We start from the raw sequence: 288,358 nt of genomic DNA, 5'->3' as shown, positions 1-288,358 counted from the left end.
GGCTGGTGGGTGTTTGAAGGGGATTATACCTGAGCACGCCGCTGTTTCATCACTGCAGCCTCTACTGGCAGTGACTTAATGAAAGCAGCTGGTTGTGTTCATCATGAGTTTGGCCAAGTGTTTGTGTTTCTTTTAAAGAGACAAATCTAATCTGATGTTTAGCTTTGAATATTTCATGCTGCAGTTTATTTCTCTAAAGCCAGCTGGACTGTTTCAGTTTGTGTGAATGTAAAACGTATGTAAAACTGCCCTAAAAGGCTTGTGTACAGGTGTGTGCTCGTAAACAGGCTCTCTGGAAGCGTGACTGGGACTTGATGATGTGATATGTAGGCGGCAGAGAGTGCTTATAATCACATGACCATTGCTAAAGGAACACACAAAGACCTTTTTAAAGTCACAACTGCAGTTTGTTGCACTTTTGAAGATTCTAATGCGCACTGCCACATTGTTCTTAATCCTTTATGTTCATTGATTAATAAAAAGGCATAATTTCCTGTGCAGCGCTAGAACTACAGGCCATAGGTTACAATGGACCAGAATAAGCTATTATATACACTATTGGATCTAAAGGGCAAGCAACTAAAAAAGAAAAGAAAAGTGAACTTCAGTTCACAGAAATCTTTTGAGGTGTTTTATGTAAACTGCACACAGTATACAACCTGACTGGGCTGTAGTGTTTTATACCAAACAGTTGCAACATGCTAAAGACCTCTAGTGAGTCCAGCTCAATCACTGCTGTAAAGATTATGTTCGGTCTTTCGCTCATTTGTCCTTTTTAATGATTCCAGCATTTCATTTTGACAGACGGGGGCAAATCTACTGGGCTTCAAGTAGTTGTAATGGATTGTTTGGTTTTGATGTCAGACCTCTAAAGCGCACTACAACAAAGAATACCAGTATGGAGAACGGAAAGACTGAGAGAATGCAGAGTGGTAGCAGTAACGCTACTTCTCCTACTCGTAAGCTAGACGTTTACATTGTTGATCAGTGTAAATTTGCCACTAACATTCATTCATATCCTCTATTCCGTCACTCCCCACTGCCTCCATAGCCTATACTGTCAGAACTGCTAGATTTGGATGTCGGGCGGTGTCGTGCTGGATTGTGGAATACCTTCGCAAACCCCCTCCCCCGCACCTTTCCAATGTGGAAGAAAAAAAGATGCTTCAGGTTGCGTGAGTGAAACGGCAGGTCTGAAAACGGCTGAAACGTGCCAGAAAGCAGGGGACCTACCGGAGAAACGATTTGATATCCAGAGCTGTGTGAGCATTTGTGAGGCAGGGGTTAAGACAAACACAGGAATATCTCGTGAAATACCCCAAAACCATCTTAACTTTGGCAAGAAACTGTGTGTTCATATAGGAGCCCGTCATTCAAAGTAAGAAAGTCATTGAAGATGAGGGTTTCAGGGCCTTTAAGATGTGGCCACCTACAGCTGTAAAGAAGCATAAAACACAGGGCTAGTTGAGCAAAAAAGTTGGCACAGCAGCAACTCTTTTGTTCAATTACTTTTCTTCTTATTTGTTAGTCTCTTGTTCATTGTTCAAGCTGAGGTTGTAAATCTTAAAGACACCGCACATCAAAGGCCTGTTTCCACTGGCTCAGTAGAGCAAGATTTATTCCCAGAGTCTGAGCTCATTTCTTCTGTGATGGGATATCACGGTGTCCATCCTCAGCCAAAGAGTTACATCACAAATTTGCCTCATTATTTGTACAAAATGTGACACCTCTTTACCCTTTGACCCTCTATTCGGATAAAGAAAAGCTTCTCAAAGCATCGGTACAAAAATACAGCGTGAAGGAGCAGTGACGACATCAGGTTCACTGTACAGAATGACCCAACAAGTGTGGTCGTGCAGAAAAATTTTAAGAGAAAATTTGAGTTTTAAGTCTGTGTTCAGCTTTCAGTGGCTGCTGCGTAACCCAGCTTCTGTGGTTTGTTGCACTCCTACGTTCTTATTCTTTCTTTCATCTAACAGCCAGCAGCCTCCCAGTTTCCTGATCTGCTCTCCAGCACCTTTATCTGGGCTGCAATCTTAATTCGAGTGATCATCTCCTGTAAGGCAGCACATTTTAAGGATCTAATTATACACACTTGTGGTAACAATTCAACCTGTCATTTCAGGTAGAGTCCCCTTGTTATCTCAATGACACACCCACTCTCATCTGTGTATCGTACCAAGCCATGTTTCTGCATAGGTGCTCACTATAAACACATCAGCACAATAGTGGGCACGCCAGTGCCTGGTAAATGTGAATAATTCAGAAGCATGGTATTTTATGTCTTGTTTAAACCTTTCAGTGGAACTAAAAGCAGAACTGGAAGTCTGACAATAATAGAAAAAGGAATGCATTATAGGTAATTATCGGTATCGTGGAAAATTTGAAGGGGTGTGCCGGTGAGCATGAATCCAAATGGTATAGATTATGATCTAATATGTGGGTGTTGTCATGACATGGATCCCATTTTTTAATGGGAGAAGAATGGATGGATGGATGGAAATGTTAGTGGAAATATAATAATGATGAAAACGAGACAGTGGAAAGGAAGAAGGAAAAAAAGAGGGAGAGATACAAAAGGGTAGCAGGGAAACTCCCGGGATGATCTGAATTTGTGAAAACAAACAGCTAATTGAGGCTAGAGCCAAGGGTTCGCAAGCAGCAGGTGTGTGTTATCTGTCTCAGAGAGAATGGGTGAAAGACTCAGAGAGGGCGACAGACAGTGAAGTGAGTGCACAAGTCACTTTTGGGGAGCACAGAGTCCATCTCATGTATATGCTAAAGCCTTCTGCTCTATTTGCATGACAAGATCTTGAAACCTCTAAAAGCTCTGCCCTGCTAATTTCTATATGTATTACATCCTAGCCAAGCTGCATTCTGACCATCATCTTCTCATGCAGCAGTCCCCTTTTTGTCAAAGCTGATGTGATTCTGCCTCTTCCCATCGATGAGAATAATCCTGTTTCCCTGAGACAAAAGGCAAAAGGCTCATCTTTCATATCAATGCCAGTGGTAAATTAGTCTGAGGCCCAGGCATGGAAAATGGACATGATAGCCCATATTTATGGGTGAATTGGGTTATGTGGCTTGCAAACACAAATGGAATTAAACCACCGGTATCCTCTCTGGAACGTTCCCAGCAAATCAGAAGGCAGCAGCCAAGTAGTGTGTACATTAAACAGTGGAGTGGCTGAGAGAGTAGGGGTCAGGAACCCCCGGGACACTGTGCATAATTGAAAAAGTCATTAGAAAAACAGCTGCATATTGTAATGTGTCAGAACAGCAAATCTGTGCTTCCTCACTTTAACTGACAGTCTTCATTTTTTTTCCCTTCAGCATAAAACTCACAGTGCCTCATGTTTTGTATTTAAAAAAAATGGAACCAAAAACTTTCTCTTATTCCTTCCCACAGCATGGCCTCTCCCAAATAGCGCTTACTCACGAATTGAGTTTCATACTCCCCTGAGAGCGTGCATTTGTAAATATTTGAGCTGCGAAACATGAAACATAATTGCTCAACAGAAATCAGGTGGGAGACAAATATTGCTTTGTTGGATCAAGGGAAAAGTGGCAGCTACAGCTGGACTTTGCGACCATGTCGGCATTGTTCCTTCCTCCCAAATGAAGTGATAACATAGCCTTGTGTTATCAATTCTATCACATTATACTGTTTAAATAATACGTTGTTATTTGTGAAAGAGGATGTAAGGCAGTGTTACTAAAACCTAATACTCTAAGTAGTACCGTCTCAAAAGGAGAGGGCCTACTATTACACAACAATCTTCCCATTGAAAGAAGTATATCTGAGAGATTTTCCTCTATGAAGCTTCTGCTCGCTGATCTTAGCTCAGGTTCGGTTCAGCAGAAACAATGAATTCATAGCATCTCTTCCCAACAAAGGTCAGCCTTAAAATGGCTCTCTGGGCGAGTCTGCAGGGAGCAAGATTATTTGCTCTCAGTTTCACAGGGCACCGTTAATCAACACAGCACAGCGTCTTTGTGTGAGTGTGTGTGCGTGTGTGTTTGTGTGTGTGTGTGTTAACTTGCGTGTAGGAGTTAAGACTCAGACTACCACACATTTTGATCTCAGTAAGAGAGAGAAGATTCTGCTTCCCAGTTCTGCTCTGAAGGCTCCAAATTGTATTTCCCCTTTAACCTCTCCTCCATCTGCGTCTTCCCTTCACATCCCATGTGGATATATTTTAAGCAAACTCCAAAATACCCGATACATAAGAGCACAGATCTCATGTCAGACCTCTGCTTTAATTTATTTCATGCTTTCATTCTGTAACTTATCGAGCCTTTCAGCGGGGCATTGGAAGTGGGCTGAAAAAGAGATGCGGAGTGTGAAAAATGTGATGGAGAGAAATGGCTATGCATGGGTAGCACAGGGGTAGACGGCGGTGGGGAAAGTGCCTGGCTGCGCATACTGATGGGATAATCATTTGTGTTTCAATTGTGCATGAAAAAGCTAGTCAGCGTTGGTCACGGGATGAGGAAAAAAAAGAAAAAAGTGGGAGCTGAGCTTAGGGCAGGATGACATCTGGCGTGGTCTCGTTCTTTCCTCTTCACGTTTTTCGGGTTCTTGTTTGTTTCAGGGGGAATTACTCAGGCCGTGGGGGAGTTATCTGAGGGAAATACAGACATCAATCTAGCATAACATGCAGGAGAAATGGAAACATCACAGTAACGCTCTCAGCGCTTTGTTGGGCATAAGTCAAGAATTATGTGTTACGATGCTCAAAATGCATGACCTTGACTTACAAATGCCTGGGAAACGGTTCACAAACTTTATTCCCAATTTATCAAACATGTCACTAGTCGATCAAGCTCAGCGAGCGGATGTTTACATTCTGGCTATCAGTCATCGTTGTTCATCATCCTGATGGCTAGAAAAATCCCTCTCCTTATGACTTAAAGCCTTGATAAAAACTGTCACTAAGCCTTTTTCTATGAAAATCAGAACGGACTTCAACTGAGCAGGTGGAAAGCCGCTGTGTAATAGTACTCAACACTTTGCGCCCTGCTAAGTTCTGATCATAGCTGGCTCCTCCAGACTCTGTGTGTGTGTGTGTGTGTGTGTGTGTGTGTGTGTGTGTGTGTGTGTGTGTGTGTGTGTGTGTGTGTGTGTGTGTGTGCGTGTGTGTGTGTGCGTGTGTGTGTGCGTGTGCGTGTGTGTGCGTGTGTGTGTGTGCGCGTGTGTGTGTGTGTGATGCCTCTCCACATGGAGCTTGTTCGGGGTTCAACAGTAGTCAGTTCTCACAGGATTTCAACTCTCCTGAGGGGATTAAGCAATAAACAGCCAAGCTTATTCTGGGACTGCCCACCCCCACTCCTCTCCTCTCCTCTTGTTTCCTTTCATCCTCTCCTCTCCTCTCCTCTCCTCTCCTCTCCTCTGCTCTCCTCATGTGTCCTTTCATCCTCCCCTCTCCTCTCTTTCCCTCTTCCTTTTCTCCTCTCCTCTCCTTCTCCTTTTCTATCCTTATCTCTGCTTTCCTACTTACTTCTATTCCCTCCTTTTCATTTACTCCTCTCCTGCCCATTGTTTCGTCCTTTTCTCTTCATCTTCTCTCTGTTTCTTTCCTAATTTTTCTCCTCTCCTCTCCTGTCATTACTCATTCTCTTCATCCTCTCTCCTCCTCGTGCATCTGGTGACCTGTCCTCCCCAGTGACCATTTGACTAAGTGGGAACTTCTAGCAGAAATATGAAAACAACAAGCCAGACACAAGGCAGGGGAATGTGACTGCTGCCTGGAGATACAAGACAAACTGCCTATGATGTTTGGAGTCCCTCCTCTTTCTAACACACACAAACACACAACCTTCGACCCCTGTCTCCCGTACATACGGTAGCAGGCAGGTAATCGCTGCTACATTTCAGTGGACAGGAATTATAGTATTACCAGAGAGGGATTCAATTGCAGGGACCTAGTGCGTAATTTCAGGTACCTCCCAAAGGTGCTGTATCCCTACTCCCATTACAGTGTTATTTTGCAGGGGGGATAATGAACTTATCATTCTGATGTGACACTGGGGGGATGCAATACAAACAGGAACATTCACAAACAGTACAATTAATATTGCAGCGCTTCACTGCACTAAAGCTGCTGCTGTGGAAAAATAAGACCGGCTATGTGGACCCAAGCATTAGAAGGTTACAGACGACAGCCCAACAGAGAGGGAACATGCAGGAAAATCACCTTTTTCTTGCTTTTTTGGAGCAGACATGACTAGAAAAACTGGGGTATTCGTTGTAAACAAAAAGCAAATAACCATGGGTGGACAAGGCGGTTTTAGGGAGTGTGAAGGTATGTTCTTCAGACCCGGCCCGCCTCTCGATTGGGGAGAGATTACAGTGTTTACTCAGAGGAAGGTCTGTCCATCAGAAAACAAAGGTAACTGGGTGAGTGAGGGACAGGAGCTGAGCCCTATCACTGACAGCGTGTGTGTGTGTGTCTGTGATTGAATAAACATATTGTTGTGATCATGAGCATCGATGTTTGCATTGATGTACAAGAGTGTTTTCCTGTCAGTGTGACTGAATAAGTGTCTCGTTATTGCTCTCTCTCTCTCTCCTCTCTCTCTCCTCTCTCTCTCTCTCTCTTTGCGTGCGTGCGTCTAAATTACCTGGTGCTGAAAAATTAAAGAAAATCCCTCTTAAAAAAACAAATTTATAGAATCCCTGTCAGTATTACCCTGGCTTATCTGGCTTTTTTGAAATGGTTTTTGGTTTTTAATTGTATTCTGTAGTGTGCTTTTTGCCTAATTTTATTAGCGCTGTTATACTTCCATGACTCTGTGAAGTAGGCTGTTAGTTTAAGAAAATCACTGAAGTACTGAATTAAGTATTCAGGCAATGTGCACTTTAACTCTTTAACTGCAAGCTGAAATTCCATTAAAGGAATAACAATAAACAGGAGATTTTGATCAGAGGTATAGATAAACTGCAGCAGCTATTTTGACATCCTGGGCTAATAAAAACTTTTATAAACATAACACTTTAAGTGAGGAGATATGATTAATTTCTGTACTACTTTAGACAGAAAGCATTTTTACTCAAGTACTTTTTGTACATTTTTTACAACTTTATGCTTCACTGAGTTTCAGAGGGAATTTTTGTAATTTATGCGACTTATCAGACTGCTGTGGTTACTTCAATTAATAGTGAACATACTACAGTATGAATGGCTAGTTTGACTTTAGCATCAGCTACAAAATAATGCATACATATTATTAAATTAAGAGAACACTTAACAAGGGCCATTCTGTGGTGTTCCTGAGAGCTCAAGCACTGCAAGTTTAGAAAACTCATGCAAATAGACAAAACACCAATTTGACAACACGTGCAGCATTTAGGAAAAATGCCGCAAACTGAGAGAACACAGCAAGATACAGAAAACACAAATATCCTACTGAAACTTGCTGCAAATATGGAAATTTGTTGTGTTTTACTTATTTGGTTGTGTTTTCTCCCTTTTTCAAAATGCCACAAATTGGTGAAGATGTTTTCTTCGTTTGCATGTGTTTTCTGAATTATTATTATTATTTTTTTATTTTTTTTTTACCACATGGGGCAGCGGAAACAGGTTGGGAACAGGACAATGGCACATCATTACACTTTACGTTGATATGATGAATATGTTAGCAAACAGTATTCACACCTCTAGCTGTTACAGAGCAACATTATCAATCATTTAGAGATGTATTTGTGTCCATCTTGTGAATGTGAAAATCCAATTTTCAGTCTCCTTTTAGCTCTGTTTTGGTCTCTACCAATTGTTGAGGCAAATATCGGGCTCTTTAGCTTTAGCTGTTGCTCCACTCTGTTCACTAGCTGGTGTCTAAATTTTAGTATCAGCTGGTTGGTGGTGAACAGGTAGTGAGCAGTAGATTTATCAAAGCTTTTTCACAGCTACCTGCTGCAATGGTGAGAGTGAGCTGTAAAAACAGTAAACAGTAAAATGGTTGCCCGGAAGAGCAAAATAATGAGCTAAAAGATCTAATAAAGCTCCACAGAGCTGAAGGGAGCAGCAGCTAAGGGAAATAATTGCTAGTTTTTAGCCAAGTAGAGGATCTGAATACTTCTTTCACCAATCTTGATTTTGGTTTCAGATACAGCTTGTTAGCTAGTTAACTATCATTATTTTGTGAAAACACATCTTATTTGCATGTGATTTGTTATCAAGTAGTAGAAAATGTTACAGCAAATGTTGCAGCAACTTTGTTTTAACTGAACCTTTTTCCACTTTCAGAGTGACACTCCAACCAGAGGACATGAAAAGGTCTTAAACCCTTCTTTTCACTTTACTTAAATTATTACGTATGCTTCCACAATTTTTTCATTGTATCTTTCTGTATTATGCACAGTTTTTATAGACAGTAGTTACACTGACCAGCCACAACATTAAAACCACCTACTTGTTTTAATGTTGTGGCTAATCAGTGTATGTGCTGTTTGTGTACAGCTGGGTTTCCACTGGACCATGAATCCACAGACTGTGGTTGCTAAGAGTTTTGAGATGCAAGTGTAAGGAAGGGTAAGTCTCTACTAACAGGAGACTGCAACACGAGCCTTGAACTGACTGTGTCAAACTAAAATAGATGACAAAATAGCTGCCAGGAGCAAAGGAATAATAGAGCTGCACCCACCTGACATGAAAACCTCAGGGTTAACTGCTCCAAAAATGGCCACTGCAAAGTTTAACACATTACCGTATTTATGTATTTTCTTATTATTTAGTGGAGTGTAGTATCCTATTGAACTGTATGTTATTAGAATTCTAGGTCTGTCACAAAACTATTGTCTACTCCATAATATGTGTCTATAATCTGATAAAACACAGTGAATACAACAGTCAGGGCAGCGCTGTGTGTTCTCAACTGGCATGAACATCTTGTGCCATCATTTAGTACTCGAAACACTAAGAAAATGGACTCTTTATTTTTATTGATGGCAGTAATTTCTTCGTTATGGTTATAGTGTTTTTAGGCCAAAAACACACGGTTGTTTAGTGTGGCCCAAACCCCAGGGTCTGTTCTGAATTTAGACATTATCGTTAAACACCGTCTGCTCGGTGCTGTGATTCCACATTACATCAGCCCCAACCTATCTTCTCTCTTCTGTTTTTCTCCCAAAGATGAGTAAATATCTAATTTGCAGAAATGGTTTCATCTTATAACACTTTGGCCTTTGCAATATCCGCTTGCCACTTGATGCATTGTGTTTCATTTATTCCCCCCCAATGGGAGATTTTTCCTGGTTAGTGTTTGCACCTAGCATTAGCAGCCCCCCCAGTCTCCCCAAAGTGCACAGAGAAGATAATAATAAAACACCTTGTTATGTAAAAGGCAACTGCCACATGAATCACTCAGATGCTTTCCTCCTAAATGGAAAAGTTATGACACACAGAGATTGAGAGAGAACTAGAGGGAACCGATCCTCCTACTGCTTTACACAGACCATTGTGTTCTTTTAATGGGATAGGTGGCCGTTTAATCAATTTGTGGTGTTTCATTTTGATGGAGAAATGAAAATGACGAGGAGAGAACCAAAGAAACAGTATGACTCCTCACAAGTTGTGGTCCTTGAGGAATCCTGGGCTGCCTGAACACGGATCGCAGCATTTTTTTTATCTGTAAAAGTTTTGCTGAATTGTCAAGTCAAAACAAATGAAATTTTATTTATATAGCTCAACATCACAAATCACAAATTTACCTCAAGGGGTTTAACAATCTGTGCAGCATTTTGACACCCTCTGTCCTTAGGCGGGTCGGTGAGGTTTGATATATATCAGTGAGCCCATTACTGGAACACACACGGAGCACACTCTCATGTGCACCCCAAATGTCAGGCACACAGAGAGGGCTGGTAAAGAGAGAGACAGGATCAGTAAAAACTTTATGGATTTTTTTGACTGCACATCGGCCCACTGATGCAGCGGCCCACCTGGATTTGTCACGGGATGCCCAAGGCCAGTACACCACTGGACCTGAGCCACACAACCTCCTCTCCACCATGAAGACCTGGAAACAGGATAGGCTTCACAAACATACAAGAAGCAAAACCTAGCACATCATTCACATGAGCAAGAAAACAAACACACAGAGGGAAAGAGGGACAAGGAGGTGGTTGGGACTCCTGGAGGGTGAAGATCTGGATCCAAAACAACTGGGATGAGGTACTGGAAGCCAGGAGAGGGAAAGAAGTCTCACGACGGCTGATGGACCAGCACAGAGGGCTTGAGTGAAAAGAGATGCCAGGGAGGAGAAAATAGGGGGATAGAGTATAGAGAGAGAAAGAGCGAGACAGCAGGTGGCAGTCCAGAAAACAAAACGTTACAATAATCCACTCTGGATTACACAAAAGGATGAAGCATGCCTTCAGCATCTGCCATACACAGAAAAGACTGAAATTTAGCTATGTTACCTGATGATGTCATTAATGTGGTGATCAAAAGAGAGGATTGAATGTAACAAAAAGGTTCTTGGCTGTCATACTTTGAGAAATCACACAGTTGCTGAGGGTTAGTGTTATTTGTTCCAAGTGGTGTCTATGTTGGGCTGGGCCAATGACCAGCATCTCAGTTTTACCTGAATGTAGGAGCAGGAAATGTTTTGATATCCAGCTTTTCACAGCAGACAAGCAGGCCTCTAATTTGATCATTTCAGAAGGGTCGTCAGCTTTTATAGGAAGATACAGCTGAGTATCATCAACGTAACAGTGGAAATGAATTCCATGAATGCAAATAATTTGGCCAAGAGGTGAAATATAAAGAGAAAACAGCATTGAGTAAGACAAGCACCGATGTGGAATCTGAATCCATAGTGCGGAAGATCATTTAGCAAGTGCACTTTAGCAAGTGCAGTTTCAGTGGAGTGAGAGGCCCTGAATACAGACTGAAAAGGTTCAAAAAGATTGGTGTTAGATACAGTGTTTGGGCTAAAAAGAATTGAAGGTTGGAGATTGATTAATAATTATTAAGAGTAAGAGTTCTAAAGTAAGAGCAGCTTTAAGAGGGGTTGATGCCAGATGTAAGTGATAAATTAACAATATAATGTACAGGATTGTAGGTCCCAAAACTGGCCAGAGATCTTTGGAAAGTTTAGCTGGTAGAGGGTTGACGGGGCAGGTAGTTGGTTTTGAAGTCAAAACCAATTTAGACAATGATTCCATAGATATAGACCCAAAATTTGTTGAAACAGAGACTATCTGGGATTCAATGTAGTGCTCAACTGGTTCTGCAGACAAAAAAACTGGAGATGATGAACTAATTTTGTACCTAATCTCATCTATTTTACTGCAGAAAAAGTCTAAAAAATCATAAAGGGTGAACAGCCAAGAGATGGTTGCTTTTGAATAACTTTGGCTACAGTGTCAAGAAGAAATCTAGGATTATGTTTATTGTTACTGATTAAGTGAGAGAAATATGCTGCTCTAACAGTGGACAGAGAACGCTTTTTCACCATTTTTGCTCCAATCTCCTGCAGGCCTGCTTAAGGGCACGTGTTTCTTCAGTAAACCAGGGTGTTGATCTCTTTGTTGTTTAGTTTTGGTGATAAGAAGTGTAAATGAATCGAGGAGTCTAGTCAGAGCTGTGTTCAAGTCGCTGCTACAATTTTCAACAGGGCCTGTCGCTGCAGTGACAGAAGCCAGGACCAGCAGTAATAGCTCCCCAAGAGCAGTTAAAGTTGATGGTCCAATGTGTCAAGTGGTAAATACAGCAGACCAGCACCAAAGTTACAAGGACAGGCTGGTATTGCTTTAAATTTGAGAAGGTAGTGATCTGACATAATGGATGTGATAGGACAGAAACCACTACCCTGTGTTACCACTGCAGCTAGTAGGTTCATCCACAAATGTATCAATAAGTGCCAGAAAGGCTTTACTTAGAGGATCAGTTGCCTTAATCAGGTGAATATTGAACTCAACTATAATTACAATGTCGTCACAATGAATAGAAAGGTCTGGGATACATTCTCCAAGTTCTTCTAAGTATTGTGAATAAGGGACAGGAGGTCTGTAGGGTGCCACAAGGTGGAATGATTGGAGTCTGTTACCCTGGACAAAGCAATTTATAGCTGATGGAGATGGATTTAATACAGGAGCCTCAAAAGAGTTCAAAGTAATATCCAGTTTGAAGGTTAATTTAAATGACTTTAAAAGACTTGTGTGTGAAGGCATTTCCCCCTTTTTTAGGTCTTCGTCTTTAGGTAGTATAAGGCACTGTGTCCACACGTCACTCACAGGTCACTTACCAAAAGCATAGTGCCTTGTCTGTCTCAGAACTGTCTGATAGAATTCAGCCGTCTCATTCCCCAATGGCAGTTGCCTTAGCAACCAAGGTCGTGGGACAGACTCTACGCGCGTAGTAGATGATATGATAAGGTGGATATCCATAACAAACAGCCTGTGTCTTAGTGTCTCATTGTCAGTTAGTTACAGAAGTATTGGGATATACAGCCTGAGTTAGGTATAAACATGATTCAATTTTTAGGACGAAGTACTCAATAGAATCCTCAGACATGTATGGATGTGGGGTAGTCACATGAAGAATAACCTTATTTGGACATTTGGTAAGTATGACACAGTAATGGGGCCACCAGGAAGGATTCCTTCAGAATTGGGTGGCATTACACTGTATCAACTTGTAGAGTTGTCTCTGTTCTCCTCGACTGTGCATTACTAAATGCTTCTGCTTAAGACATCTGAGGTCTTTCGAAAATGTCTTCCATCAGCTCACAAGATTTCCATCACATTGTAGATTAAGTCAATGCTTCCACCTTGTTTAGTGGCCAGAGCAACATGTGAATTGGTGGGGAAGCTTCATTTACTGGTAAGTAAACATTTGGTTTAAAAAATGTTTCACATAAACCAGTCATATCCAGATTATGCTGAATAATCAAATCATTTATCAGTAAGGCTTTAGTAGATAATGATTTAATATTTATAAAACCAAATTTTAGGGTCTTGTTGAGGCTGGAGTTTTCAGCAATTGGCCAATCTGTAGAGCTACCAGTAGATGATGTATTTATTGGAATAAGACATCTTGTTTTAAGTAGAAACTTTGTGGCCTACGAATGCGGCAGTGTCGAGATACAGTTGTGGGTGTTTTGTGGTACACTTCACCACCAGCAGTGGTAGGGATGATAATTACATTTTTGTGATCCTCATATGTAAGGAGCTTGTAAGTAATATTACTGGGGACTGACAGTCGCAATGTTACAGAACCAGGCTATCACTCTTAAAGTCTGCAGTCTGAGGATTTCCCTGGCTGGACATATTAACTAAGCTTGTGGACTCCAAAACCACACACCACACTACTTATAAAATAAAATAAAAAATATATAAGGAAGGAACTGGAGACAATTAAACATGCCGACACATCTTTCTGGCAAACTTAAACGTCCTGCCTAGGGTTTCTTTTTTGATCTCAGACTGCTTCATCCTTGCGTTATTGGTGCCAACATGGATAACAATATTGCGAAAACTAGTGGTGGAGTGTGCACAGTGTGCATGGGTTTCCTGTATCTCCGTATGTGATGGCAGCACCCTAAAATCAGGCTCAATGTCAGAGGATTTGGCACCAGGTAGACAGTAAACAGCGGCTAGCTAATCTACCATTGCGGGCGATGGAGTCTGTTTCTAGTGTGTGCTGTGTAACCCTGTCAGAGGCACACAGGCTAACAGGAACACCGACAGGGCTAGTAAGGGTCAAAAACTGGTGTTCAGTTGGGAGGGGTGAATACTGACAAGGCCATAAAATTTGTTTCAATATCTTGCGAGCCTATACACGCCAGCATACAGGAATAAACTCCCCACCACCTGCTATGCTGGTGCTAATGCCAACAGGCTGACTATCAAGCCTGTGGCTAACACTAACTGGAGTGCCTGTCACATCTAAGGTAACATTAAGAGAGAGAGGAGCTGTTCTAACTGATGGACACATCTCTAGCACAGACACCCTGTCTACAAAAGAGGAACAGCTGACACTCATCATCGTAAAACAGATACCCAGGTAGCGTTAGCTATGTTTAACTAGAGGTTAAAGGGGTAGCCAGGGCTAGGAGCTAAACTAACAGGGCAGCAGCAGGCTACTCGCTGACACTTAGGCTGTTTCAAAGTAGAAACATGACATCAGTTAGCACACAGTGAGTAGCAAAAGAAAAGGAACATTTTAAGAGTAGAGATTGAGAAGAATGAAGAGACTGAACAGAAACGACTAGATGGAGTAGACGACAGTTGTCAGTCTCATGGAAAATCATGATGTGTAATGTTCATGTGTTCACACAGTCCAGAAAAAAAAATGACTTGCTATTGGCTAAAGCACTGAAGGATGCACAAGTTTTGATATGCTTTATATTTAACATAACATTTTCTTTGTTATAAGGGAACAGAAATTCCCATAGTTCTCTACTGTACATATTCTCTATAGCTCAAAGCAGACAGTTAAACAGTACTCTGGTATTCTGTATTTGTCGTCGAGGCATTTTCCTGCAGTGACTCGGCAATGCATTTTCTGACAGTGTTGTTTTCGGACAATTAGATGAGGTCTGGAAGAGGAGATTAACACAATTAATTACCATGATGATTGTGTATGCATTGCACCGTAGCACTTTACAGCCTTTGTTTAAGAAGACTCACTAGCAAAGAACACCTCATTATGTAGAGCAGCAGCCCGGGGGAGACACATTCATACCTGGGCGCTGCCCACAATAACGAGTATCATCAGTGATTCACCTTCTCCAAAACTGAAAGGTATAAACTGAAAGAAAAATACTTGATAAAACATTTCAACATCATTAACATGCAACATCTATTTGTGTCATGAATTTCAAATGCTCAGTTGCTGATTTGTGTATATTTTGGTACCTGCAGATGATTAGTAGTGTTGTTTGAGTTTAGTAGTGTTTCAGGTTTCTAAAATATGAACAGAAAAGGTCATGGTTTGGCATCAGCCCCTTCAAATGAAAGATCAAGGGCTTATTTCAGGATTCACCGTTTCCAACAAATATACAGGGGAAGCAGTTACTGGTTTGATCTCCTAGACTTACAAGAAACCACTAAACATAACATTAAAAGTCAACCCTTCCTCAATACCCACTGTCGCAAGGAATTGAACCCCTAACTGGAGAGAAGCTGCTCAGTGGCAGGTGGTGTAAAATTATGTTTATATACAACTCATTTGGAACAGCTAAATTCATATATCTGGCAAGAGGCAAAAATGTTGAGACTGATCATATCAATAAAATGTTTCTGCCAAAATATCCGATCTCGCAGTAGAAAATTTTGCTGGTAGTGACTTCATCATTATCAAATTTTTTTTATAGTTATGTTTAGGCAGGTTTGGGAATTATCGTGGTCTGGTTTAATACAGAAAAAGTTCACTTGTGATTTCAGACACAATGTGTTTGTTTGCATTTAACCAAAACCACGATCTTTCCTTGACCTTAACCAAAGTGCTTTTTCCTCCCAAACCTAAACACAGACTCTGGATGAGAACTCTGGAATCTGGTGCCACAGTCCTGCACATTGTAAACCCACCATCCACCCCTGACCAACATCCTACAAGTCTGATATGGTAACTCAATGTAGAACTTCTTTAAAAAAAACAAAAAAACAACTCTGAACGTAATCCAGCCAGCAATTATGTTTTTCATCACAATTTAGTGCTATAATACAAGTACTTTGTAGGAGACAGGGTTGTTACCCCTAAAGTGTAACACCAGAGCCAGGATTATAGGAGTACTACGGTCATGAGTTGAAGCCCCCTTCTAGCCCATCTAATATTTTATTGTTAAGTGCAGTTACAATTTCTGTAAGTTTAATTCAAACGGAGCAGAGGAAATGCCCCTGAAATTTCACTAAACTCTAACTAAAACAGTTTCTCAGAACAGACTTCATAACTATTTTCTCTATAATTACGACCAGATTGTGTAGTTTTTAGGAAAGTGTGGAGCCATAAAATAAGAATTAATGTTTCACTTCCCAACATAAAGGTCCAAAAGCTGTTTCAAAGCCCTTTCTATGCTGAAATACTATTGATGGAGACGTAGTCAAAACTGGTTGGAAAAAAAAATCCTGGGTCTAAAAAACACTGGAATAGGCCTTTTAAAGAAATGTTCTTTAAATATAGAAGAACTCCTCCAAGGTTGCTAAAACTCATTAAATCGTCAGAATATAATTTTAAAAAAATCATGAAAATGCAGAGGACATGACCACAGTGCCTTTACACACACATTTTGCATTGTAGAAAAAGCTTCAATCATGCTCTAATGTTCATTTTTTATTTTTATTTATTACACTCTATTTCCATACACCCACCTTTGAATAAAAGCAACAGGTTCATACAAATCATGTGTCAGTACTTGAACACATGAAGTCATCCTGGGACATGCAGAAAATCAGACTGAGGTAAAAGTCAATAATGCTGGTTGATTTAAAGTTAACAGTCCATTATAAAAAAGCTTCTGAAAAACATTAAACATCACAAACTGTTCATATGAGTGTGAGTGTGCGGTTGATTTAAAAACCCCTCTATTCCCCTTTTGTTCTTTTTTTTTAATATGAGTCATTCTCTCCTCTGTCATCTGGTGTTTCAACATTAAACAGTCACAGGACAACAACGGAAATTAACAGCGGACAGTGTTTGTTTGCTGATGCGTATGGCATGATGAAAGGTTTGGTTTAGACACTCTAGATTTGCTTTTATGGCTTGTTCCTGTACATGCATTAGACTTTGGTCAGAAGTACAGAGCATTAAAGCAGAACCCCATAGGTGGAGGTGAGTAAATAAAGCATCAAGACAGTGTGACAGTTCTGAGCAGTAGGAGTGTGCTGACTGTGAACAAGCTGAACGGATGATTGTACAGTCATTTACATGGACTTACATTGTGCACAGGGCCGGGTCACAGCATACGCATAAGGATAAGCTCAGCATACATGCGATAAGTTCAGTAGTAGTGAACGGAAAAGTCTTTACAGTTGAACTCTGGCGCTCTGATCTGCCTAGGCAGAATGTCATGGGGGCGCTGCAAGAATGCCACTAACACAATAATAAACATACTGTGCCCCCTGAACTCTCAGTCACAAGTTGACAACAGGATGGAGCATGACGAAACACTGCTGCGTCTCAAAATTTTTCATTGCCTTGCACTGCACTTGTATTGTGCACTCTGAGGAATGAAAATGGGGGATGATGGGAACCGCTTGATGCGCAATTGTGCATTACTCAGCCCAAGTCTGCGACATAACACTGACTGACTAATGGCAAATGCTAAATTGGATCAGCCGGAGGGATGCTTCAATTATTATTAGCTCACAATATTTCAAAATTAAAAGGTCCAAGCCTTCAGGTGTGCAAGGAAAAAAATGGAGACAGGAGGAGGAGGAAAAGAAAGTCCAATATAGAGGTATGTCATCTTATGTTAACATAGCAATAAATCTTATGCTAGATAATGTTGCTATGATAGCTGCTGGACTTAGATACACATTGTAGGATATAAATCTGAATCTGGAAGCCAGCAGTTGTGGAAGAAGTATTCAGATCCTATTCTTAAGTAGAAGTACCAATACAGAAATGTAAAAATACAACATTACAAGTAAAGGTCCTGCATGAAAAATCCTACTTTAAGTATTAACAACAAAATGCACTTACGGTATTAATGTAAAAATACTGATTTGGTCACTCTTACTGATATGACATCATTAGATGATAAATAGTGACGCATCAGTGTGTAGCAGTGTGTTTCTGTTGTAGCTGCTGGAAGTGGATCTAGTTTGAAAACTTTATATACAGTTTTATATACATAGAATCAGATAAATCTGAGGGGTCGTCAGATGATAAATGGGAAAAGAACGAAGAAAAAATGAAGTTCTGATTCACAAATCTCTTTTCAGTTTCTGGACTTTTTCTGTAATCTTTGATTTTTGGTGAGATATTGGATCAATTGAACATTTACTGAAATGAAACCATTGGGAGAAGTTTAGAGGGAAAAGTCAATATTTGGTGGAGCTATTATCAACTCATAGACATCTGAAATGTGACACCAACTACACACTGCTTTTTGTAAGATGTCAGAAGCCAAAAAGGCTGGAATCTTTAACAATGTGTTGTATTTTAAAAGCTTGCAATATTATCCATTGTGTCAAATCTTAATTTTCTAAGTATCTAGCTGCTAAAGCTGTCAAATAAATGTATTGAGTAGTGAGTATAAATGAACACTTTTTATTGATCAAAACTGAGCAAAGTAGAGTTTCTGTTGCTGATTAAGAAGGCAATAAAAATGTAGACTAATTTACTGTGTATTATAATATTATCATATGTGTGTGTGTGTATTATTTCCAAAATAGGAATATGCCATAAAAACAAAATCACTTCATAGTATGAGATTATAAGATTTACTGTAAGTACACTAAAACTACACTAACACTTAATTTATAATTTATGAGGACATGTACAGATGTGTCTTTTTCAGAACAAAAAATGTCAGAAAGAGGAAAAACATGCATTAACTTACACTGCAAAGTGTCAATGTAAATCAATATTAACATAATAACATAATAACTCTACAACGTTACAACAATAGCTTCTTTATTGCTCTCTCCAACATGGTGTGTCATGGCTGGTGCTGGTTTGGACGTTGTCACTTCCAGACGTAACTTCACATCAGTTGGCTATTGTCATTCATGTTGGGATGAATGACATCCCGAGGGAGCAATCGGAACTATGAAAGGCTGACTTTGTTAACCTTATACTGTTTCTGGTCCTATTCCCGTTGATGGCTGTGGTTCTGGGCGCTTCAGCAGGCTGCTTAGCCTTCATACCTGGCTATCATCATTTGTTAAGAATAAAGTGCTGTCTATAGTGACAATTTTAACATGTTTTGGGAATTTAACAATTTTATGCCAAAAATGGTTTTCACCCAAGTATGCTCGGATCTACCGTCTCCACCACATTCCATCGTCCAACAACATATGAAGCCCCCTAAAACCTACACTAGCTGCAGTCCACTCCACTCATACATCTGTCTTTATGTGCCACAACTCTACCCCAGCTGCTTCCACTGTGCATACATTTATGAATTCAGATGTGCATTCATTACTTACAATGATACCAGTCATTATCTCTGATAGATGGATGAGGAATGACATTGTTTGAGGAGTAAAAGGGAGTGGGAGAGCAGCTAGAGGGGATGGGCCGCGGCGAGCTGGTTAGCATGCTAACTTCAGTAAATATCTGCAACACAACAAATAGACGTCTTTCACATTGTTTCTTCACTGTAACATTTTAATTAAGATGCTTGAGAGCTGGGTAAGTCTATCTGACACTGTACTTCAGTGGTTCAGATCCTATCTTCAACAACGTAATTTCACAGTTGCCCTTGGTGATTTCAGTCCAAGTTAATTTGATATTCTGTGCGGAGTCACACAATGTTCCATTTTTGGACCTCTCATGTTTAATCTTCACATGCTTCCATTTGGCTATCTGCTATCATAGCTACGCAGATGACACACAACTCTACATTTTACTATCTCCTAATAAATTAAGCACTTTAAATTCACTGATCAGCTGCCTGCAAGATATCAATCTCTGGATGTCACAAAACGTCCCCCAGTCATATCTCCTTAGAGTCAGCTAAAAACTCCATAAAGATGACGAATAAACTGTTGGTCTGTCTGTTGATTCACTGCTTAGAGCCAGATGTAAACATTTGGTAACATGTTAATATATGGATATCTCAACAACTATCAGATGGATTGCCAGTTAATTTTACACAGACATTTGTGATGAATCCTAATGATTTTGGTGATCCTCTGACATTTCATCTAGCGCCAGCATGAGGTTCACATTTATGGTTTTGAGTAAATTTCTCAACAGATGGATGGACTGTAATCAAATTTAGTTCAGACAGTCACGTTCCCCTCAGGATAATTTGTGTCTCACACATGAGTCTCAGCTGTACTTTGCATTTGGTGCTAATTAGAAAATGTTAGCATGCTAACAGACTAAACTAAGATGGTGAACATGGTAGACATCATACCTGATAAACACCAGCATATTGCATGCTGATGTTAGCATTTAGCTAAAGATAAATATAAAGATATTTTGACATTGTTTAAATTTGTTTCTTCCCTTCATAATAGATTTATATCAAAGTGGAAAGTACTGTACGTAGAGTTCATTGGTGAGGTTATGAGGCAGAGATAGCTCTCTGCTTTCAGTGAGGAATGCGTACAATGTCACTTTATGTAAACAAAAGGGCAATGAAAAGCCTTTTTCCCCATCATGTGATAAATGTCTGCTGAAGAAAATAACCCCCAAAATTTCAAAATGTCAAGAAAAAACCCCCCACAAACAATGTCTTGCTCTGATTGTACAACTGCTACGGCAGCCTTTTAGCTCTTTCCTTTATTTTCCGGCCGGAGGGCCTGTGACATACAGTAACTGACAAATGCAATCTTTTCCATCATCTTTTTAACACTGTAAAAAAAGCTATAGCTGACAGATTCTCGTGTCAGACACAGCACATCGATATTACGGCCTCTGTGTAGGAGATTCTAAATGTAACAGGAAAATTTCAGCCGTACATCAATATGAGCATATAGCTGTTTTCTTTGGCTGTGGCAGATGAAGGTTTTTCACCTGATAGGCAGCAGCAGCCCAGCACCGCCTTGAGAATGACTAAAGTTAATGCTCCAGAACATTATCTGTGCAGTGTGTGCCTCACAGCTTAAAGTTAAGTTTTCTCCAAGCCACAAGAAGACATTCAAAGAGGGCTTAACCTAATAAAGCCTTAGCTGTGAAGAATGCCATTTCTCAGCTGCAGAGCATTTCATTACCACAGGATGATTATCTGCCCTTGCATGTGAACCAAAGCTGCCAGTGGGCACATAATTGGAGCAATTGGGATTAATTTTCAAAGGATGACAGCGGGAAAGCCTTTTTATTGACACATCAATTCATTTCTGAAAATGAATGGAAAAGGATAGAAATGAAAGAATATAGAAATGTATCAATACTGCTTTGACATTCAACGTTGCAGGGTTTATTGTGTCTGAATACTGGCCTCTGAAACTGTAGATGATTTAAAATGAATAAAATTGCAGTTTTGATTGGACTTGTTGGATACAAGCTTGTCTCATCAGAGTTAAACTTAGAGAGTTTACAAAGGTCATGTTCTCGCCTCCTGCTTTAATCTTCCATCAACAGATTTGGCCTGTTTTGCATAAATGTTTTTGTCTTACTTTTCAAAGCTTGCTGGGAGATGATGACACCTCAAGGTTCACCTGTATCCATCTCTATTCTGTTCAAATGGGTCTTGCTGTGATGCTCTCTCATCCTCTGCCTCCTCCTCCTCTTCTCCTATCACTCGCAGACTCAGCCCTGGGATTTTCTGGGAGGCAGCTTTTGGGCTAATTGCCCTTATCAAAATCATGACCTGCTAAATGATGACTGTCTTTAATCGCCTGCTCCCTCGCCAGCAGCTACTGACATTTGGTACAATTAATTAATGCAAAAACAACAGGGAGTTGATATCTGTTCCGCTTGGCAAGATGGCAGCTTGCGTTATGTAACACAGCTAGAGGAGGCCTCAGAGTAGGGGTGAGTTGGCAGTTGATATCTCTGTATCAGAGGCTGGGCTGAAGCAATGGTGATGCTCAATAAAATACTTGTTGGTTTGATAGGAAGGTAATATTAGAAGAGTTGCCAGGGAAAACTGTGTTGGGTCCTTGATCTCATTATCTTGCAACATTTTACCCAAGCTTTTATACACTTTGAGTTACAAATGCAACAGTAATAGTGGTCTCCAAATGAGCATCCACTTAAATGAATGTCCTATCATAGCCTAGAAACCGGTAGCCATACCAACCTTAGGACAGGAAATGGGATGCATATGGTTGGAGAAATACTCGATAAAGATTTTGGATGGTGGTTTCTTGTCTTTAGCATTTCCAAAAACCAAAAACACAAGGGCAAAATTGTGAAAAAGATTCAGCAGTGTGTTAATCTGCTCTGATGTAAGAAACATTAGCACGTCCAACTAACTACCTTAAAAGGGGCTCATCATTATATTACATAATTTTGTGTGGTTACAGGTTATGTTAGTAAAATCTCTGCTCAGGACTGAAGCATCGACTGTGTGGAAGCCACTAATGCTTCTCCATGAGAGTTTAGTGTGTGTGTGTGTGTGTGTGTGTGTGTGTGTGTGTGTGTGTGTGTGTACAGAAAATCGCTGTTTGTATAGAAAAGCGCTGTATGAATGTCTGTGCAAATGGGTGATTGTGGCAGTAGTGTAAAGCACTATGAGTGCTCAATAAGACTAGAAAAGCGCTTTATATGTACAATCCATTTACCATTAGCATCTCTGCCCTGCTGCTTATTGGGTTTGGGGAAGTTAACACTCCAGCAAATCCAGCCATACTTGATACCTGAAATAACATTATGTTTATTAAACTCATAGGTTATTCCTCATTGTCAAAGCCCTTTCTCTTGTAAAAGTACATACACAAACTGAATCCAAAGAGTTATGAACAATCATTTGACTTACATTTCTATTTATGACACTCTAATATAACGCTAAGGCTAACTAGTCCTACCCAGCAGTACAATAACAATGGTCTTTTATTTCAGCATCTTCTACATGAATCATGCCTGGGACAGGAAGCTTAGTTTGGCCACAGTTTTAGCATAAATTCATGTCTGTAGCCATCTTAATGTGCATATTTTAGACCTTTTTACAGCCTTCTCATTTTAAAATGAGTCAGCTGGGGACAGCATCCTCAGCAAATTCAGCGTTAATTATTTAGCATGTTATGGCTGATAAAGTCTGCCAGTGACTCTGAGCAAACAACAATGATGGTTGTTGGCTAAATGAGAAGCCTGCTTTCGTTTACTTTTATGTGAAATCGAAGTCTGCCTGTGTCAAAAATCATTAAGAATTTTGCGCAACTGCCACCTTTATCATTGTAAACTGCATATATAAAGAGTGCAATGGTCAGAGATGCAGTGCTTTGAAAATACTCCTTTGATCTGAAACTGATCAGAGAAAGGAGGTGTGCGAGGGAAATAAATGAGAAACAGCTGAGGAATGGAAGCAGGAAAAATCATTTTTATCAACATTAGACCAATTCATATGGGCTACAGGAGAGAGCAGATATGAGAAAATAGCTATGATTCACTTGGGAAATGAATACTGCCACCTTAACATTACAACCGCAGCCCTGACAATAATGCACTGTACAAATCTTTTCAGAAAACTAACAAAAAAAACTTTCACATCATCAAAACAGCAGCTGAAAACCTTGCAACATCCAATTAAATTATTGCAGACCGTTTCAAATGTTGAACAGGTGTAATTAGTGTTTGATGCTTCACTGCTTTTGTGTTTGTTTCACCGTGTTCTGGCTGTGTTTGCTCCTGCTGCTCTCCATCTGTCATAAACAAACACGTTTTCCCCTCAGGTGTAAGTGGCCTCTCAGGTTATTTGTATTTGTGGTAGCCATCTTCTGCTACTCCTTGTATTCTGTTTTTCCTGCTTTCCTTCTCGTATTTGTGCTGCTGATCTACTTTTACTGTTTTGCCAGTTGCAAGCCTCATTGCTTCATCTGCTGCTCGTAACGCACTGTCTGCTGCCCGGTCCCCTTCTCCCTCTGCTGTGTGTTTTATTGGTCTTTAATTTGAATCCCAACATGTTTCCCCACTATGAAGGGACCCTTTACCTCCCTGGGCCATCTTTATCAAGTAACAATTTGGTTTTTAATGTACTTGCCTGTGTGCATGAAAGTTTTTGAATGTATTTCAATGAACACTAATGTGGAATTCACAGACCTGTCTTCAGAAAGGTTCTACATACAAATGCACTGTCAGAGCTTCTACTGTGCAGTTTGCAGGTACAAATTCTGCCCAGATACTGTCAAAGTTTGATTGCCAACTGAAAGATGTAGTATACACCATGTTAAATCTTACATTTATGAGCTCTTGTAGTCTTGCACAGCTAACCAAGAAAGAAGCACATATTCAACAGGAAGACAATCCTGGTTTGAATGCTTCAGTAACAGAAAATTCATATTTCTAAATCACTGGTTGTCAAGTGATTTCTTGTTATGGCTGTGTGGTGGCCATGAAGTGCAAATCACAATGGCAAATGGGAAAAAACAGCAACTCACAAAATGCAGCGACAAATAACAAAACAGCGAAACAGAAACCACAACCACTAAGCAGTAAATACAACATCAACCTCTACCAGAAATGGTAGGTACTTGCAATCGACAAGGATGCCCTGCATCAAAATGAACTGATATTTGCATACGTTGAATCATCTGTAGTGCTCACGTTCACATGTGAAAGCAGACTTTCCTTTCTGTAATAAAGATGGACAGTGCGTCCGTCCAATGAGTGACGATCCTTGTCAATAGCAGGTACCTACCTTTTCCGGTAGAAGTTAATGTCGTGTTTTCTGCTTTGTGGTTGCGCTTTGTGATTTGTTGTGATTTGTTATTTTCCACTGTGATTTCCTATATATCGTTGTGTTTTTGATTTTTTGTTGTGTTTTTCCATTTGTCGGTGAGATTTGTACTTCACGGACACCGTAAGAAAGTGAAACGAGGGTACAATCCCTGTGCCGCGCAATAGTAATACAGCAACATGAGGTGAAGAGTTAAACTTCAGTGATGGATACAATCTGTATGGATATAGATATATATAGGGCACAATTCTTTAAAATTGTTACAGCAAACAAAAACAAACCACAAAATGACATACTACGTGTAGGTATAAAAGTTGAACTGAAACCCCAGGAAGACAGACAGCATTAAAAAAAATAAAAAAATAACTACAACTGCAAAACCCTGTAAGCTGCCTCTAGTTACATCAATAGTGGAGCAAAGGATTAAAAATGTGTCTTAATGGTGGCTATCAGGTTATTTGAATCAAAATGGTTTATCAGACTGGGAAAAACTTGCTCAAAACATTTCTTAGCAATCTGCCATTTAGATAATACTATGATTTGTCGCAAATTTAAAGCTACACAATTCAGTATTTTTATATTAACAATGGATCAAATTACCACATGTAAAAGAAACCTGTCACAGGGACAAACATTCAGTGAATTTTCACCCGACTCTGCATTTGTCAGGGGATTGCTGGTATCAGCACAGCCAGGTTGGACCCAAATGCAGACTCCCAGACAGGTGGATTTAGTGAAGATACGTTAATAATGCGAAACACAGGCTTACAGGCAGATGAGGTGAAGAAGATGGCAGGCAGGAAAACAGGATCAGGCAGCAGGTTACAAAGCAGGTAGCAGGAACGCTGAGAAAATACATGGGAACTGAAATAGAAAAACATGAGCAGATGATCAGACGAGAAACAAAAGGAGTGAACTGGCATATATAGTCCTAGGTTGAATAGTCAATGAGGTGCCGATGGGGGGTACTCAGATGACTGCAGAGCTGAAGACAGTGGGAGCAGGAGTGTGGATGGGTGGGGCAGTCAGGCGACTGGGAACAGGGAGGAAAATCTGAGGACTGGTGGGTGACTGGAAGAAGGTGGGTTTGGGAGATGATGATAGAAACATGTCCTGAGAGCCGTGAAAAGATGTAGGAGACATGGATTTAGGGGAACAGAGGGGCAGATTACGACAGTATTTCCCTTAAGTTCTGTTGACCCTTTTAGCCTCTTTTAGCTGATTTTTCTGTTTTTATGGCTGACATCTTTACTGTTCTGGTTCACTCCACACAACTCTGTTCAGTGCTGTTACAGAAGCAGGCAAACCCACTCCACACAACCTGCCCAGAACCACACGACCGGCAGTAGTTAGCTAGTAGCAGCTGAATATAGCAGAGCATTTAGAAACTGCCAACAAAATGCCAAAAACATAAGTTTATGCAGCTTTAATATTTTAGCCATAGGGTGGTGTAGGATCAAGGAGGGCTCATGATATGACCAGCATGGAAAGTTTTTAACGTCATGGGAGCATACATGTGCTCAGTAAATTTCATTATTAATATGTTTTACACATGTGGAAAATGAGGGCTGGTAGTGTTGTAAGAGGAAAAGCCAGTGGTCACCGAAAGCATTTGGATTCATTCTCTGGAAACCATGAACATCCACAACAAATTTCATAGAAGTACGGCCATAAAGTTTTGAGGTAGCGGTCATGGTACCAAGTGTTTTTTGGGGGAAAAATCTTGACCTGATGATGACACTACATAAAACATCACATCCCAGCCACATCCTAAACTATTCTATAGAGCACCATACATGATTATAACAGTAACATGTAAAGCATCACAACACACAGAATCTGCTCTGTATCTGATAACATGAGGGAATTGGATGAAAATGTTAAGATGGAATCCAAGGCCATCCATCTTAACTTTATATTTGATATTTTGCTGCAGCATTGTTGTTATTGATGTTGCTACTACACACTTCACAACTTTCCTGACTTAAGAGCTCTCCAAACCTGATGAGAAAAAAACAACTAAATCAACGCTGGAAATCTCTCCATCTCTCTTCACTGCTTCACCAAAAATGGACTAATGTTTCCCACAGCCAAGACCTCGAGGAGACCTGTGGCAGTGATCTAACAAATATTTAAGGAGGAAACCTTGGATTTGAATGGGAGATTTAAAGCAATTGCAGTCCGACAGTTATTTTTGTTTTGTTTTGTTTTTTCAGGGGGGGTTCTTTTGCCACTCCGGAGGCTCTTTAATACCAAGTTGTTGGTTTCTTTGATTTCACTGGCTTGTGGCCGATGAAATAAGTCAAGTATTAAGTTTTGGGAGTTAGAAGAGTCCAAACAACGGCTAACGGCTACATGAGTATTGAACTTACATTCGTCAGGTGGCCAGAAAGACATTTCTACTGAGATGGCAATATTCCTTTGTTTTTGCTGGAGGACCATGTAGGAAATTGTTTGCCATCGCATTAGTTGTAACAACATGATGTGCTAAAGACTAATAGCCGTGGGTTTTTATTGGGGATTCTTTTGCTCCCTAGTTTTGAGAGATTTACTGATGCAGCGTTAACAACTGAAAACTATTTGTTTCTACGTGATTAATCTCACAATGTGAACGCATGCCCTTGGAGACCTGCCGATCACAGCCACCCAACTGTGTTACTACTTTGAAACTATGTTAGTTTTCACTTTTCAACATGCAGAACTTTATGTCGTTCAGCAGCAGTAATTATTAAATAACCCAGGGATACATTTTCCACACCAGTACTTAGAAGTTATCTTTAATTCTCAATTAGTTCTTTCAGTATACCCTTCATTTACTCCTCCAGAGGACTGTGTGCACGTGAATTACTGAACAACATTTTTGGATTTTAAGGCACAGTTAATGCTACATGTGCACTTGATCTTTCTGTATCAAATGTGTGTCTATGAGAAATTCCACAATGTTTAGGCTGTATTGAATCAGATGGATGGCGGCGGTGGAGCTCGATATGTCCAATATGGCCTTGCTGAGGATTGCTAGAAGCACCAGAGGAGACATCCAACAGCCTTTTAATTATGTCAATACATCTGGCTTTGTACTTTTGGCAGTCACTTACTCTCTTTCATAACTTTGGATGGCTACTCTGTGCCTCATTTTCTGACATTCTTTTCAAAGTTTCAAATGCCTGTAAAACATGAACATTTCTTATTAGACGTCTACACTTTCAGTCTGTTGGCTGTGCACAAATTCCACCGATTCCACTAGAAAGATGACCTATATGACAACACAGAACCTTGCTGAAACTATACCAAACGCGGCATGTCGATGGACACAAAAGCATGAAATTGTGAAGAAAGGTTTATTTTTAAAAAATCAATACATGTCTACGCAGAAGGAAAAGGAAGGACATGTAAACCTCTCTGCTGGCAGAACAATGATGAATTCAGGTCAGTGAATAAGTGTGTTTATTTGGCTTAAGGTGAAGAAAAAGTTAAAAAAAAACAAAAAAAACTGTCATGCTTATTTTACAAACAGCAAACCAACAGCCAATCTGTCTGCACATCGAGGACACTTCAGAAAAAAATTCCATCAGCATTGTCAAAGCAACACTTAGAATAATACAACTCTGTGTCTCTGTCAGATTTCAAAATGAGCCCCCAGAATAGAGATTCAATTTATAAAGATATATAATAAAGGTTATAATTTTTACTTTTCAATCACAAATAATTACGTGTTTTATTTCTAAAAAAGTAAAAAAATAAAATAAAAAAAAAGCCATGTAGTATTTTAGTTTTTTTTTTGTATTGCTGATTTCAAAAAAGGCCTCTGGGTTCCAAATCAGGCTGGTGGAGAACCCTACTGTGACCAGTGAGTAGGTCAGCGCCACGGGTCTGCAGAGAAAAGCTTTTTTCCCAGAATGCCTGGAATCGATCTCGGAGAGGAGGGACGGGCAGAGCTGTGGAGTGGAGGGATCACAGAGACTGGGAAAGCAGGTGGGGTGGGAAAAAAAAGGTTCATTTTGGTTTCATAAACCCAGAGAGCAAAGTGAGCATGAATGTACCACACATTATTGCCAGGTGTCTCTGTTCTCACTCTGTTGGCTCTGCAGAACACCAAATGGGCCGATGGCTCCATTAGGAGCTTGTTGTGGTCTGAAAATCCTTGTGTCTCACAGAGGTGAAGATCAGAGCAGGGCTTCTTAAACAATACAGGGTTATCGTGAGCTTTGGGGTGCTCAGGTACAGCATACAAAGAACGTGTCTGGACTAACGATTGTGCAGCAGGACAAAAGTGTTTGGAAAGCTTTGATGGAAGAAAACCGTTGAGAAGTGGACTACATTTTGCATTAAAGGAATAGTTTGACATTTTGAGAAATATGCTTATTTGCTTTATTGGCGAGAGTTAGATGAGAAGATCAATACCACTTTCTCGTCTGTGCATTAAATATAAGGCTATAGTCTGTTGCGCGTTATCATAGCTTAGCATAAAGACTGGAATCAGGGGCAAATACTGGTAACTTCTTAGGGTCTCTGCTGGTTAAAGGGCAACTGGTCCAATCCAATAAATAGTCTGGCACATAACCTCCCATAAAACAGCAAATTGTCACCTCAAGACTTCAGCTTTTGTATGGATTAAACTAATAAGATATTGCATATTAATTAGTGAACTTTACAGGTGCTGGGGGGTGGATTTTGTTAACTTTGGAATGAGACAGGCTAGCTGTTTCCCTCTGTTTCAAAGAGGAAATATTTACTCAATCCCGGGAATTTAGCATGTGTACCTCATTAACTGTACCACAAGCTATACTTTGTCCTTGAAATGACATTATGGTTATACAACTGGATCAACATTTCACTGGCAACACTTCCAGTTTCTCCACATTTCATGATAAAATGGTAGCTCACAGTCCCGCTGTGCTGTTAAATATTTTTTAGTTAAGTTACCAAAGTGGATGTGCAAATGGAAATTCTGCAGACTGTTAAACAAGCAGCTGAATCAGACCTGCAGGATGGAGGCTCCATCTACAATTCAGAGAAAAAAAGGCTTTCAAAAAGAGGACACAGAGTGCAAATAATCCCTTTAATAGTACGACTGAACGTCCAACAATAGTTATCCAAACCACTGAAACAACACAACAAAATGCCGGTATGTGACATATTTTTTTACTCTGTGAGTCCACAAAGTAATAACCTCAATTCAGCACTAAGCTGGTCATACACTCTTCCGCAAACACATCGGACATATTAGAACTGGTAAAGTTGGAAGGATATCCCGATAAACAGAGGATGAGATGATTCTGTATGGTTAGCACTGTTTTCTTTTATGTCTTTTATTGTAATGTATATGAAAGAAACTATGAGATACAGAAACTAGGAAAAATTTTTTAATTTTTAAAGATTAATTAACTGCATTTTATGTTTATAGTTAAATTTAATTTATGGTAAGGCATCCTTGGGAAGTAATAATCTTTACAGGAAACCCTCTTACAGGAAAACCTGCAACCCTAATAGTAATTATTTACGTATTTGCAGCACCTCAAATGTTATGCACTGCAATTTCTTTGAATTACCACATAGAGCGGGATAACACCACACACACGTCCCTCCAGCAGAGAGCTATGTGCATAGGCTAGCTGTGCATTCATTGAGAAGGCATCGTGTAATTTAGTATTTTGTTTGTGATGGTACGCCTTTCACTGGCTGACATACGATAAAATGGAGGATTCGGTTCTTGAAACACTCTCTATCCTCCAGTGGTTGAGAAGTGAGCTGATTGGCTCTCTGCCAGAAAACCTGTAAAGACTACTCATCTGATGTCACGTATACATGAATTTAAAAAACACGCACTCTGCATGTGGGATGAATATAGATGTATAGACTGTATCTATAGATGTGAAGGAAGATCATTTGGAAGAAAATGTCGTTCACTCACTCTTTCATGTCACATGGCTTCTACACAGAATGCAGTGGTTTCTCCTCTCTACCTTTTTGCATAATGATATACGCTCGATAATGATGCATAATTTTTTAAATACTCCTCTCATGCTGCAATTTATTAATCTCAAGCCAGTTTTCTGGAACTTTGGATGGTATAAAAGTGAAGTATGAATCATTTTATTGCTTTGTTGAAAATTTGTTGAATGCTTTTGTTTTTCTCTGTCTGTGTCATCTCTCTCACTTATCAGCGCTGTTGAGTACACTTGAACATGCTCATGAATTTTTAATTCACCTGTGGTGAACCTGAGAGAGAGCACTGACTGAATTATGTGTAAAAAAACCGGTGAAACATCAAAACATTCGGTCTAACGTGCATTGGATTAACCTTGCATAACGAGCACATGCTCTCACTAAAACTGAGCAGTAATGATTGACTGCAGTATCGCCATCAGTCAGTGAATATTCAAATTTACTTAAGGCTGTTAAAATTCACTTGAAATGTTTTACTGTTTCAAGGTGTTCTCAAAACATTATCTGCAAATCAAAGCAAAAATAATAATTTGACAAATCCCTCCTCGCTGATATCCAATGGTACACATGTGTTGCTGGTGTTCAGTAATTGGGTCAATACAGCAGTACTAACCAGCAATACATAGCAAATAGCAAAGCAGGATGAACATGATGACTGATGATCACGACTAATGACTGATGACAGATTACCTTATCTAATCCTAACAGCTGCAAAATTCACATTTGTCTCTAGATCTTGATGTCCTCGGCACTGACTTTTCAAATTTTAGGACCTTTCTTACCTCACCTGAATGATTTATTGTCTCTAGCTGGATTTAATGTGTTCAGCGAGGAGCATTTAATATAATTTCTTCATTGCATATATAGTCTTATGTGGCGTTACAGCTGCACAAATCTAAATTTAATTCTTAATAATGGATCAAATTATTATGCACAATGCTAAAGCGGTTGGTCGTAGTGATTAACCCACAGAGATTTACCACCTGACTGGAGTTCCCTTCAACTCTGGAAAGTGTCTTTCAGCTCATTGTTTTGGGTTTTTCGGGCTAAAACTTCACTATTTACTTGTATTGCTGCCCCACAAAATCTAAATGAAAAAATACATTAGTGCTATTTTAAACGTATTTGCCATGCTCATTTTAGAGCAGGCTCTGATGTTGCTATGACAGTCTGTATTATCTGTCTTTGATTGCACTGTAATATCGTGGCATACTGTGGATGTGCTCAGTCAAACCACCCAAGTTGCTTGCTATGATTAAAAACTGCAGATACTGTAGGTGGCTTGAAGAATTCTGATTAAGGAAGGTTAAAATAAGACATAGTTTGTGATGTCTTCTGTATCTGAATGCCAGAAATAAATGTTTACGGCCGATGGTTGATAGGGGTTAAAGGATGTCATAAAAGTATCAGCTTCAGTCCCCAACATGTGCCAGGTAATTTGGTCTATGAACAAGATACTTAGAACCTAAATGCTAATTTTCTGCACATTAACTGTGATCCAAATCTGAGCAAATCCTGGTTGGTATTTGTGGCATCGACTGCGTCTATGTAGAAGTTTGCACCAGATCAGAATTAACTAATGTTGTTAGCTACACAGCATTTATTTGGCCACATTGATAGAAGATGTAAAATAAAGAACAGAACCCAACAATAAAGAAGCTTTCAGAATTAAAATGACCTCAAAGCTTGTCCTCGACCTCCAGGATGAATACAAGACTTTCCACATGCATCAATTTTAAGATACTTTCAGACAGAACAGGGAAAATTTGAATGGTTTTTGGCACATCAGTAGGGAATCACATCTCCAAATTTAACGGGCCTCGGATGGTGATGTAAACAGCTTGACAGTTAGATTGAAAACAGCTGTAACAGATATGAACGGACTTCTCGTGAGATCTTCATCATGTCGCTCACAGCATGATTTCACAGCAAGTATCCTGCACTTTGATAAATAGACAAACACTAGGGCTACAAAATGCAAAAAAAATGAAAAACAACTCAACTCTGGGTATTACCAGAAAAGAAGTAGCTTGTATGACGTGTTGTCTGACCACGTCGGAAATCAAAAGTGTTTATACCTTATCTGAACAGCCCCACTTAAAAAAACCTGCCATCACAGAGAGAGGGAAGATGTGATATCATTTAAATATGGGGATTCATTTTCACACCGTCTCTCCTGGTGGGCATTCATAGTGTTGCATTGGTGTTCACATTAAAAGCGATTTTGGAAAGTTACAGAAGCAGCAATGCAGTGAGATCCTACATGGGAATGGTGAGGGTTGAGGGAGTTCTCAAAGGTACTCAACCATCTGACAAGCAGTTCTGACGAAGCATACTGGCCCCTTAACAGTCTACAGCCATGCTAGCAGCTTTGTGACGCCGTCCTTTGGCACAGCAGTGCTTTGACAGACATGTTAACGTCAGCATGCAAATGGACTAATTAGCCTCAAGTACAGCTGTGGCTGATGGGAATTTCATTAGTTTTGCAGGTATCTGCCCATAAACCAAATCGTTAGACAAAAATAAAATTTAGTGGAAAAAGTAATCACTGAAGTAATTACCATTCACACTTAGGGGAACATGAATGTATGAATCAAATTTTATAGCAATCCAGCCAATACCTATTGACCCAAATGTCGACCTCATGATGGCGCTAGAGGAAAAGTCAGGGTACCACCAAAGTCATTCAGACACATCCTCTGGGAACCATGAATGTCTGTACAAAATTTTGTTGCCAATCTACTGACTAGATGTTGAGATATTTCAGTCTGAACTAATGTGGTGGAGCAACAGACTGACACTGCTATCCCTAGAGCCATGCCACTAGCTCGGCTACAAAACATGAATCCACTTTTTGGATTCTTTTTTTTTTTTTAATTTTTTTATTCCGTCCACAACTTGGAGGAGGAGGGCTTGACCCCTTTGGTATTTTTAGCTGTCATTCACATTGAAAAGGTGCTCCTCTGTGACTAACAGTGACAAACCTACAGCATGTATGGAGTGCAGATATCCTCTTCAGGCTTAATGTTCTTGCTCACATGTACTCTAACATGTAATATAGAGGAGACATGATGGATGTGCATTCATAGTAGTTCCTTTAAAGAGGTCAAGGGTTAATTGGCTGTAAATATGGCATATTAGTGAGATTTCATGACTCTGATACCTACACGTGCCAAATCCAATAATGTATATATGAGTTAATACCAAACTCATCTGTAACGTTGTTAACCCTTGAAAGTCGAAGCTGAGATGAGCTGTAAGATGAAGACTCACAGCTCTGAGCTGATCTGTCTCGCACACTTCTAATGACACTCTGTCAGGCACTGCAGAAAAAACCCATTCCCCAAATTGTCTCCTCTATTTGTTGTGCTGCTTCCTGTTTGAATGCGGCTCAGGCAAGAGAACAGTCTATCGCTGTCCGTGACTCTCACAGCAGGAAAATTGAATTTACTGGAATAAAGAATGGCGTTAACACTCCGATGAATCAAAGTTAGTCTCAAAGTGTATGCACAAAGAGGTAACCGGAGACTTTTACTGTGAGACTCTGCCTGGAGTATTTCTATACCTCTCTCACTACAGTTAGCCTATGCGAGGTGGTTTCCATGACAATGATGCACTTCTGAGGACGGATAAATGAGAAGGAGCTTGAAAATGAACTGTCATATATCCCCCCTCCTCCTCCTTCTCCCACCTCCAGGCAACAAACTCCTCTTGATTGCTTTTGTCACTGTGTGAGGAGGGAGAGAAATGTTTGATTTGCAATCATGATGACATACTGTAGATTCAGAGGCATCTATGCATACAGACACGTATTCAAAATTGGTTTTCATTTGAGTTTCCCTTTTATTTAATCACGTAATTTTTTTTTTTACTTTGTAATAGAGTATCGTAAACAACTCCCTTTGGCTCTGTATATTCATCTTAATCCTGAAATAGACTCAACTTAAAGTGATTGTCTACAGCTGGTACCTCACTATGCTGAACAAGTGGAAATAAAACAATTTAAAGTGAAGCATTTAGCAGCTCAAGAGCCAGATGTTTTTCTCAGAAGTTGGTGGAAAGAAAAACAGCTAGAAGAGCTAAAAGCGAACATTGGACTTTGCCAGCTGGCCAGAAACAATACTCTAAATAAATACTGATGGTACTCTGTATCTCCTGGATGTATAAATATTCCAAAAATAGTTAATGCTGCTTTAACAAATTAGCGTTACCTGTTCCACAACATTGTCTTCAACTGGTTCCGTTCCTAAGCTGACGTACACTTTGCTATCCATAGTTGGCTAACGTGACCTCCTGGGAGAGAAGGGTCTGTCTGAGGACATGGAGACAATGGGTTACAGCTTTTCAGGAAAGCCATCTACCAAGAGTGGGATGTGGAGAGCAAGAGAATGAAAAAGAATTGCTAAGAGAAAGAACATGAAAAGACAAGTAAGAGAGAAGAAGGAGAGAGTGAGCAAAGCGTCTTCTCTGTGCCATCAGGTATAATTTCTATACTCTTTGCAAAAGTGTCAAAAGATTGAGAGGACAGCCGGCAAGATGAATGGTTTGAACCTGTGTGTGTGAGAGTGGATGATGGGGGACGAAGACGAGAAAAAAATTCTCTCTCTCTGTGTGGAACACAGGAAGAGAGAGAGATACTGGCAGAGTGGCCTGCTTGAAAAAAAAAAGCTGCAAGTGGGAGGAAAAAAAAAGCCAAACACAAGGGAAAACACACACACAGAATCCGAACGTGTGGGAAGGAAAAAAATGGAGGCAAAACCTGCCGGCAAATAGTCACCACATTAGCCAGCCATCATCCACCTCGGCTGACCACACTCTGAGTCTCTCCACAGGAGCTGTCATTAAACCCTCCCAACAGGTGTCTCGGTGAGGGATTTTAACCAGCGTAAACAGGGCAAGATTAATGGTGCGAAATAGCACACAAGGGCCACAGAGCTGGTGGCGCGACGGTGACCGTGTCAATGAAAAGGTTGTTAATGTTTGGGAAGGTGCAGACAATGTCTCTGTTGCTCTGCTGCCCAGTGTTTTTTCCTGCTGAATGTGTTGTACTGTGCGTCTGTGATCGATATAAAATGATATATTAGGAGTATATTCAAGAAAACTAGAGCTGAAGAAATATTGTTGATGATTCACAAAAAATGAAATGCAGAAGTCTAATTTCAAACACATGACTTTTGTCTCATTTTATTAAAGCGGGAGAACCAAAGAAGGAGAGAAAAATCAGTTTTTATAGCAAAATTAATCAAAACTGTTCATCATTGTTCCCTTCCACAAACCTCCAGATTTGACAGCAATGCTCCAGCTCAGCCTGATGTGTCCAAATCAATAGAAAATTTAGGATATTGGTGTTCAGCCTTCAGCTCATTACATGAGCCAGCGTTATTTACTAGCTTTGGGCTTCATCCTCCGCCATCCCTCCCTTGCTTCCTCTCTCCTCCTCCTCTTCCCCTCCTCCTCCTCCTCCTCCTCCTCTTCCTGCTCATGTTCCAGGGTAGTATTTCATACAAATACTCCACCACACAGTACAACCTGCTCCCACTCAGTGTCACCAGGAGACAGTCCCTCCAGAATCCGGAGCCAATCAGTCAGCGCTGCCGAATTAGTCATGTTATTGCCAAGATGTCTGACTCGCACAAACTTTCAGGGCCTCATCTGTTTCCACAAACTAAGATCTCAGTGTTTCCAGAAGAATAAAAATATTTGTATTGTTTTATTTTTCATATAACCTGCTAGTGCAGATGAGAAATGAAATAAATTGGATGCAGAAAAAGAGACATGGCACACTGCACAGCAGATCAACCAATATATAATTTAAAGTAAGTCCCAGGAAAGATAGGAGCAGCAGGAAAGAGAGCAGTCAGCATGCGATCTAGTAAGTCCCCAGACAACGGTTGTTTAAATTCAGCAGGATCAGGAACCTGATCCAGGCTGACACAGCCTGACTGAACAACCACGACTGTCTTTACTGAGTAGAAACCTGTGCGAACATCTAAATCTACATAATGGCATCGCACTTAACCATATCTACCTGTTTTGAAAAAGGCACAGCACTTTGACACTCCTCTATGCATCTAACTAATTGTTGGAATGTAATTAAGTGCACTTACTCATGTATTGCACTTGGTAATTGCAGTTTTGAGTTACTTGTACTTTATTTTTATCCATTATGTTCCATTTCTGCCGCTTTATACTTCTAATCCACTACATTTCAAAGGGAAATTGTACTTTTTACTTCACTTCCTTCATTTGACAATTTTAAAATCACAGCAAAATTCAATGCCCAAGCTAAAACTGGCTCCATATTGGACAGCTACAACAATAAACTGCTGCTTTCACATTCATGCATCAATAATAATAATCCAATAGCATTATATATAGTAACACAGAACTGACAGAGGCCAATCTGCTGCTCATGTATTTTAAATCAATTTTTCTGATGACACTTCTGCCCTTTTACTTAAGTGACAAATGCCATGCATTACATTTAACTTGTAATTGTAAGTTTTTCTGAATGTTAGTACTCAGTTTTGGAGCATCAGCTGAATGTCAAGAACGATAAAGGGAAAGTAGTTTATGCTTTTCGTGATAGATTATCATTTGCCATCCCTTTCTTCAAAACATTTGAATTTGCAACCCAATAATTAAATTGCAAACGATTGATATCCACTTTGAAAAAACAGGTCCCCGAATGACCAGTGAATTCCAGAAAAAGAGGACAGATAATTATACTGTCAAATGTCAATGTTTTGTAAGTTGGGGACTTCATGGCTCAAAAATCATCTATTAGAGAGCAGAGTGAATTGCTACTTTGTGGCCAGATTTAATTTTGATATTCTTTTTAATGAAATGACACAAGGAGAAATAAAATCAATCTTCAGAGGTGTTTGTCTTAGCTCAGCAGCTCCCTTACCTGAGCAGCTCAGTCTGCTGTGTACTAAACATCCAAATGTTGTTGGAGGAAGAGGCTGTGATTCCGCCTACTCTGTGTTTACCTACAGCTGTTTAACCAGGAAACGTCGGCCCACAGAACGGGCTGCCGGAGGCATGGTAAAGAAGGGCTGGATTATTCTGCCTCTGCCAAATGAGGCAGAACGGTGCTAATTCTATTTGAGCTTCACCACTTGAGTCAACTTTACGGCCCAATTAGCTCCCTGAAATGAGAGAAGAGTAAAGGAGAGAAAAAGGGGGTTGAGAGAAGGTGATGGCAGGAAGGCAGGAAACGCCAATGTCCCCCCTTGATGGCACTAAACCAGTGTGATATCGAATAAAATCATCCTGTTGCTGCACCGCCCGGGTTTAGATTGGCATGGTGCAAATCAGTTATAGATCATATTTGTTTATGGGCTTCTCTGACTTTAATGATGGAATAAGCATACTGATGTATGGCATATATTTTCATATATTATATATATAGATTTGGTGTATTTCTAAAAACAGTCTAAAGAAAACTAAAAGAAAACCGTTGCATGTCCCGCCTGGTTTGTCATAGATGGAAAGTAAAGAGGGGCTGCTGTCACACAGTAAAGTCTCATAATTCCTACAGTAGCTACTGGACATCCTGATATAATCATTACTGTTAAGCGCTTTCAATGGACCTTGGAGAGACTATTGGACAACATGTACTCTATCATGTTCTGCATACAGTCAGGAAACAGTATTTTTCCACAGTTTGGCAGAGAAGGAGCCGTACTGTCTCTTCAAAGCTTTTTTACATTTTTAATGGATTCAGTGATTAAAATGGTACCAATTTCTGATAAAAGACCTTTTATAAAGGATTTATAAGTTGTCATTAATGCCTCTATTAATGGTTAATAAAGATTTTTCTTATGCCTTATAGATCAGTTATAAGCCATTAATAATAAAAAATTTTGGATTGTCAGGTTGTGGAAAAAACACCTCTAGCATAAAACCTTGCTTTTCTTTCTAGCTCTTGAATTTATTAAGAAGACCCATCCAATTGACTTTTTGACCACTTGCCTTCTGGAAAAGGGCTGCAAGACATCTGGATGAAAAATTCATAATAAACAACTCATTATCATTTGCAGTAGCAGGCTTGATGGAGGCCGTTTCATTAATGATTTATAAACATTTATGATTGCAGGTGACCAATTTTGCAGCACTTTTCCAGGGGGTATGTGGTTGAACAGTCCATTTGAGGGGTCCTACCTAAAAAGGCAAGTAAAGTTTCATGCTGCAGGAGGATTTTCCACAAAACCTTCACCCCAAAAGTTGTTTCTTTCAATGGCTGATAACTGATCTATAAAACATTAGTAAATCATTTATTAACCACAATTAACGCGATTATTTATTGCTTTATTAATAAGGCTTATAAACCCTTGAGAAATGGCTCCTTATCAGAAAGGGATAGCATTATATTTAAACATTAAAAAAGTCTATAATTCTTTTGGCACTCTGGAACTCACTAGACAGCATAACACTGTAGTTGTGAGCAGAGACCACTTTCAAAACCTCAGTGGTGCATTTCAAGGACTCTATGACACTTAATTCTTGTCTGCAAAACAGTATTGTACTGAAAAAAATTATAGTGCCATAAAATTAACATCGTGGACATCGTGTATTTGGTCATTATGTGCTTTTGCTATTCAGCAGCTCACACTCACATCTCAGATGTCATACTGTCCTCGAACACTTCAACAGGACAAGTTTTCTAAAAAAACAGCCCATCCTTGCAGCTGCAGTAGCTCATGATGATGTTGCAACTATGGCACAAAAACAAATGCCCTGAGCCGAACACCGTGATGGTCTACCTATTCTCAAGCAAGAGTGAAGCCTCTGTAAGTTGACTCTCATGCAGCACACAGTTTTGAAAGGGGTCTCTACTTGCAACAGCACTAGGCTTACCACATTATAAAGAAATCCTTGACAAAAATAAAAGTAATGAATAAATTAAATTGATCTTTGAAAGTTTCAAGTCATTGCAGAATAAACACGGCTGCCTGGAAGGAAATCAATCTATAATCTTACAATCTGCTGTGGAAAATGATCAGCAATAATGGAAAGTGTGAAATTTGTAATTAAATCAACTGAAAAAGACAAAACCACTGCAATGAATAAAAGAATTTTCACAGAGCAAGTATAGATATTATGAAAACAGAGTAATCAGAGGGAGTATTATTCTGATTATTAGTGGAATAAGAGGGTCAGTGTATTTGCTGCTACTAACACAAAAGGCAATTAGAAAACGTCAAAGCCACAGTGGCCAAATAATGGATCAATAGATGTGACAAACATTTTGTGTAACACATATTGAGGTATAATGTGGATGTACCAGTTTCTGTTCATTGTTAAAACCAGACCCATCTCCCAGTTTGATATATACAAGAAAAAAAATCTTTGAGTATTAGAAACAGAAAAATTGCAGAAAATTGTATTTACCATTGTTCTCCAACAATACTGACAATCCCAGACTCTGTTGTTCGACCTCAGCATTTATGTTTGGAAACTGGGCAGGGTGGGGCAGCAGGGAAAATAGTTTTTCTTTTAAAGCAAGTGGTTTACCACATGAATGGTAATCATGTTGCAGTTGGTTGCCTGGCTACTGTCACTTGAAATCAGAGGTTGTGGAGGGATGGGAGAGGGATTTTTGATCCGCTGGAGGTTTGTGTGTTCCAATGCCTAGTTTATTGCTTTGGATAATGACAGCCACAGCTGGACAAAGATTTTTGTTTTGTTTTTTAATTCAAAGCAAATAACCCCTTTTTTGATACTTGTGTGGCTGATATTTGTGCATTTTAAAAAAAAAATCTCTAATTTCCTGGTAAGGAAAGCTGAGGAACCCACACATCAATGACAGATTTTGCGCTCCCTCGAAAAATCCAACACGCCCAAGCGAAGTTTCAACCAAGCGGGAGAGGTTCAAATGGATTTTATGCAGGTTGATGTGGCAGCCTGAGGCCTCAGTGAGCTCCTAATGAATGTCATCATTTAACTATTCAGCAATATCTACATTCCTCACCCTTCGAACAACCAATATGTTGGCTTTACTGGATGACTGCAGGCACAGTTCAATAACAGCCACCATGTTATAAAAAAAAACTGCCACACACTGAGGAGAACTATTCCTGTTGGATCCAACTAGCATCCGTCACGCTCTGGATACATGGGCTTAATGAAGGAGATGATGATGATGGAGCATTCATTAGAGAGTTTTAACAATGCAACAAAATTCCATATCTTCTCAGTACGGCATTTGCATTCTCTCAAAAATGGTCAACCAAGGACTAAAGGCTTCCGGTCTTTATCTTCCGACCTTGAAGACATTACTAACAATTAAGCGCCGCAGACTCCTGATGTCTGGGCTGCAAAGGGAGCCTGTCACTTGTACAAACATTTTAAGAGGTTCAGTCTGAACATGTATTGACCAGAAAGTGTCCTGTTACTACATGACACTCAGTTATCAATCATCATCACATGGTGGGGATTCAGGGCCAGAGATGGGTGTCCAGACTGAAAAAAGTCATACTACGTTAAAACACAGGAAGCTGCTTTGGTACTACAGGTACAGGACAGGCACTGGAATATGATCAAGGAAGTCCAGTCCATCATGACGAAGGGAGAGATGTGATTATTAATAACAATTCAGAAAAATTACACAGATTCTTAGATGTGCCCCCCCTCCCAAATTCCAACAGTGAAAAAGTGTGGGAAAAGGGAGGCTTCAGACATTGTTTGACGATCCAACAAGTACTTTGTTTGTACACCCCCTTCAGGGTTTTGGGGGCCTGAGATTCCTCTTTGTCTCAACATCTTAGGTCTTTTCACTTAGCTCTTATATACTGTATATGAAATTTGCTTTTGAAATGAAAGAAATTTGGACTGAAAACACACAAAGCACATAAAAAAAATGAACTTTACACTGCATTCTCTTAACGTTTAGGATCTTTGACTGGTAGAGATGTGGACATTTACAGTACTTTACTTCCCTTTAGGCCTCCAGTCTTGAAAGGCTTGTTGAAAAAAAAACCAATGCTGTTTCTGTGCTTTGTGTTGTTTTCATTAACACGGGAAAATATTTCAGATTCAAGAGAATGAATGCTTTTCACCATCACCATGATGATCATGTTACCATCATCATCATGTGATGCTGCTGCTGATGATGATGATGGTAACATCAGCAGCAGCACTTCTGCTAGACTGATCCTTAAGCAAAGTCATCTGTTTAGAAAAAAAAAACAGATGTTGCCTTTGGGAGTTAAGCAATTTGCTTCTCTTTCCTTTCCTCTATTTCTTTTTTTCTGCCCCAATGGAATAAATACAATTAATTTTTGTTGTGGAGCCAGTTATGAGAAGATCTTCTGCCACATTGGTCTTCATTGAATCATCACAGGCAGATGCGACGTGAGCCAGAATCATCCATTATTACCTGCCAGTTACATGGATCAAATGAGCACACTTAGGGGGCTTTTGTGGTATAACTTAAATTGAGAATATCCATTATTCATCTAATTTACATTTTAGGGCACTCTGGAGGGCACTGACCAGCAGAGGCCTGAACCATTTGCCTAATAGGAAAATTCACCTCTGGTTGGAAAGCCAGAGAATCTTGGTACCTCTGTTCAAGAAAATAATCAGCAACAGTAATTTGATTGTTTCTTCACCTCTGTGAATCACTGTGTTTTCAACCACGAGAAATAACGACAGTCCATCACACCGATAAAATGCTGAAAAATGCAGGGAGAAGACAATCAGTTTTACTGTGTTTGTTACTTTGGCAGGTAGCCAGTCTATGGTAAATAAACCTACTTTGAGGCTTCTTTGGCTGAGCTTGTATTAGTCACTGTGACTGATTGTTAAATAGTTAATAATGTTCTGTGCCTACTTCCCCTATGACAGAGAAAGTTGGCAATCATATGTGTGTATATTTGCTTTTTTTTTTTTTCCTTCCTCTTATGGTCTTTCCTACTCATAACCAAAGTTGATTTATGTAGCTAGGCTTAATCAAAGCTTTAATTGAATGTTTTTAGTGGCATTTGATGATAGGCTGGAGATATCTTTCTTATTCTCAACAAATACCAGAAAAGACCAAAACCAACAATTAATTAATTGATCCAAGTAACAAGTTTAACCTGTGCAGCCAACGCCTGGTATATCTTACTTCTCTGTGTCACAGAGCTCCATTTTTGTAAAACAGACTCTTAAAAACACATCAATTAGCCACACTGCTGCACTGGCTAACATGTTCCTTCATTACAATTAACAGTCAATCCCATTTACAGCGTCCTCTTGCTGTAAATACTCAGTAGTCATCCATATCCATTGCCATTTGATGTAAATCATAAGGTGCATAATTGTCCAGTATGGGCGTAATTCCTATGGATGCTGGGCCGCACAATTGCACAAATTGTATATTGATCTGTGGCTGAAAATAGCCCCCAACAAATGAACTATTTTCTCCTGTTTTAGTGACATTTGCTAAAACCTACAGTGCCCTGCTTTTTTGGGAAAATACCGAGGCTTTTTTCTTTATTGAAACTATCGCAGTATTTGGGATTTACATCTTCAGTGGGAAAACATGAGCAGACAGGGGTGAGACGTTGGAAAGTATAGAGAAACAGACTAATGCATTTTTGGTTTTGAAGGAAAGTATAGAAAAACGCAAGACTTTAACTTTAACAGAAACAGAGCACCTCTACACCTGCATCTGAACTGACTGAGGAAAAAGAAAAAGAAAAACATCTCCACAAGCACAGAGCGGGTCCCACTACATTGTCACTGGGAGTCTGTCAGTGCACTTGCAACCTATGCACTAGCCAGCCTTTGTTAGGTAATGTTTTTCTAGCTGGAAAGCATTTTTGCAGGGATGAGATAAAACTGGCTGGTGAACATCAGAATTCATTACTCCCTGCAACTGAGTGGTGAAATGTTTTTTGGGTTTTTTTGCAGGAAAAAACTAATTCCAAAGCAACTGTTATCCTTCCTTCTTCTTCTGATTAGAGTTTTCAATTGCAACCTGCAGTGTAAGCAATCGTCTATTTAGAGGTTTGCTGAAATGGAGCTAATTTGTTCTTTCCTTAAGTGGTCTCTCACTTTAAGGCCAGCCTTCTGCTATCACCTGAAACACCTTGGGAGCTAACAATACAAAAGGCTCTGGTGGCCCTGAGACGAAAGCACTCTTCCACGTTCATTGTAATTATCCATCACCTCCGATCGTCTTCCGTATGTCTGTCAACAGACACATGGCCGCTGACAGAATCAGTGGTCACATCCTTTTCTGCTTTCTGCGAGCACCATCTGTGGCTGGATTTGCGAGTGCAGGTGGATGATTTGCCTGTAAATCTCAGTCAGTTGGCTGCAGACCTTCAGAGCTCTGCCAGGGCTCAGTGTAGAGGATTTGGCTGAGTTATAACCTGCATATGTATGTTGCTCAGCTGCAAGACTGGACACCATCTGCAGTGTCGGCTGTCCTTCTGTGTAAGTGTGTGTGTGCGATAAGATTTTCAGTATGATTAATGGTAGAAGAGTTAGGATTTTGATTGGGCTTGTGAATGGCATTTGTATTCCCTAGGAGGAGGTCTGCTTAGAATGTTTTTGTAATAACTAAATAGGTGAAAATTTTATTCAGAAATTTTCAGGTTGTACCAACCTTTCTCTCTTCTCATGGAGTCATTATGATCCCACCTGGTGAGAGTACAAACAATCTTGTTGCTATGTGCTTTTCAGTTTAATTTGAAGAAGCAGGAGAATTAAAAGCTTTTTTACTGTGTCTTCAGACAGAATTTTGGAGGCGGTGCGATTGCATCTGTAGTAAATGAAAAGACGCAATAAGAAGTGAATTTGCATGTGGTGGTGCAAACTGACGCAAAAACGTGTCTCGCTTCCCAAAGACCATATTAAGTACAGTACTAAAGTACTGTACTTAATATATTTAATGATTCAGTACAGCACTAAAGTACAGCACAGGCTGGGGCAGCACAACATTTAGTACTTCAGTACAGTACTACTTTAAGGTTATTGTACACGTGTATATTTTATTAATGTTTTGAAAACTACACTCTTATCCGTAAAGGAGTCCAAATTCCATTAAAATGTATAATCATTCAAATATTTTTAAAAATCCAATAATATTATCTACTGTATTTAATAACACAATGATCTGAAAGGGCATATTCTTCATATTGAGTGATTTTACTTTTGATACTTTACTTGATACTGCATTTTTCTGACTGCTTTTTTACTTTAATTCAAATAAAAATGTGAATTCAGGACTTTATATGATTTGTAATGGAATGTTTTTAAATTGCTGCATTACTACTTTTACTTAAGGATCTGAGTACTTTTCCCACCTCTGCCATAGACTTTGGTATTATTGTACCTTTCTAAATTTATTACATTTTGAAAAAATGATTGTTATAGGAATAGGATATGGAAATACCATCATTATGTCATTATAATACTATCACCATCTGCCCTTCTGGCCAGATTACAACTAAACTTCATACAGATAACATGGCCTATGTAAGGACTTTGCAGCGCTCCACCTGGAGATTACCTTGATGACTCGTGCAAGAATCATGCAAACTAATGCATATATAAAATGAATGAGCTCATTGTGGATCTCACAAACACTTGCAAAGGACATTGAGGTAGGTAACCAGCAAACCCGCTGATAGGCTTTGGTTCAACCCTCACCTCCTTTCCACACAGCACATAATGGCTGTATATAGAAATATATATATATAAGTATATAAAATACTTCAGATCAGTGGAGAACATCTGAGCAAAACCAGATGAGAGCAGAAGCAATGCAGGTAATGGAGGCCACCCATTCTTAACCTCGGCTCCCCATTACACATCCACTCAGTGGGCTATTTTAACAGCTGCATCCATGGGGACAAACACGTACGCAAAAACACAGAACTTAAAACAGATATGTAAGGACTAAAGAGTGGATAATGGCAGGTTGTTGATAAGCTGGGTCCATTATGTTTTCCATCATCTCTGGTAGGGTGTTTGTATAACTGTCTCGGAAATGGCGAGTGCTTTTAATTTGGACCAGGGGCCTTTACTGCGGGTCGAGGTACTGTCTGGCCATCTGAGATAAAATCCTGTTTGTTTTTTTTTTGTTTTTTTTGGGGGGCGGAGTGCCCCATTGCATTCTTATAAACAGAAATCATGTGGATTCTGAAAATAGCAATAAAAAATTAAGAAATTCTGAAAAATTCAGGTGATTATTTTTTATGGTGTTTTGGAACATCATTTGACATGTTTTAAACGGCCATACAGTGCATGTTTTAGCCCATGACCGATGCTTCACAACACAGTACAGCTCTTACTTAAGCTTTTCCAGTGCATCCCATAGTATTGGATCTATGAATGCGTTTTTACACCTTCCAACCAAAATTGGTTTCCACTTATTTCTGTATTTATGACAATGAATTTGTAGCAACTTGAAATTTTCTCATCACAATTAACATTATTTATTTATTGTTTCGATTGCTGTTGCGTGACAGTAGAGATTTTACAAGTCTGCACTTAATACCACATTTTGCTTGGGTTGCAACTTATGATGATTTACATTATCAGTTATTCTGTCCATTATTTTTCTCAATCAATCCACTAATCTTCGGTCTAGGAAATGTCTTGTTTTGCTTGTTTTGTTTGACCAACAGTCCAAAACCCAAACATATTTCATTTCTTATCATATGTAACAAAGAAGCTGGAAACTGCAAATGTTTGGCATTAGTTTTAATAAAAAGACCAAAATTATTAATCGATTATCAAAATAATTGCCAAATAATTTTCTTTCAGCCAACTAATCGATACATTTAGCTAATTGTTGCAGCTCTAATTATTATTGACAAAACAAAACAAAACAAAACAATAAAATCCAACATGATATTCACTGTGATGGATTACCTGTCTCAGGCAAGGTTCTCAGAAATTACCATTTGAAAATGACTGCAAAAGGCTGCCTGGAAGTTAAATACTTTTGAGGAGATCACTTCATCCACATCACAATGCTAAAGTTGCAAAAAGGCCAAATGCTCAAATGTATAAGAGAAGTCTGTGCTTACTTTGGTCCAATGCAAGTAGTAAGAAACTTTTGTTTCAAATTCTTTCATATTTCTCTATAAGATGAAATATTCATGACTAAATAAGCAACGAAAATCTTTTGGCATTATTTATTAAGAGTTTGAAACTCAGAAACTCAGCCAATATGCTTCATCTGGACTGTGTGGTTTGATCAGGTTTGATTGACAGTGAACAAACTACAGCTGTCATCAGATTCTGAGTCAAATGTTGCTGAATCCTGATTGGTCCACAGACCTACATGACATCCCCCTTTTCCACCTGAGCCCTGCTTACTTCAAAGCAGCGAGAAAAGCACCAAAAAAAAAGAAAAAAAAAGAGAAACAGAAATCTTTAACCTGAAATAACCGAAACTGTTCTAATTTTGGCATAAAATTGTGTCTTCATGTGGGACCTTGTCACTCATAGTAAGAAGCTGATTGAGAAAATACTTTTTTCGGGAACTTTAATGATAATGCCACGAATTGGTTCAAAAGGCCCTGATGACGGTGTAATGACTGACACTTTAGTTTTATCATTAAATACATGAATTAGACCTAATTTTGCTAGAGATCTTTCTTTTCTCCATGCATACGAGGTAGAAAAACGCATCCAAATATCACGCTACGGCTTCAGGGAAATGGTTAACAATAATGTTAAATATACATGATTTGTAATAAATAGGCTAATACATGCCAAAAAATTAAAAAGTATTAATCCATGAACCTTGTCTTTCTTCGTTTGCCTTTCATAGGTATAGAACAACCAATATAACTGCTCTCATCATCTGGCAGTAGGTTGTGACAATTACAAGGTGTCAGTCAGCAGTAAAATTGTAGCAGAATGTATATTTATTCATACACAGCCATATCTTTGTTTCGGATTTTTCCTGACATTTAAACAAGCTTCTGAGCCATAGCCAGGATGACCGCAGTGACGGTTTTACATTATTGAAATGTCAAAAATAAAAGTTAACAAGATATTTCATAGCAAACCTTTCACTGGCTGACTGGAGAGTGTAAACAGCGTGAAAAATTGAGACACAGCTACTGTAACACGAGTATCTCGCTAATCTCTGGTAATATCAAAACAGAATCCTCCCACATGAACAAACCAGAACAATCACGCTCAAATACACTCACTCGCATCGCAAATATGAACAGAAATCCAGTTCACACCCATACACACACACACATACGCACACGCAAGCTGGAGTCACACTGAAGGTTGTAATTCGCTAGGTGCATGGACATATTGAGTGATGGGACCCGGATGACACATGTCGTGCCGGATCTCTCGCCACCACTGTGTGATACAGCTTTCCACTGAGTAAAGGTGCATAAATCAACAGAAACTGTACACCGTGTGAACGAGTGACCACATAGGTTAATGGTGAGCTGCAGAGCATAGCGTCTAGGATCACAAACGTCTGAACAGTGTGTTCATTTATCTAACAGTGGCGACTGAGGGACAGTCAACATTGAGTACCACATTAAACAATGAGCTTAGTCTCCCCTGTCCTTGTTATTGCAGACAATGCCTCTGAAGACACTTGATTGGAAGCAATGAGACAGGAAGAAAAACAACTTTTTTAAGTAACCTGCACTTTACAAATTACAATCTCTCATTACTATTTTAAATGTTATTACCTTCCTGATGGCTCAACCTGCCCCAAATGTTTCTATAACCTTTCCAATGGCTTATCAAGAGCGAGTTTAGTTCAAATGACTCTGGGTATGTTGTTGTGGCTGAGTGACCTTTTAAAATGGGAGCTAGAAGAAAAAACAGACTGTGCAATAATGTGCTTGATGTTTAAATACCAGTGTGGGCTTTCAACAAATGAAAAATCTGTTAAATTCTGAATGTTTGGAGTGTTGGAGATGAAAAGGCTCTAAAGCGTTACACTGCATGTGGGGCTATGTATTAGTGTGAGCAGTGTAGTGGGTCTTTTTCATTTCCGTTGTTATTATCTCTTTACACTTGCACATACAGTACACACAGTGACACAAAAGTAATTAGAGAATTAGAGTGGACCTCCTGACCCACAGTGTGCCTCAGTAATTACAGATTTGCTTCCCCTTTTGTACTTAGAGCTGATGATGACACAGTCTGCTCAGACTCTGCCTCAAAAAAATCAATTAAACTATTCATTTTGGGGCCCTGTTTTGTACCTGCTGATTGTGCTGGCATGCCTATCTGTTATAGAGGACAGGCCAGGGCCAAGGGCCCATAAAGTGGTGTAAGCAAAACTCGGACTGTAAATGAGGGTTAGCCTCAAAGATTCAACATGACCTGTCCCCTGACTGTGAATCTCAAATGCGGGTGTGAAATTCTTTATGTGGGAAAAGTGTCATCGAAGGGTTTTATTATTAACTCGGTGGGGGTCAGTGCTGAAATAAAGCCTCTTATGGGTAACTTGGGAAGTTTAGGCTCATCTAAAGGCCTTTACTAAAACGTTGGTAAATGAGAAGAGAATCATTGGGCAATACCACTGAACAAACATTTTTAGCCAGGCTAGCAGCATGACTCTAAAATGTCAGTCAATCCAACACTTTGTCCAGAGTGAAATATCTCAGCTATTAAGTTGCCTGTACAGACAGTCATTGTCCCCACATTCCCATCAGTGGACTTTGTGTTTTATTGCTAATTAGCAAATGTCAGCATGCTAACATGCAAAACCATGATGGTGAACTTGGTACACACTATGCCTGCTTAAAATCATGATGTTAGCATGCTGACGTTAGCATTTAGCTCAAAACGCTGCTGTGCTTAAGTACAGTCTCATAGAGCTGCGAGTGTGTCTGTAGACTCAGCCTTGTTCAAACTAGTGTTCATGCAGAGCTGGCGTAGCTTCTACAGGCCAAAGTCTCACTCTCAGTTTACTAGTCCACACTGGGGGACAGACCTCAGAACAGGCATGTAATTAGATTAACAGCCCCCTGTCAACATGTTTTGCCTGGGGCTGAATTTAATCGCACACTTTGGGAAAAGCTGTTATTAATCCTGCTGCACTTTTTGTTAAAAGTCACCCTCTGTGAGAAGGTAACAGGCTCAGATGGGGTACCCATGTGGAGAGATTTTCTTAGATAATTGTTGAAGGAAGCAATATGTTTTCTCTAGGGGGCTGTCTGGACATTCTGTAGCCTTGTCAGCCAGTTACACCAACACTAATTAACTGCGGCATATATACCCCCCCCCCTAAAAAAACAACAACAAAAAAAACAAAAAACAAAAACATTTATGACCAAATACTGAATAATGACTGATGGTAGACACTGTGTATGTCAGGTAGGTGTGTATGCCTGGGATTCTGCATGTGTATGTACATAAACATATTCATGGCCATATGCTGCGGCAGTATGTTTGAGGCTGATTAAACAAGCATGTGTCACAGAACAAGCCAGTCAGCAAAGTCACAAAGTGTGTTATTGCCCATTTATTTCTGCTTTTTCTCTGACCTTGAATAACGTTGTAAATTTTACAGCGTTTAGTGGGGCGGGATTTTAGAGCAGTTGTTTACAGTATCATAATACTCCATGAAAAACATGAAGTGGCTGTCCCTCTTCATCCCTCCACCTGTTTGTTTGAAAACCAGATTCACTTTAGACAACAAGTGGAAGAAATATACATAAATATATCCAGTTCATAAACGCAAAAAACAACCACTGACACATTAACACCTAGGCATAAAAAAACAAAAAACAGAACTAATTGGCCATATAGCCACTTGTGGTCCCCAAATGTTCAAATTATAAATGTGATGTCTTTCTTCTTGGGGTAAATTATTTTCTGTTTTTTTGTCACACTGTTTTTCCATTTAAAAAAAAGTCAATTGTTCTGAACAGATATTGAGTTTTACCAAGTGAATGTTTTTTTTTTCTTATTGCAGTTACTCTTTCTGCACATTTCTTCATTACAAAGTTGAGAACTTATTTCGTCTTAACATTACAGGACTGCTTCCCCACCTGGGGGTTCTAACATAAATCCAGGGTGTCGCAACATGATTAACTGCATAGGAAAAGACAAAAATTATCAATTAATTATTTCTCTAAAAGTTATTAAAATAAGACAAGTAAAACTAATCACTCTTTGGTTGAACTGGTCCAAACCAGTAGACACATGCAACCAGTGACAAGGTGTCACAAGTAGACACTGCTTGGTTTTTAGAGGTCACAAGCCAAAGAGATTGAGAATCACTGTCTTATTATCACGTAAAGCAAAAGTACAAAATTTTACACAACATGCTTACTCACTCTCTGGCAGAGTTAGATAAGAAGACTGATATACCACCCCCATGTCAACTAGTTACATAAATGGATAGAGTTAGCAGCCAGTTAGCTTAGCTTAGCACAAAGCGAGCAACCTGCTAGCCTGGCTCTGTCCAAAGATAAGAAAATCCACCTATCAACACCTCTAAAGCTCACTAATTAATTGTAGCAACTATTCAGAGCCAAGAAATAGTCCAGCACCCAACTCCTTGTAAAACAGGGTGCTTCGAATATTGTACAGAAATACACAAAAAAGATATCATCTGTTATTTAGTGAGCTTTAGTGAACATTTCCATAACTTTTCAAAATCCCAGATCTGACATTCAAACCAACATCATGCCATGGGTTTGAACTTCTCCCTAGCCATTTGGAAAACTATTAAAATCTGATTTCCAACTTAGACAAGACATCATGTAAACTAGTTCTGATTTATCAGTTAATCTTCTCATTTTACTCTCCACCAGAAATAAAATAAGCGTATTTCCCAAAATGATGAACTATTTTGAGACAAACTGTATGCCAATAATTTAAGCTCTTCAGGGTTGTGGCGTTCGTGTAACATCAAAAAAGGCTAAAAAAGCAAATAGTCGTGCTGGTTATGATGAAAGTACTCAAAATATGTTTATGTGGGTAAAAAAAAAAAGTAAATCTGCTCCAAAAATAAAGACAGTTTATTATGCTCCTTTTCTTCCTAACAGACAAATATACTGTGAGAAACAGAAGGAACATGAATGACAAAGAAATAGACAGAAAGAGGGGAAGAGATTGAGATCCGTGGAGGGGAGGAAAAGCCTCTCTCATCAGTGTAAAGACGATAATTGGTGGCTGCCTCTCCAACGTCCATCATCCTCTACTGAATAGTGGAGTGACAGTGACTAACACTGTTCTTTTACATCGGGAGCAGCTGCTTCACATGCACACACAAGCTCCAATGTACACTGAAGTTCACACTCCAAACTCGAACACGCACCCACTCGCAGAGAGACAAATTCTCATACACACACATCAAAACCTGTAACATGCACACAGAGTCTTATTTGTTTGTGCAGTACCCACTAACTGGAGTCATCACCTACTAATGCATGTAATCAGAGCTCTTTGATCAGGTACTCAATAAGTACAGAGTACTAATAAAAGAGGTTTTCAAGCCGTTTGTTTTGTGTGTGTGGTGGGTGAATAAGTGGGTTCATGCGCGCATTTGCTGATGTATTTTTTTCTTTCCTGCTGCATGCTGTTCAGAGCAGAAAATTAACTGTCAGAACACATAAAATACGTTTTTCTTGAATCAACGTTAATATAAAGTGAACGGTAAATGTGACAGAGTTTCATACTAGAGAGACCATCTTGCAATGGGATCACACCAGCCGCGACGCCCGTCAACATGTTGATGTTCCGACCCATGAGTACTGAGTTTCCATGTAATAATGTAGTAATGACCGCTGATTAATCATGGATCGGATCACACCGATCTTCGAACTTGGCCTTCAAACACAGTTGATCTCAACTAAACACCTGTAAAGTTTCTTGACTGTATTTTGCACAGTTGTGACAAGATATGTCCAAAGACAAACAGACAGAAATAAAAAATACCTGCCAAAGTACTCAAAACCGCCTCTGTGATAGTTCCTGCTACAGTAGGTGTCTCTAGGATCACATTTTACAATGATGACACACACACACACACACACACACACACAGACACACACACACACACACACACACACACACACACACACACACACACACACACACACACACACACACACACACACACACACACACACACACACACACACACACAAACAAAAGGTGAAAACACTAGAGCCTGGCAGGTAAAAATTGAGGGATTATCCAAAGACATGAAAATCTCACCAATTATTACCTTGTGTTTGTGGTTGAAACAGTAAAATATAAAGCGTTGCAATCACCTGCTTAAAAGGAACATCAACATGAGACAGATTTAAGTTAAAAAAAAAAAAGACACCAAAGACAGCTATCGCAATGCAGAATGCATTTCTGGACCTTTTCCTCCTGGATGACTAGCCAAACAAGGAGATGATATTACATTAGGGGGAAAATTTCTGTATGTACACTTTGGGTGTTGGCATCAAACCGCAAAAGCTTCTCCATGCACTCACCTTTTAGCACCAGCCCTTGAGAATCATCCATCATGCAATGTATCCAAAAGATGACAGGTTTCTGAAATGGCATGACCAAATATTCTCAAATGGAAAAACTTGTTATCACCAGCATTGCACCTACATAAACCTAGGCGGATAGGCTACCCCTAACCGCCTCAGCTCACTCCTCTCAGTGTTGACTTTTTCCCTTTCACACATACAGCATGGCCAGCTCCAATCGAGAAAAAAGTACTGGCTGCTCAATAAGTGACTAAAATTTTCCAGATGACAGCTTGCATTCATTTGCATATGGGCATTTTCTAAAAGAAGCATAGGTTGTGGATGTGAGACCCTGTAATCACTGGAACTGCTTGGATTTACAGTCACTCTTTACTAAGTGCAGTGGCATAAGTCATCTTGATTTGCATCAAATGCTTTGGGAGTCAGCTCATTAACTCCCTAAGATTTAGAGCCAAAACTATAAAAATGCAGCATCTGGTATGTCCTGAATATGAACACACTTTTGAAAGTATCAACACTCTCTACTGTAGATTATATACTGTATATAAAATCAAGCACTGTTCATTATCACAATAAAGGGTGGTCAGGTGACAATGATTACCCTCTTTTGCATCGGTGCCCTGTGCAAACAGGACAATAAAAGTAGAGTAATAAAAGTATTACATATTTAGCCCAGCTAGCAGCATGGTAATGTTGGTCGGTCGGCCCCCCAGTCCTAATAAATCTGGCGATCCCCTGACTTCTCGTTCAGCATCGTTATCAGGTCGAAATTTCAGTTTGTCCAATACTTTTATGACCGAATACCGATAAAACGAATAAGATTCCTACAAGCCTCAGCTGTACTTTGTGTTTAGTGCTACTTAGCTGATGTTAGCATGCTAGCACACTCAGCTACGATAGTGGCGAAGGTAAACGTGTCATGCGAACATCAGCATGTTAGCATTGTCATTGTGAGCATATTAGCACACTGATGTTAGCATTTAGCTCAAAGCAACACTGTGCCTAAGTACTTGCATGATGTGTTCCAAAAAATGCGTTAAGCTGTACGTCTATGTTAACTCATCGGTATAAAATGTAACATTTTGCCCGTGAGATATTTCCTACTATTATAGACATCTTAAGTGGTTACAAGTATAATGTAATGTATTATGACAGTTGATGAAAGGTTTATGTAGAAACTGCTCCTTTTAAGTAGTACTTATCACTTCGAGCTTCTGCTTTTGAAAAAGAATCTATAGCAATTACTCTTTATGGTTGTGATGCTTTTATCAATGTCCTATCCAACCAGGCCTTATGACTGAATAATTGTTTTGCACTTGAGCTTTTTTTTTTTTTAATTTATTGACTTTAATGATTTCATTTCATCCTTTTTTTCATCTTATCCTTGGACTGAGTCCAGGGTACCAACCAGAGCAGGAATAATGCAGCATTCAAGATCGAATATTCCAGCACACCCCAGGAGTGCATACTGTTGGACTTTCTATGAGATGGTCTTTTTAATTAATTAATTTACAGTTGCATGTGTGTGTGTGTGTGTGTGTGTGTGTGTGTGTGTGAGTGTATATATATATATATATATATATATATATATATATATAAAATGTATCGAACAGATTTGCAGAGGGATTCTTGAATATTGAGTGGTTGTGCTTAGCCCTGATGTGATACTAAGCATTTATAAAGTTTATGAAAGCCAGTTTTTCACAAAACACGACACTGCAGTTTAATAATTACTAAAAGTTTAAGAGTGCACGTTGCAATGATGTCAAAGTTGCGACCTGACATCAGTTCAGTTTTCATTTTGGCTATATAATTCAACCCCTCAACGATGTCTAAGTTTAGATGTCAACATCAAAATGTTTGCTGGGATAGTGAGGATTTCGCTGTTTTTTGAAGCCTGTCAAGTAGAACTAAAAATGTAAGTATGCCATGATGCTGGGTGGTCGCTAGGCTAGTACTAAATGTTTGATGCTAGAGGAAAAGTCATGGAGGAAATGTATGCTCATTATTGGAACTAGAGGGAAGGTGTGGATGAACACGAAAAACATTAGGATTAATCCTTCTGAACCATGAATATTCACAGCAAAATTCAAGACAATATGGTCAGAACCTGTCAAGATATGTAGCTGAATTGTCGGACACAGAGTCACAGTATTCTCTCTGTGGTTGTCAATATGTCACGGCAACACACAGCGTAGTACTGAAACTGAATAACTGTCAACAAAATCCCATCTGTACAATAAAGATTTATGATCAAGATACAAAATTTACCTTGGTGTTTACGTTCTTTGCTGTTTCAGATCTTATTTGCAGTTGTTAAATGAACTTTATCTTAGGCCTGTTCATGTGACACTGCTGAGAATTGTAAGGCGACAGGATTTAAAATTGTCTCGATTCTCTGCTGACTTTGTCATTGACTGGCAGTCAGGCACAAAATTAACAAATGTGCATGCAGAGGCTCCCACTTTAACATTTAGGCTTAGTTACATCTGGTGAAACTGGAAGGTAGAACTGACTTTAACGATGTAATTTGCTTATCACAACAGGGACTTTACACTCGGCCCCGTCTCATCCTGCGCAGGCCTACGCCATAGTCCCAGCATGCTTAGATAATCATTAGACTTATAATTGGACTGACTAGTGAGGCTGTTATTGCTGATAATGCTTGCAGAGCAGGCTCTCATCTCTTTAATCACAAAGGACAGGGAAGTAATTTCTGACAGTGGGGCTAGGTAGTCACCTCCAAGCACCTTGACGTTCATTATTAGAAGATGACTCACATATCCCCCAAAGGAGAAACAAGTCTGAGGAACCTCTAATGATAAAAAGAGACGCTCTTATTATTGATATTCAGTGGCTTAGTCAACCGTTCCAGTAAGAAGACACAGAAGAGTGGTTCAGTAACCCAAGATGTTTTCAAATAGATTCAAAGATGGAACAACAAAGAAAAACTTTAAAATGGTTATTCCTTTTTACATGTGTAAAATGTCTAATTTGGCTGCAGGGAACTGTAACGGTAGGTAAACTGATGTTTCAACTGGTAGAAGACCTCAGGCTCAGCAGCATCTGCTATCATGCTGGTGTCAGTTCAGTTATTTTATCTTGAGTACAAAATAAGTCACATATTGCCTTATGGACAACACTGTATACATTTCAAAGTATTTATTAATATATTTGCCACCAAATATAACTCCTCCTAAGAAAAATTGACAGTGTATAAACAGCTGAATGATTGATAACATAGTATAACGTAGCTGTAATTATATATGATATATGATGACACACCTGAACAAAATCCTTAGCATCATAAAACCCTCATGAGCTCATGAAAACATGTTGAGCATGAAGATTGATTCTTGATGCCTGAAATAGTAGTTTGACAAAAAAAAAAAAAAAAAAACTTATTTAAGAGTTCTCCCTGAGCTTTCGGTTGCCTCTCATGGCCTTCATCAGCAGATGAAGTCTGCTCAGTTGTCACGAAGAATGAGGAAGTATTATGAATAAATTCTTCATTAATAAATGCTGCTTAAAACTACATTATAGTGAGTTATGGTGTTATTAAAGTATAAACAATTATTAATGGTTTATATACTGCTAATAAATGCAAAAATGAGGGTAGGGGCTGATTTATTTAGGTGTCCCTGTGTAGCGTACTCAAGTAACTGATGTACTGAATTAATTGTTTTCAGAAAACCTTTCGATTTAGGAACAAGTAAGGCCAATGAACCAATCTATGTGGACAGGAGAGGTGCTGCCTCCATCTGCTGTAGGACACTAAGTAATGCAGTTTGCTGCAGGAGGATTTAAACAGACACAAACGGCCATTTAAATTACACAGCAGCAACTCTAAAAAACACTTTGATTTTAAAATAACATCCGGTTTTTGAAAACATCCATGTAACGTGTATTCATCTAGGTTATGGCACACATGGTGCTTGTAAGGTTCAATTATTGAGTGATGAACATCACTGATTGATTAGCCATCAGTATGCTTCATTTTCAAAACAGGGATGCAGCTACATGAGTTGTTAGTGAGGTCTCCTTCACTTTGTTCCCACTTCATTTTCATAGTCAAAATTCATTCTTACTTATTCTTTTAACCAGTATGACTAATTATAATGTGGGTGATTTTTTTTATACTGCTTGGCGAGTTAAAACAACTTTGGAAATCATTTTAATCTTAATGACATAATATTCCACGATTGGCTTTGTTAAAATTGAAATAGATCTGCTGCGCTGAGGGGAGCAGCATTGGTTATTATCCTGGTGGGTAAGCCAGATGTCTACTCCACTGGATTGGTGTTAAGTGCCAGAGACCCGGAGGCGTTTGTCACCTCCAGTTGAATTCTTTCACACAGTGTAGCAGCACTGAAGTTCATGGGATTTAGTTTTTCATCTAATTATCAACAAGAAAGCAATTAAGCGTTATTTCCCAAAATGTCAAACTATTGCTTTAAGTGTTTCACAATCATGTTGAGTTGACAAGTAATTGGAGAACTCTTTGTCCTGCTTACTGGTATGGTATTATTATGGGGTTCAAAGCTAAAGCTCTTTATTACCTTTAAGTTTGTCTGAACATTGCTATGAATGGTTAAACTGATTATTTAAAAGTTTGGTCAGTCCAGGTTCTTACAGGGGAGTGGTCCATCCATATGCTGGGCTTTAGCCTTTGTAGAGCACAGGGATGCAGCCACCCTGAGGGAAAGCAGCCTCCTATTTGCCTGAAGGGAACAAGTCAACGTTCAGTCAAAAATAAAACCAGATTTCTTTGTTTAGGGTATATTGTTTCCTCTTACCAGTCTTTGGCAGGTTTCCATACCATAAGTTGGGTAGGACACCCACTCGTGAGGAGGAGGAGGACGAGGGGCCCAGGACTCCTTGAGCAAACAGCGTAGCATCACCATGCACTTGCATTGGAATGAAGATGACATCCAGCGCCTTCTTCTTACAGGGCAATTTGCTCCAGTCAGTTTCATAATAGACTTTCTGAAAGGGTGAAGAAGAAAGTGAGTGCTGATATTTCCCCACATCAGTGCAGCCTATGAATGTTACATTTTAAGTTTGAAGGTATAGAAACTTCTTTCCATGTATACAGTTTTGCCATTACAGATATGTGGTGGGGGGAATTATGAACACAGCTAACAGTGGAATATGGACCATTGTTCTACAACAAAAAGTAGTTTAATGGGAGAGTTTGGAGATGATGATGCTGAAGAAAAGGTACTGAAGGGAAATGTTGTAAACATATCCCTGGTTCATTGAAACTATTCACTTCAACATAAACATGTCCCTTTGGGGCCAAGTCCACTTATCTGCCAGCTGAAATATGTATGTATATTGAAAGTAATCTTTTTCAAAAACAGATCAGACCTGGGTTTGTTACCTTTTTGACGAGCATCACTTGCTCTACAAGAAAGGTGTTATTGCCGTTCTTCCCAGAGTTTCGAGAGTGCATCTTCTGACCAAGAGCATCATAGTTTATTGTTCCTTTGGACAAGAGGAACCTGTCTTCAGCCTCCTTAAAGAGACAGAGGCACAGTAGCAAGTGGAGGGAGAGGAAGGAATCAGTCAGCATGGTCTTGGATATGTACGCAGTGGGGACACACACACACACACACACACACACACACACACACGGGAGGACAAGATGGGTAACAATGAGAAGTAAAGAATTGGAGGGTCAGGAGAAGAGAGCACATGAGGAAGGTACATAGGAAGAACAGGATCAACTTAGCAGGGGTGGAACAAATGTGGAGGAGGAGTCCAAATTTATTTACAAATTTATTGTGTTAGTAGTTATTATGGTCTCAAAACAGTTTTATCATTAAATACAGTTAATTAAATAAATATCCAAGCTCAAATGTAAACCATGCCATACTGGGTACTTTGTGCCATATATTTTAGGCATTATTCGTTGTGAATTCGAAGAACTTAAAAGTATCCTTAAATGTTTTGTATGCCAATTTCCCTTTCTTTTGATGCTCTTGCAATCCACTTTTTTCTTTATCCACATTGGATAGTTTGCTTTTGTGTATTTAGATTTCAGATTACCACTCTCTTATGTGTACGGCAAATATGCAGCTATAGCCAGCTGCTGGTTTACTTTAGCTCAGCACAAAGACTGGAAACAATCCAAAGGTAACGCATCTCTCACTAATTAACATGTTAGAAAATATGACAGATTAAAAAACAAAAGAAAAGCCCTCCTTTGTAGAAAGCGTATCAGTCCTAAGTTTTATTAGTTTTTCCTACGTTTTTTCTTCCATAGAAAATAAAAAAAGTCTACTTGGGCTAACGCATGTACAGAAGTTGGTGTCATTTGTAGTTTAATTACTGGGTGATGAACGTCACTGATTAATCTGCCACAGACATGTTTCATGTCTCAGTACGAAGAACATGTAAGGATTAAACATTTACTTCTAAATGTTAACATTTATTTTCTTTGAAACTTTGTACTGTTCCACATTGTATTTGTTTTTCCTGATTCTTCTGCTGCTTTCTACAGTCATCCTCCCAAGTATCCAACTCCAAGTAAGTAAAGTATTATTCCATGCTTTTAATTTATTTTATTGACAAGGACGAAAGAGACAATACAAAGCAGGGATCAAGCCACATTAGGTGTTACTGAAAGGTCTCCCTCCCTTAGTTCTCAATGTGTACCTCTAATTATCCTCTGATAGCCTAGATCTGATCTTACTGTCTCACCAGCTTACAATTTCCCTTTAGCCTGCAATACCAAACACTGAGGTGCCAGATTTGCCCCATTACAACAATACAAATACTGCTGTTTGACATATCGAGAGTATAATTGACATCCCTGTGGCTTGGCAAGTGAAAACAAGCTTGGAAATAATGTTAATCTAAATGGCTTTACATTCCATGATGATTACTGGATCATTTGGGTTCAATTTAGCTCTGCTGCCCTTACGGGAGCAGTATTGGTGATTATTTTGGTGAGATGCTCAAGATGTTCACTCCTCTTCGTTGGTCTTCCTGGCCAGAGACGCCAAGGCAGTGAAGATGGTATCTGGTGTCTCGGTCTCCTCCAGTTTCGACTCAGCGCAAAAGAAAGGTGGGGTGTAGTCCATGGGGTTTGAGTTGCCCACGACCCAGTTGAACGTGCTGAAATATAAACAAAAAGTTACTTTTTGATACTCATTACTGAGTGTTATAAAAACATGGGGTCTTGGGTTTGAATATTTCATTTAGTGGACCATGAACCTTCAGTTAAGAGCTGTAACATGTTTCAGGTATTTTTTTTGTATTTTAATCTGCCACTGTAATGCTTTGCCAGTCCGGGCACTCACCTGATGGTGGTCCATCCAGAATCTGGAGTGTAGCCGACGTAGGTCATTGGGATGCAGCCAGTCTCGGTAAAGACAGTCGTGTACATGCCTGAACACATAGAGCAGAGGCTCTAACAATAAACAGACTGACGGAGCTGAACAGAACTGTCAGAATCCAGCCAAACGTTATTTTGAATGGAACTAGTATTTTTTTTGCTTCTTTCTTCTTCTTCTCTTAGCTCGCACACAATGCTTTACATGAAAAAAATATTGTTCAAACATATGAAATTTGATCTCATAGCATCACTAAAAGGTGTTTTTTTTTTTTTTTAAACCCATTTTTACCCCTTTCTTACCTCTACTGGTATACTAGAGTTTCTGAGTTTAACATCTAGATGAGAATGAAATGCAATTTCATTTTTGTTGCTCATAGCCAATGTAGGGCAACATAGATGGAAAAAGAAGTTACACCTCAACAAGTATGTACTAATTATTCAGCAGAAGTGGAAATTAGTTACATTATTAATTACGTTACTTTCAATTACTCAGCCCAGTGCCTTCATAAGTGCCTTCCAACATTTCCAAAGCCTCTGCAACCGCGTCTCATACTTAGCACACTGAAACAGGAAATGTCAAATTGTAATTTAATGAGTACCCAGCCTACACATTAAGACCTTTTCACTAAATGTCAGCGGCCTTCCATGTGACCACATGAAGCCCTCTCAACAAATGTTGTCTAATTTATGTTGTATCTTTTCAGCTGGTTAACTAGCCACCTAGTCTGAGTCGTGTTCAGAGTTGGAAGGTGAGTGAAGCCGGTTCAGGTTGGGAAACGCTGATCAAGTTACAGAACACAGTGCAGCATGGGTTTCTCTGCTGAACACACAGATAGGAAACCGATATCGTCGAAGTTGACGCCTGGTAAGGCAGCAAACAAGCCCACCCCTCTGCATGTTGCAGGTTTACTGGGAACAGCAGTAAAATGACTGAAGATGAAATCTTATTCTCTTTCACAGCGCATTACTGATAAATACACCAATTAAACCAAAACTATCTGCATGTCTAGATAGCACCAAAGCGGAAAAAAAAAGCCTTCTGTCATTAAGGTATATCGAAATTATGAAAAAATTACTTTTAATGAACACATTCAGGCCAGATGGTACCAAATACTAGAGCACAGTGGTAACTATGCTTGTGTTGTGCTTCCACGTTTTGTCTCAATCTGAATTCATAGCTTTGAGTAGTGCCCCTCATCAGGCCAGTAATTTTCTATGTTCAGCTGGATTTGTTGTTGTTGTCAGCCACAGTCGCGGCCTTTCATATTTCAAGTTTTGGCCTTTCCTCAAAGCTCCAGCGTCAGGCTGTACAGTATTGTCCACTGCAGCGAACAGCACCATCCCTTCAGGTTTGGTCAAAATAAAGCCAGTTTTCTTTGTCTAGTGTACGATGTTCCCTCTCACCATTGTGTGGCAGGTCTCCATACCAGTTGTTGACTAGCACTCCCATTCCCCAGGAGGAGGAGGAGCCCAGGAATACCTGACCCATCAGTTTAGCATCAGAGGGCACCTGCATGGGAACGAAGGTGGTATCGAGCGCCCTCTTCTTGCAAGAAAATTTGATCCAGTCGATCTCATAATAGACTTTCTGAAAGGATAACAAGTGAAAATGAATGCTCTCCTTTCACTGTTCAAATCATTGTCTGTGTTCTAGATTTGTAGCTTGCTGTGTCTTTGAATATGTCGAAAGTGTGAATGAGTAGTGACGCTCTTAATTTCCAGGTATACTGTTTTGTCATTACAAATACGTGGTCTTCATCGTGTTTCTCATATCGAAAGGTCATTTACTGAACACTGAATTCAACTTTCTGAAAGTACCCGTTAGTGGTTGAGGGAGTGTTCATTAAATGTTATCATTTATTTTCAATTTTAAAGGTCCTATATTTAATTGTTAATGTCATTGTCAATCAGTAGTGACAGGAAAAATCACCAGCAGGTGGCGGTATCACTATGTGGACAGCAGGCGTGGAAGGAAACACATGTGCCAATGCAAAATGATTATTATCAGTCTTATTTTCATACTTTGGAGGTAAACAGGGCATATTTTGAATTTTATCAGTCTCGAAATTGTCATGTTGGCCAGCCAGCGCAGGGCTCACATTATGAGGCTAGAAAATTACTGATCTAGTGAAGAAATATGGTGATAAATTCACCAGACGTATGTGATCGGACATAAGAGCACTGAGAGGATGTTATCCTCATCTGAGCATGGAAGAAGGTGTAATGTTTAATTAATGATATTTTAACTGGTTTATTAATCAAGGAAGAAAATTAACTGACTATATTGATAAGTGAATAATTGCTCAAGTAGTTTATTTTAATCTAAGAATTTGCTGCCTCGCTCTCATGTCAATGTAAATTGAATATTGTTCGGTTTTAGATTTTTGTAAGTGACACAAAACAAGCAAGTTAAATAATAAAATTATGTGGGGCATATTCAACTTTTTTTGTGGAATTTTAGGATAAACAAGTAATTCATCAGAAAAATATTCAGCATATTCATTCACTAAACACTAGTGTTAGTTGCAGCACTACCTTGGTGTTGTTTTCTTTAATTTATCCAGGTGTATCCACGTGTTGGAGAACAATGCAGAAAATAGCTATAGTCAGTATACTCAAATATCATTTTCTTGTAGAGTTTTTATGAAAAGTTGCTGTATAAGGTGGAAGGAAATAATGAGTAAAATCTGATTGAAGCTTGGATTCGAGTAGACCACCAAGGGACTGTATCGCAAAGGAAAAGGACATGCTGGGAACTGTAGGGAACAGATTCACGGTTTGCTAATTTATGGGCAACAGACAAGTGATCATTTACATGTCAGTCTCATACCAAAGGTGGAAAAACATCTGCGACAAAGCCCACTCAGCACATACGTAGATTAAAACAAATAATGTCAAGTGTTTTCAGGAACATTTACTTCAGGGTTGAATACCTTGTTGAAAAGCATCAGCTGGTCCACAGCAGAGGTCCGATTTCCAATAAACTCGTAGTTTTTAACCCGCATCCTCTGTCCAAAAGCATCATAGCTTATTGTTCCTGTCGACATGAAGAGTCCGTTGCCAGCCATCTATAAAACAGAGACAAAGAGTAGGAAGTGAAGGCAAAGATGTCGATCACTTGACACCATCCAGTAGAGATTATAAGAGAGGAAAGTTTATCTGTCTCACCACAGTGAGGCCTCCATTCATCAGCGCTGGAGAAACTGTGGAAGACAAAATCAAAACTATTAGGAAATCGTTTCTGTTAGTGATTTAAAATAAAGTACAACAAGAAATTTTTCTGCCTGATTTGTATTTGCTGGTAAATACAAATACATTTGCCGAAAATCTGCCACACATTTTGAATTAGTTTAACTGGAATTCCAGCTGCAGACACGTATAAAGTAATTCTATTACCACAGTTACAGGTATCAGTATTACAGCTTCTCGTCAAACTAAATAAACTGATATAAATGATCAACTGCTGTTTATGTATGTCAGTATTGTACAAGACAATTGAAGACCGTGAAAGTGAAACTATCAATGTACCGTATGAATTTTTCATGCTAATTTTTTTTGTTTTGACGCTTTTATAGCCACTTTCTTTTTATTTCCCCATCATATAACTTCTGGAGGTCACAGGCAGGGGTTTCCATACTCACCGCAGGGTTTTGGCCTCTGGGTGACTGCAGCTGCCAGCAGCAGGCTGAGGCAGGACAGCAGGCTGATGAATTTCATGTTGAGAAGCTTTAGGAGCAGCACGGAGAGAACCTGTGAGCGCTCTGGTTTCAGGGAGCGACACACACCTCCATATATACCTGCTAACAGTTGGCTGCGCTCACTCCGCATAGTTCAGCCTCCTCTGCATTTTTTCTGACTGGTCCCAGGGCAAACATGACCAAATAATTAACAGCCCTCCTTTGTAAAAGGTGGTGAGGCACATGACCATTGCTAAGAATGTTGAATGCATCACGTTTGTCTTCATGTTTAAGTTCATCAGATATTATGAAGATATTATGTTTGCCATTTAGTGCATTTTTAGATGCTGTGCTTTATAAATATGTATTTCCACTTTAAAGAAGAATTAGTCTTAATGTTCTGACATTAATACTTTTGGTCTCATGGTATATAACATGCCACATATTTATAGATTTTCTTTTTACTAAAACATACGTGAAAACATGAAAATGTGAAGATGTTTGAGGCCTTCAGGCACTTTTGTACAAAATGCCATACTGACCTTTGGATTTATGTACTTTTTAATGTCCCTATTAGAGGCATTAAGATATTTTAACATCTTTACATTTAATTGATGTGCTTTGCATGCAGTGATGTCCTATGTAACTTTCCTACAGTTAGTTTCATTCACACCTGGAGATTCAATGCCTTGCTCAAAAGCACAATTAGCTGTAGATCTAGGAATTCTTCTTCCTCTTATTATTATTATTATTATCGATTGCTGCTGCTATCAATGCTGCTGTTATTGTTAATAACATTATTACACCTATAAGTATCACTGTTATTATTACCATCATAACAGCCAGCCTAACATTGCTTGAATACAACAGTTTAAACAGCTGTGCCCCCCCCCCTCGATTTAAGAGTTCATGGGTTTAAACCCTCTAGACCAGCTTCAGAGAGCTCCAGTTTTGACTGCAGGTGTAAATTATCCCTTGTTGTACCGAATAAAGTAGCCTGCTTTTTTTCTCAGGCTGCAGGGCTATACTTAAGCACAAATGGGTGACTTGCGAAGTGTGTTTTCACATTACACTTTTCCATAAATGTGCTTCTGTCTCAAGATATGTTATCTTTATATACAGGACAGACCTTCAGATGATTTGGACTCTATAAGTTTGGGCTTTATTTAAAAATCGCTTGGTTTGCAAAGATCTCAAGTGTGTATTGCTGCCTATCAGGATATTTTTAGCCAAAAACTGCTTCTTTCAAACAGCATTTCTTAAAATACTTTTTAGAAAGTGGTTTTAATATGTAGTATTAGTCAAAACACTTCAAACTGAACATATGCTTCAGTATTGCCTGGATGAAAAAGTGTCTTAGCTTTGGATAAAAGGACTTTTAAATTAAAAGAAATGAATGAACTGTGCATTGCCATAAGCAGAGTGACCATCAACAACATAACATCATGAAAAAAAGCAGTTTCAGGTTGACAATCATCAGTGAATTGAAACAGCCACATGTGTAAAAAGCATATTGGTCAAAAATGAATCTAGATTAATTAGCCCACATTTTAGTTTTGGATATAACTGAAATTTCTAACACCATACATTTTAATTGTGTGCAGTTGTGGTTTAATCTTATTAATGTATAATGTTTAAAACTAAACATTATACATAGTAGATCTACAGTATAGTTCACCTTTAAACATACTGGCTGATATCAAAATTTAAATTTCGTTTAAATAATTTTTATCCCGAGAACTTTAATACTTTCCATTTATCTTGATTTACAATATAATGGTGGGAAAAAGAAGGAAAAAGTTATGTGTGAAAGATGAACCTGCATCACATGACAGGTCAGATCTTTCCTAATGGAAGTAACAACCACTGTGTCAGTCTGTCAGTCCACCACTTTGTACCAGACTCAAATATCCCGACAGCTACGGGATGGATTGCCATGAAATCTGGTTCAGACATTCACGTCCTCCCCAGGCTTATTTGTAAAAAAAAAAAAAAAAACAAAAATACAACATTTCATCTAGCACCACTGTCAAGTTCAAAACTGAAATGTGTTCACTAATTTGGTATAAGATTAAATACCTGCAAAATAATGAAATTCCCTTCAGTCCACGTACTTTTTTTGCTGTAAATTTTGCTAATTAACTGCTGATTGCTAATTAATGTTACCAAGCTGAAGCCATAAACTGAGATGCTTAAGAGGTGTGGCAGCACAGGTAGCGGTGGTGAAACAATTTGTTTTAGGTTGAGGGGATTTAATGTGGCTGTACCAGCTAATGAAAGGGCCATACACACACTAATTGCCTTTGTTGTCAACTCAAAATGGATGTAGGCCTTACCTGAAACCCAGGTGAGCTCGGCTAGCTTCCCACCATGGCTCCCTCAACTGCGTGGTCTGGGCAGCCTGCCCTGGACCTTCTCGTGGTGCCCACCGTCCACTGAGCTGGATTGGTTTCACATCATTCAGGTTTAATAGACGCAGACGGAAAACTAAACCAAAATGCCGCAGATATCATTCACTCCATCAGGTCTCAACAAAGAGCTCCCTTTCTTCTTCTTCCACTCTCACATCCCTGGCAAGCTCCTATCAGTGACTGTAGTGGCCCAGATTAGGTATGGCCCTACTCAAAAATGACCACGACACCTTCAGACTAGGGACTAATTTTGTTTAAAAAAAACAACAACAACTTTGACCTCCTTGTCAAAAGATTAAATTTTGTTTTGAGGAACCTGCTGTAGGTATATGTTACCAAAATGTGGTTGTTTCAGAGAGGGAAGCAATGTTTCCGTAAAAAATTTGAATAATATGTTAGATAAGCATCTCCTAACTTCAACTAGAAAAACGCAGTCAGTAGAGTGCAGAACTCTGCCACGGCCTATGTCAAACAACATACATCAGACGTCAACGAAAGAAATTCAGAATTCAAAGTAAATGATCCAGATCCGCACCAAAATAATTTAATGTGTTCTTCCCTGCCCATGCCTCATCCCTCCGCCAAGTTCGGTGCAAATCGGTTCAATACTTTTTGTGTAATCCTGCTGACAAACAAACAGACGGGTGAAAACATAACGTCCCTAGCGGATGTAACTATGAACTATGCGGAACTTGGTCAATTTAGGAAACAGCTCTTTGATGCTGACATCTGATACTGTTTAATATTTCTAAAAACACTGATGGCATGTGAATTTGAACCTGTGGTTTCACAGTAAGAAGGATTTCAAACCAGCCTTCAGGTTTCCAAATGAAATGAGGCAAACACGGAGTTTCGGGGCCTTGAACCTTCACATGCCTTCATGGAAAAGCAAACATCAGCTGAGCAAATACTTATTTTGCTGCTGAGAACCGACCACTGGTGCAAACTGCATCCCAACAAAAGTCTAAGAATATCTGATCAGTGAAGCTAATAGCATGCAATAAAGGCTTTAAGAGAGAAAAAAAGAAATCAAATGCTACATAACATGATGCATATTATATTTATTTTCCAATATGCATATTAAATTAGCAACTCTTCTTATTTAGATTCCCTTGGCATATCAAGGTGGATGGCAATTATTAAACCAAACATCTTCTGAGCAAGGAATACTTCAAATATTTCAGTGCAAAACAGCTAAAGCCAAGTTAATTAAAGTAAGATAGCCCCCAGCCCAAAATTTAAAAAAGAAACAAAAATTTTAAAAGCCAGTAGTTAACATGTATAAATAATAAACAAAAAGCAAATCTGGTGACCGTCAATAAAAACAGAATGGATTTTAAGAGATCAAACCCTTTTTTGTTTAGCTGTTGGTTCCCTTGTTTTGCAGCAAAGCATCAACTTACAAATTTCCACCTCATATACATATAGGAATATCAACATTGTGTATATTATAATATAACCTTGTTACACTTTCTACATTAGGTCCATATTAATGAAGTTTTAATCGTTACATGAAGTGAATTTCTGTGCGTTTGGATATTTAGGATTACTCTGGGTTTCTGCGCATTATCCATGTCAAAATGACAGTAATTGGTTGCCATGGTTCTGGAGATTTCCATAACTGTGCAGTCTGAGATTCACTATCATATACACCGTATTGAAACCGTTTTTTTTGTTTTGTTTTGTCTTTTTTTTTTAACCTTTTTTTGTCATAAATGTCACAGTTATACGCAGGAACCCCAAGTACTGTATGTGTGGCCTTGCGCAAGCGAAGGCCGGCCACACTGGTTCGTTGGATAGTTTCAGTAGAATGATCACCCTCCTCTCCAAAGTCACCGTTCACTGTGAGTGGATCAAACACTGGTTGAAAAAGGCATCATCTTTATCGAGTACCCTCTCAAACAAAACAGCTGAAACACAAAATTTCAACAACGCAGACACCATATCATCTGCTCTCTGAGATCATCTCATTCATCCCTCTTTTCCATTACACATTCTCTCCATCCCCTTTTCAGTTTAGTCTACCTACAGCGCATCAAGCTCACTCTACTGTTCTGTGCGTGAATTTTAAATAAATTAAATTAAAATGAAAACACTTGGCTCACAGGTCCATCTCTTTTCTTGTCTACACACCTTTATCTCTCTATCTTCTTAATCCCGAATTTCAAAACTTTCTACAGCATTCATTAACACATCTTTCTCTTTAAATATTAATCCACCCTTGTCCTGCTTCCTTACACTGGTCCAGCCTCCTTTCATTCAACATAAACTCTACTTTGGTGTCTACATTAACATCTGCTCTTCCTGTAGCTTCCCCTACTTGACTCCCTACTTTACATCTACGCTAAATTTACCTAACTCTTACTAAAAACAGTTCTACTTTATGTATTTCTTACTTTTCTTTTCAGTGTCCTGCTACTATTTCAACAAATCACAGCTTTGCAGGTGCGTACCAACCAGTCACCCTAACTCACAGGCAATACATACGCACACACTCATCCAAACAAGCGCTCAAAAGAAGTGAATGGACTATGTAATGCATCAAAATGTCAACGATGGAGTGCAACGAAGCCTTACATACTGAGACGTACATAAAGATTGGGAGTTGCTGATGGGCCATGCAGGCGATTTGAATTGGTGAATCGGAAGTTTAAAGTGTACATGTTTTGTAGTGTTGGTTGCTGGGGGAGGCCCCAGTTTTGGATGTTGCGTGTTTTTGAGTTGGCAGGCAGGGGTTCATTTGTGATGGTGGGATCCGAAGATGCAGACAGTGTGAGAGCGAGGAGGAAGCCACTTGATGCAAAGGAGGTTCAGCAGTTTAGGGGATTAACTGTGATCCTTTCAAACAAAAAACAGAATTTCAGAGTTTCAGAAGTTGCAGGAGTTGAGTGTGACGTCTACGTCTCTAGCCTTTACAATTTATGGACCCGTAATTTGTCCCTTGTTCTTGTTTAAACTCCCTCCACTTCTCAGAAGCCCTTTGTCAGCAGTCGGAGACTTCAGAGGTGTTGGAGTCATTGGTGACTTTTCTGCGTTGCCTCACAGATTTCTCCTCATCCTGCAGAGCAAAACTGAGTGTCAAGAAAATAATGTTTTAATTTTTAAAAAACTAAGTAGCTGCCGTAGTTACAGCGTTATTCAAACAGGAGTAAAAAATATGTTTTTTGGAGGACTATTTTCAGTAGCTGATTAACATACTCATTCGTCAATACACACATTCATATTCATACAGGAATAGGTTGGTGTACGTGGGATTGAGTCAAAATAAACTTCAGTGTGTGTTCGTGGTAATGACGGAACATGTCAGAAAGGGCAAAAGTGTGGTGTATTGACGTTGTTTTAATAGTTTTTACACAGCAATGGAGATCCACAACACAAAAGAATAAGATATATTAGGCTTTAGCTACACTGACAATACTTGTTAGTAGGACTGATTAATTGTTGGCCTTTTCATGGGATTTGTGGATAATAAGAAAACCATGGGATCAGCAGACATATCCTTTGAGGTCTGGCATGTATGTGTTTTTGATTTGAATGAATTTAAAGAGGACGTTTTCTTCGGCAGGTCCCGATTATTGATGGGTTTGTTTTTTTTGTGTTTTTTTTTTGTGAGTGCTTACAGTCTGGAAGACCCCATTCTGCCCCCATTCTCCAGGGGAGTGGTCCTCAGGGTCCTCTGCCTCTTCCTCCTCTTCCTCTCCCTCCTCCTCTCTCACTGTGTCCATCCCGTCTTCCTCGTACTCCGTCAGACAGTCTGACTCCTCTGCTGAAAGGAAAGATTTAGAGGACATATTATAGGGAAGATTTATTGTGTGACTGATCCACACAGTTTAGATAGCACCCATAAAATATCAGGGACATGTCCTAGTGTAGTTCAATAAAACACACCAGGCGAAAGCTATGACCCCTTATTTATAACACTGATTAAATCCAACATGATCTTGAAGGGGAACTGTACATCTAGTGGAGGAGACGGCTGCAACAAGGACTTTTAACATGATGTGTGCAAGGTGTATACTTATGGACTACATGTGTTAAACACTGTTAAAAGTAATCTAGTATGGTATGCAATAATGAGAAAAAACAATTTAACCACTGTAAAAGGAACTGATCCCTCACCTTCTGCAGCTACATAGCTTTGGACCGGCTCTATCCTGGATACAATCTCTGCGAGGTCAGTGAAGTCAGCCCCTGGACTCGTGTAGGACTGCGAGGCAAAACATTTGTATCATATATAAAGTAATAACTTTGATGGTGAACACTACATCAACCACATCATTTATGGTGTAAGTGTGGGTATGTGCTCTTCTCACATCAGTTCTCTTGCTGTCATTGTAGTCAGCTGAACGGTGGTCCTTCAGCATGTTCTCGATGATGTCACCCCGGGCCCAGCCAGTGAACAACAACTTGCCGTGCTGGAAGCCCACATCCTTAGGTACAAGGTAGTTCAAACAGAAACATAAGGTAATTTAAATAAAGTGTGTAGACATGTTTTGGAGTTAATATATACTTACTATATAGTGCACTGCATTTACCCTCGAACCTTTTAACTGAGTGTCCGAATTGTGTCAGTGTGTAATTTTACGCGCTATGTAGTGCTCTCAATAGATAATGTTGATTAAGAATTGTCCTAAATCTCAATTAACTGTAAACTATAGAGTAAACTACTGACTGGCTATTCTACATTATAGGGAGCAGTGAATGAGCAAATGAGGGAGTGATTTTAGACACAGCCTAAATGCAAAACATTCCTGAATAATTAATAACAGGCCATATTCAGGAGGCAACTCACATAGATCTCGTCAAACTTGCCGAAGTCCATAGTCTTGAAGCGGTCGATGGGTGGTCTTATGTACTCGCAGTAGGCACTCTTCTTCACCACCTCTAACTGCCGCACACAAGACACGTATGCCAGCCGAGACTGGATCTCTGCCATGTCTGGTACCTGCGGAAACATTTTGGCCACAGGCAACCACAGTTCACCACGGACAATACGAGAAATATTGCTCAATCTGCTGATTCCGCAGCCGAATTATCTCTGCTACATATTGATCAGAGACGTTAAAGACTCAATTGTAGCTCTCTATATTTTAATTTGCCGAGTCATCGGTTGTTTCCAGTGCATTCGTGCGGCCAGCCAATACTGTACCTTTACTTTCTCTGCCCAGGGATTGATCCGTTTCCACAGCAACCACCAGCCAGACAAGCAGTCGCCATAGTTACAGAGGTCCGTCTCATCTTGGCTTCCCACGTCGATGGCAATGACTGTTCTGGCACCCATGTTCCTTGCTATGTCCGCTGTGGGACGTGTAACGTATACACCAACATTCACGCACACATGCATAAGTATGCACAGACGTACAAACACAGCACGACAAAGTCCAGCAGCAGAGATGGTAAGACAGTGAATCCTTGTTTCAGGATAATCTCAGTTTCTTTAAACCTTCATTTAGGGAGCCACAATGTTCAAACACACTTACACCACAAAAACCTCAGTTTTTTAACTTGTCGGACACGCTCCCGAACATTTATGGCCAATTAGTGACAGAGAGCACTGCAATTTTAAAAAAGAAAAATGTATACTTTGCTGGCCAACAAGCACAGGGCCTGAAGTCATATCCCCCTTCTCACTGACTTGTTAGTGTTAAAAAGAGCCTTGTGGCAGTGAGCATTTTTGTGGTGTTGAGCCTATTCAAAGAAAGAAACAGGAAGACATCCCACAAGCCTAAAAGCACTGATCCAGTGTGCCAAGAACAACTATAAATGCAGCTGATCGAGCACAAACTCCTTGAGGAGAAGGCAGAGTAATAAATGTCAGAAACGAAGGATGCCGATTTTACACGGCTCCCTTTCGCTGGATCAGTCTTCGGGCCCAGAGAGTACCATATTTCACAAACTTCTGTATCATTCGGGAGATAATGAGACATGATTCCCAGACCAAACAGAGAATTACAATAGCTCAGTCCAGAGCTTTGTGAAATATGGCTGTGTTTCATCAGTACAGAGTGCATTCTTTATTATAACTACACACAGGCGGACTCAGGGGAGTTTCTGTCTGCACACCATAATGAAAGCCAAAACCAGTTTATGCCTCACGTAAGTCTTACTTCGCATAACCATTACAGGAATGTGTAAATTTGGTCTGGTGCAATTTCAGACACTTTCAGGTAATGAAGATGTATTTAACAGTCCACAGACAAAAAACAGGTCCCCTCGCCTCTTTCTAAACAGACTCCACTCATTTTTCCTCTGGTTGAAAGGGAGGCAGATACTGAATTCAAAAGTAAGCTTGAGCATAATCAACAGAAATGTAGGGCTGAGCGATAAGGCTGAAATCAATATCATAATATTAATTAAGATATTATCCGATATTGACAAATATATATCAAAATATGGAAAATGTATGCAAAATCATAGAAATAAAGCTAAACCATGTTCAGTTGTTTGGTCACATAAGACCAGACTCATCATATGTGTAAACCAAAACTTCAATAACTAATTTCGTTAAGACTTAAATTACAACTTGCTTTTGAGCAAACAATTTGGACAACTTAAATTTGAAGACATTATATGAACATATTATAACAATATAATTCTGCTGAAAGTCACTGAATGATCGTATGGAACTGTCGCCCGGCCCTACAGAAAAGTGCTCATTTCAACATGAGGGGAACCAGGCTTTAATCTCAAAGCAGACTGGTGTCCTGTGCCTCAAAAATCATTTAGGAATGACTCTTTGGCTTAAATTCTTGGGAACTTAAAAATCGAATTTTAACTTGATTAGAAGATCACATCATGTGACAGTCATATAAGGGCAAAGCTCAAATAACCCTCATGCCCAATTTTTGTTCTACACCTATCTGACACCAGGCTGTTTGACAGACAAATACCACATTCCCCCTACTCAGTGTTGTATTTCTTTTTTTAATATTTAATATTTTCATACACCTGCAACAGTGAAATACTGCCTTTATTCAGAATGCTGATTTTTCCCCATCTAGTAAAACTGAATATTTGAGGGTTTCACTGAGCTCACTCAGTTTTTACCTGTATTTTTTCAGTTTGGTTAATTGATTTCATTCGTCTCACATGATGGATACATTAATAGTCTGAACCAGCTCAATATTCAGGCAGGGAAAACTCAGCACAAACACCAGACTTCCCTCCACCAGCATTAGGACGAGCTCACAGCTATATACTTACCCAGACTCTAAACACTGCTATCTTGATTAAAACCCCTCCTAAAAATCATCCACATCCCTCACTTGACCCCCCCCCCCCCCGGGGGGGAAAGGAGTTGGGTGGACATTTAGGAATGTACAGTATATTGGTGGTGGGTGGGCGTGGGGGTAGGGTGGGGTGGGTTTTGGGGGGGGGGGTTAACCACCTGTACTTGCCTGGCAGGTTGTTGATGTAGCCACCATCCATTAGCAAGTTGCCATCTTTGGGGTCGCAGAGAGGCGGCAGGTACCCTGAGAGGGTCATGCTCGCCCGCACATAGCGCCACAGAGAGCCTGGCACACCAGGGAGGGAAGGGGGGGGGGGGATAAAAGCTCAATATTGTTTGCTAAACGTTTCAAGTTAGTGCTGACAGTCCACAATCCCAACACCAGCGGGAGGCTGGCTAAAGGAAGGTCCCTGCAAAGGCTAGGACTGTGGGTCTGCTCACCTTTAGACTCTGATGTACACCACTGCAAACTCATTACCTTGCACAGAGAACCTGTGTGACTTGTGCAGAAGGTAAAAAAGTAAATGGCAACCATCACAGAGCACCAAGGCTGTTTGAATCTCCAAACTATGTCCCAAAACCAGCGCTTTGAAGATGTAACAATTTGAATTCTCTTAAGTTTCTGCAAAATCCACAGATACTGTACGTTGAAGCTGAGACTAATCATTAGAAACAGAGCTTCAGTGGTAGAAAATAATGTCAACTTGTCAAGAGAAGGAGCAGCAGCAGGTGTTGTGACAGCGTTTGGAGATATGTCACCGTGAACATGGCCGGGAAGCACCAAGCCTGCTCAGTTGCTGCAGTACAGCTTAGTGCCAGCAGGGGGCAGGAGCAGGCCGGGCACTGCATGGGTTGGAAGGATAAGAAGCACCGCAGAGAAAAGCAAGGGGTGCAACTGTGCATGGAATATACCTAAGTGCTGAGGCAGAATTATCTTACTGAAATATGACCTTAAAGGAACTACTACCAGCTACAGCTTTCCATTTCTTTACTCTACATTTATGTAATTTATGGGCTTTATTCAATTTGTACAGGGGAGTAAAAATGGGCAACAGCAGGATCCAGAACACATATCCCCAAGTAACGTTAAAAAAAATAGAGAAATAAAAAGTTAATACATGCCATCAATATATATTTATGAGAAATATATAGATGGGCTCACTGTATCTAACACTGGCATGCACATAAAAGCAAGCAAAGCCAGGGAAGAAGACAGGGGCTGTGTGGCAGAGACTGAACATGTTTCTGTAGGTAGAGATGATTGAAATGAAACAGAAGCAGTTTCACAAGGACAGCCTCATGAGAAACAAGCTGCAGTTCAGTCCAAAGGAGAGAGACATTTAGGCCGACCCAAACGCGCAATGATCCCTGACGACAACAACAACAACAGACAGATGTGATGTTGACATGGTGCAGCCCTTAATTATCTCCAGTACGGCAGAAGTATCACCCAAAACACACAGGAATGTTTATACCTGACCTTACACTGAAAGTTCAGCTAAATCCAAACCAGTCAAGTCTGATCTACCTGCAAGTAACTGCCTTTTTATAAAGATATATCACAATAAGCAAGTACAGCGGTGCATGAAGACATCCATGTTTACAAGCCATATCCAGAACTATATAGATATTAAGGAGAAAGGATGTTTTTGGCAAACACAGAGGGCCTTAAAAAGCTAGACCATCATGCATTTCTCTATGACCCATAGATGTCCAGACATGCATGGGCAAAACCTCACATCCAGTAAGAAAATGAAGATCAGCTGTCATATTCACTCTCTCTTCCACCTGGAGAAAGTGTGTTGTGTATGCGAATAACAAAGCCAGGGGAGAGAGAATAAGATTTGCTATTGGTCATTATTTAGTAAAATATGAGGTACTGATTGGATCAGCCCTAAGATATATATTGGAATTAGCCTTTCCTTCCAAACCATGGGCTCCCAATGTCCACCTGGTCAGGGTGGGGTTAGTTATGAGTGAGAACTTGGGGAGGGAGAGGACAAGAAAGAGGAGGAGGGCAGCCAAGAGGTTGACTGTCGACTTAGGGATGGGGGAGGAGGTTTTGGTGAGCGGGTTTTTAAAATCTGACCTGGGACATTGTTAACATAGCAACCATCCACAAGCAAGTGGCCATCCTTGGGGTCGCACAGGGGAGGTAAATAGGGGGTGTAGGAGGCGCTGGCTCTAACATAGCGCCAGACGCAACCTGTCGGGAAATGGAGATGGAGAAGGAGGAACACATCAAACATGGGCCGGACTCAACGTCACAGATGGAAAAAGAGAATGAGAATGACAGAGAAAGAAACGGAGAAGAAGACTGCAGAAAAAGAGAGGAAAAAGGAGGAACAGAGAAAGAAATGCCCGCAACAAAGAGAAGAAGAGTGCAAGAAACTGCCAAGAGCAAGACAGAAAAGGAAGAGGAATACAGTGTCAACAAATTACTTATTTATCCCTATGGTTTCTAACCAGTAAATTCTAGTATGAAGTCAATTTCATATAACAGGATACTCTAGGACTATTCCACAGCCAATTAAATTAGTCAGAATAATGACAACATACCAAAATATCAACACAATATAATATTGTGACTGTTAAAATAATACAGTTTAAGCTAAATAAAAAAAATCCATGGAATACAACAAGTATGTTGAATGAAGGACAACAGATGTGTGTAAATTAGCTTTATAACCTAAAAACAGTGATGCAAGGTTCGTTTGACATGTTGATTAAGAATATTAAAAATAGTAGTAGCGCTGTTAGATGACTGGCTCAACAAACAAGGTGGGAGGAAGACAAGCAGAGAGAGTGAGAGATAAAGAAGGAGAAAGAGAGAGATGGAGAGATAGAGGCCTTCTCTTTAAGAAGTACTGTGGGGCCTTAAAGTCATTTCTCCAAACTTGTAGGATGAGGAGAAAACTGCAAGGGAAATGGGAGAAGGTTTTACAGGAAAGATTTTAAATATCTGTTTAGTTTCAGACCAGTTAACTCAGATCTCAGTCTTGGTAGTCTTTCTAAGTGGATAAAACCAAAGGATGTAATGCAAACCCGTGACACTGTGTACCTTTACATCCATCAAAATGGCATACAATTTCACTTCTCTTTCAATGGCCGGAGCCAAAGTGACATTCAGAGTAGCACCACGCTAGCGATGTTTGACAAAAGCACATCAGAAAAACTACAGAAAGCACAGAGTGGAGGTGAAGGAGTGAGGGAAGCAACATGGGATGTCATTAAAGAGCAAGGAGGGAAAAGGCAGGGAGGAGTGTTCTGGATCCTACATGTTGACGTTGACATGGGAGGGGAGTCAGCATTTTGGTGTCAGTGACTACACAGGTTATTTTGTCTATGTAGTAACCTATAGATGGGCAGCTCTGTGATGTCTCTATGTGCAGGAAGACCTGATGTCACAGATATATCTAGGACATAATATGGGGAGTTATAGACACACATGTGATGGAGAAATAAACACAGAAAAAGCTACAGCTTTATCAATTTAGCGTAGGAAAAGGAAGAAGTCAGGAAGAAGAAAAAGAGGAGTTTAATGGAGAGAGAAAATAAAATGACGATATAGACAGTCAGAAAGATCTTTTACAAGTAAACTTTTCTCCAAGACTGGAAAAAAAGAAAGATTGGAAAAAAGGAAGAAAGAAAGAAAGAAAGAAAGAAAGAAAGAAAGAAAGAAAGAAAGAAAGAAAGAAAGAAAGAAAAAGCAAGCAAGAAAGAAAGACTGAAAAGGGAAAAAAATAGTGTTGTAAAAGAGGCACATAATGGGAACAATGAGACTGGGAGAAAACAAGGCTTTGCTATAGCAGTTAGTTCATACACATGCCAAGATGCAAACATAAGCATTCAGTGTTTCCCTTCAGGACCCAGGCCTGCAAACCATTAAACCCCTCAAATCCAGTAATCAGCCTGAATTATAATGATTCAAAACTTTACAATCAAACTAGCAATGTCTTAATTTGATGCACAACACTGTAAATTACAAGGTAGCATTACACTGAGTATGGTATAAAAAGTTAAATTGCATTTAAAATTGCACACTGGATTTGTGGGATTCGTGGGGGGTCATTTCAGACTATGCTTTACTTTAGCTAATGTTAGTGATGGTGCATTTTTTTAATGCATGTCAAAGGGAGCACATTTATAAAGCAAATACAGACACAAGCACAAAAACATCTACAGTCTTTTCTTATGTACTTATCTAGTGAAATTGCCTTCTAAGCCCTAGGCTGCAGCCTACTCCAAACGAGATTGAAACTGGCATCTTTGTGAAGGCAAAATAGGTGGTTTGCGGGTAAAGTCATGCAATGTGTTTGGCTTTGATGGCTGCAATGTATGCAGGCAGGCCATTCAAACTTTTTTTGGTCCTTTTAACTGTTCCCTGACATAGTCTTGTTTGCAAGTCATCTGTAATTTCATGTGAATGGCTGGAGTTTCTAACCTCATGATATAGCCATTAAATTTTACTTCTTGTTTTTGTGGTACTTCAACTTGTTTACTTCCAACATGGCTCACATGGTTCTCCAGCTTGTGTTGACAATATTAAACAAACACAACTAGAGTCATAGTGACTATGACGGCATTTGCCCTAAGTGCTGTATTCAACAGAAGTCTCAGAGCACATTACCTTCAGTTTAGCCTTAAACCATCAATCTGAAGGCATGTAGTCTAGTTGCTCTAGAGGATGCATAGGCCGGTTAAATTTCTGTGTATTGCCCCAAGTGCTCACTAACACAATATTTATAGACTTGCCATATAAATAATAAGAGACATTACATCGCTATAAGTAACTTCTGAGGGTTGACTGAGTTCAACAACATGCCAATATATATCCGCTTAGGTAATAATTTAGTCAATGTGCTGTTTTACTTCTGACAGACTGCTGCAAGCATTTCTTACTGTTTAATTACTTTTGAAACAGGTATTCATGATAATGCCAATTTCACACATATTAGTTCTCTGTCATTCAGAGCATTATTATTGGATTGAGTTGTGTTAAATATTGAGAGAATTTTAAGCAATGACTCATTCCCTTTATTGTGTATGTGTATGTACGTGTGCTACAGCTATCAAATAATCCTGGTAAATGTACTGTACTGAAAAGTACTACAAATGCACTGTAATGTACAAAAGTAATGTTTCGAGGTTGTCTGAAACTTTTCAGCCTATCACAATTGTACTATAATAGGAGAAGGGTGGCGGCGCCTGAAGTCAGCTCAGCTGTCACTCACCATCCTGATGAACGCGCATGGCTGATGCCGTGATGTCAGTGGTGACGTTGAAGTATGGCAGCCACAGGTCCTAGGCATACAGAAATTATTTCAGTGTTGTAAACCTTATTATTATTTTCCCAATTACTTCTGACAGACCTTACTGCAGTGGTAAATAAGTTCTCTCTAAACTTGAAAAATGATTTTCTACAACGGTCTCTCACCTCAGCTTGCTTGTCCTGGAACACTTTATAGATGCTGGTGTTGAAAGCAGATCCCGAGAACATGGAGGTGATGGGATATGTCAGGTCCAGGACTGTTTTAAAAACTGAGTTCATTGCCTAATAAAGAAAAACAAAAACAACAAAAACAGAGAAATTGGGCAAGAGTCTTTTGTTTATTACCAATTCTTTTTTTGAATCGTACCATAAGGTTTTGTTTCTGTTTTCATTTTAGGAGCAAAGTTAAAACAGTAATCTTAAACATACAGGCGAGAGGAAAATGACTGAACAATGGCTAGAGATGAGGACTGTACCTTGGACCACTCTCTAGCTCTCTGTTTGGTTCTGACAGCACTCCTCTCCTCAGCATACAGTGCACCAATGAATGAGCCAATCGAGGTCCCACCCACTATGTCAATAGGAATCCCCGCTTCCTCCATAGCTTTGATCACACCCACATGAGAGCAGCCTCTGCATAAGGGAAAAGAAACATGTTAGACACCCAGGCAGGTACACTGGAGGACAAGGAACTGAGTGGTAAAAGAAATGACTTGAGATGTTCCTTTGGTATAAAAGAGTACATTTAGTTTTGCCAAAAATAATTTAGTTTGGGCAAATAAAAGTACAAATTGCTGAATTGGACATGTTTTTCTATTGCATCTCCAGTTTGTATATTTGGGTCATAAGACAGGTGTATTTACACGTTAGAAATCTGTACCTGTGTTACCTTAATTACTGCATACTGAAGGGGAGTTTAGGGCCGCTGAGACAGTACATAATATCCATATTAGCTGTTTAGCCAGCGTTGCTAATACTATATTTCAAAATACTAAACTCTTAACAGAAACTGCTCTCTACAAGCTGTGGTAAACTGTTCTCACCTAGCTCCACCTCCTCCCAGCACCAGGGCGATGCTGTTTCCAGTCAGGACTCGGGCCAGCCGAGAAAAATCACTGTGCCTGTCTGCTGTTTTCTCAAACACCTTCTCATATACCTCCCTCTGTACAGACACAAAAAAAAAACACATGAAAATACAGTAAAAGCATCAACTTTCCTTTAACATTTGCCAACACAAGAGCAGTGTTCAGGCACATTTTTTAAGTTGAAGTGCCATTGATTTACCAGACCTTCCTTTCATGACTGCATTCCTTAGTTTACACTTATGAAGAAGTGGCTAATCAATTTCTGTGCCTATTAGGTAACCTGCTTCTAGCTAGTATACCATACCCTAATAAACTATATATGTTATATATGTAGTATACTAAAGAATAAAAATTTCATAAAAACAAAAGAAGACAGTACAGGTTGCTTCGTACCAGTTTGCTGGGGCTGCGTCTGGAGAAGACCCTGCGAGGACACTTGAGGTGCAGATGCCCGGAGCACCAGCTACGCATGTTGAGCCACTCAACTGTCCTGGAAGGGCCCGGCCCATCCTCTCTGTGCAGAAGGACCAGCTGCTTCAGAGCCCGGACTGCTGTGTTCTCCAGCATCTGCTCCAGCTAGAGGACAAGAGAGGAATAGGAGGAGAAACGAAGACAGTAAATGTACTGTATTAGTATCATAAGGTCATTTTGCTACCTTTCCCATTTCTTGCACGCACACGCGCGCACGCACGCACACACACACACACACACACACACACACACACACACACACACACACACACACACACACACACACACACACACACACACACACACACACACACACACACACACACACACACACACACACACACACACACACACACACACACACACACACACACACACCTCTCCCAGGGTAGGTTCTTGGTCCCCCAGGCCGACAATGAGGATGCAGTCAGCCTGGCGAATGCAGCGCTGAGTCCACGGGGTCATGCTGTTGTCAGTCTGGTACAGGACAATCCGATTGATGTCCTCCTGCTGGGCCAGCCAGCCGGACAGACGGTACTCATGGATACTGATGGACAGAGAAGACAAGAGAGACAAGGATACCGAATACCCCTTTTAATTCAGCGAAACATACACATACAGCACGAAGTTGATAGGCAGAGATAGAATCAGTGGAAATGGTAATGATCAATGCAAACAAACTCAAAGAGGAAAACAGAATGGGAGAATGACAAAAGGTTGCAGTTAGGAAACTTTTATGATGATGCTTGATAAGACTGAGAACGGAAAGGATTTTGTGATTGTCAGACTGACCTGTCCAAAGCAGAAGCACCCAGACGCTCTCTGATTATGTCACTGGTTAATAGCAGAGTGGGCCCTGCAAGTGTCCAACAGAGGCATGTATGAATACATGACACAGTTAAAAATGTAAAAGTTATAACTGTGCATTCCAATCTGTTCTGCTTTAACATAGTAGTAGTTTTTCATTTAACCTGCAATACAAGGGCATGGATCAAGTTTGATGTCATTTTATACTTTTGTTAGATCCAGGGTGTGAAAAATCCAACACCTCCAGATAAAAGAAGGGCTGTTCTGGGCAAAATTAAAAACATTTTTAGGCCTACCAATTGCACTGAGGGCATGGCTGAGCTCCAGGTTGAACGCATTGATCGGCACCTCATCACATACCGGCAGCACAGCCACAGTGGAGAGGTTGCTGGCGGGGTTGGTTACATCTGGACTAGTTGTCATACTGGGCAGACTCAGGGTTGAACCTGGAAGACAGAAACACAGGGTGTGAGTGGAGTATGTGAGGAATGCATTAGGCTGGACTAACAAAGACATGGGGATGTTTATGTGCATATTAAGAGTTCCTCGTTGTCACCTCACCTGAGAATGGCCCGCGACCCTGCTGCAGGTTCCCCAGAATCTTCTGCCCTAATAAGTGGATCAGCCTCGTCACCACCTAAACAAAGACAACAAGCATCACTGTTATTTCATCTGTACACAACACCTCAACCAGACTACAGGTTTTTACTGACAAAGTCACTGACCTGTGGATATCGTCTTTTGATGTTGTTGAGTGTTCCCTCGGGCAGTTTGACCAGCTCTGTGTCTCTCACAGCATGGACAGTGGTAGCTCTTGGCTGTCTGGTCAAAGCCTCCACCTAAAGTATAAGGCAAGACACCACGAGATACTGTTTCAGAACTCGAAAAAGTAATGGTAGCAAGGTGACGATAAAGATAAATTGGGATCAATATTTTGAGCAAGAGAGTTGGGTTTTTCATTTGTCATAACTGTGCACAACTATATCAAAGCTAATGAAATATAAAATGCATTTCCATTTCAACTAATTTCACATTAATAAATGACACCTTAACCAAACTGTCCACATGTTGAAAACCCCCTCATATTGCATTATGACCAATTAGAAACAAAACCTGCACTAGAGGCAATAGTAGCTCATCAAGCTCTGAGACTAAAAGCCACTTTAAACTCAATAATTATCAGCTCCACTTCATTTTGATAGTTAAAGTTTCTTTTACACACAGTCAGAATGAGACTAGGACTGAGAGGGAAACAGCCCAGTTCTCACCACTCCAATGAGGTCTCCTCTCCCGTATTCCCCAACTAGCTCTTTCTTGCCATTTGCCTTACGAATGACTGAACGCAGACGTCCATTCAGAACGATGTAGGTGCAGTCTGACTTGTCCTCCTGTCTGTAGACGTGAAGAGAAAAAACACAGACATCATAGTAACTATTTATCCGCCCCCAAAACAGAGGAGGATAAATATTACATATTAACTGTAAATGAATAAACTGAGTAAATGAACAATATTGCGATGTTGAGGCAAGCATAGTTTCCACAAAGAAGAAAAATATGTCTGTATCTATATCTTTCTCAAAAAAAAAAAAAGCTCAAGTAGAGTACCTGTAGAGGGCTCTGCCAGCCTCCACAGCCATCCAGTCAATAGCAAAGTCCATCTGCCTGACAAAAGGGGACATGCGGATGGCCACTGTGTGGGCTGCACTCAGCACCACGCTGGGCTGCTCCCTCATGATCCTGCAGGTGGCGACACACAGCACAGGCACAGACTTGAGAAATACTGGCTATGCAGTACTCATATTGTTCGCAAGCGGATGTTTTATAGCAAAACTGAATGGCTCCAGCAGTTATGGAAGATCCATCAGTCTCTACAAAAAGCATCAATATGAAATTCAAACTTCAAAGACTTTGGATGAATGTGTAATTGCATTGTAAAACATACAGTATGATGGGACGTTGTTGCTTTATTAATACTGTAAATGATGTCAGACTCAGTTTTATGCCCGTTTAAACATAAATGTAAACAGTTGTCATTCTTGTTTGCCCACATTAAAGACAATCCACTTACTCATAGAAATCCGACTTTGAGATCTTGAGGTAAGTACAGTCTCGGACGGCCTTGACAGTGAAGATGAGGGGTTCCCCGGTTAGAACAGCGAGTTGGCCCACCATCTCCCCCGGGTGGGTAACAAACAAGCAGACGGCTTCCTGCTTGTTGATCATCCGCTGGTAGACATGCAGACAACCAGATAGGACAAAGTGCAGACTCACATCCTTAAGAAGTGAACAGGGAAGGAGAGAGGGAAAACAAAAACAGGGCGGGATAAAAATAAATTTGTTGCATTATCTGACATATTCAATTTTTGCTAAAGTGACTGCATTAAAAAATTTACTATATTTTATTATTATTTTTGCTGCTACAATTATACTATACTGCCCTAAGAAGGAAAAACACAGTAACCTGAGTCAGACTTTCTGTTTGCGGCTCTCTCTGTTTTTACTATTAAAAAAAACATGTATGCACTAAAAACGTATAATTTTCTGTGAAAACAGCCCCTTAAGTTTGCAGTGACTACAAAACAAAGCTAAAAGCCTAACCAAACACAGAAACTGCACTGCTTTGTAATATCTGGGCTGAAGAACTCACTGTCTCCGTTACTACACTGTCACTAGCTGGTGAGATGTAGCTAAAACTAAATTTACTTTTTTGATTTTTCCTTGGCTCTTGTTAATGAACTGACATCTTTGTAATTCAGTTAGTTATTCAACATAACTAAAATGAGTAGTTACTTAGAAGTTGGTCAAATCCAATTATGATGTGAAACAGATAAAGTCCTGCTAAGTTAACTAGCTTAGCAGATCTCAATAGCTGCCATCTCAGCTTTGACTCTGGTAGAATTCTGCTGTTTGGTGAGGGTAATGTTAACCTACCATTAAATCACATTTTTAAAAAGGCATTGAGTTGTAAAATAAGCTATTATATTAATTTCCACATACAGTAACCAAATAATAAAATATGGATGAACAGAAACCTATCAAGTTAAAATAGCTGAAAGAACTAATTTTATTTGTAGATACTGTATTTCCCCCTTCTAGTCTGTAAGGAAAATCCACAGGCAGAGTGCAATTTCTAGATTTTTTAAATTTGATTGAGATTCTATGGCAGGGATTTTTTGGGGTTAAAATAATGAGCCTAAAAAAGGCATAAAACCTTCATTACAACCTTCTACCTGCTACACAGTTTTCTTGTCAGTCTGAAAACTTTAATGTTTTTTCTCAACTTCACTGCTTCTGTAGTTACTGCACTCAGCCTTTGTAGGGCAGTATACAGCTAAAGGGGGACAGTTTTCAGGAGGGTCGAAGGGCTCCCCGCATGTCATGTGTTATGTACCTGGTCTCCCTGTCTGGCTAAGACAGCTCCAGCTTTTGCGTGGTGCAGAGTCACTCTCCCGTTTAACAAAGATGGGTCCTGGGTTTAAGCGCCAGACAGAAAACAGAAAAAAAGTCAAGCAGAGTTAAGTTCTCCTTTGTTCATCTTTGGATGAAAACCAAGCTAACGGCAATTGTGAAACATTTATTTCACCGACCATGCTCTGAGGTAGTTATGCAAACACGACGTTTTGAAATACTATATGTAGCAATATTTACTAAGAGGCACACAGAGAGGGTTTACCACATATTGCATTAAATGCATGTATACAACTTCCAATATTACTATGACTACAGGTGTGGCACAGAAGCGTTGACAGTTACATTTTTGTCACCGCAGAGGTATCCAGTTCTTTGTCACTGTTTTTTTTTCTGGATTTTGGAGTATTTGCGTAAACGTATTAAGCATACATATTCAATCATCTCCATTTTCTTATATATTACCAAACACATAGGAACAACTCATGTCTCAGCCTTTAAGAGACTGTGCAGCCCTCTCTCCCTCATCATTTATAGACTGAGCCCAGCTCCTCTAGACTGACCTCCTTTCCACATCACAATCGGTCAACAGATGCTCCAGGGAGATTTACGACAATGTATTCATTCATGCAAAGAAAGAATAATCTAATGAGACTGTTATTATTATTATTTCTTAATCCATGAGAATTTGATCCTACAGTGTATAATGTGACTAGGAGAGCACCGCACTAATTGCATGTTTCAACCCTGCTTTACTTTGTTAATTTTTCAGCTGAAACAGCCGAAAAATATGATAACATGGAAACACATTTGATAAAAACATTTGTCACAACAGAATGCATCTTGTACCATTATCATAGCCAGCATGAGTAATGGTTTGGGCTGACACATTTCTTAACTTATATTTTTAAAGATGGGGAATGATCTGAAATTATATGTGACTTCAAAATTGTTTGTACTATGTCATTAAGTATTTTAACTCATGTACTTCTTTTCTGATGTAAACACCAAAAAATTCTACAACGTGCATGTCTATAATTTTGGAAAACCCCCCAAAAATGTATGCTTGTTAAGGATTAGCTTTTACTTAACAGTCTCCCTGGGTTTATTTCCCTATGGAGCCATATATAAGAAAATGTACAAATATTGTTGGAAACAGGAATAAATGAATAAAATGAAAAATCAAAATTATCTTGTTTTTTAACTACAAGTTTTTCTTTGTAATTTTTTCCTATTTATTCTTTTGATTAGTTCCTAGTTTAAGAGTTGGTGCCATATTAAACAGACTGGTGACACCACTACAAACAAACAAAGAAAATAATCTAACAAACCTCAATCCTCATGAGTTTGAGGACCTCTTTCTGAGCTTCCTCAAAAAGAGCAGCACTGGATCGACTGGATACAGGTGTAAAAATATTGTCCACTCCGGGCTCTTCTTCTGGATACAGGTAGATCCCTGAGGGAACCTCATCTACTGTCACCCTCCTCTCCCGCTGGTCCTGGGAAACAGACTGTAATATTGTACATACAACAAAATATTTGATGAATCTCTTTCTAAAACAGGACATCTGCCCCTGCATAAGACTACGAATTATCTAAGACTTTTTCTTTCAATCTCACAAAGTGTCAGATAATATCAAATATGTAGCTGTGTTTTTGACATACTGAACAATAAACATCACAATTACATATATTCAAAACTAATAAGGTGTTTTGAAACAATATAAAATATTTTAATATCACACAGAAGGGAGCAAAAAACAAAGTTTCCAGATTGGAGGATGTTTTCTTTTTTCACAGGATAACATTTTTAACAGATAATCACTGATAGTTGACAAAAAAAAACCTAACATTTTAGTAGCTTTGGAGAGACACACAATTTTTGATATTTGGGGTACTTTATATACTGGATTACTCTGTTATACATGCCCTGTGGCAAACCTTTGATCTTTGTTCTCCAATGCCACCTGAGGTGCTGCTGCAATTACCCAAATCTATGTAGAGTAATCAATAAAGTCAACTGTATCTCATTTGCAGTCTACTGACCCGTGAAAAGGTGGGAGGAGTGTTGCCATCCTCTGCAGAGACAGAGATCCGCCCCCTTTCATACGCCATGTCAAAGTCAGATCTCAGACTTTTCTGTATACCTGTACAGACAACATTTGGATAGCATTCTTCAGTCTTTAATCAACATTCAGCTGTGTTGAGGTGAAAAACTTACGTCTTAACCGTGGGTGGATTTTATGTTTGAAAGGAACAAATGAATGGCTTTTTGTCCAGTCTATACAGGAGGAGAATATGCTGCATGTTTTAAAAATGTCATAAATATAAAATCTACAGATAGCTTTATACACGAGAAAAAGCTAACATGTTTGATATACAAATCTCCATCTAAAAGCAACGATACTGTGAGGAAGAGTCTAAAAAGAGACCAAAATTAAACCATCTTTCTTTAAGCTTTGGGCCAATCATCCTATAAACCTTTCAGAGAGCAACAATGTCTGAAATTATCAGATGACGTTACTTGTTATTGTGATCATACCTTTGCTTTTTAGAGCATGAATAAGAGTAAGAAAGGTAACCACTTCACCACTGGATATCACATACCAACATCTGTGTCTTCATAGCCATGGATCTCTGTGCTAACATGCTGTTACCTGCATATGGCTGAGCTTTGTCTGCCTATCTAACTGTACTCTGCCTCATTTGGATGAGAGACCAGTCTTTTCACGCAGGTACGGTGAAGTTTTATAACTGTTCATACCTGTCCAAATGAAGCAAACTAAAGGGTCATTAGCTTGAATAAAATTCCTTCACTCTGACTGGTGTGAACATGTGCAAAGATTAGGTAAAAGCAGTGTATTGTAGATAGGTATGACATCAGAAGAGGACACGTGCTGAATCCTTCTGTGGTGTCACGGTCACACAATTAATTCCACTTTCACAAAATAGCAGCACATTATCTCTCTAAACAGGAGAGGAAGCCCCTCACCAGCGATGTCCACAGGCATGGAGATGGTCCTGCAAAGAGTTGGCCCTGATACTCCATCCTTCCCTTGTTCTCCTCCTGTAAAACAATCAAATGTGTAGCATTAACCAAGCAACCAAACACAAAACTAACACTTGTAAAAAATAGACAGTAAAGATATTTATAAGTTTTAATGGAACCTCCCAGAGTGACTTTAGTGACATTTCAGAGTTAATCATTTAAATGCAATATTCTATGATTCTATTAGTCATTTTAGTTTTTTCCCAACCTGTAGCTTCACCCTTAATGGCAGCTTCCCGATGCTCTTCAGGCACTGTCAGGCTGCCAAAGCGCTTGCCATGGCGGATGGGACTGGTGCGAGTTGGGTGGGGTGACTGAGGTGGCAGACGCGAAGGCTGCATTTCCTATAGAACAAGTGCGAGTGGTATGCAGTGCGATTTGTGTGAGGTGCACAGTTTGTTTGTGTGTGTGGTGGGAGAGTGGAAACAGAGACACAATATTAGCATTTACTGACTCAAATCATAATAAGAACCGTATGTGCACTGGGCTAATGATGCAGAATTCCTTATAAATGCCAAACCACATTACCCACAGATGTTTGTATGGGACTCTTTGTGTGTGAGTCTGTGTGTGTACATGTATCTACGTGATAAACTTACATGGCTGAAGAGCTCATTGGTGAGTCCAAGATAGTTGTGGAGGGCTAGGACTGTTACTCTTTGGAGACGAACCATGATAATCTGAACAGATACAACAGGAAGAGAGTCATTTGACATATCACATGCAAACAGACAGACGACTTTATCAAACTATTTCAGGTTTTGATAAAATTACTTTATCAAAACCCCTTCAGCTTTAAGACTGCATACATTGTGTGTGTGTGTTTTAGTATTATGGTAGGCAGAAACAAAAACACACACACACACAAAAATAAAAACAACAACAAAAACAAAAAACAAAACACAACTCACTTGTACTACTCGCACCAGGCTCTCAGGGTACTTCTCAAATATAGACAGGAAGGCCTCTACAGGTAAGCGGAGAACAGTGGAAACCTCTGCAACCCGTGCCGACACCGTTCTGTAAGGCTTCTGGTGGCCCTGCACATGAAGATACCACAGATTTGATATTTCTGAATATCTTTTCTCAGTCTTTTTATGGAGTGAGAAAGCTTTTTATAGACTGTAAATATGCATGTTTGTTCATGCAGAAAATCACAAATTTTCTTTGTTACCATCATTTCAACCCTCTTCATTTAAGACATACTTTGATGTCATACTGATTCCATCCAACTTACGCAGAATTTTCATTGAAATAAAACTAAAGATCAATGTATGAGTCATATGTATTCCAGTGGAGTACGTCTGGTGAGTCAGCCGGTGAATGTGAATGATGTGAGGAGCAAGGAATTCTTCGCTGGAAGTGTGTTGGTCCCAACATCCACACTTAATTTCTGAGGGTGTATGAATTACATGTACAGTTGTCTGTTGGGGAAACCTGATTGCACAGGTGTGATGCAGCACCCTCGTCTATACAGATTTGTGTGTGTAGCAGGAAGTGAGTGTGACCTACTGTGATGACATCCAGGATGCTCAGGAGGCTATGGACGCTGTCTCCCGGGTAAACCTCCTTAACCACACTTTCTTTGCCATCCTAGAAGACAGGAATAAGCAGCAGTGTGCATATCAGGCAACAGAAGTTGTCTTGCCGTCAAGTGTTTTTCTTAGAACTTGAGTAGCTACATTCAACTTTACAGATAAATCGATAAAGCCTGGACTGAGATCTCTGTGAGGACAAATATCCTCAATGATACTTGTTAAATGCCCTTGAAACTGGCTTTAGGATACTTATTTGTCATTATGAGAGTAACCTTTGCTAACAGCCATGCCCCCCAAGTTACCTAATGAGATTATCTGAGTCAAATGTTAATAGATGCTAATGAGCTGTTAAAGCCAGAACTCCCAAAGCTAAGCCCTTTAGCAGATTTTCTCCCTTGTGTGCATGTGTTTGCATCAAGTTTTTTTCCATAATACATACAGGATTACACCATATAACCCTAAAAAATACAAAAACAAGTGTCACATGCATAAAAAAAAATAAATTTAAAAAAATCACAGGTAAACAGGATTAATGGCTTTGCATGCACACACAGGCTTGCGTACCGTTCCAGTAAGGCACAATTCCAGTTTTCCATCCTGAACCACGTAGATGCTGCTGTCAGGCTGGCCTGGCCTGAAGACGTACTCCCCTTGCTGGAACTGCAGAAACACCATGTGTTTACACAGCTCCAGGAAGAGGGGCTTTTCAAAATGGCCCAGCACACTGCAATGAAGGAGACAAGAGAGGTTCGGTGGTTAGGAAGTGAACACACACCTGTTGGCAGGTGTGTGTTCACTTGCTTTGCACCACTGAGCACTGTACAGCTAACCTGTGGGGGTTTACATATTCAAAAATGCAGGTTTTTTTAAGATCTGACTGTAGGCACAGCTAGGCAACTGCTTCACAGCAGAACCACACATCTAAAAGGCATGTGTGTAGGAGCAATGCACATGTTTCAAAGTTTTGTACAGACATGTTTCGGCTTTTTGAACACTGTGCTCTATCCTACATTATAACACAATTACACAAACATCACACAGTGGACAAACCCACCGGACATTTTTGAGCATGTAGAGCACCTCGGAGGGGAGGTGGGAGTTGGCCACATCAAATTCGGTGAGGTCTGCCTCCAGCACTGAAGGAGGGGGCTCCTTAGCCTGAAGGGTGGGCACCTCTTTCTTAAAGCGCAGGATTCTACACAAGTGAGAGACATAGAGACAGTGGGATGAGATGAAGAGATGGGACAGTATTCTACCCACTAAATGCTCATGACAAGAATGGAAGTTGGTCAGAGAGAGCTTTTTGATGTACTTTTTGGCAATGTTGAGCATCTTCTGCTTCTTCTTGAGGCGTGGCCGAGAGGAAGAGGATGTGCCCACGAGGGAAGAGGTAGACTGGGAAACCTGTTGGGAAACATATTGGTTTAAATATAATCCCCATTGTATTATTGTTGCATTACGTATTATCCTGGAAAAGCAAAATATAACTCACTGTGAGCCGCCTGTGATAACTACTATTTGCATACTGACTGTTGAGGTGTCAGTAAACGCACTCACTTTACGCATGATCTTTCGCCCGTAGAACATGACTTTGTCCCTCTTGCGGAAGCGGTATTTGGGTGCCTCCTGAGCTTCTAGGTCTGTGAAATATAAGACATGACAAATTAGTTAAGTTCTCATTTTTCATTACTAACATTACATGTTCCAAGCACTTGGTGAGAAATGCATCTCAGCATTTACTGACTTCGAAGCTGGATCCTTCGCAAGATGAAGAAGATGAGGATGGCAATGAGAACTATGGCGATGCCTGCACCAATCACCATGCCCACCATCTGAAGAGAAAAGAACAAAAGAGAAAGAGAGCTGATGTGAGTACAGGGTCAAAGGTTGCATAATAACAAAATGCAGTGGCCTGTACTGTGGCTGCAGCACTAAAATTATATTTACTTGGATGTTTTAAAAAAGTATTACTTCATTATTCCGTCTACTTGCTTGTGATCTCTGCACAATACTGAACAAAATGTAATTCTATTATTGTCTAACTCAAGCCATGGTGAAACGTATGGTAGTGATAAAATTTCCTGCTTGAGTGACCCAACAGCACATAAATGAAAGCAATGAGAAAAGCCAAAATATCTCAATCACACCTCATTGCACACTCACCATGCTCGTCTGTAGTTCCTCCTCCACCAATGTCTTGATGTTATTAAACTTGTCCTAAAGTAACAGAGAAATACAGAGACACATTACTAATTTGAAAAAAAAACCAAAAACCAAAAAACAACAACCCACATATCACAACTTCTACAGCAAGCATGCTAACTGCTTAGAAGCTTACTCGATGGCTGCTACCCCCTACAGTATATTCTGACTGAAACGCTGTATGGGTTTGGGCCTGAAGTTTTCATTTCCACTGAAGTGTAATGGAATGTGGGAATAAGGGCTTTGCCCTGGAGGCAGGAATGTCTGGCTACCAGTGCCCGGGAAACAAGAAGAGAAGGGAATGAAGACGTAGCACCTTAACTGACCTTCTCCACGCTCGTGCCCTTACATTTGTCTTCCAGCTATGTTTCCTGGGCCTTTACTTCCACTTTTCACTCTATTAGAAACAGTAATCACCTCACAGAGTTCTCCTGCTCTGTTATCCATTTATAGACTAAGGATTCCAGATGTAAAGCTGTAAAGGCAACAAAAAGCCTTGGTGAGAGAAATGTAGCTTCAAATTTATCTAAAAATTGTCACTGCAGGGAATTTTAGATCCTAGGGCCAAGATAAATTTGTTTGTTTTGCTACAACAGATACAAAGCATGAAGATAATGTTAAACAGAATAAATTCTTAATGTTAGCATGTGGAGACAATGAGCGACAATGCTCTTGAAAAAAATCCAATCAGCTGGTCTGGTCTAGAGTCCACCAAAAAGGTCAAAGTCTCAAGTTCATGCTACAAGATTAACTGTGCTGAATATCAGGCCAAAAAGCTCCCCTAACTCCTAACTTACTCTAGTGATTGGGACAGTCCAGTCAGGCTTCGAACAGGCATAAAAACATTGAGTGTGACCTAATCAAAACTGACTTCCACCCCTGTGTGGTATGGCTGTATTCATGTCAGCCACAATTGCATGTTAGAAACACTATGGTCTGCTGCTGTGAGGGGTTGAAACTGCTCTACTTACTGACAAAGCCCCTTAGGCTCAGAGCAAGATGTAATGAAAACTGTTGGAGCTGGACTCTAGGTGACGCTGGCAGAGAGTATGCAACTAAGCATGAAACAACCCAGAAGGAAAAGAAAAAAGGGTATACATATTTAGGAAGCAAATAGCCTAGTGCATTGTCTTCCAAAAAAAGCAGGTAAAAAGCAGAAGATTAGAGGAACCAACTCATAGAGAGCAGAGTAGTTTTACTTTTCACTTGATTAAGGAGATTTCTATCACATAAGTTCAGTAACATAAAGCACTTCTTTTTTCATCACAACAAGACTATGCAGGGAGTGGAAAGAGATCCTCTGGCCAAGATAAGCTTGCTTGTTTTACCGTGTGTGTATGTGTGTGTCTTTGGCTAGCTAGCCATCAGATACAGTATTTTTAAAGCAAGAGTAACAGGTTTTTAGTGTTCTGGCCGACAGCCAATGGGACCACACGTCTGTTATCAGTGGTTATTGATTAGTGTGTGGGGAGCTAAGTGTTATTTGGCAGTAAAAGGCCTAAGATGGACACTGAGGATATTGACAGTGGAGCCGACAGATGGTGAGTGCATTGGCAGGATGTACACACAGAAATATACTTTATCTGGAGGCTTCAAGTGGGGCACAAATTAATTTTTAGATCAACGTGTAAGTGTGAAAAGTGTACATGTGTGTTCATTTGTGTATAGTCTTAAGGGGATGGCTACAATAAACTGACAAACTGAAAGTTTGCAACTTAAAAACTAGCAGAACTTTCTACACGTGTCATAAACTATGTTTCACGTGCACATGAGGACTCTCTACCCCTTTAAAGGATGAATAACAAAAAAGTAATGTGAGATCTAGTTGGCAAATTTGGCAGTACAAATTAGGTCTCCCTGTTTCTGTACACCCATCTCTATCAGCCCACTTATCAACTCCTGATGGTAAACTCAAGTGCCTACATTTCTGTACTTGCACACCTAGGTATGGCTTGACTCTATGTGTTTTATCATGATACAAATAAATACAGTGAACAAACCAACCTGGGGGGTGTCTCCTTGGAACTCTTGTTCCGAGGTACTCTGTCCCATTGTAACCCTGTTTCTTCATAGGGATGGTCCATCAACGGCAACTGGAAACAAAGACAGATATGCATACTCAACAGACAGATATTGTGACACTACACAGCAGGGAAAGCACGGGTATAAAAAAAATTCATGATGGCTGTACAGTATTCCATTTCACTCCATTTAGCTGCCTCACTTTCAGGGTCCTGGTCCTGTACATGATGGCTCAGTGTCAAACCATCATGTCTTACTGGGACACTTAAATAGAGCAGAGCCATTGCTAATGTTATTAGTAACACTTGTGCTTTTCCCACTGTGACAACAAAATATCAGCCGTGAAAAAAGCCTCTTAAGGGCGAAAACATCCCTATGTTTACTCATGCGCAAACATGAGTAGAAATGTAAATCTTTCTCCTGACTTTTCAGCTGCATTTGTGGAAAGATGCCACCTTTCTTGTAAGAACTCGACATCATTAAACATCCACTCACACCTAAGGGCTCAGCAAAGTTTGTGTGTGGCTGCTGCCCAAAATTTGGCTGTTAAGGTTTTTCTCATTCACTTTCTCATTGTGCACTTCAAAACTAACTCAGCAAACTATTTCATCCTAATGAGACAACATCTTATTGTTACTGTGGACACCCACGCACACAAACAAACACTAAACTGCTCCAAGTAAAACAAGTGAAGAGAAACCAGCATACATGGTTAAATGAGAGAGAGAGAGAATATGAAGTTGTTAACACACAGCCTCGCCTTAAGGCAGAGAATCTGAAAGTCTCTGACTAAACTGATTGCATTCTTAACCATCTGCTGGTAACAGCCATAGTTAATCTCTCCTTAAAATAGCTTTAACTGAGTACTAGAATCAGAGAACGATCAAATTATTGCATCCTACAGCTGCACACTGCTGAGGACACTGAACCAGGCTTCTGTCTCTGTTACTTACACACAAACACAGCAGGCTTTCTAGATAACGTAAAAACCTATCCAGATGGTAACCCCTTCCCCTCTTTCATCCATCCATCCATCTCTATTCACCTCCCTGTGGGATGATCTTCTTACTGTCCCAATAAATAGGTGCTACCTCCATTGGGGATTTAGACAGAACAATTCAAGCAACACAATATAAAGTAAAGAAACCAAATTTAAAAAAAAACAAAAAAAGTTTTTGCGAAGACTTTTTTATACATTGTCTGTTTTTTAAAAATATGTGAGCATGCCAATTTGTGTGTGTTTATGTTATTATGTGTGAAGTTGTTTCTTTTTTTGCCGGCATAAAAGTTGACAACCCTGCAAGGAAATCTGTAGAGGACCAGAACATTTTGTTTTTGAGCATTCCTAATTTGCCGGCCCCTTTGAGAAGGAAAATGCTGCAAACCGCAAAACAAATTTTAACCTCTTTCCCTTCAACCGCTCCTCTAAACACTGCCCCTGCAACAAAACAGATGCCTCTACATAGTGTAATATTTCACCTACCAAGGCTGCCCTTTTTTACAGTCATACAACCATATACATATAATGGAAGCAGTCCAGTATGACCAGAACCCTCTGAAGCTGGTCACTAAGCTACTGCACTGAAGCAGTAATTCCTATAGTTCATCCAGGCCGGCTGCATACCACCTCCCTGCCCACATCTGCCAGTGCAGACGGATTCAGCTGACACAGGCGTATGTGCTGTAGCTGGGATAACGAGCTTCATTCACTGTCTATGGTCTAATAAACAGCTATGCTAGCTTAGCTCGCTGAGCTCCACCGATTCCCCACGCCTACTCTGACGACTCTAGCAGAAAGTGAGGCTGGAGGGAAAACAAGCTGGCTAAAGACACAGACCCTGTGTTTGCTGATGGCATACAAAGTAGGCTACAGCACAGGCAAGAAGAAGCATATAAACAACCCAACGTGCCATGTCTAATAAAAACTTCACAGCCATTAGAGAAAAGACATTACCAGAGACACTGGACATACTATACATAGGCCTCTTGTTCTGTGTCCTGAGTATTCATCAAAAGGATGTCTGAATGTCTATCAATATTGACACATGAAGAAAAAAACAATATATTTATCTAAAAAAAATATTTGATTGTGATTTAATATGAGAATACAAGGAATCCACTCTAGTTAATTTGGCTGATCACTGCTAATAAAAAAACTGCAAAAACATTTGTTTATTTTTTTAATCATAATTTTAGGCTTGACTAGAACTAAATACAGCTGAAATGATTAATCGACTAATCAATTGGTTGGTTGACAGAGAAATAACTGACTGGAAGCAAATCAACTATTTTGATAACTGTTTAATCTTTTGATTTTTAATGCAAACATACCAAAAATGTATCTGGTTCCAGCTTCTTAATAATTCGCCAGATTAATTTATACTGCTAGTTGCAGCACTGATGAATTCTATTCCTTATTGTTTAAATCTCACAAATATTTTTCAATTAATTAATCAATCATTTAGTCAATGAAATATTAAAATATAGTAAAAAACAATGCCCATCACAACTTCCAAGGGCCCAAGGTGACGTCCTCAAATGTCACGTTTTGTTCTACTAAATTTCAAATCAAGAAGATATTCAGAATGATATGAAACAGAGAAAAGCAGCATATCGGCTCATTTGAGAAGCTGGAACCAGAGAGGGTTTGGTATCTTTTCAATATTTTTGCTTGAAAAATGATCAAATCAATTAATTGACTAATTATCAAAATACTTGTCGATTGTTTTTCCTTTGACTAATAAATTAAACCGCTAATCTTTTAGGCTCTAATCTGAGGTTTGTTTACAAATAACAAGGACTATGTTTTGTGCTGACTGTGTTGACGTCTACAATTTGCACACCATATCCACCAGTAATGTCCTACTATTGTCCTGGCTACATATAAAGTAACAACACAGACTAGCATCAGCTGCATCTTGTCTTGGTCTAATGTATTTCCTGCTTAATCTATGACATCAGTGAGTGGGAGAGGGTGGCTGAACAGCTGTATAGATGAAATTCAACCAGTGAAAGACTGAGGATGGAGTGTCATGTTACATGACGTAACCCTAAGGGACACACAGTTTCAAGGCCATAATATAGCAAATGAGAATCTTTAGCGTTAATGTTTAGTATTCTCTATTTAATGTCTATTTATAACATTAAATCTTGTGTCTATTCAAACCACTTCATCTTACTTAATTCCCCTATATTTATATTAACTCATATATCATATGAAGTTATTCATTTTTACCAGAAATTGTTAAAGATTTTTTAAAAATATCATAATGCTGCAAATCACAAAGGGAGTCAACTGATGGAAATTAGTGTCTGACAAATTCACCTGACCTGCTACATGTCTGTCAGTCTTTGTGAGTGGCAAATCAACACGAGCTCAATGTTAGCAAATTTTGACTACAGTTAGATTTTTCATTTATTGTATTTTGGAAATTAGCCAGCCATTATTTGCAAGTCATTTTCTCTTCTGAAAACTGCCTGTTCCAACATTGAGCCTAACTTGTGGATTTAGGGATGTGACAGTTACTGTTGTCTCTAGTGCTGTAAAACATTTCCTAGTCTGTCTCTTGTGCAGCAGCCTCTGTAACAAAACTTTTGTCATTCCAGATAAGAAAGTTGGTCGAAACTTGGTTGCTACACAACGCGCTTTGCCTCAGATCATCTCTCTTTGTCTAGTCATTGTGTGTGGTAATAACGCTGTAAGAAAAGCACAGGCCTGCTATCCCCTAGAGATGAGATAGTAGCCAACCTCTATCCTCCTAGCAGTGCCTCCCACAGTGCAGATCTACTCCCATTGTTCTCTACAAACAATGGAAGCTAGTGTTGACTCCACTGTCCAGGGGAAGGCCTGGACCAACTACTAACACAACCATGTCTGTTTTCACCCAACACGATACACATTCTAGGCCATGAGATTCACAATAACAAGTCTGTAGAGTTACTATGCCGTAAAATGCATTCGAACCATATGCTGTATATAAAGATACAGTTTTTACATGCTGTCTGTGGTTTGAATTTACAATAAGATGCTGTATGGTTGGAAAATGTTTGAAACAAAGTACACATACATATTTTTAATGATTCAAAAGAGGGAGACGGCATCTACAGAGAAACCTGGATCTTTGGATGAATGTGCTTCTTTCAACAAAATCTTGTGCCAACTGGTTTAGACATAAGCTGGTCTTTCACCTTTGACCCTGAAAGTCAAACCAAACTGTTACATTTCACTTCAGGTAGCAACATAAACATGTCTTACAGTTTGAGCAAATAGGCGCCTAAAGGGAAATTAAGATATATTTAGCCCTGATACAAACTGCAGCAAAGCACTGACCAAAGCGAACTCAGGGGACGACATCAGCTCATATTTCCCTCCAGCCAAAATAGTTTTGCAAACTTTGAACCCACAGAGGTGTTGCATTACTGACCTCAAGTAAATCCCTTGGCAGGATTGTTTGGTTGTGTTGTAAACACACCGAGTCGGCAAACGAATAGTAAAAAGTTGAGTTTTCTTTCAATAAACCTCAAGCTCCTACGAAATTGAGCAAATTCAGACCACCAGAGGGTGTTCTGATGCAGAGGTGTACCGCTAGCTAACAGGCACATGAAGCGTTTAGGTGATTTGCTAACAGATAAGGTTAGGCCTTATTGTTTATATTCAGACGTGTGTGAAATGACTAATTTCCACTTGGAGAAACATTAAGTGTCACCGGTGATATTACTATCAGTCTGTGGTTGAAAACAGCAACATAAAATATCTTTCCACCACCCAGGACACAGGGCACCTGGCTGACTATCCCATCCATAAAGAAATCTCTGCTGCTGGCTAACGCTGTCACTGATAATGTTAGCTAGCGGTCCAGGCGGCCGATGGCGTTTGAGTGTGGTCATCACTACGCATGTGGAAATAAAACAACTTAAAAGCGTCTAAAATACTGAAAAGGAAATTGTTTCTGATGATTTTGGATTTTTCTTTTTTCTTTTTCTTTTTGACCTCTGCAGGAGTAATCTCTCTGAGCCAAACGGTTATTGACAAAACTAGAGCGGAGAGCTCCTGTCTTCAATACTGGTTTACTCACCAGCGCTACAGGAAAACTCTCAGTAAACCACACTCCCGTGCATCATACTGAAAACATGTCATTAAACTATAGGTAGGTTGTTAAACGAGTCATTTACCTGAGCTGATGGTGTCCCGTCAATCGTCACTGACTGTCAATAACATACAACGGAAATCATCTTTCATGAAGCCCCTCCTGTTTAACTTCCACAATAATTCTGGCCAATCAACAACCGAGATGCTGTGACGCTTGGCCAATCAAAGCGCAAACCGGGGTCGTTGGCATGATATCCCACCCACTTTTATTTTAATAAATATTCGCTGTCCAATGAACACTGCGCGACACAGCCAAGCGATCCGTGCTTGGTCAAAAGGAATGATTGACATTTTTTGTCAACCTGTAAATGTAGATGAAAGTTTGAGTGCTTAAATTGCACTTCAACATAAGACGCTTCATTTCTGTGGAGAAGAGTAAATGTTTAACCTACATTGTATGTTAATATGTAATTCAAGCTTAATCGTTAGTCACGGTGAGTAAGCTGATTACGTCAGGTCTATTATATGCCACACCTATGCGCTCAACTGTATCTCAAAACTGCCGCAATTTAATCACTCTCTGAGTACGACCTATTGAATGCCAACAGAAGCACATTAGCCTCAGGTAACATCTTCCACTCTACAGTGGTTACATTTATCACATGAGGAAATGTAGATTAATGATGACGTAATAGAGTATGTCAAAATGTTAGAAAATTGCCATTTTAACCAGTAAGGTTACCCTTCAAAGTAAAACTACAGCAACACCGCCTCCTCGTGGGCGCTAGCTACAATATCACAAACCCACTAGAACTCAAGATAAACACATTTTGTTAAAATATTTATCAAACAATGAATTCATCAAACATTTCTCTTTAAAATACATAATCTTTATTGTGAGGCGAGTGTTCAGTAATAGAATTACAGTTCGGCAATGGGCTTGTGGGGCCAGTAAGGATGTTTGACCTTGTCCAACTTTGTCTCGGGGAAGGTGTTGTTGAGGTCCTCAATGGTCATCTGATCGAAGGGGATCATGTTCTTAAACTTATCCAACTAAAAACACAAAACAGAACCGAATGAGAGAGAACGGTCGGGTTTTTAAATGCAAATTCCCCATAAGATGTTCATAATGTATTTCAGCAACTAATGTAATTATCTTCTCACCTCTTGCTCATACTGAGTGATGCGGGCCTTTGATGCTTCAACGTAGGCTGATGCACTTTTGTTCTGTGAGAGAAAAGTGATATAATAATGTCTGATAAGACAAATCAACAACAACAGCAGGTCATATCACAGCAGTCTGCTTGATTCCAGCAGTGGGATCTCTCTCTCTTTTTCGTGCATTTACAATGTGTGTTTTAGCATTGGGTGAATTTTGTGATCTCTGGACAATTATTGCAAATTTACAGTTCCTACAGTAGTTACAAAAAATATATAGTACAAGTTCCAGTTTTTTTGACATTTACAAAATTCAAGACAACAAATGTCCATTTTCTTAAGTTAAAGCTGGAATTCATGCAATCCATTCATGAATGGATTTCTTTCACTTACAGCCTCAGCCTCCTGTGCATTGATGGCACTCGTCTGTGTGTCAACAGGCTCAGGGATCTGCAGGGCTTTGAACTGTATGTAGGAGGAACATGTATGAGTTACCACTGAAAAGCAAACCAAAAATATATGAAATATCTATCAAATAAGATTATTGTTGCAGAGGGCATCCTATGTCTTGCTACAATTGCAAAGGTTGGTTGATACAAAGGAAATCAAGATGTAGTTTGCCTGCCACACTATTCACTAGCACTGACACCCTCAAAGTTGTTCAAACAAAAACTCATTTCATGATTTCTAAAAGTGACCAGCTAAGATTTGTCTGTTAAATCCGTTAGATTCTAGCTTCAACAAGGGACTCCGAGAGATTATTTCTAAATTGAATTTACCATTAATTTGGATTTACGAATGTTTTTAGATTATTTGGAAAAGTCTCAGAGCAACTGGATGCATTGAAAATTTAAGTAAAAGTTGCTATGTACTTTCATAAGTGGGCTTCAAAACCAATGTCTCACCAGGTGCATACATAATGCTCCCATAATCTTTGAGCTCACCTTCTTCTCAAACTCATCAACCATCCCAGCTTTGGCCACTGCACTCCTGTAGTAACTCCAGTCAATGGCTGCAGGAGTCTCTGGCAGGGAGGCCAGTCTGGTATAAGGAGAAAAATAAAGTTTGAGTAGCAATCAAACTAAGAAGAACATCAAAGAATCAAATTAATACAAAAAGTTAACAAGACTGAGCCAGTGTGTTTATGAGGTGATCAAAATTGGAAAAAGAAAAAAAAAAGGAAGGAAGGAGGAACTTAATAGTGGACAAGTATGGAGAAGTCTAATACTGTAGAAAGATGATCGATTTTCAAGGGAATCACTTAATAGCCCAATGCCGTGTACTGATAGTGAGGACCTGATATGATACATGAAAGAAACAAAGACTAAACTGACAGGCAGACAAATTCACCAGTTAGTGTCTGCTTTATTTTATTTTATTTATTTATTTTTCCTTTCCTCAAACATCTAATGTACCTGCATTGCTGCAGGTTGGGCACTGGATCAGTTGGGTCAAACTATTTCGTAAAAATGTTCAAAAAAACTTCCAATAATTAAGTACTGACTATAGGCCTGATGTGGAAATACAAAAATAACATCCACACAAAATAAACATACACACTGTAAATTTACAAATCCTAGTGTGCAGACGGTCTTGTGATTTCCTGACAGCATCGTGAAAAGCCGCTCAGCCAGGTAAGCAAAAGACACTTAAGCTCCATAGCCATGTGCCCCATAGATATGTGCCGTTCTCTCATTGCAACTTCACATCAGGCTCCTTTTAAACTTTCCTCAGATTACTGCTGTCTTGCTTATCAGCAAGAAAACGCATCAATAAACTACTGATAAATAATTGCACTACTGAAAGCAGAAGTGAAATTCCCATGCTAAAAGACTAAAGTTTACCCATGTTGATGATTTCTTTGTAAAGCTAGTAGATTGTGTATAACTAACTTGGCAGAGATGGCATCACTGCGAGTCTTCAATGCGTTGAACATGCCCCTCTGGTTGGGTGGAACCCGCTCGGCAAAAGCCAACCAATCAATGGCCTTCAGGGCTACACGACGACCTGCCATCCTGACTGTCTGAGAGGCAGAGGAAAATTGTGTTTAGCCCAGACAAAACCTAAATGTAAAATATCTAAATCATTCTGGTTATATTCGGCTGAAAAGTGGAACTTTTTTTCCCTTAACTATAAATATGTTGCTAGGTTATACACCAACATACAGACAAACTCAGCTCCTAGTTGATTATCTAATAATGTTCATTTTTGGATGAAAATGTTTAAGAAAGATTGTCAAAAGAAAATTTTAAATCAAGGTCCACTTACTAGCTTTTCAAGTTCACTTGTCTAACTAATGTTTCCACGATCAAGACTAAACTTACACACACAATGTTTTAGAGAGGTCTTAATTCAACTTTAAGGTCATTCTGGATGCTGTAGTTGCTGATAAATTGTATTGTATTATACTAAAGTGTTTGTATTATTTTGTCCACCCCGTTGATCTAAATGAGGGTTGTCTAAATATTAGCAAGACGCATAAATACAGCTTCCAAAAAGACCATTCAGTTGAATCAACACCTCTAAAAAACAGTTTCAACACAAACTGAAAATTATAACCTTCATGAAGGAGGATTTATTGCAGGACTGCGGCATTAAGCTGCATTAGTTTTAGCTAGGTGTACCTAATACAAGAGAAACAGACCATGTGGCCAAGGTTATATGTAACAACTGTTTCTGCAGCATTTCAGTGACCATGTAGCATTGTGTGACAGGTGTAATAAGGGTGGTGTTCCTTTGTATCTACACCATGTTATTTATGCTATGTAGTGATATACATATAACGACATTTAGATGGTGCTGACACAAAGGTTGCATATTAATAACCTGAAGAAAATGTCCTCATTTAAAAAAAAAAAAAAAAAAGCCTGGAGTCAGCCCAGGCAGACAAAAACATGTGAACCTCCAATTTAATGCACTGAGATATCATTTTATAATGCAATAATTAATTTCACTTGTAATGACTGACTCCAGGATCTGTCTCATGATGATACTGTAAAGTCTGCGTTAAACCAAACATGAATGCGGCGCAGTCTTTTTAAGTGCAAATAAACACCCTCCGACTGGAGGAGATTAATAATAAAGCGTGTCTTTAATAGGTAAAAGAGAAGGTAAGACGGTTAAAACAAAAATGTGGCTAAAAGTAATCAATGACATCAAGTCCTTGACATTTTGTTCAATTCAAGACCTCTGCAAAACCAGCTAGCGGTGGCTAGCTCTGTTAGCTTGCTAGCCAAGGTCAGAGAAATATTTCTGTAACGCCGGGGTCTTATAACACCGAGAGAACTTGGAGTTCATATTTTCATCTCCCGAACAGCGATAAATGTATGGGGTGAACAAATCGTTATTCAAACTGTTTTCATTATACCTGCTTTCATCCAATAACCCGCTCCGCTAGCGTACTCACCTCGCTACACCAAGTGTTTTCTGTGACAGGACGGAACAGCGGAATTGCTTTTTCTTCGTCGGGGCCAGGAGCAGCAGCGGGTCCGCCACCGCCCTCTGCAGGACAGACAGCGCGCCCACCGTGAGCTGTACCGCCTGAAAGCGCTGACACTACACAGCGGGCTGCATCTGCAGCAATGTTTCTTACTTTGTGTATGCACTGTGTGTTTGACTGTGGGCCCATATCTGAGACTGAGTGCTTTAATGGGAAATAATGATCCAGATATAACGTAAAACAAACTTTAAGCCATGATTCTGGGATTTTATTTAGGAAGAAGTCACAGGTTTGCATTAGGTGGGGGCAGAATAAGGACAACGAGATGATAATGAGAAAATTAGATTTTGTTTAAAAATATCAATTTAGGCCAATATTGGCTTGTATGATTATAAAAACGAACAGCTGTCCTAATACACAGAGTGAACGTGTAGTCCACACCAATGTGCGACAAGTGTAGGCAATTCATCAGAAACAATAAGATACATCATATTTAAAATCGCCAGGTCCATTAAATATCATTCCCCCCCCCCCCAGTTTTATCGAGCTGCTAATTTTTAATCATCTCGCGATATTCCTGAGACTGTATTTATTGGTGTATGGCATTATACAGACATATGCATGCAAATACCCTTTGGGCAGATACGGTAGGCATACACACGTCCATACGATTGCATTATGAGTGTCTTAGTTGAAATAGGTCAGCTGTTTTTGAAATGTTGAACTACTTTTTTTTTAAACAGGACAGCAAGTATGTGTGCGTCGGCTCAAGTGTCCGTTTTACACGTCTGTGTGTCTTCTATTGGATAACACACACGCGTAGGTTTTCAACACGGCTGTCAAATGGTAAGATACCATTTGTTGAATTAAAAGGTACTTTCACCTACTGTGTTGCAATGGAAAACAAATGCATCAGGACTTAAACAGATTTGTGGTTTAACTAAAATTTTCTCATTAGTTTCCAGCTGAAATCTACCTGACCATGTACCGTCGGTGCTTAATAAGTAAATCATGGCCTACTCTATACGCTGTTTTGAATTAAACCTGTACAAAGACAATGGCACAGCGCTGGAAAAATTGGATGATTATTTCGCCATTTTCAAATTAGTTAATAATAATTAAGTGAATGCAAGTAAGGCTGGGAGGTTTTTGGCACCAATGGTTGACTTTTGGCATGCTCCCCAAGGAAATATGGCTCTCTATTTTAAAAAAATAAATAAAAAAATTACATAAAAAACAAAAGAACAATTATCTTCAGATTAAAATTACCTAGCCTAACGTAGCCGTTCCAGGCTACCTTTTTAAATATATAAATATAAGTCATTTTTCTTAGAGGGGCACTGTATATAAACCTCCAGACTCCTGCTCCACTGATTCAAAAGGCCTAAAATGTACTAGTAATTAATCATATAGGAAAAACAGTGAAACTTTCAGACCTTGTATAATGTTTATTTACTAAAATCAGTCTTTACAAGTAACTGAACATTTAGATAGAGTGATGTATGTACACAGTACAGATACAAAGATAATCAATAAATACCACTTTTCCTGCTGCTCTTCAAGCGAGGCTGCAGGGCTTTATGAACACTACACATTTTTATTTACATTTACAGCAAAATTCCTCAAAGAAAAAAAAACTGTTATCACTCCCACAAAGGCCACTCTGAGAGTAAAAAAATATCTAATACATGTGTTTTCTAAAATATCATTTTGCTCCATGTTTACCAAATATAGAAATTGTGACAGGAACCGCTGTAAGGAAATACAAACATTCAAACAGCAACTCTGGAAAAACTGCAGTTTTACCCGATGATGACAGAAAAAAAAAGTCAATGCTGAATGAACAGAAAGAAACTTCAAGTGATACACTGGTCCTAAGGCACTGACACCGTTTAAGTACTTTTCTGCTGCTTTTAAGCATTTTTTTCCCCCTCCGCTTCAGTAGATTATTGCCTGCATGTGTGGACACACTTGAAACGTCCAGTTTTCACAAACTCTACTGCGGAGCACGGTGGACGGACTGGAAGGAGAGACTTAAGGCGTGTCGTTTAAAAACCTGACATTTACATTTGGAGTATTGCCTGAATATGCCGGTGGATCCACAAGCCACGGCACGGGACGCTATCTTAAAATGAGGAGAGTAACTGGCGCACTCAGTCCGATTACGCACAAACTTACATGTCAATACGCGTCCCAATTTTTTAATTGTCTTCAATTGTGGAGGTTAGAATAATTTCTCTAAAGATGTTAAAGACGCACCATCCTTCTATGTGTATTGCAAGAATACGCCGCATTTTCCCCCTCTTAAAACCACACACACACGTACACAGAGGACTACTAAGACAAATAGTACATCCCATAAGTGACGGGTCCGCTGAACAGTCCCGGGACCGGCAGACTGGGCCTCGGAAAGGCGCTTGACGGGCCCCATGTTGGAGAGCCCATATGCGCACCGATAGGGAACGGCAGCGCGAAGGCGGGCAGGACAGGCTTGGAGGCCAGTTTAAACTTTTCTAGCTCGGCCTCCTGCAGTCTCTTGGCTTTGGCCCTCCTGTTTTGGAACCAGATTTTGACCTGTGTCTCCGTCAGGTTGAGCGAGTTGGAGAACTCGGCTCTCTCGGCGATGGAGAGGTACTGCTTCTGGCGAAACTTGCGCTCCAGCGCCAGCAGCTGGGAGGTAGTGAAGGGCGTGCGAGGTTTCCTGTTGTTTTTGTGTTTCCTTAAGGTACACTGAGTTGGACTCGAGCTGCCTGTTGGAGAAGAATGACAAAGAAAAGTAGCCGAGGTCAGATTAAACTGAAGCTCGATCGTCACATGCGATCGTGGCGAAAATGACTCTGCTATGTCAGCCTGCATCACAAGCTGGTCACTTTCAGCCGTGCCATTATGAGCCGCGCGGTTTAAAGGCGTTTTCATCCTCGGATTTGTAATACTTGCTTGCATAAATTACCGGCATTAATATATCAAAAAAAAAAAAAAATCCATAGGCTAAGAAAGCGAGCAAAAACAATCTGGCACAAGACCAATGCGGCAGCCAAATACGCGCTTCACATGCACAGAAGCCAAAACTCTATCGTAATGTATCCACAGTTTGTTAGACATTGGGGGCAAAATGCAAGACCGAAATTTACGCACAGTCTGTGGAGCTATAGGACAACGTAAAAACTATTGTGACACAACAGGGAAATTGCAGTTTTGTCTAACTGTAGCCTAATAACATGTGGATACTCTTGCAGCCCCCCATTTTACTTGATAGTAAAAATGATGAATAAATGCAGTGTGTCACTGTTCGGGAGCTCACAAAACTCCGGGAACAGCGGAGGGACGGACTTACGAGGAGGAGTAGAAAAGGAGGACGTCTGGAACCAAGTGCTCTGATCTTTCTCACAAAACTGCGGACTCTCTTCGCTGGAACTACTGGAAACACCCTGCGAGCTCTCCGCGGAAACCTTGCTCTCCGCGTAAAAAGTCCTTGGAGAGAACTGCGCGCCCTGCCCCGCCACGGGCTTGGGCAGGACCAGAGCTAAATCTGAGGGGGAATAGGAAGTCCGACAGGTGGTCTTCTTGGAAATCAACGACTCAACGCTAAACGGGAGGCTGCTCCGCTGCAGTTTGTATCCTTTCTCGGTGGTCATGTCTTTGGGCTGAAGTTCCTCTCCCTCCGTGTCCGTGTCCTCCTTTTGATGAAGCGGTTTGGCGTCCTGGGACGGCGACCCCTGCACAGGATTCATCGCGATACAAGGGGATGGGGCCATGCACCTCCGTGTGGCCCGTTCAGAGGAATGGAGTGAGGTGTACAGTGTCCAATATGCGTCTCTGCGCGCTGTCAGCGGTGCCCGGTAGCTTTAAACGCGCTGGACGGGGTCGTCTATAAAAGGACAGGGGCTGTCCCCCCTCCCCGCTCCCACCAATCAGCTCGTCAAGTCGGCCTCGTGACGTGCAGCGAGTGCGGTTTTGATTGGCCCGCTGCCTTTCAAGGGAACATCAAGAGGGCTTTGAAAGGAAGGAGAAGTTAATCATACAGACCCCATGCGGCGCGGGGCCATTGATGGGCTCTCACAAAGTAGCTCGGACCAATTTGAGCGCAATTAACCAGTGGGGAGGACTCTCCTGACCATTTACATCCATTAACCGGCGCTCCATCGGTGCTACTTCCCTGAACTCTTCTTCTACCGCGAAGCCGAGCAGGGACCAAAGAGTCATGTCGGTGTCAAAGTAATCAAAGAAGAGAGAAAGCAAAAGGAGAAAACGCTCGGACGTGTTGAGCCCATATTAAAATACAACACTGGAAAAGGCATTACATAAACACACGGGCCGTATCAGTAAGCGGGCCCAGGTACAATTCTCAAACTAGCAACGAGCAAAAATAATGGAACTGAAAACGACGTCGAATAAGAAAACGTGCGCAGCCCGGATAGAAATCGATTAGGTATGACTGTTGGTCACACAGCATTACTGCAATTGAGGGCCTGTCATGAGCTCTTCTCGCTTCACAATGGCCTCACTTGAGAAGCAACAGGCGTTTTTCTTTCTCCAGGTCATACCATTTAATAAGCCAGACAAGTTGTGTTTTGCAAGGCGCCAGGCTCGGCGGGATCAAAAAGGAAGATACCTCGGGGAGAAAAGGCAACGGTTAACTCCACTTAACCAATTGTCCCCCGAACAGTTCATAGTCGCCTGCGTGGAGCTGCGAGGAAGCAGGCGCTGACAGTTAACTGTTTCACGTCGAGCCCGAAGTCGAGGACAGTCGATTTAATTCATCTGGACATATTTTATTAAAGTGATAACATCTACGGCAAATCATTTCAAATCTCTGACACCATCACGGGCCCGGGGCAGCAGGAGGGAGATACGTTTTGGTTAATGTAAAAATAACTCGGTCGAGGTGAACGTGAATTTGTTTGAGAGAATCATGGGAATTTAAAAAAAAAAAAAAAAATCAATCCACAATTGACATTTTCGTGCTCGACAATTAGTATTTACAGTACGTGATGTGCTGTAATGACTTCAGATCACTTTTTAAGACAATTATCGGCGAATGTCAGTATTATGTTAAATTATCAACACCACAGTGTAAAATTACTCTATTACAGGTAAAAGTCCTGCCTTTAAAATGTCACTTGAGTAAAAAGTACGCTAGTGTGTATCTCGGCAAAATGTAGTATCACAGGTAAAAGTACTCATTAGGCAGAATGGCCCCATTCAGTGTTACCTTGTCATATTTAGTACATTATACAGGATAATTATTACAGTTGCATGAACATGTAGCCTTTACTGTAGCAGTTGGTCAAGATAATTTTACCTACTTTATATACTGTTAGACAGTTAGAGAGTTTATAATATATAATCATATTTTAGGGGCTGATCATATGATCTGTAAATCAAGTCTTAATCTGCAAAGCAGCCACTAACACAGACACATGTGGTGGAGTATAAAAGTAAAATATTTACCGGTGGGGTCTAGTGAAGTTGAATCAGAAAGTTGCCCAAAATGGAAATACTCAAGAAAAGTAAAAAAAAAAAAACTCAATCCACAATTGACATTTTCGTGCTCGACAATTAGTATTTACAGTACGTGATGTGCTGTAATGACTTCAGATCACTTTTTAAGACAATTATCGGCGAATGTCAGTATTATGTTAAATTATCAACACCACAGTGTAAAATTACTCTATTACAGGTAAAAGTCCTGCCTTTGAAATGTCACTTGAGTAAAAAGTACGCTAGTGTGTATCTCGGCAAAATGTAGTATCACAGGTAAAAGTACTCATTAGGCAGAATGGCCCCATTCAGTGTTACCTTGTCATATTTAGTACATTATACAGGATAATTATTACAGTTGCATGAACATGTAGCCTTTACTGTAGCAGTTGGTCAAGATAATTTTACCTACTTTATATACTGTTAGACAGTTAGAAAGTTTATAATATATAATCATATTTTAGGGGCTGATCATATGATCTGTAAATCAAGTCTTAATCTGCAAAGCAGCCAGTAACACAGACACATGTGGTGGAGTATAAAAGTAAAATATTTACCGGTGGGGTCTAGTGAAGTTGAATCAGAAAGTTGCCCAAAATGGAAATACTCAAGAAAAGTAAAAAAAAAAACAAAACTCAAATTTGTGTTGTATTGAGTAAATGAAATTAGTGACTGCACTTTCCACCGCTGGTTGTAGTCCATTCGGTACGTCTTTGTCACGTACTAATTACTTCCCTCCGAGAAGATCAAGTCTTTGCAATGGGAGACGTAAACTCCCTCAAACGTCATGATTCATAATCTAAACTCTTCCCTTTCAACAGGGCCAAGGTGAGATCACATTAGAAATGTGTCAGCTGCAGAGTGTGGCCTCCTGGACTTCATCAGTCCAAATCGGCACAACACCCCACTGAGAGCTCCACAGTCACCACCACTGTCCAGTGTCAGTGGTCAGTCCTAAGATCTCCACTTTTATGCCTTCTTTTACTCCACCAAATGACTTTATTAGCCCCCTTCATGCTTAATTGCCTAATTGGATGAAACAATGAATAATTAACCTATTAGACTTGCCTTGTTCAGTAACCACAAGTAATTTGTTATGTTTTACAGCCCGATCTCGCTGCATATGACAGTCAGGCAACTGAAATACTTCAATTTTCTTCCGTTCTCCAATTAAAGCAACACAAATCCAGCGATCGTTTGACTGATAAAATTCTATATTCAGATCACTGGTGGTTGGCTTCTTGAAAGCCCTCAGGTGCAAAGAACAATTTACCCCTCATCAAGTAAGAGGCACAGCTTTTGGTTAATGATTCAGCTTGAGTAAATCCTGATGTTGAATCCGCTCCTTCATTTCCTATCTGGCAAAGCCGGCCCTCTGTCTGCTCACGCAGCGGGGGGGCCTCTCGTCACCCAGCTGGTTTGGGTTTAAATCCCAGCAACCGTGTACCCCCTCCCACTATCTCATCTCCATAGTGTCGTTCAAAAAGGGGATGAGAGTCGGCCGTGTGTGCACAGAGTGCACAGACTCATACGGACATTCATCTGACCCAGGTACACCCGGAGATATATCTACACAAGAAGTACAGTTACCTCTCCTCCCCTGGTGTTTGGTCCAGTGTATTTAGCTCCAGGCCCCCTCTCCCCTTCCCCAAAAGACATTTCTGTAACAGCATGCAGGCAAGTGAACTGTGCCAGAAGGTGTTAGTGAGTTTGAAAGCAGATATGTCCTTCAAGGTCGGTGCGAGCGCAATGGGAAGCACTTTCCCCTCAGCTGGCACCAGAAATGAAAACTTTTTCACATGCATGTGCCGGGGCCAATACTCTCATGCATCGATGAAACCACTTAGACAGTTCATAAAGTGCAAGGGCCAAGTGCAAGTACGACAAGCTATGTGAGTAAACATTTCATATGCGTTTAACATGATTCTCATGTCACACGTGTGTGTGTTTCCTTGTACCGAAGACGATCCAGTCCATCTCTAAATGAGTCAAGACTGTGCTCTTCAGGTGCAGCAGTTGATTAACTCAGACTTTGTGGGAGTCCAGGTGAACTGGTTTTCGTCTTCCTTCAACAATGTGTGAATTCCCCGCTGTAGTGAGGCCCTCTGACAAACAAACAGATCATTTAGGGGAGTGAGCGAGCTGCGGAACCCAATCCCTGTGAGATGTGTCGACAGTGGCACAAAGACCTGCAGCTACAGGCCTCAACGAGATGGACGCTTTGCGTGACATGACATGAGTGCAGGGAAGATAGGGACAAGTGAGCGTACTATTCTCAGCAACATCCCGACATCATCCCGTGTCTCTCACTTCGCTCTCACCTAATTTGTCTGAAATTGGCAGAAGGAGGAACACAAATTGTGGTAACGTTTCCCAAGATATTAACATTTCTGCAGGAAAATTTAGAAGCAGTTAACTATCTATCTTACCGTGAATTACTTTAATTTTCTGTCTCTGTCAACACCTTGACTCGTTCGCTTTCCTGACATAAGGTGACCATCATGGCACTCTCCATTTAACAGCAGTTTAAATAGCAGTTCTTTGGGTTGCTCATCGCTGTGGAAAAATATCTTTGACCTTTCATTTGACTTAACAAGTTGATCCAACCCACATCAGACTGGCTTCAATCCTGCACTTAAACGCTGGTTTGACATTTTCTGCCAAAGCCACTTCCTCTTGTGGCATCAGAGTGCCCTGTGTTTGAATGTCGGGTAATGAGGGAAATATTCTTGCCATGCTGAAGCGAATGAAGCAAATTGCCTTCGTCGAGACTTCTTTTTTTGGACCGTAAAAAAGCAATCAGAGGATGGATTGTCCTGCGGTGCTAAAGCTGCTGCTCTTGACTCAAACATAAACACAACAGGGTTTATTTCATTTGTCTGTGGTGGTGGAATTTGCATTTTGAACTCAAGCTGAAATTAATGTTTGCTCATAAACTGATGGCTTCATTTTTAAAAAAAAACATCTTTAACACTGTTCCCCTCTCTGCTGTCTTCAAAAACAGATGTTTTCGTCGAGAGGGTTCCTCCTGAACTCTGCTGCCAACAGAAATTGTTAAGAAGAAAAACCACAAGAGGTGACAATTCAATTGGCACTTTCATCTGGCTTGCCGTCGGCCATAGAAATCCACATTCTTGAGGAAAGTCTAGAGACAATGCGAGTGGGCGAGTTAGGCAGAGAACTGGGGATGAGGAACTTTGTGTAGCTACTCTGTGGTCTCATTCACAAACCGAAGAATGTCGCTGCAATCTCATAGGCTCTTTGCAGCCAAAGCTGTGATGCAGTGTATTTGAGAAAAAAAAAAGAAAAGAAAACCCAAGGCAGCAGCATCAATTTTCTCTTTTACTGCTGGCTTCAAATCCCAGCGAGGCCAAAGCCAGTAACTATTGTATGAATTACAGCTATTTGGTACATATTATATGAAATCTTTTCTTTTTCACATCATAAAAATATAATAGCTGGTATTTAAACTATGTGAGAAAAAATAGAAAATTTGTTGAGAGCAATTTTCTTACTTTGTTTCATTTCATCATCAAATGTAATGAGACTGTAACTGAGATGATCATTCATTCTTTATGGTTGAATGCGGGTGACTGATTAAATAATAATTAATCATTTGTAGTTTTAAGATTTTGTTGCAGAAAAGCAATGAGAACAATAATTCTCATCACAATAATGAAAAAAAAAAATAGTTCCATGCGATATACATTTTTTTTATCCTGATCTCACATGTCTAAGTGTGGGATAGTAAGGATTGTTTTCTTTCCAGAATTGGTTTTAGTTATAAAGCACTATACCGGCTCTTTCATAAAATTTAACAGATAGATTCACAAACATGGATCACCTACAGGAAATCATATTATCTGTGGCAGGACTTGCATTTTGAAAACACATGTAGTTTAAATATGCTGAGCCAACTCATCATATAAATCTATTATAGGTGGATGAAAGCACTGTAGATCCACACTGGCAACACTTGTCTGATAGTAATAATGTTACTGCATGCACCAGAGGTCAGAACAAATGTGTGTGTTTGAATGTCCTGAGATTACAATTTCAAAGTCCTCCCCATGAGAAGTGGAACAATGGAGAGGGTGGGAAGTTAGAAAAGCGGGGTCTCTTTCAAATAAACAAGCATGGGTTGAGCCTGAATAGGGCTGCTACCGAGCAGCCGGATTGGTTCTCAGAAGATCGAGAGCAGGGACTGTGCATGCTCTCCTCCTCCTCCACCGGTTCCTAAACAAACTGATGTAGTAAAAACACACGACCCGATAGAGCCTCACAACTGTAATTTAGCACCCTGCTCGATTACTTTATCCTACCGATTATCTCTTCTCTGCTCGCCTTTCTCTCCTGCTGAACAGAGCATGGACGGGAAAGTAGATGGGGGGTAACAGCTCCCCTTTTTTGTGCTATTGCTTAATGAGCCTGAAAATACAATTGCAGAGTACTGACTGTGAAGGTAGCCTGCGGGCTAGTGTAAATTGGCAGCGCAAGGAAGCCCAGAGGGTTGAGTCTTGCTGAGTGGCCAGAATAGAGAGGTGTGGTGAGAAGGGAAAATCCTGTTAGGGCAGTGCATGCGGAGGAATCACGGTGCATTTTCGACCCGACTGGAGCCGACAGGGCCACTTGTTGCCACAGACATGAGTATTGGCATCCATTATGTGAGATGTCAGCTGTTTGTCACATTTCAAACCCATAACTGCAGTTAGTTCCACACAATAGCTCTTTTGAGCCGCTACTACAATCATCATTCAATTTAATTTTCTATTCTTCTGTAGGTTCCAAGGCGAGGCAGCGGAGCCCAGAGTCTCCCACATTGCATATGTCCTCTCATGAGCTGGAGGTGCTCTTTTGACCGCTCCGCTAGGCATCTGCTGCCCATAGCCTGCCCATATCTGCATTCTAATGCACATATCCTGCTGGGATGTTAACTTTAGGCCCTCAGTAATTGATGGCTTCCACACTTCAGCTGAGTCCCCCCTTTTTCCTTCTCCCTGCCGATTGTTGGTATATCTCTGTGGTTTGGGGGTCTTTCAGTCAACCATTGTTCTTTTATGGAGGAATTATAATAGACTAAAGGAGAGGGAGAAAAGAGAAAGAGAGGAGGGGGCAGAAGAGGGGAGGGGATAAAAAGAGAGTTGCTGCTGATATTTAGTGAACTCCGAAGGGGGAGTTTTCATTCTCATTCTGCAAGTTTGGCACATGCCTTCTGTTACTAAGTGGCAGTGCACTGAAAGAGCGCCTTGCATTTCCCATTCTGCGGCTCTGCTAGGTGCCTAGACTTACAACCCTGGCAGCTGTTGGGCCTTCTATGCAGCTATAGACTCCTCTCCACAGGTGAGCTCCCCTTCCAAACTCCCAGTCTCCACTTCACTCAATAGGGCCTTTTTTAGGTCTTTTATCAGTGGGGAGAGGCTGACTTTATGTGTGCCACTCACAGAACCGCAATTCATGGTTCTAAAGATTGCAATTAATGTTATTTATTGTGTTACACACGCAGTCAATTCAGCTTCTGGATGATTTATATCTTGTTTCAGCAACACTTTCCGAAGATCATTTGAACGCAAGATGTTCACATATTTTGTCTTTTTAGAAATCTGTGTATACAGTAATTACAAGATCCACAAACAAACACAAGCATCACAGAAACAAACATTGTTTTTGTGGCAAAGGGATTGAACCTTTTCTGAGTCTTATCTCAGTTAAACAACTAACAAAAACAAATCTCTGGAAGAACAAATAAAAATGCACTTTTCATATCTAATTTCTCTCAAATTTGTCATGATACAATGTTGTATACAGTATGTGTTTATGTAAGATGCTAGCCAAAGTGGCCAGTGGTTGAGTTTGTATTTCTATAAGGCCACAATTACTTTAAAAGCTATCGGCTGGATTGGTAAACCACTGTAAATGATGTTGTTGTTTTGGTTTGGGCATGTTTCAGCACCTTTTTTCTTCTGAATTCAGTGGCAGAATACTCTCTTGTTTATTTTCTTCTTCTCTTTTTTTTCTCTGTGATGCGAGCTGTTACATATTACTCCTGAGGTGTGGTGCCTCTTCCCTCAAAGGCCTCCACTGTTTCCCCCAAACTGCTGCCAAGCTGGGCTATCTATTCATTTGGTTACTTAAGTGTAATTGCTCCCCTTTGAAGCCTCAGAGAGGCAAATCATTTGCTTTGGCCCCGGGGCAGTAATGGTCACCGAGCCAGCGACCCCCTCCAGGTCTGAGAGCGTCGGAGAGACCGCGAGAGGCCAGCTCCCATACGGAGAAGAAATAATATGGCCAGGGCCGCTCAATTTCACCTCCCTTTTCATCCCATTCTTTGAAAACTTTTTATTAACAACAGCTTTCTCTCTCATACCGGGGCGCCAGGAGAAGGGAGGAGAGGAGGCAGAGAGGTGGGGAGGGAGGAGGGGTGGTGGTGGCATGAGAGGATATCGGCAGCGGGGGGAGAGGATGGAGGGGGTGGCTGTCCCCCTGTAGATGTCTGCTGGATTCTAACCCACTCACATTCACATGCACACACTCATGCAAACACACAAATCTGCGCACATACACACATCATCAATAGTGACAGGTCAAGGAGGCATTGAGAAAACAGCCTCCCCCTTCCCACTCCCCCAAGGTTCACACTGCTAAACAGGGACTCATGTTTCATATGCCACAGGCCTCAGTGCTCACACACACACACACACACACACACACACACACACACACCGTGATGATTCCTGCTCCATGTTAGCCTGTCAGTGTGACTTTGTGTGTTAGCGAATATGAATAAGCAACTCTACATTTACATGAGCATACCCTCCTGTATATACACACATGTATCTGTATACCTGCTTATGTTATTGTACATGTGAGACTGTCTTTGACTTCTTGCCAGAATGCCCTCTTTCAACCTATGACAGGCCACGGAAATATACAGCAACATGGTACACAAAGACCCCATTTAATACTGAAAATTACTCCACCACTTACTGTAATTGTCACAATTCTGAGCACACTGACATTGTAATCTTATAATAGGGTAATGGGGGCTGAAACTTTGTACAGGAGTGCGATTAGAAGGGTGTAGCTCAGAAAAAGGGGTTAAAATGTCAGAGGACAACATTTTCTTGTCAGACAGAGGGACTGCATATTGTATGTTTGTGTTTTCGGGAGGTTGCAGTGATGAAACCAACCAGAAAAACTTAAAGCTGAGCTCTGTTTTCTACCTTATATCTATGGTATTCTGTAACTAAAAGGATTGCTCGAAGTCAATTTTGAGAACAAAAATAAGACATTTCACAAATAACATACATCACACTGTGTTTGGATGCCATAGTGTCAGAGCGAGATGATGAAACTCGCTTTTAGAAGGAAAAAAGATTACTTCTAAATAGCCCAAGTTATCTTCAAGACACTGTGGAGCCAAATCGATGTGGACAGGCATCCATAAAAAGCCAACCTGCTTATGAATGCTGCATTTTACTTGTATCATTTTGACTTTGAGGTTTTTAAGAGAGTAGTATTCCCTGCAGTCAAGCCAGATGGTAACAATTCTTAGACATATTACGAGCAGCTCTCTGCCAAATAGCATACCTTTGGGCTATGTTTTCAGTGGGCTATAAAAGCCAATAATGTAATTTTGATCTATTTTATCAGATATCAGCCCGGCCCCGGCTAGGTTTATATAAGACAAAGTTTAAAACAGGACAAGAATTCTCTCTGTTTTGCTTTTCACCCTATAAGTGCACCATTTTCAATATCTGACCCGCTGTGTGGCTTTGCTTGTTTGACTTCTGCGTTGGAGTAAAATGTGGAGTGGGCCAAAACGGTGAGGTTAGCCTCCATGTTGTCAGGCAAATGGCACTGGGTGCATGTAAAAATACACTTTACTATAGGTGCGTGGTTGTCCACAAAATGACTTGTGTAGCCCAGCACAGAAAGAATAGGGGATTCTTTGTGGAAGCACTTAAAAAGCCCAACCTTGACATCTCTTAATGTAGCGATGACACAGTAGCAAACTATCCCAGCGCTGCATCACACTCCCCAGTGGTCTGCCATCAGCTCCATGACTCAACGCTGACCTTGCGATAACTTTCCAGCAGTGCTCCAGACCCATTTAGGAAATCTTATGGGTCTGTCACATGTTTCAGTATTCCATATGAGCTGCTGTAACGATAAACACACCTGAATTTCAGCGTGTAAACACACACACGTACACTCCACAGAGCAACAGAGCCGTGGGATTATAGCCCATCTGTGGGCATTTCTCTCCCATAATGTCTAAAGAATGTAATTGCCCCAGAAAACAACCACAACAAGGTGGGACGATCAAGGACATTAGCTCAGGTTTTCCATTGTGAAGCTTGTTGTTTTCTTCTCGTCCGATCACATGCACAACTGGAGGCCTGCTGTGTATGTGAATTACTCGTGCTAATGGTGCTACACACTTTTGTTGCAGGAAATCGGACAGCCACACTGTAACTGCTAAAACGGTGATTAAAAAACCCCAAATTGCATCATGATGTTGGGAAATTTAGCAGAGAGAGGAAAAGAAAGCGCTCCAAATGAAGCGAATGGGATTATTGAACAGTTATGGGATGTGTAAACTTGTCTCATGGAGCTATTGCCTGTCCTATTGAATTTCTTTGGGAAAATAAGACTTTTAAATAATTTTTCCAAATCTGAAGGCAGCTAGTAAAGTCTAATTAAAGAGTGCAATATTAACTCTGTAATTTGCTTGTCTGTGGGGTCATTAAGTGTCTCCCTTGCTTGGCTTAATGGGATGCCAACTGCAGTTAATGAGACAAATAGTTAGCTGTAGTTATGCCTGGCTGACTGTTGGCTGTGGACGCTGTGAGGACTAAACAACTCAATTTGAGATTTCTTTGTACTCTGAAGGTGAGAATCACCAGCTGAATGATGTGTATTAGGCTGTGTGTGAGCGAGTTTAACGGTGACTGAGGGTGGATTATGAATACCTAAGCGATGAGGAAAAACAGATGACATGTTTGATTTAAAAAAAAGAGAGAAGAGACAACATTGCATCAGTTAGGGGCCACTGAAAACGGGAAAACCCTTTGTGATCAAATGGCTGCACCAGTTTTTAATCATATCTGACCTCTTTGAAAAACGTGGTCTTAATTTAACATCAGAGGGAGAGAAGTACAGTGTGCGTTATTTTGAGGTTTTATCTCCTTACAGTCATATCCCGTTGTTGCTTGTGGTGCTTGTTAAAAGCCATTGTCGATAACAAACACAATTTTCCTGTGATAAACTGAATAAGACAGGGGAACCTTATTGAGCAGTCTGCACAAAACTGTCTTTGTCTCTCATCTCCAGTGGCCGGTTACAAAGCCGAGCTTCCCCTGACGACTGAAGTCTGAGTTAACTAAACATTTTTTCTCTTTATCCCCTTTTCTCTCTGTGAATTTGTGGTTGTGTGCAATCCTTTAATGAGCTCCATCTTTGACCTGGGTTGTATGTTTCCAGAGATGTCATGTCTTGTAAGTCAAGGAAAGACGTTAATGTCCACATGATTTAACATTAAAGGGAGGGATTCCAAAAACCGGGCTCGGTGCCAGGGAGGTAATAATATCCCCGTAAATGAGAAATTGTAAATGCTAAATACATCCTACAGATCATGGGAATAGACTGGGAGCAGCGCTATGAATCCAGATGCAGAAGGCTTTTGTGTTTTTTTACATATAAAACTAACTAAGAGAATAACTGCAACTTTACATTTCTTTCTTTCTTTCTGTTAAATGATTTTCTACATGTGAACTTTGAAATGTGCATCTAAACACAACAGATGACGCAACTGCTGAACAGGGATTTCACTGACTACAAAAAATAAAGCCACTCTATTCTGCTTTTTTGTTTATATTACACACAAATCAGGATCCATGTTTTTCCTCCATGCAGCTCTTTCTTACTGTAAAATTGCTCTGCGTGTTTCCTTTTAGAACACATGACTTATGCCTATATTCTTAACTTCAGATCATAAGGATGAAAAGAAAGAGAAGGAAAAAAAACACACTCACACAGACGAACTTTGGCTTGTGACCGTAAGTGACATGCCTGCCACGGCATTGTTTGAGGTTTTTGCAGACCTGTAATCAAATTTGGGAAGGTTTGGAAACCTATCGTCATGGTGTGCTCTCCAAGACAGAATGATGTCCAGTGAAAAAAGGGAAGAAATAGTCTCACACACATTCACCACGCTGTGCTCGACTATTAGAAAAGCTCAGTTTTTAAAAAGAAATATGCCCCACAAAAAGCAATTTCCATGCACCACAAAAGATGTTCCTATTACAAATACAGTTGTTATGTCCTTAAATCTGTTTGTTTTGTCATATTGCTCCAGGCTTGTTTCTTTTTCAGGAAACCCTGCTTCAATTAAGTGTGATGGAACACATGTGTCCCTTATCGGGGGCCAACATCTTCTACTGTTGGCTTTTGAAACGACACCGGCTCCAAGGGATAATTGGGTTTTAAAGGGGGAATCTCCTGGGGTGCCGCTTCTTGTGCCTGTTGCCGTGGATCAGCTGACGCCTGTAGTGTCCATAGACTTGTTATAAGTGATCATAAGTGGTTGTGTATGTAGTCGTAGCTGCGGGGATGATAGCGATCCCAGGAACCAACTCTCTTTTATCTGAGGCCCCTGGCAGAGAGACCGACAACATCAGATAGGGCCCTTGTAGGTGTGTGACTGAATCTGATCAAATTATATGGTTGTGACTAAGTGCAGGTTCATCGCTGAAGTTTTACACTTTCTGCAGAACGGATGATTGTGGTGGTGGTGTTTGTATTTTGATCCAAATGTTGACCTCACATTAAAAAATGCGCAGTTACGTGAATGTTAGGGGTGTTTTTTGTAAGTTTTAATTGTGATGATGATTAAAGCAAAACAAGAGCTTAGTGCTTACTTGTACAGTTCACTCTGTCACACACACACACTCCTGCCCTTCACAAAGAGTCTGGTGATCTCCAAACCTCTGTCAACATCCCACAATGGACCAGTGTTTACTGTCATGCTCCGTTTGCATACCGTCACAAAAACAACAATTTGCAGCAGTACGTGAACAAAAGACTTTATAATAAAAGCTTGTGACAGCGAGCACTTTTTTTTTTTTTTTTTTTTGCTTTTTGACTCAGAAGCACAGAGGAAAAGATAAAAGTTTATCCTCCTCCTTGCAGAAGATAGGTTTGCTCTCGGAGGCCATTTTGGCAAGGCAGGCAGAGCAAAATGGAAAAGTGATTCTATGCAATCATCTTCTGTCGTCTTTTGTCTACACTCTGCACAACTTTGGCCTACACACCAATCATCCCAGCACAGACTGCTCCTTTGAACAGATGAATTCATTTTAACCCTTTTTGATTTTGTTTATTTCTTTATATGTTGTGTTTATGTTGTGCATATGCTTTCCAGTGACTTAAAAGCTCCACACAAGACACTCAATCACTGCATTGCACCGAATAACCCGCCTGCAAGCCGCTCACAAATACACATGCTTTGACTTTTTTCAAAGCAATTGCAGCTTACTAAGGAGACCTCCTAAAGCGCTCTCATAATAGCACAGGACTTAGAATAAGGTTTTTCACCAGCAGAGCGAGGAGCTGCCTTGGGGCTCAGAATAACTGCATGAGCCGTCAACAGGAAGAGCGTGCTTCATGACTACAGGCCGAGAGCTTTAATTGGCTGTCTGCAGGAATTTCTGCTGTGGCAAAGTAATTGACCCACAACTCCCTGGTGCTTTATCAACACGGGGAAATGCCACTGGGCCGATAACCAGCCAGCCTTGTAAACCAATCTATAACCAATGGCCAATTTGAAACACGTGTTATTAGCTATTTTACGACAGGTCCCGTCATCTACTTGACTGAGATGTTTTGGCGTGTAACGCAGACCTTCGAAGGTTTACGCAGTAACACTTTCTGATTGACAAGTACAGACATGGTGGTAGGAGTGAAGCCAGTGGAAGGATGTTTTATTTTCAAAGCATTAAATTTTCTTCACTTGAAAAAGAGATTTTGAAAAAGCAACCAACTACCTGTTTCGAAGGTAAAGGATCCACTCACCAAAGTGAAAAAGCACATACATACATATATATATGTATATATGTATGTATGTATGCATGATTTTTCTTCTTCACCTCTAGTAGTACAGTATCTAGCTGTGGAGATAGTTTTGGTTTTATTTGTCCAGGTTTTGGGATACCTGTCTCTGAGGTGTTTTGCCACCCAATACAATGAAGGTGTATAGAACGTCTGTCGTGGTGGACACATCATGAGAAAAATATTCTCTAAAAGTAACGTTCAACTTTCATCTTTTTCCAGAAGCCTTGTCCTCATTATTCTGGGCAGTCCACAGAACTAGTTGTCAACTGTTTTAATATGGACTATTTCTTCTGTAGAGCAGAGTTCGAGTTAAATTACATCAGAATTCAGTCAGAAAATCCTTTTTTCCCCCATTTTTTTGTAACGTGGTTCAACCAACTCTTGAAATTTAACCTCTTGATCTTTTATTTATTTATTTATTTTTTTGAAAGTAACTCTTTCGTTTACTTTTTTGAATGATGCAGCAGTGATATATCTTCTGCAACTGAGCAGGGTTGCTGATTATCGTTTCAACGTCTTTCTAAAGACACATTTTTAAAGACAGTGACACAGTTACATTCCTTTGTTAAAGAGTAAGCCTTATATTTTTTGTACTGTCAACAAATGCCACGAAAAAGGTCAATATCAACAATGCATCCGTCTCTCAATACTTTCTGATTACTGCCTGGAGGTTCTAGTGTTATCTTGTTATTTTTTGAGTTTTTTTGTGTATTGGGTGATGACGACTAAATGTATTGAGTATTTAGAGTTTTCCAGTATTGGATGTTTCACCTTTGAGGCCACAATAGTGCAGGGCACACTAACGTGATATGCTGATGTCGAGTGGAAGTAAAAAAAATGATGCAGTAGGCTACATAAAGCTGATAACTTATGAAATCAGTAAGACTTAACTTACAGTGATAATTGTGTTGATGCTGCGTGTGTATTTTTTACAATGAATAAACAAAACTCTACTAACTTGTATGTTTTGCCATGAGTAGCAGAAATAAAAAAATAACCTGGAGATGATAAAAGTATTCATATCAAATTGCAAAAGAAACAGTAACACTAACGGGCACTAAAAGTTGTGCAACTTAACCAGACTGCAGCAGCGAGTCTCTTCAAAGTCTGCAGGCAGCAGGAATCAGGAGTAATTCCCATGGGCTAACAAGCGAGGCTAACAGGCTAACAGGCTAAAGCTGCGGTAAACGAACGAATCTGGTGAGCCCGGAAGCTCCTCGGTCTCGGTCTCTTCAATACACATTTGGAGTGGTCAAGTGAGTATTTACGGAAGCAGGACGATGTGTAGTGGGATTGACTGGAAGTCTTTGGCACAGAAGAATAAGATATAATAAGAAGTATCAGGCTTTGACTACGTGACACTTGTTAGTTAGTAAGATCAACTGATTGTTGTTGTTTCTTTTTTAATGGTATTTGTTGACAATGAAAGAAATATCACCAGCCTTACCTTTTAAGACCATGTTGCTACATGAGATTTGGTAGGTTTTGCTCTCTTTACTACTTTTCATGTGAAAAATTAAAAACAATACTAAAGCAGGTCATATGGACCAGATTTGCGCAACATTAAGTTAACAAAGATGTAAATAGCCTGTATCCAACCCACTGATCCATGTTACCTTTGCATCGGCAGCGACACGCTGGCACGGCACATGCTGCTGACATGACGTGAGGAAAAGTCCCAACCGAAGCGTCCGGCCTGTTCTCTCAGACCCAGTATTCCCTGTGAGACTGAGTTTTCCCCGGTGACTGCAAAAATGATGCCATAAAATCTCTGAGTGAGTGTGACAGGTCGTGATCAAAACCAGCTGCCAATTAACTTAATGACTGGATCTATCACATTCAATTAGAAGGAGCCTATGAGCTGTCAATCCTGCTCGCTAAACAAAAACACAGGCCGAGAATGATCTCTTCGGGAGGCATGTCTCTGTCTTTGTGATCCTTATCTGACTGGCCCTGTGTCGTATTGGAAGCAGTCGGCCCTGACAGGTCCCAGGGATAAACTGCTGTATGAAAGGGGTCACCTCAACCTCTGGAATCCATCGTCAGCTTTCTGTCTTGCACAACTGACAAATGGTTTCAAACAGCATTCAGGGAGCTTTAGAAAGGTATTCCCCGATGTGTGTCTGCAGAGAGAATGAGAGAAAGAAACAAAGAGAGAGCGAGAGAGAGAAGGGAGAAAGAGAAAAAATAAGATAGAGGAGAGATCTAAGTGAGATAAATGAACCAAAACAAAACAAAGAATGAGAACCACTTTCCCTCAATTGGCTCCTTACTTTGGCAAAGGGCCTACTGTAATCCCCCAGAGGAGCTGCTATCTGGCAGGAGTTTGCTCCATGGTCAGTGTCTTTAACCCCAGATGATAACACTTAGCCCGGCCATAAAGAATAGGCCCTTTAACTGATCCATTAGCGTCCGATCCAAGAGAGCGGACCCACTGGTGTCTACTGAAACTTACCAGGAAGCCTTGAAGGAAAACAGCATGGCAGACATGTAGTGAGATCAAAGACAACCCCCTCCTCCCTATCCAGCTCTCAATCTCTCTTTCTCTCCCTCTGTCTACTATAGCCTCCTCGAGTAGGCTATGTCCACGTTATACTTGAAAATGCATCTTTTTCTCTCTGCTTTGGTCCTCTGTCGCAAAGCTGGTGTTTTTTCTAACTTGAGAATTAAGCATTTATTAAAATGGCCTCTCCATTGTGAATAAATCCTAAAACACCAGCCTTGTGTTTTAATGGGGATGAGGAAAACAGGAGTCGCTTGCACCAGCTTCAGACTTACGCTAGTTATAACGTAAGTGCGTCACAATGGAGATTCATGCATCATAGGCTGCACCATACAAACTAGTTCTTACGTAGAGATCAGTTGTAACATAATAACAGTTAGTGCCAGCTGTAAGTGTTGTTAAGATAATTGAACCAACGGACAAAAGTATTGTCAGCATACTAATATATGACCTGTTTACAGTGAAGAGTAAAAGAGGTAACATGGTCGACACAACTGACCTGACACTTGATCACAGTTCTCTTTAATAATGATGTGAACTTGAGAGATTTTACAAACAATACACTGTGCCTCCAATTACAAGACATTATGCCAATAACAATAAACCGGTTGAACTTACATTCACAAAGGATCGACAGTTAGGTTTAACAGCTTGCTTGCACCCTAAAACTGAAATTGTTGGAAGTTATGTTACAATTTGTGATTCTATGGTGACTTCCTGTTGACATAGTGGAGTGCTTTAGACTGGACGGTGCTACAGATGTTTCCTTAGCAACTGAGTTACACATTACTGAGGTCTTTACTACATATTTTTAAGTTTTAATGGTCCAACTTGATTTAGTAAATCTGTAGATTGAAACTATTTTCTAAGAACTTAAGAAAGACTTAACTCAAAAACTTGTTAATAGATTTACGAATAGCTGGTGCAACTATGGATGGATTATGAGAAAATGAGAAAACAGACATTTAATAGGCCCTAACCCCTTCTACACAGGAACAAGATTTCTTTGTGGCCATTTTGCGTGTCTTTGTAGTCATTTGGTATCTTTTTGCAGTCTTTGTAGTCATTTGATTTACTTTCCAACGAGAAATGTTGACAGTCACTTCAAACAGAGGTTCTGGCACAGGGGCCCCCTGACCCCTTTGGCCCCTGGGCCTGCGCCTGATGGGCCTGTTCAAAAAACCTTCCGTGGACGCAACCCAAGCCTGAAGTTTTGAGAAAAATTTTGCCTTAAGTGTGTTCTGATATGGTCATGGGCTGTGTACGAGTGAAGTTATCTGCAGTCACCAAAATAGCTGATCAGGCCAAACAGGTGTTGTCATTAACCTGTATTTATGTTAATTTTGTCAACTAACTCTGCAATCGTAAAATAGTGGCTTGAACAGTGTTTCAGCACAGGAAATACTTTCTGACAAGAAAAAAACAGCATATGTTGTTTATTGGAATGACTAATAGAACCTATGCTTTTGTGCTCTGTGACTAGTCTGTCAGAGGCAAAGGCAGAAATATCATGACCATGTTGTAGCGACATTGCTCTTTTGGTCACTAGTCTTTTTTGTACCTCAACCTAACCAAACCCAACAATAGCGGTGGCAGATCAGAAAACAGTCACATAAATAATTACTGTAAAGGTCACATGTAACAGTTTTGTATGAAAAGCCGTCTAGGCCCAAACTGAATACTTCACTTGCACGTACACATGCTATCTACTGGTACCACACACTTGTACATACGTGCATAATGTCATGCATAGACATACATACAGGCATGCATACACACACACGTGTGTGTGTGTGTGTGTGTGTTTATGATATGTGTGTATGAGCATGAGGATATATGAGTGTGAGTATGTATATATGTGTGTGCTTAGAAAATACGCATTTATATGCATGACAGTATGCACATATGTGCAAGTGCTTAGTACCGGCAGACACTTTGTGTTCAATTGTGGCCTAGACAGCCTCTCATAGCTTTGGAAGGCACTGACATAATGAATTCTGTCATTTAGTTTGGACGGCTTGTTGGTTCGTCTGGTTAACAGGTAGGATGTATGAGTCATGCTCAAATAACTTTTTATTGCTTGTTCAGTTGTCTAATAACAGAAACGGAAAGATATGCAAATAAAAACAATACTGACTCAGTGAGGCTGAAAATGAGGAGATGTAGCTGTTTTCCCATTGTTTTGGGATTCTTTTATTGGCTCTAAAAAAAAAACCAAGCTGAAAATGATAGTACATATGTTGTTTTCACACTTTGAGAGTAGCCTAAGCCTCCTCCTCGGATGCCTTTCCTGCTCTATCTGTCTGATACTGACCCTCCTCTCCCGCCTCTTCTCCCTCTCTTTCACTCTATCTCCGTGTTCTCCTTGAAATTCCTCCTCGGCAGCCTTTCCTCCCTTTTCTCCTATCGGCATCCTCTTTACCCCCTCTTTTCCTCCCCTACTCCTCCTCCCAACATCCCCCCTGTGCGCTCTCTCTTTCCTCACAGGCCTTTCCTCCCTCTCTTTACAAGCAACATCCCGCTGTCTTCCTCCCCCGGTGTTTTCAATTTAGCGCCACTATGAACCAGTTCAGATTGTAACGCTATCAATTAGTCAGCGACTCCAGCACGTTTATTTAATGGGGCCGGGAGTGAGCTTTGGTGATTTACAGGCTGCGAGGGAGATGTAAGGGAGAGATGTGCAGACATGGGCTGATATGGTTTTGAGTCTGTGGGAACGGAGCTTATGTACTGTGTACCTTGAGGATTTGGTCCTGCGGTTTAAGGTCCCTGTAGTAATGCGGTGAAACCTTCATAAGATGAAAAGGTTTGGAGAGGAAGAAAAGAAATGCAAAGGAAAAAGAGAATGTTTGAGATTTTCTGGAAGGCTAAATGTCTCTTTTCATATGTATTGGATTTCAACCGCAGCCTTTTTTGTGCAAGAGCTGCATTCTTGTGATAAACTGTGGAAATGCTCTAAGATAAAAACAGAAGGTATAAATGCTGTATTTTGATTCAGGATTTTGCTTTCAAAGTAAAAATGCAGCTTAAATCACCATCACTATTCAAAATTGCTAAGAATGATGTACTTTTTTTGTTTTTCAAATTTGTCTGTTTGGTGTATTTTGCTAAACTGACCAAAAGCAGATGATGTGATGTCACTTGGAAATATTTCCAGTGCAGCTACAAGAGTTTAAGCAGGAAACATTGATTTAAAGTTGATTATAAAAATACATTAATGGTTTTGCTGATGTTTAGCTAAAATAAAAGAAAAAACGTTTTCTTTTTTGTAAATTCACCATTTTGCTCCTACAGAAATTCATTGTTTAAGACAAGATTATATGAATAACTGATCACACAATGTAGCTACAAGAAATGTACTTTATTTGAGTCCTACAAGTCTTGTTTTTTTATGACAGGAAAACGCTGCATGTCTACAGTATATCATTACATTAAACAAAGTGTCCTCAGAAGTTTGTTATAAAGAATTTTGCGAAAAGTAGGAAATCACACACTGAAGTTTTAATAATTGTTTCACAAATTTTGTGCAAATTTCCAAACCTTTTGGCCAAAGAAAATGTTGCTAATCACTGTGTGTGTTTTCAACAACTACCTTCATGTGAACATTCTGAACAGTTTGCAACCGCATTATGTAGTTTTAACAGAACAAACAAACTGGTGTTTCTCCCAATGCAGAATAGCTTTACTGTGTTGCAACTATTTTGTGTCTTTTCTGTCTGGTTGCAGGTAAAGTGGTTAGAGGCAACATGCTGATGCCAACACTGCTGGAAATAAAACAGTTAGAAGAAGAACTCATCTTTTATTCAACATGTCGCTTCCCTTTATTAAAACGCCAACTACTTTTCCTCGTCTGAGCAAAACTCTTTCCTTCCTGGCATTTCAAAAAAATATCATATTTTTTCCTTTTTTGTCCCCCCTTAAGATCAGATATGTGCGCTACACTTTTATGTGTTCAGTGTGTTCACATCTCAACCTGCAATTAATATGTACAAGCGCATTTCCCAGAGATGGGAATTCTACACATTCACAGGTGTTACTCATTACCCACACGTCACTGTCGTTCCTGGAGATGGGAGATTTGTTCAAAAGATGGGAGTGTATTTCACATTAGTCTAACGGCACAGGGAGCACGTGGCCTCTTATCATTTGATATGTAACACATCAGTGCCTCCTCTGTCCTGCTTTCAGCTCCCTACAAAGGCCTCAGCTCAGTACTGTCCCACCCACAGACAGGAGAGAGAGGAGGAGAGGCAGTGAGTCCCAGTTCAATGTTATTACTATGAAGTAGGTAGACAGTGCACTGTATTTTTAGTTTACAAAAAATGACACTACTTTATTGTTTAGAACACACACACACACAATGATATGTCTTTTCGCTTAAGTCACCACTGACAACGTTTACACTCAGTTGCCAGTTTTTAACACCGAGCTGCTCTTATATGGGGTGGACAAAACATAAGAAACACCTCTCAGTATAATGCACTGCAATTCAGCAGCACCGCAAACTACAAAATGACAGTCTGAAACAGTTTAAACCAAAACTGAACGTTGTAACCTTTGCAGAGGTTGGATTAACTGATGCGGTTTTGAATTATTCTGTATTGGTTTTAGCTATGTGGACCTAATAAAGTGACAACTGAGCTAAAAAAAAATTTCAGAGGCCGATGGCTCTTTCTTTCAGTTGTCCATTGCATTATGAAAGATACACAACACAACATAGAAATTGGCATAGTTGAAGTGTACTCACACTTATTCCTTCAAGGAATGGCCATCGTTCCTGAAAAAAATTAAATAAATAAGCAAAGCTTGATGTCAGTCAAACTTATTAAGAAGAGAAAAACTGCTGAACTGTAAAATCATTACCCAAACATTCATCACAGACTACTGTCCTTGCTCAACTTTGACCTTCTGTGCTTGCCGTAGTTGAGCAGCCACAACTTTTTTTTTCTCCAAATAAAATAATGTCACCTTGATGTAATTTGTACAATCTTATCGGAGCTGATAGAAATGTTGGACAGACCCATGAAAATAAGAGTTTGTAAAATATGCAGACTTCACTTTTTAATGTTTTCTGACAGAAAACACCACGCACTCAAAACACAGCTAGTGTCAGTATGGGGTATGTAGTTGGGACAGCAGGTCAGGTGTGCGTGTGTTTGTATGAAACAGTGCGGGGGACCAGCCTGTTATGGGAGAACCAGAGAAGGGTTTGTTGGCTTGTCGGTACACACAGCCAATGACCTGTCGCCTGTCAGCGAGCCCCCACCTTGTCTCTCAGTGTCTTCCTCTTAATTACCCATCATTCTTCTCGCGGCAAGGCCCCTCACAAATTACAGCACATTGTCCCCTGCCGATCGGCCTGTCATCACACGGCTCCACGTTTCAGAGCAAGGCTCATTGTGAATGGAGAGCAGAGCTGGGGGGCCAGGGAGGGACTCACAAACACACACACACACACACACACACACACACACACACACACACACACACACACACACACACACACACACACACACACAGAGGCCAGGCCCATTAGCTCTGGTGCCAGCTGACTCTGTGACCCAGACGGTTTTCTGCCATGTCAGCAGGACTAAATGAGAGTGCTATGGCAGTAATACCCCCACGTACTCACACACACAAACACACACACACACACACACACACACACACACACACACACACACACACACACACACACACACACACAATGACACAATGATTAGACATCTTCTCTGTCGATCAGCTGAATGACTGTGTCACCCCTGGAATTGAGCAGAGAAGAAGTGACCCCTGTTTATAACATTGTTTAGCATTTGCAGCTGGATTCTCCTCAAAAGGATAGTCCACGTAGATGTTGTGCTAGAGGTGAAAATCCTAAAGCTTTGATGGATGAAAAGCTGGATCAACAGGGTACATTGACTTTTAATTTTCCTGTTTAGATGATAAGGAAATATTACATAATTTTCTTATTGTAATCAAATTCCATGTAAAGACCAAAACCAACAATATGTTGGTCCATTTCCCAGCCTCAAACCCATTTGTTTCTACTGAAGATGAAGATATACTGTCATTTTTTTTTTTTAAAAACCTAATTTTCTAAAACAACTGGGCACTGTAGATTTTAGCAAATGTTCCTCACACAGCAGCTCATAGTTTATTTGTTGAGGACTTTTTTCAACTGCAGATTCATGCACATTTGGTGCTGTAGTCAGTATTTACAGTAGCAGGACAGAATAAAGTAAAATAAACTACAGCACCCATGTTCATCGCTGTGGAGGAACATGTCAGCCGGTGTAACAATGTGGCTCACTGTATTCCCCTTACAAAAAAAGCTGCAGGAACTTGCCTCAGCTCATAGTACAAGAGGACAGACAGGATATCATTCAACACATCATACATAAAACCACCTGATATTTAAAATAAAGATTATATATGCAAAATACCACACATACTGTAGAAAATATTTGAGCTAGCTTTATTTTTAAAAAATCCCAGACAATATGTTCTTTGTTTGTACTGATTTAAATCCAGATTTTTTAAATTTACTTTTTTATTTATTTATTTTTTTTTCATGTTGAGCTCCTTGTTCCAATTGAACGTTTGTTTTAAAGTTTTGAGTTAAGGTGATATTTCTATCAGAAAACTGACATTTCTTTCACAGTTGTTCCCTTCTCCTGCTCACCTTGACCTGTTCGCAGACACAGTGAGAAAGGTATTGGTGGAGACACCGTCCTTCCACTTCGTTCTCCGTCGTTCAGACTCGCCGCAGCCTCTTTTTATCTTGCAGGAGGAACTGTTGCTGCTCCGAGCCTGCGTCTGCCAAGTTGTTGCGTCAGTCGAACGTTAAAAACCTATTGAAAAACAAACACATAGTAAAATTTAATTGTAGGCATTTGCCTTGGGTATGAGGGCTCGCAATTTTACTGTTTCTCTTGATTATTACCTAAAATGCAGGCAAAACACTAATTAATAATCACAAGCATATGCCGTGTGAAGCGTGGAATTCTTTTACTGTGGCATTAGGTGCAAATGAGATTAAAAGTGCAGGAATAGATCCTCCATCCAACATGTTCACTTTAAACAGCTCCTTTGACGGCTTATTTCTCTTGGTGTAAGCAAAAATGTTGGTGACAATTTTAGTTTGAATTAAAATGACACTTAGAGGAAATGATCACATTAATAAAAACTAAACATAGAGCTTACAGTATTTTTGGTCAACTCTTGAGCTCAGTTTTCGTACCGCATTTGCACCGGAGATTTTGTCCTACAGTGCTGCTAATATGACAAAAAAAAAGTGCCATGTGTATGAAGAATGTAACACCCCACAGCTCCCAAACAAATACCTCTTAATTATATGCAATTGGCCTTCTTTCCCCTTCGACCGCTGACTGGGACACATGAAAGCGCTGGTAATTGTAAGAGTGGCTGCGTTTATGTGGGGGGGGGGACTGAATGTGACGCGGCTGTAAAAAATAAAAATGGAAGGCTCTCATTGAATACAATGACTTCCTTCCTCTCTCTCTCTCGCTGCCTATGTCGCCCAAGCTGGGGAAGAGAGGAGGAAAAAAAAAATCTCCATTTGGCACTGATTAGGGAAGACGCAAATTTGAAGGAGGGGGCTTGGAGACCACAGGGGTTACACACATGTATCTGAAGCCACGACACTCTGGGCCCCCTCTAATTTAGATGTCTAAGAATCTGCTGTATGTGCTGCCTCATGCCAGTAAGTCTCAGCCTCACTGTAAATAAATGGCACAGGGCAGTGCGCAGTCACCCCCATTTGTAAGCCATTAAAATATTTTCTCTGTGACATATTAATTAGGGTGTTGCGTTTGTGTCTTCTCGCCTGTGCATGTGCTTTTGTATGTGTTTGTGGTTTCATTCATGAAACTTTACACGCCGAACGGGGACAAAACAGCTCCACACCAATTTCATCTTAGCTTATTGTTTAAAAACAAAGACTCAGATGTCTGGAGATGACTCATACTGGAAGTCTCACTGCAACTGTGATAAACTTTCTCCTTAACCAACAGGGCAGTATTAGGATTTTGGAAACACCGAGGACACGATGCATCCCCCGGACATCCTCAGAAAATGTTGATCAGAAACCCCAAAAAAACTGTGAAATTTGGAATTTTAAATATTTTATTCATTTAGTTCACTTTCTGTAAATTCTGTCTGCTGTTTGGTTCAGAACCGGTCGCGTACAGCGGGTTTTAAAGGCTTTTCTTTGTTGTTGTTGAAAACAGCTAGTTGCTACTCTCAACTAGACTAATGAGAGCGATGGGACTGAAGCAAAACAGTAAAGTTGCGGGTTGCACTGAAACGCTCTCTCTAAATGGTCAGATACTGGATTCTGCAAAGGGAAGCTTGTTATATGTATTCTATTATCAAGGTCAGTCTGGGGAAGTATACTGCAAATTTATTTACCCTTTTCTCTGTGACTTTTTTGCAGAAAAGAAAAAATGTGGGAGATGAAAGTGTAACACAGATGGCATGCTAATTAGAATAGCAAAGGCAAACTGATTTCAGCGTTACTTGTTTTAACTGGAACGAATTGAAATTGAATTTCTAGATCTCTGAATCTCTTTCTGTCTCAGATACAAACACAGCGTTGATTTCCCTCTAGCATATCTTCTCTCTCTTCATGTCGATTATCTTTGTATCTCTTGGCTCTGCTGGGAAAATTACGGCTCTAATAACTTTCATTCAAGGCCCCCGTAGCATCAGTAAAATGTTTACTACAAGAACGCAGAAAGGTCCTTTGGTGAAGGCATGCGTTCGTTACAGAGCCTTTGACTCAATTCAATGTGTATAAATATATCCATTTCATTATGGAGGCCAGTCAAATATTTGTTTCAGCGGTTTTCCCCCCATATAATGTAAATTGCTGCAAGCTGTTGCACTTGGAAAATGTTTTCTGCCTTCACATAAATCACAGCTAAATGTTGCATTCAAATGACTACAGACAGGCAATTTATTCTTGGCTTCCCTGGTCCCCTTGAGAGAGGCTTGTGGCGAGAGGGTCGCTTCGGTTTTTAATAGCGTCTGTCATTATTTGTTGACAGTTGTTCATCATCGTTTCCAAATTTATTGTGTCCTCCTGAGCAGTATTTCTTTGTTTTCTCTGCAGTTAAGACCACTGTCAAATGAAGTCAGGGGTGAAAACATGTCAAGAATTAGGCCACCGTCAGGACATGACATGACTTTTTTCTGTCATGTCCTGTTTTTTGTGAAGTTATGGGGGATTACTATAATAACCATCCTTGCCTGTTGCTCAGAACCTTGCTCAAGTCATACAAGAATTTCTTGGTCTTCTTTCTTGTCTTACTTTTGGTTTCCATGCGACACCATGTAACCAGAGCCACAGACCTGCAATACCACCTCAAATCGACAGTGACATTTTCATTACTGTTATAAAGGAGAATAACTTCAATGATATATCATCAACGGGCAGTAAGAAGATCCAGTGGTGTAACTGTAGTTGCCTAATAACAGAAAACCACGGCTGTCCTGTGCAGTGTGAGTTAGTGCTGCTGCTGAGCTACTCAGTGTCAGCTTTAACTGAATCTCAGTGGGGTTTTTCTGACTCTCGGCTGAGCGTCTAAGTGGCCCCGAGTCACCCCTCTGAGGGATTTTGGGGAATCTGTCAGCAGTGGCAAGCAGAGTTAATCCTGCAGAAATCTGTGTTTTAGCTGCCTGTTAACCGAAGTCCTACATGATAATGACAATGTAGAGCAGACGTGCAACTGATGGTGTGATGAGGTAGGCCTCTGCTGAGTGTAACCACCTCTGAAGCCTGGTGCAATGAAGTGGACCCACCTGCTAATACTGGCAATGCTTTTATTACAAGCTGCAGGTGGGGAAAATACCTTCACGTCAGGCTGCTTGTGGTAATTACATGCAGGATATGTGGGATTTCAACACACTTCCCATAAAGGCTGAAGACAGCGGATTGCCTTTGAGGTCTGTACTGGAAGTTACTGTGGAAATGTGGCAATAGTATTTAGTATTTAATGATAGTTACAAATCAGAAAATTATGAGATTCCATAAACAACAGTTATACCAAAGGTATTAAAAAAATGAATTAACACAGTAACCGCGGAAACTGGATTCAAAAAAACGAAAGACTAGCTGTCAGATAGTTACGTTTTACAATAGTTAGGCTCCCATCCAGATGTAACACAGTTTTTCAGCTGAATTACGAGAAAGTCTGCAAAAACAGAATGAGTGTTTCTAGTCACTACTGTTATGTGAATATTAGGAATTGGTTTTTGTAGAGATAAACAGCTGCTGGTGCTAGTTCTCCTGTTGGGTGCCAGTAAACCACTGCAGACGAGGAGGGTGCAATGAGATGATGTAATTATAAGAGAATTACTCAAACCTCGAGCCATGAAAACAAGGTTAGAGGGTGTGGTAGTTACGTTTGTTTCATGTATTAATCAGAGGGTCGCTACAGTCTCCTCATTGCTCAACACTCATCTGATGTTTTCGTCTGCTGCGATTTTCAGTCTCTTCGGTGGACCTTAAAGTCCCATGCTCCATGTTTTTTTTTGCGCTAAGTCTGTTTCTAATCCACTTGGTCACATTTTGCTTTTATCGACTCACCAACGTCTCCACCTCAGCTAAGTGTAAAAAAAAGATTTTTTTTGCAATTTTTTTGCAATTTTCTGCTCCATATGCATTTTGAAAAGGCACATAAATACAGGTGGATGGAAACCCAACTCATTAATCTCCAGCAAAAGGTCAACATCAAGTCCCCATAGGAAGTAGAGTACAGTAATGGAGCTGATAAACATACACAGAGTCCGCGAGAGTAAAACTAACAAGAGTAAAATACGTGTCAATTATCTCGACAGTAATTCAGCAGCTACTTACTACATTAGCTCCAGACAGCTAGTATAGTTGCTAGCTTGGTTAACATTAAACTGATCATAAAAACACTAAATTCTAATAAAATCAGCAATCACGAAATAGCTGTAATTACAGAAGTACCTGCGGATAATGCTCCAACAGGGACATTTGGGGAGTAGATAACAGGTGGCTGCTGGTATTTGCTTGGTCACAGATCTGTAAAAATGGTAGATGTAACAATGTCAGTTAAACAACAGCTGCTATAGACACTTGAAACTGTGCATTTTCTCCCATTGACATCTTAAAATGTTTAACATTTCTGAGTGTTACTGAGGAGCAGAGATGTCGCTTAGTGGCTACTCCAGCATTAAATAAATGTTTTTCAGTGGTTCTTGGGTCGGCCTTTTTCGGGAAGCCCCGATCCTGGACCAGGTCCCCGGAACATGTCAAGAATTACAAACTCGTTGGGGGTTGTAAAATGTTGTCGGGGTCCAAGAATTTGTAGCCGTACCCTGCCCTGCTCATTGCACCTGGCAAACTTGTCATGTCCCTCCAAACTGCTCTGGGATATACGGTCATGAAGAAAAAGCAAGGGGTACTTGATTTGACTAAAGATCATGTTGATGAGTCCTAATTCAGTTTTGTCACAAATGTTTGGCTAATACAGTTTCAGAGTAGGTTTACAGTCAGTTTGTAAAGTGCCTTCAGGAGAGACAAGCAGTCAGCTCAATAGCTAAGCACGCATGAATAATGGGAGGGAGAAAAATGTAGCGTTATTATTTAACATGGGAGGCTATAGTTAGATGATCGTTATATACAGAAATATAGATCAACTGTGTTTCTTTTGGAAAAGTACAGTCTTCAATTAAAAGTCAGTTCTTTTAAAACAAAGGGTTTTTTAAAACATGATTATGATGAACTGATGATGAGGCATAACAAAATTTTCCCTCAACAATAAAAACTCAATACTTTACTCTACAGTGACTGGTTAATCAAGATTTCAGACATTTCCAAATCATCATTTTTGCACCATAACCGACAGGTGTAATGTCATACATTTTTTTTATCACATATATATTATATTGCTACATATGGTCAATTATGTAGCAAATAGGGAGAGATTGCAGACACAGGTTCTATTTTAAGGCGTATTTCAGGGACTGTAAAAGAGAAACAGATGAGAATCTGGTACAGTGAACTCAATCCGAACATTGTACTTAACGTACTTATATGATGGAATTTGATTTATGGTTTGTGTGTCAACACTGACACCAGCAGAGAGAGAGAGAGAGAGGAGAGACACCCAGAGGGAGAGGAAGACGGATCTGTGAGGACATCCTGAAATAAAGAGAATGACACTCCCGGAGAGGGAGAGAGGGAGAGAGAGAAAGAGACAGACGCTCCATCAGTAAGTGTTTTTCATGTTAATATTTAAACATTGCCGACACCACAATACAGACCATAAACAAAGCTCTTAAATAAAATTGATTAGCTGGAGGTGAAGTAAGTAGTCAAATAATCAGATAGTTGAATGTCAGAAAAATAAAGCTACTTTAATACTATGTTATTATAGTATTTTGATAATCGGTTAATTGTTTAAGTCGTTTTTCAAGCAAAACTGCCAAACATTCCCCTGGTTCCAGCTTCTCAGATGAGAGGATGTGCTGCTTTTCTGTGCCTTATGAACTGAATATCTTTGGGTTTGAATCTGTTTATCAAACAAAGCAAGCAATTTGATGGCATCACCCAGGAAATTCTGATGGGCCTTTGTCACTATGATCTGACATTTTATAGACCAAAATCATCTGCACATTAGCCAATAACGAAAATAATCATTAGTTGCAGTGCTCATTAGTTATATCGACAGTAATATAAGTTACAAAAAACAAAGTAGTAGATTCCACATTCTACATTTCCCATAATGCAGCTCAGTGGCATCTTTCATCAGCATGATCAGGTTCATTTTTTTCAAACTTTGGAAAGCTCCCTTCAGAGCCACAGACATCATGCAACTGTTATCCCAGGCTAAGCAGTATTCCTCACCATGAGTTAACTGACTTCCATGTGTAAAATCAGTGGACTGCCCCATTAAGTCAAATTTGAAAAATAAAATTCAGAATGCGACCTGTCCAAAATTTCCACGCGCCCCACTATGATGAACATAGAGCATAGTATAATTAAAAGTAATGATTATAATGAGCGTCGTGCTGACAGACAGTATATTAATCTTCATAAAACTACTGATACCACTGCTGTGGTATTACATGACACACAAACCAGACTTCCTGCCTGGATACATTTAGAAACCACGTTGACTGAAAAACAAATGTACTTCTTGCTAAACCCACCATTGTTTTAGTAACAGTTGGACATTAAGTTTGTTTTAAACGCAGAGTTCCCATCACTCAAACTGCATTTCTGCTGCATCATACGCTGCATTTTTCCTGCGGCTGTTCATTCGTAGATAACTCATCCCCTGCTACGTCTTAGCCAGCCGAGTCATGGATCCAACAGATCACCATTAATCACACTGTGACCTTCCTCTCAACCAGGCCCATCTAAGACTCATTCATCCCCATTTGCCATGCAGCTCTGTGGGTCGATAATTGGCAAAGCAAAACACAGATTAAACCCAATTTGGAGGGTTTCAACTTGAAGCCTAGCAGAGACGGCCGGGCTCAGGCTGAGCTGGAGTTCACTGTGCTCTGGTCTTCTCTGCCTGTCTGAGGCTGCTCCGGGAGGGGACCGCAAAACCTAAATCAAATCAGTCTGTTCCCTGTGTTTGTGATTGCATGTATGTTTTGTGTGTGTGTGTGTGTGTGTGTGTGTGTGTGTGTGTGTGTGTATGAGAGAGAGAGAGAGAGGGAGATGAAAAAAACTGAGTGTGTGTGTGTGTGCGCGCAAAGCATGCAACAGTGAACTTCTCCCTGCGATGCCATCACTAATAGAAACCAACTTCCAGCATTCAAACTCCATTTGTCTCATTAACCTATTAGCTTAAAGTTTAATTGCAGGATGTCGTAAAATGATTTGGTCTATGAGTAATGACAATATTTCTGCTCCGTAATGGCCAGAACAAAGCAAACTAAAGCTAAGCTAAGCAAAGCCGGTTGTTTTTCTTCCGCACGGCATGTCTGGGCTGCAGCTTTGGGCCTTTACCTCGCCATGTCTGTGGGATAATTGTTTACTGGCAAGGTTTTTGTTGCGTGAGGGCAACATCATGGCAGGATAACAAACTAATAACTAATTTCATGGCTTTTGAGTCATTTTAAAAAGACCATTATGAGGATAAACTTTAAAGAGCAACTGTGACTAATCCGACGGCAGGTATTCAAGGTATGGACAGCAAGGTACAATTCCCTTGTAAAGTGAAAAAAGGAAGAGGATTAAGACAACTCCACGTCATGACTTTAAAGGCTTTTAAGAAAACAAAATCCACTTGCACTCTGTTGTTCTCAAACTAGTGGTTCAAAGTAAGCAGAGGGGACCACATTCCTCTCTGCAACCATGGGAGATGACCCCTAGGTGGCAGTGTACCTCATGAAACCTCCACCACTGTAACAACAACATCACTCCAATTACAAAACCTCCTCAATTGTCCCAACTTTTATTCGCTCCACACGGCAACGAAACTGGATGACAGTGCGTCCGAGCACTCGATAAGTTATGATCAGCTGCCCTGGCTCCCGCTCCCGCCCTTTAAACAGCAGCTTGATAGGATCTGTGAGGCGCGCTGGGCATGTATAGTGTTACTCCCATCAAAGGGGACTGAATGGAGGATGATGTGTGTACTGCCTCTGCTTAGTGGAGGCATTTCCAGCTGGCGCCAGGGCAGAGGAAACCCACTGAGACACACAACAACACACACAGACACTGGGGTCAGCCTGGATTCACCCTCCTTCTCCTCCTCCACCACCACCACCTCCTCCATGCCTCTTGGCCTCCAATGCCTCCTCTTCTTCTACCCAAACCCTCACCCCCCGCCTTCACTTCCCAGGCCTGGCCGCCTCTCATCTGTTCTTTCTCTCTTGCTCACCTTTTCTCTTCCTATTTATCAAAATTCTAACAATTACATTTTCTCTAAATTCTCTAAAGAGCCAACCTAAACACATAAGAAGGTGCTGAGAGTAAAGAATAAGACGCATTTATTGATATACTTACAGCTAGATTTAGGAGTACCTGTCAAGGGCAACTCTCAAGTAATCACATGATTAATCACATGTATGCACTGAGCAGAAACAGCCAATCAGAGACTGTAGGATTTACCCTACATCTGCCATATAAAAAAATTACACTTACATTTTACTGGTTGTACGGCAAAAAAAATCTAATTTTAATTTTTAAAACATTAATTTTATTTCAGTGAAATGTTCATATCACCACCAGCTAATTACATGTAGATTTATATTGAGTCTCTGTTAATGTAACTATAAAGAGTACGGTCTAGACCTGCTCTATATGAAAAGTGCCCTGAGATAACCTCAGTTATGATTTGGCACCATATAAATAAAATTGAATTGAATTAACAGCAACTTAATAATATATTTGAAAAACATGTATATGAATGTATAAAAAGGGATGAAATAGTTGTTTAATTGGTTTGACTGGAAACAAACCCAAAACCAAACTGGAGCAGGAAAGAATATCTGGTGCTGGTAGCTGAAGCACTTTAGAAAATTCATATGATAAGGACAATTTAATATCGTCTTGCATCGCAAGTGCAGATAATGAAAAACAAAATATAAATATAAGCTTTATTCTATTACACCTTGCACACCTGACGAATGCAAAAAAATGGTTTAACATCCAGTTAGATGTTCAAATCAAATGCAAATAATAGACGGAAACTAGTCACAGTTATACAGTAGGCTACGTATTGCTTCAGCTAATGTATTATTCATAATGACCAACAATATTTTGTACAGTCACTCTAACACATGCCTCAGAGGGCGTGTGTTCACCTCTGTTTCTGACATTTACTTTGCCATCTACTCTTAACAAACTTTAGAGACGTCTGTGGTTTACAGTTTAGGGCATTTTTAATGAAAATGATGAAATGATGAAAATAACTATTATTCTTAAAGCCCAAGTTTGACATTTTGGTAAATACTCTAATTTGCTCTCTGGTGGAGAGTTAGGCGATAAGAATGATGTCACTCTCACGTCTGTCCGTTAAATGTAAGGGCAAAGCAAGCAGCCAATTAGCTTAGCTTAGCACAGCTAACAGCTAGCCTAGCATGGTCCAAAGGTATCAAAACCCACCGACCAGCAACTGTAAAGCTTGTTAATTAACACATTATATCTTGTTTGCTTAAACCGTACAGAAACCAAAGTGTAAGAACAAACATTTGTCATTTATCGGGGGTTATGCTGAAATCTCCACTGGTTGCCTGGCAACACCTCCCAGCCATGAAACACCCCAGCTAGCTGTTTCCACGTGTTTCCAGTCTTCATGCTAAGCTAACCGGCTGCTGGCTGTAGCTTCATATTTATCATACAGACATGATAGTCTAAGACTCTAAGTCTATTAACCATCTTTTTTATTGTAGATTCTTTTTCTTTTCTTTTTTGAAACACTGACGCTGCTTCAGAGGGAGCTGCGTCTTAACACCACGTGTCTGAGCAGCTTCAGACAGGAAAGCAGCACTTGCAACACCAGGGCTCCTCCCTCCGTCTCTCCAACATTTGAGTGACAGCAGGTTTCAGAGGAATGTTGTTCCGGGTAGGATGTCAACGGCTAAGTGACTCTTGGCTCGGTCCACGCTGGGGGGGGGGAGTCCGAATGGTCAGGACAAATTAAAAAGCCAACCTGCTATTTTACTGCTCAGATCTCTTGATGCTATAAAGCAGGAAAATGGGGCTTGGCGGCCTTTACATGACTACTCGGGTGATTTTATGTGATTTTCCCCCGGCCCTGAATCCAAGCCTTTTTGGCACTACATGCTATGCCTTGACCAAGCACGGGATCTGTAAATGCCCTAATAAATATTTTTTAGCACTTTATTTAGTTCCATGCCCTGGGCCAACAGCATCTAAACTATGTCACCCCGTAATAGTGGAGAGAAGAAAAAACCCTTAAGGCTAAACAGGGCGTAATGTAGATTTAATTAACAAGCCAAGCATGGGCTCACACACACACACACACACACACACACACGAGGCACATACACACTCTAACAGACACAGAAGCTCAAAGATGCACACGTGGAAACACAAAGACACACACACACACACGCACGCGCAAACTTAAGCAAACGCATGCACATTAGCTGTAGGTTAATGATTTCATAGTCACACACGCACTTCTAACAAGGCAACACACAGTTGCAAAAGAACTTCAAGCCACACATCCCTGGGTTTAGAGCAGTGGTGTGAAAATATGTGAGTGTAAATGAGATGCAGACAGGCTCACAGCAGTGAACCCAGCAGAGAGAGAGAGCGAGAGAGAGAAGCAGAGAGGATGTGGCTTGGCTTTGACTTGCTAAACTTAAATTTGAGGAGATGGAAGGAATCATATTTTGAATTCTATGCATGCTGATCATCTCTGAGCAACAGAGTGTAAAAGGAGCCGTGCATTTTTCTTCTGCTTGTAATTTGGGATTAGATCTTTTTTCTATATAAAAAATGATCCACAAAAACGTAAGTATTGTCGTCTTCCCCTCATGTACGTCATTGGTATGCGGAGGGAGAAGAAATATTCACATCCTTTACTTTAAATAAAAGTAGAAATTCTAATTTCAAGATTGTAAAAATGCTCCATTTACAAGTTAAAGCCCTGCGTTAACATTTTTTACCTAAGTAAAAGTATGTAAGTTTTATAAGAAAAATGTGCTTAGTGTATAAAAAATAAAATGTATCACTATGCACATTGGCCCCTGTCATTGTTATATGGGTAACAAACACTCAACAATACGGTACAAGTAACAAATCAGGAGCTATCTGATCATGAATCTTGCCATCTCTGGTTTGTCCTTAAGGAACAAATTACAAGTTACCAGTAAAAACACAGTAGCTACATGTAATTCTTATAGGATGATGCTTTATTTTACGTGAGGTGGCAGAAAAAGGAGATGATCATAAAATAATGAAGCGTTAGTTGGAGCTGCTAAGTACGACATATGACTTTACTAGTAGGGCCAGAAAGAAGTAACTAATTTAGGTAATTAGTGATTAATTAGTAGCTGATGATTCAGAGTTAATGATGAATGACTCATGAAGGTTTTTAGTAGGTCAGTTCACCAACCCGATTCACAGATACCACTGTATAATCTTCACTAAGATGATATCTCCTGGTCTGTTTTCAAATAACTTTAAATCACAACTTTAAATCATTATACAATACAGTTCTCAATTCAGGGTTATTAAGGAACTAATTATCATCAATGATCCCTGGTAACTACTCGATATTTCATGTACCTTATTTTTATGTGTTGCTGTTATATTGTAGTATTGTTACAGTGCTTTACAGATTAAAAGTGTTCATACAAAAATCTAATAAAATATCATGTCCAAAAAGTCATTAATATTAATATTAGCCCTATTAGCCATTTTGTATAATGAGTACTTTTACTTTTGACACTTTGAGTATATATTTTCTTGCCAGTACTTATGTACTTTTAGTCAAGTAAAACTTTGAACACAGGACTTTTACTTTTAATGGAGTATTTTCAACTTGTGGTTTTGCTACTTGTACTCAGGGAAAGGATATTAGTACATCCACCACCACTAGATAAACGTGGTGGAGTAGAAAACATATGGGTAATTATTTGCCTCTCAAATGTTGAAAAGTGTACATAGAGAGTAACATAAGATGGAAAGTTGAAGTACTCCAAAAGGGTATGTAAGTTCAGTACACGAGTATTTTCAACCCCTGCATTTATCTGACAGCTATGGTTGGTTACTTTAATCATTTCAGCTACAAAACATTGGAGGAGCTCATGTACTTAGCTGCATTCAACTACTGCTGTTATTCTAACTGCGAGGGCTCATTCTAAGGTTCCTACAGCATTATGGTTAAAAAAAACACACCTAATAAATGTTTTTTGTTAAATCCAAATACCAATATTTCATCAGTCTTGGTGAATCATTAATTCTGGTCATTAGAGGCAGTGAATCTAAATCAACAGGGCTCACTGTGAATGAGAGAACTCGACACTTCAGTCATTTATTTCTGTTCAGTGAGTGACATCAGAGCAGATGGGTTTGATGTCAATGTTTGGCACTTGAACCGGGGGGACAAGCTGTGCTGTGATCTCACATTCGCCCTGCTCACATGAAGAGCTTTGTTTCAAAATAAGATATCTGCCTTTCGGAAAAATGGCAAGACACAAAGAAAAAAGGTCGGTCGGTTAAACAAGTGAATTAAGACAAATTACAAGACTCGTCAGGTAATTGCGGGTAATTTCTGGTTGTTAAAAAACAATGTTTGTGTCTGTTTTGAAAGATGAACTTCACATGATGTTTTTCCTCCCTCTGAAATGAATGTTTGAAAGACTGGAAAAGAATACTTCATACTTACATAGCTTACAAGATGTGCAAACACAAGTTTTCCATTCAAAAGACACCAAATAATATCCACACAGATAGTCTGTTAACAAAATAAATAGAAATATGTTAAGATTGTAGACTTGTTCAGGTGGTTTGGTATAAGCAGTAATTATATCTCTTGCATGATTAAAATAGCTACTTCATACATTCACATAAGGATCATGATGAGTTAACCCTGTGATTATTAAAGTGTACATGTGGATTTACAAGGGCATTACAGAAAACTTACAGCAACAAAAAGCAAAGACAAACTTAGTAACCAAACTCTTATGGAGCATAATTGACCAGTTTTTACAATCACCATACACGTACTAACCTATAGCGTTACTGAAATATAGAATGTTTGTAATAATACATTCATTTCTCAAGTTTGAGCCATAATTACAGTAAGTAGCACACGCATAATGTAACAAGGTTCTTCTAATGGAGACTTGCACAGTGGCTTTGGAAAGTATCCAGGCCCTTTACTTGTTGCACAATGTATTGTGTTATAGATTTAATTTTAAATGGATTAAATTTACTTGTTCCACACACACTAACCCAATAACCCGAGATTTTTGAATTTCCATCATTTGATACTCTCCACCGCCACTGTGTGGGTCTGTTTTCAAAACAGACAGAATGCTTGTGGTTGTGTAACTCCAGTCACTCGCTGTGCGAGAGCAACACTTGTCTTTAAAAACACACTTTCAGCTGACTTTAATTTTACAGAACTGTAATTTGCAGTCTTGAAATATTCATATTCATTTCAGCAAATATTAGAATGGACAATTATAGTTCCTTGTCTTAATGGATGAAGTGTGAACACATTCACTCCGGATTTCATACATTCCCCTATAAGACTAAATGAATAGACGGTGCGTTAACAGGATGGAGTAATGAGGAGAAACTTGCAGGAATCTCATTAAAAACTTGTTATCTTCACTTCTCGCTCCGAGCTCTCGCCTCGCTTCTCTTCTCTCACCTCCAACTTTCTCAGGCAAGTACACAAATCATACGGTGTATGCACGCTCACACACACACACACACGCACACATAAACACACTGCATATGAATGCATATATGCATTTACAGTGTATTTACATGAGTGTATACACACACACAGAGTGCAGATGGCAGAGTTCACTAATGACTCAGTTACACTGTAGAAGTGTAAAAGTCAGGCACATTCTCCAACACTTAAATGACATTCCTGCCTCTGACCACAAAAAACTCACCACACACACACACGCGCGCGCACACACACTAGGTAAAAGAGTCGAGAACGGACTGTCTGGGAGAAAGAAGAAAAAATCCTGAACACACACGCACATAGACAGACAGAAGGTAACCTACGGTACTGCCCATCATCATTTCCTTCACTAACACCTGCTTCTCCATCAGACCCTTCACTCCTCTCTCTCCAGCGCTCCCTTCGGCGGCTCTCTGCCCTGTTTGGCCACCTCAGCCTCCTCCAGAGCGCCGATGACTGGTAACCATGGCGATGGCAGCTCAGGTCCAGTCCTCTTGACCTGGTTGAGGCGGCTGAGAGCGGTGTACAGCCCGGTGTCGGTGCCGCCGTAGACGCCTGGCTCATTCTGTTGCTGCTGCTGCTGCTGCTGCTGCTGCTGCTGGTGTTCTGTGTAGTACATCTCCAGAGCTGCCGGGGTGCAGTGCTTCTGCTGTTACAACAGAAAGACAAGAATATCTTCATTTGTCACAGTTTAGGTGACACAACTGCTCTGACATTAAACACACAGAAAATTGTCTCCACCAGAGGGTCAACACAGACTGTAGGTTTGTTTCTGATTTTTAAGTTCTGAACATTTTTATTGATAATGATTGACAAATTTGTCCAGGACACATTCTGAGCACACCATAGAGCTGATTGGATTCATCTATTTTTATCATACAAGTTGAACATTTCATCAAAAAATCTGACATAGATTAACTAACTCAGTTTGTTGAAGATGTACATCGACAGGTTCCATAAAGGTTTTCTGTCTGCAAAGAGGCTATATTGTATTCTGGTGAATGTCAGGGTCAAAAGTTTAATAAGCTTTCTTCTGTATGGTTCACATTGCTCACATTTTATTTGCTGACGTATCAATGATCATATCTCTAGAGCGTTCTAGTTTTTCTATGACAAGAACGTAGAAGAAATGCAATGTAACACGTAGTGATTGTCACAGGTTCTGCTTGCCGTTGTGCACTGTGCAGGACAAGTACCTGAAAATAAATTTCAGCCCGGCTCAGGCGGTGATACAGAAGAGAGAGCTAAAATCAAAAGAGTGGAAAAGATAATCTTTTATTTTGTGCATGTTTTTCAAGGGCTTTTAATTGTATCTCATGGCAGATGGCGTTTGCTTAATGGTCACGGACTAGCCCATTTTCAACTCCAAAACTAGAAAGTAAACCTCGAGTTAAGATTATTCTGTCAAGCAATCTCCAAGGGCAAGGACGAACTTTCAAGCTCAAATTAAAAGAGACTCCAAAGGATAATGGAAGGTCTGAAAAACATGGGGATACATCACAGTGCGAGAGGAAGAGGAAAAGGAAGCAAGATTTTAGAATATCAGGGACTGAAGTGCACAAACAACATGGGTAAATGTGAGGCAGTGGATGCTGCTGTGGGACACCAAATGGCTTGTATTTCTGAAATGTCCTGATTTGTTATGTGCAAGAAAAACAAGCAAAGAACAGCCCCAGTAATTTCCTAAATATTCAGGTGTTTGAAAGTTTCATAATATATGCTTTCCAGTTCCTTTAATGGAAAACCAACAATTCTTTTTTTTTTTAAAGTTTTCTATATACAACTTTCATCAGTAGAAAATGTTACACGAATGCTATACAAACCACTGCATTAACAGAAAACTGTGTCATAAAATCTTGATGACTATAAAGTCAAAGATGCACTAGAAAAACCCCACTTTCATAAGCAAGGCCTGTTACAACTCTGTATCAGTGGGAAACAAGCAAGAGTAAATGTTACAGAGTTGTAACAAAGGGAGTTTTTCTATATAATCATCTCAGCAGCAAATGTTTCTACAAATCAGATCAGAGGAGTGACAATGCCCTCCGACAGCCTAGTGGATAGATGAAGTTAAACACTTACATCACTAATATTCCACGGTTGCCGGGCTCAAAGCCGTGCAACACGAGACAATGTGGGTGAATTCAATCAAACTAACTCAATGTCCAGCCCGTTAATGTAATGTTTTGGAAAGAGTTGTGCTGACCTCACAAGCGGACCGACTACCTGACCCTCCCTCACAGTGAGAAGCTGAACCTCTCAAAGGCACAGCAGTGGCTACGCCACCCTGCATCCTCCATCCTCCATCCTCACTCCTCTTTTTATGTCTCCAACAACACATTAACAGGAAAAAATGCTGAAAGCAACTGTAACCGGCAAAAACTTCAAAAGCCTTGCCGGAAGGCCCCCCCCTCCCCCCTTCCCTTCCTTACTTCCCCCCTCACTGTTAAGCCTTTAATCACAGTTTAGTCACGCTCAGTCCTAATTAAAGACCCCTCCGATTCACAGGCAGGCGTCCCAATCTCTGCCTGACCAGAAAACGGGTTGTGTCGCTCCCTCTCCCTCCTTCTCCCTCCCTCTCTCTGTCTCTCCCGATCTCTCATTTTCCTCTGCAAGACAGACTCTTTAACTAATATGCGTGGCAGCGCTGGCTCGATACACGATGCCTCCAAGGTGTCATTGGGAGATAATGAGTTTGAGTTTCCGGCTCCAGTTTTTAGAGAATCCTCCTGAAGTGACTGATGTGAGGATGTGCTGAGAAACAAACCTGCATTGTAGACTGTGTAAGTGCCCTTTCAGTGGGCGTTGCACAGACTGCCTGGAAATGTAATAAGAAGTCTGATGTTCGAGGACAAGACTCTGATATGAGCTGCTTTTGTTAGTCACTGATTTACTACAGGAAGACAATGTAGCTGAAAGATGCTTAAATTTACTTTCTTTCCCTAAACCATGTAAATCCGCAAGTTTATGCATCTGTGTGCACATGCAGTTTCGCAGTATGTGCTTATGTACACTCAGTTTTAGCAGGAATAGTGAACCTGAAATCAAAAAATTCACAGAAACTGAAAAATGACATATATGAAGCAGCATTTTAATGGCTTGGCCTTTGTATGTGTGCTTATGTATGTGTAGGTTTATGTGTGTGTGCACGCGCATGTGCCTACCCTAAGGATAAAACCCTCCGGGCAGGTAAGTTGGTCGTACCACATGGCTTTGTACATGAACAGGAGGAGAAGGCTGGTCAAGAAGGCCAAAGTGATGAGGATCAGACCTGTGATCTGGACGACAAAACACACATGTGCACAAACAAACACAAATATATACATTTACACTAACTGAGCAACAAGTATCATCAGTAATTAAAGGACGAGGCTGGCAATATGTTTTTTGTTACTGTCAATAAATTCCACGAAAAGACCAAAACCTACACTTTCTAATTTCCCTAACGTGTCTGTGGCTCTCAGCCCCAATCCCCACGGTCCCTACTGACGATGCAAGTCTTTTTTTTTAAAAAGTTAATGAATATAAAATTCAATTTTTTAAAAACAGGTGGACACTGTAGTATTTAGCAAATGTTACTCAAACAGGAGAATACAGTGCATTTCTTTGGGGACTATTTTCAGCTGCGGATGGTTTATGTGTGATTGACTCCATGTTGATAACGAAGGAACATGTCACCCAGCGCAATGGTGTGACTCACTGATGTGTTTTCACGAGTTTCTGGACAACCATCGAGCTGTGTCACACAGAGGAGATATATCAGGCTTTGGTTACACAGACAATACTTGTTAATAGGATCAACTCAATTATGGTTTTAGTCTCTTCGTGGTATTAACAAGAAAAAAATAGAATAATGCCTGACTTGTGCTAGAATAAGAATCGGTCCAGATTTCTTGTGGTCATGTTGTTCTTGTACCTTGGCTTTCTCTGAAACATCACTGTAGAAGTTGATATTCAGTTTGTTGATGTTCGGCACGTACAGCTTGTTCTTCTTCTTCTGCTGCAGCTGGTACTGTGTGGATGTCTTCACAATGATCTGAAAAAGAAACAGTGCTCCGTCACTGTGACTCTCCTGGAAAAAAGGCTCAGAACTCCGAAATAAAATTATTTGTTTAACATTATGGTGAATGGATGGTGTTGCCCCCCAGTTCAGCACAGGTCGCGTGAGCCCATTTCTGCTGAAAACACCGTTCTGCGTGTCTAAAAATAGACCTGCATCGTTTGCAAAAGCAGCCAGTTTTAATCGATGCCTTAAAAAAACATTTGGGAGCCAACAAAGTGCTTTTTATATCCATGTTTGAACACCTTCTAATCAGCCTGCGGAACATCCTGCACATAAACAAACCCCTAACAAGCTGTACTCACCTTGTCTGCGAAAGGCTGCTGGAGCTGCTTGACCTCCAGAGGAGTGATGAGGGGGATGTTGTCAAAGCCATCGTCCGCAGACTGCTGCTTCTCCAGCTTCTCCGACAGATTGCTGCCCAGCTTCACCATGGCTGCTCGGCTGCCTGAAAATGCCTGGACAGATCTGGAAAGCAGGGTTGGACAGCTCGGGTCAGACAGTGTGTGTTGTGACCAAATGTGACGGCGCTGCTTGTAGCTTGAACTGAGGATCCTGCCAGGACATGGAGGAAGGTGGAGAAAACGTCGTGAAGTGTGATGTGTGAAAACAGGACATGACAGGAGTAATGTACGCCACACCAAAAGAAGAATCGAAGAGAAGGATTTCGGATATCAGAATTTAGTTTGTAGCCCAGCTAGGAGAATGGCTCTAGAGATGGTAATGTTGGGCAGTCCACCACTTTGGTCCAGACTGAAATACCTCATACTTTTACATGGATAGCCATGAAATTTTGAACAGACATTCATGGTGCTCAGGGGATGAATCCCCTGACTCTTCTTACAGCACCAGGAACAAGTCAAAATTCAAGTTTGTCCAATACTTTTGTTTATGACCTGCAAAACTGTTGGCATTTCCATCGGCCTCAGATGTACTTTGTCTTTTATACCTGCTAAATATCAGCATTTTACCATTGCCATTGTGAGCATGTTAGCATGCTGATGTTAGCACTGTGCCTACGTACAGCATCACAGAGCCGCTAGCATGGCCGTCAGGCCGCTAGACTCGTTAGCTTGTCAAATCAAATAATACATTGTGAATGAAAAATGGAAAAACATAAATGGAGTATATTTGTATCTAATTTGTATCTTGTACTAAAACTGAAGAGTAAAAATGTCAATTTCTTGTCTGGGAGCAGTCCACACTCGTTGCCTGGCAACTGCCCCCAGACAAGAGATAGCCCAACACGTACTGTGTCCACCCCATAAAACCACATTGTACTGATTTACACTGACAGTTTTTGTATGGATTAAAAAAACAAGATATAGCATGTTAATTAATGATCTTTAGAGGCGCTGAGAGGTGGATTTTTCTGACATGCAAGCAGAGCCAGGCTAGCTGCTTTCCCTTGTTTTCAGTCTTTATGCTAAGCTAAGCTAAGTTCCAGCTACATATTGACCGTAGACACATGAGGGTGTAATCTAACTCTGGGCCCGACAGCAAACTAGCATATTTTGAGCTATTCCTTTAATAATTGCCTAGTGAATAATTCAATGAGGTTATGGTAAGCAGAATTATAATTGTGCGGCTTAAAGTGGAGCCGTATTTAAATAACTTCAGATTTCTGTGTTTGCAGGCCTACTCACAGGGAATTCTGTTGTCGTCCTGTTTATCATACCCATTAGTCTAGAGTAAACATGTATCTACTGTGTATGATTCACCTTGTATACCTCAGCCCCATCTGTTCCACTAGTGTCTTATCCTTAATGCTTATAATTGACGTGTAAATCTAAATGAGCCACCGACACGGCTCTGGACGCCTCTCTGCTCTGATAATATTCTATTTTCTCTCCTCGATCGAATTATCATCCAAAGGTGGAGGCAAAACAGGTGAGGAGCCACTTATCTCATTCACACAGTGCAACACAACACCTTCCCCCAGCCAAGGACCCTGCGGGCCCACCGACGCCAGTGACTCACAATGATGACACACAAACCAGGAGGCGAAGAGCTACAGTCTTTATGCTGCAGGAGAAATCCCCCTGGTGCACAGGAAATGTGTTTTTGACAAAGGAGATACAGGATCATTGACAGAGGCCACCAGACACATCTACACATCTACTGTGGATGAATTATCTGCAAAAGAGGAAGTATATATATATATATATATATATATATATACATATATATATATATATATATATATATATATATATATATACACACATACACATACACACACATATATATATATATATATATATATATATATATATATATATATATATATATATTTATTTATATGCTAACTTTAAACTTTTCAACTTTACATGATAACATTGATGATTTTTTAATGTTTTAATCTCAGGCTTTTCTGTTGGTTTAGAAAGGTTACAACATGGTCTCAATAAAAAACAAAACAAAACGAATTCTGAACATTCGATATTTTGAACTTAGATTTCACCAGACCCACAAACCAGTCAATCGAGAATGCTGGTGCAAAATAATCATCTCTATATTCTGCGAAAGACGACGAAGTGTCTTCTTTTGCAGCATCTGTTCATGTAATTAAAAAAATAATAAAAAAAATCTTTATCTCAGTTTTAAGTTGTTCGAGAGCAGCTTTTGTCAGGTAAGTTAAAAAGGACCCTGAATGAGTATGTTACCCATGACTACAGTACACCGTCCCTGATGTCCTGGATGAGTGGGTGGTTTAAGTGGTCATCTGTGCCGACCCCCCCCCCCCCCACACACACACACACACAGTTGGAGTGAAGTGTGGGAACCATGAATCATCCTGAAGATGTGATTAACAAATGTCGCGTGTGTCTGTCAAACACCCAGTGCTCCCCCACTCCGACAGGAAACGAGTCCGGCAAGTGAAAGAGCTGCAGGTGACATCTTTCCAATCGCATTTCACCCACTGTCAAAGAATGTTAACACCAGAACGATGGCGTGACTTTATAGTTTCATTGCTCAAAACACCGTCACACACATGCCGCGCCACGGTTCCCTAAAAGGTGGATACACGCGTGGGTAGGAGCCGGCTGACTGCGGCCCGGGCTCCTCAAGTTCTCCGGGGTCCGTGTCTGAACTCGACACGATACACGGGCTGTGTGGCCGGAGGAGGCAGAGAGCGGAGAGACAGCGGCCACACGATCAAAACCGTTTTTTGGTTTTTCTTTTTTCCCCCCTCTGTGGTTGTGGCTCCGATCGGAGCGTCATGTCAGCCCGGGGAGCCCGTCTTCGCACACTCGGGTGATCTCCCTTCTCGCGCCGTACATTCTCTACACGACGAGGCTCGTTTTGAACGGGTCGCGGAAAAGCAGCCTAAAAGCCGCCAGGCAAGCCGTTCGCACTGAATGGTGGCCGCTTATATAACGCGGAGGTAGCGCGCACACCGCAACGCAATTCGGCCCCATGACACCCAGATAAGGGTGAGACGCTGGTCCGTTCATCCCCTGAAGCGGAGGAAAAACCATCAACTAGCGGCGCTAAATCACTTCGTCGCACCGTGTGAAAAACCATCTCCAGTGCGGAGAGATACCCCGCAGCTTTTTTTTTTTTTTTTCCCCTCTTTACCCGCAAACACGTCCGGACGAAACACAGATAAAAAATAAAAATAAAAACCCAAAAAACACTGCAGTCACAGAAACATCACGGTGGAAGAGCGAGTAGAAACTTACCGCTGCGCTCCGCGCTCCGGACCTGGCGGATGCTGACGGGGACTCGCTGAGGACGCCGGTTGCCCTGGTGACGTGGGATTCACGGCAGCGCCGCGCATGTGATCCGAGCCCCCGGAGCGGCTCCGTCGTCCGGAGGGAGGCTGGCCGCGCGGTGTGAACGCGCAGCTCGGCGCGGCTCAACGCGGGCGCCGCGGCCGATCAGCAAATTGCGTTTTCTTCCGTGGGAAATCATCACAGCGGCGTTTGTCACCCGCGTGGCACCGCTTGGGACTCGGCGGCGGGGTCTTGGTCTTTGGATGGAGACACCCAGAAGAGTCCGCACGATAAACCGGGCAGTTACTCAATAGCCGCAAAGCACTTGAGCGTTATTACATACTTGAGCGCGTTTACGCGCAAACACGGGGCCGATATGATCGATAGAAGGCAAGACAAAGGCGGAATAATGACAACTAAAGAGCCACATCTGATCATGCAAACTGACACATGGCAAAACCCAAACTGAAAATACACTGACACACGCGAAGCGTGCAACAACTTTTTCTGTCCTCAAAACCAGCTGGGCTTTTTTTTTTTTTTTTTTTTAGGTATAGGCTACTACTTTGTACAAGGCCCAGACCGAGTCAACACTTTGAGGCCTCCAGATTTCTCTATATTTCCTCTCCATTTGTCTCCAGGTCTGATCAAACCTTTTGCCCACACTACAGTCCAGCATCCGGTGCGTCTCTGTGTCTGCGGGCCTCTGGAAAAGTGATGGAAAGTTCCTCGAGTACAATCAAAGTGCAGCTTTCTACTCCACTCATTTTTCATTTTTGTCTTATAGGGATTATATTTGTTGATGAACAGTACAGAGTTCTATAAACCATTACTTGTTAATATAGTGCTCATAAAAGCTAAATAGGGGGACTTGGAGTAAAGTGTTGCCCATTCTACTATAAAGATTAAGATTTTACATATAAAACATATGATTACCTAAAATTAAAAAGATGACTTTTTTTTAGATAAAACTTCCCAACAGCATATGTGAAGTAGTTAAAATTAAGATTATAATTCTGCTTACATATTAATGTGTCTGTAGTAATAATCCAATAATAATGTATAGCTCTATAAAAGGGGCCCTTCTGCACAAAAGGTACCTTCACTTTTGATACTACATTTTACTGTTAATACCTCTGTTCTTTTTCCAAAGTCGAATTATGAATTGCAATGAAGTATTTTTACTTTGGGCAATTGCTACTTTTACTCAAGTGAAAGGCGTCAGTCTTCCACCACCGGCTGAGCTGACGCTTCAGTCGACTGAATTATTCACACCCAAACAATTCCTAATTGTTAATGGTGATACCCTCAGGTACAAAGGATATATTCTAGATATTTTTGTGTATTATTTTACACGCATTTACCTGAAATTCAGCACTCTCACTAGAAATGGAAATAAAGTTCGGGTACTTAAAAACAACAGTTCATAATGATGGACAGGAGGTCAAAGTCCAGTGGACGTGGTGTAGCTCAGTTTGGCCTTTGACCTACTAACAGATAACACGTGACCTGGACGACCTGAGGAATCTCCAAAGACGTATTCAAGCCTCTGTGTTTCGGGTTTATTACTCTTGAATCTAAAGTGTCTCGCTGCGAAGAAGAGTCAGGTGGAGGAGCTCACTGGGGGGGGGGGGTTTACTGCATGGTGATCCGGTTCAACTCTCTTAGTGGAGGTGAGGAGGAGGTGATAGATATGCAGAGGTGTGTGTCAGCGAGAAGTGAAAAAAACAGAGACATTTTGGAGTGTTTATTCATACATGTGTGTCTGCGAGTGTGAGGCGAGCCTGTGTTTGAGAGAGGCAGGAGAGAGTGATGTGTCGGAGAATGAGTGGGAAGAAGGAGCCAGGCTCGTCTGCAGAGTTAGGTCAACCTTTTCATGGAAAGAGGACTCATGCTGTTTTCCTCTTTGGCCGTGCCTGACTGTATGAATTCATTATGCCTTTAGGGGAGCACTCGTCCAAAAATCAGCACTGAACCCCCCGCGCCCCCCTGCCAACCCATCAATTGGGCCTACATTTATTATTTTGACCTTTCCTTTGCGGGGGAGAGACATCAAAGCGGGTCTTCGACTCGTTCCTCTGTGAGGAGACGGAGGTGTCATCCTCACAGTGTGAGAGGCAGACTGCTCGCCTCTGCTGGTTTTGTTGTCAGTGAAGAAGAGAGACGGAGTCTGGGTCAACATAATTAAAATGAGAATCAATTAGGCCGCAGTGTGTGGAAGAAAAACTGGGTGAAACCGGGTGTGTTAATGTGTGTGGGCATGCATGTGTTTATTTGGGTGTGTGTGTGTGTATTTATAAACCATCCTGATCATTTGCAATTTTTATGATTAAATCTTTCTTGAAAATATTACACATTTTCACACATGTTCATTTAGAGAAACATGATTTCTATTTGTTGCAAATTTAACTTTTTCCAATCATGATCAAACACAGTCAGCTCTGTTTCTGTTTATACATTAGATTCCCACACTTTGTGAAATTGTGCAATAGTAACATAAATGTACTTTTATTTCCTCAAAATATTATTTTGTTTTAATTATAATAATTGTATTCTTGTTTATATTCAGAACTGAAAAATGTACTAAATCCCAACTGACTTGATCTTTAAATTTGTTCTAAACAAAGTGCCACTGAACAAATGAACTTGCAGTCTGACAGAACGTAGAAAACCTGTTTCATTAATGGTAATTTTAATTTAATTTAATTTAGCAATTTCTTCAGAGTTTAAGAAGTCTAAAAGAGTTTTCCTGGGACTGATGAAAAGATTCCTGTTCCTACACTTCCCCACATCGCCACAGATATTTTGCATTAAACTGGCTCCAACTGGCAACGTAATTTTTTTGACATTTGAAGGTCGTGGGAGAGTCCAGATATAAGAAAAGAACGAAAAGAAGCAGTCATGTCTTTAAAATACAAAAATTAAATCAGTTCAAATTTTACCACTCAATCAGAACAGAACTTTACTCAATTTAAACTGAGTCAGATCTATAAATTGAATGAAGTGAATCAACTTGCTTGTGCTGCACTTTTCTCACGTTTAACAGGTAACACTTCAGCAAACTGTGGCTGAAAAGCTTTGTGTCGTTTTGTTTGAGGCAGAGCGGTGACGATGTGGTTGAAAGAAAAAGAAGAATTTTCACCGTAAATAATGCGGGCACAGTGCTTCCTGGTGCCTCCTGTGTTTTCTCTCAGCTGTTCATTTTTTTCAGCAGGTAGTGGTTGAAAACTATTTTTCATATGATGCAAAAGTGACAAGCCCTTTTCTAAACATAACTACATTTTTCGACAAATTACTTTGGTTTAATGTTAGGATAAGTTATTTAGGTTTTACTTATTTTACTTAAAAGATACCCGGGGGTCTCCACCTCCATGTAGTACATATGAGATGATATTTATTTTCATACAAATAATTGCAGATTTGCTGTGAGAGGAGATGCATTGAGTCGCTCACGGCCTTTGAAGATACAACGTAACAGGAAAAGCTTAGAGACTGAAGAGGAGAAAAAGGTGAATAAAACCAAATATTTCAGTTAAACTCGGACCCGTCATTTCCAGACCAGTGAATTATGCTGTAAATGAAGGTAACCTGAGGTATAAAGATGCCCACTTCAGCAGTCTGTAACCCTGATATAGGGATACATAGGACACTGGAGCAGGACCAGCAGGATGCATCAAGCGTAAGATGGAGGCCGTTACACTTTAGCCCCCTGTACTGTCCGCTCAGCCCTCGGTCATCCACCCGTCAGTCCTCTCCCCCCCTGGCCCGGCGAAGCACTGACCATCCGTGCCTTCCCTGCTCCACTGAAAACTCGTCCTCTAAACAACATCGCCCTCTTCCCACAGAACGACTGAACCTCTCCTTGCTCCCTAAAAACATCCCATCTGTCTCTGTCCTCAGGCTTTACTCGGTTTCCCTCTCAGCATTCACTCCTCGTCCTCTCGTCACAGGTATTAAAAGGACATTAAGGCCTGTTGCTTTTCCTATTTTAGGCTGCTTCTTATTTTTGGAGACGTGTGAATTTGGGCTTATTTTGTAGCAGTCAGCACATAATTATGAATGAGCTAAATGCCTGAAATGTAAGACGCATGGTAATGCAAGGCAAAACAGTAACGGGGTGCTTGGCTGGGGCTTCTTTATCATTATGGAGAATTCTGAAAAACGAGTGCAGCACTTGCTTCATGTGAAGCAACTCAGATCTTAAAATCTTTCATCATATTGTCAAAGTTTCTGAACCCTCATCAAAATATTATCTATTATTTCTCCCTATTTCACACTTTGAATTTACACTGATGGTTGTGGTTGATTTGCTTTTCTGCTGCCTGTCTCCTGCACATGTTGTAATTGCCGCCATACTGTGATTATCAATTACTTATGTCATCAGGACAGACGACTGGGTAAATTATACCGAGTGCTTTGTATCAAAAAATTGCTACTGACAGTCTGGGTGACACACAAATGGAACCTGGGGAGGGGAAGTGGAAATCAAACCTAAAATAACATTAAGTATCCAAACCTCAAACTAAGTAAACCTGTAAAACTCCGACATGTTATGTTCATGTAGCAGAAATGACTTTCCATGCACTTCATGCTTGTAAATTTTGAAGTACGTTTCCAGGAGCAAAGTGCAAGACGTTGTCAAGGCGAATTAGATCAGTGCGAACTGCTTTACCAACAGGGCCACCTAGTGCCTGATTGTCCTCATAACAACTCCGGTGGAGTTCAAGCCCAGCAGGCCGGTTGAATGTTTGGTCGTACGAGCCCCATCCAGCTTTTCAGTTCAACCAGTGAGCAGGTCCACAGTGGGATGCATGACTGGCTCAGTTAGGACCCATCGTCAGCGGACGGCATCACTACAACAGCGACAAGAATGATCCCACGTGGGGCTGTAGTGCGTGTCCCTGATTGGATAATTGGACTGAGCAAATTATAGTCTGTTATCTAACTATAATTCAGATATCAGGTGTTAATGATGAACAGCTTTTTCTTCATCCTGAAATTCACGTTACAGATGACGTTTTGTGTATTTTCATGATCCCTTGCAAGTTTTGCACACCGTAGTTGTCCAGTGAGAACGTGTATCTCCAGAGCTAGTGATTCAGAATTTCTCCTCTATTAAGTTTCCCTTTGGAAAACTCTCCCACCTCCTCAAATAAATCATCAATTTATAAATACATGAGATACATGTAAAGCTGATGCTCTGGAGATGCACGGTTTTCATAGGACAGCCATGGTAATGTATTATAAAATATGTCTTTGTAACACTTCTCTCAATTCAACCCACAAAGATAATGATGTTAGTATGATTTACCAATTCAGTATAAATTGTATGGACAGAATTGACTATGCAGATAACAATGACGTACTAATTCATTTCAAATTAAGTCACTGTGAACTAAGGGCTAAAAAACACTCTTTATTATTAAGTGCTACCAAAGAAATAATCTGGCTCTGCCAATAATCACACAGAATCAAACTGAACAGTTCAACCCTATTTGTTAAATAGTTGTCTATTTTTAACAACTGTTCAATTGGGTTTTCCCAGAGATGTGGAAACTCTGAAAGGATGTTGACAATGCTAATAAATAAGAGCACGTTTTTATTAAAGGCTGGGTTCACCGTTTTTCTACACGGACCTGTTTCCCATCACTAGTTGGGCGCGGCGCAGTCGCACCGCAGCTTTATTTTTGAGAAGCCTAAAATCTTGCTGCAGCTTTAAAGCAGTGGAATGGGGCAGGCGTTTAATCTTCCGGAAACCAGGAAAAGCCTTCTTCTTCCAAACAGGAAACTCACAGATGATGCAGACATATTTAAATGTTCTACCAGAGGATGGTCACAACGTATCAAAGAATGCTTTGGATCCGGCTTTGTTTATGTAGCCAAGAGAAACGGTCACCAACAGTTGACAGTGTGACCTGGGACATTTTTATCACTTAAATTTGACGTAGTAAAGACACAATCCATGACTGCAGTGAATAATACATTTAAAAAAATAGGATGTCATCATTTAACAAGGACAAAAAAAAGGTACTATATACTGTATGACAACTTGCCTCATTTTGTTAGCCTGATCTGACATTTTGTTTCCCTCCATTCCTTCGTATCTATTGTATTTGAAAGGCTGGCAAAGTTTGAAGGCAGCGGCTCGGAGGTTCAGAGGTAAGATTTGGTGGCATAAGCTGAAACTATGCAGTCAATGTATCAATAAAGAGAATGAGCACTCAGTACAGTTTTTGATTAAGAAAAAAAAAAAAAAAAGGCCTCCAAACAGGAAAAAGCCTTGGATAGCAATAAGACAGTAGTGATTAAAAGTGATAAAAATGACAAGTGTAGCTTCTGTGCTCACACTCTGCTTGGGCATACAGCTGTAAATACACTTAAACGTCAGGAAGTCTGAGGAGCAGTCACTCTTCAGACTGTTAAATTCACCTGCATTAAGCAGCGATCATTTTAGTAGCTATGTGGTGTAATATCCCCATTTAGATTGGTTAGTTTAAATCCACTGAACTATTTACCGAGTTCCATGAGCTAGGGGATCGATTTTGATGAAGAATTCTGCGAAACAAGCAGTAGTTACAACAATCAAGTAAATGTAGTGTGGTAAGAACATACACAACTGCCCTGTGAGATGCGGTGAAGTAAAACTAGTCATAAAATCTGACACTTTGTAACTTCTGTAACGAAACACAATCGCCAATGCAATGGTCCACCACCTCTGTCTGTGGCCAAAAACTCTTCAATAACCTGGAGACAGGCTCATTTTTATTTTTTATTTTTTAGGACCAACACACTCACAAAGTCTTCAAACTCATCAGTACCTCAGAGGATACATTAGTTTCAACACAGAACAACAAACATGAAAGTCGATGGCTGTGTTGTGCACCAGAGGGGCATGTTCACACCTTGTAATAATGTCTGATAACACCTTAAACCACAGGTGAATTCCAGTCAAAGGTGTTGATACACACAATTTAACATCAACACATGATGCAACCGCTATTCCCTTTGCAGATGTGAGTCATGGCCACAGCTGAAGTCCACAACTGAACCAAACTGTGACCATCACTTCCCAGTCAGTCATTCCAGATCTTGAGGCCACAGACACAATCAGATAATTGTCCTGATCACTAATTACTTGCAGTTGTGGCTGGGCAGTGTCACTCTTACCTCTCCTGCGCCACACGGATACACAGACTGCACAAATACGAGTACAGAAGTCGACCATCGCCCGGCTGAATCCTTACACATTCTCCCCGGTCTTTGTACCTGAGCTGAGGGGCGAATCTTGAAGCCGGGGGCTTGTCCTAAATCGCCCTCGCGGTCCTTCAGTACAGTGTCGTAACCCCGCTGCTGAGAAGTGAACGTCCACCCACCTCTCAGGACAAAACGTCTCCCCGTGTCCTCTGGCCAACGCAGCTGCCTTATTTGAGACACAGGGGAGAAGAAGTAAGGGTTTGCGCGGTCTGTCCCCCACACCGGGTGAACTGGCCTAAAACATTTAGCCACAGTATGTGGAGAAAGCGGACTGTGAATAAAGGGAGATATTGTAGCAGTTTCATGTGGCAGTGTGGCAGCAGGTTTCAAGTGGGCATTGCCCTGTGAATTCTGGGCCTGCAGCGAATTATTTTTTCCCTTACCGAGATTAAACAATCAACTGTTGAATCTATAAAATGCCCCAAAATTATGAAAAATTCAATTTCCCAGAGCCCAAGATGACATGTTCAAATTGTCTTTTGTGTGACCAGCAGTCCAAAAGCCCAAAGTATTTGAGCTACATTAATTTAAAAACAGAGAAAAGCAGTATATCATAATATTTAAACCAGAAAATGTTTGGTATGGATTACTTGAAAACAATAATGCTATCAAAACTGTTGATTAAGCTTGTGTTGACTGGTTAATCAAATAATTTCCAATTTGCAGAGTTGCTTTGTTCTTGAGTTTCATGGAAGTTTTGTTTGTAGGTTGCAGCTGAACTGAACCTCATTCTTAGCTTTGCTTTGACCCTTCTCTGGTTCTATCGACGTCCAAGATTCATCAGTGTCTTCTGCAAACAACGAAGGATCTGACAAATGATACTCTATCTATCTTAAAACTACGACAAAGCTATGAAGCTCAGAAAAAAGTTTTCCATCAGTTGTATGAAACCAACCTGTTGCATCACGCACAAGGGTGGTGTGAGAGGGGAGCAGGAAGAGGGAGGGGGGAAGGTGGAAAAAACAGGGGAGAGGTGAGGAAGAAGAGGAGACATGAGGAGAAATGTAAGAAACAACAAAGAGACCGACAGTAGAAGGAGGAGAGAAAAGTAGGAGGGGGGGGGGGTCAAGTAGAAAGACATGAGAGAGCAGAGGAAGAAGAAGTAGCAGAGGATGACTGGAGAGCTGAGGAGGAGCAGCGCGAGCCGCCGGAGATGAAGGAGCCGCACTGTGTCTGGTGCGACCAGGGAGCTGCTTGAGCTCAGCAGGTTCAGGTCACCATCTCTCCTCAGTGCTGGTTGATGGACGCTTTGCAGGGAGTTGAGCTCTGCTACCCTCAGCTCCCGAACTCGTCCTGCAGGGGTTCACCGCGCCCTCGCCCCGGGGCCGCCCTGCTCTCCACGCTGCTCTCCTCCGTCACTCTGCTCACTGTAGCTCTCAACCTGCTGGTTATCATCTCCATCTCCCACTTCAGGCAGCTCCACACTCCCACCAACCTGCTCCTGCTCTCCCTGGCCACCTCGGACCTCCTTGTGGGGCTGCTGGTGATGCCGCTGGAAACAGTGAGACTCACAGTAACCTGCTGGCTGCTGGGTGATCTCATGTGCATTCTGTCTTACGTTATCGGCTTCACTCTCACCTCGGCCTCTGTGGGGAACATGGTGCTCATATCCACCGATCGTTATGTAGCTATTTGTCACCCTCTGCAGTACCCCAACAAAATCACTTGCAGCAGAGTTGAGCGGTCTGTGTGTCTGTGCTGGGCCTGCTCACTTCTCTACAACGGGTTGTTGTTAAAGGACCATCTCAGGCATCCAGACAGACAAAGCTCCTGCTACGGCGAGTGTTTGGTGGTGATTAACTACGTCCCCGGAGCCGTCGACCTCGTGTTCACCTTCTTCGGCCCCTGCTCAGTTATCCTGGCTCTGTACGTGAGAGTGTTTGTTGTGGCGGTGTCTCAGGCTCGTGCCATGCGGTCTCATATTGCGGCTGTTGCAGGCGGCTCAGTAATAGTCACTGCAAAGAAATCAGAGAAAAAAGCAGCCAGGACTCTGGGTGTTGTCATATTGGTGTTTTTGATGACCTTCTGTCCATATTACTACCCGTCTCTTGCAGGACAGGACATCAAAAACAGTGCCTCGTCCTGGCCAATTGTGTCCTGGCTGTTGTATTTTAATTCTTGTGTGAACCCACTCATATATGCTTTTTTCTATCCGTGGTTTAGGAAAGCTATCAAGTTCATTGTCACCCTGAAGATACTAGAGCAGGACTCCTCTCATGCGAGTATACTTTAATGTCACTGCACAACATTTTTCACGACCCGCGTCACCGGGCAAGAGAGAGTGTAGCAAAATTAAACTGCTGTTGGTCCAGTGTGAATGTGAAGGTGAAGTGTCTGAACAACTCAAATGCAGGATGTGATACATGTTTACGTGTTTGACTTCACTGACATTTACATTGACTAGTCTTATTTCATTTGTCCCCCTTTTTGTCCAGCACCTCAGTCTCTCAGAATTAGTAAACTAGAGCTGTTTAGTCTGTCACCAGAAAATTATTCAGCAACTCTTAATAATCGGTGAATTGTTTAAGTCATTTGTCAAGCAACAATGCCAAATAACTGATGGTTTCAGCTTCATCAAATGTGAGGATTTGCTGCTTTTCCTTGTCTGACATTATAGTAAACTGTGTATCTCTATCTCTTTTATTGTTAACGAATAGTTATTAGATCATTTAGTTGTGAAATTAGCAACATGAAAACAGCAATACAGACAATATTCTCTCTGAGTAGTTGAGTTGTAAAGAAAAAAATGTCTCAGTTCAAAACACGATTATCTCTGTAATTGTGAGCAGAGTTGCCTTTCTGCTTCACCTCACACTGTTTCATGTGTTTAGGGGACAGCAAATATTGGGGTTGAAAGCACTGTCTTAAGTTTTGTGGCAATGTGTTTCATCATTATGTCAGCTATTCCATTTAACACAGGATTATCAAGGTAACAGGGGAATTATGCATCTAAGCCTGCAGCGGCAATGCAAAACTAATGTCCAAACCATTATCACCTTTATCAGAAAATATGTTTAACAGCAGACTTTATGACTTTGTGTTATGTCTCCCCTTGTGTGGTAAAACTATCAATGCTCTTTTTCTTTTCAATGATTGTGTATAAATACATAAATAATAAAGAAATTTCAATGAAACACGTTCTCATTTATTTTTGTAAAAATAAAGACATTTATAATAACAGTTTGGTTTATTAAAAAAAACTTATGGTAAAAATACTTAATTTCAACAAACAAACAAACAAACAAATATATGATATATGATGATGCTTGAGTCCTCATCTCCTGGACTGAGACTGAGGCCGTCTGACTTCTGTAACGCACAGAACAAATAACGTGTTACATATACAAGCACCAGTGTGTCTTCTTGTTCAAGTCCCGTGCCACTGATTGTAATTCATTAACACAAAAGACACAACACAAAGAGAAATGTTGATGAGAGACAGTGCTATTCATGAATTCATCTTACATAAATTATTAGAAGAAAATTCAGAAAATTCAAGCAGTAGATTGCACCACAAAATTCCTTATGTATAATAACTTTCCAAAAATGAAAATAGAGCAAAAGGTAAAATGTCCTGGGGATGGATCCGGATCAGTTGTTTAGCAAGTGTGAAATAATAAAAAGGGATATAAATTATTACTGTATAAATACCAGGGATTTCATGTGGCCAGAAGTCATCACAAGCCGGACACCGCGGTTCTGCTCTTCCTTTAAAGTATCTGGCCACACACGGGTTGTGTATTTTTATGCCACATGTCGGATTTTCACAAATTTGACACTGGAAAAAAAAAAAAAAAAAAAGATAGAAATCAGATTATATTAATCCGGCGTGAAAACTCATAAAGAATAATATCCACTGTTTCCAAAGTAACCACGGCTGCAATAACGCCACATGACGCAGAAAGTTAAAACTGAGACTGACAGAAAAAAGCACCAAGCCTCATCACAATTGCTTTGAAACTTGGTGTATCTGTTTGCACCGCAGCAACATGTATCCATCATATAAAATCAGCTCACTTAACAAGTGAATTCTTGGTCTTTTCTGTTTATGTAGTTAATCGAGATCAAGTATGTGTGGCCTCTAAAGCAAATCCCTTCTTTACACTGTAATCATAATTCTTATAAGTAAAACATACGATTTCCGACTGAAAATGGCTGTTTTTCCAATTCTGTAAATGTGCACTGAGGGCTGGATTCATCCATTAAGAGTCGCAACCACAAAATAAGATAAACAATGTCACTGCCTTTATATTACAAAACTGCTAGTGAGGATAATTTTCTTAGAATAAATTATGTTACAAATACTGTCTTAAACAAAAAAAAAAAAAAACTTTTCTCACTAGTAAGGCATAGCTTTATAGCAGTGATTTAATGAAATGAGTACTTGAAAGTTTTCAAATGACAGAAGTGATTATAATTTATTTGATTCAGGTAATTTATCACAGGGGTATTAAGGGTGACAAGTTTGATGCCCAACAGACAAACAGAGGAAGCATTTACCTGTAAAGCGATGTCGTGACAGATGTGGCAGACTTTGACCTGGTCTTGATACATTGTGCGGATGTATGGCTCCATCTCTATGATGCATCTGGTGGACAAGGTGTATTCACCCCGTTTCTAAATTAATAACCAGAAATCAATGACACTGCAAATAAACCAACGTCAAGACGGAGCACAAAGTGGTTGGGTACAACAGCAAAGAGACTGGTCAAATTTCATCTGATTAGTAGATGATTTATTAGTAGATAAAAATTAATGCAGATTGCAAATGAAGTACGATTATTTGTGTCGAGTTGAAGCATTTCGCAAACTGTGTCTTCATGATTTGAAAGGGCAAAGTCTGGATTTGGGAATATGAACAAATCTGTGAATGCTCCAAATATGACTTTCAGATTTATTTCTATTGCTACTTTGTCTATTGTTACTTTTTATATCTTATTGTAAACTAAATTTCGATCTAATCTATATCTTGCACCACTCTGAATCATAAAACTTTTTCCTCTTTCAGTAACCGAATTTTGTAAAAAGGAATCAGTACTTTCATCCTCGATTGACTGAAATACCCTTGAACAGTTTCTGTTGCATATGACTGGTTATTTGTAACAAATCCCACTTTTGAATCAGTATGTGCAGAAAGCTTATTAGAGCATATAAGGTTAAAAAAGCCAGTTGAATACCAGAATCGCTAATATTAATCTTAGTGAAGCTGGATAACTAAAAGATAGTTTGATTAAGTTGAACCTGCTTCGTAAAAGTAGCCACGGTTGATATGAAATGCTATGAATTTGCTGAAAAACTTTCTGAAAAACTTAACTTTCTGTCCACACAGAAAGTGCCAACAGTTTGAAGAAAGTGGAACAGAGAGAATACAACTTAAATTTGGCTTTGAAAACTTGGTGGAGACAGTGTCCAGTATTTTACCTCACTGAGCCATTTGTCCTGCACGAGTCGGCTCAAGAGGTGCACTGTCTCGCTCTTCTTCAGCTTTTTGGTGGTCATGGTGTCGGCACTGTTCAGGATGTCGGTGGAGGAGGCCTTGCCATTCTCAGAGCCCACGATCAGGTCCATCTGAGTCGGAACAGCTCAAGTTAGTCATGACACAATTTCTAGTGGTGAAAAGGGGTTTTAAAGAAGCTCAACACTTTAGATTACTGCTGACACACGTTCCTTTGCCATAAATACGTGTTTTATAACTAAAACATAATAGAAAATTGCTCTCTTCAGAGTAATGTCTGTATGTTGGTACATCTGTACATATGACCAAGTTTCCCCAAACATCGGCTGCCACTCGCCTCTGCCTGGTCACTACTTGTCTTTACTGCAGGGAAGTTATATTTCGGGTGGTGGATGATTGGCGACGTTGTGTGATGCGGGACCTGATTCAAACATTATGTGATTATGAGACTGTTGCCCTGGATTGCATTACAATTTGCAGGGGTTTCTATTCTTTCAGGTCAGTAAGTGTAAAAAGCAGGACAACCAGGCAATACAAGGGTGTGACAGTCAGCTTGTGATTCAGGGTTTGATTTTTGTTACAGCGAGTGTATACAAAATTTTACTATGCAGGATTTCCTTCAGTGAACTCACCGTTTTCCTGAACAGTTCCAGCTCGTTGTCGGCATAATCTGATGACATTCTGGTGACGTCAGTCTCAGCCATGTTCACCTGGACAGGATTGGAGTAAGACTGTGATTAATAATGCCTCAGGTATCTCAGTGTACTTTTAATGCAGCAACTTTCTGAGTTGTCCTGAGTACATGCAGGCAAAGGGCAGTTTCTTTTGACCTACTGTTATTGCGCCTCACATCCTTAAATCTGTATACTGTGACCACACAGGTTCTTGTTCTGTGATGCTCACTATCTTTACAAAACAACCAAAATTCCTATGACTTTAAAACTTTCACTAATTAAGAATCAGGCCTTACCACACAAGCCCAGTACAGGAATTAGAGAGACTAACCAAGGCGTAGTATTGTTGACCGCTGTCTTCAGACATCCCTTTTCTAAGCTGCATGAACATGGGCTGCAGCTTTGAGTTGATGGTATCAATGAAATCGTCCAGTTTGTCAGGGGTGTACTGTGCTGCAAGACAAAAAATCTCATGTGTAACTCTCATATTTGCACTTCTGCTGTCTCCTCAAACAAGGTAGTGGCGCAGTTCAATACTATAGGAATTGTTACAGTTTCCTTGTCCAAATAAAGAGATTTCAACAACCTGAAAACCCATCAACCCGGCAAATCCTGACATCTTTAGTCATATTTACATCTCCCCGATGTAAATGTAGATATTTGGGCAACCCCATGTTTTAAAGTCCTTTATTAAGGAGGTCAGATTTAACATTTGTGGAATCAAATGTGAGGCAAATTATTGGCCAAAAAGCTCACATTTTTCCAGCAATAAAGTTGTGTTCATGAAATGTATATGTATATAAACTCACAGTTTATTTAGTTTATACAAAAGGCAATGGAAATATTTAGTTGAACTTCCAAGGATGAATATGATAGTGAGGGGACTTTTGGTATTTCTACTCTTGTCATTCAGGGATCTGCACAGGCCTTGACCTGCTATGACTCCTGTCTCCTGATACAGAGGTGCACTTTGAATTGTTCTGGATTCTTTATATGTATATTAAATGACTCACTGTTGTGTGTTTCACAGCAATGCTGATAAAGTGTCCTTGCTCCTTGTTCATCAACAATGCCCTTGGCCATCATGGTTTGTAGAAACCTTCGATGGCTGTCTCCCATCTGTCGTGACATGTTTCTGGACTGAACTAGACACAAAGAGTGATGGTGGCTGTATGGTCTTAAAGTGACTATATATGGGGAAATGGTTCTTAAAGTAGAACAGTCTTAAACTCAACAATCACATGGTTTCACAATGCACGGAGAGCTTCCTACAGAGGCTTCAGAAGAACGGTTGGGTTAGGCACAACTGACGGCCACTAGGCAAAAGCGTGTTATAAGTTGATTCTTATTTTTCCTACTTACAAGGAAAAACGCTCAACATACACTGTTTCCTGCTTCTCAAAATTTGACGATTTTCTGCTTTTCTTTTTGTAATATCAAAGTAAACTGAGTATCTTTGAGTTGTAGACTGTTGATCAGACAAAACAACATTAGGGCTGCAACTAACAATAATTTTCTCCATTAATCAATTAGTCTATATATAATTTTCACTGATCCATTGCAGTTTCCCTGAAACCAAGTTTGCGTCTTTAGATGTCATTTTGGTCGACCAACAGTCCAAAACCCAAAGTGATTCAGTTTACTGTTGTATATGACAAAGAAAAGCATAACATTCTCATATCTAAGAAGCTGAAACTAGATAATGCTTCCAATTTTTGCTTCAAAAATGACTAAAACAAAGAGTTGCAGATTCATTTTCTGTCTATCAACTAATCGATTAATCGTTGCAGCTCTAAACAAGGTACGTTAATACGTCTTCGTCGGCTGTGGGGGTTTCAGCTAAGTGTACCTAATAAACTGCCAACATCCAACGGGTCACAGATTTCAGTTTCTGTCAAGGTAGTATTAAAACTCTCGCGATAACGTTTGCTAGTTATCCCGTTATTTGATTTTAACCAAACAGTTTAGGTATTTTCCATGGCCATGACAGTACAACCACGACTAAGGATCTACACCCGCGTGGCTAAATGAAGCTAAGAGTATTGACGCTGCAAATGTGCAATGGCTTGCACTGTCGGCTTCAGCATTACTTCAATATTATAACAATGGCTGGGAGTGTAAACACTTCCAACTGCCTTCTTAACTTTTGACTATACTGGCCACGTTAAATTACATTGGGTGTTTCAACACCCCTTAAGTCCGCTAACCTTTCACTGTTAGCTAATGTGCGCCAGCATAGAGACCTCGCCGGTTAACGGTTGACCTCGGTTATTTGCTGCTTAATTCTGCGGCGACCTGCATTTTTGAATAATTTGCAGAAAGAAGCTTGCTAGGTAAGGTGAAGTGGTGAACAAGTTTACCAGCTCTCCTCCAGCAATAAGCGCCTTTTTGTTATTCCCCCCTCCTCCCCCTCCTTCTTCTTCTCCTCCGTGCACATTTCCGGTAGTTTGTAATGTACGGCGAATTACCGCCACCTGTGGCTGTGGAGGGTACATGCCAAGTGGAAGGGCTATACCATGCTCAACTAAAGTACAAATAAAAGTATCTATATTTCTTTAAATACACAGAGCAGCACTTTGATATCCAATCTCATACTACTACTCAGGTACTGTACTTAACTACAAGTTTCAATTACGTGACCTTTACTTGAGTATATCCATTTTACTTTATAATTAAACTCCATAATATTTCAGAGGGAAATATTGTAATCTTTACTCCACTACATTCATTTGGCAGATGGAGTTACTAGTTAATATTCAGGTGAAGATTTTACTTAAAAACATTATAAGTTCATAAAATACAATGCATTTCTCTAAGATTAAACCAGCGTTTTCCAATCCCTTTTGAGTTGTGACCTCTGCGGTGTCTGGTTGGGGCCCCTCGTCATTTTTCAGATGTCTTTCAGATGAGTTTTTATGCAGCTTCACCAAAAAGGGATTTTCCCTTTAAACTCCTCAAATGGTTTTTATATGAATAATGGTAGCCGAAAAAGAAAAAAAAAGTATTTGACAAAAAAATCAAATAGGAGTCAATACATATATTTGTGTATGAGAACACAAATATGTTTTTCTTCTTTCCTCTCCCATTAATCATCTCATGAACCTCATATTTATCTTGTGACCCTTTGTAGGGGCCTGACCCCTTGGTTGGGAACTACTACACTAAACTACATTACTGTATATAAAGTAGATAAAAGTAGCTCCATCTTGACAAGCTGCAACAGTAAAATGCTGCTCACACATTTATGCATCAATAACAATCTAGTAATGTCATATATACTACTATTAGTCACAGGGAACATTGTATTGCAGAAGGAGTACTTTTACCTTTGACACTTTAAGTATATTTATCTGATAATACTTTTATTTAAGTAGGACTTCAACATAAATGCAGGACTGTAATTGAGTGATTTTACATTGTTGTACTAGTAGTTGAATATACGTTCTGAATGCTTCCTTCCAAATTAATTTCTGCCGGTCACAGTGCCCCAGCCTATTTTGGAAAAAGCAAGAGGGAAATGAACGGCAAACAGCATAAAATATTCTCATTTCTTTTTGTTTTGTTCCTTCCTTTTGAAAGATGCAATCCCCCTTCGCAACTTCATGTAAAAGGCTGGATGTAACCTAGATGTGGTAACATCAAGTGTGGAGCTCTAAATAAAGCATTAGCCCGAAAACCTTTCTACGGAGATGTTGTAAATGTTCCTAGGAAAGGTAGCAATGACTCTGGGCAGTCACAGTTACCAGTAAATAGTTATCAGGAAACACACTGCGTAACTGCTTGATTTTCATAAATGTTACGGCCTCATAGATCACACACACACACACACACACACACACACACACACACACACACACACACACACACACACACACACACACACACACACACACACACACAGCAAGTCAGTGTGGAGAGATTGTAACTTGACGGTGATAACACAGTTAGTGTCCAATGTTTAGTTTTGTTATGTTGTTGAGCTCAGGCTTGTTGGCTGGTAATGTGTTGGCCTAAATTTATATACAACAGCAAAAACCTGACAATGAGTATTTTCCCATCAGCCATGTGCATATGTGTGTGTGTGCTTGACATATTGAACCTAATAGTACTGCGAGTTTTGAGTCGACTTTCTGGAGCTGAGACTTCAGCATTCCTGTTAGAGGCATAATGTTATATTTGACCTTTTGGAATCAAGTCTGAATAATTGCTTCAATGCTGAAGGATGTATACAGAATGGTTCTTCCTGAAGCCAAGGGTAAATTGTGGATTGAGTCAGCTGTATGTTACTTAAACCATTACTGCAATCTACATATATTTCATTTTGAAAAAGCAACTATTTTTGCTTTTGTGCTGAGAAACTGTGAATTTAACTTAAAGCAAACAGTACATCCTGTATTTGTCATTTAAAAGGACATATCATGGGTGGATGTCCTGTCATGGGCTGATATTTATCATTAGAATATTAATCCAACTGTCCTTTTGTTTCACAACAGTCTCAGTTCTCTACTTACTCGTTTGCATTATGCGCTGAAGCTGGAAACACTCTATTAACGCCTTTAACTGGAATGCACCTGTGGTTTGACTTCTTAAGGAGGTGTGTGAACATACTCCTTTGGCAGTAGGATGTAGAATACATCAACTGTAAGACAACTGTAATGATGGCTTTTAAATGTTAAAATAAATATATCCTCTAAGTTTTTTTTTTGAATCACCTTTCACCTGGCAGAATATAACTGAGCTTTAAGGCCCGGTATAAACCCTGACCCTAAGACAAAGTACACCTAGAAGTTACCATAAGACACACTGCTGATATTATGCAGCAGAGGTGTTGGTTATACTTTTAAATAAAGCCCACAATTCAGGGTGTATTATCTATGTATGGATCAGGTACCAATAAAACATTAGTGGTTCCTACTGGTACTGTATGCTGTAATATGTGTGGCTGTTCTCTTCCTTTTACTCTAAATACAAAATTATACAAAAACTTGACACCATTTCCCCCAAACCTCGGTTTTGTTGCCCACCACTGACCCCTGTAGGAACCCAGTATTTACCAAAATACTTCAGTATTATTTATTTCCCCTTTCCTCTAACATGTCCAGTTGTTGCTCTCTTGTTCCCCATAGTCTTGTTTTTGTCCACTGTACCTACATGTATGTACCAGCAGGAATGAGGAAGTATTTTATAAATACCCGATTCATGATTAATACAACAAAATTACACTGCAAATCATTGGCTGTATTATAAAGTGTTACTTTACAGGTGTTCTGTGGTATACAATGAGAAACTTTAAGAAAGTTTGAAGGTGATGATGTGCAATATTGTCAAGTTCAGTCAAAGTATTAAGTTTCTTGCTTCTTCAGAGATTTGTCAAACAGCACGTAAAACAACCCAAATTTATTCTAAATGCTTTATTACTCTAACAAATTAAATAAGAACATATAATACAAGGTGTCTGAGTCTTTGATTACAATATAGCCTATTATTAACATTATTTAAATACAGTATCCAATGTCATCACTTTTCACTGCAGCATTTCACCTAATATTCCCCAACGTTATCCCAAAACTTCTGAGGCTCTTCATCAAACATTTCAAGTTCAAAAGGTGTCATCAAATAGTTGGGTTATCATACTGGCGCTTACCAGCGAAAAATGTTCCTCAGTGTGTTTCCATACACACAAATAATTTGATTATTGTAAAAAGCATGGAATTAAGGTAATGGTTTGATTAAACTGTTTACACGGTTTACAGTACTCCGATTTCCCCTACAGCTGATTTTATATAATTTGTTCGTTAAACTGGTCACTGTCTTAAATAATTTGTGGTCACTGGTTTCTGTGCTAATAAAACGAACCACAACCACTAACAGTAACTCAGACTGCTGGTCTGTTATTTGGTTCATGTTGACTCTGAACCAAATCTGTAAAAACGTACAGGAGATACATCAATGTAGTGTAATCAGAGTTTTACCGTAACATGTTTTTAATCGAATTATTCATGTTTTTGCAAACACACTGATATTTAGGATGCTTTCAAGACACTGCTCGAGGGGGGAAATGCAACAACGTATGAAAGAATCAACCACTCTCCGCAGTTAAAATGCACGCTTTAAATTTGAACTGCCGAAGTTGAAAACACTGCCCAGTCCTTGCTTTCTTTTTTTTTCCAGTCAGTAAATCCATAACTTGTTTTGTTAAATTACAAACAAGACTGCCCTGGACAGTTTGCCAATGGCACCCCAGTGATGAGATTTATGGAAATGTCTAGAACAACCTTTCCAAAGTAAACAGGAGATTTAACGTGCAAAAGCTGCTCCTCATGTCTGTCCAGTAGGAATAGGGCGTAACTGGGCTAATAAAGCAAGGATTGGACGATGATCTGAGAGACTCAAAATACAGACACCAACATTAGCATTTAAACGGTTAATTTATAGTGACATGTATTTGATCACTGCATGGAAAAATGTAAGACTGGGAATACTGTCCTAAGCAATTTTTACTTTCTGTCATATGTGTTCACATCACCAACCACTCTGATCAGGTGCATTTAACGTGACATAAATCCTGGACAGAAGCGAAACTCTTCATCACTGTCGAGTCAAAACTGGACAAATAGAATGTGCAATTACAATTATCCACAATGTGATCGATCCTTAGTAATGTGGTTGAACAGCTAGGCATGTGTCAGTCATTCTTCCAGTTTTGGCCTCTTGTGGTGACATAGTAGCTTCTCACGTGATCCAACCTCACCTGTTTTTTTGGCCAAAATCTGAGCACAACGGGCTTTTTTTTTTTTTTAGCCCACCATTGCCATCACCATCTTCCTATTTCTCCCAAGTGCCCATTGTTGACTCAGTGTGCTTTTCGTCCTCTCTAATGTCTTTATCCTTTTAGTTGGCAGCAGTTGGCCAAGAAAACCCCAAACCTGAGGACCAAATGTAAATAGTAAGAGGTAGGATGAAGGATGAACAGATGACAATGACAAACTGGTTTTCCTTGATAAAAATGGAGGGTCTTGTGTTTTGCTTAGCAGTTGAGCCTGCAATTGTGTGTGTGTGTGTGTGTGTGTGTGTGTGTGTGTGTGTGTTGTACCTTATGTTCTAGTGGCTGGATGGAAACTGTCCATGTGTGTTGATGGACTGTTGCAACTTCTCCTCTTTGGCCCTTCTGCTGTGGCAAAGCTGTTGAATAACCCAAGAGCCATCAATACACATTTCTTCTTCTACTGTTATGCACTGCACTTCTGGTAACATTCAGAATCACTGAAAACAATATACCACAATTATCTTCACATAAATACTTTGCTTCAGGCCTCTCACCGTTCTCTTCTCCATGAAGCTGGTCAGGAATTCGTCTATATCGGTGCGTCCCTCCAGGAAGTTTTCAGCCGTCTCCTCCGACTCCTCCTCGGCCTGGTGGGCTGCAACCTTTAATCGAGCCTGTAAAGTGCTAAGACTGCAACTCTGGCAGGGTATAAAAGACACTAAAGTAAGGAAGAGAGCAATAGAATTTTTCAATTTAATTACATGTCCATACATGTTTGGGTCTGTCTCTTCACACTCTTCAATAACCTCCTCCCTTGGTTTCATCCATTTGAGAAGGTAACAACAATCTGGTCTTAGACTTCTTTCCTCTTGACACTGGCCACTTAAAATTACTACAACTAGATTTGTTTGGGATCCTACAATGAGCAACCCAAATTTGTCAGTTTTGCATCCCCAAAATAAAAAATAAAAGTCGAAAAATAAAGATAAATGTCAAAAATACAATCGAAAGCAGCTCATTCAACAGGCCATCAGAAGCTTCCATCCAATAATGTCTATCGGCTCTTAAAAACCTGTTGTCAATCAGACATAGTGTGATGAGTGTAGCCACGTACCTCACTGAGGTCATGCTGTCTCTGCATCTTTGTCTCAAAGGCCGACTTCATCTGAGTCAGTTGTTCATACTGTCAACACAGCAGACAACCCCCCCCAATCATGAAGCTCCTATACAATGGCATGAATGGGTTTGTTGTGTATGTGTGTTCATTTAAAAGGAGATGATATAAGAACTAACCTTGTAGAGCATTTCTTGTCTTTTTCCTTCCAACTGTGGCTCCATCTGAAGGTTTTTCTCTGTAAATAAACAGAAACGTGCAGGTCTTTGTAAAGCTGAACTCCGTTAAAGCATCTCTTTCTTGACTAGACTATGAGGCAGGGGAGGAACTTACTAGCCATGTCCACTATGCTGGTGACCAGCTCTTCTTTATCATTTGTGACCTGCTTGAGCTGTGGCAGACTCACAAAGAACTCCAGTAGCACATCCTCGTTTTCAGACATATCTGATAACTGGGTCAGACTGGGTGGGATGCAGTGGGTAAAGCAACAAAGACATCAATGATGAATACCAAAGTTTTCCCTTATCTCAAACACACATTATAACCTGCTTAAACAATTTCTCAATATTAAAACATCAAAGACATTTTAAGTTGTCAATATTTTGGGATACTTTACCTCATGTCGCAGAGTTCAGGAAAAGACTCGGGAATCTCAGGCATCTTGTACATATGTCCGTTCAGTCCAGCCTGAAAGAGATACAAGTAGTGTAAGCCTGTCACTCATCAATTAACCTGTTTTTCATGGAGGCGCTAGATTTGTCTAAAGAACCTGTTGCAAACTGTGGAAATGCTTGACCTGGCAATTGCTTTTCAAAACGCTGGAGTTAGGGTTGTGTTCCATTGTGTTAAGCAATGACAAAGTGTTTAAAATGTTACAAAAATAAAATTTACTTAACTTCTTAAAAACTTGAAGCTCACATGATGGTCTTCTGTGTGTTTGTTAGTGTATGCATAATGGATGTTACCACCCCACTTGTGTACGTTATCCATCATCAGTGTACCTGTGAGTCTCCAGTTGGTACAGGCAGAGGCAGGTCTGAAATCAGTCCATATGGAGCTGGAGCACGAGGAGGCCCATGGGCACTATCGATCGCTGGGTGAGGCATGGAGGGCGGGGCTGGAGAGGGAGCTGGGCCTGGACCAGGAGGCGGTGTCTGACTGGCACCCACATGACGAGGACCATAATGGAAAGCCTGAGTGGGGTAGGGAGCGATGCCTGATGGCTTGTACATACTGCTGCGATACATCCGGGAGGAAACAAGATTATTTTACTCAAGCATAACAAATGTGTCAAATGTATTTTTTTTTTCCAAATAGAAAATCAGAGCAAAAAATATTTTTTTTTAGAAGGTGGGTCTTACTTTATTAGTTTTAATCACCATGATTTTAAATACCAGCCAAAATACTTAAATAAGACCCAGTTTACAGAACATGAGTTTTCAACTCAAATGAAAGTAAGATTAAACTCACTATGGAAAGCCAGCGGGACCACTAGACATCAAGGCAGGAGGACTTTTCCAGAACTCGTCCAACAGACTCTGAACGACCTTACCCAGATCTGAGTGCATCCCAAACTACAACGTACACAACAAGACAAACTAAATACCTGGAGGAAAGTGAGAATAACATCAAAGACAAAGCTAAAGTATGAACTAACAAAATAAATTAAATTTAAAAAAGGGGATGTTCTCGCCGAAAAAGAAAGAAGCAAAGAAACAACCAGGAAAATGAACAAAAACAAGTTGATTTTTCTGTTGACCAGCACTACATTTGCATGCACACCAAATAAGGCTACTAGGAGAAATCAGGAGAAGGCATTTACTTGATTACTGTAAAACCCATGTTTAGATGCAGCTGGTCAGTAATCAGATTTCTCCCCCCAGTCTCTGCTTTGAACAAAGGCTACCACATTTTGTGAGTGTACACTAGTATCTCTGTTGTGATCAGTGTTTGAAGTATGATTATTAATTTGCGCAAGTAAACGACATATCCTAGTTTCAGAAACCTAAATAAGCCCTTTGGCTTTCGTTTCAGAAATGAGAAATAGTGGCTGGAATGTCGAGGGGTCAAATGCTTGACAGACACAGATGATTAAGAACCTGCATAATGTTGGAATCATGAATACAGGAGATGAAAAACCAGACTACACTGCATTTTCCTTGTAAACATCATATCTTTATTGCTTTTTCTTCTGCTCAAATAGTCAGAGCATTTGGATTGGGGATGTAGTAAGAGGACAGGCTCTGTGTTTTTTCTTTACTTATTCATAAGGGTCTGAATCTTTCAAAGACCTTCTGTTTTGCTGTGGAAAGCACCTTACTTTGACTTACTCATTTCAGTTTAAGTCAGATGTGATTTCATTATTTTGGATACCACTATGAGTAATGATCTTTCCTTTCACGCCCCCATTATGCTGCCACAGCAATAACGTCCCTCTGCTGAGTTTCAGTCACTGTTTCTCTTAATCCTTTATCCGTAAGAAAGTATGAAAATCATATTCATGAATTGAGCATATAATTAACAGCGTAAATGCACAGCAAGAAAGGTTGTGTCACTGAGTGACAATAGTCAAAATTTGTCAGCCCACCTCTACCACTGTTTTAATTGTATCACATAATCATATTACTACTAGTGACTTTTTACAACACAGACAAATTCTATTTTACTGCGCACATTAGCATACACCCTGGCCATCATCTACCCTGCCAACAAAATGGCTGATAGTGGCTTGCTTGAATGTTTCATATTGCACATCTGAAAAAAAAAAAAAAAAAAATACACCCATTGATTTTCTTCCCTTCAAAGTGCCTCAAAGCTACTCAAGAAACCAAGTTTGGGAACCACCAGCTTAACCATATCATTCAAAATCAAAAGCATAAACAGCTACTTACATTGGTGATGAGGGGACTAGTGATCATGGTGCCATTATTGCTGTCAACTAAATGATGACCAACTGGGGGGTAGACACTGACCACAGGCTTCTCCTGAGGGAACTGAGGAGGAAGCAGACTGAAAGAAAGAAAACGGCAAAGAATGTCACTTTAGCTTTTAGGATGGACAGTAACGAGATATATGACAAGATATACAATATGTGATATACATTCATATTGTAACAAAGCATTATATCAGTTTAGCACAGCCCAATGTTCTGCAGCTCTCAAGAGCATAAAGAATTTGACTAGTTCCCGCTTTGGGGACCAAAGCCAATGAGACATGCTGTTTTGGATGATAACTGGATGATGTTTTGGATGATTTGTCTTTTCTTTTGGTTTTGGGAAAATATGCCTATTTTAATCCATCTTCTAGTGTAATGTTCATAGGTATTTGGATTTAGTTTCATCAGTGGAACACTGGGTTCGCCTCCTCTTGTCACACTCCACACTCCACTGCCATAGTTGTTGATACAACATACTTAAATCCTTGTGCTTTTATGTGCTTTACTTGTGATTAATGCATCTGTATAAGTTTGTTTGGAAACAGGAAAAATAACAAAATGAAAAATAAATAAATAAATAAAAACCCCAAAATTTTAAATAATCTACAATACATAATTTTAAATTACCATTTCATGTGTTTTATAATTTAAACAATTCAAGTACATTAGTTATAAATAAAGAACAGACCCAATGACATGTGTGTTCTGTGGTTAATTAGTTTTCCTACCATAGGCAGAATTCCAACAACATCAGTGGCTGGGGTACAGACTGACTGTGAAGCAGGCCCACCGCCTTTTTTTATACTCTCCCACTGTGGCTGTGTGTGCAAAGATGTACTCACATGTTAACACTAATGGTGGAGTTGTTGACTGTGAATGGTATTCTGTATTCCACATCCTTCTGAATCTCTGCAAGGCTGTTGAAATAGAGAAAATCAGTAATGTAAAGACATGTAATCTTGAATCTGTAGTCATGATTGGCACAAATTAGAAATCTTAGAAGTCTTCCATAAATGTTTATGAGAATTCTGCTAGTTCGGAGAAAGAAAGATTCATAAAAAGAAACGTTTAAAGCCTATCATCACCTTTTAGCAAGACAATATAATAAAGTGTGACGGCACATGTTTTGTAATTTTGATAATTCCGCTAACTCACAAATGTATTGCAATGAATAAAAGCATTTCAATGTTATGGCATAACAAGAATCTGTATTTTTGTAACAATGTTACACTATTTATATCTGACTTGTAAGAAAACAAGAAATTTTAAAAATGTGGAAACTTGTTTTCATGCATATATCTTTTTTAAATTTTTAAATCATACTGAAACTTTTACCAATATTTGAAAACCAGCAACTCCCATGTTCACTGCCAAGAGTTTATGTCAACTGCAAAGAAAGTCAGTGGCTAGTAATGTTGATATCGGTCCCAGAGTCATTATCAGATTTTTAAACAATCTATACCTTTCAAAATATACCTAACAATAAATCATTTACTCCCACAATAGTCTGATATGGCCTGTTGAGAGTAGCATTTCAAGAAGTCCAGGCCTGACACCCTGTCCTGTACACAGTCTTTCAAGTGTTTAAATTCTCATTTCCATCCACTTACTCCTTAACATAATGACCATGCCATGATCAGCGTTCCCCACAGCAAATTAGCCTTGTGGTCTCTACAAACTCATGAACTGCCCTTCCATAGGAAACACGCAGTACCATCACAAATAGTGTGTAATCCCATTTCTTTGTCACACGCGCGCGCACACACACACACACACACACACACACACACACACACACACACACACACACACACACACATTGCATACTTTACATCAGGAGGGTGATAACTATAATTTTACGCATCAGGCGAACAAGAGATGAACTAAGAGAACAATCTGCTCATGCTGGCAGTACATGTCTGAGTTGAAAGATAAAAAAAAATTAAATCACTGAGATGACAACGCTCCTTGGTAAACAAAGGCTAATACTTTAATCTCCACATGTAATTAGCTAGCTCCTTCCTTCTAAAACTAACGTGCGTGACAAACTGGTTTGACAAACACTGGAATGATCACAGGACATGAGCCAGCCACAACTTGTCGTCAGCCCTAAAAATAGACACTACAACTGTCACTTGCTGACTTGATTAGCTAGCCAGCTAATACAGCGCCCTGGCAAACCACATCTAGCTCGTTAGCTATGAGGAAAGGTTAGTAAGCACCTACGGCTCAACACCCACACTGAGGGATGTCAAAGCAGTGGTTATGGGTTCACGTGAAACAGTGTGACTCTGCTGGCATTTTGACATATTTACAGAATAACAGGGATAACGAAAAACGAGGCTATAAGCTATTTGTTAGCCTAACGTGTTTCTTCTGGCTTCACTGTGTGCCTGGTGGCCAGCTACACTACGTAAACATCAGCTGTGTATGTAAACTGAGTCAATATGTTCTACTAATTAACGTTAGTTAATTGGCCAGGAAACATTGTGCAGGCCATATTCTCAGTTTGAAAAACTAACGTTGATGTTAACAAGCTAACGAGCAGCGCCAGGGTCTGGTTTTAGGTTACCGGTCGCCGTGCAAAATACCTAGGGTGAGCGGCTTTGAGTGACTCGATCTGCCGCTGTCTTTGTTGCTGTAGGCTGTTCAGAGGAGGGAGCGGTCCGGAGCCTTTGGACAGGGGGAAAAGCCAGTTCATCCTCTCCTGGCGAAACCGCGGACTGAACTTGGTGACAGAAGCTTAAGGCCGACAACAGACGAAGACGAAATGGAAGAGAAAGTGACCATGAAGAGCACACGGTGGAGATCTTTGGTGCTAACCCCGAGTTAGCTGGCTGACTAACGACTCGGTTTGTTGTCCACACGAGGCTTACTTTGTAGTTACGTTACAAAGTCAGATGGCATATCCTTGTGTGTCGGGTGAAATTTCAGTTCCGTTTTAGCTCCACGGATTTGTATGCAATTTTGGTGCTGTCATTGACATTTGTGAGGCGAGAGATAATTACAGCTAAAGGAAGACAACAACCTTGCGAGTTAAAGCTTGAGCAACTTATTTACGTATTACGTCAAGCAGCAAGTGTACGTCAAGCGCAACTTCCTGTTTTCGGCATGATAAAAATTATAAATATAAAAATTTGATTAGTTTTTAATAGACCTAAAATTTGAAATACATTACATCGATTCAAAACAAAAAGAACACATTCAAAAAAAGTTTTGATTACAATTTTTGTAAATACAACCTACCTTTCCGGACGTCCGAGCAGGAACGGACCATACTTTATTTATTTACTGAATGATTGCTCTATTGATTATTTAACTTGACCTATGGTTTAAATGGCTTAATTATTTTTTTTCTTTTTTTCTAATCATTTTCGGTATTGTCACTATTTTTGTATTAAGCATTGTGTGGTGTCGAAAAACAAAACAAAAAAAGTTTTTCATTGATGTATTAAGACAATTTTCATAATTCTGTTTTGTTTTTCAGCAAAACTTGAATTGAGTTTAACATACAGCTAATAATCACATAATAATTTGGGATAACCAGATGCAGTTATTTCCAAAATGAGACTGTATTGTAAAAAAAGTGTCAGATACAGCTGATGAGATTGAACATTCAGTTTGGCAAATAAATGTTTAGTGAGATATTACATTGAGCTTTGGTCTATTTATGTGATACAAACAGGATTCCTGTGAGGACAGTGTTGGGTTGAATGGGAGACCTTTAACCCTGTAAAACATAAGAACCTGACAGCACAAAGCAAGATTCAATGTGTCATTAACAGCAGCTGAGTGACTGGGCGCTTCATCAGAGACTGAAGGACATAAATTAATGTCCAACAGTACGGCCTGTACATGTCCACACAGTCCTGGGAGGAGGTCTGACCAGTCAAGTGAAAACACCTGTGTGGGTGTAACGTGGACCTGCGGGGCGGGATTTTCAAACACTAAACCTTTTTCGCAGAGGACATTCTGACATGTCACAGTAGGAAGAGAATAGTTGTAATTAATAAAACTAACGATGGCCAAATTCCATCTGGCTGCTTCAGCCAGCATGAACAATACCAGGACTTTCATGCCACCTCACTGTCACACTGTCAGGACTTACTGGCACACATGAATAGAACAGAGCCTTTGTTAATGTTATTAGTAACATCTGTGCTTTTCCTACCATGACAAGTCAAAAGGTCTGCTGTGAAAATGTCTACTATCACACAAATCTGCTCTCATCATTCAAGTTTATTGATTCTGTAAGAAACCAGCCGGTGAATTTAAATGTTTTGTGTTTCTATGGCATGCAGTACATAGACAGCACATCACCAAGCGAAGTCAGTCTAGTTAACATGAACACATGTAACTGAGGCAGTTTGGGAATTAACCTGTTAGATCCTAAATAGATTGACAGCAGGCTATATCTTTGTGCTGCTACATAATTCAATGAAAAGCAATTCATCAACTTGCAGGACTGCTACACTATTAGAGTGTTCAAATTGATCTACAAATTACATAAGTAGCTGTATTAAATATTTAGAATAGTACATTTCCTTCTTTTGAGTTCCATTCTTATTTTTCATAATTTTTACAAAACACATTACAAGTCGTAAAGTAACACTACTCCTTGTGGTTAGCAGAACCCACTAAAATAACCTTGACCCCCCAAATTTGTCAACAATTGGAGACTGATTAAGTAAAGCAGAACATTTATGCTTTACACCCCATCTCTGAATACTACAACCCTTAATAGTTTTTTCCACAGGGCCCTCTACCACTCTGATCATATTCCCTTCCTCAATGCTCCACAGAGAAGCAAAGAACAGTCATCAATGACAGAGAACATATGAACTGAATCATTATTCTCCGCCCGCTTCGCGCTCAGAAGGGAATATCACGACTCTTCATCGTGGGTAGCGAGACCACACAGTTTAGAAACACATTTCTCGAGTCAGAAACTATAGAAATGATCCCTGAAAGTATAGTCTTGGTTTGAATGAGGGTGAAAACAGCATGTGATTCACACGACAACCATTCTCACTCACGGTGCAAACGTAGAGCAGCCAATCATGAGGTGCCTCTGAGTGTACAGCTGCTATACACAGAGCACACAGATTGGAGGAAAGTCTTATTAATGGATGATAAGGAAAATGTTTGTGCGAAATGCTCAGAGAGTAGAAAGTTATGCTGACTCCATGTAGTCAAACTGCAAACTACTGGAAAGCCAAAAGGCTAATTTCTCCCACTGTTTGGGAAAGGTAAGACAGGCTGTGTTGTTAGTGTACAGGCAGGTCCTTTTCTCGTTTTATTTCAAATGATCTTTCTTTAATAATCATTAGACAGCAAGCTGTTTTTGAGAGAAATAAATTTACTGTGGACTCTGATGTTCAGAAACTAATTTGTCATTGTAATTCTCTTTCATCCTTCTCATTGTCTACAGCAGATGCTGCATTAGGTCCTTTTTGGCCGCTGGTAAAACAGAGAGGCGAAGTGAAACTAGTAATTCCAGGTTCTGTAACATAAGTAAGAAAACCTCATTCAAAACCCCACTGCTATTTGTAACTACACGAATAACTAAGAAACCAGCCTCAGAGCAGAGCCTGAGCCTTTCTCAGTTGTATGTCATATCTTTAGCAAATTTATGTTTTAAACACTATGAACCAGTCTTGAAGAAGCCACTTTGTGCTCTAGATGTTACTCTTTCACAATATGATACTACCACTCTGATCATATTCCCTTCCTCAATGCTCCACAGAGAAGCAAAGAACGGTCATCAATGACAGAGAACATATGAACTGAATCATTATTCTCCACCCGCTTCGCGCTCAGAAGGGAATATCACGACTCTTCATCGTGGGTAGCGAGACCACACAGTTTAGAAACACATTTCTCGAGTCAGAAACTATAGAAATGATCCCTGAAAGTATAGTCTTGGTTTGAATGAGGGTGAAAACAGCATCCCATTCACCGCAAAGTTATTGTCACTCAGGGTCCTCTCTGCAATCAACAAGCTCCTCCAGTTCCTGTGCCTTGTCCCGTCTTGTTTTTTTATGTAAATAATACAACATGACAAAGCTAATCACTGCATGACTGTCACAGATGGCACGGAGACAGCAAAGAAAATCAACACCGAGTTATGATAAAGAAGAAGCTTGTATCAAAGTGAGAAAAGCTGATATTGTTCAAAGATTTCAAAGTGACACTGACTACAAAGTTCAAGCACTGGCAAAACAAAACACTAATTTCTCTCACTGGTAGAAGTAAGGCAGAATATGTTAAATATACACTATATACATAAAATACATCATAACACTAAAAGTGGATCTGTCTCATTTCTTTCAACTGATCTTTTTTTTTTTTTTTTTTTTTAAATCATTACTAGACCTCAAGTCCTTTTGATGAATGAAATGTATGAAACCGATGAGAAACTTGATCTTGTTTGTAAGACTAAAATGTAAACTTCAATGTAATTTTCAGGCGATTTTTGTCTTACTTACTTACGTTCTTTAGCGCCCTTTAATGAACACCATTTCCCATAAGCCCTAGCAATTTGTGGGCTAAATGTGGTGGCTCGACAGAGGAGGCGGGTCCACGAGCAAGTCCAGAGGTCGCAGTTAGCTCAGATATGTCTGTAATAACAGCAGGGCAGAGAACACTGAGCACTGTAGACGTTTTAAACAGCAGAGATTACAGCTAGAAAGTTTCAAAAAATGACTTCTGAAGAGAGTGCTGGAAAAACTAGGTTATGGTGTAATACCCGCACTGCCGTGCCTGTAGTTATTGTCATTGGGAGCTGTAGTTTTTTCTGTGCTCACAAAGTAATCTTTGTTCAACTTTGTTAAAAGCACAAAGGTTTCAATTTCTCATAGCAGCTGCTGTAGGGGATGCCAACTTGTCTGACAATATGGAAAGTACCCAGGAACACGCTTCATTTTTTCAGAAAGACAGATGATAGAAATGCCGAATCACAGATTCATTGAGCTACACAAGCTAGTCTGGTGGTAACGCCATGACTTTGGCTCTCTTAAAAGGTGGTTTCTATTGAAGACTAAAATCTCCACAGCATCACAATATATGCCAAATAATGCCTATTACAATGATTTTAACTTAACAGATTTTTCTTCAATTCTTTAAATGGATGTGGGAAGCTTGGATATGTGATATATTTTAAAGACTATGAGTCAGTCATTGAAAAAAAAAAAAGAAACATCTTTTGTTAAATATTCCTTCATTGTAAGTTACTACCACTCTGATCATATTCCCTTCCTCAATGCTCCACAGAGAAGCAAAGAACAGTCATCAATGACAGAGAACATATGAACTGAATCATTATTCTCTGCCCGCTTCAACCACTCAGGGAATATCACGACTCTTCATCGTGGGTAGCGAGACCACACAGTTTAGAAACACATTTCTCGAGTCAGAAACTATAGAAATGATCCCTGAAAGTATAGTCTTGGTTTGAATGAGGGTGAAAACAGCATGTGATTCACACGACAACCATTCTCACTCACGGTGCAAACGTAGAGCAGCCAATCATGAGGTGCCTCTGAGTGTACAGCTGCTATACACAGAGCACACAGATTGGAGGAAAGTCTTATTAATGGATGATAAGGAAAATGTTTGTGCGAAATGCTCAGAGAGTAGAAAGTTATGCTGACTCCATGTAGTCAAACTGCAAACTACTGGAAAGCCAAAAGGCTAATTTCTCCCACTGTTTGGGAAAGGTAAGACAGGCTGTGTTGTTAGTGTACAGGCAGGTCCTTTTCTCGTTTTATTTCAAATGATCTTTCTTTAATAATCATTAGACAGCAAGCTGTTTTTGAGAGAAATAAATTTACTGTGGACTCTGATGTTCAGAAACTAATTTGTCATTGTAATTCTCTTTCATCCTTCCCATTGTCTACAGCAGATGCTGCATTAGGTCCTTTTTGGCCGCTGGTAAAACAGAGAGGCGAAGTGAAACTAGTAATTCCAGGTTCTGTAACATAAGTAAGAAAACCTCATTCAAAACCCCACTGCTATTTGTAACTACACGAATAACTAAGAAACCAGCCTCAGAGCAGAGCCTGAGCCTTTCTCAGTTGTATGTCATATCTTTAGCAAATTTATGTTTTAAACACTACGAACCAGTCTTGAAAAAACCAATTTGTGCTCTAGATGTTACTCTTTCACAATATGATACTACCACTCTGATCATATTCCCTTCCTCAATGCTCCACAGAGAAGCAAAGAACGGTCATCAATGACAGAGAACATATGAACTGAATCATTATTCTCCGCCCGCTTCGCGCTCAGAAGGGAATATCACGACTCTTCATCGTGGGTAGCGAGACCACACAGTTTAGAAACACATTTCTCGAGTCAGAAACTATAGAAATGATCCCTGAAAGTATAGTCTTGGTTTGAATGAGGGTGAAAACAGCATGTCATTCACAGGACAACCATTCTCACTCACGGTGCAAAAGGTAGAGAAGCCAATCATGAGGTGCCTCTGAGTGTACAGCTGCTATACACAGAGCACACAGATTGGAGGAAAGTCTTATTAATGGATGATAAGGAAAATGTTTGTGCGAAATGCTCAAAGAGTAGAAAGTTACGCTGACTCCATGTAGTCAAACTGCAAACTACTGGAAAGCCAAAAGGCTAATTTCTCCCACTGTTTGGGAAAGGTAAGACAGGCTGTGTTGTTAGTGTTACAAGCAGGTCCTTTTCTCGTTTTATTTCAAATGATCTCTCTTTAATAATCATTAGACAGCAAGCTGTTTTTGAGAGAAATAAATTTACTGTGGACTCTGATGTTCAGAAACTAATTTGTCATTGTAATTCTCTTTCATCCTTCTCATTGTCTACAGCAGATGCTGCATTAGGTCATTTTTGGCCGCTGGTAAAACAGAGAGACGAAGTGAAACTAGTAATTCCAGGTTCTGTAACATAAGTAAGAAAACCTCATTCAAAACCCCACTGCTATTTGTAACTACACGAATAACTAAGAAACCAGCCTCGGAGCAGAGCCTGAGCCTTTCTCAGTTGTATGTCATATCTTTAGCAAATTTATGTTTTAAACACTACGAACCAGTCTTGAAGAAGCCACTTTGTGCTCTAGATGTTACTCTTTCACAATATGATACTACCACTCTGATCATATTCCCTTCCTCAATGCTCCACAGAGAAGCAAAGAACGGTCATCAATGACAGAGAACATATGAACTGAATCATTATTCTCCGCCCGCTTCGCGCTCAGAAGGGAATATCACGACTCTTCATCGTGGGTAGCGAGACCACACAGTTTAGAAACACATTTCTCGAGTCAGAAACTATAGAAATGATCCCTGAAAGTATAGTCTTGGTTTGAATGAGGGTGAAAACAGCATCCCATTCACCGCAAAGTTATTGTCACTCAGGGTCCTCTCTGCAATCAACAAGCTCCTCCAGTTCCTGTGCCTTGTCCCGTCTTGTTTTTTTATGTAAATAATACAACATGACAAAGCTAATCACTGCATGACTGTCACAGATGGCACGGAGACAGCAAAGAAAATCAACACCGAGTTATGATAAAGAAGAAGCTTGTATCAAAGTGAGAAAAGCTGATATTGTTCAAAGATTTCAAAGTGACACTGACTACAAAGTTCAAGCACTGGCAAAACAAAACACTAATTTCTCTCACTGGTAGAAGTAAGGCAGAATATGTTAAATATACACTATATACATAAAATACATCATAACACTAAAAGTGGATCTGTCTCATTTCTTTCAACTGATCTTTTTTTTTTTTTTTTTTTTTTAAATCATTACTAGACCTCAAGTCCTTTTGATGAATGAAATGTATGAAACCGATGAGAAACTTGATCTTGTTTGTAAGACTAAAATGTAAACTTCAATGCAATTTTCAGGCGATTTTTGTCTTACTTACTTACGTTCTTTAGCGCCCTTTAATGAACACCATTTCCCATAAGCCCTAGCAATTTGTGGGCTAAATGTGGTGGCTCGACAGAGGAGGCGGGTCCACGAGCAAGTCCAGAGGTCGCAGTTAGCTCAGATATGTCTGTAATAACAGCAGGGCAGAGAACACTGAGCACTGTAGACGTTTTAAACAGCAGAGATTACAGCTAGAAAGTTTCAAAAAATGACTTTTGAAGAGAGTGTTGGAAAAACTAGGTTGTGGTGTAATACCCGCACTGCCGTGCTTGTAGTTATTGTCATTGGGAGCTGTAGTTTTTTCTGTGCTCACAAAGTAATCTTTGTTCAACTTTGTTAAAAGCACAAAGGTTTCAATTTCTCATAGCAGCTGCTGTAGGGGATGCCAACTTGTCTGACAATATGGAAAGTACCCAGGAACACGCTTCATTTTTTCAGAAAGACAGATGATAGAAATGCCGAATCACAGACTCATTGAGCTACACAAGCTAGTCTGGAGGTAAGGCCATGATTTTGGCTCTCTTAAAAGGTGGTTTCTATTGAAGACTAAAATCTCCACAGCATCACAATATATGCCACATAATGCCTATTACAATGATTTTAACTTAACAGATTTTTTTTTTTTAATTCTTTAAATGGATGTGGGAAGCTTGGATATGTGATTATATTTTAAAGACTATGAGTCAGTCATTGAAAAAAAAAAAAAAAAAAAAAATCTTTTGTTAAATATTCTTTCATTGTAAGTTACTACCACTCTGATCATATTCCCTTCCTCAATGCTCCACAGAGAAGCAAAGAACGGTCATCAATGACGGAGAACATGTGAACTGAATCATTATTCTCCACCCGCTTCACGCTCAGAAGGGAATATCACGACTCTTCATCGTGGGTAGCGAGACCACACAGTTTAGAAACACATTTCTCGAGTCAGAAACTATAGAAATGATCCCTGAAAGTATAGTCTTGGTTCAACTGAGAGTGAAAACAGCATGTCATTCACAGGACAACCATTCTCACTCACGGTGCAAAAGGTAGAGAAGCCAATCATGAGGTGCCTCTGAGTGTACAGCTGCTATACACAGAGCACACAGATTGGAGGAAAGTCTTATTAATGGATGATAAGGAAAATGTTTGTGCGAAATGCTCAAAGAGTAGAAAGTTACGCTGACTCCATTTAGTCAAACTGCAAACTACTGGAAAGCCAAAAGGCTAATTTCTCCCACTGTTTGGGAAAGGTAAGACAGGCTGTGTTGTTAGTGTTACAAGCAGGTCCTTTTCTCGTTTTATTTCAAATGATCTCTCTTTAATAATCATTAGACAGCAAGCTGTTTTTGAGAGAAATAAATTTACTGTGGACTCTGATGTTCAGAAACTAATTTGTCATTGTAATTCTCTTTCATCCTTCTCATTGTCTACAGCAGATGCTGCATTAGGTCATTTTTGGCCGCTGGTAAAACAGAGAGGCGAAGTGAAACTAGTAATTCCAGGTTCTGTAACATAAGTAAGAAAACCTCATTCAAAACCCCACTGCTATTTGTAACTACACGAATAACTAAGAAACCAGCCTCGGAGCAGAGCCTGAGCCTTTCTCAGTTGTATGTCATATCTTTAGCAAATTTATGTTTTAAACACTATGAACCAGTCTTGAAGAAGCCACTTTGTGCTCTAGATGTTACTCTTTCACAATATGATACTACCACTCTGATCATATTCCCTTCCTCAATGCTCCACAGAGAAGCAAAGAACGGTCATCAATGACAGAGAACATATGAACTGAATCATTATTCTCCGCCCGCTTCGCGCTCAGAAGGGAATATCACGACTCTTCATCGTGGGTAGCGAGACCACACAGTTTAGAAACACATTTCTCGAGTCAGAAACTATAGAAATGATCCCTGAAAGTATAGTCTTGGTTTGAATGAGGGTGAAAACAGCATCCCATTCACAGGACAACCAGTCTCACTCATGGTTCCTCTGTAGCCTCAACAAGCTCCACCAGTTGCTGCGTCCGGTCCTTTCATGTGGGTGTATGTAAATTACACAGTGCACAGCCAATCACCACATGACTCTGACATCACAGCTGTCAAACAGGGAGTTCACAGACAGGAGAGAAAAGCAGTGCCGAAATAAGGAAAGAAACTTGCCCAAAAGTTATTAGGTGAGTAAAAAAACTGGTCCAAAAGTTATTAAGTAAGTAGCAATGTAAGAAAAGGAAAGTTACAAAAATTGACATTGAATACATTTAGTCAAAGTTGAAAATACATCAAGCAACGTTTAACTGCTGGGAGGGCACAAAGACTGGTTCTTGTGAAGACTGAAATACACACTTGACAGCACAACATTGATTAGACAATTGCAAGTAACGTCACTAAATATTTAACATAGTACAGTTTTGTTAAAGAGTATTTTGTCAAACACCACAATCATATCCCTTTTCCATATTAACAAAATAAAATTCTGTCTACTATTTGTTCAAATTATAGTTGAGCATATAAAATGCAAGAGGAACACAAGTTTCTAAAAAACTGGTCACAGAAGAATAGTTGGCTTTTTTACATAGGAAGTGATCAGTTGTTGGAGTAGTTCTGCTTTCTTTTTAACCAACATATCACTCACTTAGTTGAATGTAAAACCATTTCTGTTTTTAATAACTTGGTCTTTAGCAGTCAGATGATTTCCTGAACGTCCATTTTGTTTTGTCTTTTCACAATACATCACTACCACTCTGATCATATTCCCTTCCTCAATGCTCCACAGGGAAGCAAAGAACGGTCATCAATGACAGAGAACATATGAACTGAATCATTATTCTCCGCCCGCTTCACGCTCAGAAGGGAATATCACGACTCTTCATCGTGGGTAGCGAGACCACACAGTTTAGAAACACATTTCTCGAGTCAGAAACTATAGAAATGATCCCTGAAAGTATAGTCTTAGTTTGAGTGAGGGTGAAAACAGCATGTCATTGACAGGACAACCAGTCTCACTCAGGGTTTCCTCCTACTGTCACGCATGACCACAACGACCAGTTCGTGAGTCGTAAACAAAACGTAAACTTCACCGAACCATGTTTAAACCACTTTTGACTAAACTGCCGTTGAGGCTGTTGAATTATTTTTAAGAGACCAATACCAGTAAGCCCACAATGCTTTGCGAACTGAGTCATACGTGTGCTTGCATTTTATGATTTTGTTGATATTTTTACAGAACTGCACGAGCCAGAGCCTTGATTATTGACCGGACTGTTTGGACAAATCAAAACAAGACAATAATCACGATGCCTTATGTATCAAAAATATTTAAATTTAGCTTTATACGAGATACACACTGAGCGGTGCGTCGTTTATAATGTCCCTGACAGAAAGCTCGCAAAGAAGTTCAGTTCCTTTTACAACTTCACACAACACGCCGGATCCGCCTCGTTTGGGGGGCTTTCCGAGGCATTTAATAATAGAAATTAGACTGACATTTATTGACAAAATCTACACGATTCGTTTACAACACACACACACACACACATATATATATATATAAACGAGATGGTCTAAGATCACTACATCACGTCAAAAACCGTTCAGCCTGTTTTGAACACAAGGTTTTACAGGCAATTGGTTTGGTGCGACACATGAGGGCAGCATTTCATCGGCCAACATTTTAACAGGTTAACTGACAGCGCCAGGCGTCATTATGCTAACTTTTCCTTTTATTTACTTCTGTAAACACCACATAAAAAACATAAAATAAACAAACAACAATCTAAACACACATTACAATAAATAAAACGAGAAGAACGGGGCAAGAAAAGACTGCTAGTACGCTAATTGCGCTAGTTAGCATTTTGTGCTCCAAATGCGCCTCCATCTCCTTGGTGTCAATTAACGTTCACACATAAGTGTCAGCATTAATGCAATCGACTTACCCATGTATGCAGCACGATCGTTTCACCTCGCAGGAATATTCACCGTTTGAACGCCATAACTCGGGTGGAACCGGTCCAACATCGTCAATTAACAAGTGGTTGTGTAAAAAGGTTTCGCTGCGCATGCTCACTGAAGACCACGGATTTCGCACCTCCTCATAAAATAGTTTATTCATGCATGAAAATTCATTCGGCATTTCCACTGATGAGACAAATTCATGGCTTACTGCAAACATAACGAGAACAATTTACATTATGTTGAATAACTTGGCACAGACCTATAATTCCTTACACACCTAGACCTTTCTTAATTTCCATATATATTCAAATTATATTCCATATTTCACATCATTTCACATAATATATTACAACATTAAAGACTGGGTGATTTGAATCACATATAGCACATATAATGTAATAATTGGACACGTTTTGCGGTTCTATTGCTGTTAAAAGCTACAAAGTGATGAAAAGTCAGGTTTGCTATTTGACATTTTTCTAATGACAAAGGGGATGGACAGAAGGCACCTATGTGGAAATCTATGTCACACATGCAAATAAGACTCAAAACAGGTCAAGATAATAAGGATTCAGACTCTTCAGTCTCTTTCCTTGTCTTTCATGTTTTTATGCTGTCACATACAGGTCAAGGACTTCCCAAGTGCTGTAGTAAAACTAGGATAATATATCGTTCCTAAGCTATAGCACTAGTGTTTGTATAGTCTCAGTGCAATACAAAGCAAAGACTATTCTGGGTAAGATGAATTAAACAAAATAAAAAAGTAAAAGAGACTGAGATGATTAAAATGAGCTGAAGCCAAAACATATAATATAATTCTGCAATTATAGTGTACTTCAGTATGTTAATATTTTATATTGGTCTTATTAATTATAAATGGATAATGTCATCATTATCACATTGATTTTATCATTTAATTATTTTTGTGCTCTTTCATTTGTTAGTTGGTAATGCAGCAGTTCAACAAATTATTGTTCCTTTAAAAAAAGCATAGATTATAGTTTTGATGATGACTGATCAGTCATGAAGTAAAAACACTTTCAAGTTGGTAGAACTTCGAAAATGCTACAACTCGCTTATTTATATCTAAAGTGGAGATCACTTTCACATTCACTTGAATGGAAAAGTGGTCTCAGATATGATATTGTTAGAAAATGACTTTGTTTAATAGGCTGGTAAGCTAATAAGTAAGCTAATTAAAACATTTTTTACAGCTTAATAAAACAAAGATTAATTTATCAAAAATAAAAATAATCATTAGTTGCAGTTCCACTAACTGGAGGTGCCATGCCTGGACAATAAATTTCAATTCTGATTCTACTTTGTCTCAATGCACTGTAAATCATACTTGTGATGTTTTGCATCTGATCAAGATAACTGGGAAAACAGGAAACGGGCCATCTTGCTTATTATCAGCATACAGGGCATCAGTCTGCTGTGTGCAGTCATAATTGTCGGGTTATTTTCTGCTTTGATACATGCCCTCAAAAACAAACTGCTGCTATCTCGGGCCACTGACTTTAAAAGTCAAAGCCCAGTCCGATTTATTCCACCATCAGGCTTGTTGTCTTTTTTTAAATCTTCTTCCTTCGTGTTTTTTTTTTTTTTTTTTTGCTGTCTGTCCGTGTCCTCTTCTACGACTTCTCCTTGTACCTCCTCCAGAGCTGGTGCACTTGTCTTCCGGCGTCAGAGCGAACACAGCTGGAGAAGGAGGCATAGTGTCGGTCCTTCACCTGGTGAGCACAGAGCAAAGGGAGGCAAACTCATGCTGGGAGCCAGAAGTCAGTTCTTTTTAACTATGATTTATAATATAGCTACAATGATACCAAGTGACATTTCGGTCACCACTAAATATCATTTCAGAGGTGCTTTTTCTGTATCTCATCCTATTTCTGGATGAATGTGCTAAAATGGGGGTAAAAGTTTTCTAGAGCTCAAAAATACTCTTTCTCACTTTCTGGATTCTCCAAAATGAAGACATCTTGGAGTCCACTGTTGAAACACCTACTGGTACACTATGCCGTGGCGTTGAAAATATGCCAGTTTTCAGCAAGTACAAGTGACAAGAGGCTGTAAAAGACTGTAAGACAATGATGTTTTTGGCATGTATTTCTCGAGGAGGTGTATATAATGAAAGCTAACAAAGTAGAAAAGTCATTCTGCTGTAATTATGTTGTTACCACGTGACCTAACTCACATTGACCCATGCAGTTAATGCACTGCAGTAGGACCAGGTGTTCAGTCTAGACTAGTATGATTAAAGTAGGACAGGTGAGTGAGAGATGCTAGAGAAGTTCCAAGTCATACTGCCCTTTGCATTTAAATATTTGCACAAGACACTATGTTGTTGTCATTAGGTCGCAGATTAGTGGCATCATTGTACTTTCCTAATATAAATTAAAATCATATGTTACGTTTAATGGTGGGAATTTAAAAATCATTTAATCCACTCATGGTGCTTTTGATAGAAGTCATCATCTAGGTCAAGTGGTTAAAATAGAGGTAAGAGAGAGGAAAAGTGAGGAATGTTAATGTGGCTGCTGCTACTATTACTTCCACATAATCAAACTGTAGATATCAAATACAAGAATAAAATAAAAATGTATAAACTTCAAGATCTTAATCTATCTTTTTCTGTTGTCGTTGTTGGTGGCGGTGATACTTATCTGCTTGCCAGCTCCTTCTTCAGACAGGATCTAAAAGAGGTGGCGCGCGCCACAGCTTTATAGCCCTGAGAGGTCAGTAGATAGACACCATGACAGAGGAGACCAGAGGTAGAGGAAGGAGGCAGGGGAGATGCAGGAGGGTCAAAAGAGAGAGGGGAGGGGCGTGGATGGAGAAGAGGGTATTGGTGTTGGGACGAGTATGCCAAAAAGAGAGAAGATTGAGGATGCAAGCACAGCAATGAGACAGGGAGATGGAAAAAGAGAATATTGGTAAGAAGCCAAGACTGTGAGGCCAAAAAAACATCCAGAGAAGCCCACAGAACAACATGTAGGTTTACTGTTGTGCAACGTTAGTGATGTTTGCAGCATATCATGCAGTTCATAAGTTTGTAACTACCTTTCACGTCATGTATTTGTTTCACCTCTGTAGAAAATAAGGCTCTGATCTGTTGTATTGCATCGAAACACACCACTAGAGGGCAGTCCCCTCCTTGGGAACATCACTTCAAGTAATTCACCAAAGTTGTTAGAAGCCTCTTCCTACATGGCCCATACATAGATTTGAACCCCCGAAAAGCTCCACAACCTTTTCAATATTGTGCGATTTAGGACGTTTTAAATGCCTGCCATTTCAGTCTCATTTCACTAAGTCTTTTGTCAGTCTTAAATGTATTCAGTAAGTTAAACTAACGGGCTTTATTCGATTCAGTCGAGTCTTTGCAGACACCAGTATACGTTACCTTCGATATTTCCAACGTTCTTTTCCATTTTGTCCAGATTATTCATTTCCTGGAATTACTTGGGGTCTTTTGCTGTGGCATAAGGGCAATAGCCTTTGTTCTTTTAAAAATTTACAACAAATGGGAACAGTGTTTTAAACAGCATGGTGGTCTAGTTGTTACAGACACTATTACTCAGTTGGATCACCTGGGTTTGAACCAGCATAGCCCCTTTTAGAAAAACAACTTGTAAGACTACTGTGTCAATGCTGGTGGTTTGTCCTATTCAGATTATGCCCTACTGTGCAAATGATGTTTTTTTCCAAATATGTTAAACCATGACACAGACGTCTAGCACAGGGGAACAAAGGCTGGATGTTGTAGTTAAGGGAGAGAAACACTTTTCGCGTGTCCTCCTTGCTGCTAATGGCTGTGATTTACTCTCTTCCTTTTTACATATCCATCAATATTTGTACCACTCTTGTCACTCTCCTATCATTTTATCTGTCAAATAGCTCAAAGACTAATGGCACTTTTCCAAAACTAGCATTAATCTTTATATTTCTCTAACAAACAGTTCCTCACCCTGGCTCCCCTGTGCAGCCGGTCCTTCATGATGCCGATGAACTCCTTGTAGGAGAGCTGATCGTCGTGATCTACATCAAAAATCTTGAAGATGGTGTTTACAAGGTGACGTGTCAGCTTCAGCCCAGTGGCTACATACACTGCTCTCGCAAACTCATCTGGTAGGAGGGAGAGTAAAATATTTTTTAGGGTCTGGGCTGCTTACTGCACACCAAGCTAGAAGGAAAAAACACTACATCTGTGTGTGTAAGCTGAGACCCTCAGTGGCTGCAGCGCAAGTTCCCACTGCTCTCTTCCTACCTTGTCCAATGGAGCGGGCAGCAAAATTGTACATCTGCAAGGCAATGGCAAAGTCCTCAAGGTTGTTGAGAAACTGGAAGAAGGATCTGAACTCATCAAAGGTGATTCCCTGAAACACCAGAAAAAAATAAACATACATGAAACAATAAAACTCTAACCAGCCCAGGAAATGAGGGAGACAGAAATGTTGTTCTTGAAAATGATGGTAATGACTGTTTCAGAGCAGACTGCCATCCAAAGTCCCCTTGACAGTCGTGCATACAACATTCCTCGAGGCACATCAGCCCTAAGATCTGAAATATTAACAAACCAAAAAAAACAACAACTCAGAACGGAGCGATTCCATGAAATAGACCTATTAATGACATGACAGGTCATTAATGACGGGATTGTCTGTGCATGATATGGAAAATTTAAACAGCAGCCCTCTTGCAGTGTGTCATTATGTGGAAGTAGCTGCAAAAAGTAATAAGCTGAAGCCATTCAAGACGTAGCCGGCTGTTCAGACAGCATGAGATTGTATATTGTAAATGTGACAGCGAAGCCAGATGATAATCTTTATTTAAAGATATTGTTCTTTCATTAACATGAATGACAAAATCTATGAGAGCAAACTTCAAGTTTGAAATGGCTGTGCAAAACCGAGACATGCTCCTTGCCGCGAATCAAGATTAAACCAATTATATTTTTTAAAAATCCATCAATTTAAAAAAAATGCCATATGCAGAGAAACAAAGAAGATGGCGACCTAAGAAGTAGCAGGATAGACTGACAGATTGTAACCGCAGGTTGTGTGTTGTACGAGGCAGAGACCAACCTCCTGCTTCTTCCACAGCATGAAAAGGAAAAAAGGGAGGGACAGAAATAGAGTTGGGTTGGATAAGGACTACAGGTCAATGTGTAGATAGATAGATTAACAGATAGACAGATAGACAGACAGACAGACATTCACATACCAGTGTAGCTGGAAGTGCTGTCATGTTTGTGTGAGTGTATATGTATGGTCAAGTGAAGCAGTGGAGCACTGAAGTGCGGAGAGCCACAACAGCCTCAGGCAGAGACAATGGTGGGAAATAACAGACTCTAGATGACTGAAAGGCAGGGGCACCCATAAAGGAGGAAGAAGAAATTGACCAGATGGATAAAGGACTAGCAAAGGTATCTGGTGTTATCTAATGAAACACAGTTAATCTTACTGTAAACTGATTTTCACTTACCACAAGTCAGTTTGTTCCTCTGGTAGTAAAGAACTGTGTGCAAGTGTGTACTGTACCTTCTCGTCAGGTATAGACTGGCGGACATTCTCCAAGTAGGCGCTGATGTTCTCCACATTGGTGAAGCGCAGCAGGATTTTGGCAAAGTCTTCTTCACTGATGGTGGTCATTCCTTTAGAGTAGGTCAAAAACTCAATTTCCAACACTTCTGTCTGCAGGTTATCCATAAACCTGGAGAACAGACAGGAAGGGAGAGGAGAAACAGGAGATCGTAAACGCAGAGGTATCAAAAGAAGCATGTTTCTGTCGTAGAGATTTGGTATTGTTCATAGCACTCATTTTATGATGTTCACTGAACATTTTTAGTACCTGTAGAAGTCATCAAAGGTAAGCTCTGCCTTCCCTTTCTTCCCAAAGAAATGGACCAGTAGGGTGGTGTCGATTGTAATACTCTCATCTGCTCGCTATGAATCATCAAAGATGGAGGAGTAACAGAGAGGATCAATGAGTTACTAATCGATAAACGTCATGCATTGTGATTGGAAGAGAAGCAGTGGGCAGGATAAGTCCATCATCAATCCAACATGGCGACTTTGGTGCCAGGCTAGCAGGAAGCAGGTTTCTGTTGCACGTGTGCAGAACGTGCGCCGGATGAGCAACAACAAACTGTCGATCAAATGAATCAGCTCAGACAAACAGTCAGCAGCCATTGTGACATCAACATACCAGTCTAGGCAGCAGTATCTTTTACGTTCAACCTCTTACATCAGATAAGTGTCGGTTTCATTAAAATGAAGTATGTGCAGAAAAAAATGGATGTGTACAATGGGGTAAAGAGGTAAGGTGGACAGAAAGGTTCCTGTCAACAGTCAAGATCATCCACAAAGCAAAGTAATGAAATAAAGTGAAGGATATGGAGCTAAGTTTTCTCCCATGCCGCCTAGACTGGCAAGGAGTGTTGCTGTAGCAGCATGAAACACAGACCAACACCCTGGTGAAGACACCAAGGAGTGCTCAGGTAGCAGCACACATAAAGATACGGAGACACAATGAAAAAGAGAGTCATGCCTATTGTCATTGAGCCAGGGACAGAGATCAGCCAAAATGTAGAAAGAAGGACAAAGTGTTAAACAGGGAGAGTATATTAAACAGAGAGCAGCAGAGCAGACGAGAGAAAGAGAGAAAAGGGAAAGAATACGTGTGGAAGAGAAACTAAGGCCGAGACAGACAAATACATAACACTAAGCTGGCAAACATACACAGACACATTAAAGCCACCACATCCCATGCACTTCTCTGCAAATGCCACATTGACACACCTGAACAGAACCTCAAAATCACAAAAAGCAGTAGTAAAAAACAAAAACAAAAAAAACCCCACATAAGCACAAATGCAGAGACTGTGAGCCAATTCCACCTTTTTCCGTCAACCAATGACAATCATGGGTGCAACTGTACAACTTTTGTGCTGTTTCTTTCTTTTTTCTATTCTGTGTGTTTACATATCCTTCTATCTTCCTTGCAGTCTTTGCGATTGCTTGTTCCCTCAATTGTCCTGGTCATCTGAAACCCATTCAGCAGGCTTTGTCCTGTTTATACTACTGGCTCATGCTATAATCTGTAAGTTAACCCTTACAAAAACAGGGTGGCATGGGTGCATTTTATGAGCCCTTGAGCAAAAGTGTGTATTTCTCTATTTGCCTTTGTTTAGGCTCGCTAACGTGTCTATCTCAGAAAAAGGTGACTGTGCTTCTGAGAACTTCCAGAAAAAAGTCAGCCAGCGTCAGGGCAAAAAGAGAGGACTATAAAAGCTCATCTTTTTTCTCTCTCCCTGCCATGCCCCACCCAGCCAACCGCCCTGTCCACTCCATGGCCATGCTGAGGAATATGCAGACATCAGATCGGGAGAAATCTCATGTCCTTCTAAGGAGGAAGAGCATTTATGCCATTTCCATCAGCATCATCATAGTTATCATCATCACCACAATGCCATCTGTGTTTCTACCTCGAGGGTAAAATCCTAAAATCCGATGTGGGATAAGAAGAAAATGTCAAACAAGATAACACATGTTTACAGAAGAAAAAAAAAGAAATGCGTGTTCAAATCAAGACGTTGTAGGTTTTGTTGTGCTTGTTTGGTGTAATACATTGTGATTTCTACCAGAAAGTAGCAAACGAATATGAGAGAGTTGCAGAGATAAAACTTTGTATATTGAGCTGGATGAGACGTAAGCACTGTGTAAAGTTTAAGTTACGTTACAAACACAGTGAGGGTTACAATCTTATGGAAACTTTTTTTATTATCATTGAGAAACTGAAATCAACAGATAATGGCTGTGTTAAGATGGCAAAACCTCCACTAGTTTTTAAATTCTTAAGGACATGATCGATCAATGGTTATATTGATATATTCATCTTCACAGATTGTTGAATTTGAATATTTTTTAGATGCCTGGAGGGTTAAAACAACGGTAGAATAATAAAAAATATTTAATGGGACAGAAAAATGTTTTTGTTCCTCTTTCCTAACTTGTTGATCATATCTTCCCAGGTTAGAAACCACAGGGAAAGATGATTAGTGAACTAAAATCTACACTGGCAAAGGTTCTTTATGTAAGGATTCAAGGCAGTTAGCCCAATCGGATTATGGATCTCAGTTTTGGGTACTTGCATGCACCCTATTAATATTCTGTACAGTGAGATGTAGTAGACTAAGGCACTAACCAAATTGCAAATAAAATGTCTTCTAGTAGATCTTGCTGTAATTGAAACAGATGGGTCACTCACAGGATAAAATGTCCTCTGGGAAAACAAACTTTAAAAGTAAACCTTGTTTTACTGCCAACATCGCTGTGACTCCCAGCATTCTGTCTGGTTCTGATTCACTTTGCAGTCAGGTCTTTCAGTCTTTGATTAGGGACAAAGGAAGATTTCCTTCATATAAACACAGAGAAACTGAAACGATTACAGACTTATCATTTCAGTGTCTTGTTTTCTGTGTCTCATTTATTTGAAGATCTTTTAATTAAGCCTCTGATTATGGACAAACAGGACATAACACTTTTTGCTCTATTATCATACAACTGACTCATGACTTATACCTTTATGACACATGGGCTGTTCATAACATCTAGACAGAATGCAGGTGGTGTTTCTTTGCCTGTCCTGCCTCCTATATGGATTTACCTTGTTTTTTCCTTTTCTAAAACGGATGATTTGGGTGTTTTACTGTTAAAATGAGAAAATCGTTTTGTTCGGCTCGGGTAAAATGTATTAATGCAACATATGCGAACAGCCTTATGAGTTGTTCCAGAGAGTCTATGCTTTGTGCTGATTGTAATTCCTATTGGAATTAATACGGGATTGGTCCAAATGTAAAAAAAAAACATACTGAGTGAAGCCTGGAAGCCCGGCAGAATTTCACTCAAAAACTTTTGTCGGTGTAGTTTCAGCACTTTTGTCCCTTCTAGTTCCTTAAGCTAATAGTCAAGCTGTCACTGTTTCAGCAGGTTTTGTCAAAAATATTGGTATTAATATTAGACCTTCAAGAAGCCATATCAGTCTAACCTTGGTTAGACGTGATGCCAAACTGATCATAACAAGCGTGTCATTCCTGGAAGTGTGGTAGCACCGGTGTGAGCTCATCATCAATCCATGAAGACGTACGGGTTACCACGCCCACAAGGCACGAGCCAACACCTGGTGTATGCATGAGTCTATTTGTCAACCTATGTGTGTGTGTGTGTGTGTGTGTGTGTGTGAGCTTCAACAGACTTTGATCACAAAGTCAAAGGTAAAAACAGTCATTACTGTTGTAAACACTAAACTGTCTTCTTTATCCTCCCTATCTGTGAGTAATGCCTCAGAGGAGGAGCTCATTGTCGGTCTTTAGTCAAGTCAGTCAGAGTGTCGGTCAGTCCCTCCTTCCAGGGTAAAAACAGCTCACCCTCCTTTCGCTTCCCATGGCCTGTTCTTCTTTCTCCCCGCACCTCCCTCTTATCTTTATCTCCCATCTTCTCTCCCTCTTTTTCTTTCCCTCTCTTATCACTTCTCTGCTGCCCCTGATCTGATTACTTTGATTTCCTTTCTCCTCATACTAACCATCAGTACCTCCATCACCTGACAAACTTAGAGGTAATTCACTCTCTCATTCCCTCCCTCCTTCTCTGCTTGTCAGTCAGTCAGTCCCTCATTCTCCAGACAAAAGCAAAGAGGTATAATGGTGACTAATCTGTTGAGTAAACAAATCTTTCTCCAAATACAACCTGCTTCTTTCTTTTCCCTTAAATGTGCTTTCACAAACCTCTTTTCTCCCCTCCCACTTTGTTCCTGAACATTTGTTCTCCCTGCTGACCTGTGTCACCTTCTTTGGGCCTCTCTCACCTGTTTATTGTCTATCTGATTTTATCTTTTCCTTTTTTCTTTACCCTGAGGTTTTCTACTTATGCGATCAAGCGTCTCTTATTTTCTTATATAGAATGTTACATTCCAGTGTTTTTCCTTTTTCTTTAATTTTATTTTTGCTTCCCTTCTATTGTTGCTACTGCCTCACTTTTTTTGTTTAGTTTATTTTATATATTTTTTTAATACATTTTTATATATTTTGTAATCTCTCACACTTTCAACGTCCCTGTTTGTCTGCCTTTGATTTTACTGACCCCTGCCTCCCCCTCTGTCTGATTCGTCTGTTCTGTCCGTCTGAAATCCCAGCAGATGAAAGGCTGCTCGGTGTAAATACACGGTCAGCCCCATTACACCCCACTGTCATTACCTCCACCTCAGCTTCCGCTGCCACCACAGTGCACATCCTATCATTAGTCAGCTAGCCTGCTAGCGCTGTTAGTGTTAGCTGTTATTAATCATCACCAGCACCTTCACCTTGTGCCAGACATATCAGAGAGACAATTTGACTTGCACATGAACAAGCCACTGAAAAGGTTAAAAAATGACTGGGGATTTTCTATGAAGCATAAATTGCCAAAATGCAAGAGTTTGCAGATAGATAGGATTTTAACTCTTGCAAAAAAGTTTTAATTTTGGTCCTGTTTCTTTGTTTTTAACAGATTTTTGCAAATGCTAGTGGGTCCACCACTTTTCTCCAGACTGATCTATCTCAACAATTATTGGAAGGATTGCGGTGAAATTATAAGCAGATATTCGTGGTACCCATATGATGGATCTCACTGACTTCGGTGATTGTGTGACTTTTCCTCTAGCGCCACCAGGAGGTTAACATTTTCAGTTTTTTCCGGGAAATGTCTTGGCAATTATTGGATGGATAGCCATGAAATTTGATACAGACATTCATACTCCCTAAAGAATAAACTTTAATAAATCTGGTGATCCCCGTACTTAACATCTAGTGCCATCATCAGGTGAAAATCTCAATCTGTACAATACTGTGTTTTGTGACTACATTTTTGCAAAAATTACGACATTCTCATTAGGCTCAACTGTACTCTGTTGTTAGTGCTAATTAGCAAATGTTAGCATGTTAACACACTAAACTAAGATGGTGAACCTGGTAAACATTAGACCTGCTAAACATCAGCCTGTAAGTGTTGTCATTGTGAGCATGTTAGTATGCTGACATTAGCATTTAGTACTCAACGCCTACACACAGCCTCATAGTGCTGCTAGCATGGCTGCTAGCATGGCTGTAGACTATTAGTCTTGTTTTTCTATTAATTTTGTCCCACATAACTTGAATGTGTGAAAAATAACGTTTAATAGATCTAAGCTTCGAAGTAGAAGCTTTCGAGGGTTGACTAAAAGTATCAATAGCCTGCTAGCTACATGTAGTTCAGGCCACCAATTGGTGTGAATTGGTGTGACCTGCTCAAGTCAGTGCTACATTATACACTTTTTTTTCTAAATGTACACACTTTTGTAATTCAAAGTATAAAAGCGACAGACCCCAAATCAGTCATATATTCTACGTGATTCAGGGGATTCCGGGTTTTGTATGTGCTCTGCAGTCAGCCCTCTTATTGTTATGTGCCAGTGTCATCAAACGAGCTGTGGAGTAAACTGAGAATGATCTGACACCAAAGCTACAACACTAGCCACAAAATGGCAAAGATACACATACAAGAGCAGAATGAAGAGACCAAATGACAGAAGGCACCTGAGAAACAGCATAGGTTATTAGAATATGATCATTACAGTATCTTTCATCAAACTAACATTAATAGATCAATACTGTCACACCAGTATAGTACACCCAAACAAAAGCTGCATTTCTTTCAAAATATTAATAATCAGCGAGAACAAATATAAAGAAAAATGATCTTGCTATATTTGTTCATCAGGAATTAGTGACTGACACAATGAAATGGGTTAGCATGTAAAGAAACATTTTGGAGCAAACTCAGATTACTATCCCATGCAAAGTTATGAAGTGAGTCAAGTTAAGAAAGAATGATTTTCCCACAAATTCCAAGTATTTTAGAAATCATCCAAACAGAAATTACTTCATATGGGAGAATGAATGGATTGACCATATTTTCCACACTCTACCGAGAGATAGTAAGTAATCTAACTTAATGTTGTAAGGGACTGGTACAAAGCAGAATGAGACAAAAAAGAGGGATGCTGGGATAGAGTAGCAGGTATATCTGAGCTAACATTTAGGAAAGAAAGAAAGAGAGATGACAGGTGAGTCTACATACATCATCGGTATCAAGCCAAACCAGAATGAAAGATTTGGGATCAACATAACCTCTTACAATATGCCCATATTGACAAACATTTTTGATTCTTTCCTCTTTTTTTAGCCCTGAATATTTTGAAATACAAAATTTTGGTCAACATGAACACTAGGGCATGATTAGGCATAACTGCTCCAAAAGTCGGAGATTAAGGCCTTGCATGCTCACATGTCAAGTGAAGTTTTTTTGTTTTTTTTTAAATTTTGCAACATTTCTGGTCTTATTCTGGCCGAGCTCGATGCAGCTACTGTACTCTGAGCCTATGGAGATATTTTGAGGATCTACGTGAATTAGAGGGACCTGAAGAGGAAAAGTGAAGGATGAAGAATGGGAGGATAAAGGGACAGAGGACAATTGGGTCTGTGTACCTCCGCCAGGTCAGAAAAGAGGACTTGACTGGCACTTCGCCTCAGAACGTCCCAGTAACTCCGCGCCACAAACTCTTGACTGTCTTTTTTTAGCACCTGTAGGAGCGGTCAAGCAGGGCCAGGGTCAGTTCACCTCCAACTCAACCACTTCAGGAAGTAAACTTTAGCTTCCAATATTCAGTCTATCAGTTCTTATTATATATGAACAGGTTCAGGAAGTTGATTTTTTGAAAAAAAAAAATCAATCTTATACTAAAGCACAAGCATATGCATATATATTCATGAACAGTGTCACATACTGTAGCATTCACAAGTGAAAAATATTTCTTTGTAATTATTCTGGTGACATCGAGCACTCACTGATCTACCAAACATGAGAAACCACATCCATTCTGCTAGGTCAAGCAAGGCAGAACAAATGAAACTGGATAATAAAACTGGGGAAAAGAGAAATAAAGCTAACATGTTTGAAATCTGCGTCATCAAAACAAATTGCAGCAGTAATATCTATCGGCAATGTTTGATTCAATTTTGATTTTACCCCATTCACTATAGAAAACAGCAAGCTTAAAAAATGTGTGGGAGGAAATTTTAGATTACACACAAAAACTCTTGTTTTCTAGATGACAAATAAAGCAAAGAACATTAATTACAGAAAAATAAATTATCTAATGCTTTCCAAGGGTACTGTTTAACATTGGGATTACTGATGAGGGCAGCACTGTACGGCTACTTTACTCAAATTACTAAAGCTACAGTTTCATTACTTTGCCTTTGTGCTGAGTCAGCAAAGAACACAAGCAAAATTTGAATACAAATTTAGCATATATAATGGATTTCTGCAGCAAGTGCACAATTCTTACACCCCAAAGAAGGTTTCCTGATATTAAACTAGCTTGACATATTGCTTTCCCTGACATGGCAAAAAAGAGCCAAAAAAAAAAAGGAGGTCCTGACCACCCAACTCGTCTTTTTTCTCCAGGGAGAATGCAGCAGCAGCCATTTTAACATGACCCTGCACCGCTCTTAACTTCACGGTGACAATGCAGCTATCCATCACAACACTGACAGGGCAGGGAGTGCTTGTCTGTGTGTGTGTGTGTGTGTGTGTGTGTGTGTGTGTGTGTGTGTGTGTGTGTGTGTGTGTGTGTGTGTGTGTGCGTGCGTGTCTAAAAGAGAGAAAGAAGGAAAGCTCATAGTCCAAATAGAGACAAGTGTGGAGGGAAGTCTAAAGATAATGGACAGTATACGTCCTCCGGATATTTTTTCCACACTGTACTCCATCTCCATCAGAAAATCTTCATTACTGCTCAGGGTGGACGGACTTCTGCAGTGGTTATCATTGTATCTCAAGGGAAAATTAGGGGCTAAAAAAGGAACTAAGAGTGTTATTATCTGCACATTTAAGATATTTGAACATTAAAGGAGTCCAAATCTCACCTGTTCCATTATATTATGCTGATTTTGGTTTAACAGTTATTTCCAGCCTTACATGTAATCAGTAAGTGATCAACAAAATGTGTAATGTGTGTGTTTTTATTTAATAGAAATTTAAGAAAGTTTTTGTATTATATGTAAGAGAATGAATTATTTTCCCTATTGATTTTTTTTTTTAGAGTAACTCATTTAATTTTGGAGGCTATACCTCTCACAAACAGACAAATGTAAACTATTTGCCTTCTTTAGAATTGAAATGTGAATGTGCTCAGGCAATAGAAGCAACTTTTTGTCTATAGCCAAGAGCTCCTTCAATGAAAATCTCCTCTCTTTCTTTGCACAAACACCCCCCCAGGAACACACACATACACACACACTGCCGAACAAACAGCACATGTCCTAAAACAGTCTAACATGGACAGTGTCTGATTGTGTTTAGAGCTTTATAGTGTCTCAACTCATTCTAAATCACATCACTCTCTTTTTGTAAGAGTACATCTATGACCCCTTAAATGTATTACTCCTTTTCCGCCATCCCTCTCTCCATTCATCCCACCCTGTGCCATCGTCCCTCAATCAATCGCTGATCAGGTGACCTGACAGATGGACACTCTGTCTTGAATCTTTCTCTATTGCTCTCTCTCTTTCCATCTATCCATCCATCCACCCTTTCAAGGAGCCTTTGAGTACATTTTACTGACAACAGAGGATCAGGATGGACTGGGTCAGGACACAACCGGGGCATTAAACAGTCCTGTAAGTATCCCAGTGTAATTGTCATTTACACCTACAAAAACTACCAGATTCCCCAGAAAAAAAAATCTAAATGAGCATAATCAAGGTAATTTGACTCTATCAGCCTGTTAAGTGAACCTATTATATGCCTAATAATCCCAGGCCCCATCTCCCTTCATTATTTGCTCAACCTCTTCTATTCCTCTACTATACTACCATAACTTGCCAGAGACAGGAATTTGTTCTTAGGGCAATTAGCTGAAAAGACTTAGATAAGAAGATCACTGTCATTCTCATGTCTAAGCATTTTACATTAGACAGTTAACTTATTTTAGGATAAAGACTGGAAGCAGGGGAAAACAGCGAGTTCTGGCAACCGGCGGGGACTCCAGGAAGTCTCTTCACCAAGCCAAGAAATAGTCCTGGATATAACTGATCATGAAACCACAATGTGTTTTAAAACTTTACTTTTTGTACGGATTAAACATACAAGTTACAGTGTGCTCATTAGTTAGCTTAACAGGTGCCTGTGATTTTGTTAATTTCTATCTAGCCTGACAAAGCCAGGTGAGCTGTTTCCACCTGTTTCCGGTCTTTATGCTAAGCTAAGCTAACTGGCTGTGGCTTCACATTTAATGGTAACGTATGAGTGTATTACTGATTTTTCACCTAACTCAGAAACCGCATAAGAGTATTTAAAAAATTCCTTTAATTATATCTCCCAATATTGAGAAGCACACACACTTAGTGGAAAATGCTCTGTCAGCTGAGAATTCTTACCATAAAAAATAGGGGTAAAATATTTTACAAAAAATATTTTTAGGCACTCGAACACAGAGTTCAAAAGAGGCTGCAGAAATTTTGAAATCCATCTACCAGAAACAGCTTCACTTCAAGTATACTGCCTTTTTCTTTCACATGTAAACACGTAGCTTATAGTAAAACCAGCTGGCAGGAACACCTATTTCTCCATCAATTTCTGTAACATCTAAAGAAAAGCAGAAAGGAGACTAAGGGGTTATGGTTTTGGATACATACGCTGTTCATGGGGGCAACCTGATATCCATACAGCTGCATACTCTAACACACAGAGAGAGACATGAGGAAGAGAGAGAGGACAGAGCATGCAGTCAGAGAGGAGGGAGGAGGAGAGAGGAGGAAGAGAGAAGGTAAAAGACATGTTAGTACATGCAAAGAAAGAGGCTGTGGATACCCTCTGCAGAGGGATATGTCATTTTCAACACATCTGTGATTACATTTTAGAACAACACACACTCAGACTTACAACACTGCACTGCACTTCCCAGAGATTGTTGTCAAACTATGTGTGAGGTGGACACGGTAACTGTTTTCTCCTGAAGTTTCTATGGGTTTCTTTTCAGTCTCTTCAGCTGTGGTGGCTATCACTGATCATGATACTTTCTTTATGTCAAATTAACTGTAAAGGTTACAAATCTATTCCTGTGAAGTAAAAGACAAGACACGTTTAGAACAGCTAATGTAGGAGCTGCATCATTGAACAATAATAATCAGGTTATGAGTTTGTATTTAAGTGAGGCATCCCTTTAGATGGTAGACAGTGTCTTTTAGCTAATAATTAGGATGGGCCTATCCCATGAACAGTTTGACCTGTTACCTACTGAAAACCTGCCCAGCATCTGAGCCAAAAACCATTTATTATTGACTTAGTAGCAATTCTAAATGTATGCTTGATGGCTTATTAAGTTTAAACCTAGACACTTTAAAATTACCCATCAAGCTTGCAGTTATAATAATAAAACCCATAATAGAAACGTGCAGTGTAGTAAAGCAAGATGGCCAGTGTTGTTCCTAAATGTCAATCACAGTTGTGCTGAGAAAGACACTTTTTTTTTTTTTGAGAGTGTAGCCAATATACCAAGTACACAGTAGGGATAACTGTCCCGGTAAAACCAGAGGAGATGCCACATTGTCAAAAAGAGTTTCTATAAGGCAGCATGCAATCAAACACGGTTACATGAAATGTTTGGCTGACTCTAATATCTGCGAAAATACAGATGACAATTAATTTGGATGATGATGTGTCATTTTCAATACATCCACACCTACAGTTTGACGCAGCACTCAACTTCACCTTCAGCAACCTTAAAAAGGTGACACGAGAGGTTTTGCACCACATTATATACATGGATGTATTAAAATGCCATTTTAGGGGCAAGTAACTACAGGACTGTTTACTTGTCGCAGTTATATAAAGCTCATTAAAACCAGGACATTTTGGAATTTTGCATTTCAGGTTTACCCCACTGATGATAGCAGTATTACTGAAGTCCATGTCCATAGAGACTTACCATCCATTGTCTTTTCACTGTTGGTAGCACTAAGGGTAATTAGCCAAAGAATTTAATTTTACATCAAAATGTATACATCCTCAGACACACACACACACACTATTGCGCACGCGCACACACACACACACACACACACACACACACACACACACACACACACACACACACACACACACACACACACACACATGCTATATAGTGCACATACCAACTTTCTTACCAACTGTGCCGACTTTTCAGCATCTCCTTTCCTCCCTTTCTTCTCATTTTTCTTCCGGAAGATTTCCTGAAGCTGTAATGAGAAAGAACCAGGATATCTTTGAGGATTCAAAGCCAGATCTAAAGCTCTATTTGAAGCTTAAATGCTCATATGTACAAGCATTCACTGAGTTCACAAGGTCATTAGCTCGTTCAGGCTGGTCTCTGATGAGGTCCAAGTACTGGTCTTTTGACAGGAGAGTGTCGGTTTTCTTTATTTGGTTTAGGAAGTGACTTGCGTTACTAACAGATATTAGAGGATAAATCGATGCTGAAATCGCAGCTGCAGAGCAATCAGTATCGGGCAGGTAAGCGATCATTGATTTGTATTTCACTTTCAGTGCATCAGGACGGCAAAGTAGCAACTGCAGCTTTTATATTTTATACACTTAACTGTTTTTCATTATTGATTTCTATTATTAATTTTAATTAACAATTAAAATTGTTACCTACAGAACAAAACTCAACCGCTGCCAAATTAATTATGAAAGGAAATTTTAAATAGAACATTTTAAGAGGTGTGATCACAACAGACAAGAAAAGTCTGATGTTGTTCGTTTGTGCTTTATTTAAGTAAAATATTCCCTTCATTTGACTACAGATTACACTTGTGGGCAAAGTCTACATTCAAGACAGCAGAAAAATCGGAGCCTATTGCCGAACCTTCAATGTGGGAATTCTTTTTTGTTCCCACACCTGTCTGCTCCCACAGGATTTTCCACCATTACCACCCACTCCCGCTGATGCACTATCCCACTCCCCCCAGCCTCCACAGAGACTCTGATCACTGCCCTCCTGCAGCAGTGTTTTTGAATGAAAATCTGCCTGTCCCCCTCCCGTAGGGAAAATAAGATACATGTAGCTCTCTTAGGTTTATAATCCAAAGAAATACTATTGCAGCTTGGACACTGAGCTGTTTAATAAGCCAACTTTAGAAGGTGTGAACTCATATTCTTTAAACTTGAAAAATTTAGCCACAGCTTAAGGTAGTGGTAATAAAAAGTAGATAGAAATACTGATTTTATCTCTGTTTCCCCCTTTGTTCCTGTCATTTCCCATAGAAACATATACAAGCCAGATGCAGGAATGTCAAACATCAGAGCTGCAAATTATTAATGTTCATAGGTCAAATTTAGACCAGAGAAAGCAATTTTTAACATAACTATTACATAACTGACTGTATGACAAGTCAGAAAAGAGAGAGGAAGAAAGCACAAGCGTGCCAGAGAGATAAGCTAAAGTGACACAAAGTTTTCATATTTGCTGTCAGCTGTTTACTGGAAGGAAATGTATGTAAATGCTTAGTTAAGGGCACATCACGTTGCCAAATTTTAAATGTGTTCCTGTGCTAAACCTGAGAGAGTGATGGTGACCCCACATATCAAAGTACAACAACTCTGTCTGGCGTAAATGCAAATGTCAGTTGCGTCCTGTGGGATCTCAGATGTCAAAACTGTGTTTTTAACCTGGAAACTCACATGAATGCAATTTTCAATCGGAAGCTTATTATACGTCTTTCTGTTAACACTGACATCCACTTCACACTGATTATCGGTATAATTAAAACCTAAGCAAGACTTCTCTGTTGGGATAGGAGTAAAAAGTGACGTGAATATCAACATGTAAATTCAGCCAAGTATGGATTTTCTCTCCGCATCAGCGACTCACCACCAAGAACTCCCTCTTGTCCACCATCTGGTTGCCGTCTGCATCAAACATATTGAAAGCAATCTTAAAGCCAGCATGGGGCTCTAGAGAACAGAGAGGAAAGCGCATAGGGTGAGTATGTGCGTGTGCATGTGTGTGTGTGTGTGTGTGTGTGTGTGTGTGTGTGTGTGTGTGTGTGTGTGTGTGTGTGTGTTAAAGGCAATTTTAAATCCAGAAACAGCATGGGAAGAAGTAGCATACAGGATAGACAGGGGGGAGGTAAATCTACAGTATATGGACTGAGAGCTCAACAATTAACATTTGTACTTTTCTATACCACTTGAAACCAGTCAGACATTTACATCAAGTTTTTTTCTTTATCTTCCCCTTTGCATTTAGATTAACATTGATTAAATTTATCAGACAGCGATAATACATACCCTCACCGGTTTCCTGGTTAATGTGGTCATGGTTAATGGCTCCCCTCTCATTTTATGTGGACACATACTGAGCTACAGTGGATCCAAAAAACTGTGACTGTCTCTCATAGGAAATGTTTCTGTAATTTTCATTTTTGTCACACATTGACAGTTTGGTTTCCAGATCATTTGCAGAAGAGAAAAAGACTTCAATTCCTGATTTTGAAGGGAAGAAGAACAGACAGTCAACAATTCTGAGGGTGTAGCGGGCCAATATTTTAATATATAATGCAGTAAATTGCTGTTCTCAGAGAGTAATAAGAAAAATACTAGTACTTGATGAGTGCGCAATGAATGGAGCAGTTTTTTGAGTAACGAGCCTCACATTCCTGCCAACATCTAAGTTTTGAAAGGTTACAAGTAGAGCTGTTTTTCTTCTGTCTACTTGTCTATCTTAATGTCTGTCTTACCCCAAGGGGAAGGGGAAAACCACCAGATCTGTGCCGTAATTGTGTCTTGTTAAATTCTGGGTGGGCCTTAGTATAGTTCATATCATGTACCCTAGCTAACTTTGTTCTCTCAAAACAAGAACAGCTTACTGCTAAGGGAAAGTGAGATAAAGGTAGAATAAGAAGGTGGAATATGAGGTTAAGTGTAAGAAGGATGTGTAGAGAGACTGAACTGACTCACTTGTCAGGATGCAGAGCAGGAACAGGTACTCTGTGTATGAGATGATGCCTAGTAATGACACCAAGACAGAGAGAGTTAAAAAAAGGTCACATTCAATACAAACACACACACACACACACACACACAATGTTTACAGATGTTCAAAGACCATGGGCCTCCTGACACACACACATGCACGCACACTAACACACATAATCCTTCCTTTCATTAAGATAGCATCTTTAAATGTGTCTTCTCGAAGCTAAGCTGCCAACAGTCATTTGGCCACACACCGTTTCTTTTTCTTCACCCCAAGTGTCCAAAGTAAAGACACAGGCTGGTAGGGGTGTGTGCGTGTGTGTGTGTCTGTGTTTGGATAAGCAAGTGAAAAATGTTTTAGGAGGTGATCCTTTCTTGCCTCAGGCCCATTTAGGAATCTCTATAGCTCCATCTCATCTCTCGCTCCCTCTTTTTCGCTTTCTGTCTGATCGTTCAGATAGTTCAGGGTGACTCGCTTGAGTGTTACGGGAGACTGCTTTCCCATGTGTGTGTTTATGCGTGTGTGTGTGTGTAGGTGAACATGACACTAGCTAGAAGCAGTGTGAGCCGGGTGTCTTCCTGATGCCTGACTGCTTTGTGTAGAGGAGCTGGTTTGGAACTGAATTCTCTTTTCTCCATGTAGCCCGAGCTTTGTAAAGACCAGGAGATACACTCTGAAACTACTCAGGTTTCGACGATATATTCTGCATGTTTACACTCTCATACTTTCAGTGATATACTACTGAATAAAAAGGTCAGTTAGCTTTGATTTAGGAAAACAATTATCAGTATGAACAAAAACGATACTATTAAACTGTTGATTTATGATTTTGGTTGTCTTGAAAACACGCTCTGCTAGTTTAACAGAATTTGATACCATAATCTGTTTTCTATTTACTTCTATTTACTTGTGTTACTTATTCTTGGTATCTATCTATGCGTTTTTACATTTTAACAATTTATATCAACCTAAAAACTGCTAGCGCTTTTCACTATTATGAAAGGGTATGTGTGTTCCCATATATTATAGCCCTCATTACATGAAGAGTTAAACACAAGTTTTTGGCAAGAAATCACTGTTAAGCATGATTTATGACCAGAGGCGAGTGAAGTACTGAAATGAAACTGATCACTGTATCCTCTCAGGTACTTTGGTGCTGTTTTATCCTTCCTATGCTTTACAGCAGTTTAGAGGGTTTTAAAAATGCTTAAAAATCCACTTCACAATAGTTTAGACATCAACTGTAAATCACATCACTCCTTGTAAGAATTAAGTGTTGCTGGTAAATCTGATCCCACTGAGAATCAACAGCAGTCTCCTGCAACTTTTAGCTGAGTTTTTTGGTTAGCCAGTCGACACCAGTCCCCCCAGCTCTCACTAACACCCCACCTAGAGCTCACATTCCTATCTTGCAAAGTCACACAAGTTAACGGTGAACTACCTGCACAACATGAAATAGCAAAGAGACAAAGTAAAAATAAAAAATAAAAACTAAAAGAGAGCTAAAAAGAAAATAAATTTTGGACTTGCATTTTGTTAACACATTAGCCACAAGAACTTGATAAGCTGATTGTAAGCCAAAATAATAAAGTCAGGTTTATTTGTATAAGCCAATACCTCTTACAATGGACTTTACAAGGCCCATATCAATAACTGTTCCTGACTTAGGTAAAGCTCTTTAAGAAGACAGGAGCTTCCTTAAAGATGCAATTACTTAATAATGCTTTAATAAAGCAAAGACTGGCACATGAACAAATCTAAAAAGAGATCGTTCCCAAGGCAGTTAAATTTTGGTTCTGCTGAAACATATGCAGGTCTGTTAGAGAAATTCTAACACTTCATCACAAGCACATGTAATAAACATTGAAATTACAATCATAACGTACCAATATACAAAGAATGCATGAATATGTAGCGTGTTAATGAAGGTCAGCAACTGTATCATAGTTGTACTAAAACATATATTAACACAGTAATACGGTACGGATCTGGAGCCACCAACATATGGGATAGTTATAGTTTTTACCACGGGTCAAAGATAAAACATGAGCTCACTATACTACAGTATGTGAGCTAGGTTTATACATGAACTGATGTGTCTGACAGCTGTCAACATGTACTTTACATTTACTATGAACTGTAAATGTCTGTCACGTGCCAATAATCCCATCACATTGCTGAACACATCCAGTGTCTCTAAAGCAAAGTAATAACATTATTGTGCCCAGTTACTGCGTAAAACACTGACAACCAGTATCGATATACTTTGTAGCCCACCACACACACGTATGAATTTACACACACAGACACAAACACACACGAACACAGACAAACACACACACAGTCAACAATGTTGAGGCAACGCAATGTATTCCTCTGTCGGACACACAGCTCTGTCATTCTCAGAAATCCAAAGCCATTCCAAGGATTTTAACCGTCCTCGCTCATCATTGGCATGAATAGGAGAGCGTGTTCGGACATCAGCACACACACGTATACACACACATGGCTTATTCACGCAATTTATACAAGGGACAAGATTATAAGAAATCATAAATGAAAAAGTTTGCAAATGAACAAATGAGTGGTTTAGAAGTATTAAAAACAAATGAGTATACATGGAGAGGTATTGCTGAATGCTGACAGTGTGTGTGTGTATGTGTGTGTCTATGTGTTTGTGTGTGTGTGGTCTTGGCATTATGCCTCTAGCAATTTGAATAGACATGTACTGTATTAACTACAATCTCTCTCTCTTACCATGAAGAATTAGGATAGGTTTACAGACCTTCCTTTTTTCCTCCTTTCATTTCTCCTTCTACTACTATTTTCCTGTATATATCCAGTCCTTTACACATCCTCAATTTCTCTACATCTCTCCACTCCCCTTTTTACCATCCTCCATTTCACTCCCTCACTCCTCGTTCTTTACTTTGTCCTTTTTTCTACTCCTCTTTCTCCTTTCCATCGCTTCTTCATTATCTCTCTGTTGTTTGCCTCTACTTTTTCTCCCTCCATCTCTCTGATTTAAAAAGAGGATTAAGGTTATGCTCCTGTTTAGTGTAGTGGACCCTAAAGTGTAAACGTAATGCACACTAATTACATGGTGTAAAACCTTATTGTGATAGAGGAAGATAAGGGGTGCATCACATAGGGTGCATTATAGGTAGCATCTCTAAGTTTGTGTGTGTGTTTGTGTAAGTGTCACTATGGGGACTCACTCCCAGACTGTCTGATTCCTGTGTTACACACTCCTGAAACAAATGCTTTAATTGGGGGGCCTCTCTCTCGCTCTCTCTCTCTCTCTCTCTCTCTCTCTATCTATCTATCTATCTCTCTCTCTCGCTCTCTCGCTCTCTGTGTGGTGCTGTATAATTTGTTCTGTTCCCATATGCGATGAGGGGACGAGGGGAGGGGTTTATTTTTAGTTTTTTCAGCAGGTTGTTAGGCTGTCAGGAGGGACAGCATGGCTCCAAACCCGGATTAGAGCCCCCTACAGTGACACACACACACAAGCTCACAAGCACTATTTAGTCACACATCAGCAGGTAAGCATTGGTACACATAAGCAAGTGTACTATAAAAGCTGCAAAATTTATAAAACTGTAGTAACTTTAAATCTTGTATTCCTCACTTACTCCTCATATCAACAGGAAATTAAAACTGTACATATAATAATGAGGGAATTAATATATTTAATATGTTGATAAAGCAAATTAAACTGTAATGGTGAAAACCTAATCCACTGACATTGACTGACCTTGTTATTATCTGACTGCTGCTTATTTACTCTGATAACAATTAAAACAGTGTTTAACAGTCTTGAAGTGTGTGTGTGTGTGTGTGTGTGTGTGTGTGTGTGTGTGTGTGTGCATTTGTATTAGCGAGTGCAAAGGTGCTCAAGGTGCCTTTGCTCCTGCTTTTCTGTTTGTGTGTGTGCGTGCTTGAGTGTGTGTGTGTGTGTGTGTGTGTGTGTGTGTGTGTGTGTGTGTGTGTGTGTGTGTGTGTGTGTGTGTGTGTGTGTGTGTGTGTGTGTGTGTGGGTGTACTCTCTCCGACCTCGTTCTCTCAGGTTGCGGAACAGTTTGGAGGATCCTCTCCATACTGGGGGAGTTTCCAACAGGATCTTCTCCAATTCCTGACACACAAAAACACACAATCAAAAGGAAGTAGATACACTGCAAAAACACAAATCTTCACATTCAAGCTTCAACTTTTACATAGACAGGAACAGAGAGAGAAAAAGAGGGTAGCATGCCATGGATGAGACGGAAGGACATACTTGACATGTCATTTACTCTAAAAATATTGTTTTTGTGCAATTAAGTGAAAAAAATATGCCATGATAATTATTGGTTGTTTCCATGTTTTAATCTGTTTAAAGATTTATGTCAAAACAAGTAAAAGTGTATTTACAACAGTGTATCAGGTTATATGTGAAGTGCCATTAAGACTGAGCTTTTAAGAGAAAAGAACTGATAAGAATGAGACAGATTAGGGGCAAAGAGATACAATGAAGGTCCATCTCATATTTTATATTTGTAAAAAGTTGATACGTGTGACATTATCCCCTATGTAAAGTTTATGGGTCGGGTGGGAACGCGCGGAAGGGCCCTTGGGTTAAACACTAATGGGCATGTGTAGTGGGCCACACAATGCAGAAACAAACCTGGAAGCCACAAAACTTTTTTGGCATATGTGCTTGGTGAGCAATTTGAACTCATTTGAATGGGAACTATCCTGGAGTCTGGTATCCAGTTCTTGTTATGCATCCATTGTAAACATGGATGTAACAAATGCAGGTTTTAAAGTATTCAAAAAACTGGCTTTGCAAATGTCTTTTGAGGAAGGAAATACATTCATTGTGTCTGCTACACTTCAAGGACACACACAATACCTTTGGTGAAAGACACTGAATGTAAATGTAATTGTGCTAGGTTACAAGAAAACTCCACAGGGTACCTTTAAGACTATATTAAAATTTAAACCTGGTATTTCCACCTTACTTTACCATAAATAAATAGTATGACTATGGTCAATACCACTGACCACGACAAAGCTACAGTTTTGTTGAAGCAAAGCACCTGATTTATGAATGAATGGATCAGAGGCTGCACATTAAAATATATATATTTTTGGAATATATAGTTAGAATTAATCGCAAAAAAGTTATCTTAATTCATTTTAAAATTAAAGTACAATACAATCAAGTGTGAACTTCTGGATTTCTGAAGCCAATGTACAAAACACGTGGACGGGGCTGTGTAGTCTAATGCTACAGCTCTGACTCAAATACTGTAAGTGGACAATAAACTGAAGACAGATATCCCTCCAACAGTGCTGTCTTTCTTTGTTAATCAGTGTTTGTGCTGCTGGCAGCCATTTCTTGTTTTGTCCACTAAGGCAGTCTGGAAGATTTCAGGCCTGGCACAGCATCCAGTGTTAAATGCAATTATCTAGTCATCTCACTTGTGCCTTCCTCACATATGCTGACAATGAATGATCTACACCGCATGCACTAATGCTAAATGTAGGACGTTTACATTTACTTAAAGTAACTCTTCAACAATCATGGCAAAATCTGGATTTAGACCGCAGTGTATACAAAGCCTGCAACAGATGTAACATGCAACAGATGCCTGCAACATGGAGGAGCAGAAGAAAGACGCATTAAGAGTGTGTCTCCCACCTGTTTGGTCAGGGACCTCCAGGGCCTCTTGTCTGCCAGGGAACGAGACAAAAGAGGAGAGAAGAAGAAGGGAAAGAGGAGAAGAGAGTTTGGGTGGGCTCGGTCAGATAGCATCTGTATGATCTAGAAATGGGTCTTAATGTGCCGGGTACAGTCACAACACACACACACACACACCAACACACACAGACACATTCACTATATATACACTGTCATCATCACAGGCCCATTTGTAGCGTCTAAAGTGCCCCATGCTTGTCTTTGTAGTATGTGGAATGTCCCCGTAAAAGCACATACTACTTTTGCTCTGTTTTATACAACAAAGTTCATCTAATTCAACTTCAAAGGGGGCTTTAGAAGATGTCGGCTGCTGAGAGGGTATGTGCGGCTGTATCGTGTGTCAGTGAGCCGCGGTAGATGTAAACACACACATACAGGTGCACAGTTTGCACGCAATACAATCGCATGCCTGCTGAAGGAAGGAATGGTAGCTTTTTTGGACGGGTGTTTCTGATAACCTCAACCTGTGAGGACATTTTTTAACTAGTTGTGTGTGTGCGCGCGTGCGTGTGTGTGTGTGTGTTTGTGTGTGTGCGCGTGTGTGAGCGTGTGTGTGCCTGACTAACATTAACCTCAGACTAAACAATAGCTGTAAAGCCATCTGTTTTGAGGCTGGCTGGTGAGGACTAATCTGTTACAACTGGCAGCAGGCTGAAGGAAACAGCAAAGACCTGTTTAAACCCAGGATTTCAAAGGGTTTTAAAATTTGGTTTCAGTAAAAAAAAAAAAAAAAGATCTATTTAACGCCTCGAACTGACATCCATATTGCAAAATCAAATTCAGATCAGAGATGGAGATCAACAAACTCAAAACACATCAAATTTAGTTAGTCATCACAGGTACATAAAAAGGCATTTACAAAAAAATATCAGCCCACAAATATGGAAACTACAGAAGTAAACTTAAATAATTGGATCAGACCAGCACACAAATATCCAGTAACATGGATAATGCAAGATTGTGAAATAGTAGGACAAGGTCTGTACTGTTTGGGAAAGAGTAAGTTCATGCATGATGACCTAATATAAATCTAGATACAGTCCAGAAATGGGACACGTGTTTATGCCAGGTAAACATCGGACAGAGGTAATAAAAATAACTGTATACCTATGTCAAATTGAAATGGATTTAAGAATTGCTGTAAACGGAGAATGTCATTTCTTGACAGACTTTATATGTTTTCTAACTGAAGTTCAAATGATTTTGGGCCGGGATAGCATGCATATAGATAAACAGCAACAATAATGTATTCTAATAAATGTACTAGGTCTCAAAGTGAATACAAAACCATTGATTTTAGTATATTCAGTTGCAGGTCAAGACTTTGAACACAAGAGTAAAAGATGACTTGTGACTCTGTGATACGTACTTCTTGGTTCACTCATTGTCACCGACTCGATGAAGTTCTGCGGAGTCATGTACAGCTGCCCTTCATACTCAACAGAGCTGAACATGCGGAAGCGATGCTCGTGGGACGACATGTACACATCTCCATCTTCAAAGTCAAACGGTCGTGCCTGCGGACATCAGTAAGGCTATGAGCAAGAGTCACAGCAATCATATTAACACATTCTGGTTCCTGCATTATTATTATTACACTACTGACATTCAGAAGATCACATTTAGTGATTTGAAAAGAGTGACGCCTCCAGCTGTGATAGCTTTCTGTGACGAGAGAACTCTTTTCCACTCATGCAGACAGTAGAATTTTAACTGTATGTGCTTCTTCACCGCTTTTGAACCTTCATAACGAGGAGATCCATCTATTCTTGGCATCTCCTCTCTCCATTTAGCTCTCTGAGATTATAAATAGAGTCGGCACCTCTAGCGCAGTGCAATAGCAGGAGAACGGGGGCACACACACACACACAAGTACTTTGTCACTACTTTCTACTTGATTAGCATCTCTCTCTCTCTGTGAGGAACCAGGACTTTGACTTGATTAGATACAGTGTAGGGGAGCTGCTACGCGAACAAACTGTGCCGCATGAAGCTGTGCAATTACCAGAGAGGTTTCCAAATTTAAACCTGTTTGGCTGCGGGGCCCAGTGCACTGAGGTTCCTTCTCAGCTCAGCTAACATGCTAATGAGCACACAGATTCATTCATAAAGCTTTGATGCTGCCTTCACCACGGGGGCTTTTGAAGGCATGAATAGGAGATGAGTGTTATGCTTCATAGGCATGCACTGTAATCAAGTGTAATAGCATAGACACCTACGGCCTTGACTCTCACTAATGAATGAAGTTTACAAAGTTCTGCAAAGGCAGCTGGGTTCACATGCCACGCTGCACAACATGATGTAAAAAGTAATGTAATCTCCTTGGGAAAAAAAATGACTGAATCCCAGTTATTTGAAATTACTCACACTGCAGTACAATGTGTTCTTGCCTAGTTATAATGTCATGTAGCCAGGGCGAAACCTGTTCCTGTTGCCTAGTCTTGTTCTCCTGGCTGCAGAGCAGATGCTCCAGGTGTTTTCCCGTAAGGCGACCCAGTATTCTCTGTTCACAACCGCAGCCCTTAAGCCCTACCTCTTCTACCTCCTAACCTCCTGTATTTCAGTTCAGTTAAATTACAGTAAAATCTAGCCAGCTAAGGCCCCTGCTGATATCAACCAGCTCTTGAATCTGAGGTGTCATAAATTGCTAACACAGTTTGTCAGCTCCTTTTCTTAATTGCTAGGCATGATACAGTTATGAAGAGGAAGTAGTCATCTTCTCTGTTGTGATACAACAGGGCTGATGCTAAACACTGGTCATTCTAGTGTTGGGAAGTACTACTGCATATGTGACAAAAAGTCGTGTAAAGCCTTTTGTGCCGCCAAAGGGAGCTGCACCAACGTTTGATAAATTGCCTCAAGGGATGTCAGTTGAGACACAGTTCTTTCTGAAGTCATGCCTAACCTAAGCTAAGCTGGTTCTGTCCATCTCATGCCTCTGAGCCCCTTTAGGCCTATTCCCGAGAGCCAGGGGTTCTTGCGAGCAAGTCCACCAAATCCACGTCTCTGGAGCCTCGACTGACCCTATTTTGATTCCTGACAGTATGGTTTTCTTGTTACCTTTTACAATCACTCTCTTCTTAGAACGTATGTTCCCCTGCAGCTTTGTACTCTGTCCCTGCAGGTGAGTTCTCTTAATTTCTTTAAACCTAATTCTTCAGAATCCTTGTAGGCTTTTACTGAGTTATTCCCTTTCCCGCCTGGAGCCAACCTGTTCCCAAGTTGGGTGGCTATCTAGCCAACACGTCAGGCAGCAGGTCTGTTTTCTTATGGGTTAGCTCTCCTGCTTCTAAACTGTCTACCCCTACCTCATCCTAATTTCCCAGCAGGCAGCTGTTCTACCTGGCAATTTAGAAGATCCAGCCTTACATTTATAACCTGTATATACTTCACATTATTAGCGGCCATTTTTACTTTTACCATAAGTTCTAGATTGATTTACTGCCTTCCAATAAGCCACTGCTCTCGATGACAATGTCTTTTGAATGTCTTCTGGAGCATGCCCCAGTTGCCAAACGGTTACATTTACAGTATATGAACATAACAGCAACATCTCTGGTTTGAGTCCACCTGGGGACCTTTGTTGCATGTCATACCCCTCTCTCTCTCTCCCCTTGATTTCTGTCTGCCTATTCACTATAAACCGTCCAATGATGGTCAAAATCCCAAACAAATACGCTTTAAAAAAAAAAATCAACAATGCAAATCTCCTGCTGTATGTTTATTTTTTACTAAGTATGCTGAGCAACTTTGGCACAGTTATTTTTCCGGATGAATTACGTTGTGTCTTATCTCATTTTCAAGTTCTAGCTTGAGTTGGTTAATTCAGGTAAATATAAGTATGGGACTGGATTTGGTATCAACAGATATCCAATACCCTAACCCTACTGATCATAAAGCATATCATATGTATAGCTACAGTATAGTTTTACTAGTTATCTGCCTAATGTCCAACGCCGTTGTGAAGTTAGCAGTCTGGGGTGCGAATATTCATGTAAATGTGCTCTAAATATGATGACTCCAATCTTTTTTGAGTATACTCTGTGGTCTGTGGCTGGTGTCTTTGGTAAGCTACTGGTTTTGAGGTAATTCTTATTAGCTACTGGTCAGTTCAGTGGGGTGATGCTCTACTTTACAAGCCAAAAAATTGTGGTTAGGTAATCATGAAGTAATGATACATCCCTAGTAACATCCAAATATAATGCACTACTTTACCTGAGGTGGCACAAAAATAGTGATTAACATGTACACAACAATTAGTAGCTAGTAGTTAGTTAGTTATTACTGGCTGAAGCAATGATTCGTGATTGGGTTTGGGCCATTCAGCATCTGACTGAAGAACGATTCTTTCATGACCAATCTTTATTTTGGAAAATAAACGAGAAAAACACGCAAAGAAAAATGTATGCCAATACTCAGCCAAAAAATGGTGAATTAATGTCAAAAAGAGATGGCAGTGACCCAAAAGATGCGGTCTAAAGCTGTACCTGCTTAAACCTACCATTCAATTTCTGAAAAAGCTACACAGTCCAGACAATATGTAAAAGTTAGGTATGCATATACACACGCATACAGAAATATATACATGCACTTGCATATGCAAACATGCATTAAAGTGGTATGTAGATTTGGCACAGGGGCTGAAATTATAAATATAATCTGCTGATTATTTTCTATATTGGTTCATAAAATGTCAGAAATCTGAGAAAAGTACCCTCCATTGTTTCCTAAGCCCAAGGTGACATCTACAAATGTATTGTTTTGTCCAACCAAAAGGCCAAAGGGAAAAAAGATATTCAGCTTACTGTCACATAAGACATAGAGAAGCACATCACATCCTTAAAATAAAGATTCTAGAGCTGGGCAATGTTTGTCATTTTTGCTTGAAACTTACTGAAACAAGTAATCAAGTATCAAAATTGCTGCCAATAAATTTTCTGTTGATGAACAAAGCAATTAGTCTACCAATCCTTTCATTTCCATTAGGAATTAATAATAAGATACTGGCAGTGGTCCAGCATAACTGAATATTATTACATTTACTCATGTATTGTAATTTTACCTTGTGATTCTTTCGGTATATTTTGCTACTAAAAGTATCAAAGTTAAATTATAAAATGGAGTGTTTTTAATTTGATCTAAAGGATCTGAGTACTTCTTCCACCAGTGCTTCCTTAAAATTAAGTTCATTAAAAAATACCCACCGGTCTGTTGTCAAATAACTTAACATTATTGCTTATTCATAAACTACAGGAACTACCAAGTTAAGCTGTTCAATAATTAGGCCTTGCAGGATAAAGTAAACACTCAGAAATTTCTCTACCTCATTATAAAGTTTAACTCTTTGAATTAAAATTTCAGTGTTTGAAGCAACGTTGAATGCATCGACCAGTGGTGGAAAGTAACTCAGTACATCTACTCCAGCACTGTACTCTAAGTAGAATTTTGAGGTACTTGTACTTTACTTGAGTAATTCCATGTTTGCTACTTTATATTTCTACTCCAACACATTTCAGAGGGATATATTGTACTTTTTTACTCCACCACATTTATTTGACTTCTTTAGTTACTTTTCAGATTAAGAATATCAATTCAAAATATAATCAACAAATAAATTATGACGAATCATACAAACTACCCAACAGTATGTTAAGTAGTTAAAATTACCCCCAGCTTTACTAGTGGCAACACTAAAGCGATGCTTATACATGAACTAATCAATAATAATAATAGTCTAATGATATAATATACATTATTGTGCAACAAATTTAGGCGCATTAGATGTTTGGATTCTGCGGCATGACACCGACCACAAACATACAGCCGGAGTCATATTGAGCTATCTTCAGCCACAAGAAGAAGAACGAGTCTTGCAGCAGGTGGTCTGGCCCCTGCAGAAGCCTGATCTCAACATCATGGAGTCAGTCTGGGATTACATGAAGAGACGGAACACACTGAGACAGACTAAATCCACAAAACAACTGTGGCAAGTTCTCCAAGATGCTTTGAACAACCGAGTACCTTGAAAAACTGTGTGCAATTGGTGCTATTTTAAAGGCAAAGGATGGTCACACCAAATATTGATTTGACTTGGGGTTTATTCCTGGTTACTGCACATTGCATGAAGTTAACTGATAAGTAAGAACTATTCGTGACTTTATTTCTGAAAGTATCCTCAGTTTTCTTTTAGTGCCTGAAACATGCACACTACTGTCTTTTATTATACATGGGCCATTCTGCATAATGAGTACTTTTACTTTTTGGGACTTTAAGTATATTCGCTGCTCATACTTTTACTTATGTCAGATTTTGAACGCACGCCTTTTACTAGTATCGGAGCATTTCTACATTGCGGTGTTGCTGCTTTTACTTCAGTAGAAGTAGAAGACCTGAGTACTTCTGTACCACCACTGGCATTTACCGTGTGCAGCTGTGAGCAGTCCCTGCACACAGCTGCACGCAGCTGCACGCAGCTGCCTGACCGACAGCGACATCATTTCAGCACCAGCTCGAACGGAGAGCGCCATCGCCGCGTCTGCGCGCGCACAACGTCCTGCCAAACAGTGAGCGAAGTGTTTCCACTGGGCGTGCGGGGAATGACTGACCCGGTCTGTCCGCCCAGAGGAAAACATATAAACTGCAAGCCACACCATGGCAACAGAGCAGAAGCGGGCCCATTAGTCCAATCTTGGCGGAAGGAAATGCCAGCATTCACAGCGCTGTCTGCCTTTTCTCTCGGTGGTCTGTCGCTTCCACCCCCGCACCGAGGCCCCTATGTCAACGATGAGGACAACACTTCTTCTGCCAACGACCTACAGACTGGCCGACGTGTCACCGAAGCCCTGCGGCTTTCGCGTTACCGCCACCGGTCTCGGTCCGAGCGTCAGCCAGCCCTCCTACCTTCTCCTTGGCTTCGACGGTCGGGATGGACGGCAGTAAATCGTTGATGCCGTGTCTCTCCATCCTCTTCCTGCCCCTGCCGCTCGTCGTGTCGTCGTAGAAGTAAAGTGCCACGGCGCCTCCCGTTGCGAGACACGTCCCGACCGCCAGACACCACCGTGCCCTTCCTCCGCGGGCCGGCTGAGCACCGGCGAACTCGTGTCTCGCCGGCGACCAGAGGTTTAGCTTAGCGGCCAGCGCTGCCACTCTGCGGAGACCGGCCATCGCTGCTGCCGCTGCCGCTGCTGCCGCTGTGCTGCTAAGATTACAACTTTGCGGGGCAGCGCAATACTATCGCGTTTTCCCCGCTTTTATCGCGAGACGTGATGCCGCTCTGCTGGTGCTGAGGCTGAGAGCAAAGTCCCGCACAGGGGGGGAGTGAATTTGCTGCCTCGCTGAGCGATGAATGCAGTCGAGGACAAATCTGTGTGAGCTCAGTTCACCCAGTTTACAGTAGCAGAATTTAACAAACTGGCATAGTCTGCTATAGGGTGCACATGCCTTTAAAAATAAAAAAAAAAGTGGGATTCTTTGACTGGAGATCATTTTTTAATGTCCTATTAGCAACAACCAGTGGCGGAGGAAGTAATCAGATGTTTTGCTTCATTTAAAAAAGGAATAGACTATAAGTATATATCTTGCCAAAGTAAAAGCACATTATTATCAGAAAAAAATGTACTTTAAAATATCAAAAGTAAAACACTCATTAAGCAGCTAAAATGCCCCTGTCAGAGTTTAGACATTACTATATATTATTGTGCATACATTATTGTGTAGGCAGTATTTTCATGTTGTAGACGGTGGACATGAAACTGATTTTTATTGCCAACTGTTGGGTTGTTTATCCTCAAAAAATGCATCATATCTTAAAAACTGATCACGTTTTGTATGTAAAACCTTCATCACCAAAATAACCAGTGTTAATGGCTGTCGGACAAATGTGATGGGGTAAATGGTATTACCCTCTGAGATGTGGTAAAGTGGAGGTATAAAGTAACATGAAATGGAAATGCTTAAGTGTAGAACTACCTCTTTGAAGTAACTACCTAAAAACAGTACCTAAATAAATATGCTTTCCACCGCTACACAGGCCTACTGCCAAGGGAAACTGGCAGACGGACTGCATGCTTCTGTGACTCACATGCAAAACCTACCACATCACATTCAAAACCACTCGGCAAAGCAACTTCTGTCCACGGCCCATTACCCCAAACATCTCACAACAAGCGAATCCTAGTCTTCACACTGGAACCGGCATGAAAGTCATCTCGGTTTACAAGGGGGAAATCATAAGTGACCACAGTATCGACATTTGTCAATCCTCACTTTTCATCGAGGGTCAGTGTGGTATAAAATTTCCAGTGGGAAATGCAGGATCAAAGCAGCCAGTGGGGAGCGGATATCAAACGAATATCAAAGATGAACACTTCATTTAAGTCTTTACATGTAGGAGTAGTGTCAACCTGATGGGGCTTTTCTTATGACTTTGAAGCTGGGAGAATAAAGGAGAGAAGTCTAATAGATGGTCCTGTCACCTGTTCACACATGAAGCACTGTGGATCACTCTAACCTATGAGCCCCATTTAGCCAAAATTTCAAAAAGGATCAAACAGTGACTATCAAAACCTCTTGGTAGAAATACACCCTTTAAATGGTCAAGTACAGCTATTAAGCCCTTAATTTGTTCCTTTGATTTCTACTTTGTTCATAACCCATCGTGACAATAGGTTCCCTAACTGGCTGACTGATGGGTAAGTAATTCAAAATTACAACTGACCTGTAAGAAAAATCATTAAATGTGGAACATACCCAGACTAGATATCTAATATTAACATCTTTGACAAAGATTCAACATTGACTGCTGCATAAAATCCAACCATTTGAAATATTTACGTATAACTGAGCTCAAAGCTGAAACACATTTCTAGATCCAGCACATTCAAATCTAATCACAACAAAAGACTAAGTAGGTGAAAGTGGTGAGAATAAAATCTCTAATGCATTTTCTGAATGGCGTAAAGCATGTTAAGTCATGATGAAACGAGACACGTCCATATTTTGATATGGGCCTTCTGAATCCTGCTTTCAAGGACCCCTGGAGTTCCCCAGTCCTCGGTTTGGAAATCACTTGCATTAATAACCTCTAGGCTACTTATTCAGTTATTCCATTATCCAGGCATTCGATTAGGTTGTAATTTCTTTGTTTGTGTGTGTGTGTGTGTGTGTGTGTGTGGGTGGTGTGTGTGTGTGTGTGTGTGTGTGTGTGTGGGGGGGTAACCCCGGGGGCCTCCTCCTCCTCCTCCTCATTCTCCTCCTCCATGACTGCTACACGGTTGGCTTCACTCTCTGTCCCATGCCACAGTCAGAGCAATAAACCTATGGAAAATGTGTTTCCAAAGCAAACCATGTGACCCTGGGAACTATTCACTTGCACCTTGTACGTGGAAATGTGGCGTTGTAGTTGACGTCTTCATTGTGGCCGGGTCGATATCCAATACATCAGGATCTGATGAGCCCGGAGGCGATTCCGATCGATCCTGTCTCCTTTTAAAAAAAGTTCTTTTTTTTTCCCCCGCTGGACATAAATACTAATGAACCGAGGGAGAGAGGGAGAAGGACGCACGCCACATAGGGGCCCCCTCGGTGTGTCTGTCTAACACGAATGCACACCCACGACGTAACTAATATATACTCAGATCAACAAAATAGTAAAAAAATAAAATACACACAACCGTATGTGCGCCTCTGTCTTTCTGTCGTGCTACAGGAATCGACACTAGTAAGAAATATCCAGCGTATAGCGGCCACACGCGCGCGCGCACACACACACGCGCGCGCACACACACACACACACACACAAACACACACACCTCTGCACCTTCAACTCATTTATCAACGCGACTCCCAAGGGAGGGGGGGGGGGGGGCACGTGCGCGCGACGCGCGGGTCTGCATGGCTGCCGAAATCGATGCCAGATAGGCTGGAACACGGGCCCCCTCCCTCCTGGCTCAGATGAATCCAGTCTAAATCAGCCATGTAAGCTGCGGCTTGACCCCGTGGCCGTGCAACTCAGAGCTGAATGTGCAAAGAAAAAGCGGCGAATCAAATATCTTTCTTAATGCTACAGGTCGAACCCTCCCATCTGGAGAGACGTCCGTGGCTTCAGTAACCAATCTCGCATTATTGTTATTAACTGGTGATCCACCGCTGACCTGCCACCACGGCTAAGGGGACACAAAAAGGCTGGCAAGCTCTGGGTGAGTGATTACAGGCCCAACAAGCATCAGTGGGCTCTAGTCAATTTAGTATCTTATCTCACCTCACGTGAAGACTCAGAGATGTAGACGATCCATTTTTTTTTTTTCTTTTTTTCCCCCCGGACAATAGAGCATCATTTAACTGAAAGTCTTTATCCTGGGCACTTCAGCGTGGTGAGTGTTTGGGAGAGTTGTTGCACGGATATTGCAGGCTCAGCGGAATAGGCTATGTTCAAAGTCACGATCAGTGAAAAGATGCACTGTATGCGCACAACGAGCTGCCTGTATTTACAACGAATAAACAGCTCGGTTTTCTTTTTTTTTTTTTCTGAAGTCCTCCAAGCGCCAAGTGTCGGGGTATTTTCTAAGCTTGCAGTTCAAACAGGTAGCTTATATTCCCTTCTTCTGCTTGTTATTGCCTGATCCCCTTACAAGATCCCCGCGCTTTGAAGCCCCGGTGTCTTTGATTCGCCTTTTAAGACCACAATTAAGGATATATGGGCTTCTGGGCTGTTCAAAGCATCGTGGAAAGATCAATGAAGGGATTGACAGTCAAGTGATGTCGTTTGCACAGGTGTGTGTGTGTGTGTGTGGGAGCGAGCGGCGCGACCGTGCGTGCGTGTGTTTGTGTCTGCGCGGGTGCTGTAAATGTGCGGCTGGGTTGTATAAAACCAGGGGCAATAAATCAACAACCGAGTGCGAAAATTACGCAAATGGGGGCTTTCCTACTCTCTCCCGCTGCACCTGAGTCGTTCCGAGACGGGGGCGTGGGGCTGTAAAGCGTTTAGGGTAATGGCAAAATATCACCCTCATGCCGTTCGACATCCTCAGCCTCTCTCTTTCTCTCCCTGTCCCTGTCCCACACTAAGTGGTTGCGGAGTCGCGCACTCCGCTGCGACCCTCACGAAACACGCACGACGCTGAAGTGCCCATGAGCAATGTGACCCCGAGTCTAGATGAGCTTCGGGGAATGAGGTTGTGTGGCAGGGGGGGGGGGGGCAATACGCATGTCGGGCTAATTTCTTCATTGGCAGTTCTTCGTTACTTCTCCGCGTCCCTGCGCTCTCGGCACTGAAACGGAACATCAAAGGCGAGGCAGGGGGACGACGAGCGGAGGGAGGCAGGGGCTCCGTTTCGGACGGGAACCGAAATGAGCCACAAAGGGAGCAGATCGGGCCGTATGTGCATAAAGAGGCGATTTACGGGGGAATGTCTATACGTTATAGTCCGGCTCTATATAGATGCGGAGGGCAGCGTATCGGTCGCACTGCGTTACATCCTGCTGCCGGAGGAGCTAAGAGAGCAGAGGGTACCCGCGGAAATCAAGGGCTGAAGTGAACTGAGGAGGTGGCGAGAGAGAGAGAGAGAGAGAGAGAGAGAGAGAGAGAGAGAGAGAGAGAGAGAGAGGAAAACCCTGATGTGCACCGGAGCAAAGGGGAGTATCCCGAGGTGAAGAGGAGAGAGAGGGAGCGGACAGGGGAGAGGAGAGAGAGGGATAAATAGCAGCAGAGAGGATGCGAAGGGACATGGGCAGCTGCACCCGGGGATACCTGCACACACCAAGAGAACGCGGGAGTTTCATCTCAGTAAGGTGACAGTCGAGTAAAAGGTGCTGGCGATTGCGCCAAAACGCGCACTTATTTGGGGATTGTCTCCGACTGCACGTCCAACTTTTCTCTTTCTCCGCTTCACGGGCTGACCCCCCGCTCGCTGGCTCGTACCGAGGCTCTCTGCTCATCCCTCGGGTCTCAACTCGACGCTCCCGTACTGCAAACCGGACCGGGCGCCTTATCTGTGATGGGGGCTGCGGCCGAGGTTGGGAGCTTCGCCAACGGATTTCTGGACGGCTTTGGTCCCGCGGGCTCCGCTCCGGTTCCCGTTGGCTCTCATTTCGTTCTCACCCCAGCCGGGGCGGTGGACTACAACTCGGTAACCGGACTGATGATGGGGGGACAGGGGCAGCAGCAGGAGCACCTGGTGTCCGCGGAGAGGCTGTCCCGGAGCCTGGCGGACCTCAGCCATCTGAAGGGGATTCTAAGGCGGCGGCAGCTCTACTGCAGGACCGGCTTCCACCTGGAGATCCGGCCCGACGGCACGGTGCAGGGCACCAGGAAGGACCACAGCAGATTTGGTACGGGCCCTTTTACGATTAATATAGACTATTCGTTATTAGCAGTATTAGTATTAGTATTAGTATTACAGTTTCTGCTATAGGCTCTATTGTAAGATACAGTTGACTGACAGGTATCCTTATGGTGGAGGCACTGGAACACAGTCACACAGAAACAGACAAACACACAGAAAGTGAGAGAAAAACGAAGAGGGAAATTAAAAGCAGGGCAACATTTAGTGAAATGCTTTAATTTCAATGTCTTTACTCTCATCGTAGTTTGCTACATGGCAAAAAACTTGATTAAAACCAGATTTAAGTGGCAAATAACTAACCATCTCACAGTATACAGGGACATAGCAGGAGCACCCACTTTATATAACCATGGAATAATATCTGTGCTACTCCAGCCACAAAGGTTCCAATAATCAAATGCTAATTGTATCTGTAGTAGCCTACTGTGATGGCAGCTGCTGCTGCTTTAACACTACCCTGTAGTGTATGTTGATTATGTCTTCACTGGATGCATTATAAGATGTTATAATGCGTCCAGTGAAACACTATTTATTTCAAGATAAATGGGCTTTCCAGGTGGGACAATAGTTGGAATATTTTATGTTTGCACTCTTCCACCACAATTCCTCTTTAAGTTTAGATTGGAAACTTTTCTTTACTTTCAACAGCTTATCTTCAGTTATCAGCATAAACAGCTGCAACTTACAGCAGATCAAAAGTAGACCTCTTAGAGAGGTCTTTTAGCGCTGCAAGCCTTTAGCACTTCTGGCACTTGATTTATTCCATTTGAGACTTGGATGTAGCTTGCCAGACGCCATTCCAGACACCAGGCCTGTCAGAGTCAGCTGGTGTGGACATAGGTAGGGTTGTGTACTATACTTTTTTGAATTGAGTGCAGGTATATTTTAGTCTCACCATCAGCCTCCTTCAGATATGTTCCACATGGCTGGAATTTCTGAATTATATTACAAGTACGTGATGTTGTAGGATATTGTGCGAGTGACTGTGAAGCAAATCTCGGCAGGATTAATGCCATACTGTATCCAGTACTTAAGAAATGCTTCTTATGTGTTTTCCAGATGTTAATGATGTTGAAAGTGCTTATTGTAAGTTGCTTTGGACAAAAGTATCTGCAAAATAAAAGTAATGTAATGTAATGTGTGTTTGCAGGTATTCTGGAGTTCATCAGTCTAGCTGTAGGACTGGTCAGCATCAGAGGGGTGGACAGTGGCCTCTACCTCGCCATGAACAGCAAGGGAGAACTGTACGGATCGGTGAGTACACACTCAATTGAACACACTAAAACTTTCATATTCACTTGCACAAGGAAAAGTATGTCAAAATACAGTATGTGTAACCCGTTGCCAGTAGGTGGCACATTTTGCACCATAAAACTCATATTTCCTTTTCCCTGCTTGTCTTTCTTTCTGCAGGAGAAACTGTCAGCAGAATGTGTTTTTAGGGAGCAATTTGAAGAAAATTGGTACAACACCTACTCCTCCAACATCTACCGGCACGGAGAAAAAGGTGCATTTTATTTTGTTGCTCTGAACAAAGATGGGACGTCCCGGGATGGAACAAGGTCGAGGCGGCATCAGAGGTTCACTCACTTCTTACCGAGGCCTGTAGACCCGGACAGAGTACCGGAGCTGTACAGAGACATACTGGGCCAGAGCTGAGACTGATGGGGTGTTACTTTGACCTGGTCGATCTGAGCTGAACAGCAAACCAAGTGCACCTACTCCTGACCCCTTCTTGAGGAAGATGGGAGATCTTGTTAATCTACACAAAACAAGATCATGAAAAGTGCACCAAATCAACACTCTGCATTGCTGGAATGGAGGAAGGAGGCAGACCTTCTTTGAATGAGACTGATCGCGGAGTTTGACTGAACAGCACCAAGGATCTTCTGTGGAAGATTTGTGAAGGCTCCTTGAAAGACACAGAGGCTACCTTGCCCCTTTATTGGCCTATGCAGAGGCCCTGGTGGCCTAACAGATGTTTTATGGATTTCCTTTGAGTTGCCACTAATTAAATCCAACTACCTGCTAGTCCAAACTGCATGTTCAAGAGGACAAAAGTGTGGAACTCATAGTTGAGATAACAACTGGCTGCTAATAGGCTAGCTTTTTACTGCTGTGGCTGGTAAGTCTTGTCATTTTCACTGTCTTCAGTAGGGCTTTTTAATATATTCTAAACACTACTGTGGCTGCTATGTAAACAATTTATTAAAATGCATAATCCACTACACAGAGTGGCTGGTTTACACTAAGAGGTAGTTTCATGCACTGGAAAGCAGCCATGTTTGTTCTGGGAAACCGGTCTGTGCAGATTTGGTTAAAGTGATCGGGCTGACTTTTGTGATGGCGTGGATGGATTCTCTTTGAAACTGCTCCAAATACAGAAGCTGCTCAGAAAATGAGACTTTTCTACAAAGTGCATGAGGAGTAAGAGAAGAACAGGTCCAATTGCATTTTACAAGGACTTCTTCCGCGGTGTCCTGTGGCAGAATACTGCGTGTTCTGGTGGAACTCTAGAGACTCGTTCTAGGACCCAGTGAAGGAATTCTGTTGCTCTCCCACTTACTGCACGGAACCGACAAAGACACCTTTACAAACACGTTGACAGATTTTATTCTTATTTATGAGGTTTTGTTACCAGGGAAATACAGTATATTTATTTCATATATTTATTTATTTTGAGAATATATTTTTACAGGTATGAGATAAAATAAAATAAAAAATATCCAGAACAAGCCATGAGAGGTTATTCTTGTTTTTTGCCACACCCAGCATATACTGTTGTTTTGAATTCTCATTGTCTGACTGACTGACTCTGTTCACAACTTAACACTGTAAAATGGCATGTTTACCTAAAAGAAATCAGTCACATGGATCATTGATGAAAAAATGTCTTCTCAGTTAAAAACAGCAAAGTTTTATTTTACTGCCATGAGTCTATTTGTCTTCTGTATCGTTGTTGATTTGACCGATTTGGTTAATGTGATCTGCTGGTTAACAAACAGAGATAGAAATGTTCATTTCTTCATCATTTATCTGGAGCCTAAGTCCCTAACTTTAAAGCCTGCATCCAATAGAGTTAAAGATGTCTAAAATTGCACTCTGGAGATTTTGTATTGCACTTCAATAAAGTCGGGAGACTTTCAGGAGACAGATACATGGAAAAGAATGGTCTAAGTCAGTGCAGCAGAGACAGTGACATGCTGACTTTTATTCAAGTCCCCCAATTCCCATGATACAACTAAATAACCTCTTTTGTTACCTCCTCGCTTGCTAAATAACCATGATTTTCAAACTCCACAACCCCAGTTTGTGTTAAATATTCACAGTCTCCAAGTCCACAAAAGCCTCTGCCACAGCCACAGATGACATTTTACAACTGTTGTATACAGGTTTCCCAAGACTAGTAAATTGACTTTGACATGTAATATCACTGGAGTGCCTCTTTAATATACGTACATTATGTATCCATATGGCAAATTATACACAACACAAACCTGTAACTTGCAGACTCTCCATATCCTGTTTCTGAGAATTTAGCAATGGGATTGTAGTACCTGCCCTGGTTCACAGTGCACATAAAGTCTATTTCAACAGAACCAGTGAGACAAAGCGTTTCATGTCTTGTTTATACTTAAATTCATTGAAGTCAAGTATATGTTGAGTAGTGTCACTATCTGGCGCATATCCCAAGATTCGCAGCGGCTAATTCACATAAAGCAGCAGGCACAACCTACACAAGCACAATGCATGCTTATACAACCTTATGACTTTTCTTTTGCTCTTGCAGCTGCAGAGGGCAACATGCAGCAACATCAAGAGACAGTTTAGACAGGATATGACCTGCTGTAGCTCACACAAGCAAGCTGTTGGGTTGCTCCATACTGCCAGAACAGTGTTGTCTGAACGCAACTGTGTGCAAATGTTCAGTAGATAACAGCCTGGTTTAAGCAAGTGAATAATAAAGAATGGGTCCATGTCTGTCCAACACTGCTAACATATGGCTAACTCCTAAATTTATTAATGCAAGTAGCTAAAAGCTGTTGGTGAAAAGGACCGTGGACCACCAGAATGGCTGCCTTGTTAGAGGTTAGATGTTGCTACACCATATGATCGTATCATCTAGTAGCTCACAGCTCAAATAATATCCAATGTAAATAGAGACCCAGGCTGCATGCTTTCCTTTATTTTTTAGTTTATTTTCAATTGCTGGCCTCCAAAGGGGAAGAGGCCTGTCTCCATTCCAGTTACACACTGCCGAAGCTGGTAAATGCTGGACTACCATACTGATAGAAGGAAACAACCATTAAACTACATACTCCTCCATGTTATATGTAACGTTAAAACTGAATTCCATATCAAACTTTTTCAGGCTTGAAGGTCAAAACCATACTTCTACATCAATTAAAGCCTTTCAGTAAGAGACGCATAATGATTGTTTTACTGATAGGTAACAATAAAAGCCTAGTTTTTCTGAATTCTTTCAAGAATTAAAAAATGTGTTCAGTTTCACGCATTGTTGCATTTCCAAATTTTTCCTGTGGGCTGTTTCCATTATTATTATGAAAATGGTTAAGCGTGTGGTTCAACTGAAGATATAGAAAGAGTAAGGGGAGTAATGTGAGAGGAGGAGAAAAATAACATGAAATCATCTATGTGAAAAGCCAGCACGCGCTTACTCTGACAGACACTGCAATTAGACAAGTGACTGGCAGGATGAGTGATCTGCTGCACTCTCTCATCCTCCCCTTTATCATCCCTTCATCTCTCTCTTCATCTGCCTGGCTTAGGTGAGTCATCCCTTGTTCTTGTGACACCTGAGCACAGGAAACAGAAAGAAGGGGTGCTAGAGTTAAAAAATGATGTAGCAAGACAGAGAATGGCGAGAATGGGATGGTGTGGGCTAATTGTTTTCCAGTCTACTGCAGACAGAAAATACAACTGAAGGCACTGTCCACAGGATACTTTCCAGGTTTCAAGCATCTCTGTGTGTTAGGTCCATTTTCTTATCGTGGAAACAGTCGACAAAACAATTTCACCTTAAGGTCCATTAAGTAGGTGTTCTGGAGCTTTTGATCACACAATCTACCCCGGCAGATGGAGTTTTTCCAGCCGTTGTGGAATTGTAAATATTTAATTTTCCATTTGTCTGAGCAGTTTAAGGACCTCTCATCCATTTTGGCCTCAAAGCTGAGTTTCAAATGTCCTTCTTGATGTTAGAAACAGCAGTTGATAGAACAATCTCACCTCATTTAGCAGCAACTCTCTTTCATAGGAATTCTGTTTATATACAACTACACGGCAACAGCAAATATGTTTTGTAGGAAATGCAATTGCTTCCAAAGGATTACGCTTTCAATTAATGTACTGAGGATATGTTGTTCATTTATGTATTTGAGAAGTTGCAAAATTTTTGATACTGAACAAACAACATTTTTTTTAAAGCCAAAATATCTGATCTTGCAGGAAAACATCCACTTTTTTTTGTGGTTATGTTTAGATTCTCAGAGTACTTGGTTAAGGTTAGGGAAAGATTGTGCTCTAGTTTAATACAGAAAAAGTTCACAGTGACTTCAGACAGGTGTTTATTTACAGTTAGCCAAAACCACAATCTTTCCTTAACCTTAACCCAAGGTTAGGAGTTTGGATGGCACCTTTTTTTAGCCTTTCAAAAACGAAAAAACAACGAGAGCACGCGTGCAAGAAATTGATCAAACAGAGCGTTTGTCCGCTATAACGTAAGCTGCAAATGTTAGCATGTCTGGGTAAGTGGTTTATTACCTACAGCAGTAACGTGTATCATTAACTAACTACATTTTATGGGGTTACAAGATATGTTAGAAAAAACCTGTTCAGGATTGGGACATCCACTGTGTAGTATTTAATCACTGTGTTGGAGCTGGTTCTGGATGCTATCGGGAAGTCAAACATACTGTTTGAAAATGCAGACAACAAACCATAGATATATCTCACAACCATTATTCTGTGTTATATTTTCGATAAGTATCCAAACAGAATGAAATAACTGTCCGAACTTAAATGTTCCCTTATCATAATTTGCTGTATGTAATGGCTAACTAGCAACCAATTGCTAAGTCTCTCTTAGCACGATATTATGCACGTAGCCAAGCACACATTTAAGTACCTTTTTTAACGAAGCTCTCAGAGCTAAGGAAAATTAGAAACAAGTCCTCCAACCCGAACAATCATATAGGTCGTTTGTCTCAATCTTAAGATACGACCCATGGAAGCGCACCAGTGGGAGGCGTACCGGACCTGCCTCGTCATGGCAACAATAATAAACACGCAGTTACGGTCGTGGATCAGTCAAGGTCTGGTTAGGTTAAGGAAAAGATCATGAGACAATAATGAGTATCGGATTCACTTGGGAAATCAACAGCGATCTGCTGTTTGAAGTCCTGTTCTTCGTCATTACATCCTCCATTGCTCCCATCACAATTACTACGCTAACAATGACATGTAACTGTGAGTCATAAGACTGCTTGCACAGACGACCTATGGGCTCATTTTTACGCTGGGCTCGTGTTACTGTGAAGTACTGTGAAGTACAGTGAAGTAGGATGCTTGAACCCCCATCTGTGGCACCCAAAGGCCCCTGCGTACTGGGGATGGGAATGAAAAGGCTAAACAAAGCTTGGAAGACCGTGCACAGTACTAAAGCACAGCTCAGTGCTGCCTGTCAATCTGCACCCTTCAACATCTGGCCTATGTTGGTCTGAAACTGAAGGAACATAAGTTTTGTCATATGTGTCTTGAAATTGTTTTATTTCTCCAGCTGCATTTCACTTCAAGGAGATATTGCTATATAAAGGTCTGTGCCAGCATAGAGGCTCATCGGCTTGGTAACATGTTTCAGATAAGATTACAGAACGCTGCGGTTCACATCTGCCCAGCTGTACAGGCCGGAGCACGGTTACATTGTGTCTAGTTAAGACATGGTTCAATGTGAATATAATCCTCTGATAGGGGTATACAGTCTAGGATGAGAGGGAGAGAACATCAGAAAGACAGTGCCTGAGTACCAGCATACGTATACTGACTGAGGGTGTATGTAAGACAGGGAGAGAGAGAGAGAGAGAGAGAGAGAGAGAGAGAGAGAGAGAGCTTAAAACCAGCCAAGATAGTGAGGTATGACTTGAAAGTTTGTAAGAACAGGTGGGTTTCTGTGAAGAAGAATTAGAAAAAAAGGCTGTATGTGGGTTCTTAGTGTTGCCGGCCTGTCAGGTTGCAATCTTCCTTTGAAGTGTGTGTGTGTTTGCAGGGAGGGGGGAGGCATGTTTATGTGAGTCAAAGTGACTGCATAGATTCATGTCAGCACAACGTCTGTGTGTGTGTGTGTGTGTGTGTGTGTGTGTGTGTGTGTGTGTGTGTGTGTGTGTGTGTGTGTGTGATCTGTGAATCTGTGTGAAGGTGAGCCAGGGGTTCTCCTGACTTGAGGGCTGTCTGACTGATGTGTGAAGGCCCTTGTGTGTGTGTTTGTGTGTGTATATTGCCCTGCCTCCACCTCCTCTCTGCACTCTCTGTCTGTCCTCTGTGGGGTTTTCCATTGACTGGTTAGATCTCCACTGTTGGATCCAGTGGGTAATGGCCCATGCAGAGATAACCAGAGCAAAACAAGTAGAAAAATGAAAACTGATGCTGAAAATACTCTTAAAAAAACCTTCATTTCTTTTTTGTATCTTTCCTGTGAGTCTCTTCAGCATGCTGTCTATAAAGCTCCATGAAAATTGTTGTGTTTGTCTCACTCAGTTTGTTGTACGGACTGTATGTTCTAACCAGTTGGTATACATGGTAACATTCCCGTTTTTACCCCGAAACACCAAAACCTTTAAAGCCCAGTTTGCTTCGAATTTATAATCTCTATTCCTGTGATAAAATATTAAATTTATAACAGCAGCACTCACAGCAGTCTGAAGTCAAATAATGTATGGTTGATAGTGAGTATGAGTATATTTTAGAGAATTTGTGAAAACACTTTTCAGCCCGTCCCTTTCCTTTTTACTGTCTTATGTGCCATAAAGTGTGTATGTGTGTGTGTGTGTGCGCGCGTGTGTGTGTGTGTGTGTGTGTTTTGTTTTTCTCAACAGGCAGGTGTAGAAGTCAGTGATCTTTGTTGGTACGTATCTGGCAGAGTCCACACACAGGTGTTCTTCCTGCAGTCCTCAACACACGCACACACGCTTAAGACATGCGTACACCGTCTGTCATCACTTTTCTGTGCGTGAGATTAATGGTGCTGTGGGAGTGACTCAGCTGTGGTAAATTCAGACAAAAAAAAAGAAAAAAGAACTGTGTCTTTCCCAAATTCTTAGACCTAGTAGACAGCTATGATTTCATCCAACAAATGACTAACAAATGAGTTCAACTCTGACGTACTTATCAGTGGCTACATTTCTATAAACTTACGTCGTGTAACCAACCACGGTTCAAACACACAGAGTTTAAACTTAAGTTCTATTGAATATACTAAAATTTTTAAGAATATCAAACTCAGTATCAGGAATTTGTATTGTTCAGTTGACATACAAGGTTTTCAAATGTGTTTGTCCTACCTGAAGCATCTCCACATGAACAGAGCCTTCAAAAGGTAATCCAGGTGTGTTCATGAGTGAAGATGAAGTTGAAGTGAAATATCACCTTAAAAGAAACTAAACTTGACTGTTGGCAGGACCTGAATCACACTCTCTGGTGTGAGAATCGCATGTTTTGTAGACCAAACTCCTCACACACTTTTTACAGGCGTATAATGTCACACTATTCACACTTTTGCGACTGAAAATTTTTAAAAATGGTTTCTTTTAAAGCTGAACTAACTAAAATATTATATCAACAGTGGGTCAAATTAAATCTGATGTGAAAAGTCTTGCGGCTTGTGATGAACTCAGAGAATTATGAACTACTCCAACCCTGTCAGCTCAACAGTGCGTTTTAGGATCTTTCAGCTCATTGTTTTGGTTTTACAGCCTGCAGCTTTACTGGTTTGGTTCATTCTCACAGCTCTCATCAACCTCGCTTTCCGCCACAGCAGGCAGCTGCTTGTAACTAAAAAGGTCTAAAGTCCCACTGTACGCTACCGGCCCATCACTGAATGGATTATAGATAAAGTTAGCAACTAGCTTGTGGTGGAGCATTTAACAGCTAAAGAGTAAGATATTTCCCTCAGGAATTAATAGAGACCAAAACAGAGCTAAAAGTATTCACTGATATGACAGTGCCCCGTGTCTGCTGAATGTATAAATAAGCAACTGTTTTATATCAAGTTCTCCACATTAATTTTATAATGATGATGAATTGATTTGTTTACAGCTTACTCCACTGCCCCCAAGTGGCAAAAAAAACAACAAAATACACTCAATGAAAGTTTAAGCATTTAAAGACAGCTAGATATATGTACTGTATTTACTATTACATTAACAAAAATATATTTTAGTAGCAAAAGCATAATTATTGTGGAAAGCAAATACATTTATAAAGAACAGAAAGTACTGTTGAAGCAGTGTAAGGATGTTGGTCAATTAAAGTTGTAAATTATCTCAGAAGAAACAACAATACACAGTCAGACCACATCACAAGCTAAAGTAAACCAAGTGTACCTGATGTGCACCTCCACACCCTCCTGCTATTTTCTCTCAGTCTGTTTCAATGAAAGAGTGTTACCTGACATATTGCAGATGAAAGATTCCCACCAGTGCACCTATTTTCAACCCTGTTATCATAGATAATTCTAAAGCAGTCGTTGAACATGTTGTTGAGCAGAAGGCAGATTCCATGTCAAATACCCATCTAACCACTGTCTTCAGCTCATGTTCACAAACCTTAAAACCACAAATTACACTCAACATGGATAGGACATGAAACTGGGCAGAGAACGAAAAATTCTGTCAGATCCAACTATCTAAGTGTGTTTCATAAATGATCACGACAATTACAATGCATCTTTATTAGTTTAAAGTAGGTGTTGCCATTAAGATTTTGACTGGCCCTGAGGTCACAAAACAATACCAAGCACATAAAAAGCAATTCCCTTTTAAGTCGTGTACACATATAAACAGGCCATAATTGGTGGTGCAAGGGTTCTACAAGGGTTCTATGACTGCAAACTGTTTGTACCTTCTAACTTTAATTAATTTAGCTGACTGAATTATGCTAGAGGGTGCCCAATAATGCATGTTTGCCAGTAGACACAGATTTATAAAATGAACGACAACCTCAGTTGAACCTACAGCTTTGATCATACATGCAACAGCAGCAGGTTGATTTTGAAAGTTGTTCAGAAGGTCAAGTGGAATAACCAAAGCCACGTTGCACATCCTGTATAGGACTGTGCACTGAAACTTAAAAAACAGTATCCTCTTAATACTAAACCTGAAATAATTATGTCTGCTGTTATATCTGCATCAAGCTGTTTTGATTTTTCCTTGATAATTTATTGAACGTGAAATGACATGGTAAGTAGTGCAAGAGTGTACGTGCAGAGAAAGAGGTATTGCTAACTGAACTGATAGGAGGGTAAAGAAGGGATTAGAGATGAGACAGCAGACATTTATTCCCCTGTGGTTCTCCACCCTTGTGGTGTAAAATCATTTATGTGGCTTACGGCGGACATGTTCGCTCAATGCTATAGATTCATAGACAAATTCACCCCTAAATTCTTAATAGGAGTGGAAACATCCATTAAGGAGCCAGACAAGGGGCGTTAAGGGGGGGCGCAGAAAGAATTGAAAGAAAAAGAAGGCTATTATTTAAACCTACAGTGGTATATGTACATAATATAGTATATTACATCATGACCCATCACATAGAAAAATGGACATAAAGTTGCTTGAAACATTGCATAACAAATGTAGAATATTACTAAGGATTTGTACCTATGAGGTACAAATTTTCCCAATTGTTGTCATGTTTAAATCCAAGACAAAAATTGTGAAAGATAATGAGATGGACAACATGCAGGGCAACATTTAGAAGGGAATATTTTGTCTCTCAGTAGATGTCTGTATTATGTCACATTTTATTCATATCCCGATAAAATGCTTTAGATTTGGTCGGTAAGTTCTGAGTGAATTTGAATGGATCAGCTATACCGAGCCAAGCCTACATAATTTTCCCAACTTCAAATGATTAATGTAGAGGTAATTTAACAAAATGATGGTCTCAATAAAAAGTCATTATATTTTGCTTCTGAGAAGTTGGTAGATTCACCAGGGTCAGCCAACCAGGATCCTCAGCAACAAAGAGCAAAGAATGGACTGTACATTATGTACCAACTTGGCCCTAACTGATTATTTTTATCAACATAAAATTGTTTCACTTTTAGCAAACTTTGAACCTATCATGTAGGAAGTGGTCAGAAAGTCCATCTATCAAAGGACAGATCTAGCTCTAAGCCCACAGGTTGAAAAACTATTTGATTAAGGTTAAGAAGGAGACTTAAGACGTTGAACTTAAACCCACAAGGACATGTATACATTGCATCTTGAGTGCAAAACCTTAACCACTCGGCCATCTGAGTTATAACATAGAGGTTCATAGATCACAATAAAGTCTGTGAGACTGGTGTGTTTTTCATTAATATTTGTCCTTCTGGGCTCATCAACAGTGCAAAATTTAGGCAGGCCGGCTTGAACCTGCATAGTTGCATGCTCTTAATCACTGGAAAATGCATTATTTTAAAGATAAATAATTAACTCATAAATAATAAAGAATATGAAATGGATATAATAATTAAAAACATTCCATATTCTTTAAATAAATTACTTTCCCTCTTAAATTCACACCTTGGGGGGGTAACAGCCCTCAGGACTCTCCTAAATACTCAGCAGACCCTGAATTCAATAAAGGCAAAAGCTGTATTTTTATTATCAGCCTACATGGGTAGTCTCACACCACTCAGCATCACACACACACACACACACACACACACACACACACACACACACACACACACACACACACACACACACATACAGGGTGGAAGTAATTAAAGCAAGTGGAGCTAAATTGAAGTATATTGAACTCATCTCTCACACGCTCCCGCTCTGTCAATAGATCACTTGCCAAGCGCTATCGACCGCTGCAAAGACTTCCCTCTGCAAAACACTCCTCTCTGCAGTGTGTATGTGTGCGTGTGTGTGTGTGTATGTGAGTACACTGATGAGCCTCAACATTAAAACCATTTACCAGTTTAAATGTTGAGGCTGAATGTTGTGTATCTATCCATCTATCAATCTAGATATCTATCTATGGATAGCTGAAATCTATCTATAGATAGATGGATAGATTTGACTGAGGGATATGTATGGCTGATTGGTGTATGTGTGTGATGTAAGCTGGTGAACTAGAGAAAGGGACAGATGTGATAAAGAGAATTTTGATAGAGGTAGTAAGAGTTGCTCTCTGCAGAACTAATTTTAGAATTCCACTTCATGCTATTTTCTACTTTCTTATATCCCTCTTTCTCTCTCTTTTCATCCCTCATTTCCCCTCTCTCCCTCTCTTTTTCTCATCTTCTTCTCTCACCTCATCTGCCCTCCTCTCTTCATCCAACCTCCTGTTTTCTCTTTACTCTGTAAAAATCCCCTTATCTCTATCTATGTATTGGGAGGGATAATGATTTTAACTAAATGAGAGTCTTGCACTTCCCCACCCCACTAGATTAGTGGATCAATGGAAAAGCGTTTGTGTGTTCATCGGGGTGTGGGCTGTGTGTGTGTGTGTGTGTGCTCAGTCCACACAAACTGTATAGTCATCATAAATACACAGTACCCCAGGTGACTGTGCACTGCTCTGAGGACAAAGCCCTGCTGATGAGAAGCAACAAGAAATAAAATGACAGCAGAGATTTTCCAGAAACAACAGGGGAGTAAGAAACCATGGATTTTCATGGAATAATCGGTAGGAATTCTCCACAAGGTCTCGACATGACAAATGTGTGTCAAACACACCATCAATGGTAGAGGAGAAGAATGCCTCAGCTGCTCTGTTGAAATGCTCCCCCTCCCTCTGCTTGATGTGAATTCAATTGGAGTTGAATTGATTATCTCCTATTTGTGATCAATCCTAAGTGGGTTTGCATCTACTGGCTGAGTCTTTCCACTGTGTGACCGAGCTTCTCAGTCTCAGCCCTTTTCTCCTCCACTTATTCTGTTTGCTCAATTTCTCCATACATCCCTCTCTCTGTGTAGTTTGATATGATGAATAAGAATTATCAAATTTGAAAGGCTTAGTAATAACATCAAATTTTGGTAAGAGCGGTTGGATTTGGCAAATTTATAGGTATATAACTAAACTAAGTTCCTAAGCAAAGCAAGACTGATAGCTAATTAAAACTAAGTCTGCTACGGTCAGTGAAGCATCACTCAGAAAATGACATGAAAAAAAAAATTATATATATATATATATATACATATATATACAGATATACATATACATATACATATATACATATACATACATATATATATACATATGTACATATACATACACATATATATACATATGTACATATATACATACATACATATATATCTATATATATATACATATACAAATATACATATACATATATATATATCTATATATACACACATACACATATATATATATACACACACACACACACACACACACACACACACACACACACACACACACACACACACACACACATATATATATATATATATATATTTATACACAATTATATTTATATATATGTATGTGTATATATGTACAATATAGGAGACAAATAAACCTCATCCCCAAAGACAGAGAGAAAAGGAAGTCGAGGAATATGATTGGCTCTTTAGCCAATAAAAAACTGATATTAACCAATCGGTAAGAACCCATGAGATGTTCACAAGCTAACATGAACTGACCACATGCATAAAATATATTACAAAGGGACTCTGCTTAGTAATAACACAGAAGATCTGGTTTCACTTTAACATCCCTCAGCTACTCTTCTCCTCAAAGTACATTAAAGTCCTTCTCTGTGTCCCATATACTGTAGCTGCCATGACCAGATAGTGTAGATAGAAGTTATATTGAAAACGTTAGCATGAACATACTCTGGGATTTTGCTTAACTGTGCAATATCAACAATCCTGAGGGCAATATGGTTTGTTCGCATTCAGTGTTTTTCAGCAAAACACAATAATCCATATCCAGGTGTAAACTTCTCAAATTTAATTGATGTATAATTTGTTACTTGATGCATAGCATCCTGTGGACTTCAAACAGTCAGTGCTGTTCAGCCTCACCACCGTCTAATATATATTTAGATATCAGGTGGCCTTATGTTGCGATGGAGCCTGAGAATATTTAGCACGCAGACACAAAAACACATGCACACACACTGACACACGCTCAAGCATGCTGTGTGCAGATTCAGTCCAGTGTGGAGGGCTTATCAAAGCATGGTGGTTTCCTCCTGTTGGTGTGACAGCTCTTAAGCCTCACACATGAAAGACTGACAGGGAAGTTTTATTACACCTTTTCTCAAAGCAAGCGTGAGTGTGTGTGTGTGTGTGTGTGTGTGTGTGTGTGTGCATGTGTGTGCGCGTGCACAGGCGTTACTGTGTTCTCAGCTGGGAGAGGTGTAGACAGCGGTCAGGCTGAGGACTTGCCAGATTTTCAGAGCAAAACATGACTTCACAGCAACACAACCTTCCTCGGTGCGTTTATCTGTTGCTCTTTTACAAACACGAAGGATTAATCCTTACACACAAACACATATATGCAGACGCAGACAGGGTTTGGATGGTCCGGAGTTTTGAATATATTCTGGATTAAAAGAAATAGAGAAGACAAATAATTTAGTGTTAATTGCAAGCTCTAAGTCTTTAGCAGGATGGAAATCCTGGAGTAAAATAAATATTTAAATTATCCCAAGACATTTGTGTAAACTGCATAAACCAGTCTGCTGATATATGGAGAAAACACAGTTTTATAATGGAGGTGGAGCACGTGCACTGACATTGCTAAAAATTAAAACAGTTGTATCAAATAAAACAATTTTTTAGGGGAAAAGAGTGGTGCTGTTTTACACAGCAAATGTCATGTATTTAATGAGTGTGGCTATTGTTTAGCCCATCATCTACAAACTAAACTGATTACAAGACAAGATGTACCGGGATCCGTTTCGCTTGTCACATCTTCTAAACAATTTGTTGGTGGAAACCCAGAAAGAAATCCAGAAAAGGTGGATTAACTTTTCAACATTGCTGAAATCCTCTAGCCCACATTTCTGTTAAACACTTGACTGCAGGTGATTTCTTGCATTAAGAAATTAAATCTGCAGTAAATGAAAATCACTACTATAATGTCATCAACTGTAATGATTATGATATCATTCATTGGGCTTGCTCTTATCAGTCACAGCTGTTGTCCGAACAACCACACACACACACACACAGATACAAGGTATTGGATCATGAGTTATTTTGTGGTTGTGTCACCAGTGTCTCACCAATGATTTCTCTTTAAATGGGGAGAGACCTAAACAAAGAAATAGAGAGAGATAGAGAGAGGTGTTTGCCTGTGATGACAGTATCCATACCTGAGGAGTTACGGCATGTGGAGGTGACAGACAATATTTGGAAAAGCAGCTCAGTGCGTGTGTGTGTGTGTGTGTGTGTGTGTGTGTGTGTGCAGAACAAATGGCAGCAGTGCTATGGAATGCTTTTCTTATGCATACTGTAGCTGCTGTAGTCATGAACGAATACAGACAGTATCTATGGCAATAGAAAACAGATGAAACATTGTAAGAACCTGACACACACACACACACACACACACACACACACACAGACACGCACACATACATACACACACAAGCCACACACATGTTGTTATCAGAAGATCAGGATATGAGTGATCACTGCCTTTCTTAGCCAGGGAATTTCCTTTCCTGGCTGCAGCTCTATTAAATTAGTGTGTGTGTGTGTGTGTGTGTGTGTGTGTGTGTGTGTGTGTGTGTGTGTGTGTGTGTGTGTGTGTGTGTGTGTGTGTGTGTGTGTGTGTGTGTGTGTGTCTGTCTGTCTGTCTGTGTACGTGTCTGTGTATGCGTGTGTGTGTGTGTGTGTACTCCTTACCACTTCCAAGCAGCTTTGAGTACGGTAAACAACATCGTTGCCTCAGGTTTTTCTTAGATATACCTCAATTACACACACTCATAAGTTCAGACAAGCACGTGCACTCTCACACTCACATATAAACAAATTTGCACATTCACACACTCTCTCTCTTTTTCCCCAGAGAAGGAGTTTATCATATTTTCGCTCTTCAATGACAAACCTTGGAAGTGCAAGTGGAAAGCAGTGTTCTCTCTTTAAGGGCCTCCTTCAGTATTTCTGTCACTTGTCATGTCATAATGCAAAGCTGTAAATTACGCCATAAATTGTCCAAGTCAACACTATAACTAAGTGTTAGATTTATGAGGGCAAACATCATCTGTAGAGGAGAGTAAACCCACCTAAACCCTAAGCTAGCAGTTTCCCCCTGCTTGCAGCATTTGTGCAAAGTCAGGCTTAACACAGCGTGGGCTGATCTCAACACTCGCTATACTTCTGACTCTGAGTACGATGGCTAAACTTTCCCAATCATTTCCCAAAAGTTGGAGATTGCTGATTCTTGAAACTTAACTACCTAAAGACTTCACTTGAACGCAACAGTGTTCTAGGCTCATATGCTGACACGGGGGAATCCTGTAACTATGTAGCCTTGCATAGCTACACATCTTGAATATCTATTATGAATATTGAAAGAAATGTTCAAATACCATGTAATTTCAATGATGAGCATTCAGTTAACTGAAAGATTTGTATTTTAACTTACAATTTGACCTGCCAAAACACTTACGACCTGACTTGACATTTGAACTGAGAGACTTGAGATATGACTTGGACGTGCCCTGATAGACTTAAAAACAGCTCTGGCTTGAACAATTAAAACTGGGACTTGACTGTTAAAACTTTTGAAAACCTCAACAAAAAAGTTTCCAACGAAATTCCCCTGCGACATCACAGATAAAGTGCAGAACGCTCCGGCTATGCACAGAAAAATATTCCTCGTCCGCTTGCTCCTCTTTCCAACAGGCAGTTCTTGTCTGGTTCTCTTCTCCAGAGAGGCTGAATCCAGGCCCATCCTGCCCAGCTGTGGTGCACTGAGCCTGGACAAGTCAGGACATGTAACCTTGTGTGCTTTAATTGCTGACAAAAAACACACACACTCATACACATGTGCAAGCACAGACACAGTGACAGTTGGGGTTTGCAAATACAGTATATGTGCATGTGAAAGAGTCCCTCTGTGTACTGTGTGCCAGCATGTGTTTATTTCAGATTGTGTGTTTGCGAGTTTGGAGGAGCATGAGCGTCTATGTGTCCTCATACTGATGTCTGAAGTCAGGTGGGCTAGCACATCCAGGGTCCCCTTTGAAGGTGTGTTCATGTATACACACACACACACACACACACACACACACACACACACACACACACACACACACACACACACACACCAGCTGTTTCTCTCTTCCACTGCCCTTTGATGTCTCTACTTTTTCCATCCTACCCACTGTAGTTGCACCTCCCTCTGTCTCTCTCTCTCTCTCTCTCTCTCTCTCTCTCACACACACACACACACACACACACGCGGTCTGTGAATCATTCCTTACTTTATCTCTCTATGCCATAATACTACAACTGTATATAAGTTTTAAAAACTGACAGTAATTGACCCCATCCTAATAAGCCATTTAGTCTACTACTGAATCCTAAAATCTCCCAATGTGATCTATTATATCACCTACTACCAAAACAAATAAGCTTACAAAAAACATGGAGAAGCAAAGTCCAGGAAGCCCTAAAATGCTTCGGACAGTTAAAAAAAAGAAAAAAAAAGAAAAGATCACCAAAAAGAAAACCTTATTCAGCTGCTCTTAGGCAGAGCAAGGAGAAAGTTATATGTTAGATACTAAAGGCCTTTATTTAGTCGGGCATATTAGTTTGATTTTATTTTTGTTTAATGATTGTTTTTATTATTCGTTTATTTTTTAACATTAACTGAAAGTGGTGGCATTTTAATCCAAAATGCCAGACTACTGACAAAACAAATGCTCATAACATAACATTTTTCCTTGCTCTGCCCAAGAGTGACCAAGGAGCATTTTCTTTTCAAAGACCGACTTATGTTAAGAATTTTCCCACATTAGGTACCGTTTTCTTGACACAAAACAATCAGTGCTGCTGTCTATTACATGTTGTGTGCCAACAGTTTGTTTTGGACCTCATTCTATCTTGTTCTGAATCATGACTGACTTTCAAAAAGTCTTTGAAAGTCAGTCAACGAGGGAAACATCACTGAAAACAGTGGAAGTACAGTCACTGTGTATCAGCCCAAAGGCTTTGTGAACAATAAATATCAAATTGTTACAAAATGATAAATTACAGATATTTTTATGGTAAATCTAAATGTCTTGAAACTAAAAACGCTGTACTGTGGTATTGGATTCGTCTGAGTTCATAGTGCCATTTTAAAATAATTTTTAAAAAGTCTTTAGAATTTAAGCAAACAACAGGAGGCTTTTTACGTTCACGCAGAGACACACTCAGACACACACACATCTACCTGTCTATATGTCAGTCAGGTATGGTAATTATTGTTTAGATTCAGCCCTCTGCAGTACGTACGGGTCGGCAGAAAAATGTACAGAGCAATGCAGAAATCAACACGCCTTTCCCCTCAAAAATGTCACTGCTGTTGTTGCACAGGCACTAAAATCAGGATCGGTTTCATAATCATTCATACACACCAACTCTTTTGATAAGCACGCACACACAGATGTGAGTTTGTCCAAGTTTTTTTGTGTAAGGCTACTTCCGCAACATTTCAAGATAGAATTTGAAGTATTTGCATAAGGCCACCAGCCGGGCCTGAGGAGGCTAAATCATCTAAATCACCCTGACCTTGTCTGTTCAGCACCTTCAACATATTTTTCTCATTCCATGTTTTTTTTTTTTTGCCGTAATGTGCACTATGAATCTTTGTACATGTTGAAAACCACAAACAATAGCAGGAGATTAATTTTTGGGACTTCAATGAATAACACCTGTGACACGACATATATTATGTAACTCTGACGTTCAGTCAAGATATTTTTTATATTTACAGATTTTAAAAAAAGAAGTACCCAGGTATTTTATTTTTATTTTATTCTTAAGTAGAGAGAAAAGAAGGGGTAGATTGGTTAAAAGGAAATAAGTTGACATTTTGAGAAATACACTTCATGGCTTCCTTGCTGAGAGTTAGATGAGAAGATAAATTAGCTTAGCTTAGCATAAAGACTGGAGACAGGGGGAGTCACCTCGCCTGTTTCTGTCAGAAGGTGATCAAATATGTCCTACCAGCACCTCTAAAGCTCTCTAATAACACTTATATTTTGTTTAATCCATATGAAAACAAAGAGTAAAAACAAGTTGTGGTTTTTACTGGGAGTTCTATGGTGCTGGATTTCTTAGGCTCTGTTTCTCTCTGTTTCTTCCAGTCTTTATGCTAACGTAAGCTATTCGACTCCTGGCTCGTGCTCCGTATTTAATGCACAGACAGGGCAGTAGTACCAATATTCTTATCTCACTCTTGGCAATAAAGAGAATAAGTGGATTTCCCAACATGACAAACTTCAATTAAACTGTTTTTTTTTTCTTCTGGATTTTACGTTCCAGAAGAAAAAAAAGCTATGAAAAGCAATGAAAAGCTTTTTTTATAAAAAGCTGCTGTGTCTCCTCTCAGAATATGCTTCTGGTCAAGAAAATTAAGTAGAAAACGGGGAAGAATCTTCTGATCGCGCAGCAAATGAGTCAGAATCAAAGTAATGGTGAAAATGTGCAATGTTTTTGCCGCAAATACCTTTTTAATAATGAGATTTTCATCTAGATTTCTGTGTCACAGGGTGATCAGTGTGTGAGTAACACAATACTGGTATTGTGATTGGTATATTGATCTATTCTGTATGATTTTCACCATGCTTGTATGTTGAATAAATAAATATTTATTTTCTATTCAACATTATTATTATTATTGCCCGGTTCAGTTATTCAAAAGGGCTGCATGGGAAAAAGGTGACTGTGTTGACGGCAGAGCCTCTGCCCATCAAAAAGCTCTGTTTTTAACCCAACATTTTCCCATGTTTTAATCTTCTTTTAACCATCTTCCCTTCATCTTGGGGGCCATTAAGACCTTCTAGTGTTACCTGGCCTGTCTGTGGCCCAGCGGAGTCCCAGAGTCCCAGAGCCCCAGCCTTTGTCCAGGTCCCTGCAGCAGGTGAATAGGATGCCCATGCGAGGGGCCTCTCAGCCCAGATACACCTGATACCTGCCTCATACCCCCACAACAACACCCACCCACCACTCCTCCCTCCAAAGTCCCCACTGGACCCCCAAAGCCCCCAACTCCTCCTCCTCTTGTCAGTCTGCCAGCTGGCTTTTTTACTCACAGACACACAACAAGAATGAAGGATGTTATTGTTGACAGTATTGGCAGCTTTGCCCCCCCACACACTGTGTGTATGTTATGTGTATGTTCTCAGTTCTGCCCCCTGTCTTTTTTGTAGAGTCTATGAGGGCTCTGCCCTGTTGTCTGAGCCTCATATCTGTGTGAACTCTCTGTTCACCTTTGAAGTTCTCTACCATGCATCCCTGCGCCCCCTCTGCCCCTCCCTGTCTGCCCTCCACTGCTTTGATTCCCTTTCTTGTTACGGGGAGTTGGCTGATCCGCAGATAATGCCACTCAGTCTCTTCTAGGCTGCATATTGAAAAAAAAAAAAATCAGCATACATGGCCCAGATGCAGAGCAAATAGAGAAGTGCTTAATCCTGTTTGAGCTGTTCCTTGTTTTATTTGTTTATTTGTACATTTTGATGCGTGAGTACACACTGTAGTAATATCAAATGGAGGCAAATGTGTGGGATAAGTGCACAAGAGGGCACAGAAAATTGGTGGACGGTTTGAAAAACTGTCCCAGTAACTTTGTTTGCACTGGTTCATTGGTGTGCTTTCTCCGCAAACTGTCTATTGCTTTCACTTTTTACTGCATATCACCAATGTGCTGAAATTGCACAGTTGCTTTGAAGGACCACGGGTGGATTAAAACAAGCCTCACATTTACATGTTGATGATAGTTTCTCTGGGCTGTCTTAAGGACAATACAGTGCAACCTTTTCATTGCCTTTTACTGCCTTCACAAACAGTAGTGTCCTTTCACAGGAGTTCCCCGCTGTGCATCTGTCTTATGTTAGTATCTCCAACGTTTTAACCCTTCAAGAACATCCTTATTTTTGGCTTGAACTGCTGTGCAAATGAACGTTTATTTTTAACCTTGGAAACAGCAGCTGACAAAACAAAGACCACGAGATCCCTTTAGTAGCTGTTCTGGAGCTGGAATTCTGAAATTCTCAGCTGACAGCGTGGTGTTTTTAGTTGGTGGCCATTTCATTTCTAGGAAAAAAAGGCAAAGATTGGCTAAAATAAATACGGATAAATAAAAACATAAAGTATGGGGAAAGTTCTGCATACATTGGCCCCGTATGAACATTTAATAATAAAGCCAAGTTTTCGGCCATTAGACCATCATCAGGGCAACTGTTTGACAAAAGAGAATCTCACCTTACAATGACATCCAAGAGAGCACACCTGCACTTTTTTCATGCAAGCCAGTAGTTTCCAAGGTACAAATACATATAAAACTCCATGAATACAACTTTTGTTACTGCAGCCATTAACATTGATCTAACCACCACTATTCAGCTCAAATAAGTTGAGTTAACATCAGTTTCCAGCTTCAAACTAAAAGCACTTTAATAGTTGGACGGCAGCAAAGAAAGTAATTTGATCCAGTGGCCAAATCTTTATAATTCATTGGAGTATCCACTTAGCGTACTTGGTTGCAGAGCTCATGCTTTTAGTCCTCCGTGCCAAGGTCCAGAAAACCATCTGCTTTCCTAAAAACCACCACCTGACCATCGGGAACACTTTCATACATACATTTTAATTAGCTAATAAGGCATTAGGGAACAATTATTTAATCATCCTGTCATCCATGTTAATATGTTTTAACTAAATTAACTAATCAAATGCAGTTTTTGTTTTTGCAGACAATGTTTTTTTCCCCCTTGCTTAATCAGGCTTTGCATGAACTTATATTTATAACTTTTTTGGCTGTCTGTAAGTGAATCATTTATTCAACTTTGTTTCCTGCTTCTGTGTCCTGTAAACTTGTTAGTTTTTTTGCTGGACTGCAACAGCGGGGCCAGCCCCATAAATGCCTGACTGACTGACTGTTACACGATTGGTCGGCCAGCCGAGGGTTGGAGTTTCTCCATCGGTCATCGCTCTTTCAAAATGAATTGGTGCAAACGATTTCTATTATGTCAGCGGGGGGGTGGGTGGGGGGTTCAGGCAGTGTTGCCAACTTAGCACCTTTGTTGCTAGATTTACCAATTTTTCAAACCCTTTAGCACCTAACTACAAATCTTGCGACTTTTTGGACAAAACTTAGCTACTTCCACAGAAGAGAGTTGCCGGTTTTGCCCTGTGAGCATGACGTTAGGCTTTCCCTCTGCAGGCAATCAATCATTCAGTTGAACACACAACAGATGAGAGATGTGAATGAGCTTCTAGCTTTCTCTCTGAGTGATCATCTTACAAGTAAATATAGCTGAAATCACAGCTGTTGTCTGTAACTTATGTGTCTGGTGATTTTGTCAGATAATGTCCCAGTTATAAATTCGGGATTCTAGCAATGCATACTGTATATATGAGCACAGACAGTAGGAGAGAAACCGGCTGACACTAGGCAGAATGCAAGTACGATGTGATCATAGTGTGACATCATGAATATGCTGATTAGTGTATTATGTCATCTAGCGACATTTAGCAACTAGCTTAGCGAAAGCAGGCTTTAGCTACTTTCCAATTAAAATAGTTGTTTACAGCGGTTACACAAGTTTTCAACTACGTCCTCAATTTCACACGCTGACCATGCGCGGTCCAGCCATGTACTAGGGTTTGACCTCGTCTTGTTGACTGATCATCAGAGAACATATGTATTGATTTTTCAACTGTGCATGCAAGTAAACGTGTGTGTGTGTGTGTGAATGCATGTGTGTGTGTGCAGTGTGAATGTGTTTCTACAGGAAATGATAAATGGCTTATTTCGATCTCTCAGCTGTTGAGCCTTCAGCCCGTTGATACAAGCCAACGATAGGGCTTTGTCAGCAGAAACAAATGATCTATCAACACACGCAGACACAATTTTGCAGTCTGGTCAGTGGTGAGTATGATGAATAGGACCTGAGGTGTGTCTTGTCTGGAATATTGATAGGCAGGTATTGGAGTGGCAGCATGAAATATTAATAGAGGGGAGCTAAACGCTGATCACAGAAACACGGAGGAGGAGAAAGAGAAATGCAAAAAGAGAGATGTTTGAAATGCAAAAATGCAATGACATACCTGAGGCATTACAACATGAAGAAGTGATTTGTAGCATTAGAAAAAACAAAGCATTCACATACGTGTGTCTGAGAATGTGAAATATGTCTGATGTCGGTATCAAATTTTTTCTTTGCTTAATGGAAATTCCCACCGTCCTTGATACATTTCTCAAAAACACACACTCAAATCTTTCTCTCTCTCCGTTGCTGTCACTCTAACACACATCCTGTTGCGGTTCTTGTTCTCTCCTCTGCTTTGATATCTGAGAACCGTTGACTTATGTGGACAGACAAAGCACACCTTTGTCTTTGCCACACTGCATGAGTGTTTGTCATCATTTTTTGCAATCTATTTTTTGCGTGTTTGACTGTGTCCAAGTTCCTCCTATCATAATGACAACACACACACGCACACACACACACACACAAGCACACGCAAACACAACAATCCCTTGCCAAGTTTTACACTTAAAACAGCAAAGACGGTTACAACATCCCTCCGCTATCAGATGCAGAGAGGGCATATTATGCACAAATTCGTGTGCATGTATGCATGTGTGTGTGTGTGAGTTTGTGTATTGATGCAGCACTGCAGCACAATCTATACTAATGATTTCCCATACACACCTCAAGTTGATCTGGGAACCAGGGAGGACGGGAGGGAGAGAAGTCAAAAGAGACGAATAAAGAGATGGAATAGAAAGAAAGACTGAAGGAAGAAGGAGGCAACACGGAGGAATGTTACGAGGTTATGGAAGGTTAAACACCAGTAATGTGAATCCACAATTTACAGATGAAACATCGGGAACTAATTTTGAGGCTACAGTTTTGTGCTTTTTAGGTACAACTTTGTTGAAAATTTGGCACCATTTTCTAATAAGGGTTTATAAGCTGTAACTAATGACTTTATTAATGGCTCGTAAATTACTTACTAATAATTTTTTGATGAGTTTTAAGCAATATATAATTGCTCTTTTGCTGGTAATTTATTAATAGTTAAGTCAATAACGAAGTGCTAATGGGATTCTCACTTTCAAATAAGTGATCAAGTCCGCAGGTAAAAAATTTTTGTAAGTTATAATAAATGGTCATGATTTTCTCACTTTCTAAAAATCCATCAGCAAAAGTTAGAAAGTCATCAGTGATTATAAATGTTAATCAATCATAAATCTGAAGTTGTAAATGACATTAAATAGTGAATACACCGATTGTGTCCCTGATGCCCTGCAGCTAAAAAGACAAAGCAAGTGCCCTCAGTCAAAGAGATATTTTTACTACCAGCCAAAAGTGTTTTCAATGATGGTTTGTAACTGATTGATAAAGCATTAATAAATTCTTTATTTGCCATTATTAAAGCCGTTAGCTACAACTTATAAACACTTATTAGAAAGTCATACCAAAAATCTGCCTGGCTATATTTGTGAGCTTCGACTCGAAGGTTCCTTGATGTAGCGTTTGCACATTTGGTAATAACTATTCAGAATATGAATATCTTTGTTTTTAATTACATTGCTTTGAATATGAGATTATGTAAAAGTCAGTGTTTCTGCTAACGTGTGTGTGTGTGTGTGTGTGTGTGTGTGTGTGTGTGTGTGTGTGTGTGTGTGTGTGTGTGTGTGTGTGTGTGTGTCTGTGTGTGTGTGTCTGTGTGTAGCCTTGAACCTGCAAGTGGAATTTCCTCCAATCACCACACATTGTTCAGACTAACAACGAGTCAAAAACGACAGGGCAGGACAGAAACACTCCACACCCTTCAGGGCGTCTCTGAGGAACCATAAGCACTGTGAGGTCAAAAGGCCGGCAGGATGATCCCACGGGCAATGAGAGGTGCAGACACACTGCACAAAACTCCAGTTCAACAGGTCATTATGACTGAAATTATGTCTTGAAATTGCATATTTCTTAAATTTCACCATTTAATGAAGCAGCACCGCCATATATCAAAACGTCTGGTAAAGGCTCATGGTAGACTGTTCACCCTCTGAAGGACATTCTTACCTTTATGGTAATAATAACAAATGAAATCATCCCTCTCTGTTTGTCTTCTCTGGTTTCTCATGTCTGACAGAGGGAAAACACTCATCATGAAGCAGGGTTAAGAAAACAGAACAGGGGTAGAGAAACTGTCAGGGGAAGTGTCGAGACAATTGAAAATATCCTTTTCCATCCATATTTTTAATGATGTAAATGTCACTGGTGTGAGGTGAGTGATGTTTCTCACTCTAATATGGTCTTCAATCCGCTCCCAAAGTCTGACTAATACACTGACACTCTCTTTCTCTTTAACAAGTGACTAAACTGGTCGAAGGTATAAACTTATGGTTATACAGGAAAATTAAGAGCAGGTATGATACAACAAATATCGTCACTAAACAAATAAAATTGATGTTCATTCCTATTCCCCCGGCGACCATGTTTGAAACAAGTGAATATGTTCCAACAAACATTAAAAGTTCTCTTTACAAACCACAAAATGAGTGAACAAAAAGGCAGCAGAACTGTGGCTTCTTAAAGCTGCATTACTGCACTTTTGGCCACCAGAGGGCAGAAAAACCCTAAAACAGGCCTGACGGATGCATCCATCCGTTTGGTTTGAGCCCAGAGCCTTCTTGCTTTGAGGCGCAATCGCTGACCACTGCACCACCGTGCCTCCCTCTAACACATACACAGCCACCCAGTATCACCATTACACGGTATATGGTTTGGTAACGTTGCTTGCTCCCCAGCCATGTCTTTGAACGTTTACAAAAATACATCAGTTTTTCTAAAAAGCTTTCCCTGTGCACACTACTAAGTGAGCGGAGAGCGTTGCAAAAAGCTCATTTTGAGATGTGGAAATGAGTAGAAAGAAGGACAAAGAAAATAGAGGCGATTTTCATATGTGTCCACATTTATGTGGACGGGGCCTGTGTATGTGTACGTGTGCGACAGGTTTTTCAGAGCAAGGTGCGCGGGAGGAAGGTGTAAGTTTCCCCGTTACAGGAGACAGCCCTGACAAGGGCTGTGAACTGCTTGCACAGTGGTGGCGGTAAGGCTGCAGAGGGACTGAGTTTCTACATGAGTCTGAGCACTCACAGTCATCTGACCCTGTTTGTTCAGCACGAGTGTGTGTGTGTGTGTTTACAAATGTTATCAAGAGGAAGTGATTATAGCTTGGGGGAAACTTGGACTTCAGCTGCTATTGTTCAGCCCTTTCCTGGTTGTTACAGAAAAAAGCAAGACTCCATCACTGTCCCACTTTTTCCCTGCCTCCATTTCTCTCTCACCTTCTTTCTCCTCTTTCACTTGTTTGATCTACTTATTTTCATCTTCCCCCCCCCTTTTTTTGACCTCATCCTTGACTTCAACCATCTGCAACGATGCGGCTAAATTAAAACACCTCGAAGAAAGTAGTCGTTCCTCTTTTTTTTTTTGGCAGATATAAAGACACGGACACGACCTGAATTCACAAGACCCCTGTACATGTCCCTTGATCCAGCAACACGTCAGGTTTCACAGTTACCTCGACACACAATATGCAGATGTGACTTGTGTTATGCTGCCATCTATTGTCCAAGAGACGCAATGAGAGGTTAAAATGGCAGCATGTGCATAATTATTGAAGGGTTATTTTTATATATTATCTTACTGTGAGACTAAAAGAAAGCAGCTTATGGTGCTTATTAAACTCAGGTGCTTGTACTAAACAGAGGTGTTATTCTGCAAAGAATGAACCCAAAGATATATGGTTGTCTATATGTGAAAAACAACCCCTTGTATGGAAACGGCATGACAATTTGAAAAACCGTCCTTGGGTGCTGTGGTTTGTCTTGTCTTTTTCTACAGATAAGTCGTTAAATAGGGAGAGTCAATCACGTCCAGAGTTAAATGTCCGTACGAGGGAGGCACATACCTGAGGAGGAACTGAGGTCTCAGCCAATAAGAAGATGACCGTGCCGACAATGTTATTCACTTTGTTTAAACTTAATATCTGCTGGACCAGGGAGAGAATAGTCACTCACACTTGGTGAACTGATGTGAATGCTGTATGCTCGTCAGGGATGCATAGTCTGGTCCAGAGCTCTGTAAGCAACCTCAATCTTCAAGACACTGCTGTATTTTAATAAATAGATGTGAATTGAACCTTTTGCGTCCTGCATACTTCACTAAACGAATGCGCGAGTCCTGATGTTTTGAAGGATGGACTCAACATTATTCACACTGGAATTCCGAGCTTCATTGTTACATATTTAACAGTTTTACCTTATTCTGTACATTTCATCTACACTACTATTATTATTATCGTTATATCATGTATGATGCTGGAGTCGTGACTTAAGGCAGACCCTTGACAAAACCCAACCGGCGCCTGTGGGAACTCGGAAGGTTTGGATCGAGACCCGCACAGCTGCAGGTGAGTGGACCAATGGGGTTTTTTGCATCAATCACAGCTAATCGGAGCCACCCGGGGCGGCTCTGCTACTTAAAACCACGCGCTCGTGGGGCTTTCACCCGAGTGAGTCGAGACGCCCCGCCGTGCCCGCCATGCCCACCAAGAACGTGACCGACGAGCGGATCTCCAAGTTCAAAAACAAGGGGAAGGATCCAGCTGTAAGTTGACGTTTCATTTTCAAGGTCTCGAGGTATGAATGGCTCTCATCGACACCACATGCCGTCCACTTGCAGAAACTGCGCGAGAAGAGGATCTCGGAGTGCGTGGAGCTGCGCAAAGCCCAGAAGAATGAGAGTTTCCTGAAGAGGAGAAATATAACGCTGTCGTCTCTTCCGGACGAAGAGGCCCTTTCTCCCGACTACATCTCCAACGAGATGGTTAGTTCACAGAAACCCTTCACGGTTTAATTCAGACCAGTGTTGGCTCTAACAGGGGACCTGTCTTTTTTAGGTCAACTTTTTATCCATTGAGGAGATAATTAAAGGCGTGAACTCGGACTGCAAGGAGTCCCAAACCCGAGGCTGCCAGGCGGCCAGGTGAGCCACCAGGGAGGTTGTTTTAATATGTCTGTACTTCTTCATCAAATGTGAACCCCCTCCCCAAAAAAAGATTTTGGACTGTTGGTTGGAAAACAATGTCACGTGGGGCTTCTGGGAAATTTCCTGTGTTCCATCCCTTGAAATCAGTAGAAGTAGGGGAAAACTAGAGTGAAATGTACATTATCTGACTTAGTTTCCTCCACCCTTCCACCAGGAAGCTGCTTTCTCAAGAGCGTAACCCTCCTCTGAAGGAGATCATCGATGCTGGTCTGCTGTCCCGCTTTGTGTCCTTCCTGTCTATGGACAGTGAGCCAACTCTGCAGTTTGAAGCAGCTTGGGCTCTGACGAACATCGCCTCTGGAACATCTTGGCATACACAACAGGTGTCAACACTGTATTGAAACTTCTGTGACGCACAACTATGGCTAGCATGATGTTTAATGTAACTGACATAACAAGTGTCACAGTAACTTGGGTTTTCGTGGTCATGAATGACTTATCAAGTCTTCAGATTTGTGACTTGCTCTCAGAGTGAACCTAAATAAAATCTGTATTTCTGTCCTCAGGTGGTGGAACATGGGGCTGTACCAGCTTTCATCTCCTTGCTGGCCTCACCAATGTTGCACATCAGTGAACAGGCTGTCTGGGCTCTTGGAAACATTGCAGGTAAAATGCCAAGTTGTTTTTTTTTCCTTTTTTTTTTTTTCTTTTAATATAGCCATCATCCAATAGACTTTGCATTAATACAACTGAGGATGTTCAATAGAAAAAATAGTAATGGTTTACAAAAGTACAAAACTTAAATGGTTGCCCACCTTATGGACCAATAACTAAGCTGAGGTGACTTGGGCTCATGTCTTTTCAGATGTTAATGTAGTTGTTTATTTAAAAAAAAAAAAAAAAAAAAAAGAGCCCAGTGCTGGAAAAATATAAATCTGTCCAATAAAGACAGTAGTGGAGCAGAAAGAATCTCACTGTGGCTTGATGTACTAATGTCATGAAATGTATCTGACAGGTGACGGTTCGGCTTATCGAGATGTCCTGATTGATTGCAATGTAGTTCCAGCCTTGCTTGCCCGTATCTCTCCAGACACACCGGTAAGTCAAAACGTAACAAGACAAGCTCCAACTAAGCACCCAAGGGCTCTAACTTTTCCATTTCACTTGAGTATGACAACTCCTTGAGGTTCACACTGCTTTACAAAACCCTGAAGTCTTAAAACTACATTTTTGATACATCTAGGTTTATCAACAGACCACATTTATGCCTGATAATTTAGCATAGCACTCTAATGTTTTCAAACTCCCAATTTTTTAAAGTTTAAAATTTTTAAAACCCTGATTCTTATCACTCCAGGTTGGCTACCTGCGTAACCTAACATGGACATTGTCCAACCTTTGCCGAAATAAGAACCCGTTTCCACCCTTGTCTGCAGTCCTGCAGGTAAGTGAGTGACCCCCAGCTTGGTTCTCACTGATTTACTGTCCAGAAAGGTGCCCAAAATGTCAGTAAGATGGCTAATGTGCTGTAGTTTTCCTTCAGGTGCTTCCTTCTCTGATCCAGCTGCTCCATCTCAGTGATAAGGACATCTTGTCTGATGCATGCTGGGCAATCTCCTACCTCTCAGATGGCGACAATGACCGCATTGATGTTGTAGTAAAAACCGGCATCGTCCCTCGGCTGGTGGAGCTCATGAGCCATGAGGAGATCAGTGTTATGGTAGTATGACTCATTCAAATTTCCCAAGTGTTCTCAAACACCAACTATCCACTACCCTGGTAACAAACTGTACTAGTGAGGTAATCCTAGTTAATTCTCTGACCTGTCTGCCTGACCTCCAGACCCCGGCTCTCCGCTCCATTGGCAACATAGTGAGTGGCTCCGACGTGCAGACCCAGATGGCGATTGATGCTGGCGTTCTGAATGTCCTACCTCAACTGATGAGGCACCAAAAGGCCAGTGTGCAGAAGGAGGCCGCATGGGCGTTGTCTAATATCGCTGCAGGACCCTGTAAGCAAATCCAGCAGCTCATCACCTGTGGACTGCTCCCGCCTCTGGTAGAACAGCTTAGAAATGTGAGTAGATCATGAACAGTATACAGGTGGTTAGTTTTGAATTTGAGTTACCTGTATAACAAATGGGTGTAGGACTCGTTCACGAAGGACACTTTGTATGAGACGCAAACAGTAGGAAACGCACAAGTGTAAATGCTAAAATTTAATGATAGCTGAACTCACTTAGCTGCTTCTGTTTTCAGTGATCACCCCCCCTTAAGTCTTTTTAAATGTCTTAATTTTTGTGTTCTTGTAATGCAGATGCCATCAGTGAGTTTTTCAAAACTGTTGGTGTATTCAAGGACTCCCTGACTCAATTTTTTTTTTTTTTTTTTTTAAAGCTACTGAAGATTTTGATAAGAATTCTGAATCCCCAGACTTGTTTCTGACAACATACAGCAATTAGAAATATAAGGCCCCTCAGCAGCATTCAAAATTACCATCTGAAACTGCTTTCTTACACAACAAAACTGACTAAATGGATTTAAATATTCCCTAATAAGATACAAATTCAAGTTAGGTGACTGGAAATGGCTGTCTGGAGGCTAGAATGAAAGAATATAATAGTATTGGCAACAACTTCTCACTTGAGGGTTACAACATGAAGACCATGTGGGTGTATCATTCTGGTTTGCATGGTGACACCATCTTACAAATTGTCACTCCTCCTCCTGTGACAATTGTATCTTCAACAACCAAGAAAAATGGCCCCATTTCAGATTTGGCTTTTTCAAATCATTGGGCATTTTAAATGTTTACTTCCTCAACCCATTAGGAACAATTAATACTCCAGTTTTACTGGAATCTAATCTCCAAATTGGGAGTGATAGTTATCACTGGAGAGCCACAAATTCAAGTGAGCAGCTGTACAATGCTATGATCAATCTTTTCCCAGGGAGACTTCAAAACTCAAAGGGAGGCAGTGTGGGCAGTGACCAACTTCACCAGTGGGGGCACTGTGGAGCAGGTGGTCCATCTAGTGCAGAGTGGAGCCCTGGAGGCAATAATAAACCTGCTTCAGGTCAAAGATGCTAAACTCATTCTGGTCATACTGGATGCCATTAACAACATGTTCATGGTGAGTAGAGGGCCACAGATTAATTGTTTGTAGCAATTTTTATACTAATTAGATGCAATTTGCTCCAACCAGAACACTGACATGACGAGATATCAAATAGTTTAAGTTACTGTATATGACTCCTCAGGCAGCAGAGAAGCTCGGTGAGACGGAGAAACTAAGTCTATTGGTTGAAGAGCTGGGAGGGCTGGATCGCATTGAGATGCTGCAGAGCCATGACAACGACATGGTGTACCAGGCTGCACATAACCTCATAGAGAAGTACTTTGGTGACGTAAGTGGCTGAATACATGGCAAATAACATCTAGCAGTTCAGAGGGCATTTAACACTTGGCAATAATGTTGATGCATACAATCATTTGAGGGTTTTTCTTCATGCCGTTTTTAAAAGATCGTTAAATTTTTATAAAACTCTTTTGAAAAAATTAGATTAAGCTTATCTGAAGGTGAAGTAGCACTCTTGGCAAAAAGGTTTTAGAAGTAATGTCTATTTGCAATTTCATAATGTCGTGTTTTTGTCCCCCCCCTTGTCCTTCTAGGGTGACGTCGAGGGAGTCAAGACTGAAGCTACCGATGATGCATATGTATTTCAGTGTTCTGATGTTCAGAGAACCTTTGAATTTTAAACTGAAATTAACTATGTTTTAATTCATGTTGAAAGTAAATAAATGACTTGCAGTATATTACTAGAAATGAGTCTCAAATTAGTAAACAAAACTAACAGTACTGGGTACAAGACTAGCACTTAAAATTTTAGACAGTATGGGTGGTGCATGTCTCGTCAGGGCTGAAGCAGCTGTAGGTAAATTAAATTCAATAGAGCCACAGTCCCTGCAGCTGCTGTTCACTAGTCTCAATAGTCTGTAAGGGAGGGGTTGGTTGGAAATGGTAAAACATGTTCTGGGAGTTTACTAGCCATACTCAGGGAAATGAGTATCATGAACAGTACTTGGTATTAGACTTTGTAGGGGCCCCCCCCCCCTTGGTATTTCTGGCATCAAAAATCTGGATGCTGCAGTTTCACTGAAACACTGACTTGTCCCTATAAAATCCAACATTGTAACACACTTAGTTGCCAGTTTGTCAATACAAAAGTCAAACAATAAATCCTACTTTCATAAATTCAGTTAACAGTCTTAGAGGTACTAATTCCACTGTTTTTTGGAGGATGTAGTTTACAGTTCTGTTGAACTGTACTCCATTATACTGACAAGTGTTTCTATTTAGTCCATTTATATAAATGAAGGTAGGCTAAATAACAGTGTAATGCAATACAGTTAAACAGCACCACTAACTATATCCTCCAAAATGACAACACCACTGAATCAACATTAATTTTCAATTTTTTAAGTAATAAATTGAATTTAGCTATTTCCTGTGCTATGATTTAAGATTTAAAAAAATAGGACAGCTAGGGAAGCATTTAAAGGGACACTCACTTGGTTAGACACACATTTCACCAGAGTGGTAATTCTCAGCAAATTCTTAAATTAGGTTGCCGTTTGTGTCCTTCCTTGTATTACTGCAATTTCACTTTCCCACATAAAAGGAAGGACTTAATTTATGCTTACTCACTACTTTAACCCTGCAACTTCCATCTTATGGAGCTAACAAAATCGACAGAAAAAAACTTTTGCTGGCTACCAAAAAAAATCTGGGGAAAATCCTTAGTTATGAGTGGAGGTTTTGATTGACAGGCTGGAGGTTTTTACGCCCTGACTCCACCCCCCCCCCCAATACAGACCCATATCAGCTCTGATATAAGAGAAGACAACTGGCATCATCCAGACCAAACACCTCACTGGCTCTGACACTTACAGCACGTGCTGCACCGTTATCTGGTAAGATCAAATATGATTTTCATCTGTTTACATTCTTAAGTAGATAACATTTTTCTTTAAGTGCATCATAAATTTTTCTTTGAGTTGATTATACAATAAGCGAAACTAGTGGTATATTTTTAGAGCTACTGTATAGGTAGTGATAAGTTGTTTTTTTAAATCAGATTTTACTATGAAAAAAAATGATTTATACTGATTAACGCATTAGTGTTAAAGGAGGATCTTAATTAAAGAAGGCTCTGATCTGTATACTGTAAATAGAATGAACCACAATTGACTGTATGCACTAACTTTTTTTTCTTTTAGGCATTGCCAATCATGTTGAAGGAAAACATGTTTATTGTTCTCTGCTGCTTCTGTATGAGGATAAGGCCTCTGGATGCAAAATTGGTAAGATTACAAATAGAGTAACATATGCAACACTGGCCACTGATGTTAATATATTCCCGTAGCTTGTAAAAACTATTTTAAATTAATGTGTTGCTGCCTCCCTACATCCTGATTTAAATAGATAAAACAGCTGCATTTTTATATGAACATTTACTGTAGTACACATTTGGTATGAATTCCCACCTTTAATTAAAAATTTGAACAAATGTGGCCAGCTTTGTAATTGCTGAATGTATTAGAAAATTAAATTTCACTTGTTGAGGACTGTCCCCCAACTGTATAAGGTAAATGTTTTTCTACAGGTGGACGATGAGACATCACCTCCACAGGAGGCTACAAAGGTGACAATGGACCCATCTTTAGCCTCTGATTCTGTAAAGGTTCAGAATATCTCCATCCATGCTGTCACAAATGCCTCACTGGAGGCCTCTGAAGCCTCAGTGCAGGTCTCCTCAGATCTGTCCAGGATCATCGGTATCCCTCTGAGCCTGTCTCTGGACTCTGTTGATGACATGTATTATGGCTGCTCCCAGAAGATGCTCATCAAGGTGAAACGTCACTATCTGCCAAGGAGCACTCGAGAAGGTCTGCACACCAAATACACAAAACTTTGTGCCTTTAAAGTCATGAAGAACAAGGACATCTATGACCCTCTGTCCTGGAATCACCTCCTGGCTCTGTGTGCCTACACAGCGGCGACCTATAACGACTTGAACCGAGCAGTCCGGAAGGGAAAGGCTTCCTACAAGACCTCGTTTGAATTCCATGCTATCCACTTCCTGCTGTCTGATGCCATCCAGCTCCTGAAACTCAACCAAAGGAGCTGCTACACCACCTACCGTAGGAGCAAACTGCTCTTCAGTGGGGAAGCTGGACAAACCATCCGCTTTGGCTCTTTTGCCTCCAGCTCCCTCAACAAGGACCTGCGTCACTTTGGACAAAGGACCTGCTTTGAGATACAGACATGTTTCGGTGCCTACCTCAAGTCCTATTCAGAGTTTGACTCAGATGAGGATGAAGTACTGATTCCTCCATATGAGATGTTCCGTATTGTCTCTGTGGACACGACAGGAGAGAATGATTTACACTGTGATGTTTTCTACAAGCTTGAGACTGCAGGTGTTTACAGCAGCCTCAACTGCCAGGCTCTGGCCCTTTAGAAAGTGCTAGGCCTTCAATTTTGATACTATATCATTTTGATACTTCAGCATCATGACTGTCACCATGAACGACAGCCTCCACCAGTTAACATTTTTATTATGCTTCACTGTCATGAATTTATGAATACAATTGCTTTGAGATTGAAAGTTCATTCTTGACATGGAAACTGAGATGACTAAACAAACTCCTCACAAGGTCTATTTTGTAGGTCTTCTTCCATTTTTGATATCACATGATCTGTCATTGAATTGTAGTTGAGAACTTTAAACACTTCTCATCCATGTTATCATAAAAATGGAGATAGAAAGTTCATTCTCAAACTGTTACACTGCATAATTTTAATTCATACATCTTGGCTTATTTGCTCTTATGCCTTTTACCAAAGTTGAAAATACCGAGGGGCGCAAGGATTGTGAGAAAATTGGTTTCCAAATTTGAGAAGTAAACAAGCAAAAAACCAAGCCTAGATTTTTTTTTTTACACTGTAGGCAAATTTAATTAAAACCAAAGTTCAAGCTGCTCACCTTTCAATGCCCCTTCTTAGCACTGTTACATAAAAAAAAGGAACAAAGTTTGTTCTTGAAAATAGAATTTCTCCTAAACCCTTTCAACTTACAGTTCCATTCCACAAATAAGATTGTAAATAAAACAGAAATAGCTTCAAGTTGAAATTTTTTACTGATTTATTAAATCTGCAATGTGTACAAAAAAATACAATTGCAAACCTTGCCAAGACAATAAGAATATTTTTATTTACAATAAGTTATGAACAAGACGAGGTCAAAACCTAGTACATGGCTGGACCGCATATGGTCCATGTGCGAAATTGACAATGTAGTTAAAAACCTGAGGAACCGCTTTAAACTACTCTCAATGGAAATTAGCTAAAGCCTGACGTAATATGCTAATCAGCATAATCACTAAGTCATTGGGTCATATTTGCATTCAGCTGAATTCCCAATAAAGCTGTTATTTACGTTTTTCTCTGTTGTCAAACAGCAGAACATGGATGAAATAGTGACTGAAACGTGGCCCATTAAGACTACATGTTAACCAGCAGTCACTTCCAAGCCATTTCCAAGCTGCTGCTCTGCAACTGCTTAAATCCTGATTTTTATAGCCGCAACGTCATCGGACAGAATCACCAGACACGTAGGTTAAATACAACTGCTGTGCTGTGATTTCATCTATATTTATCTGTAAAATAATCACTCAGAGAGAAAGTTAAAAGCCCATTTGCCTCTGTGTAAGCAGGAGTACTTCCAATTGAATGAGACGGAGAGAGATGTGGCTGTAGAGGGGAAGCCCGACCTTGCGCTCGCAGGGAAATACTGACTACTCTCTTCTATGGAAAGAAGCTAAGGTTTATCCAAAAAAGTCACTAGGTGCTTTTCTGAAGAAACATTGCCACAATGGTTTGAAAAATGTAGCGACAAAGGCGCTAAGTTGTCAACACCACATTAGAAACTCTTTGCACCAATTCCTTTTGAGAGAGCAACAACCAATGGGTAAACACAACTGCTTCTGGGACAAAGAAGTACAAAGAGTGTGCAACAAAACACCTAAAAAAAAAAAGAAAAAACTCTTTCACAAACCGACAGCACCATTCTTTTATGATCACCAAGTGAATATCTGGAAAATGACAACCTGTGTCTTCACAGCTAATACCAAATAACATCAAACATTTGTTCCCAGAAACCATCTTAAATAGTCTGATATCATATGTCTGAACCTTTTCCCAGCATCTTCAGACCAGCCTAAGGTCTATGCACCACTACATCTTTGTCCAATGATGGATTATAGCTGAATGTCTTTGATTATAATTTGAACGTTCATGTTATGGAGTGCATGGTGAGAGAAAATTTAGTTAGACGGAGGTCCCTAATAACAATGGCCTATCAAGCCACAATGATATGCCTTATAACCTAATGCAGTCAAGGCTAATAAGGCCACAAATGGTGATAAGGAGTTAAGTTTAACATTCAGATTTGACATGATGATGGCGAACACAACACCAGTACCTATGGCCAAAATTTGTGATACAGCCACATACTTGTGCCCAGAAACATGAAAAAGAAAAAAAGAAAAAAACACTTAAAACAAACCACCTTCTCGAAATTTACATGTCTCTACAAGGAAGCAGGGTTTTATTCTTAATGCTGATATCTTTTTCAGTCACAAAGATAAAGTGGGCCCCACAATTCACTGTTTTACACAAGACAGAATTTTCACTTTTCAATATCGTGCCTTCCTTGATTTGCCCAATGTGAAAGGGGATTCCTAACAGGAACTGTAACAACAGGCAGTGGACTAGAAAAGCAATCTGCAAAGTTACTGCTATCTCAGCGTTTACGATGATGTGAGTAATCGCTGTTTAAAATAGAAATTACTACTGACCTAAAAAAGTCTCTCTGTGTCACACAGGAGAGTGATTGTGAGAAGAAAGAAATGGAGGGAGAGGTCTGTGAGAGGCATGGTTCCCCACAGAAGCACCAAACATCTTCTTTTTGTAGACTGTGAGAGTCAGAGCGTGTGTGTGTGTGTGTGTGTGTGTGTGTCTACATTTTCTCGTAGGTGAGTTCATGTCCGCAGGTGGTGCAGGTTTTCTTGTAAAGGTCCTCCTCTGGGTCCACCACCTCCTCCGGTCCGTACTGATGTTGGTGAATGCTGGTGTCTTTGGTCCACATGCTGCTCCTCACCGCCCTGCGCAGCTCTGCCACACACACACACACGTTGAAGTTTAAACAACGCACAGTGTAACTGACTTGGCATTTGAGAGTTTTGTCTCAAACCGGAAACTAACCTTTGACCTTCTTGTTGAAGCGTTTTTGTTTCTGCACCTCCCTGTTCTCTTCCCTCATCTCCCTGGCCTCCTCCAGAGCCTCCTCTGAACCCCACACCTCCATACATCTCTTCTCCACCTGGGGTGTACACGTACATAAATACATACATCAGATAGACTCATTAAGGCCTAGCTGGGGCTAGATTATTCAGCTAATCATTCCAGATGATTATCATTTGGTTTGTTAACCTCTTGCTATTTATATATTGGTCTTAAATTTTCCATGCGTTTTAAATATTAAATATTTTGTGCAATTCCCACTCATCTACTGACCCTGAAGGGACAAATTTAAAGCTTGCTCTCTTTTTCAGTCTTCATTGAAATGGTTCTTGGCATGCGATTTTCAGAATCTAGCTAATTAGACTGTAGATTGCTTTCGGCTACATGTTGTCTTAGCAGCCAGTAACACACGTGGCCATCAACTAGTAAGACGGGAAGGGCAAAAACGGACAAGAACACAGAAGACACAAATGAAAGAGAAAGTAACTTCAAATTACAAACTCTTGGGAGGAAAATATTTGTCCCAAACTGCATCAGTCAGTAGTTTTGAAATGCCATGGTTGCAGTTACGTATTCATTTACAGAACATGTATAACAATTATGTAATTTAGGATTTAAAATAGTCGATATAAATTAGCATGTATTCATTTAGAGCAGATGTAATATACTACATCACATTTAAGATCATAATGAACACCTGGATTCTTCAGGATTCAGTCATAGGACCCCAACCACCACACACACACACAGCACAGCACAGCACAGCACCTGTAGTTTGAGGTAGAGCTTCATATCTCCCCAGCGTGGGTTGTGAGGGTTTTTCTTCAGTATAAACCTGAGCGGAGGCTCTCGCTTGTCAATGTCACAGTCCTTCAGCAGGTAGTGCTGCTTGGCCTCAGTTCTGGAGATCAGCTTGTGCTTCTCCTCGTTGTCCCTGAAGAGAAAGATGAACTGTTAGTCTATCTGATGGATTTCTGTCATGCAATTATAAAAAAAAAAAAAAAAAAAAAAAACTGGAAAGATTCAAGGAGAAAGGACAGGAATACAGAAAATGCCACTATGAGCCCGGATATCTGCAGGTTTCAGAGTTTTTAACCCTACATGAAGTCAAATTTAAGCCTAAATGACCAGAGGTTTACATGTTTGATATGTCTTCAAATCTGTGATGGAAACCAAATATTTTGGAGGGATCATATTAATTGTGTTAATCCAGGGAGGACATGGCCTTCTACATAACGGGACTTTCTTCGAACGGTGGTGCTGCACCATCAGACTTCAGACTTCAAAATACAAAGTTAAATGCATGGGACCATGTAATAATAGCATACAGTATCCAAAATACTGTACGTTGGTGCTGCATTTTGTACCATCATACACAAGAATTCTGGGCAGAGTCCATCATAGCAATCATGATATAATACAGTTTCAGAAACTACTACTTTATGCCAGTTTTATTCAGATATTCCAGATATTCTGGTGAGCTTATGAATTCGTCTGCCTTACTATCCAACTTTTCCTCAATGAAAGTATCACAGCATATAAAAGAGTTTGACTCTTCGTCTAAAGTAAGTTCTAGCTGCACCAGAAACAAAATCCGGATTGTGCTGGTGACATAAAAATTAGCACTTGTGAAGGCATCTCACCAATACATAAAGGGGAAAAGGAAACATGAATAAATATATATCACAGTGGCAACGAAAATTAGAAAATAGAGTTCTGAAAAACATGAGCTGAAAACTAAAACTAAAAACTGCAGCAGAAAAATGAAAAACTAACGACTACTGTGGACATGTTACATGAAAACCTACTATATTAACTGTCAAACAAACACCTGCAGTGATGTGTGTGTGCACGTACCTGCACTTGTCACACACAGACAGGTCAAAGCTGTTGCTGAGGTAGGAGTCCATGAAGGGTTTTTGACAGTCGTCGCACACCAGGTAGTCCGGCTCAATCACTGGAGCTGGAGACAACACAAACAAACAAACACACACACACACACACACACACAGTAAGGTTACTCAACGCACTGGTAAATACCGTATGCATGCGCGCACACACACCAGTCACCAAACACACACCTGGCTGATGCACCACCTTCCTGGCCTTCTGCTCTTCCTCTCCGCCCTCCTCCTCCTCGATGAAGAAGCCGGCGCCGGAGTCGATGGTCTTGGACACTTTGGCCGAGGTTGCGCCCTCCAGCGCGGACAAAGGGCGGCTCGCTAGTCGGGCTTGCCGGAGCATCAACGCGCGCTGTCGGTTCCTCTCGATTTTAGCCCGCATCGCTGCAGAAAGCTCGGGTTTAGGACTCGCTCCTGGGTCGGGACCGGCAGCGTTCAAGCCGCCTGACTCTGCGGGATCCATGTTGCTCCCTCAAACAGCGATCGCCGCATGGAAATGAATGACCCCACTCTGCAAGCCGGTCGTTATTATCTTCCATACAAAGCGCAGCGCAGCGTCGAGCCGCTGTTACAAAAGTGACAGCCGCAGACTTCCGGCTGCTTCTTTTTCCTCTTTCTTTTATTTTGAACTTTCAGGCGCATTACTGCCCCCTAGCTGCTTCGGAAAGCGAAAGATCAGAGATTCAAACCTACCCCACTAGTGCAACACGAGTGTGCTCTGGTCAGTAACATCAAAGAATTTCAGTGTAGGTGAGGGGGGGCAAAATGCTTCTACGGTTAAGCTGAGGCTAATTGTCTGAGTTATTCCAATGAAAAATGAGTATCTCAGTAGAATATTTGTATTCACCATCGCCACAGCTTTTCAGTCGGGACAGTGAAAATGCTGCTCTGCCTGTCTGTGGCTCTGGATCCGAAGGTCCATTGATATATACTCATAGGAAGGGGGGCCAGCTACTTTAACGTGACACGGGAAAGCCGTTACCAAGTCCTCTCTCATGAGTTTCAATAGGAAGCAGTGATGGATGCACCGATTATCCCCACACATCTATCCCAACTCACCTAATACGTCTCTTCCTTTTGCCCCCATTCCTGAAAACGTACTCCTGTATGGTGGCGCTCTCCGTGTCCCCGCGCGCTGGCTCGGTGGTTAGGGTTGAGGCTGGAGTTAGGGTCATCACGCCTCCAGGCTCTCAGTTCTCCCTCTTCCATTTGTGTAATACTAGATAGTAGAAGACTGCTCCGTAGCCTGTTACATTTTCATATGAGAAAACGACTGACTGGCACAAGCACTTGAAATGATCGACAGGTTTGTGTGGCAGTGTCTCTAGCTTGTTGGTTGGCAGACATTTACAGCGTGATGAGTGGGTGTCCTCATTTGGCAGTGAACAGAAATGCAGAGAGAAAGCAGACAGGTGAGGACGTCCTTCCTCAGGTGTCCACTGAATTCCTGTTGCATCATGGCAGTGAGCCCCGCAATGCTGCTGTAAGAGGCTTGTGTCAAAATGAAGGAGATCACATCCTGGTAGATGACACTGCAAATCTCATCGCTATTCTGAGGAAGCTCGAGAGGCAACGTGAACTGATTATTGAAGCGGTTGGTTAGATTTAAAATCTCTTATGACCCTTGCACTTAGATGGTTAACAAATGACGTCTGCGGGGTAGTATTCTCTTTAATAGTAATATAATAATACTGCCTTAGCCATTGTTTGGGAAAACTGACAAAGCGGCCCAAGATCAGCAACTGCATGAATCCCAAAAACCTTTCTCACGAGCCTTGATCATCATTTGCAAACCTGTAATTTAATGAATTTAATCAGTCCGCCAGGCACACTAGGTCTGTTTCTGACCATCGACCCAAAACGCCAGTGGTGAAAATTTGAGTTTTCATTTATTTGATCATATAACACTTTATACACAGATGAATGATATATGGTTTTTACAGTATAATACATGATTCAAGTAGTACATGAATATGGTTTCGTAACGCACAAGGGAAATACAAAAGCATTTTACCATTCGTCATGGTATCCAAACTGGCTGAGGATTAATTCTTATGGATATTTCTACATGTGTTCATTCATACACACATTTCTCATATTCAGATGATCCATCAGAGCAAGAAAGATTTATGAATGATGCTGCATAGACAGGCTAAATATCAAGCTGGATTCTGAGATTATAAATTGTGTCGAGGTTGGTAAGCTATTCCCTGACTATCATTACATACAGGAGCTTATGTACAGTCTTTGCATTACAGTTTACAATTATTTATACACATATAAAACACACGTTTTTAATATCGTGAGGTTGGTCAATTTTATGGACAAACTTTTTTTCATATTCATTTGGACAAAAAATATGTTGCAATTTATGAAAACAAAAAATAAATAATTAAAATGTTTGGGTTAACATAGTGACACAAAATGGGATTTTCAACCCTTTGGTAGTGTAGTACTGATATTTTATTGTGGAGGAAGGATAATCAGATCCAGCTGTCTAAAAAGGAAAAATGTCTACATTAAAAAGAAAAAAAACACAAATTTAAAACTATAAAACAGTGTGTTCCCGTTCTATACGCTAACCGTTCCCTTCCAAGTTTAGCGTACAGAATATAGAAATTCTGATTTTAGCAGATCACCAGCGTTTGCATTCATTTATCCCCTATGTTGTTTCAGGGTTGCACTGGAACAATTTAACATTTTAACAGTTCCTAACTCCGCACTACTGTAAGAAATAAAAGCAGAGCAGGATGTTATTTAGAGAGTATACAGGAAAATAAGTGATCACCCTCATTCGCTTCTACTTCATATATTTGACATAGATAGCAGACGAAAAAGGAAAATGTGTGATAAACTCGTATAATTATCCACCAACATTTCCTTTAAAATAGTATCCAAAACGCAAACTTTTAAAATGTGATGTCAACTGATCAATAGCTGGTCACATTTGATTTGTTCCTCTATCAGAGGAATGCGGTTCTTCTTAACATTTCTTTTCTCTTTGTATTTTAGGAGCACTGTCAGTTATCGGACTAATTAGGCTGTTTGAGATTAATAAATGTTTGAGGGCAGTCGGCTCGTTCAGCGTGCAACAGGTGGTCCAACCGATGTAGACAAGACAAGACAAAACTGACACTCACTGGTTGTTGGGTCACTGCCTCCCCCACCATAAGTAAGTTTCCCTCCACCTGTTTTTATAGGCAGTCTGACTTCGCACATAAAAAACAAAACAAAACAAACAAAAATCTAAATGGAAACCCCCATTTAAAAAGGAAAAGAAAAAATTTCAACTAAATTTCCCAATATCAGAGAGAGAATGTGGAACGGAAACAGATTTTCTGAGTCACAGAGACTTCTTTATTGTGGTATTCATTAATTGTTTCATCTTTTTGCAACCTTTTCGGAATATTTGCATTATATTAGTTCATGGAAACACACACTTTTTTTTCCACTTTTTTAAAATGTACATAACATTTGAATGGAAATATTGTAGACATATTGATAATTTTCTACTACAGCAGTATCGTACTGCTGCACTAGCTGAATGTTATTTCACTACATGAGCAATAGCTAACAACTGTAACTCTAATAGAAAGGAATTACAGTTCAACAAAGTTTGTGCCAAAATATTCAAATGTCACAAATGGAATCTCTTCAGCTGAGTCTCTTCAACATTGTTTTATTTAAGAATAAAAATATAGGCCTACTCGATGTTTCTTATAACAATTTTAGTCTAAGATTTCCCACTGTATAACAAACACTGAACACTAGAAAGTAGTGTGTGAACATAGCGATGACGGCCCCACATTAGGCCTTTTTGAGTTGATACAGTACAAAAGGCCTACAGCAGTGGAAAATTAAGAAAAATGAGAATTGAGAAATATTGCTATTTGCTATATATATATATATATATATATATATATAAAATATCAATATATGTTATACAGTACGTGAGTTGTTTTACATCAAAACATTACAGAAACCTGGTGATACCTGTTGATATTGAGCACTCCTTTTTATAAATACATAATTCAAAAAAAAAAAAGTAGAACAGAGAACACTAGTCTTTAGTTCACCACTTTTTGTCCCGACTGCATCATCTAATGGCATGCAAATGTGACGCTGACCTCTTTATCACTAGGGGCATTTGCATGCACCTAAATCGTCCAGTTTTAGTCAGGATAATGAAGTAATCTCTCTCTCTCTTTCTGAAGTGGTGCATGTAAAGGCAGACAGAAAAAGGACAGAAAAAAAAGTCACATTCACAAGCTTATTTTATGAAAAGCCAAGTAAGATAGTTGGGAATATATTGATATAAGCAGAAACACTGAGCATGATAAAACCGTAGCCAGTTTAATCTTGGTCCATGCTTTCTGTGTACACTCTATTGTAACCATTTAGCATTTAATGTGCTCTATTATTGATATAATTAACAATTTCTGTCGAAAATATCCTGAAATGCAGTGCACTGTATTTGAAAACACACTTCATATATTCATCAACACTGAATATTTCTCTTCTGATGACATTGCAAAGCCATACATGTGATGGGATGGACATAGTTAAAATCTAAAGGTCTTTTAAGCAGCTTTCACACGTACGTGTTTCCCCAGGTTTCCCCCATGATGTACAGGATCTCTCCAGAGCTCACCAAACAAAAAATAAAGTCTCTTTGAGCCTCCAAATTCAGCGTATATGCTTAACATGGTTGCATGCATGAGTAGTGAATGTGCTTCTTGTACTATAACACAGTCCTTCGGTTGAAAAATAAAAATTCCGATGCTCTTTGATTCAAATTTCCATCCTGGCTGGCGTTCAAATCACTCGTCCATCAGTTGCTTTCAGCGGCTTATAACCAATAGCAGCTGCTGAATGTAGTCACATGGTACAAGATGAGAGGAGTCTCTCCTATTGGGTGGCATAGGTCCATTAGTGAAGGAGTGCCACTGCCGGAAGGCTGCGATGCACCACTTTGCACCTGCAACAACCTGTGTATGTTTGTGTGTTTGCCTCATTTGTGCGTGCAGGTACAGCTTGACACTGAGTGTGTGGATGTATGTGTGTGTGTGTGTGTGTGCAGTCATCTGTGTGTGTGCAGTGTGTGTGTGAGACAGATATAAGCTTGTGTCTGTGTGGGCGTGTTTTTGCAATCCTATGGTAAATCATGGTGCACATGAGCACGTTTAGGTTTAATGTCAGCTTTCTGACAATCAGGAGGAGTCGCACTCCCTCAGATGGTGACGGGACAGGTGAGGACTTTGTCCTCCAGCATGACACTGACAATGAGGAATACGAAGTAGAGCAGAAACATGAAAAGGCCCAGTAACTTGCTCATTCTCCATTTGGAAACTGCAATGGAGATGATGACAAAGAGGAGCATGAGGAAGAGGAGGACGATGGCGCAGAACAAGCCGTTGCTGCTCACCTGAACCGCTTTGAAGTCGTTGATGATGTTGTAGAGAAGCCAGGGGAATGGCAGACTGGAGGGAGAATAAGCAGAGAAGAGTTATTTGGGTTTTCTCTTAGCTGGATTATGAGGGATAATTCATTCATGAATGGATATTACATTATCCATGACACACAGCTATGAGAACTGGTGTTTTCCTGGTTGTTTGCCGGACTCACCCCACAGTGATATCAAAGATGTTGGAGCCGACAGAGCTGGACACGGCCATGTCACCGAGGCCTTTTCGTGCCACAATCACACTGGTGATCAGGTCAGGGATTGAAGTGCCAGCTGCTAATATGGTCAGACCCATGATCTCCTCTGTGATCCAGAAAGTTTCTCCAACCTGAAAGGAAGAATATGTCGCTTCATGTTGCAGCTGTGCAGTTTTGAATCTTAATAAAGTCAGAAAAGCCATCGTCTGCAACAGCGCACAGAACAATCTTCTCGTCTTGTTGCTGGTTTTGCTTGAAAAGGTATTGTTTTGGATTTATTTTTTTTTTACAAAATGGGCTTTCTGTGTTTAAGGATCTCTTTGAAACCATGGCCTCACTGCCAGGTGTGGTCACAAGTAGAATAACACACCACACCTGACCACTGTGATGTGTGCTGTGATGTAGCATAGCACTGTAGTACCACACTACACCACAGCTGCACACGTTGTGGGGAAACCAGTTGACACAACTAGTTGGTGGTAAAAGCCGGATTATTAGACTTGGCGTAGTTACTCTTTAATGGTACTGTTTGTATTTTATTCTGAAATAGAGTTGGTGAGCGCACACAGCAGTTATTAAGTGGATCATTCTGTGGCAAAATTAAAAAATGACATGACAGGACTTGAAATATTTCCAGAAAAAAAGCGGGTGCGCTTCCTCAGTGACCTTCCACACATGATCTCCTGCTTCAGGCCTGTCTTTGCATTTGCACTTTTAAAATAGAGCGCTACAGGTTGATCTAGCTGTGGATCAAGGCAGATTAGTCGGGATTAGCTGCCGTGGTCACACATTCAACACCCCGATGGCAGCACTCTGATAAGAGAGGCTTCAGAAACCCAATAAAATAGAACAGAACAGACAGCCGAGTTGGTGTATGTGACCAAAGACGACAGAGATTAAAAAGGAATGTAAGTTGTGAGGTATGGATTCAACAGGCATCTTTGGAATTGTGTCGCGTGAGTTGAGTTTGTCTGTGTTTGGTACCTGGTGAGCCCACCACACCATCAGGTAGGAGAAGAAAGCAATCCAACAGATGGCGCCAAGGAAAGTGATAGGGAAGAACCTTTCCGAGGTCTGGAAATAAATAAAAACACTCAATAAATCAATAAATCTATCTCTGGTCTCGGCCTAGCTAAAAACCTAATATACCTGAGTCATCACTTACGGGATGCTGAATATTGTGCACATATAATGCCTGTGTATGTGTGTGAGTGTGTGTGTGTGTGTGTGTGTACGTGTGAGTGTGTGTGTGTGTGTGTGTGTGTGTGTGTGTGTGTGTGTGTTCTTCACCTCTCTCCTGACGTCGGGCAGCGTCATCCACAGTGGAAAGACAATGGGCAGGATAAGGAGGTAGGTGAGCCTTTTCCTGGTGGTGTTGGGCCAGGCCAAGCTCAGAGGCTGGTCTTCATCCTCCTCTTCCTCTCCACCCTGAGGAAGAGTTCATAAATTAAACTGCACCTATACATATCGATATATAGACATTTTCAGCGATGGTAACGCTATGTATTACTGAGTTTAACCTACTAATTATGATTTTTTGATTGTACAAAGAAGCAAGCTGGTGCATGTTTTTATAGCTTTCTTTATGTACTTGGTTGAGGCTCTATAAAAACTGAATGTTTAAAAAGAGCCAAGAACGTGAACTTCCATACCTCGTCTCCTCCTGCAACACCGTTCATGGGTGGCGTGACTTCCACTGCAACTTTTGTACTGTTGGGGATGTTTTTATCAGCTTGAGGAAAGAAAAAGAGGAGAGTAAAGGACTTTCATAAGAACGGTGTTACTTTGAAATAAAAATGGTGGTTTTACAACATTGAGAGAAAAGATGAAACTTAGTACTATTTGCATTTCTTGAAAGTTGTGTCTGGGAGCGGGCTCCTATGTTGAGAAACAAAATATGCTTGTTAATTTTCTCAGCTCATCTGTACAAGAGTAACATCATATAGAAGCCCTTGTATGTCTCTTAAAAACAGATTAAACGACAAGTCAATTGCCAAATCATTAGGTCAGCTGATAAATAAATTCACAAATGTCACATATAGCTCAGGAAACTCAGATACATGGATACATCTGAAAAAGAAAAGATAAATTTGCTGATAAAACAAATGAATGAATGAATAAATGAATAATAAAAATATGTCATTTGATGTTAATATAACTGGCTTCACAGAAACGACCCCTCACTTTTGATTGTAAACTATAGGACACGGTCTCACACTTTATTAAAGATATCACAGACGTGCATTTCTGAAATCATGACCTATAACTAAGATGAAAGTGGAGGAAGTTAAGTGATAACTTCAGCCAGCTTTCACCACTTTGACAGCTCCTATAACATCTGGGAAGTAACTGACCATTCACCTATCAATAGCCACACTTCTTAAATGAATTAATGGTTTGATAATTGATTTGTCATTTGATTTATCAGTTTATTATTGAGTGAGACAACTGGGCTCCCATATAATACAACTCGACACTGTTACTCACCTACACCGTTGGCACTGGCAGCATCTTCTTTACACTTCTGCTTGGCCATTTTGTGAAGGATCGACGCTTTCTCTTTGAAACGTCCTGAAACAGAGGATATAAGACATTTCAGGCAGTCCGGCGTCTGAAAGTTTGCGAGTAATTAGAATGAATGCGTGCTCTGGGCAATGGGGGGAAATGTTTTACTGTGGTGTTTTACTACCAGCAGGAGGCACAACCATAGGAAGGAGATAACTTTAACTGAGGCAGAGCAGTGGAGAATGGTGGGGTGAAAGAATATACTCACCTTTATCTATGATAATCCAACTTCACCAAAAATCGCTCCATTACCAAACTGCGTTATATCCCTAACAAGAACTTTACATTTCTCAGAATATAACAGAATATTCACCAATACGTCCCTAAACGATTAACCACATATTAACCTTTAGACAAGAAAATAGACATGTAATATTTCATGCTGTCACATGGTCTGATTCTATGTGGAGGAATGTAATGATTACATAATTGCTGTCCACATACACCCCCTGTGTTTCATACTTTGTGCTTATTTCACAAGATTTTAACATTATATCTTGTTTTAGGGATCTTGTTGCAATTAAGTGTATGTGTGTGTGTGTGTGTGTGTGTGTGTGTGTGTGTGTGTGTGTGTGTGTGTGTGTGTGTGTGTGTGTGTGTGTGTGTGTGTGTGTGTGTGTGTGTGTGTGTTTGTGTTTTTTGTTTTTCTTCCCCGTACCTTCATCACTGAGGGGGTCCAGTGTGTGTATCATGAGCTGGAAGATGCTGTTTCTCATCAGTGAGTTGTGTAGAGAAGCACAGCTGCCTTCTCTCTGCAGCCTGGGTTTTGCCTGCGAAAATGCAGACACAAATACCAAACAGTTTTTTAGGTCTGTATAAAATATGAATATGTGCATACTAATTCCACATTTTGGCATCATTCATCATTTTTATACATTTAAGAAACTCCTAAAAAAATGAAAAAAATGTGCTGTTAAGTTTGTGTTGACTGACTCTGATGCATACACTGTCAAGTAAATGTAGCCAGAAACATTAGTTGCTTTCTCATAACATGACCAGTACCAGACACTGCATGATAAGTTTACACACACACACACACACACACACACACACACACACACACACACACACACACACACACACACACACACACACACACACACACAAACACACACACACAAACACAAACACAAACACACAAGACAAACTTACCATCAGCTTGTTCTCATCATCTCCTGGTGCATTTACCTTCAGGAAGAAACACAGAGAAAGAAAACACGATGTATATACAGTTTAAGTTTTCTTTTATATACGGTATTGTGTAAAAGCAGGGTGTGGACACAGTAACACAAACATGTGTGCTATATTCCATTCAAATACATTAGGCCTGCAATAAATGCAATTTTTTAGAAATAATGTTCTGTCTTTGTGACATGTTGACATGACGTGTTTATTTGACACCAGCTTTTCTGTTTTGTTGCTGTTGGATTGGATTGCATTACTACAATGGCAGAGAGTGGAGGGAATAAGTGAAATAATCAGTTAATGCAGCTGTACTGTGTACTGTACAGTTCAGTAAACCCCCACAGACCCAGAGGGGCTCATGTAAAATCACTTATTGAAAATGCACACAAGTGCCTAAAGCAATGAATCAATCAGTCTCACTCACTGAAAACCAAATGTCTGAGCATCTAAGCAATTGAAAGTAGGGAAAATAAGGTAAAATGGAAAGGATGCGGGTCTGTGCAGATGAACCTTAGCAACAGCAAGTTCCAACCAGGAGGAGCAGAGAAGCGGTAGGGTCTGAGTCTGAGTTAGATGTGATGCACTGCACTGTCCTTACAAGCATTTTTTTTCATCTTTTCATATCTTTTTTTTCCCCCCAAGTATATGGAATTTCTACCCTGTCAGTATGTTGACAGCACAAAGTGGTGAAGACAGGTATGAAAGATGACATCAGCCATGTTCAACCCACGAGATGACACTGAAAGGTGTGAAAAACATCTTTACCAACTGATCCAAAATTTGCCTTCCTCTTTTAGCAAAAATAGACTAATTTCCACTGGAGAAAAAAAAAGCACACTGTTCATGCCCCCTAACACATCACTGTCTCCTCCTTCTTCACTCCTCCTTCTCACAGCTGGAGGAACCAAACCAGAGCCAGACGTTTTGGGTCCTGTTCCAGCATGAAGACTAGGATCCTACACAGATACACACAGAGTGGAGGACTCACACTAATCTCAATCCCAGCCATTTCTTCAGGGGACATATACAGCACAGTGGTGTCACCACATAGAGAAACACACACAAAGACATGCACACACGGTCCACTGGCTGAGACAGACAGAGACTGTGGTGTTGGTTCGTGGAAAATACAGAGGTGGTGATGTCAGCAGTGGGGGGTGTTTTAATGTGGGAATCAGGGATTTGGAGACGGGAACATAAAGTTTTGTGGGTGGATATATTATTCTTGTTGGCACGGACCCCAAGACAAAAATTATTTTTATGAAGGGATTGGGGAGGTTTGCACCAATTGTCCAAGTTACGTCATGGGAGGTTTTAATGCGAATGTTTAAAAAAAAAAAAAAAAATCTACATTTGATTTACCACACGAACTATCACTGAGAGCAACAGCTCTATCACACCGACGGTACAACTGACTGCAGATTGATATTAAGCTGAAAAGTAGCGCACAATCTACTTGTCATAGCACAAGCTTGAAACCTCATGTTAATCTAAAAATGATTGAAAAGTATTTTAATAATCAAACTCGAGGTATTTACTAGATTAAGTAAAAATGATAGTTCAGCCAGTTCAGAAATCTTAAATGCTGAAGGAGCTTGGACCACATATAGCGTAACTACATCTGATAATGTTGCTGTGCCAGATCATTTGAATTCACTTTTCATAACAAATTCTCATGAACTGGTGGACAGTTTTCTTAGCCTTTCACTCTCCTTTGATTTAACAAATGTTTAATCTGTATTAAAGGGTTCAGGAAGATGCTTTTGTACTTTTGTAACTCCCTGGACTAGTATGGGAATGAAATGAATTACATTCCAAAGCAAACAACAAGTAAACAGAACAGCCATTTTCTGAGTCTACCAATCATCGGCTGTCCTTATTCCTCCCAATGTATGGCTCAAGACAGGTTTGCATGAACATTTTCGGTGCTGGATTTCCAAAATCAACTCACTCACTATCTCCCTAAGTCGCTTACTCATGAACTCATAACAGCTTCATGGTGCCAAAGGCAGCTTTAAAAAGCCTTTTAATTAATCCATTAAAGATGATGGATATGGATGATTATTGTAAATTTTCTTCAATTCTGTATATAATTGAAATTCAGTGTTCACATGAAATGTCCGATTTTTTTTTTTTTTTTACCTCGGCGCTGCATCAGCACCATTTTGTCTGAGGTAAATTCTGCTTGTGTGCCATGTCTAAACAGTCTAAACTTAATACAGAGTTATCTTCCGAAAAACAATTCTATCACACAGCTGAGTTGACTATTCCTTCTTGCTTTATACACTTCCTAATTCATATTATAGAGCACCAATATCCTACAAAGACAGTTAAGAAACCTGAAAAGCAAACACAGACAACCACAAACACCAACCACAGAGGTGGATGGTTTTGTTGTTGACACATTTGCATGATGGAGGCCTCAGAGTTTGAGCAGATAATCCCTTTAGCTTGCATCTGACAGGACACCTGCTGCTGTTACGGCAGCTGGAGCAATAATATAGGGTTTTCTTTTTGTTTTTAAAAGGGCTATCACTCCTATAAACTGCTACAAGAGCAGAGGCCGCGCTGGCGTTAGTTCATGTTGTTTAATGCTCACGCTCTCCTGAGAGCTGCTCGATGACAAAAGACACTTATAACCTGCTGTAGAATCTGCTGGGACTTAAACTGGCTTTTAATAACTGTCATTTGTGTGAAAACCCAGTTTAGGTGATTTTCATGGGGGTTTTTTTTGTTTTTTTTTGTTTCAGAGCATGCATTACTTTCCACAATCTGAGAAACACCTTTGACCTCCTGGACTTATCAAGCCATTTAATCCTTTAAACTCAACGAAGAATTGTCATCAAGCTGAAATCAACAAATCCCAGGCTGTTTGGACATGTAATTTTACAACAGTTAGTAGACTTTTTCTCAGTATACTTACGTAATTAAGTGTATTTTTTGCAAAATATTTGCATTTTGCATGACATATTGTTATTTCTTTGGAAGTGCTTCTATTTTCTCCCTCTTTTATCTATTATTTCATCCAGTGGTCAAGTCCACTTCGATATATCTGTGAGGTTCCGGGGGAGCTGCGGCCTCCTCCTTGGGTTTCCTGCACGAATCCCCAATGACTAGTCACCAGAGATCAGCCTAAAACTGGTAATTGTCCTCCAAAACCTAACCTCTTTTGTTTTACCATTCCAGCAGGTTGCAACAACAGATTCAAAAATTACTTGTAACTAATCTGTAACTGATGATGTCGCAGGAACGTAAGGAGAACTGTTACAGAATAAGATAATCCGAGGTGACATTTACTCTTACAAAACAACAAATAACATTATTCTAAGTCACCTTGTCAAGAATGTTCCTAATTTACAGCAATTTCTATTGTTATAGATACAATACCACCTTTAGAGATTGGATAATCTACAGGATATAAAGATGAATGAAAAAACAAATGTGTCTACAAATTGCATTGATTATGAAGCCACATGCTGTCATTCATATCTTGTTATCTTTCGAGTTTAATGTTTGTTTAATTTTCCTGGTTTTATAGAGTATTAATAAGCTCAGCTCCACCTCTTCTAATGTACATCTCTTTTCAATGACTGATAATGTAAGTCAGTGTCAAAAGGTGAGTAAAAAAAGATGCGCTCTGGCACGTGTGTAAAGCAGTTCTTTTTAAATCTATAAAAAATTAATATTGTGATACTGAGGGTGCAGGGGTTCCTCTATGTCACTAGAGAGAATTTGTCTGAGGTTGCTGAGGTCATTATACTTAAACAGCAAAGCTGAACACAGGCCATTTCCATGTTTAACAGCTGTGAATTATGAAGCATAATTTTAAATTTAGTGGAAAAATTCTTGAACTTTCTCTCTGGGGTAAACTTGGGTGATATTCACGCAAACTATACTAAACAATACTTGAGCATCAAAATCTACCTTGGGAAGTAAGATGAGTTATTGCAAGCAGATCATGACTCGTTCGTGCTATAGCAACAAGCTGTCTGAGATGTGACGATGAAAGCTTTGCGAAACGATTTGTTCACTTTGGACCGAGCTGCTGTTCAAGTTCAGTTGTCTCATCCCTGAAGCATGGTGTCCAGACAAGAAGCTCCAGACACTGGACAAATGCCAAGATCTAAAATGCTGACCTGGAGCCAGCAGATTTACACCAACATTCCCCTTCATCGCAGTTGTCATCATTTCCGTCAACAGTGAGGCACAATCAGATCACTTTTTCGAAATTCAAACACATCCACGTTTCCTTTCCCTCTCCCTTGTTCTCTCTCTCTCTAATTCTTTCTCTGTCTCTCCATTGTCCACCTGACTGTCCGAGCTGTGGGATTTAGCCAGGATTAATCGGCAGAGATCACCCCTTTTAGACTTTGCAACTTTTACAGGTCACCGTGCTGTCAGATGTATCTCTGTCACGCCCATCGGTCAACAAATCCCTGCTACCTTTTTTAAAAATTGGTATTTTCACCTAAACAATTGCTCATTTTAACTCAGATTTCCTTGACAAGTTCCATTGCAGTCAATGGGGATTAATTGGCAATTACAGAAACTGTAGATTCCTGACTCCTGATGGTAAAGCATGAAATTTATAGTTGAGGGTAAAGAAAAAAAATCAAAGAAACAGCTGCTTCTTTCACAGATTGCCACGGTCACGTTTTGGGACGGCAGACCTTTATAAAGATCACAGTGTTATAAAAAGACAAAGTCAGTCCTGTTGTGGAACTGAAGCAAACAGCTGCAAGTGTAAAATCAATCAATTAAGCTTTGTGCTGACCCCCGAACAGAATCAACAGTATGCAGAAAAATGTCACCATCATTAAATATATGACGTTTTTATCATTTGACTGTAATTTGTAGGATAATTACATCAATTAGCAGCTAAGCCAAATAAATCTTCCTTTTCCATACAGATGCTAAAGCCAAGACTTCTGTTTAATCAAACCACAATAACGGTTGCACCGATCGGCCACAACATTAAAACAGGTAACTGGTTTTAATGTTGTGGCTCATTGGTGTATGTTTGCTGTCGTCACTGCAGGTAAGCAGTTGAGAAGGGGATCAGAGAGGATTGGTGTCTTCAGTGCCATCAGCAAACAAACCTGCAGATCTTCTCTCTCTCCCTTCCTATATAGACACTGTATGCAACACATATAAAACACAAAACCACCTGAAACATCCTAAATAATAATAACAAAAATAAAAAACCACACCCTGTTATGAGCCTGACCGCAGGCCGACAAAGGAGCATTCAGTCTTTTCTCTCAGTGATCTGCTGATTCCTGCTGCCCCAGGGAGCATCTGACTATAATTAGCAGCTCTAATGGGATTGGAGAGTATTAACCCAGGGGATTATTTAGCTGCTACCGATGCATGAGGGCAGGGCAGCTGGACATCAAGTGCTGGACGGCAGAAAGAGAAAAGCTGTTCTTGGGTTGAGGTGAGGCAGCCTGAACAACAGACAATTCCCAGAAATGCACCAATGTCAAACAGAGCCTCTGCAAAAACACTGACACTAATAGAGGTTGATCAGTGCACAAATTTATGAGTTCACAGGTTTCAGAGAAATACAAGGAACATGACATTTATGAACGTGGATCAAACTGAAAACACACTTCACGGTTCAGATGATGCACTCGGGGCCTGGGAAAATACATCTTACTGTTATTGTCGGTAACTGACTCTTAGTTAATGGATTACACTGAAATAAAAAAAAGTTAATACAGTCCTCATCTGCCTGAAGATAGTCATGCTTCTGGAGAAGCATTTTTTTTTTCTTGTTCACAAATACCTAGGCAGTTAAAGGGAGGAGCTTTAAAGCAGATATGACCATACTGGAGGCTGATGATCATGAGCTCATCTGTTGCCCAAAAGATGAGGATTTCTACTGGCCTGAATCACGACCATAAAAAGAGTTGCATCATTCTACGAAGAGTTTTCAACCACTATTGTATCTTAACGGTTTGTTCTGTTTACATTTTCAGAGCGAGACCTCACTTTATTGTCCTATAATGGTAAAAATGTTCATAATGTGTAATTAATATTCCCGGAAAAACAAAAGCAGCACTGCACTGTATACGCCCCTGAAGAACTGGTGATGGGGGATGCTGGTCTAAGATCAGCCTACAGTAGTTTTAGCATTTGTCACCTGAGCGCCGTATGAGATTGAAACATCAGAGAGCAACAGATCTGACTCCAACTGCACACATAGACAGAACATACAAAGGACGCAAAGACAAATGTGAAAAACCAATAAAAAAAAACTTATTTGTTTGTATGAGCATGGCATTGAACCTTTTGCATTCAATCATCAGTTCTCCTCTCTGTCGTGAGGATGCATGTATAAATCCAGCACCAAACAGCACAATGAGCACTCCAAGCTAATCTCAAAATTACACTTTCCCATCATCTTTGCCTGGCATGAAGTGATTGGTTTAGTGATTGTGAAGTGATTGGTATTGTAAGTGTGTTGTCATCCTCTCAGTATGGCTCACACTGTGTAAGAGCATAACCAAAGAATAAACAGTAACATTACACTTCCAGAGTGATAAATTATGTCTTAAGTCAAATTAATTTCATATGTCTCATGCTTTCCTGGGCACAGAGCCTTGTGTGATCCGTGTGTTTAATCCATGTTAGGATGAATAACCACACTTATCTTCAGTGTGATGAGCTGAAACAGAGGACAAACAACACTCAGAGCTACAGCCTTCCTCCAGAGTCATATGACCCTGCCCACTTTACCCAGTGTCTTAACAAAAACAAGGGGAACTGAAGGAGGGGGCACACTGATGAGGTTGGAGAGATGCTACAAGGATTTTCTTCACAGTTCCTTTGCTTCTTTCTTTGCCTTTAGGTTTCAGGTGATTTTATCGCACAGGATGTCATGTATTTGGATAGAATCCAACCCAGGTGCCCGTCACAACTCTCTCTACACTATATGTAGGTTTCAACATAACATCAGAATTCACCATTGCAAGAAAACAATTACAGTGTCTAAAAGTAATGCAATAAATATCTTAATGTAAGCAGTGTGTTTAGAACATGGAAATCAGACAATGGACTTTGAAATGTCTTACTCCCAGCATGGGACTTAAAAAAATGTAGAAAGAAAAATACTAATATTATCTTTTAGCATTTCAGAATAGGAAGATGACTGCAAAGTTTGTGATGATTTTGCAATGTTTTTCAAAAGTTATTTTTAATATACTTTCTACCTATAGAGCACTGTGCTGAAATACTTGATATCAAAGATTTAATACACCATATGGTAAAGCTGTAATGCACTTCTCTTCTCTACTACCATCCAATCATTTTCATAGTGGATGAATAAATGGATAACTGGGTTTTGACTAAAAGTTGGATGGAATCCCATAATTTTAGGTTTGTGTAGTTTGAACTGTATTTGTCCTCTCATAGGCCGATACAGGTCTTCGGAAAATGTTCAGTAATATCAAAAGATAAGTGTGACCATTCCAATCCAGTTGAACCAGCTACAGTTACATCAGTCTCATTCTTAGAGCCCAGCTGGACTGCTGAATTAGAACATGAGGCGTGTTCCTAGATTTAGTCAGCGGGAAGACACTGCGGTCTGGCTCTGCTTCTGGCACTGCATGAGCTGTACAGGTGACAGGTTAAGACAAATCTTTTTATCCTTCCAGAAAGGAATTCAGGGAGGGTTTGGCAGCCTGACAGAGTCCTGTCTGTTCAGCAACCTCTGTTTTAACACCCTCTCAGATTCCCAGAACAGGAGCACTACTATTCTCAGGATCAGGAGCCAAGACTGGTTTTCTCTCTGATCTTACTCATTGTGAAAAACCAAATGCTTTTTTCTCAGATCAACTATCAAGAGATGCCTCGATCTCAGCCAAGAGACACAGACTAAAAAAAACAATGACGTGTATAGTTCCAAGAAATATTATCGCCTTGTCAGCATGAGAAAACTTATGTCGAGAATCATAAATGCTCACTTAAAGAAAGAAAATGAACCGCACCTTTCATATTTAAGACGGTTTCATTTTTCCTGCTCTCTGGTATGCTAAAAAGCCACTTAAAGACTTAGAAACCTCTTGATGCTTGTTTCTGATGGGGATGTTCCTTCAGTGGATGGAGGGGTCAGTCAGTGAATGAGAAATTTATGGATGGATGAATGTGCGTTTCTGCTGTTGGCACCCAAGATGGGGTGAAAGATTGGTCCTGGGCAGCAGAAAGTGGCAACAGTAGGGTAGGTACATCAAAAGATGAGGGGTTAGAGGAAGATGGATGGATAGACGGATGGACGGATGGATGGATGGATGGATGGATGATGGATGGATGGATGGACGGATGGATGGATGGATGGATGGAAGGATGGATGGATGGATGGATGGATGGAAGGAATCAGGCTCACCTTTGGTGCAGTCTCCAGTTCGTCCACCTGGTTTTGGCCCAGCTTGTTTTTGATGACAAGTTCTACTTTGGCATTGAACTTCATGAACGTCACATAGCAGGTGTAGCACATGAGCAGGCCGATACTTTCCCCCAATGTGATTTGATTATCCAGAAAGAAATAGATGAGCATGAGCAAGCCAACAATATAGAACGAGACGTCTCTGAACAGAGGCCACCAGGTGAGGTTCAACACCTCTTTGGAGAACAGGGCACACATCCCGATCACAAACAGGATGTTGAATACAGCGGAGCCCACGATGGTACCAATACCCACATTACTGTGGGAAATGAAGACTCCTATGACAGAGGTGAAGAGCTCTGGGGCTGAGCCGCCTGCCGCCATGAAAGTGGCTCCTGCTACATCATCAGAGATCTCCAGCTTCTCTGTGATGACAGTGAGTGCAGGGACAAAGAACTCATCGCAGACGATGGCTAAGGCTATGAACATGTACAGCATGCCAAACATATGAAGCACCACATAGCCCTGACGTCTCTCCTCCACGCTGAATAAGTCTGTTGGGTAGTCCCCGTGATTCATCTCTATATCTGATGATTGCATGGCTACTGGTGTGTCTTCTGGTGCGGCTGAGAGGTTGTGATACTGCAGAAGAGTTCTTTGGGGCACTGGTGCCGCTGCTGAGCCCTCGGCAGCTGATTCAAGCTGTATGGCCACCGTTGTGGCCAGCGACAAGGCACTCCATGAACAGACTGTGCAGACCACCACCAGGCTGAGGATGAAGCCCAGAATCCGTCCGGGCCGCAGTTTTCGCCTGACACCCTGGTAGAGGTGCCTGGTGCAGCTGCTGTGAGGGCCCAGAAGAGGAGCAGAGCTGGAGGAAGCCATCATGTCTCGACTTCTTATGGGTAGCATGAAATCCATGGTGTTTGGCGCAGGTTGTCAGGCAGGGTGGAAGCGCCTGGAATCCCCCCCAGAGCTGGGTTGATGGTGCTGGTGGCTACGAGGGTGGGGGTTTGACAGGTGCGGCGGTTCAACGATTTGTTTGCATACTGCTCCCTGGTCTAAACACAATGGAAGCCCTGCAGTCTGATTCCTGGATCTAGGCCATTCAAAGGCTTCCTCATATTACTCACTAGATGACAGAGAAAAAAGGAATACAGGTTTTAATGCGAGGGAGCAGACTAAAAAATAATTCTAAATAAATTCTAAGTCAGAGCATACAATTAGAAGACAATACACAAAGTTAAGCTTCTTTTGAGTATAAGTGTGTCGCTTCTTTTCAACCATTTCCACTCCTGACATCCATCTAATTACAGGCCTATTTACTTGCCTTGTTAGCAGTAGTCGATTAGTAAGTTCCTTACCTTAAGACACTTTTATTTGACTTAGATGTTTTCATTTTCTGCTACTTTCTACCTGGGAAATATTGTAACTATTACACCACTACATTTATCTAACTACTGTTGCTATAACACTCTGAAAGGGGCTATTCTACGTAATAATTCCGCATGTCTATATTTGGGCTCTGCTGCTGGCAAACTTTCAAAAGCTGACTTTGAGTTCAAGGCTCAGACGAATAGTAATTGCTGGTCAAATTATTCTGCATAGACTGACTAAACTGATGATAGAATAATGTTCTATCATCTCGACAACTCCAGTCACTGTGGATGTGACTGTGCCACAATTCATGTTTAAGAAAATGTATGGCATAAACATATTTGAATGTTTTGTGTTTGTTTGTTTTTAAAAAAAATCTGGAATCCATTTCTTTTCTTGCAGTTGTAATTACAGTATGTACTAAACTGTCAATAGTAGTTGATAGTAGTAGTATTAATAGCAACAATTCTGTAAAAGTGCTGTGGCCTCCTTGACATTGTACTGAAAACCTGCAGTGAGAGCTCTCCCTTAAGTGAAGCTTGGAAATTAGTGAAAGCTTATTAGGAAGCTATTTAATCCCTGAGAAGATATACTTAGATTAGCCTCAGGCCCTGCAAACTGATGCCACTGCACAAAGTCAAAACGTTGACACCAACAAAATGAATTGAATGACAAATTCGAGGTTAATTTTCACATCCGTTATTCAATCATGAAGCAACTATGCTGAGGCAAGCTGCAATGCTGACACTTAATCTCAGAAGTTTTAAGATGCTATCAGACACCAATGTCAGTTACTGTAAAACATTAATTTTAGGATTTCAAATCCAACTGTGCTATTAGAGCAGGTCTCCAATAAACACTCTGGACTCCACAAGGACATTAGAGCAAAGCCAAACTTCAGCTACACACAAAAAGCACACAAGCATCATTTTTGTTCTCCTACCACTCTTGGATATTTCCCATTCAGCAGGAAGGACTCCAGCAGGTGGGCAGGTCCAGAGTCTCTGAGTGAATATTCCAGTAAATTGAATCCCAAAGGAGAGAGGTACGAAGGGCTCAGTGTTCAGCCTGAAGGTCCTAACAGTAAATCCTCATCGAGATTTTCCTCCCTCAGCAGAGGTGGAGCTCCGAGACATCAGGTCAGAAGCCGAGGACCAAGGACTCCTCCCTCCTTCCCTTTCTATGTTCCTCCAGCCTTTAACACTGCCTCCCTCCCTTTACCTCTCTCCACCTTCCTTGTCCTCTCTCTCTCTCTCTCTCCCTCCATGTCACTGTCCAAGAATGAGGACCCGTGCAGTGTCGTGCATCATTTCTTCTCATCCCCTCACCCAAGAAAGTGGGTCTTGCAAACGAGCTTACAGCTGGATGGGCCTGAATCCTATTGTGCCATCAGATCATAGCGCTCTGCATAAAGCCCTTGAAAACTATTCCAATTGGTCAGTGCTGTAACGCACTGCGGCCAAGTTCAGAAGAGATGCTGCACGATATTTGCATTCATAAGAGCTTTATGACTTTTAAATTAGGGTGTCAAAGAGAGTGGAGGATCAACGGGAGACATTTTTAAATCAAACTTTACCCTTGCACATCTTCATCCTGGCATATTATTAAATTACATATATTGATACCTTTGCAGAGATTTTTGTGTATTCTTGGTGTTTATGTAAGTTTTCTTTTGATAAAGTTTTTTCCTCTGTATATTTTGCCACTTCCTTCCACTTCTTGTTTGTACTGAACATTTTAGTCATAAACAGCCAGTTGTTGGCCGTGACATCACCATGCCTTCTGTCTTTCATTTCCCGCATGTCTGTAATTGGCTTTGGGAGCAACACCTGCTCTTGAGAGACAATCCCGCATCTGTCATTTAAAGCACAA

The 288,358-nt window shown here is 40.3% G+C and overlaps 14 protein-coding genes, 1 long non-coding RNA gene and 8 other non-coding genes across 36 annotated transcripts; 5 read left to right on the top strand and 18 right to left on the bottom strand.

Annotated features, from left to right (window-relative positions):
* Positions 1 to 58,651: 58,651 nt before the first annotated feature.
* On the bottom strand, positions 58,652 to 66,977 carry LOC120799824 (ependymin-2-like). 3 transcript variants are annotated; one of them, XM_040145223.1, is made up of 8 exons: positions 66,816 to 66,977; positions 66,206 to 66,309; positions 63,834 to 63,918; positions 63,361 to 63,395; positions 63,126 to 63,260; positions 61,597 to 61,780; positions 60,158 to 60,245; positions 58,652 to 59,972 (listed from the first exon to the last, which is right to left on the bottom strand). In XM_040145223.1, the coding sequence occupies exons 3-8, from the start codon at positions 63,907 to 63,909 to the stop codon at positions 59,822 to 59,824; spliced, it is 669 nt and encodes a 222-aa protein (XP_040001157.1). In that variant the 5' UTR covers positions 63,910 to 63,918; positions 66,206 to 66,309; positions 66,816 to 66,977; the 3' UTR covers positions 58,652 to 59,821. The 3 variants fall into 3 exon arrangements, with proteins under 3 accessions (XP_040001157.1, XP_040001156.1, XP_040001158.1); XM_040145222.1 differs by having other exon boundaries at positions 66,206 to 66,977; XM_040145224.1 differs by lacking the exon at positions 63,834 to 63,918 and having other exon boundaries at positions 66,206 to 66,977.
* A 1,001-nt stretch (positions 66,978 to 67,978) lies between these two features.
* Positions 67,979 to 98,607, bottom strand: pnpla6 (patatin-like phospholipase domain containing 6). 6 transcript variants are annotated; one of them, XM_040145386.1, is made up of 37 exons: positions 98,535 to 98,607; positions 93,345 to 93,433; positions 91,302 to 91,355; positions 90,883 to 90,970; positions 90,696 to 90,778; positions 90,451 to 90,542; positions 90,193 to 90,333; positions 89,703 to 89,862; positions 89,113 to 89,193; positions 88,512 to 88,640; positions 88,200 to 88,280; positions 87,809 to 87,944; positions 87,544 to 87,618; positions 86,598 to 86,698; positions 85,883 to 86,062; positions 84,535 to 84,612; positions 83,212 to 83,417; positions 82,749 to 82,880; positions 82,412 to 82,535; positions 81,869 to 81,982; positions 81,705 to 81,780; positions 81,440 to 81,589; positions 81,129 to 81,192; positions 80,715 to 80,883; positions 80,259 to 80,441; positions 79,824 to 79,942; positions 79,257 to 79,413; positions 78,946 to 79,062; positions 78,743 to 78,812; positions 75,598 to 75,714; positions 73,678 to 73,794; positions 71,430 to 71,578; positions 71,073 to 71,225; positions 70,594 to 70,710; positions 70,400 to 70,487; positions 69,901 to 70,046; positions 67,979 to 69,338 (listed from the first exon to the last, which is right to left on the bottom strand). In XM_040145386.1, exons 2-37 carry the CDS (start codon positions 93,390 to 93,392, stop codon positions 69,264 to 69,266), a joined length of 4,170 nt encoding a protein of 1,389 aa, XP_040001320.1. In that variant the 5' UTR covers positions 93,393 to 93,433; positions 98,535 to 98,607; the 3' UTR covers positions 67,979 to 69,263. The 6 variants fall into 6 exon arrangements, with proteins under 6 accessions (XP_040001320.1, XP_040001321.1, XP_040001323.1 ...); XM_040145387.1 differs by having other exon boundaries at positions 69,901 to 70,043; XM_040145389.1 differs by lacking the exon at positions 73,678 to 73,794.
* Positions 98,608 to 99,319: 712 nt separating this feature from the next.
* Positions 99,320 to 103,124, bottom strand: LOC120799727 (ATP synthase subunit d, mitochondrial-like). Of its 2 annotated transcripts, none has more exons than XM_040145049.1 (6): positions 103,016 to 103,124; positions 101,502 to 101,632; positions 100,554 to 100,650; positions 100,003 to 100,074; positions 99,616 to 99,678; positions 99,320 to 99,504 (listed from the first exon to the last, which is right to left on the bottom strand). In XM_040145049.1, exons 2-6 carry the CDS (start codon positions 101,621 to 101,623, stop codon positions 99,373 to 99,375), a joined length of 486 nt encoding a protein of 161 aa, XP_040000983.1. In that variant the 5' UTR covers positions 101,624 to 101,632; positions 103,016 to 103,124; the 3' UTR covers positions 99,320 to 99,372. The 2 variants fall into 2 exon arrangements, with proteins under 2 accessions (XP_040000983.1, XP_040000981.1); XM_040145047.1 differs by lacking the exon at positions 103,016 to 103,124 and adding an exon at positions 102,977 to 102,997.
* Positions 103,125 to 104,490: 1,366 nt separating this feature from the next.
* LOC120800306 (homeobox protein MSH-C-like) lies at positions 104,491 to 107,690 on the bottom strand. Its single transcript, XM_040146319.1, has 2 exons — positions 106,383 to 107,690; positions 104,491 to 105,798 (listed from the first exon to the last, which is right to left on the bottom strand). The coding sequence occupies exons 1-2, from the start codon at positions 106,801 to 106,803 to the stop codon at positions 105,386 to 105,388; spliced, it is 834 nt and encodes a 277-aa protein (XP_040002253.1). The 5' UTR covers positions 106,804 to 107,690; the 3' UTR covers positions 104,491 to 105,385.
* Positions 107,691 to 143,933: 36,243 nt separating this feature from the next.
* caly (calcyon neuron-specific vesicular protein) lies at positions 143,934 to 148,051 on the bottom strand. Its single transcript, XM_040147172.1, has 4 exons — positions 147,923 to 148,051; positions 147,474 to 147,593; positions 146,722 to 146,835; positions 143,934 to 144,206 (listed from the first exon to the last, which is right to left on the bottom strand). Exons 1-4 carry the CDS (start codon positions 148,049 to 148,051, stop codon positions 143,934 to 143,936), a joined length of 636 nt encoding a protein of 211 aa, XP_040003106.1.
* An 11,779-nt stretch (positions 148,052 to 159,830) lies between these two features.
* LOC120800496 (trace amine-associated receptor 13c-like) lies at positions 159,831 to 160,823 on the top strand. Its single transcript, XM_040146638.1, has one exon. The coding sequence runs from the start codon at positions 159,831 to 159,833 to the stop codon at positions 160,821 to 160,823; it is 993 nt and encodes a 330-aa protein (XP_040002572.1).
* Positions 160,824 to 161,766: 943 nt separating this feature from the next.
* Positions 161,767 to 167,190, bottom strand: nsmce1 (NSE1 homolog, SMC5-SMC6 complex component). 2 transcript variants are annotated; one of them, XM_040146410.1, is made up of 8 exons: positions 167,080 to 167,190; positions 165,733 to 165,864; positions 165,051 to 165,172; positions 164,678 to 164,755; positions 164,012 to 164,158; positions 163,091 to 163,207; positions 162,242 to 162,368; positions 161,767 to 161,899 (listed from the first exon to the last, which is right to left on the bottom strand). In XM_040146410.1, exons 2-8 carry the CDS (start codon positions 165,848 to 165,850, stop codon positions 161,865 to 161,867), a joined length of 744 nt encoding a protein of 247 aa, XP_040002344.1. In that variant the 5' UTR covers positions 165,851 to 165,864; positions 167,080 to 167,190; the 3' UTR covers positions 161,767 to 161,864. The 2 variants fall into 2 exon arrangements, with proteins under 2 accessions (XP_040002344.1, XP_040002345.1); XM_040146411.1 differs by lacking the exon at positions 167,080 to 167,190 and adding an exon at positions 166,927 to 167,070.
* A 2,911-nt stretch (positions 167,191 to 170,101) lies between these two features.
* Positions 170,102 to 178,253, bottom strand: vps37a (VPS37A subunit of ESCRT-I). 2 transcript variants are annotated; one of them, XM_040146969.1, is made up of 12 exons: positions 178,126 to 178,253; positions 176,377 to 176,451; positions 175,491 to 175,608; positions 174,070 to 174,173; positions 173,601 to 173,835; positions 173,216 to 173,286; positions 172,933 to 173,060; positions 172,779 to 172,837; positions 172,600 to 172,668; positions 172,040 to 172,183; positions 171,813 to 171,901; positions 170,102 to 171,645 (listed from the first exon to the last, which is right to left on the bottom strand). In XM_040146969.1, exons 1-11 carry the CDS (start codon positions 178,233 to 178,235, stop codon positions 171,821 to 171,823), a joined length of 1,194 nt encoding a protein of 397 aa, XP_040002903.1. In that variant the 5' UTR covers positions 178,236 to 178,253; the 3' UTR covers positions 170,102 to 171,645; positions 171,813 to 171,820. The 2 variants fall into 2 exon arrangements, with proteins under 2 accessions (XP_040002903.1, XP_040002904.1); XM_040146970.1 differs by having other exon boundaries at positions 173,601 to 173,832.
* A 2,045-nt stretch (positions 178,254 to 180,298) lies between these two features.
* Positions 180,299 to 180,514, bottom strand: LOC120800990. Its single transcript, XR_005709036.1, has one exon. It is a non-coding gene; the product is annotated as a small nucleolar RNA U3 (small nucleolar RNA).
* Positions 180,515 to 181,242: 728 nt separating this feature from the next.
* On the bottom strand, positions 181,243 to 181,458 carry LOC120800988. Its single transcript, XR_005709035.1, has one exon. It is a non-coding gene; the product is annotated as a small nucleolar RNA U3 (small nucleolar RNA).
* A 1,310-nt stretch (positions 181,459 to 182,768) lies between these two features.
* Positions 182,769 to 182,983, bottom strand: LOC120800991. Its single transcript, XR_005709037.1, has one exon. It is a non-coding gene; the product is annotated as a small nucleolar RNA U3 (small nucleolar RNA).
* A 728-nt stretch (positions 182,984 to 183,711) lies between these two features.
* LOC120800986 lies at positions 183,712 to 183,927 on the bottom strand. The gene has a single exon (XR_005709033.1). It is a non-coding gene; the product is annotated as a small nucleolar RNA U3 (small nucleolar RNA).
* Positions 183,928 to 184,657: 730 nt separating this feature from the next.
* Positions 184,658 to 184,873, bottom strand: LOC120801000. Its single transcript, XR_005709046.1, has one exon. It is a non-coding gene; the product is annotated as a small nucleolar RNA U3 (small nucleolar RNA).
* Positions 184,874 to 186,192: 1,319 nt separating this feature from the next.
* LOC120800987 lies at positions 186,193 to 186,408 on the bottom strand. The gene has a single exon (XR_005709034.1). It is a non-coding gene; the product is annotated as a small nucleolar RNA U3 (small nucleolar RNA).
* A 730-nt stretch (positions 186,409 to 187,138) lies between these two features.
* On the bottom strand, positions 187,139 to 187,354 carry LOC120800999. The gene has a single exon (XR_005709045.1). It is a non-coding gene; the product is annotated as a small nucleolar RNA U3 (small nucleolar RNA).
* A 171-nt stretch (positions 187,355 to 187,525) lies between these two features.
* Positions 187,526 to 197,638, top strand: LOC120799670. 2 transcript variants are annotated; one of them, XR_005708868.1, is made up of 4 exons: positions 187,526 to 187,601; positions 193,344 to 193,456; positions 195,084 to 195,148; positions 196,715 to 197,638. It is a non-coding gene; the product is annotated as an uncharacterized LOC120799670 (long non-coding RNA). The 2 variants fall into 2 exon arrangements; XR_005708869.1 differs by lacking the exon at positions 187,526 to 187,601 and adding an exon at positions 192,213 to 192,317.
* Positions 188,163 to 188,378, bottom strand: LOC120800998. The gene has a single exon (XR_005709044.1). It is a non-coding gene; the product is annotated as a small nucleolar RNA U3 (small nucleolar RNA).
* On the bottom strand, positions 189,534 to 222,387 carry LOC120799669 (calcium uptake protein 3, mitochondrial-like). 3 transcript variants are annotated; one of them, XR_005708867.1, is made up of 15 exons: positions 222,124 to 222,387; positions 216,593 to 216,740; positions 215,164 to 215,195; positions 213,534 to 213,612; positions 209,460 to 209,507; positions 208,372 to 208,454; positions 206,666 to 206,737; positions 205,154 to 205,195; positions 201,944 to 202,039; positions 195,235 to 195,329; positions 194,925 to 195,096; positions 193,652 to 193,760; positions 193,352 to 193,509; positions 191,336 to 192,112; positions 191,016 to 191,114 (listed from the first exon to the last, which is right to left on the bottom strand). XR_005708867.1 is itself a non-coding variant. In XM_040144934.1 (15 exons), exons 1-15 carry the CDS (start codon positions 222,385 to 222,387, stop codon positions 191,111 to 191,113), a joined length of 1,470 nt encoding a protein of 489 aa, XP_040000868.1. In that variant the 3' UTR covers positions 191,021 to 191,110. The 3 variants fall into 3 exon arrangements, 2 of the variants coding, with proteins under 2 accessions (XP_040000866.1, XP_040000868.1); XM_040144934.1 differs by having other exon boundaries at positions 191,021 to 191,117; positions 192,048 to 192,112; XM_040144932.1 differs by lacking the exon at positions 191,336 to 192,112 and having other exon boundaries at positions 189,534 to 191,114.
* A 4,829-nt stretch (positions 222,388 to 227,216) lies between these two features.
* LOC120800493 (fibroblast growth factor 20-like) lies at positions 227,217 to 230,189 on the top strand. The gene is made up of 3 exons (XM_040146634.1): positions 227,217 to 227,550; positions 228,715 to 228,818; positions 228,978 to 230,189. Exons 1-3 carry the CDS (start codon positions 227,217 to 227,219, stop codon positions 229,221 to 229,223), a joined length of 684 nt encoding a protein of 227 aa, XP_040002568.1. The 3' UTR covers positions 229,224 to 230,189.
* A 25,338-nt stretch (positions 230,190 to 255,527) lies between these two features.
* kpna7 (karyopherin alpha 7 (importin alpha 8)) lies at positions 255,528 to 259,863 on the top strand. The gene is made up of 12 exons (XM_040147243.1): positions 255,528 to 255,663; positions 255,739 to 255,882; positions 255,956 to 256,041; positions 256,259 to 256,427; positions 256,611 to 256,710; positions 257,060 to 257,142; positions 257,402 to 257,488; positions 257,588 to 257,764; positions 257,887 to 258,120; positions 258,995 to 259,177; positions 259,305 to 259,451; positions 259,717 to 259,863. The coding sequence occupies exons 1-12, from the start codon at positions 255,598 to 255,600 to the stop codon at positions 259,801 to 259,803; spliced, it is 1,563 nt and encodes a 520-aa protein (XP_040003177.1). The 5' UTR covers positions 255,528 to 255,597; the 3' UTR covers positions 259,804 to 259,863.
* A 1,115-nt stretch (positions 259,864 to 260,978) lies between these two features.
* LOC120800727 (NAD(P)(+)--arginine ADP-ribosyltransferase 1-like) lies at positions 260,979 to 262,568 on the top strand. The gene is made up of 3 exons (XM_040147022.1): positions 260,979 to 261,018; positions 261,325 to 261,408; positions 261,711 to 262,568. The coding sequence occupies exons 2-3, from the start codon at positions 261,337 to 261,339 to the stop codon at positions 262,566 to 262,568; spliced, it is 930 nt and encodes a 309-aa protein (XP_040002956.1). The 5' UTR covers positions 260,979 to 261,018; positions 261,325 to 261,336.
* A 2,110-nt stretch (positions 262,569 to 264,678) lies between these two features.
* Positions 264,679 to 267,902, bottom strand: xpa (xeroderma pigmentosum, complementation group A). The gene is made up of 5 exons (XM_040144875.1): positions 267,493 to 267,902; positions 267,269 to 267,374; positions 266,180 to 266,345; positions 265,373 to 265,490; positions 264,679 to 265,282 (listed from the first exon to the last, which is right to left on the bottom strand). Exons 1-5 carry the CDS (start codon positions 267,773 to 267,775, stop codon positions 265,128 to 265,130), a joined length of 828 nt encoding a protein of 275 aa, XP_040000809.1. The 5' UTR covers positions 267,776 to 267,902; the 3' UTR covers positions 264,679 to 265,127.
* Positions 267,903 to 272,542: 4,640 nt separating this feature from the next.
* Positions 272,543 to 286,030, bottom strand: slc24a2 (solute carrier family 24 member 2). Its single transcript, XM_040146601.1, has 9 exons — positions 285,110 to 286,030; positions 276,691 to 276,726; positions 276,197 to 276,308; positions 275,461 to 275,544; positions 274,626 to 274,705; positions 274,264 to 274,401; positions 273,958 to 274,047; positions 272,938 to 273,104; positions 272,543 to 272,792 (listed from the first exon to the last, which is right to left on the bottom strand). The coding sequence occupies exons 1-9, from the start codon at positions 286,028 to 286,030 to the stop codon at positions 272,543 to 272,545; spliced, it is 1,878 nt and encodes a 625-aa protein (XP_040002535.1).
* Positions 286,031 to 288,358: the final 2,328 nt, after the last annotated feature.

This window comes from Xiphias gladius, chromosome 15 (assembly GCF_016859285.1).
Source record: "Xiphias gladius isolate SHS-SW01 ecotype Sanya breed wild chromosome 15, ASM1685928v1, whole genome shotgun sequence".
NCBI classification, from domain to species: domain Eukaryota; kingdom Metazoa; phylum Chordata; class Actinopteri; order Istiophoriformes; family Xiphiidae; genus Xiphias; species Xiphias gladius.
This window is presented reverse-complemented; position numbering and strand designations above follow the sequence as displayed.

Excerpts from the sequence above, each read along its gene's own strand:
- xpa (XM_040144875.1), bottom strand. The coding sequence starts at position 267,775 with ATGGATCCCGCAGAGTCAGGCGGCTTGAACGCTGCCGGTCCCGACCCA. Across the intron at positions 267,375-267,492 it reads GAAGGTGGTGCATCAGCCAG|CTCCAGTGATTGAGCCGGAC; the intron begins GTGTGTGTTTGG and ends TGTTGTCTCCAG. Across the intron at positions 266,346-267,268 it reads TCTGTGTGTGACAAGTGCAG|GGACAACGAGGAGAAGCACA; the intron begins GTACGTGCACAC and ends CTTTCTCTTCAG.
- LOC120799669 (XM_040144932.1), bottom strand. The coding sequence starts at position 222,387 with ATGGCCGGTCTCCGCAGAGTGGCAGCGCTGGCCGCTAAGCTAAACCTC. Across the intron at positions 215,196-216,592 it reads GACAATGAGTGAACCAAGAA|ACAAGAGGCCCTGGAGGTCC; the intron begins GTACGTATCACA and ends GTTCCCTGGCAG. Across the intron at positions 213,613-215,163 it reads GGAGGTCCCTGACCAAACAG|GAATTGGAGAAGATCCTGTT; the intron begins GTGGGAGACACA and ends TTTGTGTGTCAG.
- LOC120799824 (XM_040145222.1), bottom strand. The coding sequence starts at position 63,909 with ATGAAATTCATCAGCCTGCTGTCCTGCCTCAGCCTGCTGCTGGCAGCT. Across the intron at positions 63,396-63,833 it reads CCAGAGGCCAAAACCCTGCG|TTTCTCCAGCGCTGATGAAT; the intron begins GTGAGTATGGAA and ends TGTCTTCCACAG. Across the intron at positions 59,973-60,157 it reads TCTGGATGGACCACCATCAG|CACGTTCAACTGGGTCGTGG; the intron begins GTGAGTGCCCGG and ends TTTATATTTCAG.
- kpna7 (XM_040147243.1), top strand. The coding sequence starts at position 255,598 with ATGCCCACCAAGAACGTGACCGACGAGCGGATCTCCAAGTTCAAAAAC. Across the intron at positions 257,489-257,587 it reads CCTTGTCTGCAGTCCTGCAG|GTGCTTCCTTCTCTGATCCA; the intron begins GTAAGTGAGTGA and ends GTTTTCCTTCAG. Across the intron at positions 257,765-257,886 it reads ATGAGGAGATCAGTGTTATG|ACCCCGGCTCTCCGCTCCAT; the intron begins GTAGTATGACTC and ends CCTGACCTCCAG.
- LOC120800727 (XM_040147022.1), top strand. The coding sequence starts at position 261,337 with ATGTTGAAGGAAAACATGTTTATTGTTCTCTGCTGCTTCTGTATGAGG. Across the intron at positions 261,409-261,710 it reads GGCCTCTGGATGCAAAATTG|GTGGACGATGAGACATCACC; the intron begins GTAAGATTACAA and ends GTTTTTCTACAG.
- pnpla6 (XM_040145386.1), bottom strand. The coding sequence starts at position 93,392 with ATGGGACAGAGTACCTCGGAACAAGAGTTCCAAGGAGACACCCCCCAG. Across the intron at positions 81,983-82,411 it reads GAGGAGACCTCATTGGAGTG|GTGGAGGCTTTGACCAGACA; the intron begins GTGAGAACTGGG and ends CTTATACTTTAG. Across the intron at positions 80,442-80,714 it reads AAGAACCTACCCTGGGAGAG|CTGGAGCAGATGCTGGAGAA; the intron begins GTGTGTGTGTGT and ends CTTGTCCTCTAG.
- caly (XM_040147172.1), bottom strand. The coding sequence starts at position 148,051 with ATGGTGAAGCTGGGCAGCAATCTGTCGGAGAAGCTGGAGAAGCAGCAG. Across the intron at positions 146,836-147,473 it reads ATGTTTCAGAGAAAGCCAAG|ATCACAGGTCTGATCCTCAT; the intron begins GTACAAGAACAA and ends TTTGTCGTCCAG. Across the intron at positions 144,207-146,721 it reads CGGAGGGTTTTATCCTTAGG|CAGAAGCACTGCACCCCGGC; the intron begins GTAGGCACATGC and ends CTGTTGTAACAG.
- LOC120800496 (XM_040146638.1), top strand. The coding sequence starts at position 159,831 with ATGGACGCTTTGCAGGGAGTTGAGCTCTGCTACCCTCAGCTCCCGAAC.
- vps37a (XM_040146969.1), bottom strand. The coding sequence starts at position 178,235 with ATGAACTGGCTTTTCCCCCTGTCCAAAGGCTCCGGACCGCTCCCTCCT. Across the intron at positions 172,838-172,932 it reads CAGCATAGTGGACATGGCTA|AGAAAAACCTTCAGATGGAG; the intron begins GTAAGTTCCTCC and ends GTTTATTTACAG. Across the intron at positions 172,184-172,599 it reads GACAGCATGACCTCAGTGAG|AGTTGCAGTCTTAGCACTTT; the intron begins GTACGTGGCTAC and ends ATACCCTGCCAG.
- LOC120799727 (XM_040145049.1), bottom strand. The coding sequence starts at position 101,623 with ATGGCAGGTCGTCGTGTAGCCCTGAAGGCCATTGATTGGTTGGCTTTT. Across the intron at positions 100,075-100,553 it reads TTGATGAGTTTGAGAAGAAG|TTCAAAGCCCTGCAGATCCC; the intron begins GTGAGCTCAAAG and ends TCCTACATACAG. Across the intron at positions 99,679-100,002 it reads ATGCACAGGAGGCTGAGGCT|AACAAAAGTGCATCAGCCTA; the intron begins GTAAGTGAAAGA and ends TTTCTCTCACAG.
- LOC120800306 (XM_040146319.1), bottom strand. The coding sequence starts at position 106,803 with ATGGCCCCATCCCCTTGTATCGCGATGAATCCTGTGCAGGGGTCGCCG. Across the intron at positions 105,799-106,382 it reads CTCCTTTTCTACTCCTCCTC|GCAGCTCGAGTCCAACTCAG; the intron begins GTAAGTCCGTCC and ends CTTCTCCAACAG.
- LOC120800493 (XM_040146634.1), top strand. The coding sequence starts at position 227,217 with ATGGGGGCTGCGGCCGAGGTTGGGAGCTTCGCCAACGGATTTCTGGAC. Across the intron at positions 227,551-228,714 it reads GAAGGACCACAGCAGATTTG|GTATTCTGGAGTTCATCAGT; the intron begins GTACGGGCCCTT and ends GTGTGTTTGCAG. Across the intron at positions 228,819-228,977 it reads AGGGAGAACTGTACGGATCG|GAGAAACTGTCAGCAGAATG; the intron begins GTGAGTACACAC and ends TTCTTTCTGCAG.
- nsmce1 (XM_040146410.1), bottom strand. The coding sequence starts at position 165,850 with ATGTCACGACAGATGGGAGACAGCCATCGAAGGTTTCTACAAACCATG. Across the intron at positions 165,173-165,732 it reads TTGCTGTGAAACACACAACA|CACAGTACACCCCTGACAAA; the intron begins GTGAGTCATTTA and ends TTTGTCTTGCAG. Across the intron at positions 164,756-165,050 it reads GTCAACAATACTACGCCTTG|GTGAACATGGCTGAGACTGA; the intron begins GTTAGTCTCTCT and ends AATCCTGTCCAG.
- slc24a2 (XM_040146601.1), bottom strand. The coding sequence starts at position 286,030 with ATGGATTTCATGCTACCCATAAGAAGTCGAGACATGATGGCTTCCTCC. Across the intron at positions 276,727-285,109 it reads AACTGGAGACTGCACCAAAG|GTAAATGCACCAGGAGATGA; the intron begins GTGAGCCTGATT and ends TTCTTCCTGAAG. Across the intron at positions 276,309-276,690 it reads ATGATGAGAACAAGCTGATG|GCAAAACCCAGGCTGCAGAG; the intron begins GTAAGTTTGTCT and ends GCATTTTCGCAG.